At 38.6% G+C, this 288,358-nt stretch overlaps 3 protein-coding genes across 6 annotated transcripts; all 3 read left to right on the top strand.

The window, feature by feature from the left end:
- The first annotated feature begins 71,494 nt into the window (after positions 1-71,494).
- On the top strand, positions 71,495-203,453 carry LOC130457895 (mucin-2-like). Of its 2 annotated transcripts, XM_056820604.1 has the most exons (12): positions 71,495-72,005; positions 92,029-93,588; positions 94,081-94,194; positions 123,821-123,925; positions 147,105-147,232; positions 147,361-147,428; positions 148,543-148,712; positions 149,353-149,391; positions 149,928-150,005; positions 173,695-173,818; positions 173,944-174,011; positions 175,107-175,193. In XM_056820604.1, exons 1-11 carry the CDS (start codon positions 71,867-71,869, stop codon positions 173,999-174,001), a joined length of 2,583 nt encoding a protein of 860 aa, XP_056676582.1. In that variant the 5' UTR covers positions 71,495-71,866; the 3' UTR covers positions 174,002-174,011; positions 175,107-175,193. The 2 variants fall into 2 exon arrangements, with proteins under 2 accessions (XP_056676582.1, XP_056676581.1); XM_056820603.1 differs by lacking the exons at positions 173,695-173,818; positions 173,944-174,011; positions 175,107-175,193 and adding exons at positions 201,809-201,907; positions 202,614-203,453.
- Positions 203,454-216,450: 12,997 nt separating this feature from the next.
- Positions 216,451-222,946, top strand: LOC130458054 (mucin-16-like). The gene is made up of 6 exons (XM_056820959.1): positions 216,451-216,702; positions 216,828-216,895; positions 218,372-218,544; positions 219,226-219,261; positions 222,629-222,753; positions 222,875-222,946. Exons 1-6 carry the CDS (start codon positions 216,646-216,648, stop codon positions 222,944-222,946), a joined length of 531 nt encoding a protein of 176 aa, XP_056676937.1. The 5' UTR covers positions 216,451-216,645.
- A 2,310-nt stretch (positions 222,947-225,256) lies between these two features.
- Positions 225,257-243,970, top strand: LOC103093501 (mucin-16-like). Of its 3 annotated transcripts, none has more exons than XR_008917151.1 (12): positions 225,257-225,561; positions 226,671-226,798; positions 226,894-226,961; positions 228,674-228,840; positions 229,759-229,797; positions 237,410-237,534; positions 237,634-237,701; positions 238,054-238,239; positions 239,257-239,292; positions 241,585-241,647; positions 243,157-243,268; positions 243,636-243,970. XR_008917151.1 is itself a non-coding variant. In XM_056820671.1 (9 exons), exons 2-8 carry the CDS (start codon positions 226,742-226,744, stop codon positions 238,223-238,225), a joined length of 696 nt encoding a protein of 231 aa, XP_056676649.1. In that variant the 5' UTR covers positions 225,257-225,561; positions 226,671-226,741; the 3' UTR covers positions 238,226-238,239; positions 239,257-241,572. The 3 variants fall into 3 exon arrangements, 1 of the variants encoding a protein (XP_056676649.1); XR_008917150.1 differs by having other exon boundaries at positions 241,579-241,647; XM_056820671.1 differs by lacking the exons at positions 241,585-241,647; positions 243,157-243,268; positions 243,636-243,970 and having other exon boundaries at positions 239,257-241,572.
- The last annotated feature ends 44,388 nt before the right edge of the window (positions 243,971-288,358 follow it).

Here is a 288,358-nt window from a genome sequence, read left to right as displayed (position 1 = left end):
AAGGATGAAAAGGGGGATCTCACCTCCAATGAAGAGGAAATTAAGGCAATCATTAAAAACTACTTTGCCCAACTATATGGCAATAAATATACTAAACTAGGTGATATGGATGAATATTTACAAAAATATAGATTGCCTAGACTAACAGAAGAATAAATAGATTTCCTAAATAATTCCATATCAGAAAAAGAAATCCAACGGGCCATCAAAGAACTTCCTAAGAAAAAATCCCCAGGGTCTGACGGATTCACCAGTGAATTTTATCAAACATTCAAAGAACAGTTAACTCCAATACTATACAAACTATTTGACATAATGAACAAAGAGGGAGTTCTACCAAACTCCTTTTATGACACTAACATGGTACTAATTCCAAAGCCAGGCAGGCCAAAAACAGAGAATGAAAATTATAGACCAATCTCCCTAATGTATATAGATGCAAAAATCTTAAAAAGGATACTAGCAAAAAGAGTCCAGCAAGTGATCATAAGGGTCATCCACCATGATCAAGTAGGATTTATACCAGTGATGCAGGGCTGGTTCAATATTAGGAAAACCATCCACATAATTGACCACATCAACAAGCAAACCAACAAGAACCACATGATTGTCTCAATAGATGCAGAAAAAGCCTTTGATACAATACAACACCCATTCCAACTAAAAACATTAGAAAGCATAGGAATAGAAGGGTCTTTCCTAAAAATAATGAACAGTATATATCTAAAACCATCAACTAATATCATCTGCAATGGGGATAAACTAAATCCATTCCCATTAAGAGCAGGAGTGAAACAAGGATACCCATTATCTCCTCTATTATTTGACATTGTATTAGAAACACTAGCAATAGCAATTAGAGAAGAAAAAGAAATTGAAGGCATTAAAATAGCCAAGGAGGAGACCAAATTATCACTCTTTGCAGATGACATGATGGTCTACTTATCCTTACTACTTACTACTACTTACTACTGAATCCTAGATAGAGATTCAACCAAAGAGCTAATCCAAATAATCAATAACTTTAGCAAAGTTGCAGGATACAAAATAAACCCACATAAGTCATCAGCATTTCTACATAATTTCAACACAGCTCAGCAGCAAGAACTAGAATAAGAAATCCCATTCAAAATTACCTTAGACAAAATAAAATACTTAGGAATCTATCGCCGGAGACAAACACAGGAACTATATGAACACAACTTCAAAACACTTTCCACACAACTAAAACTAGACTTGAACAATTGGAAGAACATTAACTGCTCATGGGTAGGATGAGCCAATATAATAAAAATGACCATCCTACCCAAACTCATCTATTTATTTAGTGCCATACCCATGGGAATTCCAAAAAATGTTTTTACTGATTTAGAAAAAACCATAACAAAGTTCATTTGGAAGAACAAAAGATCAAGGATATCCAGGGAAATCATGAAAAAAAAAATACAAAGGAAGGGGGCCTTGCAGTCCCAGATCTGAGACTATATTATAAAGCAGCGGTCACCAAAACAATCTGGTACTGGCTAAGAGATAGAAAGGAGGATTAGTGGAATAGACTGGGGTCAAAAGACCTCAGCAAGAAAGTATATGACAAACCCAAAGATCCCAGCTTTTGGGACAAAAATCCACTATGTCATAAAAACTGCTTGGAAAATTGGAGGACAGTGTGGGAAAGATTAGGTTTAGATCAACACCTCACACCCTACACCAAGATAAATTCAAAATGGCTGTATGACTTGAACATAAAGAAGGAAACTATAAGAAATTTAGGGGAACACAGAATAGCATACATGTCAGACCTTTGGGAACAGAAAGACTTCAAAACCAAGCAAGACTTAGAAAGAGTTACAAAATGCAAAATAAGTAATCTGGAATACATCAAATTAAAAAAGTTTTTGTAAAAAAAAACCCAATGTAACCAAAATCAGAAGGGTAGCAACAAATTGGGAAATAATCTTCATAAAAACCTCTGACAAAGGTTTAATTACTCAAATTTACAAAGAACTAAATCAATTGTAAAAAATTAAACCATTCTCCACTTGATAAATGGGCAAGGGACATGAACAGGCAGTTGTCAGCCAAAGAAATCAAAACTATTAATAAGCACATGAAAAGTGCTCTACATCTCTTATAATCAGAGAGATGCAAATCAAAACAACTCTGAGGTATCACCTCACACCTAGCAGATTGGCTAACATGAAAGCTATGGAAAGTAATGAATACTGGAGGGGATGTGGCAAAGTGGGGACACTAATTCATTGCTGGTGGAGTTGTGAATTGATCCAGCCATTCTGGAGGGCAATTTGGAATTATGCCCAAAGGGTGATAAAAGACTGTCTTCCCTTTGATCCAGCTATAGCACTGCTGGGTTTGTACCCCAAAGAGATAATAAGGAAAAATACTTGTACAAGAATATTCATAGCTGCACTCTTTGTGGTGGCCAAAAATTGGAAAACGAGGGGATGCCCATCAATTGTGGAATGGCTGAACAAATTGTGGTATATATTGGTGATGGAATTCTATTGTGCTCAAGGGAATAATATAGTAGAGGAATTCTGTGGAGACTGGAACAACCTCCAGGAAGTGATGCAGAGCGAAAGGAGCAGAATCAGGAAAACATTGTACACAGAGACTGATACACTTTGGTACAATCGAAGGTGATGGACTTCTCCATTAAGGTCAATGCAATGCCCCTGAACAATCTGCAGGGATCTAAAAAATACTATCCACAAGCAGAGGATATACTGTGGGAGTAAAAACACTGAAGAAAAGCAACTGCTTGACTAGAGGGGTGGAGGGAATATGACTGAGGAGAGACTCTAAATGAACACTCTAATGCAAATACAAACAACAGGGAAATGGGTTCGAGTCAAGAACACATGTGATAACCAGTGGAATCATGCGTCAGCTATGGGAGAGGGAAAGGTGGTGGTAGTGGGGGCGGGGAGGAAAAGAAAATGATCTTTGTTTCCAGTGAATAATGTTTGGAAATGACCAAATAAAATAATGTTTAAAATTAAAAAAAAAAGTTGTGACAAATGTCCATCAGGTCATAAGTTTTTAAAAATGCCATACAGCAACTCATGTGTAAAAAATGATAGTGTGTTTGCTTGCTATTGTAATTAACTGGGCTATTGATAATTTTGGGGATATTGATACCTATTGATTCCTTCTCTGTCTTTCATAGTGTAGCAAACTTTCTATGGTCCTGGCTACTGACTGGGTAAATGCATCATTGCTTAGATGATTTTAATTGGTCCCTAATTCAAGGATCTGTTATAGATTTATTTTTCCTTTACTTGGAATTTTTACACATAAGACTTTGATAGTCTATATTTTCATCCAGAAATTTTATTTTTTATTTGGATTTTCTGATGTCTTTTTAATTTCTCTTGCCAATTGATTCATCTACCTCATAACTCGGCTATGCATCCCTAAATGATCCCTGTGTTTTTCAATCACCCTCTTCAAGGGGGAATGTAAAAATATTATTTTAAATTGCAAAGTTTAAATTCCTTTTGAGAATAATTTTAGGTTAGGAACATGCTACGTTTCTGAATCCAGAAACTGAACTGTTTGGAGAAGACACCACGAAGATGCCTCCAGATCACAAGCTTCATGAGAAGATTAAGAATGAACTTTGGGTGTGGTTGATTGAACATTTATTTGTATGTATACTTTCATGCCAAAGGGAACTGCCCCCTTGCTGGCTTTTTGTCAATGAGCCTAGCAATTATTGGTTTTGTTCTTTTTTCCTCTTAACCTCAAATTATTGTAATCTTTAAGTTGATTATGTTTTCATGAACTTTTTGGGGAAATTCTTCACAATAGAATTAAATGGGGGTATTTAAAAATGGAGATTTGAACCCCAGACTTCAATTCACAGAAGTCCTTGGTAGTTCTCAGAATTCCCTAAAATCTCACCTGAGTGCTCACATGGGCCAAGAATAAAATGGGTATTTAAATTGACTGTACCACCTACTTGGTCACTCTGCCTCCATTTCTAAGCACATGCAGCTCTCGACATAGCAGGCAAGATGTAGAGTAAGTGGTTGTGAAATGGCTCTCTGACTAGGCACGTGCTTTCCTATTTTGTATTTTTTTAATTTCTTAAATCTTAAATAAACCTCATAAAGATATAATACTTTTAGCAGAAAAACTAATTTTAAATTTAACAATAAATAATATAAAGTTGTTTTAAAGGATAATAGCTATACGAGCTAGCATTTATATAGCACTTTAAAATTTCTAAGGCACTATACATGTATTCTCATTTGATCTTCACAATAATCCTAAGAGGTAAGTGCTATTATTATTATCCCTATTTTACAGATCAAGTAGTTGAGGAAGACAGATGAGAAATGGCTTGTCCAGGATCACACCGCTAATAAATTTTTGAGGTTGTAGTTGAACTCAGGCTTTCTTGATGCCAGGTCCTAGCCTGTATCCACTGGAATCACCTAGTTGCTTCAGTCTAAATAGAGTGTTTGACTTTGAGGCAGGAAGAGCCAAGTTAAAATCCCACTTTAGATACTTAATAGATATGTGACTTTGGTCAAGTCATTCAACTTTTCTTAGACAGTACTGACTTCATGGGGTTGTTGTGAGCAAGAATGAGATAATGTTCAGTACTTTTCCACCTTAAAGTATTGACTCTAATTATTTTTCCCTTTTCTTTCCTTTATCAGCTTGAAGCTCTACTCAGAAAAAGCAGTATTTGCTCTCTCTATTCTGGATGCAGAGTGATATCTTTGGGGTGAGATTCCAAGGGCTGATAGTTGTTTGGTTGAGGGTATACAGTCTTGGATTCCAGTCAAACAGGAAAAGTTGACCAGACAACAAAGGCAACTTATCCACAGACTTCTTCCATTTTCCAATTCCCCAAATTGCTTCATCTCCACCACTCTGGTTTGGGTTCTTGTAACAATGATTCTCCTAAAACTTGATTTAGAACAAATTCTCTAGTGCTCTTTGATAAAGTTCTTTGGTTCCTCAGCATTCCTATCCCTACTATAGATATTGAAGTTCATCAGTCCCCCCAGGGTCACTACATGGTCGGTGAGGCATGCCAATTTCATTGCCCTCATATGTGTGAAATCCACTAGATGTCCCTGCAGCTATCTCAGAAGTTTCTATCAACATTTCTTAGTTCCAAGAAAGAAGGATTGGCAAAAGGAGTGGATGCTGTATGCCTCCACTGGAGACAACATAGTATCCCCTTTTGGGGAACAAAAAGGGTTTACTGGGAGCTGAGCAACCTGACAAAAGGAATTTCTAAGCTTGACCCCTGGACCTTGGACAAGAATAGTCTCTACCTCAATGGTGAGTAGCCGTGCTCTGAAGGTGAACCATTCTTGTCTTTCCTCCCCCCCCATCTTTGTACAATGCTAATATTGTCATCTTTAACTTCTTGTCCTCACTCTATGTAGGCCCTGGTTGCCCCTAGAAACTTTTCTCTCATCCTTCTCTTGTTTAGCCAACTGAGTAAGATAGACTCTACTCATACCTATTCCCCTAATTTGCCATTCCTTCTTGGTTAATATTACCTAGTGGCAGCTATGGAGATGATCAGAAATGGGATTTTGGGTGTCAATGTCACCTTACGCTAAAATTGGTCTTGACTTTGTGGGATTTAGCCATTCTTGCCCAAAGTACATATTTGGGTAAAATCCATATACCATATATTATTTAACAATATTCCAAACTCCTGATGCATATTTCATTTCATATTTACAGATTAAAACTTCTTCAGTGCTCATAACATTTTCACTTATGAGCACTAAAGCTCAGATTATACAAAATCTTAGTGTTTCATCATATCTTCTAAAAAGCTGGTACTAAATTCTCCTACACTTCATTAAAAAACAGCCAGCAGTTTCTAGGAGTTTGCTTCTCATCTCTTTCTTAAAAGAAAACTCCATCTGCCCATCTGACTCCTTACTTATTTCATTGACATTAATCAATTCCCAATTTACATCATTGAACCATTGCTCCCTTTAAATCTCAGTGAGAACAGACAATTCTCAACAATGAATCACCTTTATATTCTCTTCACTCAGTTCCATGAGCATATTTGGGAATCACTTGTGATTTTTCCAAGAGTGCATACATCGACCTTGAAATGAACTCTACTTAAAAATCTAATGGAGATCCAATATCATTTTATGTCCTTCCCCATTCCCCCTCTGTGTCCAGCATAGAGGAAAGGAGGAAGCATCTGACAGATCTTTTTTCCAACTGCAGGGCAAAATCCCTTGTCACCGAGTTAAGCTATCTTTGAATTCAAGAAAATCAAAATTCATATCTAAGTTCCTTCTTCTTGAATCTCTTAACTCATTCTCTTGTCTTTCAACTTATGTTCAATAATTGGGAAGAGGATTTTCAGGTTAAGATGGTCCCAGAGTAGAAGCATGGCTCTTCTTCTCCTCACTCGCGACCAAGATACAGAACCTTGAAAGGAGAAAACCAAAGGCATACAAAGTGAAGGAGCTCCAACATAGGGCACAGAACAGACAGAAGGCAAAATGTGGGCATTTCTCCACTAAAAGGGGGGAAATTTACTCCCACCAGGGAATAAATTCATCACTCCTACCTCATTCCACCTACGGCACCAGAGTTGGAGCCGGCACTGGGAAAATTCTGGGTTCACAGAGGGTGACAGGTTGAAGTCAGCACAGACTTACCCCTAAGAGAAATGAGACTTAGGACCCCATAAGGCTGAGGAAAAGTGGAGATAGGGCATGTAGGTTGGACAGAGAAGTGGTGACTCATAGCAGACACTGCAGAGATTCTAAGAAAAGCCACTGGGTAAAAAACCATTTCACAACTCAATATAGAGTATTGTCTACACTCTACACCCAGATGTCTGTGGGGCAGTTTTTAAGTTCTCAGGGGCTAGATGGGCCCCTAAGACCATTGAGACATAGGTCCCCAGGAGGCTGAGTAACACGGAGCTTGGAAAAAGAGATTGCACAGAGCTGCTTATAGCAGACACTGCTGCAGAAACTTGAAAAATAGCCTCAGGGCAACAACCTTTCTGGAGCTCAATACAAAGATTGCCCATCTTGCTCAATTAGCCTTCTGAACAGGAGGGAACTGAGAAATGGCCACCAATTCCCAAGTACTACAATCCACAACCACTAAAAAAAAAGGATGAAAGAAAGAAAACACTTAACTCTTGATAATATTCATGTAGAAAAATCCTGACTAAAGAGGAGATATTGGAAGAAGACAAACAAGAAAATACACTTAAATCCTCCAAAAAAAAAATAGGTCACAAGTTCTTGAAGAGTTCAAACCTGAGATTATGAGAAAGATGAAAAAGTTTTGGTAAGTGGGAAATAATTCAAAAAGAAAATAAGAATTTCAAAGACAGAATATCCCACTTGGAAAATGAAGCCCAGAAATCAAAGGAAATAAATAAATTGAAGTCCAGAAATGACCTGCTGGAATCCATGAAAAGCAGGATAGATCAAACTGATAAGAAAAATCAAAAGATCTTAGCTGAAAGCCAGTCATTAAAAACTTGAATTGGGCAAGTGGAAGCCAATGATCTCACAAGACAGCAAGAATTAATAAAGCAATGTCAAAAGATTGACAGATTAGAAGGAAACAAAATATCTCGAGAGGGTATTTGACTTGGAATAGAGACCTAAGAGAGAAAATTTGAGAATTATAGGCCTCCCTTAAACCATGGAAATAAACAGAAAACTTGACATTTTATTACAAAAAATTTCCAAGAAAACTGCCCTGATGTTCTTCAATAAGAGAGCAAAATAGACCTAGAAGAGTCCATAGATCACCCTATATTTTAAATCCTCGAAAGACAACACCTAGAAGTGCTAATAGGTTAACACTCAAACCTTACTCTCAGTGGAATCAATTCTGAGAGGGAAGAGCATCTAGATCTATTGGAGGATCAAAGTCTATCTTTCCCTATAGGGAAGTTGAGAGGGGGGAAACTAGGTGGGGGAGTGAGGTAGGAAGTAGAGCAGGGAGGGAAAGAGATGGAGGGGGGGAATTTAATAAACTCTAAAAAATAAAAGGGGAATAAAAAGGGAGGGAGAGAAAGGGAAATTTGGGAAGGAATCAATACTAAGGAGGAAGTGTGGGGGGGTGGTACCTTTAAAATACCCTAAAGAATAATGAGGTAATAAGAAGGGAGGTAATGAAAAGGAACTAAAATAAGGTTGAGGGTTATGGGGACTGAATAAAAAATGACACTAGTATAGAAGGAAAGAGTGAATGAAAGAAATGGCAGGACAAGCAGATGAAATAAAAATGTTGGGGAATATATAGGTAGTAATCATAATGCTGACTGGATTGTTTTGAACTCATCCATTAAATGGAAGTAAGTAACAGAGTGGATTAGAAACCAAAATCCTACCATAGTTTTCTACAAGAAATGCACATAAGACAGGTAGACACACACAGAGTAAAGGTAAAAGACTGGAGCAAAATCTATTGGGCATCCACTGAGGAAAAGAAGTAATGAGTAACATTCATGATATCTGACAAAGACAAAGTAAACATAGATCTAGTTATAAGACATAGGGAAGACAATTACATCCTGATAAAAGGCAGGTTAGAAAATGAGGAGATAGCAGTGCTCAACAGGTGTGCATCAAATAGTATAGTATCCACATTTCTAAAGGAGACATTGGTGGAGCTCAAAAAAGGAAATAGATAGTAAAATTATACTAATGGGAGACCTGAACCTTCTTCTATCAGATCTAGATAAATCAAACCAAAAATAAATGAGAAAGTGGTAAGAGATGTGAATGAAATCTTAGAAAAATTCAAGTTAATAGATATGTGGAGAAAAATAAATGAGGACAAAGATGAATAAGCCATCTTTTCAGCAGCACATGGTACATTCAGAAAGATTGGCCAAGTACTAGGGCAAAAGAAATATGGCAAAAAAGTGCAAAAGAGCAGAAATAATAAATGCCAGCTTTTCAGATCATAAAGCAACAAAAAATAATAATTATTAAGAGTACATGGAGATGCAAATGAAAAACTAACTTGAAATTAAATAATATGATTCTCCAAAAGTGGTTAAAGGAATTATCATAGAAACAATTAATACTTTCATTAAAGGGAATGACAATGGTGAGACATACTTTAAAAATCTATGGGATGCAGCCAAAGCAGTGCTCAGGGGGAAATTTATATCCTTGAGTGCATGTTTGTGCAAATTTGGGAGGGCAGAGGTCCATGAATTGGGCAGGCAAATTAAAAAAACTAGAAAGTGAACAAATGAAAAATACCCAGATGCAAACTAAATTAGAGATCCTAAAAATTAAATGAGACATTAATAAAAATGAAAGTAAAAGAACTATTGAATTAATAAATAAGTCTAGAAGCTGGTACTTTGACAAAACAAATAAAATTGATAAAGTACTGGTCAAGTTAGTAAAAAAAAAGGAAAGAAGAAAACCAAATCAACAATAACAAAAATGAAAAGGGAGATGTCACCTCTAATGAAGAGGAAATTAAGGGTATCACTAAAAAGTGTTTTTGCAAAATATGTGGCAATAAATATGGCAATCCCGGTGATATGGATGAATATTTACAAAGTATAAATTGCCTAGTTTAACAGAAGAAGAAATAGAATAGTTAAATAATCCCATATCAGAAAAAGAAATTGAGCAAGCCATCAAAGAACTCCCTAAGAAAAAATAAGCAGGACCAGATGGATTCACAAGTAAATTCTATGATACATTCAAAGAACAATTAATCCCAATACTATAGAAATGATTTGACAGAGTAAGCAAAGAAGTTCTACAAAATTCCTTTTATGACCCAAATAGGGTACTGATTCCAAAGTTAGGTAGATCAAAATGAGAGGAAGAAAACTACAGACAAATCTCCATAATGAACTAGAAGTAAAAATCCTAAATAGTATACTAGAAAAAAACTCCAACAGTGATTATGAGTGTTGTTCATTATGATATGGAAGCATTTATACCAGGAATGCAAGGATAGCTCAATATTAGGAAAACCATTCATATAATTGACCATCTCAACAAGCAAACCAACAAAAATCACATGATTATCTCAAGAGATGCAGAAAAAGCCTTTGACAAAATATAACACTTATTCCTATTAAAAACATAAGAAGGTATAGGAATAGAAGAGCCTTTCCTAAAAATAACAAACAGAATACATTTAAAACCATCAGCCAGCATCATCTGCAAGGGAGATCAATTAGAAGCATTACCAATAGTAAAAGAAAGTGAAGCCCATTATGCCCATTATGTGCCCATTATCAACTCTATCTTTTAACATTGTACTAGAAACACTAGCAGTAGCAATTAGAGAAGAAAAAGAAATTGAAGGTATTAAAATGGGCAGTGAGGAGACCAAGCTATTACTCTTTACTGATGATATGATGTTCTACTTAAAGATTCCTAGAGAATCCACTACAAAGCTAGTGGAAATAATCAACAACTTTAGCAAAGTTGCAGGATACAAAATAAACCCACTTAAATCATCAGCATTCCTAAACATTTCCATCACATCCTGGCAGCAAAAGTTAGAAAGACAAATGCCATTTAAAATTTCCCTAGACAATATAAAATACTTTGGATGCTATCTGCCCAGACAAACACAAGTATTGTATCAATACAAGAACAAATCACTTTCCACACCATAATAACTAAATCTAAAGAATTGGAAAAATATTAATTGCTAATGGGTAGGATGAGCTTACCTAATAAAAATGACAATTCTACCAAATTAATTTACTTATTCAGTAGCATACCTATCAAACTACCAGGAAACTTTTTTACTGAATTAGAAAAAAAAATAACAAAGTTCATTTGGAAGAATAAAAGGTGAAGAATAGGAAAGGAAAAAAGGAAAAAAATGTGAAGGATGGGGGGCTAGTAATACCAGATCTAAAACTGTACATTAAAACAGTGGTCATCAAAACATTTTGGAACTGGTTAAGAGACAGAAGGGAATATCAGTGGAATAGACTAGGGGAAAATAATGTCAGCAAGACAGTGTATGATAAACCCACAGGCTTTTGGGACAAAAACCCACTATTTGAGAAAAACTGTTGGGAAAATAGGGGAAAAAAAGCATGGGAGAAATTAGGTTTAGATCAATACCCTACACCAAGATAAATTCAGAATGGGTGAATGACTTGAATATAAAGAAGGAAACTATAAGTAAATTAGGTGAACACAGAGTAGTATACTTGTTAGATCTTTGGGAAAGGAAAGCTACCAATCAAAAGTTAGAAAAAAATTATAAAATACAAAATAATTAATTTTGATTACACTAAATTAAAAAGTTTTTGTACAAACAAAACCAATGCAAACAAAATTCCAAGGGAAGTAATAAATTGGTTAAAAATCTTTATAAGAAAAAAGTCTGACAAAGATCTAATTACTTAAATATATAAGGAGATAAGATAAAATGTACAAAATTGTACAAATTGTACAAAATTGTGCACAAAATCAAGCCATTCCCCAGTTGATAAATGGACATGGGATATGTTTAGGCAATTTTCAGATAAATAAATAAAACTATCAATAAGCATGTGAAAAAGTGTTCTAAGTATCTTAAAGTTAGAGAAATGCAAATCAAAACAATTCTGAGGTATCACCTCACACCTAGCAGATTGGTTAACCTGACATCAAAGGAAAATAATAAATATTGGAGGGGTTTTTGCAAAATTTGGATATTAGTACATTGCTAATGGAGTTGTGAATTGATCCAACCATTCTGGATGACAGTTTGGAACAATGCTTAAAGTGAATCCAAAGACTGTCTGCCCTTTGATCCAGCCATACCACTGCTGGGTTTATACCCCAAAGAGATCATAAGGAAAAAGATTTTAAAAAAAATATTTGTAGCCATGCTCTTTGTGGTGGCAAAATATTGTAAAATGAGGAGAAGTCCTTTGTTTGGGGAATGGCTGAATAAATTGTTGTATCTATATGTGATGGAATACTATTGTACTCTAAGGAATAATGAAGTGGAGGAATTCCATGTAAACTGAAATGACCTCCAGGAATTGATGGAGAGTGAAATGAGCAGAACCAGGGGAACTATACACACACACACACACACACACACACACACACACACACACACACACACACATACACACACACATATACACACAGAGTGTGATACACTGTGGCATAATCGGATATAATGGACTTCTCTATTAGCAGTAATGCAAAATCCAGGACAATTCTGAGGAATTTATGAGAAAGAATGCTATTCACCTCCAGAGAAAGAACTTTGTAAGTTGAAACACGGAAGAAAAACAACTGCTTGATCATATTCTTCTAGGGGGACACGATTGGGGATGTAGACTCTGAGCAATTACACTAATGCAAATATTATTATAATTGATCCATGACATATGTAAAATGCAGTAGCATTACTCATTGTTTATGGGAGGGCCAGAAGAAGGGGAGTTAAAGAACATGAATTATAACCATGGAAAAATATTCTAAATTAATGAAATAAAAATTTTCAACTCTAAAAAAATAAGAAAAGAGAAGAATGGCGGAGAGATAGCTTTATGTCGCCAATCACATAGTTGCTTCTTCCCAACCTCCCTTGAGGCACATACATCACAACACAGTTACAAAAACAGACAACAGTTCACATAAACGTTGAGATGTATTTCAGCAGTGTTCCCAGGAAAAAAGGTTGGTTCAACAGTCTCATTCAGCAATTTTCACAGTTCTGTCCTACAGGCTTCAACAGCATAGTCTCCTCTGATTATAACAATTCTTTCTTTGGATGCAGCTCACATTGCCTGTCATACATCTTTCAGGGTTGTCCCAGATCATTGAATTGCTGAGAGTAGCCAAGTTTTTCACAATCGATGATCCTAGAATATTGCTTGTACTGTGGGAGTAAATATATATACTTAATCCCAGGTCTGATTATTTTGCCCTTCTTCAGTTCATGCTGATCTTTCCTGCTTTTTCTGAAATCATCTTGTTTATCATTTCTTATAGCACAATAGTATTCCTTCACCAAAGTGTAGCATAATTTGTTCAGCCATTCCCCAACTGTTGCAAATGCTCAGTTTCCAGGTTTTTACCATCACAAGAAGAGCTGCTTTAAGTATTTTTGTACAAATAGGTCCTTTCCCTTTTTAAAATGTTCTCTTTGGGATGAAAACTGAGTAGTACTATTGCAGGATCAAAGGTATGTACAGTTTTCTATCCTTTTGGGTACAGTTGCAAATTGCCCTCCAGAATGGTTGGATCAGTTCACAACTCCATCACCACTGTATTGATGTCTTAGCATTGTATTGATATTCAGCATTGGTGAGTTTCGCTGAAGAATCATTCTGTGCTACATAGATTTTTACTAATTACATGTAATAACACTTTCTCCCAACCTTGTTCCAAAATGATAAGATCCAAATGATCGTTTCTTCACTCCCTTATCCTGGAGATGGAGCAACTTGATGTGTTTTATACATGCATTTATCATGTAAAACCTACTTCCATATCGTTTATTGTTGTAAAAGAATACTCATAAGTCAAAATCCTAAAATAAAAATCCAATTAAAGTGAAAAATATAATCTTCATTCTGACTCAAAAAGTTCTCTAGAAGTTGATAGCATTAGTTGTCATAAGTCCTTTGGAATTTTCCTGGATCACTATATTGCTGAGAGTAGTCAAATTTTTCATTGGTGATCATCCCAAGCTATTGCTGTGTGTTGTAAACCTTAAAATTTCTTAGACTTATGAATGTTGGAAATTTCCCCATTGGGAAATCTCATACTTGAAAATTTTCCTACTGATAGTAAGAACTCTATTAGAATGTGAAAACCTTTGGCATGGGAGGGTCCTTCTCCTCCCTACTTAAGACTACTTTAGGACAGAAACCTTTTGCTAAACAATGGAAATGGCTTTGACCTATGCTTAACCATAGAACAGGAAGTTCTTTGAGTCATGATTGATTTTAGAATTGATACAATAGAGATACTTGGAATGACAGAACCAGGTCTTGGAACTTACAATCTCCACCCAACTCAGTCTAACAGGATTTAGGAAGGGCTGCAGCATAGATCAAGATTTAATTATTTGAGAATATGACCTATAACAGACATGTGCAAAGGAAACAGACCTCTGGGTGGTCCTGGGTTAAGCTAGAGCCACCATTGGCACAGGGGAGACATCGAAAGTGATTGGTAGATGTGAGAACTGAGAGTAGGGAACTTAGATGGTTTCTTTAAAGATAGCGGGGTCTGAGGAGAGAAGGGGGAGGTTTTTCTCTGAGCGAGGTGGCTCTGAAGGAGGACTGAGGAGGTTGCTCTGTGGGAGGACCAGGAGAGAAGGCTGGCTCTGAAGGAGGAGAATTCTCTGGAAACATTTCTTGAAAGGAGGCTCTCTTGAAGGTGGAGCCTGAGGTTGGCATGAGAAGCCTTACCTAGAGAGATCTTGGGTGAGTGATAAAACCAACTGACTGATTTATTCATTCTTATTCCTTTCTTACTTTCTCTCTTTTTCTATTGATTAATCAGTGTATTATAAATTAAATTTCTCTATAAAACCCAGTTGGCTTGGGCATATTCATAAATTGGGAATATATTTCCTGATGACCATCTTATATTTATATAAAACCAAGACACAGTAGAAAACATATTTCAGCAGTTATAATTGATATATATATATATATATATATATATATATATATATATATATATATATATATTTCCCTTGCTCCCAAACATTTTAATTATCACAGTTAAGGGTTGACCATGAATTTGGTGAGAAAATCCTCAAAATATGTCTGTGAAATATCTTTCCTTTTTTTTTGCTTTATTACTTGCATATCAGTCAGTTTTGTTTTCTTTTTTTTAACTTGACTTCAAATTTACAGCTGCAAGAACGGGTGAGTAAAAAACCTTTTTTCTCCTTAAATTAAGCTGTTTTAAATATCAGCAACAGGACCCTAAAGTCCTGGCTGGAAGAGCTGTTTCTAAATATCCTTTCCCTTAAGGAACAACTTCCTAGATTAGAAAAAAAAATCCGGTGGAAAGTTTGTTGCTTTGCCCTGCTCCCCACGTGTTTTGTGAAGACTGTTAGAGAAATAATTAATATATATATATATATATATATATATATATATATATATATATATATATATATAAATGAGTACTACATTCTTTGACATTTATATGGCAGCTGAAGAATTAGGGGCATTGAGGAATGCAGGATACCTCCAAATTTTTATATTAATAGGTACTGTCATTTTTGTACTCCTCAATACTATATTTAGAGATGCTAAAATAAAAAATATTGAGGATAAAATAGAAAAAATTGAGGATAAAATGCAAGCCCAATTAGAAGATCTAAAATGTTTCTTACAGGATCAATTGGCAAAAACCCACTCTACCAGAAACAGACCTGTTTCTGAACCTTTGAATGAGGAAAATTTCCTTCCCTGAAATAGAGATGGAAAACACCTTCCCTATAGCCCAGTTAACAGACTGCTTCTCTCGTGCAGTGCAAATCTTGACTGAATTTAATCCCCAAAACCCTTCCCCTGCAGTCCCAGTTTCTCATGTTCCCTCTCCTACAAAAAACCAAATTCCAACGCAAAGGAGATCTTGTCCTCCTAGAGAAACCTGTCCTTGTCAAACTGACCCACAGGTACAAAATTCAACTAGAGGCCTGTTTCCTCTAAGAGAAGTACCTGAAATAGGACGGAATGGGGATGTGGTGACTTTAAGACATAGGATACCTTTTACTGCACAAGAAATAAATGAATTTACACGAAATATTCCCACATATGAACAAGATCCTTTCCTAGTAGCAAAAAAGATGGGAGACATATTTTTTTCAATATAATCTGTCTTACAAGGACTTTGAGAACTTCCTTTGGCTTTTTTAAGTGAACGTGAAAAAAATAAAATAATTGCTCATGTCAACAAAACCCGGGGGCTTAATGCAGCACATTAGCCATCTCAGGATCCCGAATGGGACTATAACAATCCTGAGGATTATCTACAACTATACAGTTGTAGAGAGGCCATCCTCACGGCAATGAAGGAATGTGCAGACAGTACAGATAAGTGGATGGAACTTGAAAAAATTAAGCAAAAGGAGGACGAAACACCCTCCAGATTCATGGACAGAATAATCGAGTTTGGGGACAGATACTTAGATTGGGACCTAACTAACGAGAGTAGCTTAAGACAAGTTAGAAGGATCTTTGTAAATAACTCTTGCAAAGCAATTAAGAATTATTTTAGAACACAATGTCCAAGATGGTCAGATATGGACCTTGAAGAATTGCGAAAAACAGCTATATATGTTTTAAAGGGAAACAAAGAAAAGGAGGAAGAAAATAATGATGATATGGAGGAAATGAAGAAAAAATGAGATATTTAATAGATAGGATAACTAAATTAGAAAGTGGGCATGATAATGAACCAACGACAATTGCCCCTCTCCAGAAATCCAATTATCAGTCCATTACTTGCCACTTCTGTGAGAAGAAGAGCCACAAAATGATGGAATGTAGAACCTTTCTTAAGATGATTGGAAGAAATACACAGTTTAATAATAGCTTTAGAAATAATAACTATAGAAATGATGATAATGGTCATAGAAACCAGAATTCTAGAAATTATAATAATGACTATGGAAATAACTATAATGAATATAGAAATAAGAACTTCAGAAACCAGAATTATAGAAATAGGAATTAAGAAAATAATGACAATGCTCCAAATGAAGAAAATTATAATGATAATGAACAACACCAATATATGAGAAATGGCGCTCATCCAAAAAATACTCGAGGTACTAATGACCCTCAGAGAGGTGCCCTTCAGGGGGGTGCCCAAGGAATATCTCAAACATAATGATGGTGTTCGGGGGGGGGGGCTGGGGCACAGGAATCAGAGGATACAACCTTTGATTTCCTGGACCCTGAAGTCCTACTACCCGTTGTCCCTATCCACTGCCCCCCCATACTAATGAACCCTATGTTACCTTAAAGGTGGGTAACACCTATTATGATTTTCTATTAGACACCGGAGCTTCCTGGTCTGTATTAAAGAGAACACCTGATTTACAATGTTATTCTGTTGGCTCAGAGAATGTAATGGGAGTATCAGGAATAACCCAAAGAGTTAAAAGACTTCCTCCTTGAATGGTGTCTGTAGGACCCCTAGAGGTACAACACTCCTTCCTTTTGATGCCTGACTCCCCTTTAAATTTGCTGGGGAGGGATCTTCAATGCAAACTCAGAGCCACAATAACCAGCTCCCCAGATGGCTCATTATCATTAGAAGTACCAGAGGAATCTTTAAATTTACTCCCTGTAATTCTCTCAGAGAGTCAGGAGAAAAAAGAGCATTCTGTCTTTGCAATACCTAAAGATATACCAGAGTCTCTTTGGGCCACATCTTTGTCTGATTTAGGTTTACTTAAGTCGGCTGGTCCTGTGCAGATAAAAACTAAATCTAGCCCACCTCCTTCTATCCCTCAGTATCCCCTCTCAAAGGAGGCAATTGAGGGTACTACACCAGTTATTAACTCATTAATAGAACGGGGAATAATAATCCCTTGCAAATCTGAGTACAACACGCCCATCCAGCCAATTAAAAAACCAAAAAGAGGGCCCGATGGCAAGCACCTCTATAGATTCGTACAGGGTCTAAGGGCAGAGAATAATCACGTTATAAAGAGACACTCTGTAGTTTCTAACATACATACTATTATTTCATCTATTCCTAGCACAGCTACATACTTTACAGTCATAGACATGTGTTTAGCTTTCTTTTCCATACCTATACATGAGAAGTCCAGGCATATTTTTGCTTTCACCTGGAAGGGCTCACAATATACCTGTTGTCGGCTGCCACAGGGTTATGTCGGAAGCCCGAGCTTATTTGAGCAAATTTTGAGCCAAGACACAGACAATATCTTGACTGCGGGTGCTCGTTATATTTCTCCAAAACGAATTGAGAATATTCAAAAATTGTGTGCTCCTACCACTAAGAAACAGCTGAGAGCAATTCTAGGAGCAACAGGGTTTTGCAGACAATGGATTCCTTGCTATGCGGAAATTACTAAACCCCTTATAGCATTAACAAAGGATTTGGTTCCTGAACCCCTCAAATTAGAGCCTGAACACTTGTCAGCTCTATCAGATCTAAAAAAGGCTATCATGTCTGCCCCTGCTCTAGGCATCCCAGATTACAACAAGCCATTTACTTTATATGTGCATGAGCGAAGAGGAGTAGCCTCTGGTGTGTTAACTCAGACTTTGGGACCTTCTCATCGCCCAATTGCTTATTATTCTGCCCAACTAGACCCAGTAGCAGCAGGAGCACCACCATGCCTTAGAGGAGTAGCTGCTACAGCCTTACTAGTAACAAAAACCGTTGATTTAGTATTGGGATGTCCATTAACAATAATGTGCCCACATGAGATAGAAGCATTATTGATAAAACATAGAACACAGGCATTCTCGGATCAGAGAATTACAAGGTATGAAATAACCTTATTAAATAGTGAAAATATTACCTTGAAACGCTGTTCAACTCTTAACCCTACCACCTTGCTTCCAGATTTACCTACTTCAGGAGAACCATTACATAACTGTGAAACATTAGTTTCCATGGCATAAAAGCCTCGAAATAATCTCTTGGACACTCCCTTAGACAATGCAGATCTGATTTTATTTACCGATGGTTCCTCTTTTATGAGGGATGGCATACGTTACACTGGAGCTGCCGTAGTCTCAGAATTTGCCACTGAATGGTCAGCTCCACTACCTTATAACATTAGCGATCAAGGAGCAGAACTCATAGCTCTAAAACAAGCTTGTATAATTGCCAAGGATAAAAAGGCAATAATTTATTCGGATTCTAGGTATGCTTTTGGCATTTGTCACTCAGTCGGGATGCTATGGCTCCAGAGAGGATTTTTAACCTCAGCTGAAAAATCCATAGCTAATGCAGAAATTATTAATAAAGTTCTTTCTGCTGTCAAACTGCCTAAAGCCCTAGCTGCAGTTCATTGCTCTGCCCATACAGGTAGCTCTGACCCTGTCTCTAGAGGAAATGACCAAGCAGATGCCGCTGCAAAACTAGCAGCCATAGAAGGACCTGGATTAATTTTAACATTAACAACCACTGATAATTTAAATTTACCACTTTCCTATAATGAAAAGGAAGTGGAAAAATGGAAACAAAAATTTAAAGCAAAACAGATTAATGGAGTATGGGTGTCATCTGAAGGAAAACCCCTGCTCCCTAGAAGTTTCTATAACCAAATTTGCCAATCTATTCACAAAAATGGTCATTTTGGCACCCAGGGCATCGTGGACTCTGTCAAGAGAGTATGGATAGCCCCTGGTATAACTACTATAGCCTCTAAAGTATGTTCAGCCTGCTCCATTTGCCAGGCATATAAACAACATGCATATCGTGGAAAAGCCTTTGGGGGACGTCCTCTGGCTTACACACCTTTTGAACATCTACAGATAGATTTCATAACGATGCCAAAGGCTGGACATAATAAATTTTGTCTAGTAATTGTAGATCAACTAACCAGATGGCCGGAAGCATTTCCTACGACCCAAGCCACAGCAGATTTTGTTGCAAAGATATTTTTAAAGGAAATTATTCCTTGTTTTGGCCTGCCAGCATGTATTGACTCCAATAGAGGGAGTCATTTTACCGATTCTGTCTTAAACCAAACATATTCTTGCTTGGGGATAACTCCAAAATTCCTGTTCCATATCACCCCCAGAGCTCAGGCCAAGTGGAGAGGATGAACAAACAACTTAAGACTATGATTGGCAAATTATGCTCTGAGACCCACTTAAAATGGCCTGAAATTCTCCCTGTGGCCCTATTTTATCTTAGAAGCAGGCCCAGAGGAGACTTACATATTTCACCATTTGAGATGCTTTTTGGACATCTGCCTATACAGGCTAAGCCTTTCTCCCCGGCTTATACATTGCTATTAGGGGGAGATATTACTATTGCTTCCTATATACAGGAGTTACAGCACAAACTATGTGAACTTCATGAATCCGGAGCTACAGTACAAGCTGGACCATTAGACTTTTCTCTGCATGACCTGAACCCAGGAGATAAAGTTTATATCAAGAATTTCAAGCAAACTGGAGCAACTCAACCTTCATGGGAAGGACCATTCCAAATATTATTAACTACTCCAACATCTATAAAGATTGGAGAAAGAGACTCTTGAATTCACTGCTCACATGTGAAGAAAGCATCTTCTGCTGAGACTGATTGACTCTATCCTATCATATGAATTGTGACTCTATCTTATCATATGAATTGGAGATAATAATCCATAGACAAATGGATGCTGTTTTTTCAAGAACACATTGAATTACTGATTTTTTTCTTATTTTTCTTATTTCTTTTCTTTTCTTTTTTGATCAGAATATTTGAATTTTTTCTCATTTTTTGTACTGAAGGTACACATAATTAATATTAATATTATTTTTTCCTGCAGTAATACAAGTTAATATATATACTCTTGCTATAATATCAATATATGCCTAAAAGCTTTAAACTATGGGAACCTGCCATTTATTGATAAAATATTATAGGACTGTGATTAATGCTTGTGTCTGATTCCAGGAAAAGGGATAAAAACAAGGAGCCCAGACTAAACCTGAATAGTGCCAATAGAGCACACAAGAAATATTAAAGTGAGACTTGAGTTTGCAATGCTTAACTTATGTTTAAGTTGTAGGACTTCATTGTATCTACACTCTTTGTGAAGTACTCAAACAAGTACAAAGCTTGACTATCATGCTGGCTCCCTATATCCCTGAAAAAAAATCAGATGAGGGAATGACATTTCCCCATCAAAACAGAATTCTAATTCTTTTCTCCTTATATTATGGCAACTTCCTATAGTCTTGGCTAAAATGGCTAAGTGAAATATTACTGCATCCTGTCCTACATACTTGTGGGATAGAAATTACTTTAACCTGGACCTATACAAGGCCTATTTTGAATTTTTCTTATGTTTTTGATTATTTTTCTATTCTTTTGATAATTGACACATACACCCCCATAACTGAACATTGCATTCTAAGCTAAACTTGATATATTTTTTAATACTTACTTCAGGGGGGGATTGTATTTTAATTTAAAATCTAAGAATTTTTTTTATTTTTGAATTTTTTTTGTTTGAGATTGTATTTTTATAAAAATCCAAGAATTTTGTTTAAGATTTTACTGTTATAAAAAAATCAACGATTTGATTTTGTTCGAGAAGAGATCTTCAGGAAAGAAGCTTGAAACTTTTATATCCAGAGAATGAACTGTTGCAGAAAGATGCCGAAAACCTACACTTCATCAAGAAGATTAAGAATGAACTTTGGATGTGATTGATTGGACTGAACTTTTGATTGAACATTTATTGTAATTGTACACATTTATGCCAAAAGGGACTGCCCCTAATTTGGCTTTCTGTCAATGCGCCTAGCAAAACATTGGTTTTGCTCTCTTTTCTTTTCTATTTCCTCTCTCACTATTCTAATTTCTCTTAGAAAATTGAATATTGTGTATATCTATAGTTAGAAGTGCATTTAGAACTACAAATTGATTATGTTAAAGGATCAATGGGGAGACTAGACTCCCAATGATCATCAGGGGGGATTGTAAACCTTAAAATTTCTTAGACTTATAAATGTTGGAAATTTCACCATTGGGAAATTTCATATTGATAGTGGGAACTCTATTGGAATGCCAATCCCATTGACAAGGGAGGTTCCTCCTCCTCCCTTCTTAAGATTACTTTAGGACAGAAACCTTTTGCTGAACAATGGAAAAGGCTGCAGCATAGATCAAAATTTAATTATTCCAATCTCCACCCTACTCAGTCCTAACAGGATTTAGGAAGAGCTGTAGCAAAGGATCAAGATTTAATTATTTGAGAATATGACCTTCAACAGACATGTGCAAAGCCACAGACCTCTGGGAGGTCCTGGGTTAAGCTAGAGCCACCATTGGCACAGGGAAGACATGGACAGTGATTGGTAGATGTGAGAACTGAGGGGAGGGAACTTGGATGGTTTCCTTAAAGATAGCGGGGTCTGAGGACTAGGGGGTTGGTTGGAGAGGTTGTGCTCTGAGAAGCTTGCTCTGAAGGAAGCTGGGGGTGGAGGCCCCGGAGACTGTTTCTCCATTTTGGTCATGTGAGTGATAGGGACTGATCTCTTTTCTTTGCCTCAGCTATCAAAGGGCTTGGGCCTTTTGGCCCAGCCTAAACAGAAGGGGTCTTTAAGCCCTATTCTCTTCCCTTCTCTCTCTCTCTCTCTCTCTCTCTCTCTCTCTCTCTCTCTCTCTCTCTCTCTCTCATACTTTTCTTCCTCCTGTTTATAATTAAAAACTCCATAAAAGGTTGACTGCTGACTTGAGTTTTCATTAAGGAATTACATAGCTGAATTCCTTGACGACCTTAAATTAATATATATCAGTCTTTTAAAGTGATTTCCTTGTCACAACTAACAAGATACAAAGAAGGAAAATTAGGAGTTGATACTTCCTGGTGAATCCACTGGAGGTGGTCAGAGCAAGACCCCTCTGAAATGTGCTCTTAGACTCTTCTTGGCTCCACAGATCACCTCCTCAAATCCTCTTTCTCTGGATGACCCTTGGCAGACTAGCAAATGTCATCTACTGACAAATGTTCACTATCCTCAAATAACCTCCTAGACAAGCAGCAGATAAACTGTTGCTTTTTATATATGTTCCAAAGGAGAAAAAAAGGCCATCTTTTTTCAATCAAGCTGAAATGGGTATTAAGGAGAAAGCTTCAAAGGGAGATACTGAGGAAGAAAGAACAAAAATGTTCCCAGAAATGGAAATTCAGGTGCAAATCACCAAAACCCAAGAATAGCACTGTAAATATCCATGAGATGGAAAACTCTCGGAAAGAGGAAACAAACTTGGTTCCACATACATTTGTCTAGCCCAGGAAGTAGAGAGATTGACTCTTACAGACCTGAAGCACTAGCACTGGTAATAGGCACCAGGAACACACTGGCTGGAGATATGGTATCTTCATGTCAGGTTACATCTGCCAGTGGCAATGCTGAGACCTAAGCTCTTGCCTATACATATGAAAAGAGAAATCTGACAATCTTTCATTCAGCACACACTTATTGAGAATTACTGTATACCAGGCAGAGCCCATTCAGATAAGGAGCAACATGAAAAGACCTAAAGCCTCCAAGAGGTCCATACAGAAAATCTGAGTATCTTTGCTCAATCTGTCCCTTTTCTTAACTACTCCAAGGCAATTGCCAGAGCCCAATTTTAACTCCTATGTAAAGCCTTTGACCAAAATTAGGAAAGGAAGGGTCATTTCAATCTCAAGGTTGACAAGACTCCACTGAAGAAGAGTGTGAGAAACTAAAATGACCATTAGTATCCAAGATTCTCTAGGGGAGGATCTACCAGAGAATGGAATGTCTTCATTTTTAATATATATGGTTTCTTCCTACCTCAAAGCAGAAAGTAATCAACCTCCCTAACTCAAACATGACCTTGATCATCCAGAGAAGAACAAATGTTCATGAAGGACCATAGCCTGAACCAAAGACTGTATCTGTCACTTTTCCTTTCTTTAGCAAACTATCACATCGTGGACCCATGGTACAGTGGAAGAGATGAAAAGAGGTAAAGCATAAGGTAAAAGTTAAAGGAACCTTAGTGCAAGGTAGCCCAGCTGAGCTGAATGAATTCCTTCAATATGGGCCTTCATTGTGATGGCAGAAGCAATTGTATGTGTTCTCATGGAAATGAGAACTTTGCTAATTTAGACTGAGTCAGATGAAGACAGTAAATGCTGGGTTTATGCCTTCCCTTGAATAAGAGATCCTTGTATGGAAGGAGTCACTTGGATTAGTTTCAGGATGTCTGGTAGTGTTAGGTTCCTACCCTGTTGTTGTGGCATCACTAGGGGTGCCCATGGGGGAAAAGGAAAGAAAAGTTTTTTTTTGGTTGATGTTTGAGGAAGGATTGGAGTCTAGAATACCCTTAGACTCAACTGATGTGGAATGATATGGGAGATAGTGACCATAGACTCTCTTGAAGAAGCTTCAATAGTTCTGGGGATTGGGTGGTTCTTAAAGAAAAGAAAGGATTGTTTGGGGTGTCTCTGGACATGGTTTCTTTCTAGCAGAATTTGTAGTGGGGGTTGGTGGACTGAGCAAAGAGCATTGTGAAATGTGAAATGTAAAATGGATATTTTGAGTACATTAATTTGAAAAGATTTTGTACAAATAAAATAAATTCTGCCAAGATTAGAAGGAAAGCAGAAAATTGGAAACACATTTTTATACACTCAAATCTCAAATATATAGAAAGCTTTGTTGTGTTTATTAGAAAAACAGACGCCCCCCCAATTGATAAATGGCCCAAAGATATAAACAGACAAATTTTGGATGGAGAAATCAAAGCCATATATAGTTATATGGAAAGAAATGCTCCAAGTCACTAGTGATTGGAGAAATGCAAACTTCTGAGACATCCATTCATACCCATATCTGATTGGCTAAACTTACCAAAGGGCAGCTATTAGAGTGGATGTGGAAAAATGAGAACACAAATACACTGTTGCTTGAGCTGTAAAACAACCAATCCAACCATTGTGAAGAGTTATTCAGAACTATACCTACAGAGATGTAAAATTGTATAGACTCAGGAAACCCATAGCTGTGTCAGTTTTCAAAGAAGATCAGAAGAAAGGGAAATGAACTCATATGTTCTAAAATATTTATAGTAGCTCAAACTGTGGTGGCAAAGAATTGGAAATTGAAGAGATGCCCTGGTAACTGGTAATGGGCTGTACCAATTGTGGTACATGATTGTGATTGAACACTACTATGCTGTAAGATATGATGAGCTGGAAAATTTCTAAGGAACTTGGAAAGAACTACACAAGCTAATGAACAGTAAAATGAGTAGAACCAAGTGAACACTATGCACAATGACAGAATTAATACTAGAAGAATAAATTGTGATTGTTACCTCCAGAGTGTAAACTGAAAGGTGAAAACATTAAAGATTTAAATTGTATGAACATACTTGGTCTTCCATATAATACATTCTGTGATGCAGATAGGGTGGGGAGGGGCTGGAATACTTGTGTTCAGAATTTATTCTTTCTATGTGAAGAAAAGTAAATTAAACATAGCAAAGATTTATAACTTCATTTATGTATAATCTTGTTCTTTGTGTATAGACATTTTTGCTTTATTTAGTTTTTTAAACTTTTGAATAAAAAAGGAAAAGCAATTGGCAATATCTTGCTTCTTCTATGTCTTCCAATGGAAAAGAGTCCAGATTTACAGTCCCAAAGTAATAGAAATTGGAAAAGGCTTCAAAATAGAAAAATCAAGGAAGATATGATTAAAATATTGCAAGAAATAAAAAATCACAAAGTCTTTAGGATCCAAGAATTGTTCATGAAATCTAGACCTTCCAAAAAAATTTAATAAAAGGAAAGAGAAACCAAGCATGCAGGAAAGTTTTTCCAGTAAGGGGGGACAGGAGAAACTTTTCCTAACTTAAAACACTGACAGTAGTGCTGGTCACTAAGACTGGTTGGCTGGTAATTTGGTACCTTCATGTGAGGTTAAGCCTGTAAGGGGGAGGGGAGTGCCAGATGCTTGCAAAAAAGGGAATTTGTCAATCTATCCAACAGTATACATTTACCTGAGTATTTTTCCTGTATTCCAGGCAGGGAATCCTCTCAGATACAAAGTAGCATGAAAAGACCTATGGTTCCCCCATATGTTCATGCATAATTTCTGTGTGTTTGGTTATGTCTTCCCTTCTTTAAAGCACACCTCCAGGATTACCCTCATTTCACAGGCCAATTCTACATCACACCAAAATCGTTTGACCAGAATGAGAAAATGCAATTTCTGCCCAAAAGAGAGGGTTTTTAAAGCCAAGGAAACCACAAAGCTACCCTCATGACCACTGCGGGGAACTAGAGTGCTCAACAGAGGTCAGGGATCTTGAGTAGATGGACATAGAGGGCCTGAGGGGGAACTATCAAGGAAGGGAATGGCTTCCTGTTAAGGACAAAGGGATTATTCAAATTTCAAGACACAAATGAATCAAACTCCCTCACTCAAATTTGACCCTCCAGAAAAGAAAGAGGAGTTCACAAATGCTTGTTAATGGGGCTGAAATGGAAGCATCAGGACCTGAAGCAGAGATGAGGAAGGGATGTATGCTTGTGAGTGTGGACCCGGAGGGGGAAGAGGCAGATGTCCTCTGTGTCTCCTTCCAACTGAAGATGAGAACCTAATTTCCTTTGTTCTCCTATCTCCCTTGTTCTGCCTTTCCTCCTTTGTTCTACTCTGAGCTAGTGTGGGTAAAAAATGTTGGGGCCCCAGAGAATGGGGTCATCCCAGGATAAGAGTCCAGGATGTGGAGTAGTTTATCATCTGTCCTGTCTAGGTGTTTGGAAGCAGTTTCATGGATTCTTAAGGTCTTTCTTAAGTCCATCCCATGTTGAGAGCCCTTTGCCCATCTTGGGTCATTTATCACCATGCCCAGCTTCCTATGAGAAGGACTGGGTTGGAGAGAGCATCTAACTGGTGGTTCCTTCCTTCCTCTCTCTGCTTTGAGCAAATTTATGCAACTAAATACAGTTCTTTATCACTATAAATATGGCTCTCTGTCTCATTCAGTAAGATTATAGCAAGGAGTAAAGGGCAAGGTAGGAGGCAAGCTAAACATCTCCACCTCACTCACACTATGCTGTCCCAGATTCAGAACCTAAACTCAAGACAACTTTCAGACCCTTAGATCCTGCCTGGGGCAAATAGTGGTCCTAGAAAACTTATACCCATTGAAATTTCAAGCCTGAGGAGACATCCAGAGTATCAGCCCAGGGAAATATGGGCTAAAGTGGGCTGATCTGTGTGGGTCCAGAGTGACCCAGGAGTTCAAGTCTGGGATTGGGATTAGGACATCGTTCACGTTTTGAGGTGGCTGATAGTATTAAGCAAAACCCAGATCTTTTTTGCCTAAATCTCAAGGTGGAGCTCCAAGACAGAGCAATCAAGGGTATGCCTGATTAGATGAAGTACAAAGTGAGACCAAAAACTTGAGCCTAAGCCTGGGGCTAGAACTTGATCAGCCTGCAAAAGCTTATAACCAAGCCTTAGGCAAGTCTTTAACCTATCAGCATATCAAGGGTCAACTGAATCATCAGGGGGAGGGGGCTTTTAGAGCTCTCAGCACTCAAGCCATCACATCATCCTCCAAGAAATGAAACTGGCAAAAACCCAGAAAATAAGCTGATAATATCTCATCAAGAAAGGACTGAAGCTTAAGAGGGTACCCAAACCTCCCAGAAAACAGCCTACTCCTAGTTAGGTAGGAAAAATAAGCAAACCAACAAAAAAGCACCTAACTCTCAAGAGTTTTTATGGAGATGAAAAGCAAGGCACAGACATAGAAAGGGACAGTGAAAACAAACTAAACATTCCCAAAGTCCAAAAGAAAAATATGGACTGCACGCAGATTCTGAAATAGCTCAAAAAAGACTTCAAAAACAAATTAATAGAGACAAAAGAAAAGTGGGAAAGTGAAATGAAAGCAATGCAAGAAGGAATGAAAAAAGGAGATCCAAAAATTGCTGATGGAAATCAGGCCTTAAAAATTAGAAATCAGCATCTGGAAATGGATGACTTCATGAGAAATCAAGAAACAATAAAGCAGAATCAAAGAATTAAAAAAAAAACAGAAAAACATGAAATATCTTATTGTAAAAAAACAAACTGAATGACATAGAAAATAGGTCTAGGAGGGACAATTTGAGAATTATTAAACCATCTGAACGTCATAATCAAGAAAACACCTTGGATGTCACAGTACAAGAAATTACCAAAGAAAATTCCTGAGATATTCTCAGAAACAAAAATAAAATTGAAATTCAAAAAATTCACAGATCACCTCTAGAAAGAAATTCTCAAATGACAATTTCCAAGAATGCAATAGATTCAAGAGCCATCAAGCCAAAAAGGAAATACTGTAAGCAGCCATAAAGAAACAATTCAAATACTATGAAACTGAAATCAGGATCATACAGGATCTAGCAGATTCTACACTAAAGGATTGAGCGTTATGGAATAGTATATTCAGGAAGGCAAAATATCTGGGTTTATAACTCAGAGTCACCTATCCATCAAAACTGAGTATATTCTTTCAGGGAGAAAATGGAAATTCAATAATATAGAAGATTTCCAAGCATTCCTGAGGAATAAGTCAGACTAAAACAAAAAATTTCATGTCCAAACATGAGACAGAAGAGAAGCACAAAATGGTAAATAAAAAAGAGAAAATTGAAGGGACTCATTAAGGTAAAAATATTTATATGTCTAGCTGGAAAGAGGATATCTGTAATTCTCAAAAATTATTCTTTGAGGTAGAGAATATGGAATAATCTTAGTTAGAAAGAGGGTGAGGAAGCAAACTGATTATGATGATATCATGTATATGTAAATGTGATGATATGAAATGATATGTATGTATGATGTGATATGTACAAAAAGCAGGGGGTGAAAGAGATGATTACACTGAGAGAAAAGGGAAGGGATTGAGAATGTGGAAATTATATGACATAAAGGAAAGGATCATAGGAAAGGAAATAGAGCAGGATTTCAAGGGAATAAGATGGTGGGAAATACAGTAATTAGAAAGCTGAATGTGAATGGGATGAACTCATTAATAAAACTATACTAAGGAAAACAGAATATTGATGAACATATTGATTAAATAAGGTATTTGATAAATTGAATATTGTTTATATCTATAGTTAGAATTGAATTCAGAATTACAAAATTGATTATGTTGTTTGATCAATGAGGAGACTAGTCTCCCAATGATCATCAGGGGGGATTGTAAACCTTAAAATTTCTTACTTATGAATGTTGGAAAGTTCCCCATTGGGAAATTTCATACTTGAAAAATTTCCTACTGATAGTAAGAACTCTATTGGAATGTGAAAACCCTTGGCATGGGAGGGTCCTTCTCCTCCCTACTTAAGACTACTTTAGGACAGAAACCTTTTGCTAAACAATGAAAAGGGCTTTGACCTATGCTTAACCATAGAACAGGAAGTTCTTTGAGTCATGATTGATTTTAGAATTGATACAATAGAGATACTTGGAATGACAGAACCAGGTCTTGGAACTAACAATCTCCACCCTGCTCAGTCTAACAGGATTTAGGAAGGGCTGCAGCATAGATCAAGATTTAATTATTTGAGAATATGACCTACAACAGACATGTGCAAAGGAAACAGACCTCTGGGTGGTCCTGGGTTAAGCTAGAGCCACCATTGGCACAGGGGAGACATCGAAAGTGATTGGTAGATGTGAGAACTGAGGGGAGGGGACTTAGATGGTTTCCTTAAAGATAGTGGGGTCTGAGGAGAGAAGGGGGAGGTTTTTCTCTGAGAGAGGTGGCTCTGAAGGAAGACTGAGGTGGTTGCTCTGTGGGAGGACCAGGAGAGAAGGCTGGCTCTGAAGGAGGAGAATTCTCTGGAAACATTTCTTGAAAGGAGGCTCTCTTGAAGGTGGAGCCTGAGGTTGGCATGAGAAGCCTTACCTAGAGAGATCTTAGGTGAGTGATAAAACCAACTGACTGATTTATTCATTCTTATTCCTTTCTTACTTTCTCTCTTTTTCTATTGATTAATCAGTGTATTATAAATTAAATTTCTCTATAAAACCCAGTTGGCTTGGGCATATATATAAATTGGGAATATATTCCCTGGTGACCATCTTATATTTATATAAAACCAAGACACAGTAGAAAACATATTTCATCGGTCATAATTGATATATATATTTCCCTTGCTCCCAAACATTTTAATTATCACAGTGTGTGTGTACATTGTTCCCCTGGTTCTGCTTTTTTCACTCTATATCAGTTCATGTAGGTCTTTCCAGCTCCCAAATCATCCATATAGCACATTAGTATTAGATCATTCTCAATTATATAACACAATTTGTTCAGCTAATCCTCAATTGATGGACACCTTAATTTCTAATTTTTTGCACAAAAGGTATATTCTTGCAAATAAAGTCTTTTACCTGCCCACCCCCCACACCAATCCTGCTTTTTAAATTTCTAATTGAAGTAGAGAACTATGTGCGATTTTACTGAATCAAAATGTATGTACAGCTTTATAGCTCTTTGGGATTAGTTCCAAATTGCTCTCCAGAGCTGTTGGATCAGTTCAGAATTCCAACAACAATGCACTACTGTCTCAATTTTGCAACATCCAATTTCCTTTACTGTCTATTAGCCCATCGTAGAAATGTGAAATGGTATCTCATAGTTATTTAAATTTGTATAAGTCTAATGAAGATTAATTTAGATTTTTAAATAAAATTATACCTTTAATTCCTTCATCTGAAAACTGCTAGTTTACATCCTTTGACCATTTGTCAATTGGGGAATGGCTTGTACTAATATAAAGTTGACCTATTTCTCTACAAGTTTGAGAAACAAGACTTTTATTAGAGAAATTTTTATACCCTCCTCCCATTTTATTGTTTCCCTTTTAGTCTTGGTTATATGGGATTCAAAAATTAATGAAATTAAAATTATTCATTTTCTATTTTGTAATGTTTTCTATCTCTTGTTTGGTCATAAATTATTTCCTTTTGCATATCCCATCAAGAAAACATTCCACCCTCCCTTCTTTTATTATAGCATCACTATTTCTAAACCATATACCGATTTTGACTTTATCTTGGCATAAGGTATGAGATATTGGTCTCTACCTCATTTCTGCCACACTGTTTAACAGTTTACACAGCAGTTTTTATTCAACAGTGAGTTCTTATCCCCAAAGCTTGAATCTTGTCACTTTTTAGCCAGGACTATATTGTTTTGATAATTCAGCTTTATAGGTCAGTTTGAGATCTGGTACTGCTAGGCCATATTCCTTCATTTTGTCACTAATTCCCTTCATTTAAATTCTTACTCTTTTGTTCTTCCAAGTGAATTTCAATATTTTTTTCTAGTTCTAGAAAATATATCTTTGGAAGTTTGAATTGTGTGTCTCTTAATAAGTAAATTTAGATACAATTGTCATTTTTATAATATTATTTATTAAAACAATTTTCAGTCTACCCAGGAGGAATTTTCAAGGGCTAACATAAGCTAGTTGCACTGTGAACTCTTTTGCACTGGGGCTTGGGGCCTCATTATACTCTGGATCTATATAAGGCATATTCTTTGTGGACTACCTTACACTAGGGTTTGGGGCCTCACTGCAGTCTTTGCCAAGAGTTCTAGCCTCCTTTTAGAGTTGCACTGGCCAGCAACTCCATGGATTGCTTTGCATTAGGGTATGGGGCCTCATTACAGGCTTGAGCTAGGGCTTGGAATTTCATGGTTTAGGCAAGGGATGTACTGTTAATTGGCTTAGGCAGGGACTCAGGGTACCAAAATTGACTATGACTAGACCTAAAGCAGTAGGTGGGCAGTTGGCAAGGGTTGCTATTGCCTTGTGCCTTTACTCTTTGGTACAGCTTTGCTGCCAGCTGCACTCTCCTCTCACCACCGTGAAAGAGATCCCCTGTCTACCTTCCAAGTTATTTTCTGCAGGAAAGTTACTGCACTCTGTGCCCTTGTTGGTTCAATCACTCCAAAATTCATTTTGAAATGTTATTTTAGAGTGGTTGGAGAGGATTTTCAGAGCAATTGGAGCTTTCCCTGCATCTATTCCATCTTAGCTCTACCTCAAATCATCTCTTTTAGACACAGGATTGTCCAGCAAGTACACAAAGATAGCAGTTCCCAGGGGTCTATCCCTGGCTAGCTGAGAGGACATGGCCAACCAGTCTTTTTGAGGTTGGATACACAGATTTGGTACCTCCCAGTTTAAAGACACTAGGAGGGACCTCTTATGACCTAGGCTCTGATCAGTCCTGCCTGTGAATTCTGCTGCAGGGAAACAATGTCCAGAGACAATTCAGACAACTATTTCTTCTCTGGAACGACCCTCCCTCCTCCTCCAACCAACGTTTCTTCAAGAGTATCTATGGGCACTAGCTCTCTCCCACATGGTTCCACAACAGTTGAGTCCAAGGGCATGCTAGACTCTAATCCTTCCTTAGACACTAGCCCCAAAGGGACCTTTTCCCCTTTTCCCACATGGCAGCCATTAGAGAAGGCACAACAACAGGGTGGGAATCTAACACTACTAGACATCCTGAAACAAGTCCAAGTAAGTCTTTTCATACTAGGGTTATTTCCTTCAGAGGAAGTCATCAGCCCACCATTTGCTATCTTCATCTGACTCTATCTCTACTAGGAAAGATTCCATTTCCATGACAACACACACAGTGGATCCTGCCAATACAATCAAAGCCCATATAAAAGGAATGAACCTATCTCAGCTGGGCTATCTTGAAATAAGGTCCCATTTTCCCATAGCCCTCTTCTTCTCCTTTGTTCCCCCAACATGGATGCAATGTATACCCATATACCTAAAAAAGGAAAAAAAAAAACAGGTACTGTTTTTAGTTCAGTACATGGTCCTTCATGAACTCTTTTTCTTCTCTGGAAGATCAGAGTCATGTTTGAGTCAGGGAGGCTGATTCATTTCTGCTTTAAGATGAAAAGGAATCATATGTATTTAACATGAAGACATTCCATTCTCTAGCAATTGCCCATCATGGTCTCTGTTTCTATCTTCTGGAGAGTCTGATTTTCATAGTCACTTTAGTTTCCCACAATCTTCTTGAGAGTAGCCTTCTCATCCTTGGGACTGAAATGACCTTTCGTTTCCTTATCATAGTCAGATGCTTTAGGTATGTAGTAAAATTGGACTGTGGCAAGTGGAAACCTTTGAGGCAGTTGAAAAAGGGAAGGGGATACCAAAGATTAACTTCTGGGAGAACTTACACCTTTACATGTTGCTTCTTATGTGAAAAGACTCTCTGCCTGATGTGCAATAAATGCTCAATAAATGCATGCTAAATAAGAGATTGACTGACATTCCTTTTTGAGAGGCATCAGCAGGAACCTGAGTCTCAGCACCACCACTGTACACCTATCCTGGCATGATGGAACTATATCTCCAGGAGGGAGCCCCTCCTGCCCTCTACCAGTGTTAGTGCTTCTGGTCTGTAAGAATATCCCCTCTGCTTCCTCTCCTGGACAAATCTACATGTGCACCCATTCCCTGTTTACTTTTTCCAAGAGTTCTTCATCTCATGAATGTTTGTGGTAGTATTCTTGGGTTTTGGCAACTTTATTCTTTTCTCTTCTCCTTCCTACTTATCACTTCTTATTGGCTCACAATGACTACCTAGTTACTCCTATCAAGCTCCATGGGCTGTCAAACCTCAACCCAGACCCCTTGCCTGTGGTCACCCATTCCACATCCTGGACCAACACATTTTTCCCTGGGATGGCCCCATTCTCTGCATCTCCACCAATGTTATCTACTACCACTGAGTCAGAGAAGAACATGCAAGAAAGAGGATATTCGTGCCTTCTTCAATTATCATAGAAAAAGACATTTGCCTTTCCCCCTCAGGGTTTGCATTTACAAGAGACATTCCTTCCCCATCAGGTAAAGTCTTTGGTTCAGGTCCTGGTTTTCCACTTGAGCCCTGCTCACAAGTAAGTGAGAACTCTTTCTTCCTCTCTGGAGGGTTATCTTTGAGTGGAGGGCGTCAAGCATAAAGGTTTGTAAAACTCAAATATCTTCAACCAAAAGGCATTCCCTGCCAAGATAGTGACCCTTCAGGGCCTTTATTTCTGTACCCTGGAGAGCCTTGAGGTTGTCCCTCTCATATCCCACATTGTCCTTGCTGCCAGTCTTGTCATCGTTGGAGATGAAATGAGCCTTCCAGCACTCTTTGCATGTCCACATTCTGGTCAAATGCTTTATATGTGTTGTAGACTTGGGTTATGGCAAATGGGAACTCTGGAGGCTGGGTAGATGAGGCATGGAGTGACAAAAGACACACAGATTATTTGTATGAAGTTCAAGGAGAACCTAATCTTTGTTTTAGTCTGTTCATGCTTAGTCTTTTCATACTTGTTCCTCTCTGAGAAGACTCTCTGCCTGGTGTGCAGTAAAGCCTCAATCCATGAGACATTGCCTGGACTTTCCTTTTTCACAGGCATTAGCGAGAGCCCAAGTACCAGCACTCCTATTGCAGACCTCACTTCACATGAAGGCACCCCATCTCCAGCCAGCAAATCCCTAGTGGCTACCACCACTGTCAGCACTTCAGGTAAAAGAGTCTTCCCCCTCCACTTCCTGTTCTGTAGAAGTATTCAGCTGTGCTTTTTTCTTTTTCTTTTTTTTTTCAATTTCCTGGTTTGGGGAACTCTACATATGGTGCAAGCTTGACATGGTATTCTTGGGTTTGGGGGACTTCCCATATATTTTTTCCATTGTTGCAAACTTTTAAATTCTGTCTTCCTTGTTTTCTCTCTTTAAAGTCTTTCCCTCAGGTTCTATTTCTTTGGGATTGAAAATACAGACTCTTCCCCATGGCTTGTCTAGGAGTCAATTTTAGTAGAGTTCACACATTCAAGTAGGTATTATCTGCCAGCTTGCTGAGGATCTTTAAGAGGTTGTGCATTTGAGGTGTTAACTGTGGAGCTGAGAAAAGACTGAGACCATACTGAAGATGGGTCAGGTCAAGCCTATTGATAGATTCTCAATCTCTCCCCTCTCCACAGTGGTATATTTCAGCATGCAAAGTGAGGTCTGACTCATATTCTGGGGCAGGCTGCTTTGAGGGATGAAAGGGTTTGCTCTGGATTTGGTGTCCTTCTTTCGCCCCAAAGCCACCCTTAGTGTAGCCAACAGAGCAGGTTGGGACCTTGACACAGTCAGGCATAAGTGAGTACTTCAGGTGACTTGTTCCACCCCCCTGGAGTCCTCCAGATTCTAGTTGCCAGACCAGGGCTGTGGGTTATCAGCTGTCAACAAAACGAGAGCCATGTGGTCAATAACTGGGGAAAAGCAGAAGTTCAGAAATAGTCACCCTGACCAATAGTATGATGTTATTGCTTCAGCCCAGGCTGGATGACTCTGTATACTACCTCAGGTGTGACTGTCATGGTTCCATCAAGAAGATGGTCATATTTAGTCGAGAAAAGTACTCATTCCCTAGTGCTAAGCCAGGTAATGGGCAAAGGAAGCTTTCCAAAGTTGTGTCCTATATGGGGTTCTCCCAGGAGGCTGAAAGTACCTGAGATTAGTTTTCGACAAGTACCTGAGAGACTCCTCCCTGCTCTTTCAGGTGGAGCTCCTGTACTGGGAAGTCCTGCAGGTAGAGCTACCTCTTGAGGACTACTGGCTACCATGTCCCAGAATGGAGGGTGCCAGCCTTGCTGGGACATGATTATCCACAGCTGTGCCAATGAAGAGGCTGCCCAGGAGACCCTCTTCCATCCTGTGGATGAGGACTTGGGGCTTTTTCCTCACCACTTGACAAGATTCTTAATGAAACATTTGCCTTCAGGGGGGGCCAGGTGATGCTATAGGAGGTGCATCGTGGTGGTACTCTGGACAGCTTGACTCAGACACTCTGGGGAGAAGCTGTATCCCAGGAAAGCAACAAGTAAGACAGCATCACCATGTCCCGCAGTGCTCGGACAGTCTCATCAGAAGCCATTTGTCTACCCACAGCTGAAAGATCCTGAAGGCATCTGCTGTATCCCTGCGAGCTGAGTGAGTGCAAATTTCAAAGTATTAAAGAAAAAAAGGGGAAGTGAAGGGATTGGAGAGAACAGCAGTCAGCTGCAGCCATGCTGGGGAACCACCTGCACATTTGAGGCGCTGAAGAGTCCCAGCCTCCCGGGCTGTTCATGCTCCGGCCAGAGCTGGACAGCAATGGCGATGATAACGCCGACAATGACGAGGCAGAAGGGACGGCAGGGGACCGGATACCCAGCATGCTTTTGAACCGATTCAACGGCTCAGCCCACAGGAAGCCTTCTTACAGGCAGCGAATTGTAGAGCGCGAGCCCGAATCACCAGCAGCCAAGATGGCTGGAGTGAGCGAGGCAGCAGGCGCTCCTGCTACCTTCCCGCCTGGCTCCTGCAGGACACTGATGGTGGAGGCGCCAAGCTGCTGCGGGAGATGACAGAGGCCAGTCCTTGAGATGTAACTGCTTCAGGCCAGTAAGAGTCATCTTTGCTTGTTCTGCAGGACCAACCTTCATGCCTCCTCCGGTTCTGTGTGCTGCTTTTCGGAGCTCTCCTTCTCCTAGGTATTTGCAGTGTGATCCTTGCCTCTGGGACACTTCCCACAGGGCTTCCCATGTGGGCAACATTTTCACTTTGCCTTCATTGATTTCTCTTTGCAAGTCTTTCCCTCAGTTTCTAGATGATCAAAAATAAGCTCATTTCTTTTGGATGGGGTAAGGCCCACCAGGACTTGTATACTGGCTGTGGGGGGGTCTGTTATAAGCCCATCCACACTTCTGAGCAGATGACATCTCCAGGTCCACCAGGGGGTCCTCCAGAGGAAGCGAATGGGAGGAAATGGTCTGTAGGGTTGAAAAGTGACTGAGAGCATATTGAGGAGGGCTCAGTAGGAGTCTCTTGATAGACTCCCAGGCTAACCCCTCTCTCACAGCACTGTCTTTCAGCATCAGAGGTGAACTCTGGCTCATAGTTTGTGACAGGGAACTTTGAGTGACAAAAGTGCTAGCTGCCCAGTTGGAACCTTTGACTACAGTGGGTTCTCCATCATTGCCTTTAGCCATCTGACAAGAATGATCCCAAAGTCCCTCCCTCTCCTTCATTCTGGTACCCACCAAGAATATTCCTGCTCCTGCATCACCTGTAGGAACCCCAACACCCACAGAGAGTTGATGGCCACCATCAGTACCGGAGGTAAGCAGAAACCCCCTGTCTTCCTTCTCAGTTGAATGGGTATTCGGCCTGCCTGAAACTTTTCTTCCTCTTCTCTAGGGCAAAAGCCATTTTTCAAAATTCTGGAAGATTGTCTCTTCAGTTACACATTTCTTACACCATAATTTCTAACACCTAAATTCTCACTTCTTGGACTGTTCTTTTTTACTTCTTGCCCATAGTTTCTATTCACTTGTGTTCTATCCTGCTTAAATGTAGCCTCCTTGATGTTAGGCACTGTCTTTTTGGCTTTATATCTCCAGTGCCTGGTATAGTGCCTACTACATGGTAGTCATCTCTCGGTACCACGGATGACGATTGTCTTTGTGAGTTTTCATCTATGGTATATAGATGAGTGTGCACAAAGACACTTGTGTGTGAAGGAGATTTAAGTGGAAAAGTCGATGCACAGAGACAGTCCCACTCTCTCGGCATTGGAAGCCTGGGTCCAGTGGAACGAAAAATCGTTATACCTGGAGACTTCCTCAGCTGCATTGGATGGCCCTGTTGTCCTTTGTGCTCCAACACGCCCATAATATTCCACAGTGCTTTGCTGCATCGCCATCTCAGCTGTTGAACCTTCTTATTGGTTTCTTCAGCCTGTTCCACCAAAGCAGTCTTCACATGCTGGGTGAACAAAGCCCTGGGTCAACAGGGGTCAATGACCCGATGGCTACCCTCACAAGTTTTAGCCAGCCTGTGGAAGCCATTGTCCGGGGTGTGGCCTCTGCCACATGCTAGCACCTACTAGGAGCCACAAGTGAGAGCTGGGTGTCAGGTGAGGGTCAGAGGCTGGAGAGCTGCACTAGGAGGGCACGACAAGCCCTCCATGCCAGAGATACTACCCCTCCCTGAGCACTCCATACACCCCAATACATAGTACTACTACATAGTACTTAATAAATAATAACTAATATTCAATTTTTTTTCCTTCTGTGAAGATGTGCTTTGTCTATTGATTAGGTATGGGCCCTGGACTTTGGAAGTATCCCAGGACTCCTCCTAAGATAGTTGGCAGCCACTTTTATATCAGTATTGTTGGAAGTAATTCCTTCTGTTTAATCATGAAGGACAAGCGATTTGGACATGTTCTACCCAGCTGACACCCAAAGCCTGAAATGAGGAGCTATGGAAGAGGGATGAGTTAGAAGCAATCCTTCTGGAGAGTGGTCAGGGGTGTTGACCATTTCTAGCTCTGGCAAGGAGGGAGAACAGATGACTCTGTGGAGGGATAGAGGTTCAGGAGGAAAGAGAATATGACAGAAATCCACTGATACTGATTCCCAAGGCAATACCCTCTCACTGTTCTGAATCAAAGGAGTGAGTATGGTGTACCTCTGACTTGTTGCCCTCTTTCTGCTTCTGATATGACTGAGACACAGGTCTATCTTTTAACCTTCTTTTCAGGCATTGATGCTAGTGTGGTGACTGTCACCCACATTCCAGACCAGGTGGCATTTAGAAGCTTCTGGGTATCCACAAGTAAGCACTATGGAGAAGCAGGAGCCTTCTTTATGATCATTCTCCTGGGTGGTTTTGAGATGTCTACCTTATATAGGGCACACCAAAAATCTTATTGCACTAGGAAGTTAAACTAGGTTAAGAGACTCACCCAGCACCAACTTGGGAGGGATTCTTGTCTCCTTTATTATTTTGTTAATTTTTAAACCTTATTTTATGTGGTGATTTTCATACATTATTCATTGGAAACAGAAATAATTGTCTTTTTGTCCCCCACCACCGCCACCCCTCCCCTAGCCGAAACGTGATTCCACTGGGTTTCACATATGTCCTTGCTCCGAACCAATTTCCTTGTTGTTGGTATTTCCATTAGAGTGCTCATTTAGAGTATCTCCTCAATCATATCCCCTCCACCCCTGTAGTCAAGTAATTGCTTTTCCTCTGCGTTTTTACTCCCACAGTTTGTCCTCTGCTTGAGAATAGTGTCTTTTTCTCATAGATCCCTGCAGATTGTTCAGGGACATTGCATTGCCATTAATGGAGAAGTCCATTACGTTCGATTGTATCACAGTGCCTCAGTCTCTGTGTACAATGTTCTCCTGGTCTGCTCCTTTCATTCTGCATCACTTCCTGGAGGTTGTTCCAGTCTCCATGGAATTCCTCCACTTTATTATTCCTTTGTGCACAATAGTATTCCATCAACAATATTTACCATAATTGGTCCAGCCATTCCCCAATTGAAGAGAATCCCCTCATTTTCCAATTTTTGACCACCACAAAGAGCACAGTTATGAATATTCTTGTACAAGTCTTTTCCTTATTATCTCTTTGGGGTAAAAATCCAGCAATGCTATGGTTGAATCAACGGATGGACAGTCTTTTATTGCCATTTGAGTATAGTTCCAGATTGTCCTCCAGAATGCTTGGATCAATTCACAACTCCACCAGCAATGAATTAGTGTCCCCACTTTGCCACATCCCCTCCAGCATTCATCACTTTCTTTTGCTGTCATGTTGGCTAATCTGCTAGGGTGAGGTGATACCTCAGAGTTGTTTTGATTTGCATCTCTCTGATTATAAGAGATTTAGAAGACTTTTTCATGTGCTTATTAATAGTTTTGATTTCTTTATCTGAAAACTGCCTTTTCATGTCCCTTGCCTATTTTTCAATTGGAGAATGGCTTGATTTTTTGTACAAATGGTTTAGCTCTTTATAAATTTGAGTAATTAGACCTTTGTTAGAGGTTTCTGTTATGAAGATTGTTTCCCAATTTGTTGCTTCCCTTCTAATTTTAGTTACATTGGTTTTGTTTGTACAAAAACGTTTTAATTTGATATATGTAAAGATTAAAAATTTGGGGAATCTGTGGCAGGGTAGAAATTAGTTTCTCTCTGCAAGGAGTATTATTTTTATGAGGTTTATTAAAGGTCAAGGGTTAAAGAAAAATACAAGCAAGAGAAGCATGTGCTAGGTTTGCCATGAGGCCCACCCAAATTTCACTCATATCATGAGACCTGTCTCTTTGAAAGCAGAGCCAGGAAAAGAAGAGACCTTGCTGTGGATGGAGACCCTTTAAATAATGATTTTGCTCTCTGCCCAGGTGAGAATTCAGTGAGATTACAAAGTATTCTGGGGAAGTAGAGGAAGGACTTCTGGGGATTGAAGTCCTGGATTCAAGTCTATTTTTACATACCCTCTTTTGATCCTCTTCAGAAGAAGGACTTCCCCAAAGGATCATAAAAACATAATCAATTTAAAGATTAGAACAATTTGAGAATGAGGGAAAAAAAAACCCACCCAAACCAATAATTGACAAAAATCCAGTTAGGGGCAACCCCCCCCAACTTCTCCCTCCCTTGAACTGCTTCTCTCCCCACAAGTCCATTTTTTACCCTTCTACTCCTCTATAGGGTGCAAATCTATTCTCTGCCCCAATGGATTGGATTGTTCTTTGCTCTTTGGGTCAGTTTCAAAGCACGTAAGAGTTGACTATTTCCTATCTCCAACTTCTTTACCCTTCCAGTGTATCGATGTTCTCCCCCTCCTGCCATGAGCTTCTTTGTGACATATAAATTTTCACCCAGTTATTTCTTTTCCCATTTCTTTTAGAATTAACCTCTTTTTTTTCAGCTCTGGTTGTATATATATATATATACATATATATATATATATATTCACAGACACATATGTAAGTATTTATGCATGCATATATCTGTATACCTATTTATGTCTTGTCCTTTCATCCTATACAGTTTGTCACTGTTCCCTCTAAGTGTAATTCTTCTAGCTGCCCAGGTGATAACAACAGTTTTTAAGAGTTACCAATGACATTTTTTCTTTTAGGGATACATATCATTTTTACTTATTGAGTCTCTTAAAATTTTTTGTTGTTGTTTTGTTTTTTCCCTTTTTTGTTACCTTTTTTAATTACCTAACTCTAGATGATTCTCTTGAGTTCTGTGCTTGGACATCAAAATTTCTGTTCAGGTCTGGTCTTTTCTTTACAAATGCTTGGAATTCTTCTATTGTGTTGAACTTTCCCCCATAAGAATATAGTCAGTTTTGATGGGTATTTGATTCTTGGTTGTAGACTTAGTTCCCTTTCTTTCCAGAATATCCTATTTCTTGCCTTTCGGTCCTTCTGTGTGTATGCAGCCATATCCTGTGTTATCCTCACTGTTTCCATGGTATCGGAATGGATTCTTCTTGGCAGCTTGTAATATTTTTTGTTTTGTTTGATAGTTTCTGAATTTGGCTATAATATTCCTGGGTGTTGTCAGTTGGGGATTAAATACAGGAGATGATCTGTGGATTCTTTCAATCTCCACTTTCCCCTCTTGTTCTAGGATATCTGTGCTGTTTTCCTGAATAATTTCCTGTAGTATTATGTCCAGGCTTTTTCTTTTGTCATGGTCTTCTGGTAGAATTCTTAAATTGACTCTTCTCGAATGATTTTCTAAATCATCTGTTTTGTGACTGAGTTGCTTCATGTTCTCCTCAATTTTTTAATTCTTTTTGTTTTGCTTTTTAATGCCCTGCTGCCTTGTGAGGTCACATAATTTCAGATTTTGTATTCTGGTTCTTAAAGACTGGATGTCATCTTTTTTTTTTTGGTCATCCTTTTCCTTCTGGTCTGATTTTCTTTGAAGGTTGTCTTTCATCCTCTTTACCTCATCTTTCATTTTCTTTGCCTCATTTTCCAGTTAGTTGATTTTGGCTTCCAAGACACAATTTTCTTGTTTTAGTTCAAGTGCCTCTATTTCAGAATTTCACATCTTAATTTTTAAGTTCTTTTCCCAATTGTCTTCAGGCTCTCAATTGTGTTTTGAGTTCTTCACAGTCTGTATCCAATTTGCTGGGATTTCTGTTTTATTGTTTGCTGATTTCTCCTCCTCTGTCCCGTTTGCTGAGTAGAAGCTGTCTATCATAGTTTCTTTCTTCCTTTTCTGTTGTTTGCTAAAATTCATCCCTTCTTTACCCCTCATATTTGTTTGTGCACTTGTTCCTCTAATATTTTTTGTTTTGGGGGCTTCTGTCTGTCTCCACTCTTGGAGCTTTAACAGGAGATCTCTCGGTCTAGTCTCTGGTGGACATTTGTTGTGATTTGAGCTTCCCTGTCCTCTGGAGGCTTTTGATTAGATTAATGTCCCACAGTCAATGAGGATGGGTGTGGATCCTGGGCTTCCCTGAGTTCTGGAGACTTTTGATGGGATTAAGTTCATCTTAGTTGGGCTGGGTGTACTCTGAGTCCAAAATTTCCTGGAAGGCTGGAGAAACATGGAGGATCTCCACAGCTTGGGCCAGGCTGCCAGGTCTGTACTCCCTCTCTAGCTCCTTCTCTGTTGTCTGTGTTGGACACTATAAATTTGGTACAGCACTGCTCGCAATGTACGCCATCCAGACAAGCACCATTGCCTGCCCAGAAGTTCCCGCTGAAACTGGAGTCTCAGTGCTCTAGGTGGGAGAGTGGATGGGTCCTGGAACCGTCCTTTTGTCTTCCCCTTAAACCTGAGTATTCTCAGATTCTGTTTTTTTTTTTTTGGGGGGGGGTGTACCTTTTGAATTAAGTCCAGCAGGAGGGTTCCGTGGCTCTGTCTTGTTGTTAGGTTTGTTTTTCAATCCTCTGGGAACATTCGGTTTGTGATCAGTTAGGAAGGATATTCAGAGGTCTGAACTTCTGCCCCTTCTAGGCCTCCATCTCGACCTCTTGTCTTCTTTAAAGACAGAATGCCCATAGGCATAAGCTCTGTATCCCAGAATCCATTCTTGACCACTTGTCAACTCATGAAAAATCTCTAATTTAGTTTGTTCAGTTCCCATAACGATGTTCACTGCAGGGGCTGTTATCTATATTTTACAGATGAGGAAAGTGAGAAAATTTAAGTATTTATCTCAGGGAAATAGGATTTGAACACAGGTTTCCCTGATTACCAGTCTAGCAGTCTTATCCTCTGCATCAGCTGACTGCCAAGGATCTACTTTTAGGAAGTTTAGTGAAAGTTCTCTCTTTTGGAAATTCCTGGCCAAGTGGCAATCTACAGTTCTTTGAATTGGTAGGAACCTTCAGAAGGGACCTATTAAATTTCTCAGAGAACAAACTGAGACTCAAATAGGGGAAGGACTTACTTTCAAGATCACTCAGCTAGCAAATGTCAGAAATAGATTATGGGGTCTCTAACTCCAAGTCCCAGTTCACAAAGAATAATAAAAATGAAAGGTAACTCAGAAGGCATCTAGTCCAACTTTTAAGTAATGGAGAATACTTCCTAGTTGCTGGAGAGGGGAGGAATCTTCATTTGACCTATTTATTTGCTCAACAATCATTTGTTAAATACTTGTATTCACAATACTGAATGTGAGAGACTATTTCTACTCTTCACTTTTTTGTGTTATAGACCCTTCTAGCAGGGTGGTGAAACAGGATAATGTTTTAAGTGCATAAAAGAAAAAAGATATACCATTACCAAAGGATTCTCAAAAACCAAGAGGTTACATAGTAATAAAAAAATGTTTTTTATTTTTTCCCATTCAAGTTGATGATCTCGCCTCCCTGAAATCGATATAAGGGTCGATAGACCCCTTAAACCCAATGGACTGTGTTAAAAACCCTTCTTTTAGATATAATTTCAGTTCTGCTGGACCATAGTCTTACAGATGGAATGAGACAGAGAACCATATTTGTAGAACTAAAGAACTGTATTTAGTTACAAATTTGCACAAAGCAGAAATAGGAGGAAAGTAACCAGGTAGATGTTGTCTCCAACAAGGTCCCTCTCATAGGACACTGGGCATGGTGATAAGTGAACCAAGATGGGCACAGGACTCTTATTATGGGATGGACTCAAGGAAGACCTCAAGCATTCATGAAACTGCTTCTGAACACTGTGACAGGAGAGTTGCAAAACTGGAATTACAAGGGGTGTGTAAGGAATGTTGAATTTAGAATCAGAAGAAATGGACTCATATCTTGACTCTGTTACTACCTAAGTGAATTTAGGAATGTTATTTACTCAAATCCTTAGTTTCTTCTTCTATCAAATGAGAGAGTTTAACTAGATGAACGACAACACCCCTTCCAGGAAGGGAGGAAATAACCAAAGACACAGAGATTATGCATGAACCTGTGGGAGATAATAGGTCTTTTTATGCTGCTTCATATCTGAGAGGACTCCCTGCCTGGCATACAGTAAATACTCAGAAAATATATACTGATGGAAGGAATGAGCGATTCCCATTTTTGCGAGCATCAATAAGCATTTGGGTGCTGGCACCCCCATTACAGGCTTAACCTTACTTGAAGATACCAAGTTAATAGCCAATCAGCCCTAGTACCTACCACTACTGTCAGTGTTTCGAGTTAGGAAAAGTCTCTTCTGTCCCCCTTGTACTGGAGAAATCTTCACAAATACTTGGTTTCTCTTTCCTTCTTTGGAAGGTCTCTATTTCATGGATAATTCTTGGGCCCTAGGAAATTTTATTCCTCGCAATATTTAATTCTATCTTCCTCGATTTCTCTTTTTGAAATGTTTTCCAATTTCTATTCCTTTGAGATTGTGAATTTGGACTCTTCCTTTGGAAGATATAGGAGAAGCAATATTTTGCCCATTGCTTTTCTTTTTAAAATTTTATTTCAATAGATTAAAAAACTCAATGAAACAAACATATCTATACAGAAAGAACAAGATTGTACATATATGAAGTTACAAATCTCTGCTATGTTTAACTTACTTTTCTTCACATCTAAATAATAAATTCTGAACACAAGTATCCCTCCTCTTTCCCACGCTATCTGTATCACAGAAAGTATTATATGGGAAATCAGTATGTTCATACAATGTAATTCTTTAATGTTTTCACATTTCAGTTTACACACTGGAGGTAACATTCACAATTTATTCCTCTAGTATTAATTCTGTCATTGTGTATAGTGTTCTCTTGGTTCTAATCATTTCACTGTTCATTAGCCTGTGTAGTTCTTTCCCAGTTCCTTAGAAATTTACCAGTTCATCACTACTTACAGCATAGAAGTGTTCAATCATACTCATTTACCACAATTGGTATAGCTAATTCCCAATTAATGGGCATCACTTCAATTGCCAATTCTTTGACACCACAAAGTGTACTACTATAAATCTCTTAGAATATATGAATTCTTTTCCATTTCCTCTGATCTTCTTGGAAAACAGACACATATATGGGATTCCTGAGTCTATACAATTTTATAACTCTGTATGTGTCGGTCAGGAATAACTTCACAATGGATGGATTGGCTGGTTTACAGCTCCACCAACAGTGTATTTGTGTTCTTTTTTTCCACATCCCTTCTAATAATTGCCCTTTGGTCAGTTTAGCCAATCTGATGGATATGAAATAATATCTCAGAAGTTGGCATTTCTCTAATCACTAGTGACTTGGAGCACTTTTTTCATGTAACTATATATGGCTTTGATTTCTCCATCCAAAACTTGTCTATTTATAACTTTGGGCCATTTACCAATTTGGGGATGGCTGTGTTTCTTATAAACACACAGCAAAGATATCTATATGTTTGACATTTGAGTGTATAAAATGTCTACCCAATTTTCTGCTTTCCTTCTAATCTTGACAGAATTTATTTTATTTCTACAAAATCTTTTCAAATTAATGTACTCAAAATTACCCATCTCATATTTCACAATGCTCTCTGTTCAGTCCACCGACTCCCACTATGAATTGTGCTACAGCGAAACAATGTCCAGAGGCACCCCAAACAATCATTTCTTTTCTTTAAGGACCACCCTATCCCCAGAACTACTGAAGCTTCTTCAAGAGAATCTGTGGACACTAACTTTCTCCCACATCATTCCACATTAGTTGAGTCTAAAGGTATGCTAGACTCTGATCCTTCCTCAGACATCAGCCCAAAAGGGATCTCTTTTTCCTTTCCCCCCATGGGCACCCCTAGTGAAGCCACAACCACAGGGTGGGAACCTAACACTACCAGATATCCTGAAACTAGTCCATTCAACTCCTTCCACAAAAGGATCTCTTCTTCAGGGGAAGGCATCGGCCCAACATTTATAATTTTCATCTGACTCAGTCTCTATCAGCAAAGTTCCCATTTCTATGGTAACATGAAATCAATATACAGTTGAATCTGACATCACAATGAAGGCCCCTATAAAAGGAATTAACTCAGCTCAGTTGGGTTACCTTGGACTAAGGTCCCCATCAACCCTTACCTCTATTCATTTTCTCCCCTGAACGATGGGTGCAAATTGTACGCACCATTATAGGAAACAGAGAAAAACAGGTAAAGTCTTTGATTCAGTCCATGGTCCTTCATGAACTCTTTTTCTTCTTGGGAAGATCAGGGTCATGTTTGAGTCGGGGAGGTTGATTACTTTCTGCTTTAAGGTAGGAAGAAACCATATATATTTAACATGAAGACATTCCATTTTCTGATAGAGCTTCCCCTGGGGAATTTTGGATTCTAATAGTCAATTTAGTTTCTCACACTCTTCTTCAGTGGAGTCTTGTCTTCCTTGGGCCTCAAATGACCCTTCCTTTCCTCATTTTGGTGAAAGGCTTTACATAGGAGCTAAAATTGGGCTGTGGTAAGTGCCTTGGGGCAGTTGAGAAAAGGGATAGACTGATCAAAGATACTCAGATTTTTTTGTATGGACTTCTTTCATCCTTACTTAAATGGGCTCTGCCTGGTGTGCAGTAATTCTCAATAAGTGTGTGCTGGATGAGGGATTGACTGACTTCCCTTCTTTAAATGTATGAGCAACAGCCTAGGTCTCAACACTACCACTGTCAGAGCTAACCTGACATGAAGATGCCTTATCTCCAGCGAGTGAGTCCAGGGTGCCCATTACCAGTGCTAGTACTTCCAGGTTTGTAAGAGTCAATCCCTGCTTCCTCTGCTGGACAAATGTACATGGGACCCAGTTTTGGTTTCTTCTTTCTGAGAGTTCTCCATCTCATGGATATTTACAGTGCTCTTCTTGGGTCTTGGTGATTTGCACTTGAATTTCCATTTCTGGGAACATTTTTGTTCTTTCTTCCTCAGTTTCTCTCATTGGAGCTTTCTCCTAAGTATCTATTTTTTTTCTTGATTGAAAATAGATGGCCTTTTTTTATCCTTTGGAAGATGTAGGAGAAGCAACAGTTTGCCCGCTGCTTGTCTAGGAGGCTATTTGAGGAGAGTGAACATTTGTCAGTAGTTGACATGTACTAGTCTGCCAAGGGGAGTCATCCAGAGGAAGAGGATTTGAGGAGGTGGACTGTGGAGCCCAGGAGGGAGTAAGAACACATTGCAGACAGGTCTTGTTCCCACCACCTCCAGTGGATTCACAAGGAAGCCTCAACTCCTGCTGGGGATCTTGTTAGTCCATGGGAATCACTCCTGACTGTCTTCTTTCATAATCTGTATTGGTGGGCCTGACTTCAGGGTTTTTAGGATATTCTGTCATGCTCACTCCAGTTCCCTTTCAGACTGTCTGGAAGGGAGTCATTTGGCACTCAAAATAACTTCTTCCCCTCCTTACTTTTTTTGTCTTATCTTTTCTCCTTCTCCACTCCTCCCTTCCTATTGACTCAAATTGACTGTCATTATTTTGGGCAGTGTATTTAAGTCATCCGACTGACTTTGAGAAAAAAGGGACCTGTGGAGCCAATATAAGGAAGTAAAGGAGAGAGAGAAGACACAGGCAGTATATTTTGAATTTTGAATCTTTCTAAACAATTTTTGTACTTTGCCTTCCTCATGAGGGTACTCAAGTCAATAAGTGTTAATAAGTGTAATTTGATTGACTTTCTGACTGACTTCCTTTTCCCACAGAGTTAAACAGAAGACTGGCTTCTGGAAGAAAAAAAATTGACACCTCTTTGCCTGATGGTACCATCGCCCCATCAGATGACTCCTCAGTGTCCACAATGACTGCCAACAATACTTCAGGTCAGTAGAAGCCTCCTTTTTGCTTTCTCTGTTTGACAGAATTCTTCCCTCCCAGGTCATCCTTCCTCTTTTAAGGGCTTTCCATTTCACCATTATTTGTACTGCTTTTCCTTCATCTCGTATTACTTACATGGTTGATACAGTTGAATATCTGAAGATAGTAGGAGGAAAAATTTGTGGTCTGAAGTCTCTTTATTTTTCAAAATGTTAGAATGAAATAGATAGAAGAAGAATGTTGTTAAAAGTTTTAACCACAGGGACCAGAGTTCACTGAAAAAAGATTACAGTTTGTTTTTCTCAGAAGCCTTCTTCAGTATGTGCTCTGTATAGGCTTTGTAGTAAGACTCTTAATATTTGAATTGAACATCGTAGCTCATCCATCACTAAGGGTTTTTGATCATTGGAATAGAGGATTACTTCTCCAACTGGTCTGTTGGATCTACCTGCTATTCCTTGAATGTCCATTTCTTTTCCATTACATCAAAGTTGAATATCTTTTCTATATTTTCCCCCAGGATAATAACTTGAGAATTCAACCAGAATACCACCTGTTTATTGGCATCAGTTTGAGCACAAACAAATTTACTTATAATAGGCAATGGTGAGCTTGGAGTTAGGAAAACTATTCCATTCAGCCTCAAACTCTTATTAGAGCTGCATGACCCTGATCATTTAAATCAGTGACCCTTAATTGCTGCCTGCCTCAGTTTCCTCATCTATGATATGGGGATAGCACATACCTCCCAGGGTTAATTTCTGAACAAATATGATGAAATAATCAAATAATAGTAGTCTTTAGCACAGTGGTTGTCATATTGTTATTGAAAGATCATTATTAGCTCTGTAATGTCCTTCAGGAGATTATACATTGCAGAAGATCAGAGAGTTAGAAAATATATCAGTCTGGAGGGGAACATCAAGATTATTTAGTTCAAAGACCCTCTTTTACAGGTCAGGTTTGCCCAAAGTCACAGCAGGAGTAAGTATCTTGGTTAGGAATTGAAGCGAGGTATATAGTACCTTCTATTTCTTGAGCTCCTTCTATTTTACCCTGTTGTCTCCTGGGTGAAATCTCTCCTCTGGCTTTTTCCTCTCTGGGTGCCTATTTTGGGCTACTTTGGGGCTTGGATTTCCAAGTTATGTCTCTTAAATCAGTCTTGTCTCCCTCAGATCACTCTCCAGGAGGGTAGCCTGCCTAAGTGGTCTGTGTGGTTCCACTGCTTGTTGGTGAAAACTGAATAGTCCTATTGGTCCTGGGATATCCAAATCTGAGATACAGTTTTGTAAATTTCCCTGGAGGCAGAGTAAATATTAATAATGGAATGCATACAATCTTAGGCTGTGAAGTGAGTGCCATGCATTTGCTACCTTGCACACTATGAGTTAATCATGACAGATCCCTGGACCCCTCCCTCATTCCTTCCTGCAGACAGAGTAGCTGATGTGGTGTGCACCACACAAATGCTAAACCAAAGAGCAGCAGGAGGTCCTGTAGCAACCTAGAAACAGCTTTCTAGCACTCAGACACCCTCAGTTCTAATCTGGCCTCAGATGTTTCCTGACTGTGTGACCCTGTACAAGGCATTTAATCCTCATTGCCTAGTCCTTACCCCTCTTTTGTATATATAGTATGTATTGTTTCCAAGGAAGAAGAATGTAAGGGTTAAAAACATGCCCTTAACCATACAGGTTAGTAGATGCCTCCTCTTTGCTTCCTCTCCTGGAGAGTGATTCCTTCCTACTCTTTGGAGAAAACCCATGAAATCACCTCCAGAGACTGCAGTGAAGATACCTTTGTGAAGGGCATTTGGCTTCAAGCCTTTGTGGCAATAATTGCTCTTTTGATCTCTCTTCCCGAGCATTTTATATAGGGCTTCCTCTTTCCCCTGGGAGAAATATTTTGGGTTTGACCAACCAAAGTAGGCCAGGATAGGAGCCCTTAATTAAGCCTGATCATCTATTGCATTCCCTGTTCTAACCTGTGTCATCTTTAGACTTCATTTGGGATGAAACAAGGATATTGGTAAAAATAAACCATATCCCCTCAAAATCTTTTCTATGATTGGTAAATTTCTAATGAGAATTGGAGGCTGATAGCCAACTGCCAAAGATAATGGCCTGTTTTTCTTTTTTTTTTTAATTTATAATATTTTATTTGATAATTTCTGAGTATTATTCATTAAAGACAAAGATCATTTTCTTTTTCTCCCCCCACCCCCCGTAGCCCACGTGATTTCCACTGGGTATTACATGTGTTTTTGATTCGAACCCATTGCTATGTTGTTAATATTTGCATTAGGGTTTCCTTTAGAGTCTCTCCTCAGTCATATCCCCTCAACCCCTGTAGTCAGAGTTGCTTTTCCTCGGTGTTTCTACTCCCACAGTTTATCCTCTGCTTATGAATGGTGTTTTTTTTCTGCTGGATCCCTGCAGAGATTGTTCAGGGACATTACACCGCCACTAATGGAGAAGTCCATTACGTTCGATTATACCACAGTGTATTAGTTTCTGTGTACAATGTTCTCCTCGTTCTGCTCCTCTCGCTCTGCATCACTTCCTGGAGGTCGTTCCAGTCTCCATGGAATTCCTCCACTTTATTATTCCTTTTTGCACAATAGTATTCCATCACCAACATATACCACAATTTGCTCAGCCATTCCCCAATTAATGGGCATCCCCTCATTTTCCAGTTTTAGGCATCACAAAGAGCGCAGCTATGAATATTTTTGTAGAAGTCTTTTTGTCCATTATCTCTTTGGGGTAGAGACCCAGCAGTGCTATGGCTGGATCAAAGGGTAGATATTTTTTTATCACCCTTTGGCCATAGTTCCAAATTTCCCTCCAGAAAGGTTAGATCAGTTCACAACTCCACCAGCAATGAATTAATGTCCCTACTTTGCCACATCCCCTCCAGCATTCATTACTTTCCTTTGCTGTCATGTTGGCCAATCTGCTCGGTTGAGGTCATACCTCAGAATTGTTTTGATTTGCATCTCTCTGATTATAAGAGATTTAGAAGACTTTTTCATGTGCTTATTAATAGTTTTGATTTCTTTATCTGAAAACTGCCTTTTCATGTCCCTTGCCTATTTTTCAATTGGAGAATGGCTTGATTTTTGTACAAATGGTTTAGCTCTTTATAAATTTCAGTAATTAGACCTTTGTTAGAAGTTTCTATTATGAAGATTGTTTCCCAATTTGTTGCTTCCCTTCTAATTTTAGTTACATTGGTTTTGTTTGTACAAAAACGTTTTAATTTGATATATGTAAAGATTAAAAATTTGGGGAATCTGTGGCAGGGTAGAAATTAGTTTCTCTCTGCAAGGAGTATTATTTTTATGAGGTTTATTAAAGGTCAAGGGTTAAAGAAAATACAAGCAAGAGAAGCATGTGCTAGGTTTGCCATGAGGCCCACCCAAAGTTCACTCATATCATGAGACCAGTCTCTTTGACAGCAGAGCCAGGAAGTGAAGAGACCCTGCTGTGGGTGGAGACCCTTTAAATAATGATTTTGCTCTCTGCCCAGGTGAGAATTCAGTGAGTTTACAAAGTATTCTGGGGAAGTGGAGGAAGGACTTCTGAGGATTGAAGTCCTGGATTTAAGTCTATTTTTACATACCCTCTTTTGATCCTCTTCAGAAGAAGGACTGCCCCCAAGGGATCATAAAAACATAATCAATTTAAAGATTAGAACAATTTGAGGATGAGGGAAAAAAAAACCCACCCAAACCAATAATTGACAAAAATCCAGTTAGGGGCATTCCCCCCCACCCAACTTCTCCCTCTCTTGTACTGCTTCTCTCCCCACAAGTCCATTTTTCACCCTTCTACTCCTCTATAGGGTGCAAATCTATTCTCTGCCCCAATGGATTGGATTGTTCTTTGCTCTTTGGGTCAGTTTCAAAGCACATAAGAGTTGAGTATTTCCTATCTCCAACTTCTTTACCCTTCCAGTGTATCGATGTTCTCCCCCTCCCGCCATGAGCTTCTTTGTGACATATAAAATTTCCCCCAGTTATTTCTTTTCCCATTTCTTTTAGAATTAACCTCTTTTTTTTCAGCTCTGGTTGTATATATATGTGTGTATATATATATATATATATATATATATATATATATATATATATATATATATATATATATATATATATATATATATATATATATATACATATTCACAGACACATTTGTATGTATTTATGCATGCATATATCTGTATACCTATTTAGGTCTTGTCCTTTCATCCTATACAGTTTGTCACTGTTCCCTCTAAGTGTCATTCTTCTAGCTGCCCAGGTGATAGCAACAGTTTTTAAGAGTTACCAATGACCTTTTTTCTTATAGGGATACATATCATTTTTACTTATTGAGTCTCTTAAACATTTTTTGTTGTTGTTTTATTTTTCCCCCTTTTTTATTATTTTTTTAATTACCTAACTCAAGATGATTCTCTTGAGTTCTGTGCTTGAACATCAAATTTTTTGTTCACGTCTGGTCTTTTCTTTACAAATGCTTGGAATTCTTCTATTGTGTTGAACTTTCCCCCATAAGAATATAGTCAGTTTTGATGGGTATTTGATTCTTGGTTGTAGACCTAGTTCCCTTTCTTTCCAGAATATCCTATTTCTTGCCTTTCGGTCCTTCTGTGTGTATGCAGCCATATCCTGTGTTATCCTCACTGTGTTTCCATGGTATCTGAATGGGTTCTTCTTGGCAGCTTGTAATATTTTTTGTTTGGTCTGATAGTTTCTGAATTTGGCTATAATATTCCTGGGTGTTGTCAGTTGGGGATTAAATTCAGGAGGTGATCTGTGCATTCTTTTAATCTCCACATTCCCCTCTTGTTCAAGGATATCGTGGCTGTGTTCCTGAATAATTTCTTGTAGTATTATTTCCTGGCTTTCTCTTTTGTCATGGTCTTCTGGTAGACCAATGATTCTTAAATTGTCTCTTCTCGAATGCTTTTCTAAATCATCTGTTTTGTGAATAAGATGCTTCATGTTTTCCTCAATTTTTTAATTCTTTTCGTTTTGTTTTTTAGTGCCCTGCTGCCTTGTGAGGTCACATTATTCCAGTTTTTGTATTCTGGTTCTTAAAGACTGGATGTCATCCCTGTTGTTTTTTTTTTTTTGGTCATCCTTTTCCTTCTGGTCTGATTTTCTTTGAAGGTTGTCTTTCATCCTCTTTACTTCATCTTTCATCTCCTTTGCCTCATTTTCCAGTTGGTTGATTTTGGCTTTCAAGACACAATTTTCTTGTTTTAGTTCAAGTGCCTCTGTTTCAGAATTACACATCTTAATTTTTAAGTTCTTTTCCCAATTGTCTTCAGGCTCTCAATTGTGTTTTGAGTTCTTCACAGTCTGTATCCAATTCGCTGGGATTTCTGGTTTATTGTTTGCTGATTTCTCCTCCTCTGTCCCGTTTGCTGAGTAGAAGCTGTCTATCATAGTTTCTTTCTTCCTTTTCTGTTGTTTGCTAAAATTCATCCCTTCTTTACCCCTCATATTTGTTTGTGCACTTGTTCCTCTAATATTTTTTGTTTTGGGGGCTTCTGTCTGTCTCCACTCTTGGAGCTTTAACAGGAGATCTCTCGGTCTAGTCTCTGGTGGACATTTGTTGTGATTTGAGCTTCCCTGTCCTCTGGAGGCTTTTGATTAGATTAATGTCCCACAGTCAATGAGGATGGGTGTGGATCCTGGGCTTCCCTGAGTTCTGGAGACTTTTGATGGGATTAAGTTCATCTTAGTTGGGCTGGGTGTACTCTGAGTCCAAAATTTCCTGGAAGGCTGGAGAAACATGGAGGATCTCCACAGCTTGGGCCAGGCTGCCAGGTCTGTACTCCCTCTCTAGCTCCTTCTCTGTTGGCTGTGTTGGACACTATAAATTTGGTACAGCACTGCTCGCAATGTACGCCATCCAGACAAGCACCATTGCCTGCCCAGAAGTTCCCGCTGAAACTGGAGTCTCAGTGCTCTAGGTGGGAGAGTGGATGGGTCCTGGAACCGTCCTTTTGTCTTCCCCTTAAACCTGAGTATTCTCAGATTCTGTTTTTTTTTTTTTGGGGGGGGGGTGTACCTTTTGAATTAAGTCCAGCAGGAGGGTTCCGTGGCTCTGTCTTGTTGTTAGGTTTGTTTTTCAATCCTCTGGGAACATTCGGTTTGTGATCAGTTAGGAAGGATATTCAGAGGTCTGAACTTCTGCCCCTTCTAGGCCTCCATCTCGACCTCTTGTCTTCTTTAAAGACAGAATGCCCATAGGCATAAGCTCTGTATCCCAGAATCCATTCTTGACCACTTGTCAACTCATGAAAAATCTCTAATTTAGTTTGTTCAGTTCCCATAACGATGTTCACTGCAGGGGCTGTTATCTATATTTTACAGATGAGGAAAGTGAGAAAATTTAAGTATTTATCCCAGGGAAATAGGATTTGAACACAGGTTTCCCTGATTACCAGTCTAGCAGTCTTATCCTCTGCATCAGCTGACTGCCAAGGATCTACTTTTAGGAAGTTTAGTGAAAGTTCTCTCTTTTGGAAATTCCTGGCCAAGTGGCAATCTACAGTTCTTTGAATTGGTAGGAACCTTCAGAAGGGACCTATTAAATTTCTCAGAGAACAAACTGAGACTCAAATAGGGGAAGGACTTACTTTCAAGATCACTCAGCTAGCAAATGTCAGAAATAGATTATGGGGTCTCTAACTCCAAGTCCCAGTTCACAAAGAATAATAAAAATGAAAGGTAACTCAGAAGGCATCTAGTCCAACTTTTAAGTAATGGAGAATACTTCCTAGTTGCTGGAGTGGGGAGGAATCTTCATTTGACCTATTTATTTGCTCAACAATCATTTGTTAAATACTTGTATTCACAATACTGAATATGAGAGATTATTTCTACTCTCCACTTTTTTGTGTTATAGACCCTTCTAGCAGGGTAGTGAAACAGAATAATGTTTTAAGTGCATAAAAGAAAAAAAATATACCATTACCAAAGGATTCTCAAAAGCCAAGAGATTACATAGTAATAAAAAATGTTTTTTTATTTTTTCCCATTCAAGTTGATGATCTCGCCTCCCTGAAATCGATATAAGGGTCGATAGACCCCTTAAACCCAATGGACTGTGTTAAAAACCCTTCTTTTAGATATAATTTCAGTTCTGCTGGACCATAGTCTTACAGATGGAATGAGACAGAGAACCATATTTGTAGAACTAAAGAACTGTATTTAGTTACAAATTTGCACAAAGCAGAAATAGGAGAAAAGTAACCAGGTAGATGTTGTCTCCAACAAGGTCCCTCTCATAGGAAGCTGGGCATGGTGATAAGTGAACCAAGATGGGCACAGGACTCTTGTTATGGGATGGACTCAAGGAAGACCTTAAGCATTCATGAAACTGCTTCTGAACACTGTGACAGAAGAGTTGAGAAACTGGAATTACAAGGGGTGTGTAAGGAATGTTGGATTTAGAATCAGAGGAAATGGACTCATATCTTGACTCTGTTACTACCTAAGTGAACTTGGGAATGTTATTTACTCAGATCCTTAGTTTCTTATTCAATCAAATGAGAGAGTTTAACTAGATGAACCACAACACCCCTTCCAGCTCTAAACCCAAAGAGTTCATTTCCCACTAGAGCAAAGGAAAGAATGGAACATCTCACCACCTAACTTGATCTAACCTAACTACCTTCTCTGCTTGTGGATATAGATCTGGGCTCTCATTCTGAGATGGGAACTGAATGGGAAGAATTAGAAGGAGGTCCATATGCTGCCTAGCCTGACCTTCCGCCAAGAGCAGGAATCCCTCTGCTGCCTCCCCAAAGCTTTTCTCCCTTTTGAGTTCTGCCCTGGTAGCATAAGAGCTCCCTTAATGGAGCCTTGGGATTGTCTTCTCTCTCTCAAAAGTGACATTACTTTTGGAAAAATGTGATCATCCATCCTCTGAAGGAAGAATAAGATCCCCCTGTCTCCTGTCTTAGAACCAGCAGTAAGCACGATTAGAACAATAGTGGAGAATTTTTTCAATTCTTGGTCTTGACCCTCTTATTGGAGGGAATTTGGGTGAGTGAATGGCTGGTTGTCCTTTCCTGCCTTCTGGAGAGGGTTTTATCCCAGCCAAAGGTCAACAAGTCCTGTCTGAGTCAAACCCTGGAGTAATATTCAGATAGATAGGCTAAATGTTTTCTCTACCTTTCTGTATTTCTTTACTTTCACTCAACCTCTTTTGTAAATAAAAGCTATTAAAAGTCATTTCAACTTTGAGCAATACTACTTTAAATTGGTGACCACCAAATTATTTATAATTTTCATATATTTTAGTCAAAGCATTAAAATTTCATTCCTACACTCAGAATAGGAGATGCCAGGTCAGATTCTACTCTTTCCCCAGGCATGGGGGTCAGCTCTTCTTTCATTTTCCCCATGCTTACATCTGAGAATCAAAGTGGATCTTCTCACAAGACCACATCTCCATGCCCCATGAATCTCAGGACAGATGTCTCAATCTCTAGGCCCGCCACCAGTTCAGAGTGTTGTGTTCACATTGGCTCAGCTACTGGGGAAGAGGCCCCAAGGCTAGGGGACAACCATCTGGGACTGGCCTGCCCTTCAGCTCTCCCCTGACAAGAGACTCAAGTTTTCTTCCGTACACATACTGACTCATGAACAAGTTTATCTAGATTTATGCTCAGGTATCTAATGACATCAGACAACAGCATTCTCATCCTGGTCACCACCTTGACTGAGGCAGCTAGCCTTTTCTTTGTTCATTCCCTAGAGGCAGGTACCTCTGGCAAGCTGCTTTTGCTGTCCAACCTCACCTTAGACTCTTCTCCTATGTTCAACTACACCACATCCTAGAGTAGCACCTCTTCTCCTGGGATGACCCCATTCTCTGGGGCCCCAACAACATTTTTTACCCACACTGGCTCAGAGCAGAACAAAGGAGAGAAAGCAGAACAAGGGAGATAGGAGAACAAAGGAAATTAGTTATGTACATCATCCTCAATGGACAAGGAGACCCAGTGGACATCTGCCTCTTCCCCCTCAGGGTTCACATTCAGAAGCAGGCATCCCTCCCTCATCTCTGCTTCGGGCCTTGATGCTTCCATTTCAGTCCTATTCATGAGTATTTCTGACCCCCCTCCTTTCTGGAGGGTCAGATTTGAGGTGGGGGAGTTTGATTCATTTGTGTCTTGAGGTTTGAAAAATCCCTGTGTCTTTAACAGGAAACCATGTCCTTCCTGGATAGTTCCCCCTCAGGCCCTCTATTTCCATCCTCTCAAGATCCCTGATGGCATTTAAAAAAATCACTAGTTCTGAGGGATAGTTTTGGATCATTATATTGCTGAGAAATAACTGTTATTCACAGTTCTGTTCATTGTACTGCATTCCTGTCACTGTTTGCAATGTCCTCCTGGTTCTGTTTATTACACTGTGCTTTAATTCCTGTAAATCTTTCCAGGTTTTTCTGAGTTCCTCCTTTTCATTTCTTATATCACATAGTATTCCATAACAATCATATATTATAACTTTGTCATTCCCAATTGATGGATATCCTTTCACTTGCCAATTATATACCCCCCACATCCCCCCAAAGAGCTGCTTTAAATATTTTTGCACATATAACCCCTTTTAATCTCTTTGGTAAACAAACCTAATAATGGTATTACTTGCTCAAAGAGTATGTACTGTTAGGCCTTTGCCTTTGGGCATAAGTCCAAATTGCTCTCCAGAATGGATAAATAACTTCACAAATTCCACAAAAGGGCATTAGTGTCTCAACTTTCCATTTGCCCTCCAAGTTTTACATTTTCCTTTTCTTCCATAATAGCCAATATCTTTTTTTTTCATTGTAAATTATTTATTTAGTCAATTTAGAACATTATTCATTGGTTACAAGAATCATATTCTTTCCCTGCTTTCCCTCCCCCCAACCTTCCTGTAGCTGACATGCAATTCCACTGGGTATTTACACATGTCCTTGATAAAAACCTATTTCCATGTTGATAGTGTTTGCAGTAGGATGTTAATTTAGAATCTTCATGCCCAATCATATCCCCTCGACCCATGTAATAAGCAGTTGTTTTTCTTCTGTGTTTCTACACCCACAGTTTTTTTCCTCTGAATGTGGATAGTGTTCTTTTTCGTAGATCCCTCCATGTTGTTCAGGATCACTACTTTGCCACTAATGGAGAAGTCCATTACATTCGATTGTAGCACAGTGTATGGGTCTCTGTGTACAATGTTCTCCTGGTTTTGCTCTTTTCACTCTACATCAATTCCTGGAGGGTCATTCCAGTTCCCATGGAATTCCTCCAGTTCATTATTCCTTTGAGCACAATAGTATTCCATCACCAACAGATACTACAATTTGTTCGGCCCTTCTCCCAAATGAAGTACATTCCCTCATTTTCCAAATTTTTAACACAATAAAGAGCACACTATGAATATTCTTGTACAAGTTTTTCCTTTTTATCTCTTTGTGGTACACAACCCAGCAGTGATCAAAGGGCAGATAGCCTTTTAGCACCCCTTGGGCATAGTTCCAAATTGCCCACCAGAATGGTTGGATCAATGCACAACTCCACCAGCAATGCATTAATGTCCCAACTTTGCCACATCCCCTCCAGCATTCAGGATGGATTCCAATTACAAATTCCATTAAAAGGCATTAGTGTCTCAACTTTTCCATATCCCCTCCAAGTTTTGTCATTTTCCTTTTCTTTCTCTGATCTCTGATGAGTTGTAGAGCGACAACTTATAGTTATTTTAATTTGCAATACTCTATATTATAGTGGTTTAGAGCATATTTAGCATGTCTAAAGAGAACATTAATTACTTTGAGGATTCCCTCTTCATCTCCTTTGACCATTTATCATTTTGGGAAAGATTTGTATTCTTGTATATTCTACTCATTTCTCTATGTATTTGAGAAATGAGTCTCTTATTAGAGAGATGTGTAAACTTATTTTTGCTTCATTATGATTAGTGAATATGACACTCTCCATCTTATTTACTCTTGTTCATGTTCTGGCCTCCACTTTCCCCAATTTGCCCTCTTTTTCTATCAGTTCTCTTAACCCCATTCTCTTACTCCCTTTAAAACTTCCTTCTTTAATGCAGGGTAAATAGATTTTTAATACACAAGTGATTGTGGATATTCTTTTCTCATTGAGCCAATGAAATGACACCTCACTCCCAATCTCTGCTCTGTTCCCCTCCACTGCAAAAATCTCTTTCTTGTCTCTTTTATGTGAAATAATTTAGCCCATTTTATTTTACTCTTCTTCCTCGCAATGCATTACTCTTGTCTCATATTTCTATTTTATTTTATATTATTTTGTAATATCCCATCATATTCAACCCACACTCTTGACATCTGTCTATGTATGTTCCTTCTAAGTTCCCTAATAATGACAAGATACTTTAAAAGAATCATCTTCTCATGCAAGGTTGTATGCAGTTTAATCTTATTGAAAGTCTTTTGATTTGTTTTTCCTGTTTAGCCTTTTATACTTCTCTTGAATGTTGTATTTGAGAGTCAAGTTTCCCCATTTAGTTCTGATCTTTTTATCAAGAATTTTTGAAAGACATCTATTTCATGGAATATTGATTTCCCCCCTTTGAAAGGATTATGCTCATTTTTACTTGTTAAGTTATTCTTGGTTGATGTCCTAGCTCTTTTCCCTTTGGAATTTCATATTCCATCCATTCCATCCATTATGATCCTTTAATATAGAAGCTGGTAAAGTGTTTATTATCCTGATCATGGTTCTATGGTATTTGAATTGTTTCTTCTTGTTTGATGGTATTATTTTCTCTTTGATCTTGGATTTATGGAATGTGGCTATACTATTCTAGGGGATTTATCCTTTTGGACTCACTTTCAGGAGCTAATTGATGAATTGTTTTGATTTCTCTTTTGCACTCTGATTCCACAATATTGAAGTAGTTTTCCTTGATAATTTCTTTAAAGATAATGCCTAATCTCTTTTTTTAAACATGATTTTCACATAGCACCATAATCCTTAAATTATCTCTTCTAGATTTATTTCCCAGATCACTAGTTTTTCAAATGAAGGAAACATTTCAGAATATGCTTTTTTTCATTTTTTTAAATTTTCTTTGATTATTTCTTGATATCTCATGGAGTCATTATCTTCCACTTTCTGAGTTCTCATTTTTAATGTCTGATTTTTTCCATTTTTATTTTTTAATTAATTAAGAATATTTTTCCACTGTTGCATGATTCATGTTCTTCCCCTCCTATCTCCCCCCTCACAGAGCTGAAGAACAATTACAGCATTATACATTTATTGTTGTTCAAAACCCATTTCCCAATTACTAATCCAGTGATTTTTAAAAGTCAAAATCAGGACTTCTGGGTTGAGATGGCTGCTGGGTCTAAACAGGACCTTTACTCTCTAAACCACCAACCAATATAGAATACCTCAAAAGGACAAAAAAAAAAGATTCAGATGAAAGAAGGGACACCACAGTAGAACTCAGCATTGAAATGCTAGAGTCACAGCCAGTGAGCCATAATCAGAGACAACTCTAGCACCTTGGGAGCTAAATAAGGACCACCAGGGACTTCTAACCCCAGAGAGCAGCTAGACATTTAGGACTCTAGAAGACTGAAGTTTGTGAACCATGGGTTCAGAGATAGAGCAGGGAGATATCATCTCTAATGAAGAAGTAATTAAGGAAATCATTAAAAACTATTTTGCTTAGTTATGGGGCAATATAAATATGGAAATCTAGGTGATATGCATGAATATTTACAAAAAATATAAATTGCCTAAATTAACAGAAGAAAGCATAGAATACTAAAATAATCCCATATCAGAAAAATAAATTGAACAATTAATCAAAGAACTTCCTGAGAAAAAATCCACAGGACCAGAAGGATTCACAAATGAATTCTATCAAACATTCAAAGAACAACTAATCCCAACACTATTGAAAATATTTAACATAATAAGCAAAAAAAGGAGTTCTACCAAATTCCTTTTATGACACAAATATGGTACTGATTCCAAAGCCAGGTAGATCAAAAACAGAGAAAGAAATCTACAGACCAGTCACCCTAATGAACATAGATGCAAAAATCTTGAATAGAATATTAGGAAAAAGAATCCAGCAAGTCATCATGAGGGTTATTCATTATGATCAGGTGGGATTTATACCAGGAATGCAAGGATGTTTCAGTATTAGGAAAACCATTCATATAATTGACCATATCAACAAGCAAACCAATAAAAGTAACATGATTATCTCAATAGATACAGAAAAAGCTTTTGACAAAAATACAACAGTTATTCCTATTGAAAACACTAGAACGTATAGGAATAGAATAACTTTTTCTAAAAATAAGAAACTATATAAATCCAAAACCATCAACAAGCATCATCTGCAATGAGGATAAATTAGAATCATTCCCAATAATAAAAATAGTGAAACAAGGATGTGCCCATTATAACCTCTTTAACGTTGTTCTAGAAACATTAGCTATAGAAATTAAAGAAGAAAAAGAAATTTATTAAAATAGGCAGTGGGGAGAACAAGCTATTACTCTTGGAAGATGATATGATGATCTATTTAAGGAATCCTAGAGAATCCACTAAAAATCTGGTGGAAATAATCAACAACTTTAGAAAAGTCGCCGGATAAAAAAGGAACCTACATAAATCATCAGCATTTCTATATATTTCCAACACACCCAGGCAGCAGATGTTAGAAAGAGAAATTCCATTTAAAATCACCTTAGACAATATAAAATACTTAGGAATCTATTTGCAAAGACAAAGAGAGGAATTATACAAGCACAACTACAAAATAATTTCCACCAAACTAAAAGTAGATCTAAACAATTGGAAAAATATTAATTGCTTATGGGTAGGATTAGCTAACTTAGTAAAAATGATCATCTTACCCAAATTAATTTACTTATTTAGTGCCATACCTATCAAACTACCAAGAAACCTTTTTACTGAATTAGAAAAAAAAAAACTGACAAAGTTCATTTGGAAGAACAAGATCAAGAATATCAAGGGAATAATGAAAAAAAAATGTGAAGGAAGGTTGCCTAGCAGTACCAGAACTTAAACTATACTATAAAGCAATGGTCATCAAAACAATATAGTACTGACTAACAGAGAGGAGAAGAGGATCAGTGGAATAGGCTTGGGGAAAGTGACCTCGGGAAAAGAGTCTACGATAAATCCAAAGATCCCAGCTTTTGGAACAAAAATGCACTACTTGACAAAAACTGCTGGGAAAATAGGAAAACAGTTTTGGAGAGATTAGGTTTAAATCAGTATCTCACACCCCACACCAAGATAAACACAGAATAGGTACATGACTTGAATATAAAGAAGGAAACCATGAATAAATTAGATGAACAAAGTAAATAGTATTTTGCTAGTCTTTGGGAAAGGAAATAATTTAAACAAAGCAAAAATCACAAAATGTAAAATAATACCTTTGATTACACTAAATTCAAAAGGGTTTGTTCAATCAACTCAATGCAACCAAAATTAGATGGGAAGCAAAAATTGGGAAAAAATTTTATAAGAAACCACTGACAAAGGTCTAATTACTCAAATATATAAAGAGCTAAATCAATTGTACAGAAAATCAAGCCATTTCCCAATTGATAAATGGGCAAGGGATATGAATAGACAATTTTCAGATAAAGAAATCAATACTATTAATAAGCACATGAACAAATGTTCTAAATCTCTTATATTGGGAGAAATGGAAATCATAACAACTCTTTTATTTACCACTTCACACCTAGCAGATTAGCTAACATGACAGCAAAGGACAATAACAAATGTTGGAGGGGATATGGCAAAATTGGGACATTAATACATTGCTGGTAGAGTTGTGAATTAATCCAACCATTCTAGATGGCAATTTGGAACTATGCCCAAAGGGGTTTTTAAAGACTGTCTTCCCTTTGATCCAGCCATATATCACTGTTGCATTTATAATACCCCAAAGCCATCAAAGGGTAAAAGACTTGTACAAAAATAGTTATAGCTGTGCTCTTTGTGGTGGCAAAAAACTGGAAAATGAAAGATGTGCCCTTCAAATGGTGAATGGTTTAAGAAATTGTGGTATCTGTTGTTGATGGAATACTATTGTGCTATAAAGAATTATGAACTGGAAGGATTCCATGTGAACTGAACAAACTCCAGGAACTGATGCTGAGTGAAAGGTACAGAACCAAGAGAACATTGTACACAGAGACTGATACACTGTGGTATAATTGAATGCAATGGACTTCTCTATTAGAACTAATGCAATGATCCAAGACAATTCTGAGGAACTTTTCGGAAACATAGGTATCCACATTCAGAGGAGGAACTGTGGAAATAGAAACACAGAAAAAAACTCAAAACATCTGCTTGATCACATGGGTTGTTGGGGATATTACTGGGGATGTAGACTCCTAACAATCACCGTAGTGCAATTATAATTCAGAAATAGGTCTTCATCAATATATCTTTCCTTGATACATGTGACTTAGAATCACTTTGCAGTCATTATCTTTCCTTGATAAGTCAATTACACAAGTAAAACTCAGTGGAATTGTGTGTTGGCTATGGCAGAGGAGGAGGGAAGGGAAAGAACACGAACCATGTAACCATGAGAAAATCTTCTAAATTAATTAATTAAATGAATTTTTCTTCATTTCAATGTAAAAAATTTAAAGTCCAAAAGTCAAAATCCCCTATCAATCATTTTGCCAATTAGACCATATGTTCAATCATAAATTTTTCTTAAGCATTTCTGCAATCACCCCTCTTTCTCTGGATGTAGGTAGCATTCTCTTATAAGTCCCTATAGATTGTCCTAGAACCTTGCATTGCTACTAGTAGAGAAGTCCATTACATTTGATTTTGACACAATCACAATGAATCAGTCTCTGTGTATCATGTTCTCCTGCTCCTGCTCATTTCTCTCTGCATCTTTCTGAAGATGTCTTTCTGATTCACATGGAATTCCTTCAGTTCAACAATCCTTTCAACACAATACTATTCCATCACCATCAGATACCACAATTTGTTCAGCAATTTTCCCATTGATGGACAACAGAAGATGATTTTCTTGAGTGAGGTTTTGTGGTTCATATTCCCTTTGGCCAAATGTACTCTCTAAAGCTGTTTTCCTCTGCAAATTTTTATACCTTATTTTTCCCCTAGTGCTAATTTTCCCTTTCGAGAAATTCTTCTTCAGTGTATTTTTTGTGTGTCTTGTTGCATATGGCCAATTCTACTTTTTGAAAGAGTTCATCTCTTCATTGAATTTTTATAAAATGTCTTTTACCATTTTGTATATTCTGATTTGAAAGATGTTCATTTCTTCAATATTGTTTGTGCCTCCTTTATCAAGGTGTTGACTTTTTACATGAATCCCCTGTATCACTGTCACCACTTCTCCTGAATTTTCTACCTCTCCTATTTAATCATTAAAGCTCTTTTTGAGCTTCTTCCATTAATTATTTTTAGGCTTGAGAGCAATCCTTATTTTTATTTGAAAATTTGCATGCAGTGGCATTGATTTTGTAGTCTTCTGCTGAGTTTGTGTTTTGGTTTTCTCTGTCACCAAAATAGCTCTCTGTGTTGAATTTCTTTTTCTTCTTTTTACTCATTTGCAGTCCTTACCTTTTCATTTAAAATTATCAGTTAAAGTTGAATCTGTACCTGTGGTGAATGGAGTACTGCTCCAAGTTTAAGGTTCTTTGTACTGCTGCCCTCAGTGTTAACTCTGGGCATCAATCTGCTTTCAGCCCTTCAGATTTTGTATAATGAAAGCAAAGGTGTGTTTAATATCCTTCTGGTGGATATTCTGTTTTGTGAGTAACCCAAAGCACTCTTTCCTCCCTTGGAACTGTGACCAGGGAGCTGACTTTTGGTCAGCTTTCACAATCAATCACAATTACTTAGGAGATGGATAACCAAACATTTCATAGCTTAGGTACATGATTAGGAGGTTAATTTGAGACAGACCAGATTTGGGGTTTCCTTCAATTTACATGTTCAATTTTTTTGTGTTACTTTAAATCACCTGGCAATATTGCCTGGGTTCTATCTGCAGTGGCGTGTTTCTTGAAGGCTATTGATGTTCTTGGATTGCCTGGCTTGTAATAGAAGTGAATGTAACTCTGTGGAGAGGAAAAGGAAGGGGGGTAATGATCTTTAGGTTTTAATTCTGTGAATGTAAACTTTTAGGGTAATAATTTGGGAGGATTGTGTATGGGGATATATGTGTGTTAATCCTATAAGTATTTGCTCTCTTTATTATTTCTCCTGCATTGGCAAGGAGACAATAATCTTAACAAGACCATTGGAAGTTGGAGAGAGAGAGAAGTCACTGAGAGGGATCAGTGGGGGCCTCATTTTCAGGGAGCTGCCTTGCCAGCCCCCATCTCCCAAACTGTGACTTTGTCAGACAGTGAAGATTTGTCAGCTTCCCTCAGTCTTCTAACTCCAAGTCCACAATTTTGACACTGCTAGAAAAATTGTGTATGGCTGGAGGGATCCTCAGGATTTTCTTAGTGGGTTCATTCTGCTGAGTTTTCCTCTGAGGGAGGACTTGAACAGTGCCACCTGGAATAATTATGATCATCATTGTAATGATCATCACAATAACTAGCGTTTATATAGAACTTGAAGGTTTACAAAGCATTTTCTCTCATTTGAATAACATTTGCAAGGCTCAGCCAATGGGATACCTACCTTTCCTTTTGTACAGTATCATGGAACTCTTACTACAAGACCTTCACACTCAGCTTCACTATTACCAACATGTTTTACACAACAAAGATGAATCAAAAGGACTCCAGAACATTCGAGGCTGCTGAGCATATCCTGCAAATCTTGGTGAGATTCTACTCCCATTCCCTGCTACCTCCTCTGTCCCATGCTACCTTCCTTAGCCCTGTGTATTCAGGCTTGCTCTAGCCAGGTACACAGAAGTTCCCCTCTCTCCTTTTGTTTCCAGCTCAAGGTATTGTTTGGAAGCAGCAGGCTTGCCTCTCAGTATTCTGGATGCAGTGACCTTTCACTGAGGTGATAATCCTTCAAGACATCATCAGCTCAGATATTAGGGACCAGCAATTTCCATTTCACTCAGATGATGCCCAGGCTGTTTCTTCTTCTGCTTCTTAGTAGAAATTCCTTCTTTCCCAACCTGTAATGGATAAAATCTTCCAACCAAGAAGTTGTTAAAATATTTTAGACTCCTTATACTCTTTCTCAGGTAGAAAAATATCCTTTCCCCATTACTCTTTCCATAGATAAATTTGCAACTGTTTTCACTTTATAACTCCACATGAAAAGAATAATAGAGGAGGCACCAAATGAGTGCTTAGAAAATGATTGATTAGAACATATCAACATTACCTTTCACTAGAATCTTATAGGCTCCAAGCTGGAAGGGACAGTTGAGGTAATCTGGACCACTCTCTTCATTTACAGATGAAAAAATGAAGACCCAAGGAGATCCCAATAACTTTCCCCAGGTCAAAAATAGTCAGCATTTGAACACTTGATCTTTGATTTTAAATTCATTTTTTCTTTCCACTACTCTAAAGAAACTACTGAAAATAATCAGACCCCACAGACACCTATAAACATACAAATAAGTGATGTTACAGAGCACTGACAATTTCATTGTCCTTGATAAAGTGCTAAGTTTGGAATCAGAAAGAACAGTTCAAATTTTCTCTCAGACACTTACCAGATGTGTGATGCTATGCAAGTCACATAATCTGCCTTAGCCTCCATTTCTTTCCTCTATAAACTGAGAGGACTATATTTGATATCTTCCCATGTCCTTTTCAACTTTAAATCTACAATCATCTCTAAACCTTTATTCCAAGTCAGCCACTTCTCTCAAGAGTGTTCTCTGAATAACTAAATTTCAGAAACTAAACCAGTGGTGTCCAACTCAAAAGGAAATTTCTGAAGCCACTAAATTATACATCATCACGGTCCCTATTGCCTGCATTTTGGCTCAGAAAAACATATACATATATATGCGTATATATATTACTTTTTAAATTAATAAGCTAGCACATTAAAATCAGTTTGGAACTACCCTTTATATAGCTCATGTGACTCCTAGGAAGTACTGTTTGAGACCACTTGTCTGAAACATTAATTTCCAGGTCTCTGAGGAACAGGATAGCAACCGGAGTGGATATACTCTGCACTTTCAAGAAGGACTCCTCCAACCATGTCCTGGACAAAAAGGTGGTTTACTGGGAGCTGACTGAGCAGCTCTGTAGAAGAAAGCTAAAACACCTGGTTATAGACAATGATAGCCTCATTGTCAATGGTAAATAGCTTGACTTTTGGGATATATGCCTCTCTTTCTCTGGGTGGTTCCCTTTCCAGAAAACAACTCACCTGCCCCAAATTCTTCTTTCCTTTTGGGTCTCCTTTGTTTTCATGGTTTCTCTCTCAATCCTGGGAGCCCTGGGCCTCAAAGTGGTGACAAACTATGAAGACATGGGGAGGTCACTTCTCAAGATCAGAAGAGACTGGATTGTATTTAGATTCCTTCAACAAAGAAGTATGCCATGAGTCCCTTCTTCTTGAATGCTGAAGCACCATTTTCTTCCTATGGGTCCCAAACAAACTCCTCTCCATTACTCCTTTAACCTTTTTGTCCACAAAGAGATACCCTACTCAAACTCTCTTCCTCCCTCTCCCCCCTCTATCTTTCCTTCCCTCTCTCTCCTTTCTCTCCCCCCCTCTCTCTCACCTTTCTATATTTCTTCTATCTTTTCTCCCTCTCTTTTCTCTTTCCTTTTTGGCCTTTCTTTATCTCCCAAAATCTTGTCTTTATGTCTCTTCTGTCCTATTCTCTTTTTCCCCTCTGCTATTCTCTTCTCGTCTTCCCTCCTTTCATCTGCTGTTTCTTCCCTTGTTCCTTCCCTGCCCTCAGCTTCTCTCTAGCACTTGTTCCCTCTGAATTTTTCTTTTTTTCTTTTCTTTCCCTTCTCAAACTACAGGGTATCAACATAAGCTGCCAGGAATCAGATAGACAAAGAGTGAGTTTTAGATTTCTTTATTCTCTACTTTATATCTATATTTATATCTCTTTAATGGGACACTACAATGAAAGATTTTTTCATCTTTTCAGAAGGGAGTAATGTAGGGCAGAGGATTAAAAGTGGTGTTAGGGATTCAGAATTAGATACACTATTAGATATGGCTAAAGTTTAGACTCCATTTACTCATTTGTCTATTTTCTTTTTGCAACTCAAAATATATAAATAGTTCAAAAGAGAAAATTATCCCATGGGCCTGGGAAAGCAGGCTGTCCCTATCTCTTTCTTGTTCAAGATTAAGAGTCAGACCTTGTGGTCTTTGTAATCTGATACATTCAGGGGATCTCCCAACATTCCAGAGAGACTTGTGGCTCTCCCTTATATTCTTCATTCACCAAAGTTGCCCAATAGTTTTCATTAGTAATGTTTTTAATCCTCTGCTCCTTCAATAACTACACTCTCTCTAACCATGTGTCTTGCTCAGTTGTCATGATCCTCTGGCATTATAGGTAGGAATAAACTAACGCTTAACTTATTCTTCCCTGGAAAGGTTCGATTAAATCTAACATCCATAAAGACATGAAACAGGAATTGCAGAGGGCAGGAGAGACACATTCTCAGGTGTCAGATATGACAAAGAATGAAATAATACCTTCTTACAAGATCCATGTATTCTAACAAGGCTTACAACTACAGAGATGAATATATGTTGAATATAAACTAAGAATAAATACAATTAACAAGACAGGTAGGGAGGAAGAATGTAGGAAATCATGTAAGGTTTCATGTGGAAGGTGGTGCTGGAGCTGAATCTTGACCTTTAAATGGGGGGGCCTCTGAGTTGGAGGGGAGGAAAGGGAGAGCATTTCAGGTATAGAAGACAGCTTGTGCAATGTCATAGCTATGGGAGGTGAAGTCTCCCATAGCCAACAAATGGAGAAGGACACATTAAAATTATACATTGTAAGAGGAGGAACAATATATAATTACCTTGAAGAGAGAGGGTGGGTTAAGGCTGTGATATAAAATGTAAATGCCTTATAGTAAAAATATAGAGAAAATCAGATCTTTGTGCATGCAACTAAAACAAGTATAAATAGAACAAAACAGAAATCTCTAAATAAAGTTCAAATTGGAAATCCTAAAAATCAAAGGAGAAACTGATAAAATTGAAAATAAGAGAGTTACTGAACTAATAAACTAGGATTTGGTTTTATGAAACAAACAAACAAAACACCTGTTCCATATAGCATAGAACATTGGTTAATTTGATTCAAAAGGTAAAGAAGAAAATCAAGCTACCAGTATGAAAAGTTTATAAAACATGACTTCACCATACATGAAGAGAAAATTAAAGCAAATGAATAGTAGCTATTTTACCCCCAAATATATGAAAATAAAAGTATTCTAGTGGACTATCTAGTGGAAATGGATGAATATTTACAGAAATACAAATTTCCTAGGTTAGCAAATGATGAAATAGAATATTTAAATGATAGCATTTTGGAAAAAAATAAATTGATAAAGGTGTCAAAGAACTCCCCAAGGAACACCCTCCTCCCCAGCCAAATGATTGCAGCAAGGGAATTCTCTCAAAAATTTCAAGAGCAGTCACTCCCAATACTAAATAAACATTTTAAAGCAAAATAGGCAAAAGATGGAGTATTTCCAAATGCTTTTTGTGACACTAATATGGTGCTGATCTAAACCAGGAAGAGCAAAACAGAAAATTATAGATCAATTTCCTGAATGAACCTTGTTGTAAAAATCTTAAATATAATATTAGCAAAGAGACTCCAGTAAGTACAGCAAAGATGATTCCGCATAGCCAGTTGTGATTAATATCAGGAATACAAAACTGGTTTAATATGAGGAAAACTTTCAGCATAATTGGCCAGATCAATAACAAAATGAACATAAAACACAGGACTTTCTCATTAGATGCTGGAAAAACCTTTGAGAAGATTCAACACCCATTCCTATTAAAAATAGGAGAAAGCATAAGAATAAATATTTCCTTAAAATGACAAGTAGTATCGATCTAAAACCTGATGGTTTAGTTCTGTTTGCAACTATCATGTGCAATGGGGATAAGTTAGAAGCCTTTCCAATGAGATTAGAGATGAAGCAAGGATGCCCATTATCATAATAATTGTTTTATATTGTGCTATAAATGCTACCTTTTGCAATAAGGGAAAAAAAAAAGAAATTGAAGGAACTAAAAAGCAAACCACTTTAAAAAAATGTATTTTCAGTTCCAAAATTTCTACCTCCCTCACAGACTGAGTAGGCAAGAGATAAAATACCTCTTATCCATATAAAGTCATGCAAAACATTTCACCATGAATCATGTTGTGGGAAAAAGAGCGACAAAAATGAAGAAAATTGAAAACATCTGCTTCAGTTTGCACTCAGAATTCATCAGTTCTCTCTCTAAAGTTGGATGACATTTAAGAAGAGCTTTAAAAGCAAAAGAGACTGGGGCAGCTAGCTGGCTCAGTGGAAGAGAGGAAGACCTAGAGAATAGGTAGTCCTGGGTTCAAACCTAACCTCATACCTTAATATAGGAAGATTTAAAAAAATGGCCAAAGGTGAGTTGAGATAGCAAAGTGAGTGCAAGGATGAACAAAAAGATATCACTGGAGAAAGGAGGTGTAAGGGAATAAGAAGAATATGACAAAAAAGTTGGAGCATGTTAAGAAGGGATTTGATTGCTAAATGGGATTTTGTATTTTCTCCTTGAAGCGATTGGGACTTATTTCTTGAATATGACAATGACATGATTAGATATGGGTTTTAGGAAAATTACTTTGTCCATTGAATGGAGGAGAGAGTGGAATGGGATGGGACTTGGGACAGGGACCAGAAAACTCCTGCAGTAGTTGAGGCATTAGTGAGGAAGTATGAGAGACAGGGAATCTAGGAGAGATGTGATGAAAGCAAAATCTATAGATCTTGTCAACAGATTGGATATGGTGGTTTGGAGGGTGAGCAGTCAGGAATGGCCTAGCTGTCTACTCCTTGCCCTTCTGTCTTAGAGTTGCTAATAAAGCAGAAAGTAAGGGTTTTATTTTAAAAGAATGATGACCAGGCTTGTGAGCCTGGGAGATTTGGGAGGAGAGTGATACCCTGGATAGCCATTGGGAAGAGTCAGAAAGTTTTGAGAGGGAGGTAATGAGTTAAGTTTTGGACATGTTGAGTTTAAGATTTCTTCAAGATGCCCCATTCAAAATTTCCAACAGGCAGTTGTCCCATAGGAGTTGTAAATCTGGAGGTCACCACAAAGGTTAAGGATGGATGGCCTGATTTGAGACTCATCAGAAAAGAGATGATAAATAAATTTATGTGAGTTTATGAGCACTGAGTGAAACCCCATAGAAGAAGAGAAGAAAGGCCCAGTTCAAAACCTTATAGGGCACCTACACTAAGGACATAATTAAGTAAGAATCCAGTAAATGAGACTAAAACAGGATAATCAGAGAAGTCCTAGGACAACCAGGAGAGTTTTGTTATCAAAATTAGATAATTAGGTATCAAGGAGTGCAGAAAGCTTAAGAAGAATGAAGATTAAGAAGAAGGCCAATAAGAGATTTTTGCAATTTCATTTGAATGATGAGGTTGAAAACCAGACTGTAGTTAAAAAGAGAGTAGGAAGAAGGGAAGTAGAAGCACCTTTTATAGATAGCGTTCTCAAAAATTTCAGTCACAAATGGGAAGAGAGAAAGGAAATGATATTTATCAGGGACAGGTGGACAAAATGAAGGCTGTTTTTCATTTGGGGTTGAAGGAAAGCTGCCAGTAGATGAGGAGAGTTTGAAAACAAAATGAAACAATGGGAATACTAGAGATATTCCCTGCTGGGTGAAGGATGAAGGAAAGAGCACATATCAAATGGTATTTCCTTCAGAATATATGGGGACAACATATTGTCCTTTCTACGCCCACTCCTGTGGCTGAGATATATGTTCTCATTTATTCTTCTAGGAAGTGAGGTTGGTGTAGGAGCTGTCACCCATATCCCCGACCATGGAGCACCAGGAGACATCAAGACATCACTGACTAGTGGCCTCCTGATTCGTGAATCCATTGTATATTCTATAGGTAAGAAAATATATTTTCTTTCTATTATACTGGTATTTATCCTTGCTTTGGACACTTGTTTTCAATTTTGAGATATGGAGTCATCTTCATAGTCTGAAAACAGGACAATCACTGATGGGGGAAGTTTGTCATTAGGTTGTTGTAAGATTTGACAATTTCCTCTGTCGTATTACTTTCTGCCCTAAAATTTGCTGTGATAGCAGCCTTTGGATGAAGGACTCATGGGGGATTTTGCTATTTCTTTTATTTGTTTGGGTGTATACATATAATAGCCTATTCATTTTCTTTGATCATTTCTCAACTGGGGAATAGCTCTTTTAAAAATAATTTTGTTAATTTATAAAACATATAAATTCATAATATGCATTAAATATTATTTATGATACATAAAATTTATACTTGTCCCCACCAATGTAAAACACGTTCTTTGTACATTATGTGAAAAATTTCCCCCATTCTACCTCTTTCCCCCCCCTCTTCTTCCAGTGCATCCCTCTTTATCATCCCTTCATTCTTTTTTGGAAATCATTCCAATATCATAGATTGATACACATGCTGATATACAGAAATGTAAACAGAGGAAATTATTTCTTTTTTAATGACTACTCTGGCTAGCTTGTGACTAGAGAGAGCTGCTAGAGGGAATCCTGAAACTGCTTGGTGTAGTTAATGGAGGTAGGAATGAGAAATGCTGAGGGATGCTAGTACAGGGATGCTGCCACACAGGGGAACTGCTCTGGGGAATGCTCTGAGGTTAGCCTACTGATCCCTACTGATGGCTAATCGATCAGTATATCTTTCTAACCTCCTCCTCCCTTTCACTCCCTCCTTTCTCCAACCCACTCCTTCCTGCCTCCCTCACCTCCCAGTTCTTCTTGAAGCTTTTGGCTTCTTCCCTTCCCCTTGAGTAAACTATAAAGATACTCTTTTCTTTTCCTTTTCAAGTCAAGGGGTTTATTGGGATAACAGGATAGGAAACTGAGGTAAGAGGGATGAGGATTTCCGTAATCTATAATGAGGGAGAATTTGAGGGTTTGAGAGAGTAGTCCATTCACAATCTGTGATTCTAAGGCAGAGAGATGGAGGACAACAGCTGTTTAAAATCTTCTTTCTGCCTCTTCACAAAATCAGCAAGGTCTCTCAGCTTAAGCCCAGAGACAAAACGAAGTCCAAAGTCTCTCAGTTTCTCCTGGCCAGCTCAACTCTCAAAGAGACAACCAACTCCAAAAGCCAAGTTTCTCCTTCTTCTCCTCTCTCTGTCACAGTTTCTCCTGGCCAGCTTAACTACCTGAGCCAGAGAGCCAAAATCAAAGCCAAGTTTCTCCTCCTTCTCTCTGTGGCCAGAAACTCCCAACTGCCACTCCTGGGAACATTCCATTTGGAACCTTCCTCTTGATTGACAGGCAGGTTAGGTCCCCACCTTGTTTCTTGCATCTTGGCTTACAAGTCCCCTCTATCTCCATGCCTCTACCTCAACCCCCCCCCCCCGCTTCTATTAGCAAAAAATACAACTTGCATTTTTCAGTGATACTTACCTTAATAATTTCATCTATCTATCTTAACTCTTTCCTTTCTGAAATATACTCTTACCACCCCCCTCCCCCAATAACAAAATCCTAAACTCATCTTAGCTGGTCTATCAATCTAAATGCTAAGCTAAGTGTGGGTTATAGGAAAATGGTTTGGGTAGGGGAATTACATGAACATAGTTTGACAATAACAAAGCAAGTAACAATTTCCAAATCATCTCAACAATTCCACTAACATTAAGAATATGCAAATATTCTAATTCCTAATGTCTATAAATTCACTAAGTAAAATTTCCTATCACTAACAAATGCTAACTTAACAATCATAATACAATATAACTTCCCTGCTTCAGAACTTCTATGTTTACTTTCTTAAGCCTTAAACAAATTCAATAGGCTATTACTAATGTTAGTAGTTAGACTATTAATGAACTTACTCTAAAAAGTTAGCTCGTTAGTCAATTAGTAACACAGTACAGATTTACATATGTACATCATTCTAAATTTCTGTGCAAACTCATGCAGAAAAGGATATTACTATCTGTTTGAATTTCCCACAGAAATTTCTCATCAGTGTGTCTTTGTTGTCATGCATGTTGTATACTTACTCATCCCATGGATGTATCTTACTTTGCTTTGTAGGATGTGCATGCAATATGGGTGTTTACATGTATGACATAGTCTTACACTTATTCATGGCCAAAATTCCAAAATTTCAAAGTTCCAAAGTCCTTCCATGTCCATTCATGTTGCCTATAGAAACTTCCATTCTCTCTGGTCAACATATCACTCTTCTGTCTTCCATCACTTGATTGAAGACTTGTGTTCTTCAAATCAGGAACCTGGGAACACATGAACAAACCACAAACGTGTGCAAGTTAGTTTTTTACATATGCGTGCTAGTAAGAGTGAAAAGTTACTTTTGTATGGAAGTAAGAGGAAATTTTCATGAGTGCCCAAATGTATCAATTTTATGTGTATGCAAGTAATATAACATATGATTTTCTTCATGCATGGGGGTAAGCTTTTTGCATTTGTACTTCAGATTTGCAAGTTAGGTCAACTTGTGTTTTTCTTCATGCATGGGGATAAGCATTATGCATAGGTTTTTAAGACTTTGGTAAGAATAATGATATCAATTATTTTTCTTCAAGGAGGTTTATCATATGATTACTGTATGTAGTTCCTGGATGGTTATTGTATGTAGAACTTGGAGATAGTTCTTTTCGTTTTGTTACAATGTCAGGCAGAGACTATTTTATAACTTATATAGAGGCTTTGTTTCTTTGTGGCTGCTACTCTTTCAAATGTAAGGTTTTCCTTTCATATTACTGTGTTACTGGCTGTATAATTTCAGGGTGCTATCCTTTCATTATTTTAACTTGTGCGGGGCTCTCTCTACTGTATTCTGATGGCAGGTATTCATGTGCTTTCCTGTGTTTCTGGTAGGGACTGCATTTGCTTATCAATTATTTTTCCTAGGGCTACTCAATATTATGGGGTGATGCACTTTCACATGTGGATCATGGAACCATGGATCTTTTGATCAACTTTTATAGACGCTGGGGTTGTCATTATGACTGTAGTAGGTCTGATCTATCTTGGTTCTGTAGGAGATTTTCTATTAAAGTTCTTGACATAAACTTTTTCACCTGGTTTTATGTTGTGCAATGAAAAATCTAGGGATGTTTTTTGCACAAGCAAACCCAGTTTCCTTAGTTCTTCAATCCTACATTGTATCTGTTTTAAGTATTCTGGAAGAACACATTCCCTTCTTAACATGGACAAGTAAGGTGGCTTTACTGTTCTACCATGCCAAAGAGGCTGACCATACGGCATTTTGAAAGGTGATATGTGCAGGTCAGTCCTAGGCCTGGATCTAATGTTGAACAAAGCAAGAGGCAAAGCATCTGTCCATTTTAAATGTGTTTCTGAACAGAGTTTACCTATTTGTGTTTTTAACTCTTTGTTCATCCATTCGACCTGCCTGGAACTTTGGGGCCGATAAACTGAATGGTAATTGCATTTAATCCCCAAATCCTTATAGATTTCTTGTAGAACCTGGGAAGTGAAGTGGGACCTCTTGTCTGAGCCAATGGTACTGGGAATGCCATGTCTAGGTATAATCTTCTTCAATAGAAATTTCACTACTCTAGCAGTATCACTTTTCTTGTACGGACATGTTTCAACCTATCTAGTCAGTCTATCCACTATCCAATGCATATTTGTATCCTTTTTCCTTAGGCATGTTGATATAATCAATTTGAATACACTGGAAAGGCATATAACTGAGTGGTCTGCCTCCCAATGCAACACTCTTAAAATGTCTTTGATTTTATCTCCTGCATGTCTCACGTGCCTGACAAGTTCTAATGGCATTTTAGTTATTCCTGGTGCTGTCCAATATCTCTTTAATGGTATTCAGAATCCCTTCTACTCCATATTGTATTGTCCCTTTGCATGAATTACGGTGCATAGATGTTGATAATAGGTTTAGGAGAATAGGTTTACCTGAGCGATCCAGACGCCTTTGATCAGTTTAGCACCTATCTGCTCTTTCCATGATTGTATCTCTTCTCTGTCATAGACTTCAGTGAGATTATGCCTTTCAACCCGAGAGAAATTCAGCGCAAGGTGGGGACCGAACCTAGCAGCATACTTTGATGTTATGTCTGCTCTGTCATTCCCTAGGGATACCCTGTCCTTTTCATGAGTGTGTGCCTTACAATGGATTATGGCCACCTCCTTAGGAAAGTCTATAGCACTTATAATATGATCTATCAGATTGCCATGTGCAATTGGTTTCCCAGCTGAAATTTTATAACCTGTTTTTCCATATGTATGATGACCAATGTACAGTGGAGAAAGCATAATGTGAATCCAGAAATATATTAGCTCTTTTCCCCCTAGCTAATTCCAGGGCCATGAGCAGAGCCTTAAGCTCGGCTCCCTGGGCTCTGACATGACTTGGCAACAATGCATGCCAAAGTGTTTTGTCATAGTCAACAACCGCTGCCCCTGAGAATTTCTCTCCCATCACGAACATAGGAGGACCCATCTGTGTATAACTCCATTTCTGGATCAATAAGAGGTGTATCTTTCAGGCGTTCATTTGGCCTATGCAGGAGTTCTACTATCTGATCACAATCATGCAATACTTCTCCACCCATTGGCAAATCAGGGATTAGAGTTGCTGGGTTCAACAGTGCACATCTATGAATTGTGATGTCATCATTGCCTAACAAAACGACTTCATACTGGGATATTCTTGCATCGGTGAATGAATGCGTACTCTGCGACCGTAACAGTTTTTCAATTTGGTGTGCAGAATACACATGCAATTTACATCCCAGTACTATGTCAGAAGACTTCTTGATTATTGCAGCTGTAGCTACTATGCTCCTGAGGCAATGCACCATGCCCTGTACAACTGTGTCAAGGATAGAACTGTGAAACACAATAGCCCTTAGATTCAATCGAAAATACTGTGCTAACATTCCAGAAGCGATGTCTTTTGCTTCATGGACATAAAAGTGGAATTCTTTCTTATAATTAGCTATTCCCAAAGCTGGAGCTGATAGAATAGCTCCCTTCAACTGTGACAAAGCATGTGAATGTTCCTTATTCATTTGCAATGGTTCTTTGATGTCTTTCTTTGTCAAATCAGTCAAGCACTTGGAAATATGAGAATAACCCACTATTTACTGCCTCGAGAAACCAGCAACCCCCAGAAGATCTCTAAATTCTTTCTTAGTTCTAGGGATACCTAGCTTCTGTATGTCTGCTATCCTTTCATTTGAGATTTTAGGACAAATCCTAAATATTCAACTGTTGGTAGGACCCATTGAATCTTCTTTTTAGAAACTTTATGTGCCCTCGTATAAAGTTCTATCCACAATTTCTTTGAATCTTCTAAATAAGTTTTAGGGTCAGGAGATGCTAGCAACAAATCATCCACACAGTGTATCAATTTGCTGTGTTTGAAAGTTATGATAGCTACATCTCTTTGCAACAGTTGACAAAATATTGAAACAGACTCACAACAACCTTGCACTAATCTAGTATAGCACAGCTGGATTTTGCCCCCATTGGAAATCAAAAATATTTTGAGAATCGTGGTGTAACGGTATAGTGAAGTAAGCATTGTTCAGGTTCACACTGTATACCACCTAGCTTCTGCAGGTATCTGAGTTATAATATCATCTGGAGATGGTGTTACGGTATATCTCTTCCTAATGAAATTATTCTCAGCCCTTAAATCCATCACAAATCTCCATGCAGGAATGCCATCTTCATTTAGCTTATTCTTTTTAATGGTTAATATTGGACTATTGTATTCAGATACCATAGGTCTCAATATACCTTGCTCAAGCAAGCTATTTATAATGGGTATTATCTCTTCTCTTGCTTCTCTACTCAACTTGTATTGCAGAATCTTAGGTGGTATCCCTTCCCTGACCTCAATCCTAACAGGAGTAATCGATTTAATCCGACCCACATCATTTTGGTGTTTTGCAAACAACCCCTGTCATATTATCTGTGGGTATGTCATACATAGAAGTCACGACTTGAATCTTTTCAGGTTCTTCCTCAAGTTGTATAAGTATACAACATTTCTATATAATAAGTATACAACAATTCTAAGTATAACAACGAATAGTGTCAGTGAATTCTTGGCTAGATGCAAATAAATTTCTCCAGATTTGATTTTTCACATTGTAATGTTGCTTGTATTTTGCACAAAACATCTCGTCCTAAAAGATTGTCTGGGCACGATGGAATCAACAAGAAGGTATGATCTATGGTGAGAGAACCTAATTTAACCATTGTGCTTTGAGCTCAGGGACCCGTTGTGTTTGTCCCATTGCTCCAGCTACAGAAACCATACCCCCTATGTCGGTATCCCCTGGACATGTCTTTAGGACAGACTTTGAAGCACCAGTATGTAAGAGAGCCATATGGTTTTTCTTTCCCACTTTAATCTATATATATGGTTCTGGCCTGTGTGTAGTAAAGAGTGTATTGCCACCAAATTAGTACTCCTGTCTTTGCTACCATCTGCCAGCTGCCTATGTAACTCAGTTAATTCTTTTGATTTGATCCATTCCCAATGAAGTCTTCAATGGAACATGAACCTAAACCACCGCAGTAGTTTTGGCTGGATATCCCTTTGCCCCTTAGAATGCTGGCTTCAAGCCTGTCTTTTGAATCCATGGTGGTTATTCCAGTTGATAAGAATTCCATTCCATCCTTCTTTTCAAATTTAACTGAAATGTCACCGCCACTACTTTGAGTATGATAATTATTTTCTTAAGTAATTTCAGCTTCCTTATGCGTTAGTTTTTCTTTAACTAAATCACTCAGTACTGGATGGAAGGTGCTAGCTTCTGGATTCAAATTAGATGTCATTTCTGAGGGTACTTCTGCCATAAAGCTCTTGGTAGAATTAACTAAGTTAGATGGGACTTCATCTGTGAATTTTTCTAGAGCCTTGTCATATTTAGCAACAGTAACCTTTAGGGAATTGAAATTATGATTTTCTGTATTAGTCACTAACTTTTTCTTGAGTTCTTGTGACTCTTTCTTTTTCTTTTGCACAATTCAATACCATTATCTATTCTACACTGGAAAAAGTTGTCAAGGAATGATATGATTTCCTTTACAGACTTTTCCTGTGTGGTTACTATACAGGTCTTATCAAAGTCTCTCATCTCATTTGTAATTTGAGATGTTATTTCATTAATTTCTGCCTCATTGTCTTTAATCTGGCTCTGCCTTCCTTTTGCTTTATTGCAATGGCTATCGTTCACAGAGTCATTTTCTTGCACCAATTTCACACTATATCCCAAATTTTTTCTAATATTTTTATCTGCAGCCTCATTATTATTTTTTTCTACCTCCAAGTGTCACTATGGGCCTGGCTTCATAATTCTTTTCTAACCACATCTGAATACTTTGGCTTTGCTCCAGTTTTTATAGCATTTTGCATTTCACTCAAATCAGGAGCTTGCTGTGAGGACTTTAACTTGCAGTGTGAACGGTAAGTGGATTTCTTGTATCTAGTTTCTGCATTATGTTTGTCTCTGTTATTACTCTCATGTTTCTTCTTCAAAAAGTAGTTTCTTATCAAAGGCCCTTTCTGGTGACAAAAGAAACACTCCCTAGTTTCTTTTTGCACTGATCTTGCCTGGTAACTAGGTTTCTTCTTAGTTCTAGGTTTTGTGTATGTCCTAATTGTGTTCAAAAATATAATTTCTTCAATTTCCTTTTGTTTGAAAACCTTTTCAGTCCTCTCTAACTTATCTTTCAGGTCTTGAACTTCTTTACTCTGTTATGAATTGCTTTCAAATAGGTAACCTGCAGCCTCTCTCAATTCAATTAGGGAAACTGAGTCATATCTAAGGAAATAGTTCTTGAAAAATATTCTCAAATTGGATGTGCATCCTCTAAGAAATTGTCTATGAACATGGCCAGTTCTCTCTTCACTGATGGCTTCTAGCCCTAAGATTGACTCTGCTAATTTTGACAGATGGTCTATGTATGTGTGTGGCAGCATGTTCCCCTTTATCCTGCCTGACCTTGCCAAACTTGACCCATGCATTCCATTGGGAACAACATTGCTTAACGGCTTGCAGCAAATCCTCTCTGTATTTTCTCAGATAGGACATGCTAGTTGGATTTGCAAAGTCCATAATCCCCTCTTTGATCTACTGTTGGCCAGTTGGTCAAATTGCTCTCAGACCTAGTTTTCTCCAAAAACTGCCTTTGTTCATGGGGGCTGAACAGTTCTGATAGCAGAAATTCTACATCATCGAAGTCTGGATCAAAAATCCTGAATGCCCCCTTTAAGCTCCTTGTGGGATTGAAAAGGATTGTCCACAAATTTTGAGAAATGCCATTTAATGGACTCAAGTTCCTGAGGAGTAAATTGTCTATGGACTTTTGAGTGAATCACACCAGCATTAGCAGTTAGCTTGGCAACTTCCTTCAAGGGACAGATTTTCTCAGGGTCACTAGCAGCCTGATTTTCATTTCCATTGCCACCCTTATTTTCCTGAGGTGCATTCTCTGTTTGCCCATTGTCCTTACTCATAACTAGTTCTAGACCTTTTTTCTTGATCAGTTGTTCAAATACTGACTAAATCATCTTGTCTAAGTTGTTATCAATGGCTATAATTTTCTCTGTCTTAAGGGTAACCATGAATCTGAAAACTTTCTTCACTTGGGTTAGAGGATGCAACACAGCCATAAAGATTACATATACTTGTGCCAGGACTTGCCAGAGAACCAATTCATGTTAAAATGGCATTTGTAAAACATTCATTGTAACATTGCCAACATACTTTATAGTATCTACTACCATATGGGTTATCCTGTTATATACAATGTGGTAAACCCCAAAGCAGGTAATGGCTGCCATGACCACTATTGCAAAAACCACTTGTTTAAACATCTTTTGTCTATCTATTCTTTCCTGCCTGTGGGATTGTCGGGTACAATCAGACTAAGAGTGCCAATTGAAATAGAAAAAGTAAACTGAGGAAACTGTTTCTGGTTGAACTAACTGGATGTACGCTGGCTTACTAAAGAACTGCTAGAGGGGAACCTAAAACTGCTTGGTAGTAATGGAGGTAGGAATGAGAAATGCTGAGGGATGCTAGTACAGGGATGCTGCCACACAGGGGAACTGGGGAATGCTTGGGGTTTCCCTACTGAATCTCTACTGAGGCTGATGGATCAGTATATCTTTCTAACCTCCTCCTCCCTTTCACTCCCTCCTTTCTCCAACCCTCTCCTTCCTGCCTCCCTCACCTCCCAGTTCTTCTTGAAGCTTTTGGCTTCTTCCCTTCCCCCCTTGAGTAAACTATAAAGATATCCTTTCTTTTACTTTTTCAAGTCAAGGGGTTTATTGGGATAACAAGATAGAAAACTAAGGTAAGAGAAATAAGGTTTTCCCTAATCTATAATGAGGGAGAATTTGATGGTTTGAGAAAGTAGTCCATTCACAAACTGTGATTCTAAGACAGTTAGAGATATGGAGGACAACAGCTGTTTAAAATCTTCTTTCTACTTCTTCACAAAGTCAGCAAGGTCTCTCAGTTTAAGCCCAGAGACAAAACAAAGTTCAAAGTCTCTCAGTTACTCCTGGCCAGCTCAACTCTCAAAGAGACAACCAGCTCCAAAAGCCAAGTTTCTCCTTTTTCTCCTCTCTCTGTCACAGTTTCTCCTGGCCAGCTTATCTACCTGAGCCAGAGAGCCAAAATCAAAGTTAAGTTTCTCCTCCTTCTCTCTGTGGCCAGAAACCCCCCAACTGCCACTCCTGGGAACATTCCATTTGGAACCTTCCTCTTCATTGACAGGCAGGTTAGGTCCCCAGCTTGTTTCTTGCATCTTGGTTTACAAGTCCTCTCTCTCTCCATGCCTCTACCACAATGCCAACATAAACTGTTAACTGCCTTAATAATCATAAAGTTCTTACGACTTATCTATGTCATCTTCCCATATAGGAATATAAAAAATGTAAGTTTTAATTCCTTATGGTTACTCTTTCATGGTTATTCTTTTATGCTTTTCCTTAGACTTTTGTTTGAAATGTCAGATTTTCTATGAAGCCCTGGTCTCTCCATGAATGCTTGTTTATTTTAGGTTGTAAAACCTAGTTTATTTTAGGTTGTAAAACCTAGCTCCTTTTACCTTCCAGAATATCATATTCCAAACTCTTTACTCCTTTAACTTGGAAGCCACTACACCTTAGATAATCCTAACTGTGTCTCTATTATTGGAGTTGATTCTTTATGAATCCTTGAGTGTTTTCTCTGACTATAATATTTCTGAGAATTTCTATTTTTAAATTCCTTTCAGAAGGTGATCAGTGAATCCTGTCAATTCCTTAGATAACAAGCTATCTTTCCTTGATAATTTCTTGAAAGATTATACTCTTGCACTTTCTTTGATCATGGCTTTCATGTAATCCAATAATTCTTAAATCATCTCTTCTCTATTTTCCATGTCAGTCATTTTTCCAATGAAATACTTCACATTTTTCCTACCTTTTCATTCTTTTGCCTTTGTTGCACTGTTTCTTGATGTCTCAAGAAATCATTAGCTTACAGTTGAACGATTATGATTTTGAAAGAATCATTTTCTTCAGTGAAATTTTGTACCTCTTTAGCGATTCGTCCAATTTTGGTTTAAAGAATTCTTTTCTTTCATGAATTTTTGTTCCTCTTTTTATGTTTAGTCAGTTTTTGTTAAGGAGTTCTTCAGGGAATTTTTAGGTTTCTTTTACATTTCACCAATTTTGTTTTTATTATTTTATTTTCTTTGATATTTCTGTGCTCCTTTTATAAAGGTGTTAATTGTCTTTTCACAGTTTTCTTCTCTATTTGCCCTCTATAAATCTTATCTCTCTTTCACTCTTCCAGAAATTCCAAAAGTGGGCTTGGGACAAATAAGTAGCAACTCTCACTATGTTTTCTTTGAAGTTTTCACATTGTTTTCTTCTGAGATTATTCTTGATTTTCCCTGCTGATATAATAGCATTTCATGTTCAAGTTCGTTTTTTGTTGTTTGCTAATTTTTCCAGCCCATTTCTTGATTTTGAACTTTATATAAAAATTGAGCTTTGCTCACTAGAGGGAGGAAAATCATGGCCTCAAAGTGCTGTTTTTTTCAGAGCTCATTCTAGAGGTCTGTGACTTTTCTGCTTCAAAAATGGTGTAAATCTGCACTAGGTATAGTCACTGCTTTCCTCTTCTGAACTCTGGGCTTTACCCAGGAAGCGGCTCCTGGTGCACTTCATCTGCAAGAGCTAGCCTTCCACTTTGCTTTGGAGCTATGACCAGGGCCCCAGATCCCTTTTGAAGGACTACTAATATTCTTTTCCACCTTGGAACTGTGATTCTGAACTGAATATGGGCAACAAAGTTGCCAACCAGTGCTATCCCTACTCACTGTCATCAAGGGGGAGCACTCCATTAATCTTTTTCTTATCAGTTGTCTGGCCCCTTTACTTACAGTTGCCACTCTCTGTGTGTTAGGGACACATCTGCCCCACACCCACCGAGTCACAGGTTTCTCCTTATAACTTCATAAGTTTTCTTAAGAAAGAAATATGTCTCACTTTGATCTTTTGTTGGCTCTGTATATCTAAAATTTGTTTGAATGTGTTATTTTTAAATTGTTTGGATGGAGGGGAATGTGAGGAGAGTGCAGCTGGGTAGCTGCTGCTAATCTACCATCCTGGCTCCAGCCTATTCACATAATTCTTCTTTGTGATGTATGGATTCACACTATTTTATAATTCTATATTTATGTTGAATGGGTTTTCTTTTCCTACATTTTCCTCCTTGATATTTGTTGGTAATACACACAAAATTGAGGATTGTTCTATTTTTTGTTAAATATCTCATTACTTAGTTGAATATTTTAATTATTGACCTTAATTTTTCATTGATTCTCTGGGTTTTTTAAGGAGGCCGTCATATAATGTGCAAATACTGATCACCACCCCCCAATAATTATTTCGTCAATATCTTTTTATATTTCTTTAGCTTCCATCTCTAGAATTATTTCTAACATTAATGGTAGATCATTTACCCAATTATATAAGAATAAAATTAATAATCAAGTGGAAATGGCTAAACTCTTACAAAAATATAAATTTCCCAGATTTAACAAAGGAGGAAATAGAATTTTTATGTGATACCATTTCAGAAAAAAATAAATTGACCAAGCTGTCAAAGAACTCCCCAAGAAAACCACCCAAGGCCAGATGGATACAAGAGAATTCTCTCAAAATCTTTGAAGGGCAATTAATCCCAATGGTATATAAACTTTTTGGCAAAACTGGTCAAGATGGAGTGTTACCAAATGTTTTTATGACACAAATATAGTGCTGATACCTAATCCAGGAAGAGCAAAACAAAGTAAAAATCCATTACCTTAATGATATAAAATGGCAAAAAAAATAATAATAGCAAAGAGAATCTAGTAATATATCACAAAGATCATTCACCATAGCCAGGTGGGATTAACACTAGGAATGCAAGACTGGTTTAATATGGGGGAAACTATCAGCATAATTGACCAAATCAATAACAAAATTAACATAAAACATATGATTATCTCAATAGATGCTGGAAAAACCTTTGACAAGATTCAACACCCCTTCCTATTGAAAACAGGAAAAATCATAGGAAAGAATGGATATTTCCTTAAAATGCCAAGTAGTATCTAAAACCATCAAAAAGTGTCATCCGCAATGGGGATACCTTAGAAGCCTTCCCAATAAAATTAGGGGTGAAAAGCAAGTATGTCCTCTATCATCACTATTGTTTAATATCATATTAGAAATTAACCCTTTAGAGGAATAAGGTAAGGAGAAGAAATTGAAGGAATTTTAAACTAGGCAAAGGTTTAAAAAAAAAAAACCTTTTACCCCCCACCCCCATTGAGAAGGCAAAAGATATCATATTCATTATCCATGTGAAGTCATGCAAAACATTTCAACATTAACTATGTTGTGGGGGAAAAAACCAACTAAAATAAATTAAAATATCTACTTTAGTCTGCTCTCAGAATTCATCAGTTCTCTGCCTGGAGAGGGGATAGCATTAGTGGGAGAGCTTAAAAGCTAAAGAGACTGGGGCAGCTGGCTGGTTCAGTGGAAGAGATGCAGACCTGGAGAATCGATGATCTTCGATTGAAATCTGACCTCAGACATTTGCAAGCTGTGTGACACTGAGCAAATCATTTAATTCCAATTGCCTGAATAGACTCCAATAGGCTGAAGTTAAGGGATTTGACGTAAAAATCTAAAGAGAGGATTTTATAATGTAAACAGGTGAACTCTGTGTTCTTTTCCTTTCCTAGGACAAATTTCTAAGTCCATGAGGACTCATTGTTTAAATGCTCCTGGTAGACTGTAAGCTTCTGGAGGGCAGGGGATGTTTTATTTTTGACTCCAAGTTTTCAATACTAAGAACCATGCCTGCCTTAGTATAGGTGCTTAATAAGTGTTTATTGATTGATTTTTTACAAATGAGATAAAATTTGTAAAGTACTTTGCAAATCTGAAAGTGTTACATTTTATTATGATCATCATATGAAAAATATGCTTACCTTTCAACTTATGACTTGATGTGGCATCTATCCTGGGCCCCCTTTTCTGGTTACTGAGTTTTGACATATGAGAAGCAATGGTGATACCGGGGGGAGTAAGAGGAGTTAGGAGTAGAGAAGAAGAAAGGGTTAATTAAGTATCTACTATGTACCAGGCTCTGGAGGGAGGTGCTATTATTATCCTCATTTTATAATTGAAAACATGAAGGCAGAATTTAAGTGACTTGAGAAATCAATGGGAGTACAGACTAGCTTAGGTACCTTTGTTTCTAAAATGTTTTCTGAAGTCACTGTTTGAGCACAGCTGGCCAGGATTCTGAAAATCAGAACACAGCTACCCTGGAGGCCAGCATTGCTTCAGTAGTGAAGATCAGTCCTGTGGTGACCAGGATCTTCTGCTGTCAAACATCACTGCCTCTATAGCATGGATATGGAGATTATATCAAGTTCACCTTCCCGGACTGCCAGGCCCTCATCACAGGGGGAAACAAGCCACCCCTATTGGTGAAAGAGTCCTTCATAAAAGGAACTCAACATCATGTGGCCAAGCCTCATTCCTGCCTTTACCTTTTGTGCAGCCTCCACAAGCACAGGCTCACCTGGGGCTACATCCTCATTGGAGAACTCCAGGTTAGCCAGCCTGATTGTAGAGTCTCAGAGGAGTTCAGGAGAAACATCAACTCTTGTTATCATCCTGACCCCAGCTAGCACAAAGGAAAGCTGGACATCAGCTTCTCTGAGCCCAGCTCCCACAGTACAGAAGGCATCAGTGCTAGGGCAGAGACAACTTCTCTTTTTGCTCATGTGCCTGTTAGCTCTATCCTGTTCCTAAGGAAGAATGCTTGAAGCAGGCTTCCTCTAGCCCTGCAGGATGGGGTTCAGATGTGGCCAGGGAGGAGAGCTTAACATCTCAGGGGAAATCACTTTCCCTCCCATTTCCCTCTTAGAGCTTCTTCTTTTTTTTTTTTTGTATACTTAAGACCTTGTTGTGTCAGTTGGGTGAGTAAATGCATTTCAGGATCCCTCATCTCTCTATAGTATCACACTCTGGCCATCCCTGAGCTACAAGGACCGTTTTGTGGTGATTAGTATTGAGTTTAACATGTATGGAACTTGTAGAATAATAGCAAGACAGGGAAAATTTCCTTAGGCAATGTCAGTCAGTCAGTGAGTTGATAACCATTCATTGTTTCTGCTGTTTCCCCACACTCTGCAGAGCACAGGGGATAGGAAGAAAGACCCTTAATCTTAAGAAGCTGACAGTCTAATTGGGGAGACAATATGCCAACAACAATGTACACACAATCTAAAAACAAGATTAATTGAAAATAATCAAGAAAAACAGGGCACTAGAATTTAGAAGGATCATCTAAGAAGCAGAGGAGCTCTTAGCATGGACTTGAAGAAAGTTAGGGAAATGAGGAAAGTATTCCAGATTTTTCTCTCCAAAGATCAAATATTACAACATGACATTTGGATACATTCATAAAAATTTCAGCAGTTGTGTTTACAGAACAGAGTTTTACTTGAGAGTGGCCCCTCTGCATAGTGAGCTAATGTCTTGAAAAGACATTCTCTATCCTCCCCCAAACTCCACTCCCAAGTAACTGAGTGCAACCCAGTAGGCATATTTTCAATTTGGTAGAGCCAAAGTTGAATTGAGAACAAAGTCAGTGCAATGAAAAGTGAATATTACAGGGTGAGGAGGAATAAAATATAAGGAGCATAGGAAAAAGATAGAAGGTAATGAAGCATTTTGATTGCTAAATGGGGTTTTGTATTTTATTTTTAAAGCAATAGGGAGTTATTGAAGTTTACTGATTTGGACAATGACATGGTCAGACCTAGGTTTTAGGAAAAGCACTTTCACAGTTGAATGGAAGATGGACTGGAGTGGGCTGGGACTTAGGATAGAGAGACCAAATAGGTAACTACCGCAATAGTTAAGACATGAGGTGCGGGAGGCCTATACCAGAGTATTTACAGGGTTATATGAGAGACAGAGAATATGGGAGAGATGTGATGAAAGCAAAATCTATAGATCTTATCAACACCCTGGATATGGTGGGTGACAGGGTGAGCAGTCAAGAATAACCTGGTTGCCTAGCGTTTGCCTTTCTGTCTTAGAGTTTCTACTAAAGAAGAAAGTAAGGGGTTTTAAAAATTATGATGACTTGGCTTGTGAGCTTGGATGACTTGGAAGGACAGTGATACCCTTGATAGCTAAAGGGAACTTAGAAAGAGATGAAGGTTCAATATTAGGAAAATCATCCACATAATTTGAACATATCAACAAACAATCCAACAAAACCACATGATTATCTCAATAGACACAGAAAAAGCCTTTGATAAAAGACAACACCCATTCCAATTAAAAACACTAGAAAGCATAGGAATAGAAGAGTCTTTCCTAAAAATAATAAACAGTATATATCTAAAACCATGAGCAAATATCATCTGAAGTGGGGATAAACTACATGCATTCCCAATAAGATCAGGAGTGAAACAAGAATGCCCATTATCACCTCTATTATTCAACATTGTACTAGAAACCCTAGCAGTAGCAATTAGAGAAGAAAAAGAAATTGAAGGTATTGAAATTGGCAGGAGACCAAGATGTCACTCTTTGCAGATGACCTGATGGTCTACTTAAAGAATCCTAGAGAATCAACCAAAAAGCTAGTGGAAATAATCAACAACTTTAGCAAAGTTGCAGGATACAAAATAAACCCACATAAGTCATCAGCATTTCTATATATCTTCAACACACCTCAGAAGCAAGAATTAGAAAGAGAAATTCAATTCAAAATCACCTTAGACAATATAAAATACTTAGGAATCTATCTGTCAAGACAAACACAGGAACTATATGAACACAACTACAAAACACTCTCCACACAACTAAAAATAGACTTGAACAATTGGAAAAACATTAACTGCTAATGGGTAAGATGAGCTAAAATAATAAAAATGACTATCCTGCCCAAACTTAGCTGTCTATTTAGTGACATACCCATTCAACTGCCAAAAAACTTTTTTACTGAATGAGAAAAAACCATAACAAAGTTCATTTGGAAGAACAAAGGATCAAGGATATCCAGGGAAATAATGAAAAAAAAATAAAGGAAGGGGGCCTTGCAGTCCCAGATCTCAAACTATATTATAAAGCAGTGGTCTTCAAAACAATTTGGTACTGGCTAATTGACAGAAAGGAGGATCAGTGGAATAGATTTGATGTAAATGACCTCAGCAAGACAGTCTATGACAAACACAAAGATCCCAGTTTTTGGAACCAAAATCTACTATTTGTTAAAAACTGCTGGGAAAAATGGAAGACAGTGTGGGAGGGATTAGGTCTGGTTCAACATCTCACACCCTACACCAAGATAAACTCAGAATGTGTGAATGACTTGGATATAAATTAGGAAACTGTAAGTAAATTGGTTGAACACAAAATAGTATACATGTCAGACCTTTGGGAAGGGAAAGATTTTAAAACAAAGCCAGACTTAGAAAGAGTCACAAAATATTAAATAAATAATTTTGATTACATGAAATTAAAAAGTTTTTGTACAAACAAAACCAATGTAACTAAAATCAGAAGGGAAGCAACAAATTGGGAAACAATCTTCATAACAAAAACCTCTCTCAAAGGTCTAATTATGCAAATTCACAAAGAGCTAAATCAATTGTAGAAAAAATCAAGCCATTCTCCATTTGTATAAATGGGCAAGGGACATGAATAGGCAATTTTCATATAAAGAAATCAAAACTATTAATAAGCACATGAAAAAGTGTTCTAAATCTTTTATAATCAGAGAGATGCAAATCAAAACAACTCTGAGGTATCACCTCACACCTAGCAGATTGGCTAACATGACAGAAAAGGAAAGTAATGAATGCTGGAGGGGATGTGGCAAATTTGGGACATTAATTCATTGCTGGTGGAGTTGTGAATTGATCTAGCCATTCTGGAGGGCAATTTGGAACTATGCCCAAAGGGCGATAAAAGACTGTAGCACTGCTGGGTTTGTACCCCAGAGAGATAATAAGGAAAAAGACTTGTACAAGAATGTTCATAGATGTGATTTTTGTGGTGGCCAAAATTGGAAAATGAGGGGACGCCCTTCAATTGAGGAATGGCTGAACAAATTGTGGTATATGTTGTTGATGGAATACTATTGTGCTAAAAGGAATAATAAATTGGAGGAATTCCATGGAGACTGTAAGAACCTCCAGGAAGTGATACAGAGCAAAAGGAGCAGAACCAGGAGAACATTGTACACAGAGACTGTGGTTCAATCGAATGTAATGGATTTCTCCATTAGTGTCAATGCAATATCCCTGAATAATTTGCAGGGATCTAGGAGAAAAAATACTACCAACAAGCAGAGGACAAATGGTGGGAGTAAAAATAATGAGGAAAGGCAACTGCTTGACTATAGGGGTTGAGGGGATATGATTGAGGAGAGACTCTAAATGAATACCCTAATGCAAATACCAACAACATGTAAATGGGTTCAGATCATGGACACATGTGATAGCCAGAAGAATCATGTGCTGGCTATGGGAGGGGTGGCAAGAGGGAGGGGGGAGGAAAAAAATGATATTTGTTTCCAATGAATAATGTTTGAAAATCACCTAATAAAATAATATTTACAAGAAGAAAAAAAGAAAGAGTTAAAGGTTTTCAGGGGAAGGCAATGAATTAACTTTTGGACATGTTGAGGCTCAGATGTTTACAACACACTCAGCTGAAAATTTCCAACAGGCAGTTGTTCAATAGGAGTCATAAGACAGGAGGTCACAACAGACATTAAGGAGTGGGATGACCAGATTTGAGAATCATCAATATATAGATGATGGTTAAATCTTGTGAGTTTAGGAGAATATTGAGTGAAAACTCATAGAAGAGAAGGGCCCACCTCAAAGCCTTGTAGGACACCTACATTAAGCATTGATGGCCTAGAAAAGAATCCAGCAAATCAGACTAAAGAGAGTAGTCATACAAGTAAGAGGAGAACCAGGAGAGTTTTGTTATAAAAATGAAAGAGAATAGGATGATAGTATCAAAGACTACAGAAAGCTTCAGAAGAATGAGGATTAAGAAAGGGCCATTAAGAGATTTTTGCAATTAAGAGAATATTAAAACAACATTGAAGAGAGCAATTTCACTTGAGTGATGAGGTTGAAAACCAGACTGTAGTTAAAAAGAGAGTAGAAAGAAGGGAACTTGAAACACCTTTTATAGAGAGCTTCCTCAAGGATTTCAGTCACAAAAGGGAAGAGAGTTCAGAGATGATAGCTCTCAGGGACAAGTGGATAAAATGAAGGTTTTTTACAGATGGGGAAGTAGGAAAGCTGTCATTAGATTAGAAAAGTTTGAAAAAATGAGAGAATGGGAATACTAGAGAGATTCTCTGCTCGATGAATGATGAAGAAAAGAGAGCAGATATTTTGGAGTTTCCTTCAAAATATAAGGGAACAACATCTTGTCCTTTCTACCCCCAGACCTGTGGCTGAAATTTATGTTCTCATTTATTCTTCTAGCGAGTGAGATTGGTGTAGGGCCCTTCACCCATATCCCAGACCATGGAATACCAGGAGACATGAGATCAGTGACCAGTGAATCTACTGTAGGTGCCCTGGATAAGAAAATATTTCTTTTCTTTCTATTATTCTGGCATTCATCCATGCTCTGGGCCCTTGTTTTCCAGCTTTGAGATATGATATGAACTCATTTTCATAGTCTAAGAACAGGACACTCACTGATGGGGGAGTTTGTGATTAGGTTGTAAGACCTGGTAACTTCCTCTGTCCCATTACTGTCTGCCCAGATGTTAGCATTTGGATGAAGAGCTCATGGAGGATTTTGTCCATTTCTTGTGTTAGTTTGTGTGTATACATATAATTTACTATGATAAAAGTCAGCTACTGGAGGACAGGCTTTTCTAAGGCCAGCACCTAAAACCCTGAATGGAGTAGCTGATTCTAAACAAATGATTACTGCTTCATTTTCCATTTAACCTGAGCAGGTATCCGTCAGGCAGTTTGTCTGAGCCTGGATCCCTATCTCATCTGAGGGCAAGATGACAGGACAGATTCATCTATATATCAGTCTCTTCCTATTTAATACTTTCTCATGGTGGCCACCCACCCTAGAGCAGAAGCAGATCCTAATTACTGTCAGAGTCTTTTTGTTTTGAAAGTGCTTGTCAGGGAGAAGGTGCTAATGTGAGGGGTTGGGGATTGGTTGCACTTCTCAGGAAGGACAAAATCCTCACAGGCTCTGGGGATCTCTGTCCAAATGACCCCAAACTTCCCCCATCAACCCTTAGGCACACTTCAACTTTGCTTTGCTTTGGTTACAGGATTCCCTACTGAGACTTCAGGGACACTGAAGAAAGTGAGTGGATCTCACCAGGGAAGAGAACCAACAGACTCCACCAGTATCCCTATGACTGGCTTTAAGGGGAGAAATTCCATTACAGACACTGAAAGAGACATATGTGTCATGGAGACAACTCTAAGAGCCACAGCCACTCAAGCCCCACTTCTCACTGTGCACACTGGAGCAGGTGACCTCATCCCTGGGATGCACAGGAGAACTGTGTCCTCTCCCACTTCACCCTCAGCTCCAAGTGAGATATCCTCTGGAGTCACCATTGCCATTGCAAGGCCCTCACTCTCCATGACTCCAGTAGAACCCACAGCTAGCCCTGGCTCCAGTGGTCCCTTGAACATCAGCCTATCTGGGACAATTTTTTCTACACCCCTTGCAGACACACCTATAGCTGAAATAGCTCCTGGAGAGAGTTCCAGCACCCCCCCTTCTTTATGGTCCACTTCAGTTGATTCTTTCAATACTGTTGGCTCAGCCCCAGGAACTGAAATCACCTCCATTGTGCCTCTATATTCACTTCCAACAGCCTCAAGTGCCACAGAAACCACACCAAATCCTGATTTGTCAGTGAGACCTACCACACTAGAGCCAGGCTTAGCTGCCCTAACTTCCACTGCTCCCAGCATCATTCCAACACCGTCTGGAGAAGACATAAACACCTCACTGGTGTCTATAGAAGGACCAACAGAAGATAAAACAGTGTCCAGCACCTTCCCAGCAAATGCAGACACCCCTGGTATCACTCACAGGGAGCACTTCTTCACAGGTCCTGGAGTAACTTTTCAACCTGTCATGGCCTCTACTTCTCTGCCCAATTTATGTGAAGGGATCAGTTATTCCAGAAATATCCCCTCACCCTCTTTAGGGAGTAGGAAAAGCACTGCCATGATTGGAGTCTGGACAAGCCCAGCTGAACCTCACACTGTGGAGCCTAAGAAGCCCACCCCTGCTGAGGGTTCCCTCTGTATTGGACCAGTGACTGAATTTAGCAGCAGGGAAAGTGGACATTTAAAGAATAGCTTGGCCTCTGCTGTGACCCTTAACTCTCCACTACCAAGCCCCATTGCTTCTAGCAGCATGGATGTAGACTCAGAAATGGCGTTAGGATTATCTCTCTGGACAGACAGCTCCTCATCACAAGTAGAAGTCAGTTTTCCTGATCTGGTTTCCACCACAGGAGATGGACCCTCCCTGGGAACAGAACCTCACACTCCTATCCACGAATCTCTGAGCCCAGGGCCAGGCTCCTTTCCTGCCTTAAGTACTCCCACAGCCTGCACAAGAACAGCTTCCCTTGAGGCTGCTACTTCATTGGAGGACCCAGGGCCAGCCGGCCTGAATCCAGAGACTGAGAGAAACCCACAGGCAACACCAACTCCAGCTATCACCCTGCCTCCAGCCAGCACACAGGAAGTTTGCACAACAGCATCTCCCAGTCCTCCTGACACAACCACAGAGGGCAACAGTGTCAAGGCAGGGACAGCCTCTATTTCTGATCAAGTGCCTTCCACTTCCAGCCTCTTCCCAAGTAAGCATATTTTAAATAAGCTTCCCAGGGAGGGAATTGGCGTGTGGCTTGGAAGAAATGGGGAGTGTGTCCAGAGAGGGTTGGTTTGTGCCTTTCTAAGGAGAAGGGTCTTCCTCCCAGGTCCTTCCTCTCTTTAGCCTTCCAGTGGGCCACTGTAGGAACTTTTCCTTAGTGCCATATCTGTTGAATGAGTGTCATCTCTCCAGGCTTCCTCATCTCCATATGAGGAAAGTTTCACAATCCCTGTGCTAAAGCGATTCTCCTCTTCTTATTGATGGGATTCTGATTCCACTAAATCAAACACATATGAGGATTGTCCATCAGTGAGTCCGCGCTTTAAAGGGAAAAAGTTGGGTATTCATCCTGTGGAGAAAAGTCAGAGAAGCCATGTATTTTTGGTCTCAGCAGTTAGTAGCAACAATGTACTTTCCTTTGGGAGTCCTCTAATAATGACTTGACTGAGCTCTGGTCTCCCCTCCTCTCTTCCTGTAGGTAGTGATGCTGGTGTGGTGCCAGTCACACATGCCCAAGGCCATGAAGCACCAGGAAGCACAGGAGCACTGATGAGGAGCCCCCTGACATCTATGTGTTCTATTATGCCCACAGGTAAGTAGGTATCTCATCTCTGTCTCTGTGTTGGAGGTTTATCCTTTTTAGGGCCTTGTTTCCCAGTCTTACAGAGGAAACATGAAATTATTTTAGAGATCAATCCTCAAGAGCTCTTCTGAACCTCTGATTCCTTTCTATGTACAGCCTGGAGAAGAGGAGTTTTAGAGGTAGGAGTGAGGTTCCCACTGCTAAGGTCTTTTATATAATCAACCATAGGTATAAAGTTGGAAGGAAACTTTGAAGTATCAGGTATTATGGATAGTCTCTCATTTTATAGATATGGATACTGAGGCCTGGAGAAGTAAAGTAATTAGCTCAGGGTGATTGGATAGGACTAGAAGGGACCCTCAATGGCCACCTAGCTGGACCCCATCATTTTACATATGGGAAAACTGCAGAGAAGTCAAGTGACATATGCCCTATGACACAAAATTAGAAAGCATCAGAGGTGAGATCTGAACCCTGGACTCCATTATGCTGTATATCAAGGTCAAGAGAAGAGGTCAGCCCTCACACCTCACATTGAATGGCCAAGGCTCTTTCTACTTTGGGGAAGGTTCCTTTTATGAACTCTCCAAGGGTAGAGAATTTGTTTTTAAATTTTTATTTACATCTTCCATATTTAGGATATGGCTGAACACATAATAAACACTTAATTAATGGCAACTAATTGATTGCTTTGATCTAATGAGTAGATTGGTGAGATCCAGTTTATTAAAAAATTTTGTCTTCACAACCTATCTTATATACCTACCAATTGAACTTGCCTATGGAAAAGTGAAGGGGAATGGAATAAGCACTTATGTAACACCTACTATGTGCCAGGCACTGTGACTAAGCATTTTTTATAGAAACAGTATCTCATTTGATCCACACAACAACCCTAAGTGTTCGGTTTTATAGTTAGCCCCATTTTTCAGATTAGGAAAACAGAGGCAAGCAATTGAATTTCCCAGGGTCATACAGCCAATGAGTTCTTAGGGCAGATTTGAACTCAGGTCTTCCTGACTCCAGGCTCAGCACTGTCTCCACTATGACATCTGACATCTAATTACTTCTATGGTCCAAGCCACAGATTTCCTGGTGTCAAGAGTCAGGAATGGAGACAGATGCAAAGGCTCTGCTCTTTAGCAGTGAACTTGGGGAAGGTGGATGATGCATATAAGGGCAAATCCCTTTATCTCTATCAGCCTTGACTTGCAAAAGAGGAAAAGAATGATTCTAGGACCTTCCCTTTAAGGTATGTTTTCATGACCTTCTCCCTCATCTTAGCTTAATAATTCACTTGGACCTTTGGTGACTAATTGCACTTGGCCCACCCATTTAATACAGAATCCCAGGCATTTACCTCTAAGTCTTATGATTTCTGAGACATTGTTCTTCAACAAGGGATACTTCTTGGTCACTAGTTTATGGATTGATTCCTACACATTAGCTCTGTGATTCCTGTGACCTGGTCCTACTCTACTATGGCCTCTGAGTGTTCCCAAGAACTTCTGTAGCCAGGAGATCTAGAATACGTCAGAGGTCAGAACTGGAAAACTGGACCTCTCTGATGTCATTGTCTCCACATGGCTCCTGGCAGCCCATCAGCCTGGTGGACAAGGTCAAGTTTGGAGTTCTAGGTGTGATGAAGATGAGGAGACAAGTGTCTCTAGATGATCTTAGGTGAGGATTGGAGGCAGACCATCAAACCATTTTCTGGACAAGAAACTTCAAGAAAGGGAAGTGTGTCCCATGTACCATAAAAATCCCTAAAGCATCCTTTTATTCTGTTGTGTCTGATATTCCTCTCAATTTATTTATTGCTCTTGTTAATAATCCTTGTTCAGACATCTATTTCCAATAGAAAATCACCTATGCTATTAGAGAAGCTGTATGTCATTCAGCATTGCTGATGAGAAATCAAACCATATCTGATTAGCATGTTGCTTAATCATCTCTGATGCTTTTTATCTTTTAAAATTTGACTTTAATTAAAATAATTTTATTTAAAGATATTATATTTTCCCAATTAAATCTAGTAAGCATTTTCAATATATGTTTTCTGAAATTATTAGGTCCAAATTGTCTTCCCCCTTCCCTTCTGTCCCCCTCTTAGAGAGATGGTAAGTAATTTGAAATGGATTATACATGTATTATCATGTAAAACATAATTCCATATTGGTCATTTTTATAAGAGAACACTCATATAAAACCAGAGCCACATAAACTGTACATAAAATAATGTGAAAGGGAGTATGCTTTGATCTGCAACTGACTCCCACATTTCTTTCTCTAGAGGTGTAAAACATTCTTGGTCAAAAGTCCTTCAGAGCTGTCCCAGATTGCTGTCTTTTTGAGAGTAGCTACAACTTTCACAGTTGATCAACTGCAGATCAAAGCATGCTCCTTTTAAAATTCAATTCAAAATTATTCATGTTATATCTTAAAATACTCTCTGTTTCTTGTTTTGGTCTTCTAATGGTTATTGTTTGCTTAGTAATTATTGATCTGAAGAGAGATGTTAAAGATAGACAGATGAATGAGGAAAGGTAGTAGTCAAGGTAGAATGGCTCTTGTTGTACTCTCTCACTCTCTTCTCCTGGTCTATGATAGCCGATTAATATCTCTGGGAAATGGTGATCCTGGGTGATGTGCTGGTGTAAGTAAGTTAGGGAAACGTTTCCCCTATTGAGTGATAGGAGGGTTACCCCAGAATTAATAGGCACAGTCCTTTAGAATTGTAAGCCTCTCCTCAGGTCATGACTCAGCAGGGAGTCCTGACAAGTACTTTGCAATGGCTGCTCACTAACCTCAGAGAATTAGCCTCCTCAAAGATCCTTGAATAAATCCCTTTCTTCCAATCTGACTGTGGTTTAAATTGGTTTAATAAACACAAGATATCTGGAAGTGGGCAGTTCAGGTTGAGATTAGTGGTGTCCCTATATCTAAATCCTAAGAGATCCTTCTTTCTGGATGCCTTGGGCAAACCAGAAATTCACCTCCCCTTCCCAGTATCTCTTTAAGATAAACTAGAATAATTTGGGATTAAGGCAAGATAAGGCAGATGCTATTAGACTGTGGGGGACTGTTGAGTCTGAGGCCCCTACAGGTCCAATGGGATCTGAATCTCTCTTCAGCTGTCAGGCAGTTATAAATTTCTTCTTGAGAAGTCCCAAGGCAGATACTCCTGGGTATCTTTCAGCTCGCTCTTGGCTGATCTCCAGTAAGGCAAGAAAACCTCTTCTCACTTTGAGATCAAGTCTCAAAAAACCCCTTCTTTCCCTGGCATCTTTCCCCATCCCTGTTCTACAGCTATGCTCCTCTGCTTCCAAAGGTCTTTACCCATCAATCATGTATTTTTCAACATTCCATTGCTCATCTTTTGCATGCTATTCTTACAGTCTTAAATCCTTCCCTTCTCCATAGATCTGGAAGATAAACTATTCTATGTTCCCCGAATTTAGTTATGGTATCTCTCATTATATATAAATCATATACCCATTTTGATCTTGTCTTGCTATAGGATGTGAGATATTGGTCAATACCTAGTTCCTGCCATAAACTTTAATTTATAAAAATTTTAGTTATATATATGTAATATATAAAATTTTTAGTTATAAGTAGAAACTTCTTTCAGTTTTTCAAATTAATTTTATTTTAAAAATATTTACCTCTTTACATATTTCATTTTATTTCCTTCCCCTCTTCCTTCCCCCATCCCAAATCCAATAAGCACTTCCACTGGGTTATATAGATGTTATCACTGATACCACTTCCATATTATTCATTCTTCCAATATAGTACTCTTTTGAAATACAAACCACCAATCATATATCTATATAAACAAATGATTGTCATTTGTTTTTCTTCCTGGTTTCTACTTCCACAGTTCTTTCTCTTGATGTCGAGGGGAATTGGGATTGTCTTGTAATAGCAAAGTCCATTATATTGGATTGTTTCACAATGTTTCACTTTCTGTCTATAATGTTCTTTTGGTTCTGCTCACTTCACTCTGCATCAATTCCTGGAGTTCTTCCAGTTGATATAGAATTCCTTTGGTTCATCATTCCTTACAGCACAGCATAGTATTCTATCACCATCATAAACCACAATTTGTTCAGCCACAAAGAGCACAACTATGAATACTTTAGCAAAAATATTTTTTTTCATTATTATCTCTTTATGATACAATTCTAGTAGTGGTATTGCTGGATCACAGGGTATGCACTTTTTTAATGCTCTTTGGGCATAGTTCCAAATTGCCTTCCAGAATGGTTGGATCAATTCACAACTCTACCAGCAGTGCATTAATGTCCCAATATTGCCACATCCCCTCCAATATTTATTATTTTCCTTTACTGTCATGTTGGTCAATCTGTTAGGTATGATGTGGTACCTCATTATTGTTTTGATTTGCATTTCTCTAATTATGTGTAATTTTAAACACTTTTCCATGTATTTATTGATAGTTTTGGTTTCTTTATCTAAAATCTATTTGTGTCACTTGACCATTTGTCAATTGAGGAATAGCTTGTTTGTTGTTTTGTTTTTGTTTTTGTTTTTTTTACAATTGACTTAGCTCCTCACAACATTAAGAAATTAGACCTTTGTTAGAGAATTTTGTTGTAAAATTTTCCCAAAATTTATAGCTTCCCTTCTAATTTTGGTTGAATTGGTTTTATTTGTACAAAATCTTTTTAATTTAAACTAATCAAAATTATTCATTTTATATTTTGTAATGTTCTCTATCTCTTGCTTGGTCTTAAATTCACTTTCCCATATATCTAACAGATATACTATTCTGTGTTCAACTAATTTACTAATAAGTTCCTTCCTTTTGGAAATTATCTTGGTATAGGCTATGAGATATTGATTTCACACTAATCTTTCTTATACTATTCTCCAATTTCCCCACACTTTTTATCAAATAGAGTATTCTTGTCTCAAAAGCTGGGATGTTTGGGTTCATCAAAAACTATCTTCCTGAGGTCATTTACTCCAAGTCTATTCCATTGATCCCCCTTCTATCTCTTAGGCAGTACCATATTTGATGATCACCACTTTATAATACAGGTTAACATCTGGTAGTGGTAGGACTCCATCCTTCACATTTTTTTTTCATTCGTTCCCTTCGTATTCCTGATCTTTTGTTCTTCCAAATGAACTTTGTTATAATTTTTTCTAATTCTATAAATTTTTTTGATAGATTGATAGCTATGGCACTGAATAAGTAAATTAGTTTTGATGGAATAGTCATTTTATTATATTATCTTATCCTATCCTTGAACAATTAATTTTTTTTCAATTGTTTAGATCTAGTTTTAATTGTGAATGAGTTTTTTAGTTGTTTTTGTTTAATTCTTGAGTTTGTCTTGGTAGATAGATTCCCAAATATTTTACATTATCTAGAGTTATTTTAATAGAATTTCTCTTTCTAATTCTTGCTGATTAATTTTTTTGGATATGAAAAGAAATGATGATCATTTATGTGCTTTATTTTGTATTCTGCAACATTGCTAAAAGTATCATTTCCACTAGGTTTTGAATTGATTTTCTTGGGTTCTCTAAGTATACCATCATATTATCTGCAAAGAGTGAGAGTTTAGTATCCTCACAGCCTACTTTACTCCTTTTGATTTATTTTATTTTATAGAATTTATAGAATTATAGAATATTTTATATTCTCCTCTAACTGATGTAGCTAGCACTTTCTAGTATGATATTAAATAATCATGGTGATGATGGGTATCCTTTCTTATCTCCTAAATTTATTGGGAAGGCTCCTAACTTATCCCCATTGCAGATGATACGTGGTGGTTATAAATAAATACTGTTTATTATTTTGAGGAAAGACCTTACTATTCCTTTATGGCCTAGTGGTTTTTTAAGTAGTAATGGGTATTGTATTTTGTCAAAGACTTTTTCTGCATCTATTGGGAAAATGATGTGATTTTGTGTCCTGTGTTTTAACCTAAGTGATTTGAGTTCATGTGGGCAAAAAATTGTGAGTAAGCATCCTAGCACCATTTCCAATTTAATTTTTGATTTAGTTCTCCATGTACCCTTACTGATCACTATTTTTATTGCCTTATGATCTGAAAAGGCTGCATTAATATTTCTGCTTTTCTGAATTTGTATGCCTTGTTTCTGTGACCTAGTGTATGGTCTATCTTTGTGAATGTGCCATGTGGTGCTGAGAAGAAGGTGTGTTCCTTCTTGTCCCTATTTATTTACCTCCATATATCTATTAACTCTAATTTTTCTAAGATTTCATTCACTTCTTTTACCTCTTTCTTATTTATTTTTTGATTTGATTCACCTAAATTTGATAGTGGTTGGTTCAAATCTCCCACTAATATGGTTTTACTGTCTATTTCCTCCTTCAATTCTCCTAGTTTCTCCATTAGAAATTTGAGTGCTATACTATTTGGTGCATACATGTTGATTAGTGATATTTCCTCATTATCAAAAGTCCTTTTGATCAAAATATAGTTACCTTCCCTATCCCTTTTAATCATGTCTATTTTTGCTTTGGCTTTGTCAGATATCATGATTGCAACTCATGCCTTCTTTCTATCAGTTGAGGCCCAGATGGTCTTACTCAATCCTTTAATTCTGACCATGTGAGTGTTTACCCGCCTCAGGTGTGTTTCTTGAAGACAACATATGGTAGGGTTTTGGATTCTAATCCATTCTGCTATTCGTGTACATTTTATGGGTGAGTTCATCCCATTCACTTTCAAAGTTATGATTGTCACTTGTGGACTCCCTGGCATTTTGATATTCTCCCCTAATTCTGACCTTTCTTCTTTAACTATAACCTTTTAAGCCAGTGATTTACTTTAAATCAGTCCCCCTAGTCCCCTACCTTGATATGTTTCTCTTTCTAGCCTCTCCTATTTTTGTTCACTCCCCCTCCCCCCTCTCCTTCCCTCCATTTTTATGTTCCCTCCCCTCCTACCCCCCCTTGGTTTTCCCTTCTCCCTTACATCATTGAATAAGATAAAATTCAAGATCCCAATGGATCTGTATGCTCTTCCCTCTCAGAGTTGATTTCACTGAGAGTAAGGTTTAAGTAAAAACTCTCTTCCTCTCCTTCTTATAGGAGAATTCTTCCCCTCTCCTTCCCATGTGTATCTTTGTGTGAGAAAGATTATTCTATAGGGTGTGCATTCTTAACAAACTGCCTCCTGATATGGTTTACATCATTATCCAATCCATTTCTCAGTAGAATATATCACCCTCTCTAGGAAATGGATGGGGTACCCATTCACACTTCCTGTCTCAATCTTTCAAACTATGACCACAATCCTGGACTCTAAATTATCCTTCATAATCTTGATAATGGCCTCTCTAGCAGTAATTAAATTTTTGTAACCCACAAAAGAATTATCTTCCCAATGAGGATCCTGTTAAAACCAGTCAGCTAAACTAGGATTCCTACGTATATCCTCAATGATTTTCTTTTTTTCCCTTTTTGATAACAATTCATCCATTAACATGTCAAACTCCAGGTAGGTTGGATCATATTACTTTACTATCTTCTTAAATTGTTTTATCATGGCCATTGGTTTTTCATCATAGCTTGGTTTAAGGTTATTGATGATATGATGAGTTAAAAGACTCTAAATATGCTTGGGTAAATCTCTTGTGAACTCTTATATTGAGGATCCCAATCTCTGGGGTTATCATTGGCACCTCCCTAAGTGGAAACATATGGGCTGGATTGTTTTATAATGCTTGAGTTTCTTGTCCAATTTTGGTTGCCTCAATTTCTCTCTAATTCCATTGCCCCTTGTGTCTTAGCCAACTCTTTATATTACATTTTAATTCTTTTCGTCTTGGTCTCCAGATAATTAACCCTTAGTTTAAGCCCATTGTTTTCTAATTTTGTCTTAATCATGATAATCATGACTTTTCAATAGTTAAAAGATAAGAGAACTTTCAGCATCATAACCATGGATACTAGCATTAATATTGCAAAGGGTAGATAGGATATAACCTAAAGGACCATAAGAGTCAAAACTGTCATCAAAAATCTATATGCCAACATCCCTTGGATGTATAGAGGGATGGTAGACTTAAGAAGAGTCCAGGAATAAATCCAATGTTAAAACAATTCAGCCACATGTTGCTTAATGAGGCTGCCCTGCAAATTGCTTCATTTAACACAGTTGCTGGCTGGCTGACTTTTGCCTTTTGGTGCCACCTAAGGTTCAGTTTACTGAAACTGCAGGTACCAGACAAACAGCTTCAATCTTTCTCCTTCTCCAAAACTGTTATGCAGCAAAGCAGATCTACAATATTCTTCTTAGAATAGGACTCCTCTTTATGAGGAAAATAGAAACCCTCTTCAAATGGGTTTCAGAAGTCTCTCTTCCCTTTCACCAGCCAAGAGTAAATTCAGAGGCCTGTCTTGAACGGCAGTCAGTAACTGAAACCCAGTGAGTGAGGGACCCAGTCAGAGACCCAATGAGAGGACATCACCAACTGACAGCACTTTTCCTGTGTTCTTTCTTGCAAGTTCTGGTCTCACAATCTGCGTGTACCCTCAGAGATCTCTTTATCAAATACCTTATTTAATCAATATGTTCATCAATATTCTGTTTTCCTTAGTATAGTTTTATTAATGAGTTCATCCCATTCACATTCAGCTTTCTAATTACCGTATTTCCCACCATCTTATTCCCTTGAAATCCTGCTCTATTTCCTTTCCTATGATCCTTTCCTTTATGTCATATAATTTCCACATTCTCAATCCCTTCCCTTTTCTCTCAGTGTAATCATCTCTTTCACCCCCTGCTTTTTGTACATATCACATCATACATACATATCATTTCATATCATCACATTTACATATACATGATATCATCATAATCAGTTTGCTTCCTCACCCTCTTTCTAACTAAGATTATTCCATATTCTCTACCTCAAAGAATAATTTTTGAGAATTACAGATATCCTCTTTCCAGCTAGACATATAAATATTTTTACCTTAATGAGTCCCTTCAATTTTCTCTTTTTTATTTACCATTTTGTGCTTCTCTTCTGTCTCATGTTTGGACATGAAATTTTTTGTTTTAGTCTGACTTATTCCTCAGGAATGCTTGGAAATCTTCTGTATTATTGAATTTCCATTTTCTCCCTGAAAGAATATACTCAGTTTTGATGGATAGGTGACTGAGTTATAAACCCAGATCTTTTGCCTTCCTGAATATCCTATTCCATAATGCTCAATCCTTCAGTGTAGAAGCTGCTAGATCCTGTGTGATCCTGATTTCAGTTTCATGGTATTTGAATTGTTTCTTTATGGCTGCTTACAGTATTTCCTTTTTGGCTTGATGGCTCTTGAATCTATTACATTCTTGGAAATTGTCATTTGAGAATTTCTTTCTAGAGGTGATCTGTGAATTTTTTGAATTTCGATTTTATTTTTGTGTCTGAGGATATCTCAGGAATTTTCTTTGGTAATTTCTTGTACAGTGACATCCAAGGTGTTTTCTTGATTATGACGTTCAGATGGTTTAATAATTCTCCAATTGTCCCTCCTAGACCTATTTTCTATGTCATTCAGTTTGTTTTTTTACAATAAGATACTTCATGTTTTTCTGTTTTTTTTTAATTCTTTGATTCTGCTGTATTGTTTCTTGATTTCTCATGAAGTCATCCATTTCCAGATGCTGATTTCTAATTTTTAAGGCCTGATTTCCATCAGCAATTTTTAGATCTCCTTTTTTCATTCCTTCTTGCATTGCTTTCATTTCACTTTCCCACTTTTCTTTTGTCTCTATTAATTTGTTTTTGTAGTCTTTTTTGAGCTATTTCAGAATCTGCATGCAGTCCATATTTTTCTTTTGGACTTTGGGAATGTTTAGTTTGTTTTAACTGTCCCTTTCTATGTCTGTGCCTTGCTTTTCATCTCCATAAAAACTCTTGAGAGTTAGGTGCTTTTTTGTTGGTTTGCTTATTTTTCCTACCTAACTAGGAGTAGGCTGTTTTCTGGGAGGTTTGGGTACCCTCTTAAGCTTCAGTCCTTTCTTGATGAGATATTATGAGCTTATTTTCTGGGTTTTTGCCAGTTTCATTTCTTGGAGGATGATGTGATGGCTTGAGTGCTGAGAGCTCTAAAAGCCCCCTCCCCCTGATGATTCAGTTGACCCTTGATATGCTGATAGGTTAAAGACTTGCCTAAGGCTTGGTTATAAACTTTTGCAGGCTGATCAAGTTCTAGTCCTAGGCTTAGGCTCAAGTTTTTGGTCTCACTTTGTACTTCATCTAATCAGGCACACCCTTGATTGCTCTGTCTTGGAGCTCCACCTTGAGATTTAGGCAAAAAAGATCTGGGTTTTGCTTAATACTATCAGCCACCTCAAAATGTGAATTATGTCCTAATCCCAATCCCAGACTTGAACTCCTGGGTCACTCTGGACCCACACAGATCAGCCCACTTTAGCCCATATTTCCCTGGGCTGATACTCTGGATGTCTCCTCAGGCTTGAAATTTCAATGGGTATAAGTTTTCTAGGACCACTATTTGCCCCAGGCAGGATCTAAAGGTCTGAAAGTTGTCTTGAGTTTAGGTTCTGAATCTGGGACAGCATAGTGTGAGTGAGGTGGAGATGTTTAGCTTGCCTCCTACCTTGCCCTTCACTCCTTGCTATATAATCTTACTGAATGAGACAGAGAGCCATATTTGTAGTGATAAAGAACTGTATTTAGTTTCACAAATTTGCTCAAAGCAGAGAAAGGAGGGAAGGAACCACCAGTTAGATGCTGTCTCCAACCCAGTCCTTCTCATAGGAAGCTGGGCATGGTGATAAATGACCCAAGATGGGCAAAGGGCTCTCAACATGGGATGGACTTAAGAAAGACCTTAAGAATCCAGGAAACTGCTTCCAAACACCTAGACAGGACAGATGATAAACTACTCCACAACCTGGACTCTTATCCTGGGATGACCCCATTCTCTCGGGCCCCAACAACATTTTTTACCCACACTGGATCAGAGCAGAACAAAGGAGGAAAGGCAGAACAAGGGAGATAGGAGAACAAAGGAAATTAGGTTCTCATCTTCAGTTGGAAAGGAGACACAGAGGACATCTGCCTCTTCCCCCTCCGGGTCCATACTCACAAACATACATCCCTTCCTCCTCTCTGCTTCAGGTCCTGATGCTTCCATTTCAGCCGCATTAACAAGCATTTGGGAACTCCTCTTTCTTTTCTGGAGGGTCAAATTTGAGTGAGGGAGTTTGATTCATTTGTGTCTTGAGATTTGAAGAATCCCTTTGTCTTTAACAGGAAGCCATTCCCTTCCTTGATAGTTCCCCCTCAGGCCCTCTATGTCCATCTACTCAAGATCCCTGACCTCTGTTGAGCACTCTAGTTCCCCGCAGTGGTCATGAGGGTAGCTTTGTGGTTTCCTTGGCTTTAAAAACCCTCTCTTTTGGGCAGAAATTGCATTTTCTCATTCTGGTCAAACGATTTTGGTGTGATGTAGAATTGGCCTGTGAAATGAGGGTAATCCTGGAGGTGTGCTTTAAAGAAGGGAAGACATAACCAAACACACAGAAATTATGCATGAACTTATGGGGGAATTATAGGTCTTTTCATGCTACTTTGTATCTGAGAGGATTCCCTGCCTGGAATACAGGAAAAATACTCAGGTAAATGTATACTGTTGGATAGATTGACAAATTCCCTTTTTTGCAAGCATCTGACACTCCCCTCCCCCTTACAGGCTTAACCTCACATGAAGGTACCAAATTACCAGCCAACCAGTCTTAGTGACCACCACTACTGTCACCACTACTATCAGTGTTTTAAGTTAGGAAAAGTTTCTCCTGTCCCCCCTTACTGGAAAAACCTTCCTGCATGCTTGGTTTCTCTTTCCTTTTTTTAATTTTTTTGGAAGGTCTAGATTTCATGAACAATTCTTGGATCCTAAAGACTTTGTGATTTTTTATTTCTTGCAATATTTTAATCCTATCTTCCTTGATTTATCTATTTTGAAGCCTTTTCCAATTTCTATTACTTTGGGACTGTAAATCTGGACTCTTTTCCATTGGAAGACATAGAAGAAGCAAGATATTGCCAATTGCTTTTCCTTTTTTATTCAAAAGTTTAAAAAACTAAATAAAGCAAAAATGTCTATACAAAAAGAACAAGATTGTACATAAATGAAGTTACAAATCTTTGCTATGTTTAATTTACTTTTCTTCACATAGAAAGAATAAATTCTGAACACAAGTATTCCAGCCCCTCCCCACCCTATCTGCATCACAGAATGTATTATATGGAAGACCAAGTATGTTCATACAATTTAAATCTTTAATGTTTTCACCTTTCAGTTTACACTCTGGAGGTAACAATCACAATTTATTCTTCTAGTATTAATTCTGTCATTGTGTATAGTGTTCACTTGGTTCTACTCATTTTACTGTTCATTAGCTTGTGTAGTTCTTTCCAAGTTCCTTAGAAATTTTCCAGCTCATCATATCTTACAGCATAGTAGTGTCCAATCACAATCATGTACCACAATTGGTACAGCCCATTACCAGTTACCAGGGCATCTCTTCAATTTCCAATTCTTTGCCACCACAGTTTGAGCTACTATAAATATTTTAGAACATATGAGTTCATTTCCCTTTCTTCTGATCTTCTTTGAAAACTGACACAGCTATGTGTTTCCTGAGTCTATACAATTTTACATCTCTGTAGGTATAGTTCTGAATAACTCTTCACAATGGTTGGATTGGTTGTTTTACAGCTCAAGCAACAGTGTATTTGTGTTCTCATTTTTCCACATCCACTCTAATAGCTGCCCTTTGGTAAGTTTAGCCAATCAGATATGGGTATGAATGGATGTCTCAGAAGTTTGCATTTCTCCAATCACTAGTGACTTGGAGCATTTCTTTCCATATAACTATATATGGCTTTGATTTCTCCATCCAAAATTTGTCTGTTTATATCTTTGGGCCATTTATCAATTGGGGGGGGTGTCTGTTTTTCTAATAAACACAACAAAGCTTTCTATATATTTGAGATTTGAGTGTATAAAAATGTCTTTCCAAATTTCTGCTTTCCTTCTAATCTTGGCAGAATTTATTTCATTTGTACAAAATCTTTTCAAATTAATGTACTCAAAATATCCATTTTACATTTCACAATGCTCTTTGCTCAGTCCACCAACCCCCACTACAAATTCTGCTAGAAAGAAACAATGTCCAGAGACACCCCAAACAATCCTTTCTTTTCTTTAAGAACCACCCAATCCCCAGAACTATTGAAGCTTCTTCAAGAGAGTCTATGGTCACTATCTCCCATATCATTCCACATCAGTTGAGTCTAAGGGTATTCTAGACTCCAATCCTTCCTCAAACATCAACCCAAAAGAAACTTTTCTTTCCTTTTCCTCCATGGGCACCCCTAGTGATGCCACAACAACAGGGTAGGAACCTAACACTACCAGACATCCTGAAACTAATCCAAGGGACTCCTTCCATACAAGGATCTCTTATTCAGGGGAAGGCATGAACCCAGCATTTACTGTCTTCATCTGACTCAGTATAAATTAGCAAAGTTCTCATTTCCATGAGAACACATACAATTGCTTCTGCCATCACAATGAAGGCCCATATTGAAGGAATTCTTTCAGCCAGCTGGGCTACCTTGCACTAAGGTCCCTTTTACTTTTACCTTATGCTTTACCTCTTTTCATCTCTTCCACTGTACCATGGGTTCATGATGTGATAGTTTGCTAAAGAAAGGAAAAGTGACAGATACAGTCTTTGGTTCAGGCTATGGTCCTTCATGAACATTTGTTCTTCTCTGGATGATCAGGGTCATGTTTGAGTTAGGGAGGTTGATTACTTTCTGCTTTGAGGTAGGAAGAAACCATATATATTTAAAATGAAGACATTCCATTCTCTGGTAGATCCTCCCCTAGAGAATCTTGGAGACTAATGGTCATTTTAGTTTCTCACACTCTTCTTCAGTGTAGTCTTGTCAACCTTGGGATTGAAATGAGCCTTCCTTTCCTCATTTTGGTCAATGGCTTTACATAGGAGTTAAAATTGGGCTCTGGCAATTGTCTTGGGGTAGTTAAGAAAAGGGACAGATTGAGCAAAGATACTCAGATTTTCTGTATGGACCTCTTGGAGGCTTTAGGTCTTTTCATGTTACTCCTTATCTGAATGGGCTCTGCCTGGTATACAGTAATTCTCAATAAGTGTGTACTGAATGAAGGATTGCCAGATTTCTCTTTTCATATGTATAGGCAAGAGCTTAGGTCTCAGCATTGCCACTGGCAGATGTAACCTGACATGAAGATACCATATGTCCAGCCAGTGAGTTCCTGGTGCCTATTACCAGTGCTAGTGCTTCAGGTCTGTAAGAGTCAATCTCTCTACTTCCTGTGCTAGACAAATGTATGTGGAACCCAGTTTGTTTCCTCTTTCTGAGAGTTTTCCATCTCATGGATATTTACAGTGCTATTCTTGGGTTTGGTGATTTGCACCTGAATTTCCATTTCTGGGAACATTTTTGTTCTTTCTTCCTCAGTATCTCCCTTTGAAACTTTCTCCTTAATACCCATTTCATCTTGATTGAAAAAAGATGGCCTTTTTTTTCCTTTGGAAGATATATGAAAAGCAACAGTTTATCTGCTGCTTGTCTAGGAGGTTATTTGAGGATAGTGAACATTTGTCAGTAGATGACATCTACTAGTCTGCCAAGGTTCATCCAGAGAAGGAGGATTTGAGGAGGTGATATGTGGAGCCAAGAAGAGTCTAAGAGCACATTTCAGAGGGGTCTTGCTCCGACCACCTCCAGTGGATTCACCAGGAAGTATCAACTCCTAATTTTCCTTCTTTGGATCTTGTTAGTTGTGACAAGGAAATCACTTTAAAAGACTGATATATATTAATTTAAGGTCACCAAGGAATTCAGCTATGTAAGTTTTTAATTACAAACAGGATGAAGAAAAGTATGAGAGAGAGAGAGAGAGAGAGAGAGAGAGAGAGAGAGAAGGGAACGGAATAGGGCTTAAATACCCCTTCTGTTTAGGCTGGGCCAAAAGGCCCAAGCCCTTAGATAGCTGAGGCAAAGAAAAGAGATCAGTCCCCATCACTTATGTCACCAAAATGGAGAAACAGTCTCAGGGGCCTCCACCTCCAGCCTCCTTCAGAGCAAGCTTCTCAGAGCACTACCTCTCAGAGCAAAACCTGTCAAACCACCTCTCAGTCCTCAGACCCTGCTATCTTTAAGGAAACCATCTCAGTTCCCCTCCTCTCAGTTCTCACATCTACCAATCACTGTCCATGTCTTCCCTGTGCCAATGGTGGCTCTAGCTTAACCCAGGACCGCCCAGAGGTCTGCCCCTTTGCACATGTCTGTTGAAGGTCATATTCTCAAATAATTAAATTTTGATCTATGCTGCAGCCCTTCCTAAATCCTGTTAGGACTGAGTAGGGTGGAGATTGTAAGTTCCAAGACCTGGTTCTGCCATTCCAAGTATCTCTATTGTATCAATTCTAAAATCAATCATGACTCAAAGAACTTCCTGTTCTATGCTTAAGTATAGGTCAAAGCCCTTTTCATTGTTCAGCAAAAGGTTTCTGTCCTAAAGTAATCTTAAGTAGGGAGGAGAAGGACCCTCCCATGCCAAGGGGGGTTCACATTCCAATAGACTATCAGTAGGAAATTTTTCAGGTATGAAATTTCCCAATGGTGAAATTTCCAACATGTATAAGTCTAAGAAATTTTAATGTTTACAATACCCCCTGATGATCATTGGGAGACTAGTCTCCCCATTGATCATTTAACATAATCATTTTGTAGTTCTAAATGCACTTCTAACTATAGATATACACAATATTCAATTTTCTGAGAGAAATTAGAATAGTGAGAGAGGAAATAGAAAAGAAAAGAAAAGAAAGCAAAACCAATGTTTGTGCTAGGAGCATTGACAAAAAGCCAAATTAGGGGCAGTCCCTTTTGGTATAAATGTGTACAATTACAATAAATGTTCAATCAAAAGTTCAGTCCAATCAAATCATATCCAAAGTTCATTCTTGATCTTCTTGATGAAGTGTAGGTTTTTGGCATCTTTCTGCAACAGTTCATTCTCTGGATATAAAAGTTTCAAGCTTCTTTCTAGAGGATCATGTCTTTAACAGAATCAAAATCTTTGATTTTTTATAACAGTAAACTCTTAAACAAAATTCAAAATTCTTGGATTTTTATAAAATAACAATCTCAAACAAAAAAAAATTCAAAAATAAAAAAAAATTCTCAGATTTTAAATTAAAATACAATCCCCCCTGAAGTAAGTATTAAAAAAATATCAAATTTATCTCAGTGCAATGTTCAGTTATGGGGGTGTTGTGACAAGAAAATCACTTTAAAAGACTGATATATATTAATTTAAGGTCGCCAAGGAATTCAGCTATGTAATTCCTTAATGAAAACTCAAGTCAGCAGTCAACCTTTTATGGAGTTTAATTACAAACAGGAGGAAGAAAGGTATTAGAGATAGAGAGAGAGAGGGAGAGAGAAAGGGGAAAGAAGGGAATAGGGCTTAAATACCCCTTCTGTTTAGGCTGAGCCAAAAAGCCCAAGCCCTTAGATAGCTGAGGCAAAGAAAAGAGATCAGTCCCTATCACTCACGTGACCAAAATGGAGAAACAGTCTCAGGGGCCTCCACCTCCAGCTTCCTTCAGAGCAAGCTTCTCAGAGCACAACCTCTCCAACCAACCCCCTAGTCCTCGGACCCCGCTATCTTTAAGGAAACCATCCAAGTTCCCTCCCCTCAGTTCTCACATCTACCAATCACTGTCCATGTCTTCCCTGTGCCAATGGTGGCTCTAGCTTAACCCATTACCGCCCAGAGGTCTGTGGCTTTGCACATGTCTGTTGAAGGTCATATTCTCAAATAATTAAATCTTGATCCTTTGCTATAGCCCTTCCTAAATCCTATTACCCTGAGTAGGGTGGAGATTGGAATAATTAAATTTTGATCTATGCTGCAGCCCTTCCTAAATCCTGTTACCCTGAGTAGGGTGGAGATTGGAATAATTAAGTTTTGATCTATGCTGCAGCCCTTTCCATTGTTCAGCAAAAGGTTTCTGTCCTAAAGTAATCTTAAGAAGGGAGGAGGAGGAACCTCCCTTGTCAATGGGATTGACATTCCAATAGAGTCCCCACTATGAGTATGAAATTTCCCAATGGTGAAATTTCCAACATTTATAAGTCTAAGAAATTTTAAGGTTTACAATCCCCCCTGATGATCATTGGGAGCCTAGTCTCCCCATTGATCATTTAACATAATCAATTTGTAGTTCTAAATGCACTTCTAACTATAGATATACACAATATTCAATTTTCTAAGAGAAATTGGAATAGTGAGAGAGGAAATAGAAAAGAAAAGAGAGCAATGTTTTGCTAGGCACATTGACAGAAAGCCAAATTAGGGGCAGTCCCTTTTGGCATAAATGTGTACAATTACAATAAATGTTCAATCAAAAGTTCAGTCCAGTCAATCACATCCAAAGTTCATTCTTAATCTTCTTGATGAAGTGTAGGTTTTCGGCATCTTTCTGCAACAGTTCATTCTCTGGATATAAAAGTTTCAAGCTTCTTTCCTGAAGATCTCTTCTCGAACAAAATCAAATCTTTGATTTTTTTATAACAGTAAAATCTTAAACAAAATTCTTGGATTTTTATAAAAATACAATCTCAAACAAAAAAGTTCAAAAATAAAAAAAATTCCTAGATTTTAAATTAAAATACAATCCCCCCCCTGAAGTAAGTATTAAAAAATATATCAAGTTTAGCTCAGAATGCAATGTTCAGTTATGGGGGTGTATATGTCAATTATCAAAAGAATAGAAAAATAATCAAAAACATAAGAAAAATTCAAAATAGGCCTTGTATAGGTCCAGTTTAAAGTAATTTCTATCCCACAAGTATGTAGGACAGGATGCAGTAATATTTCACTTAGCCATTTGTAGCCAAGACTATAGGAAGTTGCCATAATATAAGAAGAAAAGAATTAGAATTCTATTTTGATGGGGAAATGTCATTCCCTCGTCTGATTTTTTTTTCAGGGATATAGGGAGCCAGCATGATAGTCAAGCTTTGTACTTGTTTGAGTACTTCACAAAGAGTGTAGATACAAGGAAGTCCTACGACTTAAACATAAGTTAAGCATTGCAACCTCGAGTCTCACTTTAATATTTCTTGTGTGCTCTATTGGCACTATTCAGGTTTAGTCTGGGCTCCTTGTTTTTATCCCTTTTCCTGGAATCAGACACAAGCATTAATCACAGTCCTATAATATTTTATCAATAAATGGCAGGTACCCATAGTTTAAAGCTTTTAGGCATATATTGATATTATAGCAAGAGTATATATATATATTAACTTGTATTACTGCAGGAAAAAATAATATTAATATTAATTATGTGTACCTTCAGTACAAAAAATGAGAAAAAATTCAAATATTCTGATCAAAAAATAAAAGAAAAGAAATAAGAAAAATAAGAAAAAAATCAGTAATTCAATGTGTTCTTGAAAAAACATCATCCATTTGTCTATGGATTATTATCTCCAATTCATATGATAAGATAGCGTCACAATTCATATGATAGGATAGAGTCAATCAGTCTCAGCAGAAGATGCTTTCTTCACATGTGAGCAGTGAATTCAAGAGTCTCTTTCTCCAATCTTTATAGATGTTGGAGTAGTTAATAATATAATATAATAATATAATATAATATAATAATATAATATAATATAATAAAAATATAATAAAAATATAATAATAAAATAATAAATAATAAATAATAAATAATAAAATAATAAAATAATAAAATAAAATATAATAAAAATATAAAAATATAATAATATAATATAATATAATAATAATATAATAACACTTCCGGGTAATCATGGCTGCAATCTAGACGCGGCACGTTCCCTCTCCCCAGCACCGAACGAAATAGACTACATCAAAGGAGCATAAAATCACCTTTGGAGGAACAGAAGGACTCCCCAGTACCCCACAGAGGCAAAGGTACGTGGGGCTTGAACATTTCCACACTAAAATAAGAAGGAAAAGCTTGCACAGAAAAGTGAACTGAGCCGCCCTTCCCCCACCCCACCTCCCCCACTAAACCAGAGTGAGCTACCTGAGCGCTCACCGGGACAGCGAGTGAGTGGGGAGCGTCTCTGTCTGGGGGGGCACTCCAGGGTCCTTGGGATCTGGGGACTGCCAGGAAAAAACGTCTCAGGGCGCTTTCACTGGAGAAGCCAGCGGACTTCGGGCGGGCTGCGCTGAACAAGGCGCGCTGATTATCTGGGCGGAGCTGAATACCTGGGCTCGGAGGCTGGGAAGAACTAGTCTGAAGCAACCTAAATTCACAGAAAAACCACTCTTATAACCCAGACCCCAGACCAAAAAGGAAAGGGAAATAAAACCACCAAAGGGATGGCTCACATGGCCCAAAATCAAGCCTCCAGGAAGAAAGGGAAAAAAGTGACTATTGAAAACTTTTATGGAGGAAGTACCCAAGGGAAAGAGGAGAATGAGGAGGAAATCCAAAAAAATTCAGAACACACCTCCCAAAATGGAAACTATCAACAAGCTCTGGAAGATCTCAAACTGGAACTTATCCAAAAGATGGAAACCTTCTGGAAAGAAAAATGGGAGAAAGAGATCAGCTGTCTGACAGATAAGACTGCTCAATTGGAAAAAGAACTCGAAGCATCCAATACAAGGGCAGACAAGGCTGAAAAGCAAATCCAGTCCCTAATGACCAGAATCAAGCACCTAGAAGAAAGTGAGATGATAAAACAGCAAGAATCAATAAAGCAAACCCAAACAATTAATGAATTGGAAGAAAACATAAAATATCTCACTGAGAAGGTCACGGACCTGGAGAACAGAGGAAGACGAGAAAATCTCCGTATCATCGGTCTCCCAGAAAAACCAGAGGTAAACAACAAATTGGATTTTATTCTAGAGGAGATTATAAAAGAAAATTGCCCCCACGTTCTGGAGCAAGGGGGCAAAATAGAAATAGAAAGGATTCATAGAACACCTTCTATACTAAATCCCCAAAAGACAACGCCTAGGAATGTAATTGCCAAATTCAAGAGCTTCCAAGTAAAGGAGAAAATCCTACAAGAAGCCAAGAAGAAGAGCTTCAGATATAAGGGGGCTCCCATAAGGATCACACATGACTTAGCGGCTAACACACTAAGAGACCGCAAAGCATGGAACACGATATTTAGAAAGGCAAGAGAGCTGGGTCTCCAACCAAGAATCAACTACCCAGCAAAACTGACTATATACTTCCAGGGGAAAGTATGGGCATTCAACAAAATAGAAGATTTCCAAGCATTTGCTAAGAAAAGACCAGAGCTCTGTGGAAAGTTCGATATCCAAGCACAGAAAGCAAGAGAAAAATGAAAAGGTAAATATGAAAGAAAGGGAAAAGGAGATAAATCTTATCTTTCTCTTTAAGTCAAACTCTCTTCTATAAGGACTACATTTACATCTAATTATATATATTAATATGTGGGGAAAATGTTTTGTGTAACTCTCATAAATTGTATCATCATAAGAGTAGTTAGAAGAAACATGCATAGGGAAAGATTGGGGAATCAAGAAGATTTGGGGAAAGTTGGGGCAAAAAAAGGAAAAGGGAGGGGGGAACCGTGATAATACTAAGATTAACTTCAAGAAATAGGGGGGGGAATCAATAGAATAAACTTTCCCATATAAAGATACACATGGGAAGGGGAGGGGAAGAACTCTCATATGAGAAGGAGAGGAAGAGAGCGTGAAGTGGAAGTACTTAAACCTTACTCTCAGTGAAATCAAATCTGAGAGGGAAGAACATCTAGATCCAGTGGGATCCTGAATTCTATCTTATCCATTAGGGCAAGAAAGAAAGGAAAATTAAGGAGGGGGAGGGGGGAGGGAGTACAAAAAGGGAGGGAAGGAGAGGGGGGAGGGGAAGGGAGCATAAAAAGGGAGGGGCTAGAAAGGGAAGCATCTCAAGGGAGGGGACTTGGGGGACTGACCTAAAGTAAATCACTGGTTCAAAAGGAGAAAGCTAAAGAAGAAAGGTCAGAACTAGGGGAAGACATCAAAATGCCAGCGAATCCACAAATAACAATCATAACTTTGAACGTGAATGGGATGAACTCACCCATAAAACGCAGACAAATAGCAGATTGGATTAGAACACAAAACCCTACCATATGTTGTCTTCAAGAAACACATATGAGACGGGTTGACACTCACAAGGTTAGAATTAAAGGTTGGAGTAAGACCTTTTGGGCCTCAACCTATAGAAAGAAGGCAGGAGTTGCAATCATGATATCTGACAAAGCCAAAGTACAAATAGACCTGATCAAAAGGGACAGGGAAGGTAAATATATTCTGCTAAAAGGAAGTATAGACAATGAGGAAATATCACTAATCAACATGTATGCACCAAATGGTATAGCATCCAAATTTTTAATAGAGAAACTAGGAGAATTGAAGGAGGAATTAGACAGTAAAACCATATTAGTGGGAGACTTGAACCAACCACTATCAAATTTAGATAAATCAAATCAAAAAATAAATAAGAAAGAGGTAAAAGAGGTGAATGAAATCTTAGAAAAATTAGAATTAATAGACATATGGAGAAAAATAAATAGGGACAAAAAAGAATACACCTTCTTTTCAGCACCACATGGCACATTCACAAAAATAGATCATACACTAGGTCATAGAAGCATGGCACTTAAATGCAGAAAAGCAGAAATATTAACTGCAGCCTTTTCAGATCACAAGGCAATTAAAATATTGATCGGCAAGGGTACATGGAGACCCAAATCAAAAATTAATTGGAAATTAAATAACATGATACTCCAAAATCAAATAGAGAAGAAATCATAGAAACAATTAACAATTTCGTTGAAGAAAATGACAACGGCGAAACATCCTTTCAAACCTTGTGGGATGCAGCCAAGGCAGTACTTAGAGGAAAATTCATATCCCTGAGTGCATATATTAACAAATTAGGGAGGACAGAGACCAAGGAATTGGAAATGCAAATCAAAAAACTTGAGAATGAACAAATTAAAAACCCCCAGAAGAAAACCATACTAGAGATCCTAAAAATTAAGGGAGAAATTAATAAAATAGAAAGTGACAGAACTATTGAGCTAATAAACAAGACTAGAAGCTGGTACTTTGAAAAAACAGACAAAATAGACAAAGTACTGGTTAATTTAATTAAAAAAAGGAAAGAAGAAAGGCAAATTAATAGCATCAAGGATGAAAAGGGGGATCTCACCTCAAATGAAGAGGAAATTAAGGCAATCATTAAAAACTACTTTGCCCAACTATATGGCAATAAATTTACCAATCTAGGTGATATGGATGAATATTTACAAAAATATAAATTGCCTAGACTAACAGAAGAAGAAATAGTTTTCTTAAATAATCCCATATCAGAAATTGAAATCCATCAAGCCATCAAAGAACTGCCTAAGAAAAAATCCCCAGGGCCTGATGGATTCACCAGTGAATTCTATCAACCATTCAGAGAACAGTTAACCCCAATATTATACAAACTATTCGACATAATAAGCAAAGAAGGAGTCCTACCAAACTCCTTTTATGACACAAGCATGGTACTAATTCCAAAGCCAGGCAGGCCAAAAACAGAGAAAGAAAACTATAGGCCAATCTCCCTAATGAATATAGATGCAAAAATCTTAAATAGGATACTAGCAAAAAGACTCCAGCAAGTGATTAGAAGGGTCATCCACCATGATCAAGTAGGATTCATACCAGGGATGCAGGGCTGGTTCAACATTAGGAAAACTATCCACATAATTGACCACATCAACAAGCAAACCAACAAGAATCACATGATTATCTCAATAGATGCAGAAAAAGCCTTTGATAAAATACAACACCCATTCCTACTAAAAACACTAGAAAGCATAGCAATAGAAGGGTCATTCCTAAAAATAATAAACAGTATATACCTAAAACCATCAGCTAATATCATCTGCAATGGGGATAAACTAAATCCATTCCCATTAAGATCAGGAGTGAAACAAGGATGCCCATTATCACCTCTATTATTTGACATTGTATTAGAAACACTAGCAGTAGCAATTAGAGAAGAAAAAGAAATTGAAGGCATCAAAATAGGCAAGGAGGAGACCAAATTATCACTCTTTGCAGATGACATGATGGTCTACTTAAAGAATCCTAGAGATTCAACCAAAAAGCTAATTGAAATAATCAACAACTTTAGCAAAGTTGCAGGATACAAAATAAACCCACATAAGTCATCAGCATTTCTATATAATTCCAACACAGCTCAGCAGCAAGAACTAGAAAGAGAAATCCCATTCAAAATTACCCAAGACAAAATAAAATACTTAGGAATCTATCTCCCGAGACAAACACAGGATCTATATGAACACAACTACAAAACACTTTCCACACAACTAAAACTAGACTTGAACAATTGGAAGAACATTAACTGCTCATGGGTAGGACGAGCCAATATAATAAAAATGACCATCCTACCCAAACTCATCTATCTATTTAGTGCCATACCCATGGAACTCCCAAAAATTTTTTTTACTGATTTAGAAAAAAACATAACAAAGTTCATTTGGAAGAACAAAAGATCAAGGATACCCAGGGAATTAATGAAAAAAAAATACAAAGGAAGGGGGTCTTGCAGTCCCAGATCTCAGACTATATTATAAAGCAGCGGTCATCAAAATAATTTGGTACTGGCTAAGAGACAGAAAGGAGGATCAGTGGAATAGACTGGGGGCAAGCAACCTCAGCAAGACAGTATATGACAAACCCAAAGATCCCAGCTTTTGGGACAAAAATCCACTATTTCATAAAAACTGTTGGGAAAATTGGAGGACAGTGTGGGAAAGATTAGGCTTAGATCAACACCTCACACCCTACACCAAGATAAATTCAAAATGGATGAATGACTTGAACATAAAGAAGGAAACTATAAGAAAATTAGGCGAACATAGAATAGTATACATGTCAGACCTTTGGGAAGGGAAATACTTTAAAACCAAGCAAGAATTAGAAAGAATTACAAAATGCAAAATAAATAATCTGGATTACATCAAATTAAAAAGTTTTTGTACAAACAAAACCAATGTAACCAAAATCAGAAGGGTAGCAACAAATTGGGAAACAATCTTCATAAAAACCTCTGACAAGGGTTTAATTACTAAAATTTATAAAGAACTAAATCAATTGTACAAAAAATCAAGCCATTCTCCAATTGACAAATGGGCAAGGGACATGAACAGGCAATTCTCAGCCAAAGAAATCAAAACTATTAATAAGCACATGAAAAAGTGCTCTACATCTCTTATAATCAGAGAGATGCAAATCAAAACAACTCTGAGGTATCATCTCACACCTAGCAGATTGGCTAACATGACAGCTATGCAAAGTAATGAATGCTGGAGGGGATGTGGCAAAGTGGGGACATTAATTCATTGCTGGTGGAGTTGTGAATTGATCCAACCATTCTGGAGGGCAATTTGGAACTATGCCCAAAGGGCGATAAAAGACTGTCTGCCCTTTGATCCAGCCATAGCACTGCTGGGCTTGTACCCCAAAGAGATAATGGACAAAAAGACTTGTACAAAAATATTCATAGCTGCGCTCTTTGTGGTGGCCAAAAATTGGAAAATGAGGGGATGCCCCTCAATTGGGGAATGGCTAAACAAATTGTGGTATATGTTGGTGATGGAATATTATTGTGCTAAAAGGAATAATAAAGTGGAGGAATTCCATGTGAACTGGAACAACCTCCAGGAAGTGATGCAGAGCGAAAGGAGCAGAACCAGGAAAACATTATACACAGAGACTGATACATTGTGGTACAATCGAAGGTGATGGACTTCTCCATAAGTATCAATGCAATTTCCCTGAACAATCTGCAGGGATCTAAAAAAAAATACTACCCACAAGCAGAGGATAAACTGTGGGAGTAAAAACACCGCTGAAAAGCAACTGCTCGACCACAGGGTTGGAGGAGATAAGACTGAGGAGAGACTCTAAATGAACACTATAATGCAAACTCCAACAACAGGGAAATGGGTTCGAGTCAAGAACACATGTGATAACCAGTGGAATCATGCGTCGGCTATGGGAGAGGGAAAGGCGGGGGGGGGGGGGGGAGGGGAGGAAAAGAAAACGATCTTTGTTTCCAGTGAATAATGTATGAAAACGACCAAATAAAATAATATTAAAATTAAAAAAAATAATAATATTTGGAATGGTCCTTCCCATGAAGGTTGAGTTGCTCCAGTTCGCTTGAAATTCTTGATATAAACTTAATCTCCTGGGTTCAGGTCATGCAGAGAAAAGTCTAATGGTCCAGCTTATACTGCAGCTCTGGATTCATGAAGTTCACGTAGTTTGTGCTGTAACTCCTGTATATAGGAAGCAATAATAATATCTCCCCCTAATAGCGATGTATAAGCCGGGGAGAAAGGCTTAGCCTGTATAGGCGGATGTCCAAAAAGCATCTCAAACGGTGAAATATGTAAGTCTCCCCTAGGCCTGCTTCTAAGATAAAATAGGACCAGAGGGAGAATTTCAGGCCATTTTAAATGGGTCTCAGTGCATAATTTGCCAATCATAGTCTTAAGTTCTTTGTTCATTCTTTCCTACTATTTGGAGAGGAGAAAAAAAAAACTGAAAAAGGTTAATTAATATCAACAAAATCAATACAATCTAAGAAGAATCATCTTCATTATATTAGGAAGTTCCTTGGGCACCCTCCTGAAGTGCACCTCTCAGAGGTTCATTAGCAGCTCGAGCATGTTTTGGACCAGCTCCATTTCTTATATTTTGTTGTTGGGTATTATCATTTTCTTCATTTGGAGTATTGTCATTATTTTCCCAATTTCTATTTCTATAATTCTGGTTTCTAAAGTTCTTATTTCTATATTCATTATAGTTATTTCCATAGTCATTATTATAATTTCTAGAATTCTGGTTTCTATAACCATTATCATCATTTCTATAGTTATTATTTCTAAAGCTATTATTAAACTGTGTATTCCTTCCAATCATCTTTAGAAAGGTTCTAAATTCCATCATTTTGTGGCCCTTCTTCTCACAGAAGTGGCAAGTCAATGGATTGATAATTGGATTTCTGGAGAGGGGCAATTGTCGTTGGTTCATTATCATGCCCACTTTCTAATTTAGTTATCTTATCTATTAAATATCTCATTTTTTTCTTCATTTCCTCCATGTCATTATTATTTTCTTCCTCCTTTTCTTTGTTTCCCTTTAAAACATATATAGCTGTTTTTCGCAATTCTTCAAGGTCCATATCTGACCATCTTGGGCATTGTGTTCTAAAATAATTCTTAATTGCTTTGCAAGAGTTATTTACAAAGATCCTTCTAACTTGTCTTTAGCTACTCTCTTTAGTTAGGTCCCAATCTAAGTATCTGTCCCCAAACTCGATTATACTATCCGTAAATCTGGAGGGTGTTTCTTCTTCCTTTTGCTTAATTTTTTCCAGTTCCATCCACTTATCTGTACTGTCTGCACATTCCTTCATTGCCGTGAGGATGGCCTCTCTACAAAGGTATAGTTGTAGATAATCCTGAGGATTGTTATACTCCCATTCAGGATCCTGAGGTGGCCAATGTGCTGCATTACGCCCTCGGGTTTTGTTGACATGAGCAATTATTTTATTTTTTTTCACGTTCAGTTAAAAAAGCCTGTAGCAAGTTCTCAATGTCCTTGTAAGATGGATTATACTGAAAAAATATGTCTCCCATCTTTTTTGCTACTAGAAAAGGATCTTGTTCATATGTGGGGATATTTCGTGTAAATTCATTTATTTCTTGGGGAGTAAACAGTATCCTATGTCTTAAAGTCACCACATCCCCATTCCGTCCTATTTCAGGTACTTCTCTTAGAGGAAACAGGCCTCTAGTTGAATTTTGTACCTGTGGGTCAGTTTGACAAGGACAGGTTTCTCTAGGAGGACAAGATCTCTTTTGCGTTGGAATTTGGTTTTCTGTAGGAAAAGGAACATGAGAAACTGGGATTGCAGGGGAAGGGTTTTGGGGATTAAATTCAGTCAAGATTTGCACTGCACGGGAGAAGCAGTCTGTTAACTGGGCTATAGGGAAGGTGTTTTCCATCTCTATTTCAGGGAAGGAAATTTCCTCATTCAAAGGTTCAGAAACAGGTCTGTTTCTGGTAGAGTGGGTGTTTGCCAATTGATTCTGTAAGAAACATTTTAGATCTTCTAATTGGGCTTGCATTTTATCCTCAATTTTTTCTATTTTATCCTCAATATTTTCTATTTTATCCTCAATATTTTTTTATTTTAGCATCTCTAAATATAGTTTTGAGGAGTACAAAAATGACAGTACCTATTAATATAAAAATTTGGAAGTATCCTGCATTTCTCAGTGCCCCTAATTCTTCAGCTGCCATATAAATGTTAAAGAATGTAGTACTCATTTTTCTATATATAATTTGTAATTATTTCTCTAACAGTCTTCACAAAACATGTGGGGAGCAGGACAAAGCAACAAACTTTCCACAGGGTTTTTTTTCTAATCTAGGAAGTTGTTCCTTAAGGGAAAGGATATTTAGAAACAGCTCTTCCAGCCATGACTTTAGAGTCCTGTTGCTGAGATTTAAAACAGCTGTTTTCTATCTAACTATCAGAGTCACACAGCTGAGAAGTATCTGAGATCCAATTTGAACCCAGTACCTTCTGTCTCTAGGTCTAGCTCTCAATCCACTGAGCTACCCAGCTGTCCCTTAAGATTAAAGGGAAGAAAAAGAAAAACTGCTGATTCTAATTTAACTTAAGGAGAAAAGAGAAGAGAGAAGAAGTTTTTTATTCTCACGTGTTCTAGCAGCTGTGTCTTTAAGCCAAGTTTGCTGTTAGAAGGGACAATTCAAATATTAAGAGTCTTACTACAAAGCCTATAAAGAGCATATACTGAAGAAGGCTTCTTAGAAAAACAAACTGTAATCTTTTTCCAGTGAACTCTGGTCCCTGTGGTTAAAACTTTTAACAACATTCTTCTTCTATTTCATTCTAACATTTTGAAAAATAAAGAGACTTCAGACCACAAATTTTTCCTCCTACTATCTTCAGATATTCAACTGTATCAACTGTGAGAAGGAAATCACTTTAAAAGACTGATATATATTAATTTAAGGTCGCCAAGGAATTCAGCTATGTAATTCCTTAATGAAAACTCAAGTCAGCAGTCAACCTTTTATGGAGTTTAATTACAAACAGGAGGAAGAAAGGTATTAGAGAGAGAGAGAGAGAGAGAGAGAGAGAGAGAGAGAGAGAGAGAGAGAGAGAGAAAAGGGAAGGGAATAGGGCTTAAATACCCCCTCTGTTTAGGCTGGGCCAAAAGGCCCAAGCCCTTAGATAGCTGAGGCAAAGAAAAGAGATCAGTCCCCATCACTCATGTCACCAAAATGGAGAAACAGTCTCAGGGGCCTCCACCTCCAGCCTCCTTCAGAGCAAGCTTCTCAGAGCACTACCTCTCAGAGCAAAACCTCTTGAACCACCTCTCAGTCCTCAGACCCTGCTATCTATAAGGAAACCATCTCAGTTCCCCTCCCCTCAGTTCTCACATCTACCAATCACTGTCCATGTCTTCCCTGTGCCAATGGTGGCTCTAGCTTAACCCAGGACCGCCCAGAGGTCTGCCCCTTTGCACATGTCTGTTGAAGGTCATATTCTCAAATAATTAAATTTTGATCTATGCTGCAACCCTTCCTAAATCCTGTTAGGACTGAGTAGGATGGAGATTGTAAGTTCCAAGACCTGGTTCTGTCATTCCAAATATCTCTATTGTATCAATTCTAAAATCAATCATGACTCAAAGAACTTCCTGTTCTATGCCTAAGCATAGGTCAAAGCCCTTTCCATTGTTCAGCAAAAGGTTTCTGTCCTAAAGTAATCTTAAGTAGGGAGGAGAAGGACCCTCCCATGCCAAGGGGGATTCACATTCCAATAGACTATCAGTAGGAAATTTTTCAAGTATGAAATTTCCCAATGGTGAAATTTCCAACATTTATAAGTCTAAGAAATTTTAAGGTTTACATAGTCCATGGGAATAACTCCTGACTCTCTCCTTTCATAGTCTCATTTGGCAGACTTGACTTCAGGGCTTTTATGATATTCTGTCTTGGTCACTCCAGTTCTCTCTGAAAGTGTCTGGGAGGGTGTCATTTGGCACTCAAAATAGCTTCTTCCCCACCTTACTTTTAGTCTTATATTTTCTCCTCCACTCCTCCTTTCCTATTGGCCCAAATTGACTGTGATTATTCTGGGCAATGTATTTAAGCCATTTTGACTGACTTTGAGAAAGTGAGACCTGTGGAGCCAATATAAGGAAGGAAAGGTGGGAAAGAAGACATGGGCAGGGGATTTTGAGTCTGGAAAGCACAGCTATCTTTCTAAACAATTTTTGTACTTTGCCTTCCTCATGAGGGTACTCATTAAGTCAATAAATATTAATAAATGTTATTTGATTGACTTTTTTGTCTGACTTCCCTTTCCCACAGAATTAAGCACAAGTCTGGCTTCCAGTATGAACATTTTTGACACCTATTTGCCTGATGATACCATTGCCCCATCGGATGACTCTTCAGAGTCCACAGTGACTTCAGGTCAGTAGAAGCCTTCTTTTTGCTTTCACTCTGTGATAAACTCTTTTTTCCCAGGTTATCATTTTCCTCTTTTATGGGCTCTCAGTTTCACCATGATGATTTGTACTGCTTTTCCTTCCTCTCATGTACTTAGGACATAATTCTTGTCAATAAATTTCAATCCTCTCTGGTGCTTTATTTGGACCATTTCTTTGAGTTTTCATGTGTTCTCTGTTAAAACACTCTTTTCCTTTGGAGAACTTACAGAATCAAAAACCTGTCCCTTGCTTATTTCAAGACATAAAGCTTGATTAGTGAACATCTGCAGTCTGGTCACATCAGCCAGTCTATCAGGGCCACAGTTCATAAGGTTTTGAGGCAGTGTCTTGCCCAGATGATAGCTAACTGGGGGGGGGGTGTAGTGTTAGAATCAGAAACAAGGTAATTAAGTACTGATATATAAATAAGTTTGCACAGTAATCTGGCAAATCTTTAGGTCTCATGCAAGAGTGACAGATAATAACCAAGAATCTGGAACATGGGGCATCTAGGGGAAATTCTTTGGCTGGCTGTTGAGGACACTGGGGATACTGGAAGTCAGTTGGATTTGGGGTATGGACCTGGTCCAGACTGCTTTGGGGTTTGTGCTGGGTGTCTCATCTGAGCTGAAAGGATTTGAACTTGGTTTGTCCTCATGATTCAATATTTTGTAGGAGAGAACATTACTGATTGCTAGAAAAGACCCTTCTAGTGACAACAAAGTCCTTGAGCTGGTTTTGAGGACTTTGTGAACCTTTCCTAGGCTGTCTCTGGTCTGAAAGGGATCCTGACTACCTCCAAAGGTTTTCTGGTTCCTTACTATTGATATCATCAACTCTGAGTAGGAATACTTCAAGGAAGAGGCAGTAGGAGGATGCAGACTTTAGGTGTGCAGGCATTTTGAGGTTTGACCTCACTGCCAAGCCAGTTGGTAGGCCCTGACATCTTTGGGTTTACCAGGTGTCATTGTGTAGAGGCAAGGTTTTATATATTTTAGGAAATAAATGTTCTTAGTGACAGACTAGTGTTTTTTGGATTAGTTAGCTGGTAAGGAGAACTTTAGGCCTAGGGCTTACAAGATCAGAAGGCTAGTCCTTGAGGACCTCATAGTTTGGCTAACCCTTAGCTAGATAAACCCTAAATAAGAGATTTACTTATTTGATATCTTTAACATTTTGATACTAATAAATGTTCTTATAAATCCTCGCTAAGACAGTGGTGTGTGCTGGCCCAATGCATCCCTGTACTTCACTATAAGTTTAGTGGCTGAGGTAAACCATCTAAATACAAATCTTCTTCCTGTCTTTATTTCTTCAGTTAGCTGAGCCTAAAGGATGTTTTTGAACCTGTTGTGCCCTGTTTGCTTACCAAATGCCATTTGGCCTGATCTGTGGTCCCTTAGAATTCTCAGGCTGTCAGTAGCAGACAGCTTGGCAGCAGGCCTCACAGGATTCTATCAGCACCCAGAGGGAGGGGATGAGTGGAGTGGAATTCCACTGAACATTCTACTGTCTTCTTGAGCAGTCAGAGAAAAGAGGACACTTTTTTCTTTATCAAGCCTTGAAGCCAGTTTAAGGGGCCAATTTGTGGAATATCTTATGGCAGCTATCCCTGTTACCAACTTTTTTGATTTTTCAGATGCCTCAAGTGATTTATGAGTGGGTGGACTGTCAATTATAGCAGTCTGGTTTAGAAATGTCTGTAAGAAGAAAATCTTCTGGTTTGATGGGGATATGATTGGGGATATAGACTCTAAATGATCACTGCAGTGCAATTATCAATATTATGGAAATAAGTCTTGATCAATGACACAAGTAAGACCCAGTGGAAGTGTGCTCTGATTACAAGGTGGGGAGGGGAGGGATAGAACACAAATCATGTAACCATGGGAAAATATTCTAAATTAATTAAATAAAAATTTTCAATTAAAAAAGAAATATCTGTAAAGTGGGCAATCTCTTATGACCTTGGGCTTTGTCTCACTATATTTGTTGTATGCTTTCTGGCCAAGATTCTGATGTTGTTTTTAAAAGGAGTAATGATTGCTGCAGTCTTCAAAAAGAGGAATGGCAAATTGGAGAGGGAATTACAATAGCTCAGGGTAGAATTTACTAGACTTAGAGTGGGATGTCAGCGAGTAGATAAAGTCACTGTAGCAGTGCAAGTGGATAATACAGAAGTGGTAGTCATCTTAGAGAGTTCAATATGTTCTAGTGCACCTACTGTCTTAAAAAAAATAAAAGAGGAAGTTTTGTGCCCAAGGGAAGCTTGGACTTTCGGTATGGAGGGAGGGAGGAAAGAGAGGAGATATATCCCCTCTTTCCCACAAAGTGGGGTACAGGGGAGACTGCAGATATAATGGGTTGGCTCAGAGAGAGGAGAGGGGGTTTGAAGATTTTCCTCCATCTGCCTTTCCTCCTTAGCTAAAGCTGCTCTCCCCAATTCGCTCTTGTCCCTCTTGTTCCCCCCTCCACTACTCAAGACCAAAATGTCTCCCCTTGATACATTCACTCACACTCAGCTTGGGGAACAGACAACTTTTAATGATAACTCAAACAGGTAAAAGGAATAACGGGCAGGGAAGAATGGGAAAGGAAAGTGGGGAAAGGGGGTCTCTGTCTCTATCTAAACTCTTTCCCTCCCTCCTCAAGTTTGGGGGGAACTCAGGCCTGTTACAAGGGAATCACTTTAAAAGACTGATATATATTAATTTAAGGTCGCCAAGGAATCAGCTATGTAATTCCTAAATGAAAAACTCAAGTCAGCCGTCAGCCTTTTTTGGAGTTTAATTACAATAGGAGCAAGAAAGGAATTAGAGATATATATAGAGAGAGAAAGGGGAGAGAAGGGAATAGGGCTTAAATACCCCTTCTGTTTAGGCTGGGCCAAAAGGCCCAAGCCCTTAGATAGCTGGGGCAAAGAAAAGAGATCAGTCCCTTTCACTCACATGTCCAAAATGGAGAAACAGTCTCAGAGGCCCCCACCTTCAGCTTCCTTCAGAGCAAGCTTCCTCAGAGCCCAGGAACCACACCGACCAAAAACTCCACCCTCTCTCCCGAGTCTCCAGACCCTCCTATCTTTAAAGACACCATCCAAGTTGCCTCCCCTCAGTCCTCACATCTACCAATCACTCTTCATCAATTTCCCTGTCAATGGAGGCTCTCACTTAACCCAGGACCGCCCAGAGGTTTCTGGCTTTTGCACATGTCTGTTGAAGGTCATATTTTTCAAATGATTAAATCTTTACTCTTTTGTTACAGCCCTTTCTAAATCCTGTTAACTTGAGTATGGTAGAGATTGGAATAATTAAATTTTGATCTAGGCTGCAGCCCTTACTCAATCCTATTAGGACTGAATAGGGTGGAGTATCTCCATTGTATCAATTCTAAAATCAATCAAGACTCAAAGAAATTCCTGTTCTATGCTCAAGCATAGGTCAAAGTCCTTTCCATTGTTCAGCAAAGGGTTTCTGTCCTAAAGTAATCTTAAGAAGGGAAGAGAAGGAACCTCCCATGCCAATGGAGTTCCCATTCCAATAGACTATCAGTAAGAAATTTTCCAAGTATGAAATATCCCAATGGTGAAATTTCCAACATTTATAAGTCTAAGGAAATTTGAGGTTTACAATCCCCCCTGATGATCATTGGGAGACTAGTCTCCCCATTGATCATTTAACATAATCATTTTGTAGTTCTAAATTCACTTCTAACTAAAGATATACACAATATTCAATTTTCTAGGAGAAATTAGAATAGTGAGAGAGGAAATAGAAAAGAAAAGAAAGCAAAACCAATGTTTGCTAGGCGCATTGACAGAAAGCCAAATTAGGGGCAGTCCCTTTTGGCATAAATGTTACAATAAATGTTCAATCAAAAGTTCAGTCCAATCAATCACATCCAAAGTTCATTCTTGATCTTCTTGATGAAGTGTAGGTTTTCGGCATCTTTCTGCAACAGTTCATTCTCTGGATATAAAAGTTTCAAGCTTCTTTTTTGAAGATCTTTTCTTGAACAAAATCAAAATCTTTGAATTTTTTATAAAAGTAAAATCTTAAACAAAAGTCTTGGATTTTTATAAAAATAAAATCTCAAACAAAAAAAATTCAAAAATTCTTAGATTTTAAATTAAAATACAATCCCCCCTGAAGTAAGTATTAAAAAAAAATATCAAGTTAAGCTCAGAATGCAATGTTCAGGTATGGGGTTGTATGTGTCAATTATCAAAAAAATAGAAAAATAATCAAAAACATAAGAAAATTTCAAAATAGACCTTGTATAGGTCCAGTTTAAAGTAATTTCTATCCCACAAGTATGTAGGACAGAATGCAGTAATATTTCACTTAGCCATTTGTAGCCAAGACTACAGGAAGTTGCCATAATATAAGAAGAAAAGAATTAGAATTCTATTTTGATGGGGAAATGTCATTCCCTTGTCTGATTTTTTTTTCCTTCAGAGATATAGGGAGCCAGCATGATAGTCAAGCTTTGTACTTGTTTGAGTACTTCGAAAGGAGTGTAGATACAAGGAAGTCCTACGACTTAAACATAAGTTAAGCGTCGCAACCTTGAGTCTCACTTTAATATTTCATGTGTGCTCTATTGGCACTATTCAGGTTTAGTCTGTGCTCCTTGTTTTTATCCCTTTTCCTGGAATCAGACACAAACATTAATCACAGTCCTATAATATTTTATCAATAAATGGCAGGTTCCCATAGTTTAAAGCTTTTAGGCATATATTGATATTATAGCAAGAGTATATATATTAACTTGTATTACTGCAGGGAAAAAAATAATATTAATATTAATTATGTGTACCTTCAGTACAAAAAAATGAGAAAAAAATCAAATATTCTGATCAAAAAATAAAAAGAAATAAGAAAAAATAAGGAAAAAAAATCAGTAATTCAATATATTCTTGAAAAAAAAACATGCATTTGTCTATGGATTATTATCTCCAATTCATATGATAAGATAGAGTCACAATTCATATTATAGGATAGAGTCAATCAGTCTCAGCAGAAGATGCTTTCTTCACATGTGAGCAGTGAATCCAAGAGTCTCTTTCTCCAATCTTTATAGATGTTGGAGTAGTTAATAATATTTGGAATGGTCCTTCCCATGAAGGTTGAGTTGCTCCAGTTCGCTTGAAATTCTTGATATAAACTTTATCTCCTGGGTTCAGGTCATGCAGAGAAAAGTCTAATGGTCCAGCTTGTACTGCAGCTCCGGATTCATGAAGTTCACGTAGTTTGTGCTGTAACTCCTGTATATAGGAAGCAATAGTAATATCTCCCCCTAATAGCGATGTATAAGCCGGGGAGAAAGGCTTAGCCTGTATAGGCGGATGTCCAAAAAGCATCTCAAATGGTGAAATATGTAAGTCTCCTCTAGGCCTGCTTCTAAGATAAAATAGGGCCAGAGGGAGAATTTCAGGCCATTTTAAATGGGTCTCAGTGCATAATTTGCCAATCATAGTCTTAAGTTCTTTATTCATCCTTCCTACTATTTGGAGAGGAGAGAAAAAAAAACTGAAAAAGGTTAATTAATATCAACAAAATCAATACAATCTAAGAAGAATCATCTTTATTATACTGGGAAGTTCCCTGGGCACCCTCCTGAAGGGCACCTCTCTGAGGATCATTAGCACCTCGAGTAATTTTTGGACGAGCGCCATTTCTCATATATTGTTGAGTATTATCATTAAAATTTTCTTCAATTTGAGCATTGTCATTAAATTCCCAATTCCTATTTCTATAATTCTGGTTTCTAAAGTTCTTATTTCTATATTCATTATAGTTATTTCCATAGTCATTATTATAATTTCTAGAATTCTGGTTTCTATAACCATTATCATAATTTCTATAGTTATTATTTCTAAAACCATTATTAAACTGTGTATTCCTTCCAAACATCTTAAGAAAGGTTCTACATTCCATCATTTTGTGGCCCTTCTTCTCACAGAAGTGGCAAGTAATGGATTGATAATTGGATTTCTGGAGAGGGGCAATTGTCGTTGGTTCATTATCATGCCCACTTTCTAATTTAGTTATCCTATCTATTACACATCTCATTTTTTTCTTCATTTCCTCCATGTCATCATTATTCTCTTTCTCCTTTTCTTCGTTTCCCTTAAAAACATATATAGCTGTTTTTCGCAATTCTTCAAGGTCCATATCTGACCATCTTGGGCATTGTGTTTTAAAATAATTTTTAATTACTTTGCAAGAATTGTTTACAAAGATTCTTCTAACTTGTCTTAAACTATTCTCTTTATTTAAGTCCCAATCTAAGTATCTGTCCCCAAACTCGATAATTCTGTCCATAAATCTGGAGGGTGTTTCGTTTTCCTTTTGCTTAATTTTTTCCAGTTCCATCCACTTATCTGTACTGTCCGCACATTCCTTCATGGCCGTGAGGATGGCCTCTCTACAACGGTATAGTTGTAGATAGTCCTCAGGATTATTATAGTCCCATTCGGGATCCTGAGATGGCCAATGTGCTGCATTACGCCCCCGGGTTTTGTTGACATGAGCAATTATTTTATTTTTTTCACGTTCACTTAAAAAAGCCTGTAGTAAGCTCTCAACGTCCTTGTAAGACGGATTATATTGAAAAAATATGTCTCCCATCTTTTTTGTTACTAGAAAAGGATCTTGTTCATATGTGGGGATATTTCGTGTAAATTCATTTATTTCTTGGGGAGTAAACGGTATCCTATGTCTTAAAGTCACCACATCCCCATTTCGTCCTATTTCAGGTACTTCTCTTAGAGGAAACAGGCCTCTAGTTGAATTTTGCACCTGTGGGTCAGTTTGACAAGGACAGGTTTCTCTAGGAGGACAAGATCTCCCTTGCATTGGAATTTGGTTTTCTGTAGGAGAAGGAACATGAGAAGCTGGGATTGCAGGGGAAGGGTTTTGGGGATTAAATTCAGACAAGATTTGCACTGCACGAGAGAAGCAGTCTGTTAACTGGGCTATAGGGAAGGTGTTTTCCATCTCTATTTCAGGGAAGGAAATTTCCTCATTCAAAGGTTCAGAAACAGGTCTGTTTCTGGTAGAGTGGGTGTTTGCCCATTGATCCTGTAAGAAACATTTTAGATCTTCTAATTGGGCTTGCATTTTTTCCTCAATTTTTCCTATTTTATCTTCCATATCTCCCATTTTATCCTCAATATTTCCTATTTTATTCTCAATATTTCCTATTTTATCCTCAAGTTTTTCTATTTTATTCTCAATATTTCCTATTTTATCCTCAAGTTTTTCTATTGTATCCTCAATTTTTTCTATTGTATCCTCAATTTTTTCTATTTTATCCTCAATATTTTCTATTTTATCCTCAATATTTTCTATTTTATCCTCATTTTTTTCTATTTTATCCTCAACATTTTCTATTTTATCCTCAATATTTTCTATTTTATCCTCATTTTGTTTTATTTTATCCTCATTTTGTTTTATTTTATCCTCATTTTGTTTTATTTTATCCTCAATATTTTTTATTTTTTCATCTCTAAATATAGTATTGAGGAGTACAAAAATGACAGTACCTATTAATATAAAAATTTGGAGGTATCCTTCATTCCTCAATGCCCCTACTTCTTCAGCTGCCATATAATTGTCAAAGAATGTAGTACTCATTTTTATATGTATATTTTGTAATTTCACAAAACACGTGGGGAGCAGGGCAAAGCAACAAACTTTCCACAGGGTTTTTTTTTTTTTCCAGGAAGTTGTTCCTTAAGGGAAAAGATATTTAGAAACAGTTCTTCCAGCCAGGACTTTAGAGTCCTGTTGCTGAGATTTAAAAACAGCTGTTTTCTGTCTATCAGAGTCACACAGCTGGGAAGTATCTGAGGTCCGATTTGAACCCAGGACCTTCTGCCTCTAGGGATGGCTCTCAATCCGCTGAGCTACCCAGCTGTCCCTTAAGATTAAAGGGAAGAAAAAGAAAAAACTGCTGATTCCAATTTAACTTAAGGAGAAAAGAGAAAAAGTTTTTTATACTCACGTGTTCTAGCAGCTGTGTCTTTAAGCCAAGTTTTTTTTTTTTTAAAAAAAAGGACTAAGTGGTGAAACAGTATAGTAAAAAGGCAAGGAAAAAGTTTTATTGAGAGGATTCTTTAGACTCCCGTGTGGTCAGCCACAATGTTACAAGGGAATCACTTTAAAAGACTGATATATATTAATTTAAGGTCGCCAAGGAATCAGCTATGTAATTCCTAAATGAAAAACTCAAGTCAGCCGTCAGCCTTTTTTGGAGTTTAATTACAATAGGAGCAAGAAAGGAATTAGAGATATATATATAGAGAGAAAGGGGAGAGAAGGGAATAGGGCTTAAATACCCCTTCTGTTTAGGCTGGGCCAAAAGGCCCAAGCCCTTAGATAGCTGGGGCAAAGAAAAGAGATCAGTCCCTTTCACTCACATGTCCAAAATGGAGAAACAGTCTCAGAGGCCCCCACCTTCAGCTTCCTTCAGAGCAAGCTTCCTCAGAGCCCAGGAACCACACCGACCAAAAACTCCACCCTCTCTCCCGAGTCTCCAGACCCTCCTATCTTTAAGGACACCATCCAAGTTGCCTCCCCTCAGTCCTCACATCTACCAATCACTCTTCATCAATTTCCCTGTCAATGGAGGCTCTCACTTAACCCAGGACCGCCCAGAGGTTTCTGGCTTTTGCACATGTCTGTTGAAGGTCATATTTTTCAAATGATTAAATCTTTACTCTTTTGTTACAGCCCTTTCTAAATCCTGTTAACTTGAGTATGGTAGAGATTGGAATAATTAAATTTTGATCTAGGCTGCAGCCCTTACTCAATCCTATTAGGACTGAATAGGGTGGAGTATCTCCATTGTATCAATTCTAAAATCAATCAAGACTCAAAGAAATTCCTGTTCTATGCTCAAGCATAGGTCAAAGTCCTTTCCATTGTTCAGCAAAGGGTTTCTGTCCTAAAGTAATCTTAAGAAGGGAAGAGAAGGAACCTCCCATGCCAATGGAGTTCCCATTCCAATAGACTATCAGTAAGAAATTTTCCAAGTATGAAATATCCCAATGGTGAAATTTCCAACATTTATAAATCTAAGGAAATTTGAGGTTTACAGGCCTTGGCAGCCTGAGCTTCCTGAGAGAAAGTCAGGTTGACTCACCCCTGGGTAATAGGAACTGAGGTAAAGTCTGCTCAGGTTTCTCTTCAGAAAGTCCCTTCAATTAGGAAGTGTGGGGGGGGGGAGGAGAAGATTTCTAGTCACCAGCAGGAAAAGTGGGTAACCCTCAGGAGAAAGTCTTTATCCACCTTCTCTCTTTGATATCTCAAGATGGAGAGACCCTCACTGTACTCCTGCCAGAGTCTTCTCTCCTCAGGATTCCACTCCTGGGGTCCCTCCCCCATCAAGGTGATCAATTTCATATACTCTTTAGTATGGCACTTTTTCTCTAGTGCCAGCCTCTATCACACTACTAAACTAGAATTGGAAGAGCAATTCCCCTACCCCTGCACATAAGTTCCTTTTGTGTGAAGTTGTGATCCTGTCACCTGACATGGGGATTATACATCTACAGGTCATCAGACGTTTAGCCAGACTGCCATTGAAGGCTTTAAGAAGGCAACACCTACGTTTGAGGAGAATCCCCATGGAGTGGTTAAGCAGTTCAAGAAATATTTTAAACTGTTTGACCCTTTGTTTTTGGATGTGGAGATCCTTCTTGATGAGCTATTGACCAACAGTGAAAAGGCTAAGATTATTGAGGAGTGTAATAAAATAAGTAAACTGAGAGAAACTATGTACTTCTTGAACTGGAGAGGATAAACTGACTGGAAACCCATTACTTCACAATGTCTTTTTCTAGAGAGGCTGCTGTAGGGGCCTGAAACATCTGGAACCTGAGGCTGCTTATTTGTAATGGAGGACAGAAAAATGCTGGGGGGATGCTGCCACTCACACTGGGATACTGGTACACAGGGGACACTGCTCTGGGGGATTTTCCTATCCCTAATGATGGCTGATCTATTTCCTAACCTCCTTCCTTCCTCACTCCCTTCTCCCTGCTCCAATTGCCACCCTTCTCCTCCCAATTTTCCCTCCTCCCTGAGTGAATTATAAAATACTCTAAGTTTATTTCTCAGGTAAGGGATTTATTGGGATAACAGGATGGGAAACTGAGGTAAGGGGGATGAGGAAGTCCCTAGTCTAACTGAAGTAAAATTGAAAAAATAGTCCAGTCACAAACTGTGACTGTGAGACAGGGAGATGGAGGACAATGGCTTTTCAAGATCTTCTTTCTTCTTCTTCAGCTAGGTTTCTCCTTCTTGTCAATTTCAACTGTCCAAAGTCAGAGAAACTTCAGGTAACCAAGTCAGCCCCACCAGAGTTGAAAAGCCAAGTCAGCTTCACAAAAGTCTCTCAGCCAACTTCAAACTCCAGAGAGCAAATATGTCAGAGACCCCCAGTCAGAGACCCAGAGACCAAAAAGCCCTCTGATCAACTCCAACTGTTCAAAGCCAGAGAGCCAGAGACAAAATCCAAAAGCCCCCATGGTCAGCTTCAACTCCTCAGAGTCAGAGAGACAGAGACTAAGTTCCAAAGCCCAGTTTCTCTTCTTAGTATGGCCAGCCAAAAGCCTCCAGGGAAAAGTATGATTTCCAGTCCCAGACACAGAGACACCAGAAAGCCCCCTCCTCAGCTCCAACTGTCACCAACTGGGTACATTCCATTGGAATCCTGGGCTTTTGCATTTTAGAGCTAGATCTCCAGTCCTGCAAAAACTTCTCTCTCTCATATCTCTATCACAGGAGACAAATTAGAACCCCCAACTTACTGATTGGCCAGACCAAGCTCCTGATGGGGATGTGAATTTTTTTTTTCAGGCCTTAGGGAATTGAGCAGCTAGAGAAGCCTTGTTGGAAACAATAAAGGCTAACTCTAAGCGTCCTGGGTCATGGACAAAGTTTGAGAAGATCAAGTGGGAGGTGGGAGAGACCCCATCCACATTCTCAGACAGATTGGTTGAGATAGCTGACACTTGGCTGGGGTTAGATCCTTTACTCCAAGAGAATGTGGATCATGTGTGGAGGCAATTTGTGAAGAATTTCAGCTTGCCAATTTGTAATTACTTCTGGAATCACTGTCCCACATGGTTTGATATGTCTCTTGAACAATTGAAATGGGTTGCAGTCTGTTTATGATGAGGATAAGGAAAAAATGCTCAGCTGTGAAGGACATAATTATTGCAGATTTGACTAAGAGGCTTAAGGAACCAGAATTTAACACAACATCTAGTGTAGACAAAGGTAAGACTGTAGCTACACTGAGTTAATAGACAGCAAAGGGCAACTGAATACAGACAAAATAGTTCTATCCCATGGTGTCATCTCTGTTGAAAAGTCAGGTCATTTGGTAAAAGATTGTAGGTTTAGGGGGCAATTTTGCAAATAGGTTCTTGAGGAATCAAGGGAATAGGTATAATAGGAATAATGGCTATAGGCAGAATAATTATGGTACAAATTCTAATAATAGATTTGCCTATAGCTGTCATTGTGCTGTAGCCTGTTGCATAAGCTCACAATAAGTTCATGACCAACTATGCAGAACTATGTGAAGTCTGGGACCTGTCCTAAGTATTCCCAAGTTGCTGATGAGAATGGAGGTAAACTGGATACCACTAAGGGAGCAGGTTCCTCATGAAGGTGTGCCCAGAAAAACAAAGTGGAAGTATTGGCTACTGAAAATGGAAAATAAATGGCGATTGAGGAAATTGGAACACAGGAGACTAGAGGTGGGGAACAAGAAATTGAATGTATTAATACTGGAACTTGTGATGAGAATCTTAAACCCTTAGATGTATCTAGTAGTGAAAAGCAGTCTGATCAGTAATTGGAGGATGAGGAACAGGGACAAGAGCTGAGTTTCCCTGATCCTACTGTGTTAGCTCCAATTATACTGGTGCATTCTCCAGCAAACAGCATGGAACCCCATGTGACCCTAATGGTGGGGAGTCAATTGTATGACTGTATTCTGGACACTGGGGTCACTAAGTCAATCTTGTAAGAGGCACCAATGAGTACCAGGGAGTTTGTGGGAGTCACAGGAAAGCCACAATGGATTTAAAAGTTAGAACCACATATGGCATCCCTTGGACCTCTATCTAAAGAACACTCATTTCTCTGGTAGGAAACTCTGTAAACTGACAGCAACAATCCAGTGTATCCTTACTGGAGACATCTTCTTGCAATTTTCAGAGGAATCCTTAATTTTGTTTCTAGTTCTGTTTTTAGATACCACTGAGGTGAAAGGAGAAGGGAATATTTATCTGATCCCTGAGGACATCCTGAAAATGTAGACATTATATGTACTAGACATTATACAAATGTTGGGTTTCTGAAACCTGCGACACCAGTAAGAATAAGGGAGAAATGTGGTCCACCACCTTGTATTCCACAATACCCATTGAGCAAAGAAGCTATAGAGTGGATCACACTGATAATTGACTCATTATTACAACAGAGCAATATTATTCCTTGTATGTCATAATACAACACCCCAATACCTGCTGTCAAGAAGCTAAAATTAGATGAGCAAGGAAGAGTTCTATATCAGTTTGTGCAAGATTTAAGAGCAGTAAATGATCATGTAATTAAGCCCCATCCTGTAGTACTGAGTCATGCAACAAATAATCACATCAATTTCCAAGCATAACTAGATATTTTATGGTGGTAGACTTATGTTCTGCTTTTTTCTCAATCCCAACACATAAGGACTCACAGAAAATTTTTGCAATCATTTGAGAAGGGTCCCAAAATTCCTGGGGTCATCTTCCCCATGGATATTGAAAAAGTCCATCCCTGTTCTAAAGTTTAGGAAGAGTAATTGATACATTTTGTGGATGATTTACTTCTTGCATCACCCTCAGCCATAATGTGCCAACAGGATAGTAAACATTTGCTATGTGAATTGTATAAACAAGGACACAAAATATCTAAGGCAAAAGTCAAGTGGTGTCTTTGAAGAGTCCAGTATTTAGGGTTTGTGCTTTCTGAGGGATCAAGAAGCATTACCCCAAAGCAGATTGCATATATTCAGAATCAGTGCTCCTCAGACTAAGAGACAATTTGGGGCTATTTTAGGAGTAAAGGCTTGCTGCAGACAGTGGATCTGGGGGTATAGTGAACTTGCCACAAGCCCCTTACAGCATTAACAAGGGATGCAGAATCTAAGCCTTTGAAGTTGAAAGAACATTTGTAGGCCATGGTGAAGTTAGATTCTTTCTCCAATTGCACTTGGAATTCTGGATTACACAAAGCCATTCCAATTGTCTGTGCATGAAAGGAAAGGAGTTGCATCAGGGATGCTTACATAAACATTAGGGTCAAATCATCACCCTATTGCATATTATAGTGCACAGTTAGATCCAATAGCTGCAGGGATTGCACTTTGTTTGAGGGGAGTGGAGGCAGCAACATTGCTTGTGTCAAAATCTGCTGATTTATTTTTTGGTTATTTACTCATGGTTTTACATTCTCATGAAGTGGAGGCACTTCTAAAATCTATAACTCAAGCTTTCTCTGACCAGAGTTTAGATAAATATGAGATTGTGCTTCTAAATAATGAGAACAGATGGTTGTGGAGGTGTAATATGTAAAATCCAGCAACTCTTTTACCTGATTTGCTGTTTGATGGTCAGCCATTACACAATTATGAAATGGTGGTACAACTAGCAGATCAACCAAAACAGAATCTGAAAGATGAACCACTTCAAAATCCAGATAGTGCTTTTAACATATTTAGAATATTTTCCATGGTTCCATTGTTCTTGTTCTTTCCCTCCCCTCCTTCTAACCCTCTCCCATAGACAACGAGCAATTCCACTGGGGTTTATATATGTCATTGATCAAGACATATTTTCATATTTTTAATATTTGCATTAGCGTGATTGTTTAGAGTATACATCCCCAATCATATGCCCATTGAACTGCGTGATCAAGTAGTTGTTTTTCTTCTGTGTTTCTACTTCCACAATTATTTCTCTGGATGTGGATAGCATTCTTTCTTGCATTGATGCTAGTATAGAAGTCCATTACATTTGATTGTCCCTCAGTGTATCAGTCTCTCTGTATAATGTTCTCCTATTTCTGCTCCTTTCACTCTGCATCAATTCCTGGAGGTCATTCCAGATCACATAGGATTCCTCCAGTTCACTACTCCTTTGAGCACAATTTGTTCAGCCATTCCCCAATTGAAGGAGATCTCCAAATTTTCCAATTTTTTTTTTTTTTGCCACCACTAAGAGTGTGGCTATAAATGTTTTTGCACAAGTCTTTTTTGCTTATGATCTCTTTGGGGTATAAGCCCAGCAGTATTACAGCTGGGTCAAAGGGCAGGCAGTCATTTAGTGCCCTTTGGGGATAGTTCCAAATTGCCCTCCAAAATGGTTGGATCAATTCACAACTCCACAAGCAATAAATTAATGTCCCAACTTTGCCACATCTCCTCCAACACTCATTACTTTCCTTTGCTGTCATGTTAGCCAATCTGCTAGGTGTGAGGTGATACTTCAGAGTTGTTTTGATTTGCATCTCTCTGTTTCTAAGAGATTTAGAGCACTTTTTCATGTGCTTATTAATAGTATTGATTTCTTTGGCTGAAAACTGCCTGTTAATGTCCCTTGCCCATTTATCAATTGGGGAATGGCTTGATTTTTTTTACAATTGGTTTAGCTCTTTATAAATTTGAGTAATCAGACCTTTGCCAGAGGATTTTGTTAGGAAAATTGTTTCCCAATTAATTGCTTCCCTTATCAATTTGGTTGCATTGGTTTTGTTTGTATAAAACCTTTTTAATTTGATGTAATCAAAATTGTTTATTTTACATTTTGTGACTCTTTCTATGTCTTGCTTGGTTTTAAAGTCTTTCCCTTCCCACAGGTCTGACATGTATATTATTCTGTGTTCATCTAATTTACTTAAAGTTTCCTTCTTTATGGTCATGTCATTCATCCATTCTGAGTTATCTTGGTGTAGGGTTGTGAGGTCTTGATCCAAACCTAATCACTCCCACACTGTCTTACAGTTTTCTCAGCAGTTTTTGTCAAATACTGGGTTTTTGTCCCAGAAACTGGGTTCCTTGGGTTTGTCATATACTGTCTTACTGCTGTCACTTACCCCAAGTCTATTCCACTGATCCTCCTTTCTGTTTCTTAGCCAGTACCAAATTGTTTTGATGACCACTACTTTATGATAGAATTTGAGATCTGGGACTGCAAGGCCACCTCCTTTGAATTTTTTTTCATTGTTTCCCTGGATATCCTTGATCCTTTGTTCTTCCAAATGAAATTTGTTATGGATATTTCTAAGTCAGTAAAAAAGTTTTTTGGAAGTTCAATTGGTATAGCACTAAATAGATAAATAATCTTGGGTAGGATGGTCATTTTTATTATATTGGATCGTTCTACCCATGAGCAGTTAATATTTTTCTAATTGCTCAAGTCTAGATTTAGTTACATGGAGAGTGTTTTGTAGTTGTGTTCATTTAGTTCCTGTGCTTGTCTCAGCAGATAGATTCCAAAGTATTTTATATTGTCGAAGGTGATTTTGAATTGAATTTCTCTTTCTAATTCTTGCCGCTGAGCTGTGTTGGAAATATATAGAAATGCTGATGACATATGCAGATTTATTTTGTAACATGCAACTTTGCTAAAGTTGTTGAATATTACGGCTAGCTTTTTGGATGATTCTCTAGGATTCTTTAAGTAGACCATCATATCATCCGCAAAGAGCAATAGCTTGGTCTTCTCCTTGCCTATTTTTATGCCTTCAATTTCTTTTTCTTCTCTAATTGCTACTGCTAGTGTTTCTAGTACAATGTTAAATAATACAGGTGATAATGGGCATCCTTGTTTCACTCCTGATCTTATTGGGAATGCATCTAGTTTATCCCCATTGCAGATGATGTTAGTTTGATGGGTTTAGATATATGGTGTTTATTATTTTTAGGAATGACCCTTCTATTCCTATGCTTTCTAGTGTTTTTAATAGGAATGGGTGTTGTATTTTATCAAAGGCTTTTTCTGCATCTATTGAAATAATCATGTGATTTTTGTCTGTTTGTTTGTTGATATAGTCAATTATGTGGATGGTTTTCCTAATATTGAACCTGCCCTGCATTCCTGATATAAATCCTAACTGGTCATCATGAATAACCCTTGTGATCACTTGCTGGAGTCTTTTTGCTACTATTCTATTTAAGATTTTTGCATCTATATTCATTAGGGAGATTGGTCTATAGTTTTCTTTCTCTTTTGACCTGCCTGGCTTTGGAATCAGTACCATGTTTGTGTCATAAAAGGAATTTGGTGGAACTCCCTCTTTGCTTATTATGTCAAATAGTTTGTATAGTATTGAAATTAGCTGTTCTGTGAATGTTTGATAGATTTCACTTGTGAATCCATCAGGCCCTGGGGATTTTTTCTTAGGGAGTCCTTTGATGGCCTGTTGGATTTCTTTTTCTGATATGGGATTATTTAAGAATTCTATTTCTTCTTCTGTTAGTCTAGGCAATTTATATTTTTGTAAATATTCATCCATATCACCTAGGTTGGTATATTTATTGCCATATAGTTGGGCAAAGTAGTTTTTAATGATTACCTTAATTTCCTCTTCTTTGGAGGTGAGGTCCCCCTTTTCATCTTTGATACAGTTAATTTTCCTTTCTTTTTTCCTTTTTTTTAGTTAGATTGACAAGTACTTGTCTATTTTGTCTGTATTTTTTCAAAGTACCAGCTTCTAGTCTTCTTTATTAGTTTAATAGTTCTACCACTTTTGATTTTATTAATTCCTCCCTTAATTTTTAGGATCTCTAGTTTGGTTTTCTTCTGGAGGTTTTGAAATAGTTTGCTTTCAAGTTTTTTTATTTGCATTTCCAATTCATTGATCTCTGCCCTCCCTAATTTCTTAATATGGGCACTCAAGGATATGAATTTTCTTCTGAGTACTGCTTTGGCTGCATCCCATAAGGTTTGAAATGATGTCTGACCATTGTCATTTTCCTCAATAAAATTATTGATTGTTTCTATGATTTGTTCTCTAACTAACCAATTTTGGAGTATTATATTATTTAATTTCCAATTAATTTTTGATTTGGCTCTCCATGTACCCTTACTGATCACTATTTTTATTGCCTTATGATGTGAAAAGGCTGCATTTATTATTTCTGCTTTTCTGCATTTCAATGCCATGTTTCTGTGACCTAGTGTATGGTCTATGTTTGTGAATGTGCCATATGGTGCTGAGATGGTGTGTTCCTTTTTGTCCCTATTTATTTTTCTCCATATGTCTATTAACTCTGATTTTTCTAAGATTTCATTCGCATCTTTTACCTCTTTCTTATTTATTTTTTGGTTTGATCCATGTAAATTTGAGAGTGGTTGGTTCAAGTCTCTCACTTATATGGTTTTACTGTCTATTTCCTCCGTCAATTCTCCTAGTTTTTCCTATAGAAATTTGGGTGCTATACCATTTGGGGCATACATGTTGATTAGTAACAATTCCTCATTGTCTATACTCCCTTTTAACAGAATATATTTACATTCCCTATCACTCTTGATCAGGTCTATTTTTGCTTTGGCTTTATCAGATATCATGATTGCAACTCATGCCTTCTTTCTATCAGTTGAGGGCCCAGAAGGTCTTACTTTATCCTTTAATTCTAACCTTGTAGTAGCAACCCGCCTCATATGTGTTTCTTGAAGACAACATATGGTAGGGTTTTGGATTCTAATCCATTCTGCTATTTATCTAAGTTTTATGGGTGAGTTCATCCCATTCACATTCAAAGATACGATTGTCACTTGTGGATTCCCTGGCATTTTGATATCCTTCCCTAATTCTGACCTTTCTTCTTTAGCTATAACCTTTTAAACTAGTGATTTACTTTAGTTTAATCCCCTAGTCCCCTCCCTTAATATGCTTCCCTTTCTAGCCCCTCCATTTTTATTCCCTTCCCCTCCCCCTCTCCTTCCCTCCCTTTTTATACTCCCTCCCCCCACCCTTACTTAATTTCCCCTTTTCTCTTACCCTATTGGATATGATAAAATTCAAGATGCCAATGGATCTAGATGTTCTAAGCTCTCAGAGTTGATTTCACTGAGAGTAAGGTTTAAGTAATACCCATTAAAACTTTCTTCCTCTCCTCCCTAAAGGAAATTCCTTCCCCTTCCCTTCCCATGTGTATCTTTGTGTGAGAAATATTATTCTATTTAGTTTTTTTCTATTTCTTGAAGTATATCTTAGTACTGTCAATGATTCACCCCTCCTTTTTTCTTTCTTTCACCCCCCTTCTCCATATTGTCTTAATGCCCCAATCATTTCCTATGTGTGATTCTTCTAACTAATAATGCATACCATTTTTGAGAGTTACACATTACATTTCCCCCACATATTAATATATATATAATTTGATATAAATGTAGTCCTTATAGAAGAGAGTTTGAATAAAAGCGAGTTTTCCTTGCTCTTTGTGTTTGGATATCAAACTTTCCACAGAGCTCTGGTCTTTTCTTTACAAAAACTTGGAAATCTTCTATTGTGTTGAATGCCCATCCTTTCCTCTGGAAGTATATAGTAAGTTTTGATGGATAGCTGATCCTTGGTTGAAGATCCAGCTCTCTTGCCTTTCTGAAAATCATGTTCCATGCCTTACGGTCATTCAGAGTGGAAATGGCAAGGTCTTGTGTGACCCTGATTGGCATTCCTTTATATCTAAATTGACTTTTTCTGGCTTCTTTTAAGATTTTTTTCTTTTGCTTGGAAGATTTGGAATTTGGCAATTACATTCCTGGGAGTTGTCTTTTGGAGATTTATTGTAGAGGGTGTTCTGTGACCTCATTCAATGTCTATATTGTCCCCTTGTTCTAGAATCTCTGGGCAGTTTTCTTTGATGGTATCTTGTATTATGATGATATTACTATTTATTTCTGGCTTTTCTGGTAGGCCAGTTATTCTCAGATTGTCTCTCCTTCCTCTATTTTCTAGGTCTGCAACCTTTTCAGTGAGATATTTTATGTTCTCTTCTAATTTCTTAGTCTTTTGGCTTTCCTTTATTAATTCTTGCTTTTTCACAAGATCATTGTCTTCCAGTTGCCTGATTCTGACCTTTAAAGCCCTTTTTTTCCTTTTCAGTTTGGTCTATTCTGCTATTTGCGGCTTCAAGCTGTTTCTGTAGTTGCGTTTTTCCGTACCTTAGATTGCTGAGTTCCTTTTGCATTATTTCCCATTTTTCCTGCCAGAAAGCTTCCATCTTTTTGATAACTTCCAATTTGAATACTTCAAGAGGTTGTGGACAATTTCCATTTCTTTTGGAAGGTTTTGGTGCATTTGTTTGAGCTTCCTCTTCTGCTATTTCCTGTTTTTTGTGTTTTCCCTCCATAAAATGTATCCAAAGTAACCTCTTCTTGCTTCTCTTGGTGTTGGGGTATTGGGTTTCTTGGGTACAGTTTGCCATCTCTGTGTTTTGTTTGTTTGTTTCTTCCTCCCTTTTCCCGTCAGAAATCTGAATGAGTAGTACTTGTCTCAGTATAAGGGTGCTAATGGTCAAGGCTTTTGTCTCAGGCTACTTCTAGGTTCTCTGCAGCTGCACTGTCTTCTCGGGAAAGCCTAGGGACTGCCCTCCCCTATCTGCCGGTGTTTCAGGAGTTAGTGCTCTCAGGTGAATGTCTTTGATGGTCTTAGCTAACTCCCAAGACCTGTAGGTGCCCCTTGCTCATGTCAGGGGATCCCTTCGCACACTTGGTGATTATAGCACACTAGTTCTGGGTGCCCGAGATCTGTGCTCCCCTAGCCCACCTGCCGGGGCTTCAGGTATTAGTACTCTCAGGAGAAGGACCTTATCTCATTCAGGTCCCTACACCTGGGGCTGCCCATTGTACAGTCCTGTGGTGCCCCTCCCTCACTTGTTGATTCTTGCCAGTGCTGACTTTAACTCTGGCTCTGGCTGTTTGGTGGGGGAGGGCAGGGTGGGTCAGCTTTTCCTTCCCTTATATTGTGGAGATGCCGGAATCCCACCTACCTTCAGAGCTTTGCCTTGTTGTGGGGTCTTTCTGTTCTTATAAGGATGGTTGGTTTTTATTTTGGGAGGGTCTTTTGAGGTCATCTGTGTTGTTGCGTCTGAGGAGACGAAGCAAGCCGCATCTACTCTGCAGCCATGCTTACCCAGAAGTCTCGGGATAATTTTCTTGAGAGAGATTTTGTACTTCATATTCCATTTGGCCAATTCTACTTTCTAAATTTGTTTTACTTGGCAAAATTTTATACCTCTTTTTTCCCATAGTACTAATTTTGCCTTTTAACAAATTCTCCTTCAGTGCATTTTTATGTATCTTGTCCCATATGGCCAATTCTGCTTTTTGTAAAAGTTCATCTCTTGATTGAATTTTTATGTGACTTTTACCACTTTATACATTCTGATTTGAAAGGTATTGATTTCTACAATATTTTTGTGCCTCTCTTACAAAAGTGTTGACTCTTTTTTCATGAATTTCCTTTATCATTCTCATTACTACTCCCAAATTTTCTTCTACCACTTTTATTTGATGATTAGAGCTCTTTTTGAGCTTCTTCAATTAATTGTTTTTAAGTTTGAAAGCATTCTCAATTTTTATTGGAAATTTTGGATGCAGCAACATTGGTTTTGTGGTCTTATTCTGAGTTTGTGTTTTGGTTTTCTCTGTCACCAATATAGTTTTCTATTTTGAATTTCTTTATCTACTATTTGCTTATTTCCAGCCCTTTCCTTTTCAATTCAAAAAAGAGAGTTAAAATTTGAATCTGTACCTGTGATGATTGGAGCATTGGCCCAAGTTTAAGGTTCTTTGTACAGCTGCCTTCAGAGCTAACTCTGGGGATCAATAGGATTTCAGTCTTTCAAATGTGGTATTATAGTGGGGTAATGTCCTGGAGGGGGGGGATGTAAGATGTTATAAACCACCTAGGAACTCTTCAGAGCCAATTAAGCATGAGACCCTTTGGTTATGGAAACAAAGTTTATTTTAACAAAAGGAATAAGGGGAACTGGTAGGTATTGTGACAAGGCAATCACTTTAAAAGACTGATATATATATATATATATATTAATTTAAGGTCGCCTAGGAATTCAGCTATGTAATTCCTAAATGAAAACTCAAGTCAGCAGTCAAACTTTTATGGAGTTTTTAATTACAAACAGGAGGAAGAAAGGTATGAGAGAGAGAGAGAGAGAGAGAGAGAGAGAGAGAGAGAGAGAGAGAGAGAGAGACAGAGAGAGAGAGACAGAGAATGGGGAGAGAAGGGAATAGGGCTTAAATACCCCCTCTGTTTAGGCTGGGCCAAAAGGCCCAAGCCCTTAGATAGCTGAGGCAAAGAAAAGAGATCAGGCCCTATCACTCACGTGACCAAAATGGAGAAACAGTCTCAGGGGCCTCCACCTCCAGCCTCCTTCAGAGCAAGCCTTCTCAGAGTACAACCTCTCAGAGCAAAACCTCTCCAAACCCTCCAGTCCTCAGGCCCTGCTATCTTTAAGGACACCATCTCAGTTCCCTCCCCTCAGTTCTCACATCTACCAATCAATGTCCATGTCTTCCCTGTGCCAATGGTGGCTCTAGCTTAACCCAGGACTGCCCAGAGGTCTTCCCCCCTTTGTACACGTCTGTTGAAGGTCATATTCTCAAATAATTAAATTTTGATCTATGCTGCAGCCCTTCCTAAATCCTGTTAGGCTGAGTAGGGTGGAGATTGTAAGGTCCAAGACCTGGTTCTGCAATTCCAAATATCTCTATTGTATCAATTCTAAAATCAATCATGACTCAAAGAACTTCCTGTTCTATGCTTAAGCATAGGTCAAAGCCCTTTCCATTGTTCAGCAAAATGCTTCTGTCCTAAAGCAGTCCCAAGTAGGGAGGAGAAGGAACCTCCCATGCCAAGGGGGTTCACATTCCAATAGAGTTCCCACTATCATTAGGAAATTCCCTCCAAGCATGAAACCTTCCAATGGTGAAATTTCCAACATTCACAAGTCTAAGAAATTTTAAGGTTTACAGTATGAATCCCTCATGCTTTTCAAACTACCTCCACCTGACTCCTAAGCCTCCTTCTTAAGGAAAGCCTTCAGTTCTTCTTTAGTCCTTATCTACATCACTTTATGCTAATTAAAACCCTTTCACAGGCTATCTGACTGACCCTAATCTTTCCACCAGTAAATTAATAAAGAAAAGAAAGGGAAAAACCTCTGGGTTTGGATGCTATACTCAAAGTTATAGATGGAAAGCTTTGAATTACCTTAAACAATAGGAATTCTGGTAGATGTAGATCACTGCCAGATGAAGACTGGACTCAGGTAAATTGTTTTTTTCCAAGCAAATAATCTACCTGGATGTCATAGATTTTCTCCATTAAAATGCTGACTTTCCAGGGAGAATCTCTTAGGGCAAAACTCCTCCTTCAGCTTGAAATTGTCACTCTACCCTTGGTTTTGTTATTATAAATTTAAATTATTAGAAATTGGAAATGAGATCCTTTTCAGAATAATTTGAAGAGAAAACAATTCCCCTCCAATTATCTAATTCCCTTCTAATTTTACTACATTGGTTTTGTTTTGGGAGAAAAACAATTTAATTTCACACAGGCAACATTGTCTATTTTATCTTGATCTTCTATTTATTCCTCATTGGATCATGAAATGTCCCCCTGTCCATTCATATAAAAATTAAAATTTTCCTCATAACTCATTTGTTTTATATCACCTTTTGTATCTAACTCATGTACCCATTCAGAGTTTACTTTGTTATGGTATGCAAGACATTGGTCCATCCCTAGTTTTTGCCAGACAAATTTTCATTATTCCCAGCAATTGTTGTCAGGAAATGAGTTCTTACCTTTGAAATCACAAATTTTACACTGCCAGTAAAAAAAAAGTGTATATGGCTAGAGTTATCCTCAGAGTTTTATTGCTGGGTTCTTTCTGCTGCATTTTCCTCTGAGGAAGAAGTAGAACAGGGCCACTTAAAATAATGGGGATGATCATGATCATGATCATCAAAATAACTAGCATTTAGATAGAACTTTAAGGTTTACAAAGCATTTTCTCTCATTTGAATAACATTTCCAAGGCTCAGACAATGGGTTATCTTTCCCACTGTACAGTATCACGACCCTCATACTACAAGATTTTCACTCTCGACTTCACCATCACCAACATGTTGTACAAACCAGAGATGGGCGAAAGTGGTTCCAGCACATTCGAGGCCACTGAGCATGTCCTGAAAAACCTGGTAAGACTCCATCCCCACTCTCCCCCACGGTATACCTCCTCTCTCCCATGCTGCCTTCCTTAGCCTCGAGTATCCAGACTTGGTCTAGCCAGGTACTCAGAAGTTCTCTTCTCTACTTTTGTTTCCAGCTTAAGGTATTGTTTGAAAGGAGCAGCCTTGGCTCTCAGTATTCTGGATGCAGTGTGATCTCATTGAGGTGAGAATCTGTCAAGACATCAGCTCAAATATGAGGGACCAGCACATTTCCATTTGACTCAGTTGCCCAGAATGGTTCTTCTTCTGCTTCCCAATAGCAAGTCCTTCTTACCCAAGCAGTAATGGATAAAATCCCCCAGCCAACAAGCCATTAGAAATATTCTAGGCTCCTACCCTTTCCCAGGTGGAGAAATATTCTATCCCCATAGCTCTTCCAAAGACAAGGTTGCAGCTGTTTTCACTATATAACTCCAAATGAAAGGAATAACCATAGGCACCAAATGAGTGCTTAGAAAATGATTGATTAGAATATATCATTAACTTTCTCTAGAATCTTGGGATTCTATATTGACAGCTGGAAGGGACAGTAGAAATCATCTGGACCACTCTCTTCATTTACAGATGAAGTGAAGGCCCAAGGAGATTCCAGTGACTTTTCCAAGGTCAAAGATAGTCAGATCCAGAAATTGAACACTTGCCTTTTGATTTTAAATTCAATGTTCTTTTCATTACTCTAAAGAAACTACTGAAAATAATCAGACCCTATAGACACTTGTAAACAGAAATGAGTATATTTACAGATCACTACCAATCCCATTGTAGTGGATAAAGTGCTAAGCCATGGAATCAAGAAGAACAGTTCAAATTTTCTCTCAAATACTTACCAGATGTGTGATGCTGTGCAAGTCACATAACCTGCGTTAGCCTCACTTTCTTTCCTCTATAAACTGAGAGGGCTGGATTTGATGGCTTCCAATGTCCTTTTCAAGTCTAAATCTAGAATCCTCTCTAAACCTTTGTTCAACCTTTGTTCAAAGTGGACCACTTCTCTCAAGACTGTCCACTGAATAATTCAATTTCAGAAACAAAACCAGTGGTGTCAAACTCAAAAAGAAACTGAGGCCACTAAATTATATACATATCAGGGTCCCTATGGACTGTATATTGACTCAGAAAACCATACACATTTATATATTACCTTTATAATTAATAAATGAACACATTAAAATCAGATTGGAACTACACTTTAATCAAGAACAACACTTTAATCTGGTTCATGTGACCCTCAGGAAGGGTTATGTTTGATATCTCTTATCTGAAACATCAATTTCCAGGTCTCGGAATAATGGGACAGCAACAGGAGTGGATGTGTATTGCATTCTTAAGGAAGTCTCTGCCAGTGCTGTCCTGGAAAAAGAGAAAGTTTACTGGGAGTTGACTGAACAGCTCTTTAGAAGAAAGCTAAGCCACTTGATTATAGACAAAGACAGCCTCAGTGTGGATGGTAAATAGCTTGACAAGTACCTTTCTTCCTTTGGGGCTTCCCATTCCAGAAAAAGACCCACCTGCCCCAAATTCTTCTTTCCTTTTGTGCCTTTTTTGTTTTCATGGTATCTTTCTCACTCCTGGGAGCACTGTCCCTCAAAGTGGTGAAAAACTGTCAAGACATGGAGGGCTCACTTCTAAAGATCAGAAGAAGCTGGATTGTTCTTAAGCTCCTTCAACCAAGAAGTATGCCATGAATCCCTTCTGAAATGGTGAATCACCATTTTTCCAACCCTATGGGCCCCAAGCCATCTCTCCTCTCCATTCCTCCTTTAATCTTTTGCCCACATAGAGATACCCTACTCAAAGATTGATGTGTACTCTCTCTCTCTGCCCACCTATCACCTTTCTTTCTCTCTCTTCTTTCTTCTCTCCTCTTTTCTCCTTCTTTTTTGTCTTCTTTTTTCTCTAACTTTCCCAAACTCTTGTCTTCATTTCTCTTGTGTGTCTTATTCTATTTTTTTCTATCCTGTTTTCCTCTTCTCTTCCCTCCTTTCATTTACTGTTCCTTGACTTTTTCTTCCCGTCTCTCCAACACTTGTTCCCTCTGAATTTCCTTCTTTCTTCTCTTTCTTTTCTTTTTCCCTCACCAACTTCAGGGTATAATCGTAAGATGACACTCTTCAGATCCAGGAAGGGTGAGTTTCAAATTTTCTTTATTCTCTATGTACTGGGACACTACAATGAAAGATATTTTTACCCTTTTTTGGAAGGGAGCAGTGTAGGTCAGATAAATAGAAGTAGTGTTAGGGGTTAAAATATGAGATATGCTATTAGATATGGCTAATACTTAGACTGTATTTATTCACTTGCCTATTTATTTTCTTTTTGTTACTCAAACTGTATCTAAATATTTCAAAAGAGAAAATTACCCCATGGGACTTGGAAATCAAGCTGCCCCTATATAGATCTTGTTAAAGATTGAGTCAGACCTCATTGTCTTTGTAATCTGGTACTTAGAGGGGATGTCCCAGCATTCCAGAGGGACTTGTGCCTCTCACCTATATTCTTCATTAGCCAACATTGGCCAATAGGTTTAATTAATAATGTTTTTATCCTCTGCTCCTTCAAGAATTACACTCTCTCCAATTCTGTCTCTTGCTCAGTCATCACGATCTTCTGGCATTACAGGAATAATGTTTAATTTCTCTTCTGGTTTTTCTACCCTGGAAAGGTTTGTTTAAACCTAATATCCACAAGGACATGAAGCAGGAAATGGAGAGGGCAGGAGAGACAAAGTCCCAAGTATCAGGTATGACAAAGAATTAAATGATCCCTTCTCACAAGGTCCCTGTATTCTAACAATGATGACAATTACAGAGATGAATATATATTGAATATAAACTAAGACTAAGTACAGTTAACAAGGTATTTGAGGAGGAAGTGTGTAGGAAATCATGAAAGGTTTCATGTAGAAGGTGGTGCTGGAGGTTAATAACAAAGGGAAGGAAGGGAGGGTTATTCCAGTTATAGTGCAATGTCATAGTTATGGGAGATGATGTTTCCCATAGCCAGGAAATGGAGAAGGTCAGATTGGAAGAATTATTCAATGCAAGAGGAAGAATAACATCCATTGACATTGGAGAGGTAGATTGAGGCTGTGATAAAAAATGCAAATGCATTACACATTAATAAGATAGAATAAATCAGATAAAAATTGTGCATGAAACTATAAAACTAGAAAAAGATAAAATCAGAAATCTAATTAATGTTAGAATTAGAAATTCTAAAAGTCGAAGGAGAAATTGATAAAATTAAAAAATAAGAGATCTATTGAGCTAATAAACTGAGAGTTGGTTTTATGAAAAAAACAAATAAAACACATGTCCCATATAGCATAGAGCACTGGTTAATTTGATTCAGAAAGGAAAGAAGAAAATTAAATTACAAGTATCAAAAGTATAAAAAGTGACTTCACCATCAATGAAGAAGAAATTAAAGCAATCAATAGTAGCTATTTTATACCCAATTATATGAAAATAAAACTATTCTTGTGGAAATGGATGAATATTTTACAGAAATATAAATTTCCTAGGTTTACAAAAGATGAAGGAAAATATTTGAATGATCCCATTTTGAAAAAAAATAAATTGAATAAGCTCTCAAGAACTCCCCAAGGAAAACATCTCAGGGCCAGATGGATTCACAAGGGAATTCTCTAAAAATTTTAAAGAGCAATCAATCCCAATACTAGATAATTTTTTTAGCAATTTGTGATTCAAATATGGTGCTGATTCCTAAGCCAGGAAGAGTATAACAGAAAATTACAGATCAATTTCCTTAACAAATATTGATGTAAAAATCTTAAATAGAATACTAGCAGAGAGACTCCAGTAAAATATCACAAAGATCACTTACCATGACTAGGTGGGATTAATACCCAGAATGCAAAACTGGTTTAATATGAGGAAAACTATCAGCATAATTGATCAGATCAATAACAAATTTAATATAAAACTCATGATTATCTCAATAGATGCTCAAAAAATTTGACAAGATTCAATGCCCATTCCTATTAAAAAGAGGAGAAAGCATAGGAACAAATGGATATTTCCTTAAAATGATAAATAGTATCTATCTAAAACTACATCAGCAACTCTCATCTGCAATGAGGATAAGTTAGAAGTCCTCCCAATAAGATTAGGGATGAAGAAAGGATACCCATTATAATGGCTATTGCTTAATATCATACTAGAAATACTAGCTTTAGCAATATGGAAATGAAAAGAAATGGAAGGAATTAAAGTAGGCAAAGGGCTTTGCAAACACCTATTTTGGGGGCAGCTGGGTGGCTCAATGGATAGAGAGCAGGGCCTAGAGATGGTAAATCCTGAGTCCAAATTTGAACTAAAACACTTCCTAGCTGTGTGACTCTGGGCACATCATTTGACCCCCATTGCCTAGCTCTTTCCACTCTTGTTCCTTGGAACAAATATACAGTATTGATTCTAAGATGAAAGGTAAGGGTTTAAAAAACCCCCACCTATTTTCAGTTTCAAATTTGCTACCTCCTCACCCACTGAGAGGGCAAGAGATATATAATACTCATTATCCTTATAAAGTCATGTAAAACATGTCAATGTGAACCATATTATGGGGAAAAGAGCAACAAAAATAAAGAAAATGAAAACATCTGCTTCAGTTTGCACTCAGAATTCATCAGTCCTTTCTCTCTGGAGTTGGATAGCATTTGTAGAGTGCTTTAAAAGCAAAAGAGACTTCATTCTTTTGCCTGTGTTTTAATATTGTTTCTTGATGTCTCAAGAAATCATAAGCTTACAGTTGACCAATTCTGATTTTGAAAGAATTATGTTCTTCAGTAAAATTTTGTGATTCTTTATCCATTTGTCCACTTCTGTTTTTTAAAGAATTATTTCCTTTCCTTTCATGAATTTTTGTCCCTCTTTTTATGTTTAGTCATATTTTAGTCATAATTAAAGTCTTCTTCAGGGAATTTTTAAGTTTCTCCTACATTTCACCAATTTTGTTTTTAAGTTATTATTTTCTCCAATAGTTTTGGGCTCCTTTTGCCAAGCTGTTAATTCTCTTTTCACAGTTTTCTCCTCCAGTTTTCCCTCTATAAATCTTATCTCTATCATTCACTTTTCTGCAAATTCCAAAATTGAGTTTGGGTCCACTAAGTAGCAATTTTCTTTAGGCTTTCTCTCACATTGTTATCTTCTTCTGAGATTATTCTTGGTTTTCCCTGCCAATATAATAGCTTATCATGATCAAGTTAATTTTTTATTTTTGCTAATTTTTCCAGTTCATTTCTTAATTTTGAACTTCATATAAAAATGGAACTTTGCTCACAGGAGAGAGGAAAGTCATGGCCTCAAGCTGTGGTATTCTTCATGCTGTTCTTTTTAGAGCTAGTTTTAGAGGTCTGTGACTTTTTAGTGCTTCCAAGATAGTGTGATCCTGTGATATATATGGTTAATGCTTTCCTACTCTGCACTCTGGGCTTTACCCAGGAAAGACTCCTGGTTCACTTCAGCTCTCCTCTTTGCTTTGGAACTATGACCAGGGCACCATATAATTTGTGAAGGCCTACTAGTACTCTTTTCCACCAAGGAATTGTGACTGAGAATTGTGCATTGGCAACAGAGTTTCCAATCACTGCTATCCATACCCACTGCCATCAAGGGGTCTCCAGTAATCTCCTTTTAACCAGTTTTCTGACCCTTTTACCAATACCTGCCACTGTCTGTGTATTAGGGATAGATCTGCCCTACTCCCACTGAGTCATATGTTTCTCCTGTTAACTTATTAAGTTTTCTTAGGACAGAAACATGTCTCACTTTAACATTTTAAGTTGCCCCTGTCACTCTAAAATTTAGTAGTAGGTGTAATTTTGAATTTTTTGGATGGGAGTATGAGGAGTGTTCAGCTGGGTAGCCACTTGTAATCCACCATCTTGCCTCTAACTTATTCACATAATTCTTTTTTCTGATATATGGATTCACAAATATTTTATAATTCTATAGTTATTTTGAATAGATTTTCTTTTCCTCTATCTCCTGCTTGACAACAATTTGAGGATTTTTCTGTTTTTTTTTTTAAATATCCCATTACTTAGTTGAATATAGTGATTATTTAACTTAATTTTTAGTTGATTCTACATGGTTCTTTAAGCAGGCCATCATATCATTAGCAAATACTGATCATCCCCGCCCCCTTCTAGACTTATTCCTTTGATTTTTTTTTTATTACTGTAGCTTCCATTTCTTAAATTATTTCTTTTTTTAAAAATTATTTTATTTGGTCATTTCCGAACATTATTCATTGGAGACAAAGATCATTTTCTTTTCTTCCCCTCCCCGCTCCCACCACCTATCCAATAGCTGACATGCCATTCCACTGGGTATCACATGTGTTCTTGATTTGAACCCATTTCCATGTTGTGGGTATTTGCATTAGAGTGTTCATTTAGAGTCTCTCCTCAGACATGTCCTCTCAACCCCTGTACTCAAGCAATTGCTTTTCCTCGGTGTTTTTACTCCCACAGTTTTTCGTCTTCTTGTGGATAATGTTTTTTCTCCTAGATCCCTGCAGATTGTTTAGGGACATTGCATTGACACTAACGGAGAATTCCATTATGTTCGATTGTACCACAGTGTATCAGTCTCTATGTACAATGTTTTCCTGGTTCTTCTCATTTCTCTCTGCATCACTTCCTGGAGGTTGTTCCAGTCTCCATGGAATTCCTCCACTTTATTATTCCTTTTAGCACAATAGTATTCCATCACCAACATATGCTACAATTTTTTCAGCCATTCCCCAATTCAAGGGCATCCCCTCATATTCCAATTTTTGGCCACCACAAAGAGTGCAGCTAAGAATATTCTTATACAAGTCTTTTTCCTTATTATCTCTTTGGCGTACAAACCCAGCAGTGCTATGGCTGGATCAAAGGGCAGACAGTCTTTTATCACCCTTTGGGCATAGTTCCAAATTGCCCTCCAGAATGGTTGGATCAGTTCACATCCCCACCAGCAGTGAATTAATTCCCCTACTTTGCCACATCCCCTCCAGCATTCATTACTTTTCTTTGCTGTCATGTTGGCCGATCTGTTAGGTGTGAGGTGATACCCCAGAGTTATTTTGATTTGCATCTCTCTGATTATAAGAGATTTAGAACACTTTTTCATGTGCTTATTAATAGTATTGATTTCTTTGGCTGAAAACTGCCTATTCATGTCCCTTGCCCATTTATCAATTGGAGAATGGCTTGATGTTTTGTACATTTGATTTAGCTCTTTGTAAATTTGAGTAATTAAACCTTTGTCAGAGGTTTTTATGAAGATAGTTTCCAAATTTGTTGCTTCCCTTCTGATTTTAGTTACATTGGTTTTGTTTGTACAATTTTTTTTTAATTTGATGCAGTCAAAATTATTGATTCTACATTTTGTGACTCTTTCTAAGTCTTGCTTGGTTTTAAAATCTTTCCCTTCCCAAAGGTCTGACATGTATACTATTCTGTGGTCGCCTGATTTACTTGTAGTTTCCCTCTTTATGTTCAAGTCATTCACTCATTTTTGAATTTATCTTGGTGTAGGGTGTGAGATGTTTATGCAAACCTAATCTCTCCCACACTGTCTTCCAGTTTTCCCATTAGTTTTTATCAAATAGTGGATTTTTGTCCCAAAAGCTGGGATCTTTGTGTTTGTCATAGACTGTCTTGCTGAGGTCATTTACATCAAATCTATTCCTCTGATCCTCCTTTCTGTCTCTCAGCCAGTAACAAATTATTTTGATGACCACTGCTTTATAGTATAATTTGACATCTGGGATGGCAAGTCCTCCTTCCTTTGCATTTTTTTTTTCATAATTTGCCTGGATATCCTTGCTCTTTTGTTCTTCCAAATGAACTTAGTTATGTTTTTTTCCAATTCAATAAAGAAGTTTTTTGGTAGTTTGATGGGTATGGCACTAAATAAGTAAATTAATTTGAGTAGGATTGTCATTTTTATTATGTTAGCTCATCCCACCCATGGGCAATCAATGTTTTTCCAATTGATTTTTTGGAAGTTCAATGGGTATGGCACTCTCTTAAATTATTTCTAACATTAATGCTGATACTCATTCTCCTTATTTTACTCCCAGTTTCATTGCACACACCTTCAAAATTTCTCTAGTACATATATTGGTGACTCTTGGTCTTAGCTAAATATTATTTACCACATCACAAAAACATCTATCCATTCTTATGTTTCTAAATTCTCTTATGTTTTTTAAAAAGAGACATACTATTTTCTGTCAAAGTGTTTATTGCATTTATTGATAAAATAATAAGATTATTTATTTTTGTTATTAACCTTGTTCCATTATATTTATAGTTTTCTTGATACTGAACCATGCTCCCATTCCTGGAATACAGTCCAAACAAAAGTTTATAATCTTTTAAACATGTGACTGTAATTTTTTTCTAATGTTTTATTTAATATTTTTGTATCACTTTTCATTAAGAATAGAATGGATTTTCTTTTCTTTTCTTTCCTTTGTCTTGCCTTGTTGTAGGTATCAAGACTATGTAATATCAATGATTTCAATAGAATTACTTATTTTTGATTTTCTTGTAATATTGGCATTGATTTTTCTTTGAATGTTTGATAGAATTCATGTGTAATTTTATCACTAGAACCAATAGAAAACTGTTGAGAAAATAGCATGATTAGCTTCACAGAAGAGAAGGCATTAAAACTGACATTTTAAATAAATTGGATGATTGTAATAATTTCATAGTGGAGGGCACAATGGAGTTGGTCCATATATAGAAAAAAGTGTGAGCAAAAACAAAGAAAGAGTAAAATTCTGGATAGGTATGAAGTGTGAAGAGGAATCCAGTTGTGAGAGGGTATATGGAAGAGAGTCATATCAGTTAATGTAGGTTAGACCCAGACTTTCTGTAGTTTAACAACAATTTTTGAACTGAATTGTATAGAACCTTGAATGCTATACCTAGTTTCTTTGTATTTATTTTACATAAAATTTGTACTTAACTCCATTGAAACTTGAAAAAATTAGGATTTTGAAGGATTCTTTTCTGCCCTATAAGAATTTAACAACTTTATAACAGTTTAACCTCTCCAATTTCCTGTTGCTAGAACAAAGGGAGGGGATAAAGGAATATGTTTGTGATTAAATAAGGAATAAGTAGGTGTAACATATTATTTCTCATCTGCACACAATTAAATGTGGAAATGTATTAAACTCAGAATAGAAATAGTGAGAGATAGACTAAAGAGATGGACTTAAAATGATATAAAGGAGGGTCTAAATGAGGAGGGGAAGTCAAAAGCAAAATAAAACTTCTTCCTTAGAAGGATATATCAATTAACATAAATTGAACTGATTCCTCCCTCATTCATGTAGTGTAGGAGGCAAGGATGAACCCTTTCATTGCTAAAGTAATGGAAAATGGACCACAGTCCAAAACATGCTGTCAATTATACACCCTTCTTGTCACAAGGCACCGTGCAAAAAGGAAGAGGGGATGATAATGACCATAGCTGGAAAGTCATGGACCATAATGATTATAACTTTTAGCCCTGTAGTAAGAACACACTGTTCTGGCAACAACAACAACCCCAATCACTGCCTCTGGCACTGCTGACTTGGGATACTCTGCCTGCTTCCTCTGCCTTGCCAGAGACCATGGTAGCACCAACTGCCTGGTCTGGAGTGGAGATGAGCCCATATGAAACTATGCTCATTGCTGAAGTCTCTACCCCACCTGGGCCTGGGACAGGAGGAAGGAGCCCCATAGGTGTCCCTTCATACCCTGCTACCCATAATACCACAGCAACAACCACAGCCTTCCCCTGGACCAATGTGCCCCTAGCAGGATCTATAAGCTCCTCAACCACAATTCTTTCCAGTGTCAGTAGAGAAGATCCAAAGTCAATTACATTTTTGGACACATCGATTTCAGAGACCACAGCCATGGCTACTGCAAGGGAAGGGCTGGCCCTGATGTAGTCCACAGCCACGATGGACATCAGCAGAGGAGCTGAGACTGTGGTTCTGTCCACAAGTAAGTTGCCCACCAACTCAGCTTTCCCTCTCATTCCCATGGACAAACTATCCACCCAGACTACCACGGTCACTATTCCAGACACTGGTAAGAACAATTCCTTCATTATATTCCCTGCTGGAACACAGAGTTTCATTTTAGTGAAATATAAGGAGGAAACAGTCATTACAATTATGGTCTCTGAGTCTGATGTGTCCATGGAGGAGGTCAATCTTGTCCTTTATCCCTTAATGACTCATACAGGTTGCATGATACAGTAGTAAGAATATACATTGCATGGAGTCAAAGGGTGTGGATTCAATTCCTAGATCTGCTATATTCTACCTCTGTGGGGAAGACTGATCAGGAAAGACAGATAATAAGGATGGAGCTTTTTTAGTGAAATATAAGGAGGAATCAGTCATGGAGAAGATAAACCTTTGAATTCTGATTACACATCCATTTGGCAGTTGTGGACAAAACACTTCCTGGTACTTTGTGGATAGGATTGAGAACATGTCCAGGACTAGAGTTATTATCAACCCATTCACACCTCCACTGGACAGATCAATAATAGCTAACACAGAGCATGCCTAGTATATAGCTAACGCATATAAGGCCTACAAGATTAGTAGGGTAGTACTAAGGGAGACCCATTTGGAAGTTCTACCAAGAAGACTCAGAAGGTGTTCAAGCCAGGATTCAAGTTGTAGGTGTTCTGACTCTTGTCTAAAGTTATTTCTACTGGACTACAGTGAACACTCTTTAAGCAGACATGGTGGGGGAAGTGAAAGCTCTATGCCAGTGGAATGGTTGACTCAATAATGGGCCCAGAGTTGCAAAGCAGTAGATGGCTAGATGACCCAAGCTTTTATGATAAGTCTGCCCTGTGCAAGGCCAAGGGGGTGAGGATAAATGAACAGCTCCCCCTCCAGAGGTCAGAATGGAGTTCATTCCTCCTCCAAGCGGCTGATCCATGTAGAGGATGTGACACCCACACAACCTCTAATTCACATAGACTGTACTCATTCCTGTAATATCCATGTGTGTGTGTGGTCTTTGATTTTCATTCATAGTTTGTTGTACTTTTTCCTTCGGTTCCCCCATTTTCTCTAGTGCCATCACTGACCCCATTACCTTCCTCTAGCACTACAGATAAGAACTCCTCCATGCTTCTCATTCCTTTCTATGTGCAGCTTTGAGAATAGGAGTTGCAGAATGAGTAGTGAGGTTCCCAATGCTATGAACTTTTATATTATCAATCATCGGCATAAAGTTGGAAGGAATCTTAGAAGTATCGAGAAGTATATATATGGCCTCTTGTTTTGTGTATGTGGAAACTGAGACCCAGAGATGTAAAATGATTGGCTAAAGTTGATTGGATAGGACTAGAATTTACCCTCAAAGGTCACCTAGCTTAATCGCTTCATTTCCATATGTGAAAACTGAGACCCAGAGAAGTTAAGATATGCCAGGTCACAGATATAGAAAGCATCAGAGGTGATATTTGAACCCAGGACCTCTGATTACAGAGTCATTGTTCTTTCTACTCTATTATGCTATTCTTCAAGGTCAAGAAGAGAGTTTAGCCCTAGAACTGCATATTGAATGGCTAAGGCTCTTTCCACTTTGGGGAAGGTCCCTTCTATGAACTCTCCAAGGGCAGAGAATGTTTTTATATTTTTATTTATATCCTCAGTATTTAGGACATTGCTGGACACATAATAAACACTTCATCAATGGCAACTAATTGAATGCTTTGATCTAATGAGTAGATTGGTGAGATCTAGTTTATTAGAAAAATTCATCTTCAAACCTATCTTTTACACCTACCAACTGCTTGCCTATGGAAAAGGGAAGGGGAAGGAAATAAGCATTTATATAGTGTACTAGAGGGGGAGCAGGAACCGAAGCTTGAAAGGTCTAAAAGAAGGAGGGAACAGATAAATAGGAGCACCACTTCCTCTCCCAGTCAGAGCTGCACAAGGGAAGGTGAGATTGGATCAATGTCCAGAGCTGAAAGGTAAAGAGGAAAATCCCCTTCAGTCTCTGGTTTCTGTCCCTGGATGGATATTATCTTAGTACATTAGAAGAATCAGATGTTCACTTCTTCTGAATTAATAAGATCTATTTATTGTTTTGAGATTTAGGAATAGTAGGTTTAGGGAAGAGGAAAAATGGAGAAGTTCCTAATTCTATTTCAACCTAAATTCCTTTAAGGAGTTGAGAGCTCAGGTCTGGGGACCTGAGTCCCTGAGGACATTGTAGAGTCAGGCTGGTATAATTTCTTAATATAGAGAGATACAGCTATTGAAGATATCAATGGAAAATCTTCTTGGGTGGATAGTCTCTTATCTTCCCCAAAGGGAAAAAGTCTCTATCCAAAACTATTGAGGAATCATGACTAATCTAATTTCTTTAGATAAATGAGAGATCACAGCAGGTTAAGCTCAGCAAGTTGCTCTTCTTCCTTTCAGTTCAGAAGAGAAAAAGAACCCCTTTCCAACTGTCCATCTGCTTTTCTTGGCTAGAGGTTATATAGCCCTATCCCCCATTGCCAGCAAAGTTCCATTTCCTTCCTGAATGAGGTTTCCTTGCCAATCAAGTCCTTGCAATGCAGACTATAGCTCTCTCATCCACAATAGCACCTACTATGTGCCAGTCACTGTGACTAAGCATTTCTCAGAAATATTATCTCATTTGGTCCTCATAATAACCCAAGCAGTTTGGTGCTATTGCTATATTTAGCCCCACTTTGCAGGTGGGGAAACAGAGGCAAGCAAAGAATAAGTGACTTTCCCAGAATCAAAGTTAGATTTGAACTTAGGTCTTTCTGACTGCAGGCATAGCACTCTGTCCATTATGCCACCTAGTTAGTTCTATGGTGAGAGCCACCAAGGTCAGAAGACCAGGTGTCAGCATAGACAGTGGTCAGGAATGCAGACAGACCAAACGATGCTGATCTTAAACAAGGAACTTTGGGGCAAATGATGCAGATCTGGGCAAGTCACTTTATCTCTGTGAGACTCAACTTGTTCATCTGTAAAAGGGGTTAATAATAATTGTAGGACTTTCCATTTAAGATCAGTTTCCATGACCTGCTTCCTCACCTTGGCACAATAATTCACTTGGACCTTTGGTAATTACTTGCATTTCGGCCACCCTTTTAGTTCCAAAATCAGAGATTTACCTCAGAGTCTGGTCCTTTCTGAGGCATTGTTCTTCATTCGGGGGGGGGGGGGGGCTATTGCCCTAGTTCATGCATTGGTTCCTACATAGTAGATCTGTGATTGTGTGACCTGGTCCTATAATGCTCTGGCCACTGATTGTTTCCAAGAATTCCCATAACCAAGAGAACCTGGAACTGGTCAGAGGTCAGAATTGAAAAACTGGCCCTTTCTGATATCATTGTCTGTACGTGGCTCCTGGCATCCAATCAGCCTGGTGGAGAATGTCATCTTTGGAGCACTGGGTGTGGGGGAGATGAGAATAAGAGGACAAATTCCTCTAGATGATCTTAGGTGAGGAATGGAAGCAGCAAATCAAACCATTTTCTGGACAAAAAACTTCAGGGAAGGGAAGTGACTCATGTAACATAAAATCTCTAAAGGATCCCTTTTTTTCAGCTCTGACTGAATTTCTTCACTTCATTTACTTCTTGCCCTTGATAGTAAGTCAATCTGAACAAGGAGAGGTAAGGTATCTATTTCCAATAGAAAATTAACTTTATTAGGGAAGCAATATGTCATCCAACACTGTTGAGAAATCAGGCCACATATGGTTAGATATCGTATTTTCCCAGTTACTTATAATAACAATTTTCAATACATGTTTTCTGAGATTATGAGGCCAAAATTGTCTTCCTCCTTCCCTTCTGTCCTTCCTCTTGGAGATGGTAAGCAATAGGAACTGGATTGTACAAGTATTATCATGGAAAACATACTTCCATATCATTCACTGTTGGAAGATGTGAGATTTAAAATGGTTGAGGTTTTAAACTGTAGTGAGTTAAAATGGTGGAAGATATAAATTGTGTTAGATATAAGAGAGGGTGAGTAAATTTTGACTGCAGAAATATGTTTCACTACAGTGTCTTGGGTTTTAAATCAAATATAAGGTGGTCGCCAGGGAAATATTCCCAATTATTCAAATACCCAAGTCAATTGGGTTTTACAGAGATTTTAATTAACAATACGAGTAATCAAAGAAAGAGAGAGAGAGTAAGAAAGGAATAAGTATGAAGGGCCTCAAGCCAATATGGCCTAGACCTGAGTCTTAAAAGAGAAATCAGTCAGTTTTTTAACACTCACCACAAGGTCTGACTAAACAAGGATTCTAGTAACACCAGGCCAGTTCCATCTCAGCTGACTTCACCAGAGGGCCTTCCAGCCAGAGACTGTTCCAATAGGCCTCTCTCCAGAGCCTCCAGAGGCACAGAGTCCCCTTAGAGGAGCTCCAGGGAGACCTCCTTAGAGATTGTCCTTCAAGAGCTTCCCTTCTCCAGAGCCTCTCTCAAAGAGATTGTTCCCAAGTGGTCCTCATCAGAGATTCTCCAAAAGGATTTCTCCAAAAGGATATATCTCCAAAGCATATCCCTCCTCAAGAGATCCTGCTTTTTCTTATATAGGGGTTTTTCTCCCATGTCACCTCCCCAAGGTCCCTACATCTACCAATCACTGTAGATGCTTTCCAAAGGACTGTCAATCTAAATTCCTGCTAAGTCAACCCAGATCCTCAGTAAGTCTGAAGTAGAGAAAACACAGTTGAGTCAACTAATCTCATCTAGAGAAAACTTGCCCAACCCTTTTAGGTACCTAGCATCCCATTGTATCAATTCTAAAAACAGGCCTGGCTCAAAGAACTCCTTGCCTTATTATAAGCATGGATCCAAGTACTTTCTTTGTTTAGCAATGAGTTTTCTCCCCTAAAGCAGTCTTAAGTACAGTTGGAGTAGAGGTCCTGCCATTTCTGATCCTGGCGAGTTCTCACATCAAAATGGGAAATGTTTCTCAGTAGGGAATTTGTTCCAATTAAGAATTCCCCAATGGGGAAATTTTTAACATTCACAAGTCTGAGAGATTTCAAGATTTACAAAGACAATACTCATAATAAACCCAAACTATAAAATAAAACTGTAGATGAACTAATATAAAAGTCAGTATGCTTTGATCTGCTTCTGACTCCCACAATTTTTTTCCCTCTGGACGTGGATAGCATTCTTTGTCAGAAGTCCCAGATTTTGCATTGCTGGCCCAGAATTGTCCCAGATTATTGCATTGCTGAGAGTAAAGACTTTCATAGTCGATCATCTTAGAATACTGTTGTTACTGTGTACAATATTCTTCAATTCCTGCTTATTTCACTCAGCATCAGTTCATGTAGTTCTTTCCAGCTTTTCTGAAATTGTCCTGCTTATCATTACTTATAGAACAATAATATTCCATCACCAACATATACAGTCATTCCCCAATTGATGAACATTCCCTCAGTTTCCAAATTTTGCCACCACATACAGAGCAACTATAAAAAATTTTGTTTTTTTTTTAATATATTTTATTTGATCATTTCCAAGCATTATTCGTTAAAGACATAGATCATTTTCTTTTCCTCCCCCCCCACCCCCCATAGCCGACGCGTATGTCCACTGGGCATTAGATGTTTTCTTGATTTGAACCCATTGCTTTGTTGATAGTATTTGCATTAGAGTGTTCATTTAGAGTCTATCCTCTGTCATGTCCCCTCAACCTCTGTATTCAGGCAGTTGCTTTTTCTCGGTGTTTCCACTCCCATAGTTTATCCTTTGCTTATGAATGGTGTTTTTTTCTCCTGGATCCCTGTAAGTTGTTCAGGGACATTACACCGCCACTAATGGAGAAGTCCATTACATTCGATTATACCACAGTGTATTAGTCTCTGTGTAAAATGTTCTCCTGGTTCTGCTCCTCTCGCTCTGCATCACTTCCTGGAGGGTGTTCCAGTCTCCATGGAACTTCTCCACTTTATTATTCCTTTTAGCACAAGAGTACTCCATCACCAACATATACCACAGTTTGTTCAGCCATTCCCCAATTGATGGGCATCCCCTCATTTTCCAGTTTTGGGCCACCACAAAGAGCGCAGCTATGAATATTTTTGTACAAGTCTTTGTGTCCATTATCTCTTTGGGGTACAGACCCAGCAGTGCTATGGCTGGGTCAAAGGGTAGATATTCTTTTAGCACCCTTTGGGCATAGTTCCAAATTGCCCTCCAGAATGGTTGGATCAGTTCACAGCTCCACCAGCAATGAATTAATGTCCCTATTTTGGCACACCCCCTCCAGCATTCATTACTTTCCTTTGCTGTTATGTTAGCCAATCTGCTAGGTGTGAGGTGATACCTCAGAGTTGTTTTGATTTGCATCTCTCTGATTATAAGAGATGTAGAACACTTCTTCATGTGCTTGTTAATAGTTTTGATTTCTTTATCTGAGAACTGCCTATCCATTTCCCTTGCCCATTTATCAATTGGAGAATGGCTTGACTTTTTGTACAATTGATTTAGCTCATTATAAATATGAGTAATTAAACCTTTGTCAGAGGTTTCTATGAAGATTTTTTCCCAATTTGTTGTTTCCCTTCTGATTTTAGTTATATTGGTTTTGTTTGTACAAAAGCTTTTTAGTTTGATGTAGTCAAAATTATTTATTTTACATTTTGTGATTCTTTCTATATCTTGCTTGGTTTTAAAGCCTTTCCCCTCCCAAAGGTCTGACATGTATACTATTCTGTGTTTACCCAATTTACTTATGGTTTCCTTCTTTATGTTTAAGTCACTCACCCATTTTGAATTTATCTTGGTGTAGGGTGTGAGGTGTTGATCTATTCCTAGTCTCTCCCACACTGTCTTCCAATTTTCCCAGCAGTTTTTATCAAATAGTGGATTTTTGTCCCAAAAGCTGGGATCTTTGGGTTTATCGTATACTGTCTTGCTGAGGTCGCTTTCCCCCAGTCTATTCCACTGATCTTCCTTTCTGTTTCTTAGCCAGTACCAAATTGTTTTGATGACTGCTGCTTTGTAATATAGATTTAGGTCAGGGACTGCAAGGCCCCCATCATATGTGTTTTTTTTTTCATTATTTCCCTGGATATCCTTGATCTTTTGTTCTTCCAAATGAACTTTGTTATGGTTTTTTCTAAATCAGTGAAGAAGTATTTTGGTAGTTCAATGGGTATGGCACTAAATAGATAAATAAGTTTGGGTAGGATGGTCATTTTTATTATATTGGCTCGTCCTATCCATGAGCAGTTAATGTTTTTCCATTTGTTCAAGTCTAGTTTTAGTTGTGTGGCGAGTGTTTTGTAGTTGTGTTCATATAGTTCCTGTGTTTGTCTTGGGAGATAGATTCCTAGGTATTTTATTTTGTCTAAGGTGATTTTGAATGGGATTTCTCTTTCTAGTTCTTGCTACTGAGCAGTGTTGGAGATATATAGAAAAGCTGATGATTTATGTGGGTTTATTTTGTATCCTGCAACTTTGCTAAAGTTGTTGATTATTTCAATTAGCTTTTTGGTTGAATCTCTAGGATTCTTTAAGTAGACCATCATGTCATCCGCAAAGAGTGATAACTTGGTCTCCTCTTTGCCTATTTTGATGCCTTCAATTCCTTTATCTTCTCTAATTGCTACTGCTAGTGTTTCTAGTACAATGTCAAATAGTAGAGGTGATAATGGGCATCCTTGTTTCACTCCTGATCTTATTGGGAATGCATTAGTTTATCCCCATTGCAGATGATATTAGCTGTTGGTTTTAGATATATACTATTTATCATTTTTAGGAATGACCCTTCTATTCCTATGCTTTCTAGTGTTTTTAATAGGAATGGGTGTTGTATTTTATCAAAGGCTTTTTCTGCATCTATTGAAATAATCATGTGATTCTTGCTAGTTTGCTTGTTGATGTGGTCAATTATATGGATGGTTTTCCTAATGTTGAACCAGCCCTGCATCCCTGGTATGAATCCTACTTGATCATGGTGAATGATCCTTCTGATCACTTGCTGGAGTCTTTTTGCTAGTATCCTATTTAAGATTTTTGCATCTATATTCATTAGGGAGATTGGCCTATAGTTTTCTTTCTCTGTTTTTGACCTGCCTGGTTTTGGAATCAGTACCATGTTTGTGTCGTAAAAGGAGTTTGGTAGAACTCCCTCTTTGCTTATTATGTCAAATAGTTTGTATAGTATTGGGATGAACTGTTCTCTGAATGTTTGATAGAATTCACAGGTGAATCCATCAGGCCCTGGGGACTTTTTCTTAGGAAGTTCTTTGATGGCTTGTTGGATTTCAATTTCTGATATGGGATTATTTAGGAATTCTATTTCCTCTTCTGTTAGTCTAGGCAGTTTGTATTTTTGTATATATTCATCCATTTCTCCTAAATTGGTGTATTTATTGCCATATAATTGGGCAAAGTAATTTCTAATGATTGCCTTAATTTCCTCCTCATTGGAGGTGCTGTCCCCCTTTTCATCTTTAATGCTGTGAATTTGCTTTTCTTCCTTCCTTTTTTTAACTAGATTGACCAGTACCTTGTCTATTTTGTTTGTTTTTTCAAAGTACCAGCTTCTTGTCTCATTTATTAAATCAATAGTTCTATCACTTTCGATTTTATTAATTTCTCCCTTAATTTTTAGGATTTCTAATTTGGTTTTCTGCTGGGGGTTTTTAATTTGATAGCTTTCCAGTTTTTTCATTTGCATTTCCAATTGATTGATCTCTGCTCTCCCTTGTTTGTTAATATAAGCATTCAGGGATATGAATTTACCTCTGATTACCGCTTTGGCTGCATCCCAAAAGGTTTGAAAGGATGTTTCGCCATTGTCATTTTCCTCGATGAAATTATTAATTGTTTCTATGATTTCTTCTTTAACTAAACGGTTTTGGAGTATCATATTGTTTAATTTCCAATTGGTTTTAGATTTGGTTTTCCATGTACCATTACTAATCATTATTTTTATTGCCTTGTGATCTGAGAAGGCTGCATTCATTATTTCTGCTTTTCTGCATTTGTGTGCTATGTTTCTGTGACCTAATGTATGGTCAATTTTTGTGAATGTGCCATGTGGTGCTGAGAAGAAGGTGTATTCCTTTTTATCCCTATTTATTTTTCTCCATATGTCTATTAATTCTAATTTTTCTAAGATTTCATTCACTTCTTTTACCTCTTTCTTATTTATTTTTTGATTTGATTTATCTAAATTTGATAATGGTTGGTTTAAGTCTCCCACTAGTATGGTTTTATTGTCTATTTCTTCCTTCAATTCTCCTAGTTTCTACATTAGAAATTTGGGTGCTATATTATTTGGTGCATACATATTGATTAATGATATTTCCTCATTGTCTAGAGTCCCTTTTAACAAAATATAATTACCTTCCCTATCCCTTTTGATCAGGTCTATTTTTGCATTGGCTTTATCAGATATCATGATTACCACTCCTGCCTTCTTTCTATCAGTTGAAGCCCAGAAGGTCTTACTCCATCCTTTAATTCTGACCTTGTGGGTGTCAACCCGCCTCATGTGTGTTTCTTGAAGACAACATATGGTAGGGTTTTGGATTCTAATCCATTCTGCTATTCGTCTACGTTTTATGGGTGAGTTCATCCCATTCACGTTCAAAGTTATGATTGTCATTTGTGGACTCCCTGGCATTTTGATTGCCTTCCCTAATTCTAACCTTTTCTTCTTCGGCTCTACCTTTTAGTCCAGTGATTTACTTTGAAACAGTCCCCCTTGTCCCCTCCCTTGATGTTTCCCTTTTTAGTCCCTCCTTTTTTGTTCCCTCCCCCTGCCCCCTCTCTTTCCCTCCCTTTTTGTTCTCCCTCTCCCCCTCCCCCCCTTGGTTTTCCCTTCTCCTTACCCTTGTTGGGTAAGATAGAATTCAAGATCCCAATGGATCTGGATGTTTTTCCCTCTCAAAGCTGATTTCCCTGAGATTGAGGTTTAAGTAACCCCCCCTCTTCCTCTCCTTCTTATAGGAGTTTTCTTCCCCTCCCCTTCCCATGTGAATCTTTGTGTGAGAATGATTATTCTATTTGGTCTTTCTTTACCCCCTATTTATACATTACATTTTCCCCACATGTTAGTATACATAGGTTGATATAAATGTAGTCCTTATAGAAGAGAGTTTGAGTAAAAGAAGAAGATAACATTTTCCCCTTTCCTTAATATTTACCTTTTCAGGTATTCCTTGCTCTTTGATTTTCGGTATCAAACTTTCCACAGAGCTCTGGTCTTTTCTTTGCAAAAAGTTGGAAGTCTTCTATTTTGTTGAATGCCCATACTTTCCCTTGGAAGTATATAGTCAGTTTTGCTGGGTAGCTGATTCTTGGTTGGAGACCCAGCTCTCTTGCCTTTCTGAAGATCATGTTCCATGCCTTACGATCATTCAGAGTAGAACTTGCAAGGTCTTGGGTGACCCTGATTGGCATTCCTTTATATTTAATTGTCTTTTTCTGGCTTCCTGTAGGATTTTTTCTTTTGTTTGATAGCTTTGGAATTTGGCAATTACATTCCTGGGAGTTGTCTTTTGGGGATTTAGTGTAGAAGGTGTTCTGTGAGCTCTGTCAGTGGCTGTATTGCCCCCTTGTTCTAGAATCTCTGGGCAATTTTCTTTGATTATATCTTGTATCACCATGTCCAGTTTGGTGTTTATTTCTGGCTTTTCTGGGAGTCCAATTATTCTTAAATTATCCCTTCTCCCCCTATTTTCCAGATCTATCACCTTGTCGGTGAGATATTTTATGTTCTCTTCTAATTTCTTGGTATTTTGGCTTTGCTTTATTGATTCTTGCTCTTTTACACGATCGTTGTCTTCCAGCTGCCTGATTCTGGCCTTTAAAGCCTGGTTTTCTTTTACAGTTTGGTCAAACTGGTTTTGTAGATGCGTGAATTTCTTTTGCATTATTTCCAACTTTTCCTCCCAGAAGGCTTCCATCTTTTTGGTCATTTCTGATTCAAATTCTTCATAGGTTTGTGGAGAGTTTCCATTTCCTTTGGAAGGTTTTGGAGCATTTTCTTTTATATTATCTTCTGTCTGCTCTGTATTTTGTATTTTGGCTCCATAGAATGTGTCCAAAGTCGCCCCTTTCTTCTTATTTTTCTTGGTATTTGGGGGCTTCTGTGGTTCTGTGGAGTTTGCCATTTCTGAATGTGGAGGATTAGTTTTTCTTGTCTCTGTCTGGTGTTCAGAGGCTTTAGTCCTGGGCAGATGGTTCTATGAGCTTTCCCTGGGTTAAACTGAATATGCCTCACTGGAACTGGAATGGAAGGGTCGGACCACGAGGCCACACTCTCCCCCCGGCTCGCATTCCGGAAGTTGCCTTCAGAATCGCTGGCCATGAGGCTGTTTCATCGGCCTGTGGGGGGATGGGCTGCAGCTAGCCCAAGCTCCGAGGGCGAGGACTTTCACTGAGACTTGGATAGCAGGATCCAGCCCGTGAGGCTGTCTTGCCCGCCCTGAGGGTTGCTGTTGTTTCGACCAGCTCTCTGCAGCGGAAGCCCCAGGCAGTAACTTTCACCGGGACTGTAGAAGGCCCTGAGGGTTCTGCTCTCTGAGCCCGGCCAGGCTGCGGCTTCCGGGAGCCTTGGACTCTGCGCTCCTACCCCTGAGGTCCGAGTGATCTCGGGTTCTGGCTTTTAAGGGGAGCCGTACCTTTTGATCCGGGTCCAGGTCCAGGAGGAGGGTTCCCAGGGTCTGTGCTGTTGATCGTTTTGAATTTCGGCGCCTTAGGAGCTTATCGTTTGAGATAGGTCGGGAAGGGTTTTCAGGAGATCTGAGCTTTAGCTTTCTCTAAGCCACCATCTTAACCGGAAGTCCCTATAAAAACTTTTGTACAAGTAGGTCCTTTCCCTTCTTTATAATCTTGTTTGAATACAGAACCAGCAGTGGTATTATGGGATTAATGGCTATGCACAACTTTATAGTTCTTAGGGCCTAGTTCCAAATTGCTCTCCAGAATGGTTGGATCAGTTCACAACTCCATCAACAATGCACTAGTTTCCCAAATTTGCCTATGCTCTCCAAAATGTATCACTTTCATTTACTGTTTCATTGGCCAGTCATATAGGTGGGAGGTCATACTGTGGAAGTGTTTGCATTTCTCTAATCTCAAATGATTTAAAACATGTTTTTATATTATTATTGATGGCTTTATTTTCTTCATCTGAAAATTCCCCATTCATATCTTTTCACCATTTGCCAAATTGGAGAATAACTTGTTTTCTTATACATTTGAGAAATGAGACTTTTAACAGAGAAACTTGTTTTAAGCTCCCTCCCCCTTTGTTGTTCCCTTCTAATCTTGTTTCCATTGTTTTTGTTTCTACAGTTACTTTTTAATTCAAATGAAAATTATTCATTTTACATGTTATAATTCTCTCTTGTTTGGTCATAAATTCTTCCCTTCTCCATGCATTTGGGAGGTAAACTACTCTGTATTCTTCTAATTTATATTATCACTCTATATCAAAATCATATAGCCATTTTGACCTTATCTCAGTATAGTATATAAGATAAGTGATGATTTTTGAGTGACTTTTTAAATTTGTTTTCCATTTGACCAATTGTAGTTTCTAAAGTATTCTTTTCATCAGTGAGATTTTATGCCACTTTTTTATATAGCTCCAATTTTGCCTTTCTAGAAGTTCTTCTTCAGTGCATTTTTGTATATCTTGTCCCATATAGCCAATACTGCTTTTCAAAAGAGTTCCTCTCTTTGAATTTTTATACATCTTTTACCACTTTTTCTATTGTGATTTTAAAGGTATTAATTTCTTCAATATTTTTGTACCTCTTTTACCAATGTATTGACTATTTTTCATGATTTTCCTCTATCACTCTCGTTATTTCTCCCAAATTTTCTTGTAGCTTCTCTTATTTGATTTCTAAACCTCTTATTGAGCTTCCTCCATTAATTCATTTTTGGGGAAATTGAGAGTAATCCCTGTTTTTATTGGGAATTTGGGGTTCAGCAGCATTGTTTTTTTTTTCTGTTACCAAAATAGCTTTCAGTATTGTGTTTCTTTTTCTGTTATTTGCTCACTTCCAGCCCTTTCCTTTTCATTTCAAAAGAGGTAGTTAGCCCTTTGATCCAGCCATAGCACTGCTGGGTTGATACTGTAAATCTTGAAATCTCTCAGACTTGTGAATGTTAAAAATTTCCCCATTGGGGAATTCTTAATTGGAACAAATTCCCTACTGAGAAACATTCCCCATTTTGATGTGAGAACTCGCCAGAATCAGAAATGGGAGGACCTCTACTCCAACTGTACTTAAGACTGCTTTAGTGGAGAAAACTCCTTACTATGGGAGGACCCCTACTCTACCTGTACTTAAGACTACTTTAGGAGAGAAAACTCCTTGCTAAACAATGAAAGTACTTGGACCCATGCTTATAATAAGGCAAGGAGTTCTTTGAGCCAGGCCTGTTTTTAGAATTGATACAATGGGATGCTAGGTACCTAAAAGGGTCAGGCAAGTTTTCTCTTGATGAGATTAGTTGACTCAGCTGTGTTTTCTCTACTTCAGACTTACTGAGGAGATTGGTTGACTTAGCAGGAATTTAGATGGGCAGTCCTTTGGAAAGCATCTACAGTGATTGGAAGATGTAGGGACTTAGGGGAGGTGACATGGGAGAAAAAACCCTATATAAGAAAAGGCAGGATCTCTTGAGGATATATCCTTTTGGGAGAATTCCTTTTGGAGGATCTCTGATGAGGACCACTTGGGAAGAATCTCTTGAGAGAAGCTCTGGAGAAGGGAAGCTCTTGGAGGACAATCTCTAAGGAGGTCTTGCTGGAGCTCCTCTAAGGGGACTCTGTCCCTCTGGAGGCTCTGGAGAGAGGCCCTTTGGAACAGTCTCTGGCGGGAAGGCTCTCTGGTGAAGTCAGCTGAGATGGAGCTGGCCTGGTGTCACTAGAATCCTTGTTTAGACAGACCTTGTGGTGAGTGTTAAAAGACTGACTGACTGATTCTCTTAAGACTCAGGTCTAGGCCATATTTGCTTGAGGACCTTCATAATTATTTCTTTCCTACTCTTTCTCTAATTCCTCATTATATTATTAATTAAACATCTCGATAAAACCCAACTGACTTGGGTATTTGAATAATTGGGAATATTTCCCTGGTGACCACCTTATATTTGATTTAAAACCAAGACACTGTAGTGAAACATATTTTCTGTGGCCAAATTTACTCACCCTTTCTTATATCTATCACAATTTATATCTTCCACCATTTTGGCTCACTACAGTTTAAGACCTCATCCATTTTAAATCTAACAATACCCCCAAAGAGATAATAAGGAAAGTCTTGTACAAAAATATTCATAGCTGATTTCTTTGTGGTGGCAAAAAAAATTGGAAAATGAGGGGACTCCCTTCAATTGGGGAATGGATGAACAAATTGTGGTATATGTTGGTGATGGAATGTTATTTTACTCAAAGGAATAGTGAACTGGAGGAATTCCATGTGAACTGGCATGACCTTCAGGATTGATTTAGAGTGAGGGGAACAGAACCAGGAGAACATTGTACACAGAGACTGAGACACTGTGGTACAATCAAATATTATGGACTTCTCTATTAGTAGAAATGAAATGATCGAGAACAATTCAGAGGGATTTATGAGAAAGAATGCTATCCACATTCTGAGGAAAAATTGTGGGAATAGAAACACAGAAGAAAAACAATTGCTTGACCATATGGGTCAATGGGGATATGATTGGGGATGTAGACTCTAAATTATCACCCTAGTGTAAACATCAGTAATATGGAAATTTTTGATCAAGGACACCTGTAAATCCCAGTGGAATTTTGCACTGACTACAGGAGGGGGGTGAGGGAGGTGAGGGAAAGAACGTGATTCATGTAACCGGGGAAAATATTCTAAATTAACTAATTAAATAAAATTTAAAAAATAAAAAGACAGTTAAACTTGGAATATGTATCTGTGATGAATGGAGCGCTGTTCTCAGTTTCAGATTCTTTGTGCAGCTGCCTTCAGAGTATACTCTCTGGGGATCTATCTTCTTTCAGTTCTTTAAATGTGGGATCATGCAAACAAAGGTGTTTTTAATAGTCTTCTGATGTAAATTCTGGTTTCTGAGTAAACCCAGCCATTTCCCCCCACTTTGAACTGTGACCAGGGAGAGTGCTGCTCCCCAACCCCACTCCTGGGGCTACAAGCACTCCTGTCTGCTAGCACTCCTCCACCTTGAGATCTCCCCCACAGACAGGGATCAGTTTCTGAATATGAGCAATGCAACAGGAGAATTGCCTTCATTGTCAGCAAAGGGATTCCTGTAATCTCCTTCTGAGCAACTGTCTGATCTCTCACCCCCTTATTGACTGGGGATGAATGCTCCAGAAGCCTTTCCTGATGTTTCAGTTGTGGACAAGTCCTTTTGGCTTGATGCGGTCTGCCCTAGTGCACTGTGCTCTACTTCCACCTCCACCTCTGTACACATCATCTGTCCTGCAGGTCTTCAAAGTCATTTTGTGCTGGAAAATCATTTGTTTGTCTTTTTTTGTGTGATATACTCTTCCAGAATTCATTTTAGGACATTGTATCAGGTTTTTGGGTACAATTTGATAGAGATCAGATGAGGGATGTGTATCTTCTCCACCATCTTGACTCTGCCCTTGGCTTCTATTCTTATAAATTTGAATTATTGGAAATTGGAAATGAGACCCTTATCAGAAGAATATGAAGCAAAGATTTTTTCACTCCAGTAACCCGATTCCCTTCTCATTTTACCTACATTGGTTTTGTTTTGGAGGAAAAAAAAACCTAATTTTAAATTTGCAACACGTGGTCCATTTAAACTTGCTGTCCTATCTATCCCTCATGTGAACATGAACTGTCCCTCTGTCCATTAAAATGAAAGAATCAATTTTCCTGATAACTCTCATTTCTTTATATCACCTTTTAGGTAGCTAACTCATATACCCATTTGGAGTTTACTTTGTTATGCCAAGCAAGATATCAGTCTATCCCTAGTTTCTCTTGGACTAATTTTCAGTATTACAAGCAATTTTTGTCAAGTAATGAGTTTGTACTCTTGAAACTGGATTAACCTCATTTTACATGTGAGGAAACTAAGGCAAAAATATAGGATATGGCAGGGCCATGATTTGAACACAAGTCTTCTGACTCCCAAGTCCACAATTTTTAATACTGCCAGAAAAAAGTATAGTAGAGGTATCCTCAGTTTTCCTCTGAGGAAGGACAAGAACAGGGCCACCTGGAATAATGGTCATAATCATGATAATTGTCACCACAATAACTAGCATTTAAGAGATCTTCAAGATTTACAAAGCATTTTCTCTCATTTGAATAACATTTGTAAGGCTCAGACAATTGGGTATCTTTCCCTTCTGTACAACAGCAGGGAGCTCCAACTTGAAGACCTTCACCCTCAACTTCACCATCACCAACATGTTTTACACAACAACGATGAGTCAAAGGCGTTCCAACACATCCGTGCTACTGAATTTATCCTGCAGCACCTGGTGAGACTCCCCCCTCCCCAGTCCCCCTCTTCCTCCTTGCTTCCATGCTGCTTTCCTCATCCCTGGGTATACAGACTTCCTCTAGCCAGGTACTCAGAAGTTCCCTTCTCTCTTTTTGTTTCCAGTTCAAGGTATTGTTTGAAAGAAGCAGCCTTGGCTCTCAGTATTCTGGATGCAGTGTGACCTTGCTGAGGTGAGAATCTTGAAAGCCATCAGCTCAAATAGCAGGGACAATAACATTCCCATTTGACAAAGATCATACACAGGCTGCTTCTTCTTCCCAATAACAATTCCTTCTTTTCCAAGCTGTAAAGGATTAACCCCCCCCCCAACCAACAAGCCATTAGAAATATTGTGGGCACCTTCTACCCTTTCCCTGGTGGAGAAAAACTTCTTTTCCCATAAGTCTTCCAAAGACAAGGTTGTTACTCTAATCACTTTAACTTTATAACTCCACATGAAAGAAATAACATAGGAGGCACCAACAGAGTTCTTAGAAAATAATTGATTAGACCATATCAACATTCACTGTCTCTAGAATCATAGGATTATAGAATGGAAGCTTAAAGAGATAATAGAGGACATGAACCACTCTCTTCATTTACAGATTAAATAACGAAGACCCAAGGAGATTCCAGTGACTTTTCCAAGATCATAGATACTGTCAGATCCAGAATTTGAACACACAGTCCCTTTGATTTTAAATCCAGTGGTCTTTCTACTACTCTAAAGAAACTACTGAAAATAATATGATCCCATACACACTTGTAAACATAGATGTGAGTGAATTTACACAGCACAGCCAATTTCATTGCAGCAGATCAGAGTGCTGAGCTTGCAATCAGGAAGACCTTAGTTCAAGTTCTCTCTGAGACTCTTAGCAGCTGTGTGATCCTCAGCAAGTCACATAACTTGTCTTTGCCTCAATTTCTTCATCTTTAAAACGAGAAGGTTGGTTTTGATATTTTCCAGTGTCATTTTCAGCTCTCAAACTACAATTCTCTCCAAACCATTGTTCAAAGTGGGTCACTTCTTTCAAGAGTGTTTTCTGAATAACTAAATTTCGTTAATTAAACTACTGGTGTCAAATTCAAAAGGAAACAGGCCACTAAATTGTACATCAACATCCCTGTCCCCTGCATATTGACTCAGAAAACTATGCATAGTTATATATTTCATCATGAACACTTTAAAATTAGAGAGGAACTACTACACTTTAGTCTTGTTCAGGTGATTTTTCAGGAAGGGCCATGTTTTGATATCTCTTGCCTAAATCCTCAATTTCTAGGTCTATGAATAATGGGAAAGCAACAGGAGTTGAGGTAATATGTTCTTATCAGGAAGTTTTATCCATCCCTGTCTTGGACAAAAAGAAGATTTACCAAAAGCTGAGTCAACAGACTAATGGAATAACAAAGTTGGGATCTTATATTCTAGATAATGAAAGCCTCTATGTGGACGGTGAGTAGCCCAAATTGGGACATTCATCTTTATTTTTCTAGGTGGTTCCATTTCCAGAAAACAACCCACCTACCCCAAATTCTTCTTTACTTTTAGACCACCTTCATCTTCATGGTTTTTTCTATCCCTCCTGGGAGGCTGGCCCACAAAGTGGTGACAAATACAGAGATGTGGGGGTTTACTTCTAAAAATCATAAGCGGCTCGATTTTTCTTAGGCTCCTTAAACAAAGATGTATGCCATCAATCTCCCTTCCTCTTGATTGAGGAAGTGCCTTGAATAATAAAGTGCCATTTTACCAACTATGTGGGCCCCAGAACACCTCTCCATTGCTTCAACGTTTTCCCAGATACCCTACTAAAAGATTTATATGTTCTCTCTCTCTCTCTCTCTCTCTCTCTCTCTCTCTCTCTCTCTCTCTCTCTCTCTCTCTCTCTCTCTCTCTCTCTCTCTCTCTCTCTCTCTCTCTCTCTCTCTTTCTCTCTCTCTCTCTCTTTCTCTCTCTCTCTCTCTCTTTCTTTCGCTCTGCTCCTCTCTCTCTTCTTGCCTCAACCATTACTTTTCCTTCTCATATCATTTCTCCTTCATCTTTTTTCTTTTTTTATTCTTCTCTTTTCTCTATTTCCCTCTCCTCTTGTCTTCACTTCTATTCTGTCCTATTTTCTTTCATTCTGTTCTGTTCTCCTCTGCTCTCCCCTCCTTTCATCTCTGTTTCCCTGCCTGCTTCCCTCCCTTCTTCTTCTCTTCCCTCCCCTTAATCTCCCCTTCTCTCCTAATTTCTTTCTTCCGTCTCTTTTTCTTCTCCCCTCCCCAACTACAGGGTATAACCCCCAGATGCCAACCCTCTCCACAAACAGTGAGTTTTCAATTTCTTAATTTCTCTATTTTCTGGGATATTACAATGAAAAATATATTTTGCCTTTTTTTTGGAAGGAGGGGAATAGGGCAGAGGGGAAAATGAGTTTGGGGGTTCAGGATAAGGTATGCTGTTAGAAATGGCCACTTTATTCATATATCTATAGGGGTTATTTTGCTACTCAAAACATATCTAACTTGTTCAAAAAGGTAAAAATTAACCCAATAGGACTTGGAAAGCAGGTTACCCCTATCCCCTTCTTATTCAATATTTAGAGCCAAAGTTTGTGTTCTATTTAACCCTGGTACACAGAAGGCATCTCCAAGCATTTCAGGGAGTCTTGTTGCCCCTCCTGTATAATCTTCATTCAGTAATATTATCTAATGGTTTTCTTTTTTTTTATTTAATTTAATTTAATTTTTTTTTTGGTTACAATACTCACTTCATTTCCCTCCCTCCCCTCCACCCACCCTTCCTGCAACAGACTTGCAATTTCATTGGGTATTACTTATGTCCTTAATCAGAACCTATTTCCATGTTATTGTTTGCACTAGGATGTTCATTTAGAGTCTACACGCCCAACCATATCCCTTTGACCCATGTATTCAAACAGTTGTTTTTCTTCAGTGGTTTTACTCCCACAGTGTTTCCTCTGAATGTGGATAGTGTTTTTTTTTTTTTTAGGATAACTGTGAAGTCCATTACATTCGATTTTACCACAGTGTATTAGTCTCTGGGTACAATGTTTTCCTGGTTCTGCTCCTCTCACTCTGCATCAATTCCTGGAGGTTGTTTCAGTCCCCATGGAATTCCTCCACTTTATTATTCCTTTTAGCACAATAGTATTCCATCACCAACATATACCATAATTTGTTCAGCCATTCCCCAATTGGAGGGCATCTCCTCATTTTCCAATTTTTGGCCACCACAAAGAGTGCAGCTATGAATATTCTTGTACAAGTCTTTTTCCTTATCTCTTTGGGTACAAACCCAGCAGTGCTATGGCTGGATCAAAGGGCAAACAGTCTTTTAGCACCCTTTGGGCTTAGTTCTAAATTGCCCTAAGAAATGTTGGATCAATTCACAATTCCACCAGCAATGCATTAATGTCCCTGGTTTGCCACTCCCCCTCCAGCATTCATTACTTTCCCTTACTATCATGTTAGCCAATCGGCTAGGTGTGAGGCAATAACTCAGAGTTGTTTTGATTTGCATTTCTCTGATTATTAGAGATTTAGAGCAATTTTTCATGTGCTTATTAATACTTTTGAATTCTTTAACTGAAAATTGCCTATTCATGTTCCTTGCCCATTTATCAATTGGAGAGGATGGCTTGATTTCTTGTAAAATTGGTTTAGCTCTTTATAAATTTGAGTAATTAGACCTTTGTCAGAGGTTTTTGTAATGAAGATTGTTTCCCCCAGTTGGTTGCTTCCCTTCAAATTTTGGATGCATTCATTTTGTTGGTACAAAAACTTTTTAATTTGATGTAACCAAAATTATTGATTTTATATTTCGTGATTTTTTAATGCTCTTGCTTGGTTTTAAAGTCTTTCCTTTCCCAAAGATCTGGCAAGTATACTATTCTGTGTTCACCTGACTTGCTGTTAGTTGTTCTTTGAATGTTTGATAGAATTTATTTGTGAATCCATCTTGACCTAGGGATTTTTTCTTAGGGAGTTCTTTGAAGGCTTATTCAATTTCTTTTTCTGATAATGGGTTGTTTAGGTAATCTATGTCTTCCTCTGTTAGGCTAGGCAATTTTTATTTTTGTAAGTATTCATCCTTTTCACCTAGACTGCCATATTTGTTGCCATATAATTGGGCATAACTTTTTTAATGATTGCCTTAATTTCTTCTTCATTAGAGGTGAGGTCTCTTTTTTCATCTTGGATATTGTCAATTGGGTTTTCTTCTTTCCTTTTTTTAATTAGACTGGCCAGTATTTTGTCTATTTTGTTTGTTTTTTCAAAGTACCAGCTACTAGTCTTATTTATTAAATCAATAGTTCTTTGAATTTCAATTTTATTAATTTTTCCTTTGATTTTTAGGATCTCTAATTTAGTCTTCATCTGAGGATTTTTAATTTGTTCACTTTCTAGTTTTTTAATTTGCATGCCCAATCCATTGAGCTCTGCCCTCCCTAATTAGTTAATGTATGAACTCAAGGATATAAATTCCCCCCTGAGTACTTCCTTGGCTATATCCCATAGGTTTTGAAAGGATGGCTCATCATTGTCATTTTCTTCAATGAAATTATTGTTTCTATGATTTGTTCTTTGATTTTGGAGTATTGTATTGTTTAATTTCTAATCAATTTTTTATTTACTTCTCCATGTACCCTTACTAATTGTTATTTTCATTGCATTGTGATCTGAAAAGGTTGTATTTATTATTTCTACTCTTTTGCACTTGTTTGCAATGTTTTTATGCCATAATACATGGTCAATTTTTGTGAATGTACCATGTGCTGCGGAAAAGGTTTATTCTTTTTTGTCCCTATTTATTTTTCTCCACATTTCTACCAACTCTAATTTTTCTAAGATTTCATTCAATTCTCTTACTTCTTTCTTATTTATTTTTTGGTTTGATTTATTTGGTTCTCATAGGGGAAGGTTCAGGTCTCCCAGTAATATAGTTTTTCTATCTATTTCATCCTTGAGCTCCACTAGTTTCTCCTTTAGAAATTTGGATGCTATACCATTTGGTGCAGACATGTTGAGTACTGATATTTCCTCATTATCTCTACTGCCTTTTATCAGGATGTAATTACCTTTCCTATCTCTTTTAACTAGATTTATTTTTACTTTGGCTTTGTCAGATATCATGATTGTGACTCCTACCTTCTTTTTTTCAGTTGATGCCCAATATATTTGGCTCCATCCTCTTACTTTCACCCTATGCGTATCTATCTTCCTCATGTGTGTTTCTTGTAGACAGCATATGGTAGGATTTTGGATTCTAATCCACTCTGCTCTAAGCTTGCATTTTATGGTTGATTTCATTCCATTCACATTCAGAGTTATAATTACCAGATGTGTATTTCCCAGCATTTTGATTTCTACTCCTAGTCCTGCCTTTTCTTCTTTCACTATTTCCTTCTACACCAATGTTTCTTTTTAATCAGTCCCCCTAGTTCCCACCCTTATTTTACCTCCCTTTCTTCCCCCCTTCTCTTCTTATTCCCCTCCTTGTTTTCTTTGCATTCTTTTTAAAAATACCCCCCACCCTCTCCCGCACTTATACTGCTTCCCTCCCTACCAGTCGGTTTGTTGCCCTTCTATTCCCCTATAGGGCACAAATCTATTCTCTGCCTCAATGGATTGGATTGTTCTTCCCTCTTTAGGTTAATTTCAATGACTTGAGTATTTCCTATCTTCAACCTTTTTACCCTTCAGTGTATTGATGTTCTCCCCTCCCCCGCCATGAGTTTTTTTTTGTTATATATCAGTTCATTCCCTTTTGTTTCTTTTTGCATTTCTTTTATTTAACCTCTTTTTTAGCTTTATTTGTGTACATATATACACATGTAATGTATTTATATCTATATACCTATTTATGTCTTGTGATTTCATCCTTTACAGTTTGTCACTGTTCCCTCTAAGTATAGTTCTTCTAGCTTCCCAGGTGATAACAACAGTTTTTAAGAGTTACCAATGACCTCTTTTCTTATAGTGATATATATCATTTTAACTTATTGAGTCTCTTTAAAAAGGGTTTTTAATTGTTTTGTTTTTCTTTTTTCCCTCTTTTTAAATTACCTTTTGATGATTCTCTTGAGTTCTGTGCTTGGACATCAAATTTTCTGTTCAGGTTTGGTCTTTTCTTTATAAATTCTTGGGATTCTTCAATTTTGTTGAATGACCATATTTTCCCCTGTAAGAATATAGTCAGTTTTGCTGAGTAGTTGATTCTTGGTTATAGACCTAGTTCCCTTCCTTTCCAGAATATCATATTCTATGCCTTTCGGTCCTTCAGTGTAGATGCAGCCAGATTCTGTGGTTTCCTTACTGTTGTTCCATGGTATCTGAATGACTTCTTCTTGGCAGCTTGTAATATTTTTCCTTTGGTCTGATACTTCTTGAATTTGGCTATAACATTCCTGGGTGTTGTCAGTTGGGGATTGAGTACAGGAGGTGATCTGTGGATTCTTTCAATCTCCACTTTTCCCTCTTTTTCTAGAACATTGGGGTAATTTTCTTGAATAATTTCCTGTAGTAGTGTGTCCAGGCTTTTTCTTTTGTCATGGTCTTCTGGTGGACCAATAATTCTTAAATTGTCTCCTCGAACGATTTTCTAAATTATCTGTTTTGTGAATGAGATGCTTCATATTTTCCTCAATTTTCTAATTTTTTGGTTTTGTTTTAAGTTTCCTGCTACCTTGTGAGGTCACTTAATTCTAATTGTTGTATTCTGGTTCTTAAAGACTGGATTTCATTCCTGGATTTTTGATCATCCTTCTCCTTCTGGTCTGATTTTCTTTGGAGGTCATCTTTCATCCTCTGTGCCTCATATGACTCTCATCTCCTTTGCCTCATCTTTCACCACCTTTGCCTCATCTTTCATCTCCTTTGCCTCATTTTCAATCTGGTTGATTTTGGCTTTCAAGACACTATTTTTTGTTTCCAGATGACTTATCTTAGTTTTTAATTTTTTTTACCAATTGTCTTTAGCCCTCTCTTAATTGTGTTTTGAATTGTATTTTTTTTGAGTTTTTTCAAAGCCTGTATTCAATTCGCTGGGATTTCTGATTCATCATTTGCTAATCCCTCCTCCTCTGTTCAATTTGCTCTTTGTTCATTGCCTGTATAGAAGCTGTCTATTGTGATTTCTTTCTTCTTTTTCTGTTGTTTGCTCATATTTACCCCTTCTTTATTCCCGGTATTTGTCTGTGCTTGTGCTCCTCTCATTTTTTTTTTGTTTTGGGGTTTTCTGTCAGTCTCCCCACTTGGAACTTTGACAGAAGATCTCTCTGTACAGTCTGTGGGGGAGGGGTGTTGGATTTTGAGCTTCCCTGTCCTCTGGAGGTTTTTGATTGGATTAAAGTCCAGCAGTCTGTGGAGGAGGGGTGTTTGAGCTTGGGCTTCCCTGACATCTGAAGACTTTTGATGGGATTAAGTTCAGCTGCATTGGGCTGGATGTGGTCTGAGGCCAAAACCTCCTGGAAGGCTGGAGCAATATGGAGAATCTCCAGCTCTGTGATCAGGCTGCCAGCTCTGTTGTGCTCCCTCTCTAGCTCCTTCCCCACTGCCTGCGTTCCACGCTATAAGCCTGGCAGAGCCCTGTCTGCAATGTACACCCTCCAGACAAGCCCCTTTGCCTGCCTAGAGGTTCCTGTTGCTGCTGGAGGCTTAGCGCTCTAAGTAGGGGGGAGGGGTCCTGGGATGGATTGTCCTTCTGCCTTCACCCTTGAACCTGAGTGATCTTGAATTCTGGCTTTTGGGGAGCATACCTTTTGGATTGAGTCCAGCTGGAGGGTTCCTTGTCTCTGTGTTTTTGTTAGATTTGATTTTCAGTCCCCTAGGAGCATTCAGTTTGTGATCGGTAAGGAAGGGATTTCAGAGATCTGAACATTCTCTGCATCTAAGCTGCCATCTTCACTCCACCCCCAGGAATGGCCAATGGTTTTCAATAAAAATGTTTTCATTCTTCCCTGCTTCAATAATTACACTTTTGAACCCTGTCTGTTGTTCAATCTTCATTATCCTCTGGCACTGAAGATGGAAAATGAGTGATGGTTTACTTCCTCCCCTGAAAAGGTTTAATTAAGACTTGAAGGGGTCCCTGAGGACATAAAGCAGAAAATGGGAGAGGATAAGAGAAATGCACTTGTAGGTGTCCAGTATGACAATTAATGTAATAATCCTTTCTCACAGGGACCCTGTATTCTAACAAGGGTGACAACAACTCCAGAGATAAATCTAGGTAGAATATAAACAAAGAATGTCTGACCGCTTTAGCAACAGGCTGCCACTGTCTGTGTGTTACAGACAGATCTGTCCCACTCCCACTCAGTCACATCTTTCTTCTTCTAACTTCTTAAGTTTTCTTAGGAAAGAAACATATCTCACTTTGACCTTTTGCTGGCTCTGCCACTATCAAATTTGATTGGAGGTGTTATTTTATATTGTTAGGATTTGAATATTAGGAGACTTCAGCTGGGTAGCTGTTGGTAATCTACCATCTTGGCTCCAGCTTATTCACATACTTCTACTTTGTGATGTATGGATTCACACTATTTTATAGTTCTATAGTTATTTTGAATGGGTTTTCTTTTTCTATATCTTCCTGCTTGATATTTGTTGGAAAAACACAAAAACTGAGGATTATTCTGTTTTTTTAAATATATCATGACTTAGTTGAGTATTTTAATTGCTTAAATTAATTTTAGTTGATTCTGTAGGGTTCTTTAAGCAGGCCATCATATCATCTGCAAATACTGATCACAGCCCCCCAAGTACTTATCTCTTCACAGTATTACTGTAGCTTCTATTTCTAGAATTATTTCTAACATTAATGGTGATAATAGATGTCCTAATTTTACTCCCAATTTCATTGGACAGACCCTTAAAATTTCTCTGATATATAAATATATATATATATATATATATATATATACACATAGATAGATAGATAGATTGATAGATAGATAGATAGATAGATAGATCTGACTCTTCATCTTGCAAAATGCTATTTACCTCCCATCTCTAGGACTGGTTCTCAATTCACTGAGCTACCCAGCTGCCCCTGAGTGGAAAATCTTTTAAACATGTAACTGTAATCATTTGGCTAATTTTTTATTTAGTATTTTTGTATCAGCAGAGATAGTATGCATAGTCTTTAATTTTCTTTTCTTTCCTTTGTCTTTCCCTTGTGCAGGTAGCAAGACTTTGTAATAACAATAGTTTCAATAGAATTACATATTTCTGGTAATAGTTTATATAATATTGGGATTGATTTTTCTTTGAAGGTTTGATAGAATTTACTTGCAATTTTATCACTAGAAATAAAAGAAAATTATTGAGAGAGTAGCAGGAATGGCTTCACAGAAAAGATGACATTAAAACTGACATTTTAACAAAATTGGATAAATTTAATCATTTCATAGTGGAGGGCTCAAATGAGTCATTCCACACCTATAAAAAAAGTGTGAGGATTCTTTTTGGCCCTATAAAAAATTAACAACTTTATAACCATTTAACCCCTTCCAATTTCCTGTTGGGTGGAAAAAGGGAAAGAAAAAAAGGAATATGTTGGCGATTCAATAAGTAATATGTAGGTAGAACTCATTTCTCATCACTGAAGTATTCTAGAAGAAGAATATACAAATATGGAAGGAGTTGGGGGAGCAGGCATCACTTGAACTTCACTCTCCTCTGAATAGACAAAGGAGGGTTGAATACTTATTCTCATATATACTTTCTCCTGAAACCCCTACACAGAATTGTGCCCTTGCATTCAACTCAGTAGGGAAAGAGGGAGAGATAGTCAAAAGAGATAGAAAGACTTAAAAGTGATAAAAGGTAACATCTAATTGATGAGGGCAACTGACAAGCAAAACAAAACTTCTTCCTTACAAGAATATATCAACTAACGGTAAATTGGATTGATTCCTTCCACATTCATGAAGTGTAGGTGGCAAGGATGAACTCTTCCATTGCTAGGCTAATGGAAAATGGACCATAGTTCTAAATATGCTGTAACTCCATTATCCACCCTTCTGGTCACAGGGCCCAGTGCAGAAAGCAAGGGCAGGATAAGGACCACAGATAGAGAGCCAGAGACCATAATGACTACAACTTGTAGCCCTGCAGTAAGAACACACTCTGTTCTGGCAACAACAACAACCCCAACCACTATGTCTGGTATTTCTGGTTTGGAAAAAATCACTGTGCCTGCTTCCTCTGCCTTGCCAGAGACTATGGTAGCACCAACTGCCTGGTCTGGAGTGGAGATGAGCCCCTCTGAAACTATGCTCATTGCAGAGATCTCAACCACCCTACCTGGGGATGGGACAGGAGAAGGTGTTCCTTCCTACCCAGCTACCGTTGACCCCACAGCATCAACCACATTCTTCTCCTGGACCAATGTGCCTCCAGCAGGGTCTATAAGCTCCTCAGCCACAAGTCTTTCCAGTGTCAGTAGAGAAGATCCAAAGCCAATTCTCTCTCTGGACACATCTGCTTCAGAGATCACATCCATGGCTACTGCAAGGGAAGGGCTGGCCCTAACTGAGTCCACAGCCACAATGGAAATCGGTCGAGGAGCTGAGGCTGAGATTCTGTCCACAAGTGGTTTGCCCACCATCTCAGCTTCCCCTCTCATTCCCAAAGATAAAATATCCACCTGGGCTACCATGACCACTATTGCAGACACAGGTAAGAACACTTCCTTCATTATCTTTCCTGCTGGAACATATAAAGATTAAAATTTAGGCGAGATGGGGAGACTGAGGCAGGTAGAAATTAGTTTCTCTCTGCAAGGAGTATTATATTTTTTAGAGGTTTATTAAAGCCTAAAGATTAAAGAATATACAAGTAAGAAACATGTGCCTAGGCCAGAGGCCTAGACAAAATAACCTCACATCACGCAAGAGACGAGCCTCCTCCAAAAAGGAAGTCCAAAAAGCCCCTCAAAAGCCTTTTCATCAGTTTAAATCCCTTCTCGATCTCGGCCCAGGTGAGATTACGAGGCATTCTGGGGAAGTGGAGCAAAGGCTCATGGGGATTGTAGTCCTGTATTCGAGTCTATTTTTTACATTCCCCCGTGTGATCATTTTGGAAAAATTAATTTTCCCCAAAAGGATCATAAAAACATAATAAACTTAAAAGATTGCAATAGTGTGAGGATAAGAGAAAAAAGAATAAAACCAATAATTGCTGAACACATTGACAAAAAGCCATTAGGGGGCAGTCCCCTTTGGCATAAAAGTATACATACAAATAAATGTTCAATCAACCACACCCAAAGTTCAGTTTTGTGCAACTTGTGGTCTGGAGGCTTCTTCATGGTGGCTTCTCCAACAGTTCAGTTCTGGATTCAGAGAGGTAGCATCTTCTTTACCTAAAATTCTTCTCAAAAGGAATTTAAACTTTGCAATTTAAATAATGATTTTTTTTTTACATTCCCCCATGTTGTGGGTGATTGAAAGATTCGGAATCAGTTAGGGATGCATGGCTGAGGTATGAGGTATATGAATCAATTGGCAAGAGATATTAAAAAGACATCAGAAAATCCAAAAGAAAAGAAAAATTTCTGGATGAAAATATAGACTATCAAAGTCTTATATGTAAAAATTCCAAGTAGAAGAAAAATAAATCTATAACAGGTCCTTCAATCAGGGCCCAATCAAAATGATCTAAGTAATGATGCATTTACCCAGTCAGTGCCAGGACTACAGAAAGGTACCACACTATGAGAGGCAGAAAAGGGGACCAGATTATAGAAGCCAAGTAGGAGCCAAGGTTTTGGGGATACTCATCTTTGAGTATCTTCGGAGTGAGTGTAGATACAAGGAAAGCCTATGTCTTAACACATGTTAAACATAGTAACCTTGAGTCTTCACACTAGGTTCAAGAACTTTGTATTGGCTTAGAAGTGCATCAATCCATCCTAGATTGGCCTTTCTTTGGCCCTATGAAATGGCTCTTGTGTGTAGCTCTTGTCCTGGAATCAGACAGAATCATTAAGCAAAGTCCCATAATTTATTTAAATAATTAGTGGAATCATTTTCATAGTCACAAGCTTTTTAGGGCATGCATTAGAAAATGTATCTTAAACTTGTAGCACTGAAAATCAAAAGGTTAAAGAAAATCTTAATACTGGTGACATGTGCTTCAAATATAAAAAGGAGAGAAAAAATAATTAAAAAACTGAAAAAGTATATTGCAATGCAAGAAAAATATAATAATAAAAGAGCTTTAAAAAATTCAAAAATATAGCCTATAATCATTGACACTCTGTGTCAGTTAAGAAAATATAAAATACAAGGCTTTCTCACCAAAAAATGAGATCCATTTCCTCTTTGTATCTGGCCATGATCACTGTGAGTAGAAGGCAAATGAATTGAACAAGGTTAACAATTTTTTCATCTTTAAAAATACAGTAGTACAAATATGTAGATATCAAAATCCCCAAAATTCTCAATAGCCCAATTAATTACAATAGCAAACAAACACACTTTCATATTTCACATAAGTTGCTGTATGACATTTAAAAAAAAAACCTATGAATTGATGGACATTTGTCACAATTTTTACAAACATAGCAATCTTTAAACCTCGGTAATAAACATATATATATATATATATATATATATATATATTTTTTTTTTTTAAACAAAGTAAAACTCATCTAGGGTTAAGAACATAATCAAGAAATCTATATATCATTCTGGTGCAAGTAAAGTAGTGAGCTGAAGAGTATAAATAAAGGGTGCTCCTTTTGGAGGCTTTTTAAGGGTACAAATGCCCTGAAATTAACTGCCCAACTTCCATTCACATGTGGGAAGGTTGGGGGTTATAAAATACATTTCACTTCAGCTACTAGAATGGGCCTTACCTCGTGGTAGGGGCAGGCAAAAATAACTAGATTGTTAAAAAAAATTCCAAAAATCATATTTAAAAAACCCTTAAAATCAAATCATTTGAGGTATTTAGCACATTAAATTTTCCAAAGGTTGTTAATACAATTATAACCAGTTCTGAAGTCCATCTATCCTCAGCAAAATAGAAAAAAGCTGTTTTTTCATATATGGGCTTATTCACAATAATATTTGTTCAACACAGTTATAGGGGAAAAACAACAGAATTTCAAAACTCAGTACATTCAAATTAAATTCAATCAACCTTCAGTTCTCAATCCAGAAATATATGAACTTAAAATCACAAAGTTATATCTTAAACAAAACAATGCAATAGAATACAGAGATTTTTTTATAAACCATTGGAGTCTGAAATGCCTTAGAATATAGCCTTTAGTCTCTTCAAAGTTCCTTGGGTTTTTGTTTGTTTGTTTGTTTGTTTTTAATTATCCATTTAAATGTCTATTGTCCGAAGGTAGAGTAGTAAAGGCTAGGCTATGGGGTTCAAGGGATCTGTCCAGGGCACCATAGCTGGGAAGCATCGGAGGCCAGATTTTAACTAGAGACCTCCCGTCTCTGGGCCTGGCTTCCAGTTCGCTGGGCCACCCATTTTCCTCCCCAAAGTTAAATCTTTGGGCTGAGTCTGCTCCCAGACAGGCAGGTAAAATCAATGAAACTGCCAGAAGATTCAAAAATCCTTTTAAACAGCCCATTGCTTTTTAGGTTTCTGTTTGAAAAGATGTTTCTGATCTCTAGTCTTTTCTCTCTTTCCCCTCTCTGATCCCGCAGTGGCCAATACCCCCAGCCACGTGGAGGCTTAGCCTAAGGGAAAATTGCCCATCTCCTTTCCCTCTTGTCTCTCCCCTCCGCCCACGTGGCCAATACTGTTACCAGCTGGTCGCAATGAGTCCTGAGCGATCTGCTCCAAGGATCTGGGTGATGAGCCGGCTGGGGTCCCGCTCTTGGGTCTGGGGCACAGAAATAGGCAGGCAGCGGGCCGGTGAGAGGCCAGGAGCTGGAGCGGCTGCGGGGGTGGGCAAGGCCGGGACCAGGTACCAGGTGAGGACAATCAGGACTGCAGGCTGAGGCAAGAAGCGGCGGGACCGAGCCAGGTGGGGTGGGCAGCAGGTCCGGAGCCTGTAGCAGCTTTGCGAGGGTAGAAAACCTTGGCCAGAGAGATATGGCTCAAAAAAAAATTTCTAGGTACTAGCTATTAAAACTGAATTTAAGATCAGAAAAGAAATCAGAAGATTGAGTTTTTTTTTTCCCATTAGGTCGCCATCTATAAAGATTAAAATTTAGGCGAGATGGGGAGACTGAGGAAGGTAGAAATTAGTTTCTCTCTGCAAGGAGTATTATATTTTTTAGAGGTTTATTAAAGCCTAAAGATTAAAGAATATGCAAGTAAGAAACATGTGCCTAGGCCAGAGGCCTAGACAAAATAACCTCACATCACGCAAGAGACGAGCCTCCTCCAAAACGGAAGTCCAAAAAGCCCCTCAAAAGCCTTTTCATCAGTTTAAATCCCTTCTCGATCTCGGCCCAGGTGAGATTACGAAGTGGAGCAAAGGCTCATGGGGATTGTAGTCCTGTATTCGAGTCTATTTTTTACAAATATGGGGTTATATGTTAGTGAAATATAGAGAGGAAAACAGTCATCGCAGTTATAGACTCTGAGTCTGACATGTCCATGGAGGCAGTTAGGCTTATCTTTTATCCCTTAATGACTCATGAAGGGTGTGTGATACAGTAGTAAGAACATGCATTCATGCCAGAGGACCTGGGTTCAAATCCTAGATCTGATATTTTCTTCCCATATAGGGAAGATTGATCAGGAAAGACAGATAATAAGGATGGAGCTTTTAAGGGATGGAGAAGATAAGCCTTTGTTTATAATTCTGATGACAAATTCATTTGGCAGTTGTCAACAAGACACCTCCTGGTACTTTGTGGATAGGATTGAGAACATGTCAAGGGCTAGAGTTATTATCAATCCATTCATACCTGCACTGGACAGATCAATAATAGCTAACACATATAAGGCCTATAATATTAAGGGACTAAAAGAGAGACCCATGTGGAGGTTCCAACAAGAATATTCAGAAAGTGTTGAAGCTTAAGGAATCAAGAGTAGGTCATCTGACATTTATCTAAAATTCTTTCTATGGGATGCAAAAATTAACACCCTTTCCCAGAGTTCATGATGGATTTCCCCCCCTCCAACCAAATTATTAAGTGGCTGATCCAAGTAGAGGATATGGGACCCACCCCAACTCTATATCCCTTAGACTGTACCCTTTCCTATAATATTCATGTATGGCCATGGTCAATAGTTTTCATTCACAGTCCTTCTTTTATCAGACATAGCTCAAGCCAGGGCTCTCACCATCACAGGGACAGGTACCACCCCTACATGGCACAGGACACACTCTTCTTCAACTCCTGTAACCTCATCTGAGGTTATCCCCATGACCTAGAACATGACATCAGTTCTCCCCAGGACTGATGCCACAAATCTAAATTTTAGCAAAAAATCACTTATGCTCTCCCCCTTTCCCCTATAGTCATTTCTTAGCCCTAAGTTCCCAAGTTCAGTGGTAAAGAGAAACACACATGTCACACTGACCACTTCTAAATCTCCAGTGTTCTCAGACACTCATCCTGGAGGCTAATTGGTCACCTCTGCAGGTTCAGCTGTCCTGGGAATGACTGCTCATGGTGAGCCACATGAAGTCTTAGAAAAAGACTCACAACTTTCCTTGACCACTTTAACCACAGAGATCACAAAAAGTAGTGTTATAGCAAAGGGAGCACTTTAGCTACTCCAAGAATCAACACAGGAGCTGAAGGGGTTCCTGTTCCATAAAACAATCCTCCTGCCCCAAATTCTTCTTTCCTTTTGAGCCTCTTTGTTTTTTATCATTTCTCTCTCTGAGGAGAACTGGCCCTCAAAATGTTGACAAACTATGAAGATATGGAGGGCTCATTTCTAAAGATTAAAAGAGGCTGGATTGTTCTTAGGCTCCTTCAACCAAGAAGTATGCCATTAATCCTTTCTTCTTGAGTGGTGAAGCACCATTTTCCCAACTCTATGGGCCCTAAACTATCTTCTCTCCTCTCCATTCCTTCCTTAAACTCTTGCCCACAGAGAAAAACCCTACTCAAAGATTTATGTGTTGTCTCTTCCTCTCTCTCTTTTTCTCTCTCTCTCCTCACTTATCACATTCTATGTTTCTTCTTTCTTCTCTCCCTCTTTTTTCTCTGTTTTCTCAATTCTCTCTTTCCAAAACTCTTATCTTCACATCTTTTCTGACCTATTCTCTTTTTTCTATCTTGTTCTTCTTTCCTCTTCCCTCCTTTCATCTACTGTTCCTTGCCTTTTCCTTCCCACCTCTTACGTTCTTCTCTCCAACACTTGTTCCCTCTGAATTTCTTTCTTTCTTCTCCTTCCTTTCTTTTCCCCTTGCCCACTACAGGGTATCACCATAAGCAGTCAGCCATCATATCCACAAACAGTGAGTTTTTTTTTTAATTTTTAAACATTATTTTATTTGGTCGTTTTCATACATTATTCACTGGAAACAAAGATCATTTTCTTTTCCTCCCCTCCCCCCCCCCGCCTTTCCCTCTCCCATAGCCGACGCATGATTCCACTGGTTATCACATGTGTTCTTGACTCAAACCCATTTCCCTGTTGTTGGAATTTGCATTATACTGTTCATTTAGAGTCTCTCCTCAGTCTTATCTCCTCCAACCCTGTAGTCAAGCAGTTGCTTTTCATCTGTGTTTTTACTCCCAAAGTTTATCCTCTGCTTGTGGGCAGTATTTTTTAGATCCCTGCAGATTGTTCAGGGATATTGCATTGATACTAATGGAGAAGTCCATCACCTTCGATTGTACCACAATGTATCAGTCTCTGTGTACAATGTTTTCCTGGTTCTGCTCCTTTCGCTCTGCATCACTTCCTGGAGGTTGTTCCAGTCTCCATGGAATTTCTTCACTTTATTATTCCTTTTAGCACAATAGTATTCCATCACCAACATATACCACAATTTGTTCAGCCATTCTCCAATTGAAGGGCATCCCCTCATTTTCCAATTTTTGGCCACCACAAAGAGAACAGCTATGAATATTTTTGTACAAGTCTTTTTGTCCATTATCTCTTTGGGGTACAGACCCAGCAGTGCTATGGCTGGATCAAAGGGCAGATATTCTTTTATCGCCCTTTGGGCATAGTTCCAAATTGCCCTCCAGAATGGTTGGCTCAATTCACAACTCCACCAGCAATGAATTAATGTCCCCACTTTGCCACATCCCCTCCAGCATTCATTACTTTCCATAGCTGTCATGTTAGCCAATCTGCTAGGTGTGAGGTGATACCTCAGAGTTGTTTTGATTTGCATCTCTCTGATTATGAGGGATGTAGAGCACTTTTTCATGTGCTTATTAATAGTTTTGATTTCTTTGGCTGAAAACTGCCTGTTCATGTCCCTTGCCCATTTGTCAATTGGAGAATGGCTTGATTTTTTCTACAATTGGTTTAGTTCTTTATAAATTTGAGTAATTAAACCTTTGTCAGAGGTTTTTATGAAGATTGTTTCCCAATTTGTTGCAACCCTTCTGATTTTGGTTACATTGGTTTGGTTTGTACAAAAACTTTTTAATTTGATGTATTCCAGATTATTTATTTTGCATTTTGTGACTCTTTCTAAGTCTTGCTTGGTTTTGAAGTCTTTCCCTTCCCAAAGGTCTGACATGTATACTATTATTGTTCAAGTCTAGTTTTAGTTGTGTGGAAAGTGTTTTGCAGTTGTGTTCATATAGATCCTGTGTTTGTCTCCGGAGATAGATTCCTAAGTATTTTATTTTGTCTTAGGTAATTTTGAATGGGATTTCTCTTTTTAGTTCTTGCTGCTGAGTTGTGTTGGAATTATATAGAAATGCTGATGACTTATGTGGGTTTATTTTGTATCCTGCAACTTTGCTAAAGTTGTTGATTATTTCAATTAGCTTTTTGGTTGAATCTCTAGGACTCTTTAAGTAGACCATCATGTCATCCGCAAAGAGTGATAACTTGGTCTCCTCCTTGCCTATTTTAATGCCTTCAATTTCTTTTTCTTCTCTAATTGCTACTGCTAGTGTTTCTAATACAATGTCAAATAATAGAGGTGATAATGGGCATCCTTGTTTCACTCCTGATCTTAATGGGAATGGATTTAGTTTATCCCCATTGCAGATGATATTAGCTGATGGTTTTAGATATATACTGTTTATTATTTTTAGGTACGACCCTTCTATTGCTATGCTTTCTAGTGTTTTTAGTAGGAATGGGTGTTGTATTTTATCAAAGGCTTTTTCTGCATCTATTGAGATAAACATGTGGTTCTTGTTAGTTTGCTTGTTGATGTGGTCAATTATGTGGATAGTTTTCCTAATGTTGAACCAGCCCTGCATCCCTGGTATAAATCCTACTTGATCATGGTGGATGACCCTTCTGATCACTTCCTGGACTCTTTTTGCTAGTATCCTTTTTAAGATTTTTGCATCTATATACATTAGGGAGATTGGTCTATAATTTTCTTTCTCTGTTTTTGGCCTGCCCGGCTTTGGAATTAGTACCAGGTTAGTGTCATAAAAGGAGTTTGGTAGAACTCCCTCTTTGTTTATTATGTCAAATAGTTTGTATAGTATTGGGATTAACTGTTCTCTGAATGTTTGATAGAATTTACTGGTGAATCCATCAGGCTCTGGGGATTTTTTCTTAGGAAGTTCTTTGATGGCCTATTGGATTTCTTTTTCTGATATGGGATTATTTAAGAAAACCATTTCTTCTTCTGTTAGTCTAGGCAATTTATATTTTTGTAAATATTCATCCATATCACCTAGGTTGGTATATTTATTGCCATATAGTTGGGCAAAGTAGTTTTTAATGATTGCCTTAATTTCCTCTTCATTGGAGGTGAGGTCCCCCTTTTCATCCTTGTTGCTGTTAATTTGCCTTTCTTCTTTCCTTTTTTAAATTAGATTAACCAGTACTTTGTCTATTTTGTCTGTTTTTTCAAAGTACCAGCTTCTAGTCTTGTTTATTAGCTTAATAGTACTGTCACTTTTGATTTTATTAATTTCTCCCTTAATTTTTATGATCTCTAGTATGGTTTTCTTCTGGGGGTTTTTAATTTGTTCTTTCTCAAGTTTTTTGATTTGCATTTCCAATTCCTTGATCTCTGTCCTCCCTAATTTGTTAATATATGCACTCAGGGATATGAATTTTCCTCTAAGTACTGCCTTGGCTGCATCCCAAAAGGTTTGAAAGGATGCTTCGCCATTGTCATTTTCTTCAATGAAATTGTTAATTGTTTCTATGATTTCTTCTCTAACTAACCGATTTTGGAGTATCATATTATTTAATTTCCAAATAATTTTTGATTTGGCTCTCCATGTACCTTTGCCGATCAATATTTTTATTGCCTTGTGATCTGAAAAGGCTGCAGTTATTATTTCTGCTTTTCTGCATTTGAGTGCCATGTTTCTATGACCTAGTGTATGATCTATTTTTGTGAATGTGCCTTGTGGTGCTGAAAAGAAGGTGTATTCTTTTTTGTCCCTATTTATTTTTCTCCATATGTCTATTAACTCTAATTTTTCTAAGATTTCATTCACCTCTTTTACCCCTTTCTTGTTTATTTTTTGGTTTGATTTATCTAAATTCGATAGTGTTTGGTTCAAGTCTCCCACTAATATGGTTTTACTGTCTATTTCCTCTTTCAATTCTCCTAGTTTCTCTATTAAAAATTTGGATGCTATACCATTTGGTGCATACATGTTGATTAGTGATATTTCCTCATTGTCTATACTCGCTTTTAGCAGAATATATTTACCTTCCCTATCCCTTTTGATCAGGTCTATTTGTGTTTTGGCTTTGTCAGATGTCATGATTGCAACCCCTGCCTTCTTTCTATCAGCTGAGGCCCAAAAGGTCTTACTCCAACCTTTAATTCTCACCTTGTGAGTGTCAACCCGTCTCATATGTGTTTCTTGAAGACAACATATGGTAGGGTTTTGGGTTCTAATCCAATCTGCTATTTGTCTACACTTTATGGGTGAGTTCATCCCATTCACGGTCAAAGTTATGATTGTCAATTGTGGATTCGCTGGCATTTTGATATCTTCCCCTAGTTCTGACCTTTCTTCTTTGGCTTTTTCCTTTTGAACCAGTGATTTACTTTAGGTCAATCCCCCTAGTCCCCTCCCTTGAGATGCTTCCCTTTCTAGCCCCTCCCTTTTTATGCTCCCTTCCCCTCCCCCCTCTCCTTCCCTCCCTTTTTATACTCTCTCCCCCCTCCCCCTCCTTAATTTTCCTTTCTTTCTTGCCCTAATGGATAAGATAGAATTCAGGATCCCACTGGATCTAGATGTTCTTCCTTGTCAGATTTGCTTTCACTGAGAGTAAGGTTTAAGTAATTCCACTTCACACTCTCTTCCTCTCCTTCTCATATGAGAGTTCTTCCCCTCCCCTTCCCATGTGTATCTTTATATGGGAAAGATTATTCTATTGAGTCCCCCCCTATTTCTTGAAGTTAATCTTAGTATTATCGATGGTTCCCCCCTCCCTTTTTCTTTCTTTGCCCCCACTTTCCCCAAATCTTCTTAATGCCCCAATCTTTCCCTATGCATGTTTCTTCTAACTACTCTTATGATGCTACAATTTATGAGAGTTACACAAAACATTTTCCCCACATATTAATATATATTATTTGATGTAAATGTAGTCCTTATAGAAGAGAGTTTGACTTAAAGAAAAAGATAAGATTTATCTCCTTTTCCCTTTCTTTCATATTTACCTTTTCATGTTTCTCTTGCTTTCTGTACTTGGATATTGAACTTTCCACAGAGCTCTCGTCTTTTCTTAGCAAATGCTTGGAAATCTTATATTTTTTTGAATGCCCATACTTTCCCCTGGAAGTATATAGTCAGTTTTGCTGGATAGTTGATTCTTGGTTAGAGACCCAGCTCTCTTACCTTTCTAAATATCATGTTCCATGCTTTGCGGTCTCTTAGTGTGTTAGCCGCTAAGTTCAGTGTGATCCTTATGGGAGCCCCCTTATATCTGAAGCTCCTCTTCTTGGCTTCTTGTAGGATTTTCTACTTTTCTTGGAAGCTCTTGAATTTGGCAATTACATTCCTAGGGGTTGTATTTTGGGGATTTAGTATAGAAGGTGTTCTATGAATCCTTTCTATTTCTATTTTGCCCCCTTGCTCCAGAACGTGAGAAACAGTGAGTTTTAAATTTCTTCCTTTTCTAGTTTTTTTGGGGGACATTACAATAAAATATATATTTTTACCCTTTTCGACAGGAGCAGTGCAGGGCACAGGAATAAAAATAGTTGTAGGATTTCAGAATGAGATATGCTATTAAATATGGTTAATGTTTAGACATTATTTACTCATTTGCCTTTGTTTTTATTTGCTACTCAAAACATATCTAAATTGTTCAATAAGAAAAATCACCCCATGGAATTTGGAAAGCAGGCTGTCTCTATCTCCTTCTTTACAAGATTTAGAGTCAGACATTGTTGTCTTTGTAGTCTGGAACATAGAGGGTATCTCCCAAAATTCCAGTGTCTGAGCCTCTCTCCCATATCCTTCATTCATGAATGTTGTCCATTGTTTTTCATTAACAATGTTTTTATCCTCTGCTCCTTCAATATCTACACTCTCTCCAATCATGTCTCTTGCTCAGTCATCATTTACCTCTGGCAGTACGGTTAGGAAGTGCCTAATGCTTAACTTCTCTTCTCGATTTTCACCTAATATCTCACCCAAGGACATGAAGCAGGAAATGGAGAGGGCAGGAGAGACCCAGTCCCAGGGGTCATATATGACAAAGAATGAAATGATTTCTCCTCACAACATCCTGATATTCTATCAATGGTGACTACAGAGATGAATATATTTGAATAATAACTTAAGAATAAATTACAATTAACACAGTAGTTAGGGAGGAGGAGAGAGTATAAGGAATCATGAAAGGATTCATGTAGAAAGTGGTGTTGGAGCTGAATCTTGATGAAAGGGGTGGGGGGACCTCTGCATTGGAGGGAAGGAAGGAGGGCATTCCTGGTATAGAAGACAACTAGTGCGAAGGCATAGCTATGGGAGAGGAAGTTTCCCATACCAAGGAAAGGGAGAGTGCCATATTGGCAGAATTATATACTGCAAGAGGAAGAATAACATCCAATGACCCTGGAGAAAGGGGGTTGAGGCTGAAATATTAAATTTAAATGCCTTAAATTAATAAGATAAAGAAAAGGCATATAACAAATGTATATTCAAATAAAAGAACTAGAAAAAAAAACCAGAAGTGTGTAATTTAAGTTAAAATTGGAAATCCTAAAAGTCACAGGAGATAAAATTGAAAGTGAGAGTGATGCTGAACTAATGAACTAATAGTTGATTTCATGAAAAAAAATCCATCTTCCCCATATAGCATAGTGCATGGTTAATTTGATTGAAACAGGAAAGAAGAAAATGAAATAACAGTATCAAAAGTATAAAGAGTGACTTTACCATCAATGAAGATGAAATTAAAGCAGTCTTTAGTAGATCATTTACTCAATTATATGAGAAAAAGCTAATAATCTAATGGAAATGGCTAAATATTTACAGAAATATACATTTCCCAGATTAACAAAGAAGAAAATATAATATTTATATGATCCAATTTCAGAAAAAATAAATTGATCAAGCTGTCAAAGAACTCCCCAAGAAAACTGCCCAAGGCCAGATAGGTTAAATCCCAATGGTATATAAACTTTTTGGCAAAATTGGACAAGAAGGAGTGTTACCAAAATGCTTTTTATAACACAAATATAGTGCCTGATACCTAATCCAGGAAGAGAAAAACAAAGAAAATTATAGATCCATTTCCTTAATGAATATTGACATAAAAATCTTAAATAAAATACTAGAAAAGAGACTCCAGTAATATATCACAAAGATCATTCACCATGGCCAGGTGGGATTAATACTAGGAATGCAAAACTGGTTTAAGATGAGGAAAACTATCAGCATAATTGACCAGATCAATAACAAAATTAATATAAAATACATGATTTTCTCAATAGATGCTGAAAAAGCCCTTGACAAGATTCAACACATATTCCTGTTAAATAAAAGAGAGAAAGCATTGGAACAAATAGATATTTCCTTAAAATGCCAAGTACTATCTAAAACCATCAAAAAGTGTCATCCGCAATGGGGATAACTTAGAAGCCTTCACAATAAAATTAGGGGTGAAGCAAGGATGTCCTCTATCATCACTACTCTTTAGTATCATATTAGAAATTATAGGGGGCAGCTGGGTAGCTCAGTGGATTGAGAACCAGGCCTAGAGATGGGAGGTCCTAGGTTCAAATCTGGCCTCAGCCACTTCCTAGCTGTGTGACCCTGGGCAAGTCACTTGACCCCCATTGCCTAGCCCTTACCACTCTTCTGCCTTGGAGCCAATACATAGTATTGACTCTAAGACAGAAGGTAAGGGTTTAAAAAAAAATTAAAAAAAATTAAAAAAAAAAGATCATTCACCATGGCCAGGTGGGATTAATACTAGGAATGCAAAACTGGTTTAAGATGAGGAAAACTATCAGCATAATTGACCAGATCAATAACAAAATTAATATAAAATACATGATTTTCTCAATAGATGCTGAAAAAGCCCTTGACAAGATTCAACACATATTCCTGTTAAATAAAAGAGAGAAAGCATTGGAACAAATAGATATTTCCTTAAAATGCCAAGTACTATCTAAAACCATCAAAAAGTGTCATCCGCAATGGGGATAACTTAGAAGCCTTCACAATAAAATTAGGGGTGAAGCAAGGATGTCCTCTATCATCACTACTCTTTAGTATCATATTAGAAATTATAGGGGGCAGCTGGGTAGCTCAGTGGATTGAGAACCAGTCCTAGAGACGGGAGGTCCTAGGTTCAAATCTGGCCTCAGCCACTTCCTAGCTGTGTGACCCTGGGCAAGTCACTTGACCCCCATTGCCTAGCCCTTACCACTCTTCTGCCTTGGAGCCAATACACAGTATTGACTCCAAGACGGAAGGTAAGGGTTAAAAAAAAAAAAAGAAATTATAGCTTTAGGATTAAGGTAAGAAAAAGAAATTGAAGGAATTAAACTAGGCAAAGGTTAATAAATTAAAAAAAAACCAACCAACTTTTACCTCCCTCGTCCATTGAGAAGGCAGAAGATATGATACTCATTATCCATATGAAGTCATGTAAAACATCTCAACTTTAACCATGTTGTGGGGAGAAAAGACAATCAAAATAAAGAAAATTAAAATATCTGCTTTAGTGTGCACTCAGAATTCATCAGTTCTCTGTCTGGAGGGGTTTAGCATTAGTGGAGATCTTAAAAGCTAAAGAGACTGGGTCAGCTGACTGGTTCAGTGGAAGAGATCCAGACCTGGAGAATCAGTGATCTTAGATTGAAATCTGACCTCAGACATTTCCAAGCCATGAGACACTAGGCAAATCATTTAATCCCAATTGCCTAGCACTTTTCAGTCTTCTGTGTAAGAACTAATATTTAGTATCCATGTTTAGGCTGAAGGTAAGGGATTTGACATAAAAATCTAAAGGAAGGATTTTATAATTGAAACAGGTGAAGTCTGTGTTCTTTTCCTTTCCTAGGACAAATTTCTAAGTCCATGAGGACTCATTGTATAAACTCTCCTGGTAGACTGTAAGCTTCTCAAGGGCAGGGGATGTTTTATTTTTGTCTCCAAGTTTTCAATACCAAGAATCATACCTGGCTTAGCATAGGAGGTAAATAAGTGTTTATTGATTGATTTTTTACAAGAGATAAAATTTGTAAAGTACTTTGCAAAACTGAAAGTGTTATACATTGTATTATCATCATTATATTCATGCTTATCTTTCATCTTATGCCTTGATGATGGATACCAATCCATCCTGGGCCCCCTTTTCTGGTTACTGAGTTTTGAGATTTGAGAAACAATGGTGGTACCAAGGGATTAAAAGGAGTTAGGATTTAGGAGTAGAATAGAAGACAGGGTTAATTAAGCATCTACTATGTACCAGGCTCTGGAGGGAGGTGCTATTATTATCCTCATTTTATAATTGAGAAAATGGACGCAAAATTTAAGTGTCTTGAGAAACCAATTGGAGTACAGACTAGCTTAGATATCATTGTTTCCAAAATGTTTTCTGAAGTCACTGTTTGAGCACCAGGGACAGCTGGCCAGGAGTCTGAAAATCAGAACACAGCTACCCTGGAGGCCAGCATTGCTTCAGTAGTGAAGATCAGTGCTGTGGTGACCAGGATCCTTCTGCTGTCAAACATCACTGCCTCTATAGCATGAATATAGAGATTGTATCAAGTTCACCTTCCTGGACAGCCAGGCACTCATCACAGGTGGAAACAAACCACCCCTATTGGTGAAAGACTCCTTGGTAAAAGCAACTCGATGTGGCCAAGCCTCATTCTGCCTTTACCTTTTGGGCAGCCTCCACAAGCACAGGCTCACCTGGGGCTACCTCCTCGTTGGAGAACTCCAGGTTAGCCAGCCTGACTGTAGAGTCTGAGAGGAGTTCAGGAGAAACATCAACTCTCGCTATCATCCTGACCCCAGCTAGCACAAAGGAAAGCTGGACATCAGCTTCTCTGAGCCAGCTCCCACAGTACAGAAGGCAGCAGTGCTAGGGCAGAGACAACTTCTCTTTTTGCTCATGTGCCTGTTAGCTCTATCCTGTTCCTAAGGAAGAATGTTTGAAGCAGGCTTCCTCTTTAGCCCTGGAGGATGGGGGTCAGATGTGGCCAGGGAGGAGAGCTTAACATCTCAGGGGAAATCACTTTCCCTCCCATTTCCCTCTTAGAGCTTCTTTTTTTTTTTTTGTACTCTTGAGATCTTGTGTGACATCTGTTGGGTGAGTGAATGCATTTCAGGATCCCTCATCTCTCTATAGTTGCACACTCTGCTGGTCCCTGAGCTACAAGGACCCTTCTGTGGTGATTAGTATTGAGTCTAACATATATGGAGCCTGTAGAATAATAGCAACACAGGGAAAATTTCCTTAGGCAATGTCAGTGTCAGTGAGTTGATAACCATTCATTGTTTCTGCTCTGTTTCCCCACACTCTGCAAAGCACAGGGGATATTAAGAAAGGCACCCTTAGTCTTAAGAAGCTTACAGTCTAATTGGAGAGATAATATGCCAAGAACAATACACACACAATCTAAAAACAAGATCAGTTGGAGATAATGAAGAGAAGCAGGACACTAGAATTTAGAGGGATCACTTAAAAAGCAGAGGAGCTCTTAGCAGGGACTTGAAGAAAGTCAGGGAAATGAGGAAAGTATTCCCGATTTTTCTTCCAAAGATCAAATATTACAACATGATATTTCTACATATTCATAAAAATTTCAGCAGTTGTGTTTGTAGAGCAGAGCTTTACTTGAGAGTGACCCCTCCCCATAGTGAGCTAACATCTTGAAAAGACATTCTCTATCCTCCCCTAAACCCCACTCCTACTTGAAGTTGCAGTATCAATATAAAGTAACTGGGTACAACACAGTAGAAATATATTCTATTTGGTATAGCCAAAGTTGAATTGAGATAGCAAAGTGAGTGCAAGAAAGAGCAAGAAGGCGAATGTCTCGGGGGAGAAGGAATAAGGTATAAGAAGAATAGGAAAAAAGAAGGTCATAAAAGCTTTAATTGCTAAATGGGATTTTGTATTTTATCCTTAAAGCAATAGGGAGTTATTGAAGTTTATTGACTAGGAGAATGACTTAGTCAGACCTAGGTTTTAGGAAAAGCACTTTTGTAGTTGAATGGAAGAAGGACTGGAGTGGAATGGGACTTAGGACAGGGAGACCAAATAGAAAACTACTACTTAGTTAAGGCATGAGGTGAGGAAGGCCAATACCAGAGTAATTACAGGGTTATATGAGAGACAGGGTATATGGGAGAGATATGATAAAAGCAAAATCTATGGATCTTGTCAACTCATTGGAATATGGTGGGTAAGCAGTCAACAATGACCTGGTTGCCTATCTCTTGCCCTTCTGTCTTAGAGTTTCTATTAAAGAAGAAAATGAGGCTTTTTTTAAAGAATGATGACTTGGCTTGTGAGCTTGGATGATTTGGGTGGACAGTGATACCCTGGATAGCCAAAGGGAACTTAGAAAATATTTAAGGTTTTGAGGGGAAGGCAATGAGTTAAGTTTTGGACATATTGAGGCTCAGATGTCTATAAGACACCCAGTTCAAAATTTCTGAGAGACAGTTGTTCAATAGCAGTTGTAAGACTGGACGTCACCGCAAAGGTTAAGGGATGGATGACCAGATTTGAGAATCATCAGTATAGAGACGATGGCTAAATCTTGTGAGTTTATGAAAATACTGAGGGAAATCTTATAGAAGAAGAATAAAAGGGCCCAGCTCAAAGCCTTGTAGGGCACCTACATTAAGCGTTCATGACTAGATAAGAATCCAGCAAATGAGACTAAAGAGAGTGGTCATATAAGTTAGAGGAGATTCAGGAAAGTTTTGTTATAAAAATGAAAGAGAATAGGATGATGCTCTCAAAGGCTTCAGAAAGCTTAAGAAGGAATGAGGATGAAGAAAGGGTGATTAAGAAATTTTTTGCAATTAAGGATTTATTAATAACATTGGAGAGAGCAATTTCACTTGAGTGGTTTTGAAAACCAGACTGTAGTTAAAAAGAAAGTAGGAAGAAGGGAAGTGGATTCACCTTTTATAGAGAATTTCCTCAAGGATTTCAGTCACAAAAGGGAAGAGAGATCAGAGATGATAACTCTCAGGGACAGGTGTATAAAATGAAGGGTTTTTTTTCCAGATGGGAAAGTAGTAAAGCTTTCATTAGAATTGAAGAGTTTGAAAAAATGAGAGAATGGGAGTACTAGAGAGATTCTCTGCTCGATGAACAATGAAGTAAAGAGGGTACATATTTTGGAGTTTCCTTCAAATATAAGGGAACAACATCTTGTCCTCTCTGCCCCCAGTCCTGAGATTTATGTTCTCATTTATTCCTGTAGAGAGTGAGAATGATGTAGGGCCCTTCACCCATATCCCAGACCATGGAGCACCAGGAGACATGACATCAGTGAACAGTGAATCTACTGTTGGTGCCATGGGTAAGAAATGTCTTTTCTTTCTTTTATACTGGTATTCATCCTTGCTCTGGGCCCTTGTTTTCCAGCTTTCAAATATGATATGGACTCATCTTCATAGTCCGAGAACAGGAAAGTTTGTGATTAGGTTGTAAGACCTGGTAACTTCCTCTGTCCCATTACTGTCTGCCCAGATGTTAGCATTTGGATGAAGAGCTCATGGAGGATTTTGTCCATTTCTTGTGTTAGTTTGTGTGTATACATATAATTTACTATGATAAAAGTCAGCTACTGGAGGACAGGCTTTTCTAAGGCCAGCACCTAAAACCCTCAATGGAGTAGCTGATTCTAAACAAATGATTACTGCTTCATTTTCCATTTAACCTGAGCAGGTATCCGTCAGGCAGTTTGTCTGAGTCTGGATCCCTATCTCATCTGAGGGCAAGATGACAGGACAGATCCATCTACATATCAGTCTCTTCTTATTTAATACTTTCTCATGGTGGCCACCCACCCTAGAGCAGAAGTAGATCCTAATTACTGTCAGAGTCTTTTTGTTTTGAAAGTGCTTGTCAGGGAGAAGGTGCTAATGTGAGGGGTTGGGGATTGGTTGCACTTCTCAGGAAGGACAAAATCTTCACAGGCTCTGGGGATCTCTGCCCAAATGACCCCAAACTTCCCCCCCATCAACCCTTAGGCACACTTCAACTTTGCTTTGCTTTGGTTACAGTATTCTCTACTGAGACTTCAGGGTCACTGAAGAAAGTGAGTGGATCTGACCAGGGAAGAGAACCAACAGTCTCCACCAGTATCCCAATGACTGGCTTCACTGGAAGAGATGCTATTACAGACACTGAAACAGACATACGTGTCATGGAGACAACTCCAAGAGCCACAGCTACTCAAGCCCCACTTCTCACTGTGCACACTGGAGCAGGTGACCCCATCCCTGGGATGCACAGGAGAACTGTGTCCTCTCCCACTTCACCCTTAGCTCCAAGTGAGATATCCTCTGGAGTCACCATGGCCATTGCGAGGCCCTCACTCTACATGACTCCAGTAGAACCCACAGCTAGCCCTGGCTCCAGTAGTCCCTTAAACATCAGCCTATCTGGGACAATGTTTTCTACACCCCTTGCAGACACACCTATAGCTGAAATAACTCTTGGAGGGAGTTCCAGCACCCCCCCTTCTCTATGGTCCACTCCAGTTGATTCTTTCAATATTGCTGTCTCAGCCCCAGGAACTGAAATCACCTCCATTGTGCCTCTATATTCACTTCCAACAGCCTGAAGTGCCACAGAAACCACACCAAATCCTGAATTGTCAGTGAGACCTACCACACTAGAGCCAGGCTTAGCTGCCCTAACTTCCACTGCTCCCAGCATCTTTCCAACACCGTCTGGAGAAGACACAAACACCTCATTGGTGTCTATAGAAGGACCAACAGAAGATAAAACAGCGTCCAGCACCTTCCCAGTGAATGCAGACACCCCTGGTATCACTCACAGGGAGCACTTCTTCACAGGTCCTGGAATAACTTTTCAACCTGTCATGGCCTCTACTTCTCTGCCAATTTAAGTGAAGGGACCAGTTACTCCAAAACTGTCCCCTCACCCCCTTTAGAGAGTAGGAAAAGCACTGCCATGATTGGAGTCTGGACAAGCCCAGCTGAACCTCTCACTCCAGAGCCCAAGAAGCCCACCCCTGCTGAGGGTTCATTCTCTGTTGGACCAGTGACTGAATTTAGCAGCAGGGAAAGTGGACATTTACAGAATAGCTTGGCCCCCAGCATCACCCCAGAATGGGAGACCAGTAGACCAGGCAGGACTACAGAGTCAGATATCAGTACACTCATCCCTGGCAATTTTCATCCTTCTGAGGGCACTGCTGACCTCATATCAAACCCAGTGGAAGGCTCCAGCCCAAAGCCAGCTGTCTATACCACTCCACCCCACACCTCAGGTACTACAGGGACCAGGACTGGAGACGAGACAGACTCATCCTTGGTGTTGACTACACCAGCACCTGCTGTCGCTATCAGCAGCATCTCTGGGGCTCTCCTTGGTACAAGAACAGTGGTTCCATGGTCTTCGAATTCAGCTGAAGCTACAGATCTTACCATGAATCGCCTTGATCCTATATCCATGTTGCCATCCAAATTCTCCACTTCTTCTCCTGTAACATTTTCAGGGGTTACTTACAAGACTGAAGACAAGAGCTCCAATGTTCCTGGGACTGACAGCATAAGTATCATCTTCAGCAGCAAGGTCACAGACAGGGTCTCTCTCCATCCTGAGATCATTCCTAACCAAAATCTACTGGGCACAATGGAAGAGAGCACAGGTGCTTTGCTGACCCCTTCTTTGCCTGGACCTCCTGGGTCTTCAGCTGCTACTATGGGAGGTGTATCAAACATGTCAGGTACCACTCCTGGCTCAACTCCACAGGTGACTTTAGCTTATGAAATCTTAACTAGAGACTTAGAGAAGACCTCAGACTTCCCACTGGCCACAGAAAATACAGCTAAGACTGTCCCAGCCAAGATGATGGGTGACATCTCCTTTGCTTTCACAAACCATATCCCAGAAGGTCAAGTGAGCTCAGCATTTCTTCTTACCACCATCAGCAGCCCCATGGCTCTCCCTGGAGAAAACATAGTTCCTCTTTCGTCAACCATAGCTGAAGCTGGGGCTCTCACTATCACTGGGACAGATAGCACTCCTATATGGCAAAGCACATACTCTTCTTCAACTACTATAACATCATCTAAGGATACCCCCATGACCAAGAACACGAGATCAGCTTCCCCCAGGACTGACTCCATGCATCTAATTTCCAGCACAAAGATCACAGACATTGTTCCCTTTTCCCCTATGGTCACTCTTAGCCATAAGTTTCCACGATCAGTGGTAAAGAGTAACACAGATGCCCCATTGACCACTCCTAAATCTCCAGTGGTCTCAGACACTCATCCTGGAGGCTCATTGGTCACCTCTGCTGACTCAGCTGTCCTGGGGACGACAGCTCATGGTGAGCCACATGATATCTTAGAAAAAGGCTCAACACTTTCCCTGACCACTTTAACCACAGAGATCACAAAAAGTACTATTCCATTTCCTACAAATCTAGAAGAAATTCTAAAATGTTCTAAGACTATGACTCCCAGAAACACAGGCCCTTCCTCCCTGTGGCTAACAGTGACCACAGTGAGTCCTTTTCATATTGAATTGGGTTTAGGTCTAGATACTATTTCCCAGACTGAGCTGTCTGAAATTCAAGGTCCACTAATCATCACTGAATTATCCCAGAAGAGTGATGCAGCATTCCCATTGTCTTCTTCTGCAACTGAGGCAACTAGAGCAAGGGCCATAACATCTTCCACTCTCATCTCAGGATTGGGGGAGAGCCAGTCTTCCATAGGCAGCATTTCAGGAACAGAGGCCATCAGAGACTCTCCCACCTTGTTCTCTCCTTTAGAAAGCACCAGGACACATGCCACCAGACCTGAGTATGCATTGCGCACTGAACAAGCACTGTCCACTCTGCCAACAAAGAAATTACTTAAAATGGTCACCAGCTCACTTACTTTTGTTTCCAAAATGCCTTCTAAAGTCACTGCTTTGGCACCAAGGACAAATGCCCAAGGGTTTGAAAGTCACAGCATGTCTACCCTGGAGGCCAATGATGCCCTAGCAGTAGGCACTGGCCCTGCTATGACCTTTAACTCTCCACTACCAAGCATCACTGCTTCTAGCAGCATGGATGTAGATGTGGAAACTGTGTCAACATTAGCTCCCTGGACAGCCAGATCCTCATCACAAGTAGAAGCCAGTTCTCCCAATCTGATTGTCACCACAGGAGATGGACCCTCCCTGGGAACAGAACCTCACAATCCCATCCACGAATCTCTGAGCCCAGGACCAGGCTCCTTTCCTGCCTTAAGTACTCCCACAGCCTGCACAAGAACAGCTTCCCTTGAGGCTGCTACTTCATTGGAGGACCCAGAGCCAGCCGGCCTGAATCCAGAGACTGAGAGAAACCCACAGGCAACACCAACTCCAGCTATCACCCTGCCTCCAGCCAGCACACTGGAAGTTGGCACAACAGCATCTCCCAGTCCTCCTGACACAACCACAGAGGGCAGCAGTGTCCAGGCAGGGACAGCCTCTGTTTCTGATCAAGTGCCTTCCACTTCCGTCCTCTTCCCAAGTAAGGATATTTTAAATAAGCTTCCCAGGGAGGGAATTGGGGTGTGGCTTGGAGGAAATGGGGAGTGTCTGTCCAGGGAGGGTCAGTTTGTGTCTTTCTAAGGAGAAGGGTCTTCCTCCCAGGTCCTTCCTGTCTATAGCCTTCCAATGGGCCACTGTAGGGACTTTTTCTTGGCTCCATATCTGTTGAATTAGTGTCATCTCTCCAGGCTTCCTCATCTCCATGCAAAGGATAGTTTCACAGTCCCTGTGCTTAAGTGATTCTCCTCTTCTTATTGATGGATTCTGATTCCACTAAATCAAACATATATGGAGGTTGTCCATCAGTGAGTCCGTGCTTTGAAGGGGGAAACTTGGTTATTCATCCTGTGGAGAAAAGTCAGAGAAGCCATGTATTTTTGGTCTCAGCAGATAGTAGCAACAATGTACTTTCCTTTGGGAGTCCTCTAATAATGACTTGACTGAGCTCTGGGTTCTCCCCTCCTGTCTTCCTGTGGGTGGTGATGCTGGTGTGGTGCCAGTCACACATGCCCAAGGCCATGGAGCCAGGAAGCACAGTAGCACCAATAAGGAGCCCCCTGACCCCTGTGTCTACTATTATGCCCACAGGTAAGTAGGTACCTCCTCTCTGTCTCTGTGTTGGAGGTTTACCCTTTTTAGGGCCTTGTTTCCCCGTCTTACAGAGGAAACATGAAATTATTTTAGAGATCAATCCTCAAGAACTCTTCTGTACCTCTGATTCCTTTCTATGTACAGCCTGGAGAAGAGGAGTTTTAGAGGTAGGAGTGAGGTTCCCACTGCTAAGGTCTTTTATACAATCAATAATAGGCACAAAGTTGGAAGGAAACTTTGAAGTGTCAGGTATTATGGATAGCCTCTCTTATTACAGATGTGGATACTGAGGTTTAGAGAAGTAAAGTAGTAATTAGCTATGACAGGAAGGGACCCTCAATGGTCACCTAACTGAACCCCATCATTTTACATATGGGAAAACTGAGGCCCAGAGAAGTTAAGTGGCATATGCCCAATGCACAAAATTAGAAAGCATCAGATGTGGGATTTGAACCCAGGACCTCTGATTCTAGAGTCATTGTTCTTTCCACTCTATTATGCTGTATGTTCAATGGCCAATAGAGAGTTCAGACTTAGCACCTCACATTAAATGGCTACGGCTCTTTCCACTTCGAGGAACTTTCCTTTTGGGAAACTTCTCCAAGGGCAGTAAATATGTTTTTAAATTTTTATTTACATTTTCATTATTTAGGTTAAGGCTGGGCACATAATAAAAACATTTATTTAATGGTGATTGATTGATTGATTGCTTTGATCTAATGGGTACATTGATAGAGTTCAGTTTATTAGGAAAATTTGTCCTCAAATACCTCTTACACCTACCAACTGCTTGCCTATGGAAAAGGGAAGGGGACGGGAATAAGCATGTATATAGCACCCACTATATGCCAGGCACTATAACAAAGCATTTCTTAGAAATATTATCTCATTTGTTCCTCATAATAACCCTAGGAGTTTGGTGCTATATTTAGCCCCATTTTGCAGAAGGGGAAACAGAGGCAAGCAAAGCTAAGTGACTTACCCAGGATCACACAGCTAATAAGGTTTGATTTGAACTCAAGTCTTCCTGACTCCAGGCACATCACTCTGACCACTCTCCCACTTAGTTACTTCTATGGTTAGAGCCACCAAGGTTAGAGGACCACATGTCAGGGGACACAAGGGTAAGGAATGGAGATAGACCCAAAGCCTCCACTCTTGAACAAAGAACTTTAGGTAAGGTGAATGACATAGATGTGGGCAAGTCACTTTGTCTCTGTGAGACTCAACTTTCTCATCTGTAAAAGGGGATAATAATAGTTGTAGGACTTTCCATTCAAGGTAGGTTTCCATGACCTATGTATTCTCCTTGGCACAATAATTCACTTGGACCTTTGATGATTTCTTGCATTTGGCCTACCCTCTGAGTACCAAATCCAGGGGTTTACCTCCAAATCTGGGCCTTTCTGAGGTACTGTTCTCCTTCCAGGGAGGCCTGTTCATCCCTAGTTTATGCACTGGTTCCTACATTGTAGTTCTGTGACTCCTGTGACCTGGTTCTACAATGCTCTGGCCTCGAGGTTCCAAAAAACTCCCATAGCCAAGAGAACCTGGAACTGGTCAGAGGCCAGAATTAGAAAACTGGCCCTCTCTGATATCATTGTCCATACTTGTCTCCTGGCAGCCAATTGGCCTGGCAGATAACATCAGATTTGGAGCTCTGGTGTGCTGGTGATGAGGATGAGGGGACAAATGCCTCTCCATGGTCTTAGGGAAGGAATGGAATCAAACCTTCAAGCCATTTTCTGGACAAAAAACTTCAGGGAAGGGAAGTGACTCATGTAACATAAAATCTCCCAAAGGTCTGTTTATTCAGCTCTGACTGAATTTCCTCTCTTCATTTACTTATTGAGCCTGGTAGTAAGCCAGTCTGAACAAGGAGAATTCAGGTATCTATTCACAATAGAAAACTTCCTGTGTTATTAGAGAAAATCAGTATGTCATTCAGCACTGCTAAGAGGCCAGGCCACATCAGATGAGCATGCTGCTTAATAGCCTTTTATCTTTAAAAAAAATATAACTCTTAATTAAAAAATAATTTTATTCAAAGATATTTTATTTTCCTGGTTACATATAATTAAAAATTTCAATGTATATTTTCTGAAATTATAAGGTCCAAAATTACAGGAAGCCAGTGGGCTCCCAAGAAATGTAGTTCTTTTTTAGGGAAACAGATTTTTCAAATATACAGTTGGGAGACCCATGAAATTAGCAGATCGATCCAGGGCTGCTCTGACCTCTGTTTCATCAATCAACTAACATTAATTAAGCACTTACTATATGCCAGACATTGTGCAAAATGCTGAATATTACAATGCCCTCTATTATAAAAATCAAAAAATACTAAAACAAACAAACAAAAAAAAAAACCCTATCCCTGTACTCCATGACCTTACCAACCAGTGGAGGAGAAAACATGTAAACAAAAACATAGAAAACTAGTTTTGTAAAGGATAAATTAGAAGTTGTTTCCTTTATTTTTGTTGTCCCCTTCTGTGTGTACCTTGTTATTTTTTCTCTATAAAATGTCTCTAGATTTAGGGGCTTTTTTGATTGTTTGCTCATTTTCCCTATCTAATTATAGGTAGGTTCTGTTTTCTGGGAAGTTGAAGTGCCCTCTTAAACTTCAGTCCTTTCTTGGTGCTAGTTTTGACTTATGTTCTGGATTATTACTAGTTTATCAGATGGTCTGAGGGCTGAGAACTCTGAGGGTCCCCTCCCTCTCCTGATTCCATTGACCCTTGAGATGCTGATAACTTAAAGACTTTCCTCAGGCTTGGGTGTGAGTTTTTGATCTCAGTCTGAACTTGATCAGGTCAGGTGCAGATCAGATTCTAATGCCAGACTTAGGCTCAGGGTTTTGGTCTCAAGGTGTTCTTGATTTAATCAGGCACACCCTTGATTGTTCTGTCCAGGAGCTCCAATTCCAATGTTAAATAATGGAGGTGACAATGGGCAAACTTGCTACCTTCCTGATCTTATTGGGAAGACTTCTGATTTATCCCCATTGCAGATGATGCTTGCAGATATTTTTAAATACATACTTTTTATTATATTGAGGAAAGTCGCCTGTATTCCTATACTTTCTGTTGTTTCTAATAGGAATGGATGTTGCATTTTGTCAAAGGCTTTTTCTGCATCTATTGAGATAATTTTGTGATTTCTGTTGGTTTGATTGTTGATATTATCAATTTTATGAATGTTTTTTTCTCTTAAACCATCCTTGTATTCCTGCTATAAATCCCAACTGATCACAGTGAATAATCCTTGTGATAACTTCTTTGACTTTTTTTTTGCTAGTATTTTATTGAAGATTTTTGAATCTATATTCATTAAGGAGATTGGTCTGTAGTTTTCTATTTCCAGTTTTGGTCTTCCTGGTTTGGGAAATCAGTACAATATTTGTGTCATTAAAGGACTTTGGTAAAACTCCTTCTTTGTTTATTTTGTCAACTACTTTGTATAGCATTGGGATTACTTCTTCTTGCAATGTTTGATAGAATTCATTTGTAAATCCATCTGGCCCTGGAGATTTTTACTAAGGGAGTTCCCTGCTGACTTGTTCAATTTTGTTTTCTGAGATGGGATTGTTTAAGTATTCTATATCCTCTTGTTCATCTAGGCAATTTATATTTTTGTAGATATTCACCCTTTTCACCTAGATTGTCATATTTACTGTCATATATTGGGAAAAATTGTTCTTAGTAATTGCTTAAATTTCCTCTTCATTAGAGGTGAGGTCTCCCTTTTCACCTTTGATATTATTAATTTGATTTTCTTCTTTCTTTTTTATTAGATTAATCATTACTTTCATTACTTTATCTATTTAATGTGTTTTTTCAAAGTAAAAGCTCCTAGTCTTTTTATTAGTTTGATAGTTCTTTTACTTTCAATATTATTAATTTCCTTTTTGATTTTTAGAATTTCCAATTTAGTTTTATCTGGGGATTTTAATTCATTGTATTTCTAGTTTTTTTTTTTTTTTAGGTTGAATGCCCAATTCATTGAGCTCTTCCCTCTCTGATATATTGTTATATGCACTCAGGGATATAAATGTTCCTCTGAGCACTCCTTTGGTTGCATTCCCCTTATTTTGATATGTTGTTACTCCATTGTCATTCTCTTCACTGAAGTCTGGACTTGTTTCTTTGATTTGTTCTTTGACCCACCACTTTTGAAGAATTAGATTATTTAGTTTCCAATTAATTTTAAATCTGCCTTTCAATAAGCCCTTATGGTTTTTATTGAAATAGGATCTGAAAATTGCATTCCTTCTGCTTTTCTACATTTGTTTGCAATGTTTTTATGCCTTAGTGTACATGGTCAGTGATTGTATATGTGCTATGTGCTATTGAAAAGTTGCTATATTCCTTTTTCCCTATTTAATTTTCTCCAGATATCTATTAGCTCTAATTTTTCAAACACTTAATTGATTTTCCTTACTTCCTTCTTATTTATTTTTTGGTTTGATTTATCTAGTTCTGAAAAGAGAAGGTCAAATTCCCCCACTTGTATGGTTTTTGCTTCTATTTCCTCCTTTATCTCCTTTAGAAATCTGAATGCTATACCATTTGGTGCATATATGTTGAGAACTGATATTTCTTTATTTCTTCTGCATTTCATCAGAATGTAATTACCTTCCTTTCCTCTTTTAATGAAATCTATTTTTGGTTTAGCTTTGTCTGAAATTATAATGTTTACTCTTGCCTTATTTGTCTCAGTTGTAGCCAAGTAAATTCTGCTGTACCCTCTTAACTTTAACCTGTATATGTCTATCTGCTTCAAGTGTGTTTCTTATAGAGAACATAAGGTAGGATTATGGTTTTTAATCCATTGTGTTATCCACTCCCATTTTATTGGTGAGTTCATCCCATTCACATTCACAGTTATGGTTACTGTCTGTCTGTGTATTCCCCTCCATTTTGATTTCCTCCATTTATTGTGACTTTTCTCTTATCCTTCTTTCCCTCCCCTCCAACTTATCTCTTTTCGTCAGTTTCCCCCCATTAGAACCTCCCTATTATTACTTCCCTTCCCACCCACTTCCCTCTTGTTATTCTCCTCTTTCTATAGTGCCTTTTAAATGACCACAGAACCTCTCTCTCTCTCGTATTGCTCCCCTCCCTACCAACGCATTTATTACCCTTCTACTTCTCTATAGAGAAGGAAACCATTCTCTTCCCCAGGGGATCTGATTGTTCTTCCCTCTCTGAGTCAATTCCAATGAGGGTAAATTTAACTATTAGCTGTCACCAAACTCTTCAGCCCTTCCATTATATTGATCTTCTCCCCTCCTCCCCCGTGTGCTTCTTTATGAACTTTGTATTTACCAATTTTTTTCTCCATTCCCATTACTCTTAGTATTAACCTCTTTTTTACTAGTTTTTTAATATGTTTTGATGTATAATCCTATACACTGTACCTTCTAAGTATACTTCTTTTTTCCCCCATTTATGTATGTATTTATTTATTTAGTCAATTTAGAACATTATTCCTTGGTTACAAAAATCATATTCTTTTTTTCCCTTCCCTCTCCTCACCCTTACCATAACTGACACACAGTTCCAATGGGTAGTACATTTGTCCTTGATCAAAACTTATTTCCATGTTGTTGATGTTTGCATTAGGATTTTCATTTAGGATCTATATCCCAAATCATATCCCCTCAACCCATGTAATCAAGCAGTTTTTTTTTTTCTGTATTTCTAACCCCACAGTTATTCCTTTGAATGTGGGTAGTGTTCTTTCTTCTAAATCCCTCCAAGATATTTAGGATCACTGCATTGCCACTAATGGAGAAGTCCATTACATTCGATTGTATTATACCACAGTGTACCAGTCTCTGTGTACAATGTTCTCCTGGTTCTGCTACTTTCACTTTGCATCAATTCCTGCAGGTCATTCCAGTTCCCTTCAAATTCCTCCAGGTTATTATACCTTTGAGCACTATGCTATTCCATCACCAACATATATCGGAATTTGTTCAGCCATTCCCCAATTGAAGGGAAACACCTCATTTTCCAATTATTTGCCACCACAAAGAATGTAGCTAGGAATATTCCTGTAGAGGTCTTTTTCCTTACCATCTCTTTGGAGTACCAACCTAGCAGTGCAATGGCTGGCTCAAAGGGCAGACAGTCTTTTAGCACCCTTTGAGCATAGTTCCAAATTGCTTTCCAGAATGGTTGGGTCAATTCACAACTCTACCAGCAGTGCATTTATGTCTTGACTTTGTCAAATCCCCTCCAGCACTCATTACTTTCCATTGCTGTCATGTTAGCCAATATGCTAGTTGTGAGGTGATACCTCAGAGTTGTTTTGATTTGCATCAATATGATTATAAGAGATTTAGAGCACTTTTAATGTGTTTATTAATAGTTTTGATTCCTTTAACTGGAAATTACCTATTCATGTCCCTTGCCCATTTATCAATTGGAGAATGGATTGATTTTTTGTAAAATTGATTTAGCTAACTCTTTATAAATTCAAGTAATTAGACCTTTGCCAGATGTTTTTGTTATGAATATTGTTTCCCAATTTGTTGCTTCCCTTTAATTTTGGTTGCATTGGTTTTGTTTGTTCAAAACCTTTTTAATTTGATGTAATCATAATTATTTATTTTACATTTTGTGATTGTTTTCAAACTCTTGCTTGGTTTTAAAATCTTTCATTTCCCATAGATCTGAAATGTATGCTATTCTGTATTCACCTAAATTACTTATAGTTGCCTTCTTTAAATTCAAGCCATTCACTGATTCTGAGTTTATCTTGGTGTAGGGTGTGAGATTTTGATCCAAACATAATCTCTCCCATAGTATCTTCCAATTTTCCTGTAGTTTTTTTTTAATCAAATAGTGGTTTTTAGTTCCAAAAGCTGGGATCTTTGGGTTTATCATAGACTCTTTTTCTGAGGTTACTTACCCCTTGATGATTTTTCTGGATATCCTTAATCTTTTGTTCTTCCAAATGAACTTTGTTATGGTTTTTTATAATTCAGTAAAAAGGTTTTTTTGTTAGTTCAATGGGTATGGCACTAAATAAGTAAATTAATTTGGTTAGGATGGTCATTTTCATTATGTTAGCTCATCCTACCCATGAGCAATCCATGTTTTTCCAATCCTTTAGATCTAGTTTTAATTATTTAATTATTTAATTACCCTCTTGCTTAAGAATATCAGGGAAGTTTTCTTGGATAATTTTCCTTTTCTCTTGATTTTCCAGTAATCCAATAATTCTTAAATTTTCACTCCTGGATCTGTTTCCTGGTCTGTTGTTTTATCAATGAGGTATGGTAACATATTTTCCTCAATTTTTTCCATTCTTTTGATTTAGTTTTATAGACTCTTGCTGCCTTGTGAAGAATTTTGATTCTAGTTTTTCAATGCTTATTTTTAAAGACTAAATTTAATCCCTAGTTTTTTTTTATCACCTTTTCTTTTTCATCTATTTTTCTTTATAGGTCATCATTCACTTTCTTTGCCTTGTTTTCAAGCTGATTAATTCTGGCTTTTAAGTTTGTTATTTTCTTGTTTCAGTTCATGTACCTGTTTCCAGATGATCTATTTTGCTTTTTAAATTTTTTCCCCAAATTTTCTTCAGCCTCTCTTAATTACTTTTTGAGTTCTTTGAAAGCGTGAGTCCAATTTGCTGGAGTTCCTGAGGTTTTGCTTGATGTTCTTTTGTCCTCCTCTGTTCCATTTGTTCTTTCTTCATTACCTGAATAGAAGCTGTTGTTTGTAATTTCTTTTTTCTTTTTCACTTCTATTTTTTCCTTCTTTCTGACTCCTCATTGGCTATATTCTTGCTGTTCTGTTCATTTCCTGGGTCTGTGAGTTTGGGCTTCTCTGATCTTCTGATTAACTTGATGAGGCTGATGGAATTAACCTGTTGTATTAATGTTCCCTGAGAGCAGATCTTCCTCAGCCGCTAGCATAATATGAAGGTGAAAGTTAAGCTGTGGAGGCTGAAGGTAGTTATCCTTGTCCTTCTCACTTCCTTTCTGCCAGCTGCCTGGTCAGAATCCTGAGCTTCCTGTAGTGGTACCAAAGTACTCTGTCATGGTTGCAGCCTTCTCCTTGGGATCCCCAGCAGCAGGATTCTTACTGCTGGTCTCAACATAATAGTTGTTGAGTGGTGGAGGAGTGGTGTTGGAGGTTGAACTTTTCTGTCCCCCTGGAGTTTTTCTTCACTATCTGTAGATTGGACTGATCCAGTTTAGATGATCTACAGAGCTCAATGAGCTCTGAGGTCAAGCAGGAGCCCCAGATAGAGGAGTGGAAACTGAAGGCTATGACCAGGCTTCCCTCCTCTCTGCCCTTCTCCTCCAGTGCTGCCTCTCTGCCAGCTGTGGTAATAACCCTGAACCTTGGGTAGCAGTGGTAGCTGGAGCCCTTGCTCTGAGATCCCAGCAACCACCTACTTCTCAGCAGAGTAGGTGGGGTAAGGGACCTGGAAATTTCCTTTTTCTATCCCTTAAACTGAGAATTCAACCTTCTCTGTGTACCTTTTACATTGAATCAAGTAGGAGGGTACCCCAACTCTGTCCTGTTGTTGTATTTGATTTTCTGACTTCCTCAAAGAGCTTTGTTTTTCATTGCTATGGATGGGTTTTCATAGAGGATTTGACTTTTGCAGCTTCTAAGCCACCACCTTTACTCTTCCCCATCCTCTCACTTCCTAATTCTTTTCCTTCCCCCACAAAAGAGCTGTTTTCAATATTTTTGTATATGCAAATCCTTTCCCTTTTTATTTTTTATCTCCTTGAGATAATAACCAAATAATTGCATTACTGCCTCAAAGCGTATGTACTGTTATAGGCCTTTGGACATAGACCAAGCTACTTTCTGGAATGGTCAAATCAGTTCACAATTCCCACAATGAGGCATTAATGTCTCAACTTTTCCATATCCCCTCCATGTTTTGTAATTTTACTTTTCTATCATAAGAGCTAATCTCATAGGTTGTAAGGTGGTACTTCAGATTTGTTGTACTTTGCATTTTTCTAAATAATAATAATTTAGAGTATTTTTGCATGTCTAGAGTTGCATGTCTAAAGAGAGCTTCTATTACTTTGCCTGATAATTCCCTTTTCTTATCCTTTGACCATTCATCAATTGGGAAATAACTTGTATTATATCAGTTTTGTGAAGGGTAATTTGATAGAGATCACATGATAATTTGTATCTTCTCCACCACCTTGTCTCCACCCTCAGCTTTTACTCTTACAAATTTGAATTAGTGGAAACTGGAAAGTAGACTCCTTTCAGAAGAATTGGAAGCAAAGGTTCACCCTATTACCTCATTCCTTCTAATTCTTTTACCTAAGCTATTTTGTTTGGGAAAGGGGGGACTTTTAAATTTCATCTTTAAAACATAGTTCATTTTATCTTGCTATCTATACTCTATCCCTCAAGTGATCATAAACTGTCCACCTGTTGATAAATTTGAAAGTTAAAATTTTCGTCATAACTCTCATTTTTTTTAGCATTTCACCCTTTATATCTTACTAATTTGAAGTTCATTTCTCTAAGTCAGGCAAGATGTTCGTTCATCCCTAGTTTTTGTCAGATTAATTTTCAGGTTTCTTTGAAAATTTTTTTCAAATAATGAGTTCTTACCCTTGAAGGTGGACAAACCTCTTCATTTTACCTGTGAGGAAACTAAGGCCCAAAGGTAGGACATGGGACGGTAAGGATTTGAAGCCAGGTTTTCTGACTCCAAATTCACAAGTTCTTTATAGTGCCAGAGTAATGATAATGATTATAACAATCAACATTTGAATCAAATTTAAAGGTTAACAAAGCATTTTATCTCATTCATGTAACATTTCTGAGGCTCAGACATGGGACTCTCTTTCTCTCCTGTACAGCATCAGAGAGCTCCTACTTGAAGGTTTTCAACCTCAAATTCACCATCCTCAACCTGTTCTACACAACAGACATGGGTCAAAGGGGCTCCAGCAAATTCAACTCCATTGAGGATGTCCTGCAACCTCTGGTGAGACTCTACCTCCACTCCTCTACCTCCTCTCTCCCAAGCTTTCTTCCTCAGCCCTGGGTATCCAGGCTTGCTATTTATTTAGCCAGGCACTCAGCAGTTTCTTCCTTTCCTTTTGTTTCTAGATCAACAACTTGTTTAGAAAAAGCAGCTTTGGCCCTCACTATTTTGGATGCAGGCTGACTTTGTTAAGGTGAGAGTCATGGGAGCTGATGGTTCAAATAGTAGGAACTAGCACATTCCCATCTGACTTAGATGGTGTCCAGATTGGTTCTTCCTCCACTTCCCTGTTGTAATTCCTTCTTTCCCAAGCTGAGGTGGGTAAAATATCCCAACCAACAAGCCATTAGAAAAATTCTGGGCTCCTTCTAGCCTTTTTCATGTGGAGAAAAGCTCCTTTCCCCACAACTTTTCTAAAGACAATGTTGCAACTGTTTTTACTTTTTCTTTATAGTTCCACATACAAGGAATAACTTAGGAAGTACCAAGTGGTGCTTAGTAAAGGACTGCTTAGAAATTATAAACATTACCTTTCTCTAGAATTAGAGAATTGTAGATTATAAGCTAGAAGGGACTTTCAAGTTCATCTGGATTACTTTCTTCATTTACAGATGAAAAGTGAAGACCTAAGGAGACTTTTCTAGAGTCAAAGATACTGTCAAATCCAGAATTTTAACACAGGCCCTTTAACTTTAAATCCAATGATCTTTCCACTACTCTAAAGAAATTACTGAAAATAATCAGACCCCATACACACTTGTAAACATAAATATGAGTGAATTCACACATCCCTGCCAATTCCACTGTGTCCGAAGAGAGTGCTAGGCTTGCAAATAGGAAGACCTGAGTGCAAATTCTCTCTCAAACTCAATGAACTGATGCAGAGTGAAATGAGCAGAGCCAAGAGAACATTGTATACAGAAAGTAAACCATTGTGGAACAATTCAGTGTAATAGATTTTGCTACTAGTAGCAATTCAAGAATCCAGGAAACTCTTGAAGGACTTACGGGAAAGAATGCTAACCACATTGAGAAAAAGAACTATGGAAGTAGAAATGCCAAAGAAAAACATGGAAATTGGTATCAAGTGATAACAATTTGTACATCAAGTGACAACAATTTGTACAAACCAGTGGAATGGCTTGTTGGCTCTGGGAGGGGAGATTGAAGACGGGAGGGAAAGAAAATGAAGCATGGAAACAGTGAAAAATATTTTAAAATAAAAATTAATTTAAGAATTCTCTCTCAGACAATTACCAGTGGTATGATTCTCAGCAAGTCACATAACTTCCTTTAGCCTCAATTTCTTCATCTTTAAAATGGGAAGGTTAGTTGTGATCTCTTCCATGTCCTTTTCAACTCTAAATCTATAATTCTTTCCAAACCTTTTTTTCAAAGTAGGCCACTTTTCTCATGAAATATTCTCTGAATAACTAAATTTCACTAACTAAACTATTGGTGTCAAACTCAAAAGGAAACAGAGGTCACTAAATTGTACATCAAAGTCCTTGTGCCCCACATATTGACTCAGAAAACCATGCAAATTTATATATTTCATCATCAACAGTTTAAGATTAGAGAGGAACTATGAACCACATTTTAGTCTGGTTCAAGTGACTATCAGGGAGGGCCATGTTTAATACTTCTTGTCTAAATCATCAATTTCCAGGTCTATGAAGAATAGGATAGCAACAGGAGTGGATGTCGAATGTGCTTATCAAGAAGATTCCTCCACCCCTGTCCTGGATCGAGAGAAGATTTACTGGGAGCTGAGTGAACAGACCCATGGAAAAACAAGGCTGGGACCCTACATTCTACATAAGGAAAGCCTTTATGTGGATGGTGAGTGAATTGGAACATGCACCTTTGTTTCTCTGAGTGGTTCTATTTCTAGAAATTGACCAGCCTGCTCCAAATTCTCCTTTCCTTTTAGACCACCTTTGTCTCCATGGGTTTTTTTTTTTCCTACCCCTCCCGGGAGCACTGGCTCTCAAAGTTATGGCAAACTATAAAGGCGTGGCGGGGGGTGGTTACTTCTAAAGATTAGAAGTGGCTTGGTTTTTCTTAGGCTCCTTAAACTAAATTTACTCCATGTATCCCTTCCTATTGAATAAGGAAGTGCCTTGAATGATGAAACATATTTCATTTTACCAACCCTATGGGTCCCAGAACCTCACTCCATTCCTTCTTTCAGCTTTTTCCCAGATAGAGCTACCATATCAAATATTTATGTCTCTCCCTCACCCCACTTTCTCTCTCTCCCCACACCAATCACTATTATTTCTCCTTCCTCTTTTGTCTCATTCTGCTCACTCTTCTCTTTTCTCTATCTACCCTCTTCTCTTATAATCACTTTTCTTCTGTCCTATTCGCTTCCATTATGCTCTATTCTCCTTTCACCTCATTTCATCTGTTTCCCTGAGTTCTTCTTTGCTTCCCTCCCCATTCATCTCTCCTTCTCTCCTTCCCTCTAAATTTCTTTTTTTCCTTCTCTTATTTTTCTTCTCCCTTTCCCAACTACAGGGTATACCCATCAGATACCAACCACCACCACAAACAGTAAGTTTTTAATTTCTTAATTACTTTATTTTATGGGAGATTGCAATGAAAATTTTCTTTACTTTTTGGAGAAGGAGGTTCAGAATGAGGTATTCTGTAAGATATGGCCAATGTATAGATTTTCTTTACTTATTTGCCTATGTTTTTTTTCTTTTTAATTAAAAGCGTATCTAAATTGATCAAAAAGGGGAAAATACCCAATGGGACTTGGAAAACCCCTATCCCCTTCTTGATCTGTATTTAGAGTCAAACCTTGTGGTCTTTGTAACCCTGGTACACAGAAGTGATCTCTCAACATTACAGGGAGACTTGTGCCCACTCCTCTATAGCCTTCATTCAGCAATGTTGGTGAATGGTTTTCATTAAAAATATTTTTCTTTTTCCCTCCTTCAATAATTGCACTCTATCCAAACCTATCTCTTGCTTAGGCATCATTATCCTCTGGCATTATAGGTAGGAAATGAGTGATGGTTTACTTCCTCTCCTGGCAAGGTTTAATTAAGACTAAAGGACCCAAGAAGATAAAGCAGGAAATGGGAGAGGTCAGGAAAGATGTACTCCTAGGTGTTAGGTCTAACAATGAATGTAATGATCTCTTCTCACATGGACCCTGTATTCCAACAAGAGTGACAGCTATTCCAGAGATAAATCTAGGTAGAATAAAAACAAAGAATAAATATAACTACCATGTAGTTAGTGACAAAGAGTTTATATACTGAGAGGGCAGTCAGGAATGGTTTAATGTAGGGGGTAGTAGGTGGAGCTGCATCTTGAGAGAAGAATGGGGGTCCTCTGAAGTGAAAGGGAGAAATGAGGGCTTTCCAAGTATAGATATACTGGTTTTATGAGAAACTGAATAAAATAGAGCATTGGCTAATTTTATTTAAAAAGCGAAAGTACTAAATTAAATGATCAGCATCAAATCTAAAATGAGTGAATCTACCACCAATACAGAGGAAATTAAGGCAATTATAGGAGTTGTTTTACCCAATTATATGAGAAAAGTTACAATCTAGTTGTATTAATGAATATTTACAAAAATGTAAATTGCTGAGATTAACAAATGAATGAAATAGAATATTTAAATGACACCATCTTGGAAAAAATAAATTGAACAAACCATCAAAGAACTCTTTTAGGGAAAAAAAACCCAGGGTTAGATGAATTGACAAGGGGATTCTCTTAAAACATTTAAAGAGTAATAAATCCCAATATTGTGTAAAGTATTTGGCAAATTAGGCAAAGAAGGAATCTTAATGAATACTTTTTATGACAAAAATATGGTGCTCATTCCTAAGTCCGGAAGATGAAATATAGAGAATGTAAAGTAGAAATTAATTTCCTTAATATGAATATTGAGGTAAAATTTTAAATCAAATATATACTAGCAAAGAGACTACACCAATATAACACAAGGATCATTCACTATGGCCAGATAGAATTCATGCCAGGAATGCAAGGTTGCTTAAAAATTAGGAAAACTATCAGTATAATTGACTATATCAATAACAAAAGTAACAAAAATCACAGGATTATCTCAATAGATAATGAGACAAAATGCAAAACTCAATCCTATTAAAAAACACTGGAAAGCATAGGAATTAATGGGCATTTCCCCAAAATTAAAAGTAATATCTACCTAAAGCCATCAGCAAGGATCATCTATGATGGAGATAAGTTAGAAGGCTTTCCAAGAAGATTAAGACTGAAGCAAGGATGCCCATTATCATCATTACTATTCAACATAGTACTAGAAATGTTAGCTTTTTATTAAGAGAAGAACAGAAATTGAAGAACGGAAAGTAGGCAGAGGTTTCTTTTAAAAAATTATATTCTATTCTAAATTCTCTATTTGCCCATTGAAAAGATAAAAAATGTGATACCCATTATCCATATGAAGTCATGCAAAATATATTTCAACATTATATTATTATATTCAGCATTCAAGCATAAAAAAGAAACATAAAATATCTGCTTCAGTCTGCACTCAGAATTCAACAGGCCTCTCTCTGGAGTGGGATAGTACTTGTGGAGGGCTTTAAAAGCTAGAGAAGGGGGACAGCTATGTGACTCCATGGATAGAGGGCCAGATTGGAGATAGGTGATCCTGTGTTCAAATTTGACTGCAGATACTTTCTAGTTGTGTGACTCTGGGCTTCACTGGGCAAATTACTTAACCCCAGTTGGCTAGCCTTTGCCACTCTTCTGCGACCAATATTTTCTACTGATTCTAAGTCAGAAGGTAGGGGGTTCAGAAAAATCAAACAAACTAAAGAGAAGGTTTTAAAATTTAAACATGTGAAGTATGTTCTTTCCTTTTCTAAGGCAAATTTCTAAGTCCATGAGGACTCAATGGATAAAGTCTTCTGATAGAATGTAAGCTCTTTGAGGTCAAGGAATGTTTTATTTTTGTCTCCCTGTCTTCAATACCTAGAACAATGCCTGGCTTAGTGTAGGCGTTTAATAAATGTTTGTTGATTGATTTAAAAATGAGATAAAATTTGTAAAGTACTTTGTAAATATGAAAGTGCTAGATACCGTCATTGATATGAAAAAAGTGCTTATCATTCAACTTCTGATTTGATCTGGTATCTATCTTGGGACTACTTTTCTAGTTTCCAAGTCTAGAGTAATCTTTTCTTCTTGACCTTGAGAAGCAATGTTGGTACAGGGGGAATAAGGGGTTGGAAGTGGAGAATAAGAGCTTTCCCCCCTGGTAGGAAGGTGCTATTATTATGCTCATTTTACAATTGAGAAAATGGAGGCAGAGGTGAAGTGCCTTGCCCCAAGGTCAAACAGCTAGTAATTGTTTGAGATATAGGAGAGACTCAGAGTCAGATCAGCATTAGATAACCAATGTTCCTTTGTTAGTTCTGATATTTCCCTCCTGTGTGGCCTAGATCATAGGTGTCACACAAACACACAGAGCCTCAGTTTGCCCCTACTTCCACAGATCATTTCCAGGAAAGTATTTCCCAAACCTCTGAAGTTCTTTGTATGCATTAAATCAATCAGCCAGAATCTGTCTCCAGGTTTGTGCCAGGAGCTGTCCACGGTGCTGGAACTCTAGAGGCAAAAATCACCTAGATTCTGCCCTTGAATTTTTCTATTCTCTTGAGGGAAAGGAACAAAGTATCCATTTGCTAATATATAGAAAATACGTACAAAGCAATTGGGTAAGGACACTAAAAAGTAAGGGAAGTGGCCTGGCATTTGAAATGAAGGAAGCCAAAAGTTCTAGGAAGCAGAAATGAGGAAGGCATACATTCTCTCTAGCCTCTGTTGAACTATGGATACATGACCCAGGCTTTTGAGTTTTTGTGCTTTGTGTTCCACCCCCACCCTCAACCCTCCTGCCTCCCTCCAGCCTGGAGACCCAGTCTAGAGGCTTTCACCCTGAACTTCACCATCACCAACCTGCTGTACACAGAAGACATGGGGCAGAAGGATTCCATCAAATTCAAGTCTACTGAAAAGATTCTTCAGAACATGGTAAGGGTTGCCACTGCTTTGATTTGCAAAGTGTTTATTCTATTCAAGAAGCTTCCATTGCTCCTCATGCCTTTACCTCTAGACAATACTTAGCTCACTTCCCTTTTCTTCTCTTATCTAGCTTGGCCCTTTGTTTGAGAACAGCAGCCTTGGCTCCAGTTATTCCAGGTGCAAACTGACTTTCCTAAGGTGAGGCCCAGCATCCTAATGGACTCCAATTATGTAGACTTACTTAAATAAAGACACCCCTTTCTGCCTCTTCTTCTTCTTCTTCCAAGTCAGGATATCCACTGTTCCACTCATAGCTGACCCATTCAGTCACACTGATCTCATTTCCTATTCTCAGACCATTGGATTTAAGAGTCAGAGTGAGCTTGAGTAAAAAATCTTGTCTCACAACATGAGAAAATTGGGTCCAGAAAGGCTGGGACTATATCAAGGTCACAAAGGGATTCCGTGGCAGATTTTTAATCTCATGTAAGATTTTAGGCCATACATCTGATTCTTGTTCTTTCATCTTCTTGTTCAATTCATTCAGCCAACAGACATTTATTTATTTGTAGTTTTAAATTTTTATATCAAATTTAATTTTAACAGACCAAAAGGAGACACTTTCATGTGTTCATTTCAGTCATAGATCAGTAGGTGGAAGTGATAATAAAAATTATATTACCTAACATTTACATCGAGTTTGCTATTTGCTAAGGGCTATGCTGTTTCTTTATAATTAATATCTCATTTGGTTTCTCAGAACAGTCCTTGGATGTTGGTGCTACAAGAGGCATTCTTTTAGTGCTTTAGTAGGTTCTGACTATGTAAAATGAAAAAGAGTCCCTTTCCCTCCCAAGAAGCTTATATTCTATGGTAGGAATACTACATGTATACTAGGTAAATTGCTGCATTTAGGATCAGTGGATCTGGGTTCAAATTCCAACTCTTGTCATTTGATGCCTGCGTGACTATGGGCAAGTCACTTCATCTCTGCTGGGCTTGGGATTCCTCCTCTGTAAAGTCAATGTATTGGATTAGCTTAGCTTGAAAGTTCCTTCCAGCTCTAGCTCTATGATAAATAAATAAAAACAATCTGATGTGAGAACATCGATAACAACTGAGTGAGGAAATGAGGAAAGGCAAGGAAGTGTCAATGAGAGACCAAAGCTCTAGAAAGGCACTAGGTTTGGATTTATCTTTATAGGAATTAACTTTATAAATCTAGGTTCCAAAAAGTGAATAATGGATGCTATGAAGCAGTTGTATCATTCAAGAATATGCTAGTGTACCAATTACCCTATTTCATATATAGCTAGCTATTTATAAAATAGGGTAATTGGTGTCAGCCCAGCAGAAACATGAAATGAAAATTTGCTTGTCCCAAGCAAAACTACAGTCCAGAGACCCAGCTCCTCCAACTAACTCCAAACTCCAACTGCTGTGAACTCCAACTAAAAAGACTCCACCTTGAGCTCCTTCCTTTTAAAGAACTTTTTCTCTTGTGTCACCTCCCCTAAATTTTCACATCTACCAATCACAGTAGACATTTTCCCCAGGATTGACCATACTTAATTCATATCTTCTTTTATTATCACCTTCTCTGGGTAGACTAAAACTTCATACCTCTTTTGTTAAGCTTGCCTTTCTTGAGTTGCTTGACCTTTTAGTGATTAATTTAACCTTTATAGGTACTTAGCACCCTTTTGTATTAGATCTAAAAATAGACCTAGCTTAAGGTTTTAGCTTCACTCTAAGTATGAGTTGAGGACTTTTCATTGTTCAGTAAGGAATTTTACAACTTTATTTTCCCCTAAAGTATGCCTAAGTATGGGTGGAGTAATGTTAAAATTCCCAATACATTCCTGATCAAGTACCTCCATTTGTTTCAATAAGGGAATAGCCTTAACCAAATGTTCTAAGGTAGACTCTGAGCAGTTTTAAGATTCAGAGAGAAAGACAGACAGACAGAGACAGAGACAGAGACAGAGAGAAGAGGACTAAGAAAATGCCATTGATTTTAGTCTTGGAAACAGCAGTTTTCAGTGTTTCCATGTCAGATCATTTCAGAAGTATGACTACAAGGGACTGATGAATGAATGGGTTAAGGGGAACCAGAAGTTCTGAGTGTAGATAGGCAGATCCAGCTAGATGACCTCATTCCAAAGAAATAGGGCAGGGTTAACAAAAAGGGTTAGTGAGCCAAAACCAAAATTAGAACATGTCAGCTAGTACAAAATGAGCAGAAACACATATTTGCAAGCTTGAGTTTACAGAGCACCAGTCACCCACTCAATGAGTAACTAAAAATATGAATTGCCTAAAGGAGGGAGGGAATAAGCATCTACATTCACATACAATGCTATACACTTTCATCAAGAGTTTTTCATTTGATCAAATTTGAACAAATTTCAACCACCCTGTAAGAAAGGTAGTAATAGTATCCCCATTTTCCAGATGGGAAAACTGAGTTAATCAAATGTTAAGTGACTCACTAGATCTGCCTGGTTAGTAAGTGCTGTGTGCTGAATTTGAACTCAGGTTTTTGTGATTCTAATCCCAAAGCTTTATGCACTGGGCCATCAGTGGTCTCCTATGGAATCATTCTCCATCATTTTAAGGATCCTATCAATGCATCTTTTTCCAGACCTCTGAAGAATCTGACAGTGACTGAAGTAGGTGTCACCTGCCTCTATCAGAGTGATTCCACTGGTCCCTTCCTGGATAGAGAGAGGGTTTACTGAGAATTCAGCAATCAGACTGGGGGCATCACTAGACTGGGGCCCTATACCCTCGACAGCAACAGTCTCTACCTCAATGGTGAGTAAGCCCACTCAGGACATGACTCTTGAATCTTCTCCTTGATTTTATCCCTGTTTGGAAAATAGACATTCTGCCCAAATTCTTGCTCCGTTTTCCTCTGCCCACTGTAAGGTAAGCACAGCAGAGAAGCAGGGGACCCAAAGAAACCAGGTGAATCAATTAAATCAGAACCCTCTCTGTCTCTGACTGTCTGTCTGTTTGTCTTCTCATTTCTTGCTTTCTCTAGGTTATAACCATTACTTACAATCTTCCACCTCTAGTAAGTATTCATCAACTTCATGTCTCTATCTATCTTCCTGTGACCTGGAAGAAGAAACAATTGATACTCCTACCAATCCTATTTACTCTGTTTTTTTTTGAAAGGGAAGGGATAGAAGGACCCAAGGGATGGCCTGTGGTCCCTCAGAATTTTAATCCTCACATTCCATGGACTACTTATTTACCAAGCCCAGCAAGAATCCTTTCCCCCATATTCCATATTCAAACATAAATTTTCTGTGACATTCAAATAGCTTTTCCAAGGCTTTCATTCTTGATTCTCTACCCTTCAGCTCCTATCCAGACCACAATCCCTTCAAGAATTTCCTCAGCTCCTTCACTACTGACCAATTCCTCAGACCATCACATATTTCTGACCTGTTTCTTGGGTAGTCTTAATTGAATTGGTACCTTGGGAAGCTGACTCTAAGATGAGGAGGTGGGAGTTGTAGAGCAAAATTGTGGTGGAGGTGGGAGTGGGGAAGTGAAAGAGCTCTTCTTATAGATGCATCATTGGGAGTCAGTTTCGTGTTTTCCTTCCAGTAAAGAATAGGCCAACCTTTATTGGGTATCCCTGGGTAAGCTGATGGATGTCAGAATGTTTCAGTGAATAGGGCATCCATCTAAAAGTCAAAAAGAAAAAATAACCATCTGTAAGATCTAGGTTGAAATTTCTCCTTTGACACTAGCTATGGGACCTTGGGCACATCCCTGAATCCTCCCTGGACTTCAGTTTCCTCACCTGTAAGATCAAGGGGTTAGATGTGCCATTCTAGATCTAAACTGACAATCCCATGATCCTCTATACCCAACTCTCAACCATGAAGGTTTCTCTGCTCCCCCTACAGCATCTGGCAGCTTTAGCTTGGAGTCTTTTACCCTGAACTTCACAATCACCAACTTGCTCTGCACAGCAGACATGGGACGGCCAGGCTCCCAAAAGTTCAAAGCCACTGAAAGAGTCCTAGAGCACCTGGTGAGATTTCCCATTTCCTCTCCTACCTTGCTCCTCCCTGGGACTGAAACCCCTGTCTGTCCAGGTGCTCACTCATTCTCTCTTTTCCTTTATAGCTCAGCCACTTGCTTGAAAACAGTAGCCTTGGCTCTGACTATTCTGGATGCAGGCTGACCATGCTGAGGTGAGATGGGGCCAGGTGGTCAGGGACTCAGGAGATGTGTGGAGCAGTCCTTTCCCCTGCACTGGCCCCAGGGCCACTTCTTCCCCACAAAGCCAAGAAGGCTACAGTGCTTACATAGCTGATCATAAGGGGGCGATCTGACCTCTCTTTAGTTCAAGAAGCATTTAGCAGCTACACATCAGGTGCTAAGTGGACTGCTAGGTACTGGAAATAGAAAAAGAAAACACTCTCTGACATCGAGGAGTTTATGTTCTGTTGGGATAAAGGAGGTACAATGTGTACACATGGGAGTCTGAGGAGGGAGAGAACACTGATGACTGGGAGATCTGGTAAAGGTTTTCCCTTGGTGGCATTTGAACACACTTACTTGAAGGAAACAAAGTATTTCAAGAGGCAGCTAGTTGGTACAGTGGTGGATGGAATGCCAGACCAGGCATCAGGAAGATGACAAGTTCAAATCTGGCCTCAGACCTTTCAAGGTATGTGACCTTGGACAAGTCACTTAACTCCTGTGTCTCAATCTCCCCATATATAAATATAAATATATAAAATGAGCTGGAAAAGGAAATGGCAAACCATTCCAGCATCTTTTACAAGAAGGCCTCAGATGGCATCATGAAGAGTCAGACATGACTGAAACAACTGAACAACAACAGCAAAAATATCCCATGAGGAATGGTCATTGTAAGCAAAATCCTGAAGAAAGGGGAATGAATTCTGAGATGCAAGAACAGTTAATTGCCTAATTTGATTAGAATGTCAAGTGTATAATATGAACACCAGTTTGGCAAGGGAAGCCAGCTCGTCATGGATTTTAAAGGTCAGGCTAAGGAATTTTCATTTATTACCAGAGGGGACAGAAAGCTACTAACAACCAAAAATCCCCTTTCCTTTCTGTCTTGGAATGACTACTAAATATTGGTTGCAAATCAGAAGATTTTGGTAAGGACTCTGCAACTGGAGTTAAGTGACTTGCCCAGGGTCACATAGCTGACACAGAATCCTGGTGTAGGACTCTTTAGAAGAAGTGATTGAAAAGTTGTATTATGTGTTGAAAAGATAATTTAAAGGTAAATAGTTGCAGTGTAGATCTCATTCACTGTTAAGCTTTCAGAGGCAGCATGGGGTAGTGGGTTAGAGAACAGGCCTCAAGGGTCAAGAGACCATGGGTGGCTTTGGAAAGCCAGGTCCAGAGATGGGAGGTTCAAATCTGGCCCTCAACTTCCCAGCTGTATGACCCTGGGCAAGTCACTTCACCCCAGTTTCTTAGCCCTTATCTCTATTCTACCTTGGAAGTGGTACTTTTTAAGTACTACTTCTAATTCTAAGTAGCAATTCTAAGAGAGAAGAAAAGGGCTTTTGAAAAAAGAGACATGAGGAATAGGGTTTGATTCCCACCTGGGTGACCTACTGGTTATATGATCCTGGGCAAATCATTTCATAGTCCCCAGTAATGGTAGTGTGAGGCTATACGTTTCAGAGAAGATGCTGCTCTGTATTAGTCAAGACAAATCTGCCCCCTCCTCTGCTCCAGCTCCTGAAATCATGAAAATGGCAGGTCTGGCCTCCCACTTTTTTGACAATAAGCTAGAACTCTACAAAGAAATGGATGACTTTCCAGAGCATTCATGGTGCCTTCTCACTGCAGCTGTCTTTGGCATGCCTACGTTTGCTAGATCCTTCACAGTTACCTCCAATGTGTCCTTTCCCAGGCCCGTACAGAATGGAACAGCAACCGAATTCCTGTGTGGCCACTGGAAAACTCCCACCACCCCTAGCCTGGACAGGAAGAAGATTTACCGGGAGCTGAGCAATCAGACCCAAGGTATCACCAGGCTGGGTGCCTATACCCTGGACAATAAGAGCCTCTATCTAGATGGTGAGTAGCCAGCTCTGACCAGGACATAGGCAGCTCCTTGACCTCCCTCGCTTGCTTCCTTCCATTCCTGTTAAGCCCTCACCTATTGAAAAAACTTTCTATGCCTTTGAGGGTGCAGCTTTGCCTCTATGGTTTTACCTGGTCTGATAGAAGGTGTTTTCCTATGAGGTGTTTAGAGTGTGAGGGGGAGCCGGTATCAGACCCCAGAAATAGGACCCTCGGTGGGTGGATAGCCTCCTGACCTAGAAACTCCAGGAATCCCTTTCACATTGCAGTGGTTAGAGGCACAACACACTGCGATCTGAAAAATCTGTGCAAAATTTTTTGGTCCTCCGTTTGTACCAGAGAAGATGTCTGATTTCCCCTTTTTCTTTTATATGGTGTTTACGTGGCCTTATCTGTATTCATGGAAAATTAATTAATGAAAATGAAAAGTAGTGAAAATATATCCCTACATTTTCAGCCTTTGTGTTTCATCTACTGCCTTCCTCATACTTTTCACAAATTGTAACTTTTGATGTATTTTAACATTAAAATATAAATTGTGTATATTGAAAGCATTAAAAGATAAAATATTGATATTATACCATATATAATATATTTTATGTGTTTATGAGTTTCTTGACTTTTTCTGTGTCATCTGCTTACCTTCTTGTGCTATCTGCAGCTTCCACAATACTCCCCCAAATCCCCTCTTAATTTCTTATGCCAATCCTATAATATATTGGAACCACAATTGGAAAAATAAGGAATATCGGTACTTTGTGAATCATCTCTCTTAGCCAGTGTCCCATATTTTTCCAAATTATTGGGCTTCAGATGCTCTCTCTCTTTTTCTCTTTAATCCTTTCTTGAAATCTCAGTTCCTTGCATTCAAGGCTGTTCTCTCCCTCCCTCCCTCTCTCTCTCTCTCTGCAGGATACAGCTATCAGATGAATCTTTCCTCCTCCACAAGTGGTGAGTATTTTCATTCTGGGAACAAACAAAGAACACCACTTGTCTGTCCTGACCCTGTTCTGATAGCATTCTAGGAAGAAGAGGATGAACCAGCAGTGTAAAAGAGAGAGGAAGACATCATGTCTTCTGACTCCTATACTTCAGTCTTTCCCAGTTGACTCAGTGGCCAAGCCCCAATGGGGTGTCAGTTTTACCTGTGTCTTATACACTCAAACCTTCCATGTCACATGGGTATTTGGTCCACAATTGTTAAATATCCGATTTCTCTTGAGCTGTGGCACTAACAACTCTGACTCCAACTCCACTGTCAATTTCTTTTTCCTTTTTTTTCTTAACTTTTAGCTTCTGTCTTAGAACCAATACTATGTATTACCACTAAGTAGTAAAGGCTAGGCAATGGAGGTTAAGTGATTAGCCCAAGGTCACAATGCTAGGAAGTGTCCGAGACCAGATTTGAACCTAGGACCTCTTGTCTTTATACGGGGCTCTCAATTTACTGAGCCACCCAGCTGCCCCCCTCCACTGCCAATTTCCACAGGTATGGTCTGCCTCTGTTTTCATTCATTCTTTGGAAACTCTTGCTGCCCTTAACTGTGAGACAGAGATAAGAGATGTTCAGATCACAGATTTAGAGCTGGTAGGAGACTTTCAGATCATCTAGTCCAATTCCTGGTCTCATTTGACAGTTGAGGACACTAATGTCCAGAAAGGAACAGAGGCTCAAGGTCATATAGGTAGGAAGCAGGACGGCTGGGTTTGGAACCCAGATCTCCTTTCTCCAAATCCAATATTCTTTCTTCTGCATTGCATTGAAAGAGATATTCCTCTGATTTATGGCTAGAGATTTCATGAAGGATTCATTAGTGAACAGATTCTGCTCAGCTTTCCTTTGAAGAAGAAATTGGAGTTTCAGTTAGGTGTCCTTAATGATGGTGATGCTCGCCGGTTAAGATGGCGGCTTAGAGAAAGCTAAAGCTCAGATCTCCGGAAAAACCCTTCCCGACTGATCTCAAACCAAAAGCTCCTAAGGCGCCGAAATTCAAAACGATCAACAGCACAGACCCTGGGAAGCCTCCTCCTGGACCTGGACCCGGTTCAAAAGGTACGGCTCCCCTCAAAAGCCAGAACCCGAGATCACTCGGACCTCAGGGGTAGGAGCACAGAGTCCAAGGCTCCCGGAAGCCGCAGCCCTGCCGGGCTCAGAGAGCAGAACCCTCAGGGCCTTCTACCCGAGTCCGGGTGAAAGTTACTGCCTGGGGCTTCCGCTGCAGAGAGCTTGGCGAAACAACAGCAACCCTCAGGGCGGGCAAAACAGCCTCACGGGCTGGATCCTGCTATCCAAGTCTCAGTGAAAGTCCTTGCCCTCAGAGCTTGGGTTAGCTGCAGCCCATCCCCCCCACAGGCCGACGAAACAGCCTCACGGCCAGCGATTCTGAAGGCAACTTCCGGAAAGCGAGCCAGGGGGAGAGTGTGGCCTCGTGGTCCGACCCTTCCATTCCAGTTCCAGTGAGGCATATTCAGTTTAACCCAGGGAAAGCTCATAGAAGGGACAATCTGCCCCGGACTAAAGCCTCTGATCACCAGACAGAGATAAGAAAAGCTAATCCTCCACATTCAGAGATGGCAGCAAACTCCACAGAAGCACAGAAGCCCCAAAATACCAAGAAAAATAAGAAGAAAGGGGCGACTTTGGACACATTCTATGGAGCCAAAATACAAAATACAGAGCAGATAGAAGAAGATATACAAGAAAATTCTCCAAAACCTTCCAAAGGAAATAGAAACTCTCCACAAACCCATGAAGAATTTAAATCAGAAATGACCAAAAAGATGGAAGCCCTCTGGGAGGAAAAGTGGGAAATAATGCAAAAGAAATTCACGCATCTACAAAACCAGTTTGACCAAACTGTAAAAGAAAACCAGGCTTTAAAGCAAGAACTAATAAAGCAAAGCCAAAACACCAAGAAATTAGAAGAGAACATAAAATATCTCACCGACAAGGTGATAGATCTGGAAAATAGAGGGAGAAGAGAAAATTTAAGAATAATTGGACTCCCAGAAAAGCCAGAAATAAACACCAAACTGGACATGGTGATACAAGATATAATCAAAGAAAATTGCCCAGAGATTCTAGAACAAGGGGGCAATACAGCCACTGACAGAGCTCACAGAACACCTTCTACACTAAACCCCCAAAAGACAACTCCCAGGAATGTAATTGCCAAATTCCAAAGCTATCAAACAAAAGAAAAAATCCTACAGGAAGCCAGAAAAAGACAATTTAGATATAAAGGAATGCCAATCAGGGTCACCCAAGACCTTGCAAGTTCTACTCTGAATGACCGTAAGGCATGGAACATGATCTTCAGAAAGGCAAGAGAGCTGGGTCTCCAACCAAGAATCAGCTACCCAGCGAAACTGACTATATACTTCCAAGGGAAAGTATGGGCATTCAACAAAATAGAAGACTTCCAACTTTTTGCAAAGAAAAGACCAGAGCTCTGTGGAAAGTTTGATACCGAAAAACAAAGAGCAAGGAATACCTGAAAAGGTAAATATTAAGGAAAGGGGAAAAATGTTATTTTCTTTTACTCAAACTCTCTTCTATAAGGACTACATTTATATCAATCTATGTATACTAATATGTGGGGAAAATGTAATGTATAAATAGGGGGTAAAGAAAGACCAAATAGAATAATCGTTCTCACACAAAGATTCACATGGGAAGGGGAGGGGAAGAAAACTCCTATAAGAAGGAGAGGAAGAGAGGGTTTTTTTTTTTTTACTTAAACCTCAATCTCAGGGAAATCAACTCTGAGAGGGAAAAACATCCAGATCCATTGGGATCTTGAATTCTATCTTACCCAACAAGGGTAAGGAGAAGGGAAAACCGAGGGGGGGAGGGGGAGAGGGAGAACAAAAAGGGAGGGAAAGAGAGGGGGGAGGGGGAGAGGGAGAACAAAAAGGGAGGGAAAGAGAGGGGGGAGGGGGAGGGAAGAAAAACGGAGGGACTAAAAAGGGAAATATCAAGGGAGGGGACAAGGGGACTGATTCAAAGTAAATCACTGGACTAAAATGTAGAGCCGAAGAAGAAAAGGTTAGAATTAGGGAAGGCAATCAAAATGCCAGGGAGTCCACAAATGACAATCATAACTTTGAACGTGAATGGGATGAACTCACCCATAAAACGTAGACGAATAGCAGAATGGATTAGAATCCAAAACCCTACCATATGTTGTCTTCAAGAAACACACATGAGGCGGGTTGACACCCACAAGGTCAGAATTAAAGGATGGAGTAAGACCTTCTGGGCCTCAACTGATAGAAAGAAGGCAGGAGTGGTAATCATGATATCTGATAAAGCCAATGCAAAAATAGACCTGATCAAAAGGGATAGGGAAGGTAATTATATTTTGTTAAAAGGGACTCTAGACAATGAGGAAATATCATTAATCAACATGTATGCACCAAATAATATAGCACCCAAATTTCTAATGGAGAAACTAGGAGAATTGAAGGAAGAAATAGACAATAAAACCATACTAGTGGGAGACTTAAACCAACCATTATCAAATTTAGATAAATCAAATCAAAAAATAAATAAGAAAGAGGTAAAAGAAGTGAATGATATCTTAGAAAAATTAGAATTAATAGACATATGGAGAAAAATAAATAGGGATAAAAAGGAATACACCTTCTTCTCAGCACCACATGGCACATTCACAAAAATTGACCATACATTAGGTCACAGAAACATAGCACACAAATGCAAAAAAGCAGAAATAATGAATGCAGCCTTCTCAGATCACAAGGCAATAAAAATAATGATTAGTAATGGTACATGGAAAACCAAATCTAAAACCAATTGGAAATTAAACAATATGATACTCCAAAACCGTTTAGTTAAAGAAGAAATCATAGAAACAATTAATAATTTCATCAAGGAAAATGACAATGGCGAAACATCCTTTCAAACCTTTTGGGATGCAGCCAAAGCGGTAATCAGAGGCAAATTCATATCCCTGAAAGCTTATATTAACAAACAAGGGAGAGCAGAGATCAATCAATTGGAAATGCAATTGAAAAAACTCGAAAGCGATCAAATTAAAAACCCCCAGCAGAAAACCAAATTAGAAATCCTAAAAATTAAGGGAGAAATTAATAAAATCGAAAGTGATAGAACTATTGATTTAATAAATAAGACAAGAAGCTGGTACTTTGAAAAAACAAACAAAATAGACAAAGTACTGGTCAATCTAATTAAAAAAAGGAAGGAAGAAAAGCAAATTCACAGCATTAAAGATGAAAAGGGGGACAGCACCTCCAATGAGGAGGAAATTAAGGCAATCATTAGAAATTACTTTGCCCAATTATATGGCAATAAATACACCAATTTAGGAGAAATGGATGAATATATACAAAAATACAAACTGCCTAGACTAACAGAAGAGGAAATAGAATTCTTAAATAATCCCATATCAGAAATTGAAATCCATCAAGCCATCAAAGAACTTCCTAAGAAAAAATCCCCAGGGCCTGATGGATTCACCTGTGAATTCTATCAAACATTCAGAGAACAGTTAATCCCAATACTACACAAACTATTTGACATAATAAGCAAAGAGGGAGTTCTACCAAACTCCTTTTATGACACAAACATGGTACTGATTCCAAAACCAGGCAGGTCAAAAACAGAGAAAGAAAACTATAGGCCAATCTCCCTAATGAATATAGATGCAAAAATCTTAAATAGGATACTAGCAAAAAGACTCCAGCAAGTGATCAGAAGGATCATTCACCATGATCAAGTAGGATTCATACCAGGGATGCAGGGCTGGTTCAACATTAGGAAAACCATCCACATAATGACCACATCAACAAGCAAACTAGCAAGAACCACATGATTATCTCAATAGATGCAGAAAAAGCCTTTGATAAAATACAACACCCATTCCTATTAAAAACACTAGAAAGCATAGGAATAGAAGGGTCATTCCTAAAAATAATAAACAGTATATATCTAAAACCAACAGCTAATATCATCTGCAATGGGGATAAACTAGATGCATTCCCAATAAGATCAGGAGTGAAACAAGGATGCCCATTATCACCTCTACTATTTGACATTGTACTAGAAACACTAGCAGTAGCAATTAGAGAAGATAAAGGAATTGAAGGCATCAAAATAGGCAAGGAGGAGACTAAGTTATCACTCTTTGCGGATGACATGATGGTCTACTTAAAGAATCCTAGATATTCAACCAAAAAGCTAATTGAAATAATCAACAACTTTAGCAAAGTTGCAGGATACAAAATAAACCCACATAAATCATCAGCTTTTCTATATATCTCCAACACAGCTCAGCAGCAAGAACTAGAAAGAGAAATCCCATTCAAAATCACCTTAGACAAAATAAAATACCTAGGAATCTATCTCCCAAGACAAACACAGGAACTATATGAACACAACTACAAAACACTCGCCACACAACTAAAACTAGACTTGAACAAATGGAAAAACACTAACTGCTCATGGATAGGACGAGCCAATATAATAAAAATGACCATCCTACCCAAACTTATTTATCTATTTAGTGCCATACCCATTGAACTACCAAAATACTTCTTCACTGATTTAGAAAAAACCATAACAAAGTTCATTTGGAAGAACAAAAGATCAAGGATATCCAGGGAAATAATGAAAAAAAAACACATATGATGGGGGCCTTGCAGTCCCTGACCTAAAACTATATTACAAAGCAGCAGTCATCAAAACAATTTGGTACTGGCTAAGAAACAGAAAGGAAGATCAGTGGAATAGACTGGGGGAAAGCGACCTCAGCAAGACAGTATACGATAAACCCAAAGATCCCAGCTTTTGGGACAAAAATCTACTATTCGATAAAAACTGCTGGGAAAATTGGAAGACAGTGTGGGAGAGACTAGGAATAGATCAACACCTCACACCCTACACCAAGATAAATTCAAAATGGGTGAGTGACTTAAACATAAAGAAGGAAACCATAAGTAAATTGGGTAAACACAGAATAGTATACATGTCAGACCTTTGGGAGGGGAAAGGCTTTAAAACCAAGCAAGATATAGAAAGAATCACAAAATGTAAAATAAATAATTTTGACTACATCAAACTAAAAAGCTTTTGTACAAACAAAACCAATATAACTAAAATCAGAAGGGAAACAACAAATTGGGAAAAAATCTTCATAGAAACCTCTGACAAAGGTTTAATTACTCATATTTATAATGAGCTAAATCAATTGTACAAAAAATCAAGCCATTCTCCAATTGATAAATGGGCAAGGGAAATGGATAGGCAGTTCTCAGATAACGAAATCAAAACTATCAACAAGCACATGAAGAAGTGTTCTACATCTCTTATAATCAGAGAGATGCAAATGAAAACAACTCTGAGGTATCACCTCACACCTAGCAGATTGGCTAACATAACAGCAAAGGAAAGTAATGAATGCTGGAGGGGATGTGGCAATGTAGGGACATTAATTCATTGCTGGTGGAGTTGTGAATTGATCCAACCATTCTGGAGGGCAATTTGGAACTATGCCCAAAGGGCGACAAAAGAATATCTACCCTTTGACCCAGCCATAGCACTGCTGGGTCTGTACCCCAAAGAGATAATGGACACAAAGACTTGTACAAAAATATTCATAGCTGAGCTCTTTGTGGTGGTCCAAAACTGGAAAACGAGGGGATGCCCATCAATTGGGGAATGGCTGAACAAACTGTGGTATATGTTGGTGATGGAGTACTATTGTGCTAAAAGGAATAATAAAGTGGAGAAGTTCCATGGAGACTGGAACAACCTCCAGGAAGTGATGCAGAGCGAGAGGAGCAGAACCAGGAGAACATTGTACACAGAGACTAATACACTGTGGTATAATCGAACGTAATGGACTTCTCCATTAGTGGCGGTGTAATGTCCCTGAACAACTTGCAGGGATCCAGGAGAAAAAAACACCATTCATAAGCAAAGGATAAACTATGGGAGTGGAAACACCAAGAAAAAGGAACTGCCTGAATACAGAGGTTGAGGGGACATGACAGAGGATAGACTCTAAATGAACACTCTAATGCAAATACTATCAACAAAGCAATGGGTTCAAATCAAGAAAACATCTTATGCCCAGTGGACTTATGCGTCGGCTATGGGGGGTGGGGGGGAGGAAAAGAAAATGATCTATGTCTTTAACGAATAATGCTTGGAAATGATCAAATAAAATATATTTAAAAAAAATGATGGTGATGCTCATCATCATCATCATTGTCTATCTTTTATCTAGGATTTTAAGGTTCTCAAAGTACTTTACAGATATTATCCTTTTGGATTACACATCTGAAGCTCAGGCATGGGAGATATCTGTCCTTCCTATACAGTAGTCTGTGTTTGGTCATGATGCTGGGAGACTAGAAAGGGTGTGCAAAGTCTTGGAGATTTGTGGTTCCCTCATGGATGTGTTAAGAGGGCCCGAAAACTTCATTTTCTCCCGAAGGACAACACCTAATGGTGGTTGCTGAATGTGTTGAATGATGCACAGGCAACGTCTCAGACAGAGCTCTCTCCTCTTTTTTGCAGCTGGAGGTCCCAACTTTGAGCCTTTCACACTGAAGTTCACCATCACCAACATGAGGTACACAGCAGACATGGGGGAAAGGGGCTCCAGCATATTCATCTCCACTGAGAGAGTGCTGCAGCGCCTGGTAAGACATGATCCTCTCCCATCCTTTTACTCAGCTGCCTTCTTTAGCCTGGGTATTGGGAGTTGATCTACAAGTCCCATTTCCTTCTCTCCTTTCTAGCTCAGTTCCTTGTTTGAAAAGAGCAGCCTTGGCTCTCAGGATTTTGCAAGCAAATTGACCTTACTGAGGTGAGAGCTCTGGGAGTCACTGGCCTTGCCCTCAAGCACGTATACATTGGTGGCCTCTAGAAAGATGACCTCAGCCTTTAGTGGACAGGCAGACTTTCCAGGCCTTAAATGAATTTATCCACATCCCCTTATCGATATAGTGAATTCAGACTTGAAATTTTGGCAGTTCCCCCCAAATTCTCTAAAGTAGATCCAGTGAGACCTATGGCTGTTGCCCCATTTCACCATCATCACCATTTCAGTGTTTGCTACTGGCTTCATGGGGGTGGCTGTCCATATCTCAGAAGTTGTTACCAAGCTTCTCAGACCCTCTTTCAAAAGGCTTCCAGTGACCCTTTTTCTCCTTTCCCAGGCCTATGAAGGAGGGAAGAGCAACCCTAGTTCATTTCACTTGCATCCATCGGAGAGATCCTTCCAGCCCTGTCCTAGATAGAGAAAAAATTTACTGCGAGTTGAGCTATCTGACCTGGAGCATCACCAGGCTGGGCCCGTACACATTAGACAAGCACATTAGACAAGCATAGCCTCTACCTCAATGGTGAGTATCCCATTCAGGATATGCTCCTTGAGACATCTCCTTCATTTTCAGGAAATAGCCATCCTGCCCAAAATTTTCTCTGTCTCTTCCTCTCCCCACTATAATATAAACCCACTACAGAAGCAGGGTACCTAATGAAAAAAGATGAACAACCCTGACTCAACAAGTGTATTCCCTCCCTCCCTCCCTCTCTCTCTCCCTCTCTCTCTCTCTCTCTCTCTCTCTCTCTCTCTCTCTCTCTCTCTCTCTCTCTCTCTCTCTCGCAACTTGACTTCTCTATCTTCCTCGAGGAAATAGTTTATCTTTCTCCCAATATTATTCATATCATTCTCTGAAAAAGGGAAGGGACAGATCTCTCTCTCTCTCTCTCGCAACTTGACTTCTCTATCTTCCTCGAGGAAATAGTTTATCTTTCTCCCAATATTATTCATATCATTCTCTGAAAAAGGGAAGGGACAGACTGACCTCAGGGATGGCCTGTTGTCCACCCTGTAGTTCAGTATTTTAAGCATCAATTTCCATTGGAGTACTTAGTGACCTAGCCCAACACCTTTGCATATAGTAATAGTTCCATAAATGTTCCTTCACTGGTAAGTAGACCACGCCTACAAATTAACTTCTTTGTTTTATTTCCTAATTTCATTTGACTCGGCCATCTTTCCCCTATCCCCTCTCTGTTCTTAGACCCATATTTCTTTGTTTTTGCTTACCTACTTTTCAATGATGTTATGACCCAGACTTTTCCATGCTTCTTCCTGGGAAGAAGTTATCTTTTCCCTGAGATATAATGAGCCATCCCATATCTGGAAATGAAGCAATCAAGGAGACCTTTGTTGGAGTGGAAATTTATGTTCTGCTTGAAGTGCAACAGACTCCTGATCTGGACCCTTTCTTCTTCCTTCTAGCAGCAGCCCTGATAGTTTTACTACCTGATTGCCTAATCCTAATGGCCCCAGATTTCTCTCCTCAGATTTTTGTCTTTCCTCACATGGTGCATCTCTTTCTCTTTCTCTGTAGGTTACAATCATTTGGCCGTGGCCCCCACCAAAATGCGTGAGTGTCTCTATTGGAAAGGGAATAGTTCCTTCATTTTACCCTTCATCTTCAAGACTGATTGGATTTCCTGGTGATAATGACAATAATACCATTCACATATTATCGAATATGTTATTTCCTTTGATCCTCAATAAAACCCTGGGAGGTGGGTGCTATTGATTTCTGAATTTTCCATATGAGGAAACTGAGACCGAGAGACATTAATTTCAGCTAGCAAGTACAGGAGGCAAAGTTCATACTCGGGTCTTCCAAACTCCCAAATCCAGCACCCAATTTACTCTGCTGTCCTTAATTTCAAGCCTCTCATTCTCTTTGAGCCCCAGTTTTCCTCATCTGGAGAAGGAAGGAATTGTATTAAATAGCCACTGAGTTCTATTTCAGCTCTATATTTATGACCCTAACCTTCCTATTAAGCCAGGAGAATAAGGAGAGCATGCAGTTTCCTAAAGATCAGAGCAGAAAAAGAGTGGATTGTTTCATACACTTTGTGTCTCTTTGTCTCATTCTCTTTTTCCCATGCTGAAAGCTTCCTATTCTCTCATAGCATTTCAGAGAGGTCTCTCCTCCATGGAACAGATCTGTCTCCCAAGTGACCAGGTCCAACAAATGGGATTCTGTTTCATTGGGTCATTCACCCCGAACTTTATTTTTCTCTTTTGCCATGTTGGGCTCACTCTCCCATGTTGTCCACTTTTTGGATTCCTGGTTATAATGAAGGAAGTCCAGTCCTACGCAGTGTTAATAAGTATATTCATACTCATTTGAATCCTGGGTTCATTCCCCTATTTGACAACTGGAGTTAGGCCCCAATGTGACTGTGTGAGCTAGTCAAAGACCTTATTATCCAAGCCCCTGATCCTGAATGACATCCTTCAGAAGTGATGAGGAAGGAATCCAAGAAGTGGCCTTCGCAGCTTTGGGGAAGTAGTGAGAAAGACTTCGGACACAGCAGGAAGCCTTTTAATGGATGTTAAATGACCACTTTTCTAGGATGTTCTTCAGCCACATGTGTTTTGAGCAGCCTAACAGCTTTGAAATTGTACATTTTGGTGATTCTGTGAAGAAAAGACTCCAGTTAAGGAAAGGGAACTCCAGATCTTTCTAGACCCTCTTGCCTCAGAGCCATGGCCTTTTGCTCTAATATTTCCTCTTCTTTTACTATAAATTTGATGGAGATGACAAGATAAACTGTCTTCAAAGTCAGTAAATTACTCAACAAACATGTGTTAAGCTCCAACTATGTATCAGCTACTCTGTCAGGTGATGGGGGTGTAGAGTCAAAATGAAAGGAAGCAATCCTTTCTCTAAAAGCATTCATATTTTATTGTGAGGGATGACATCTATATGAGCATTGATGGGTGTGCATGATACACACACTTATGTAGCCCAAATTCAAAAGTCAATTCAAGGTTGATGGAAGAGTGTTAGCAGTTGGTAATAATCAGAAAGGAATCCCTTGCAAGGTGGTCTTGAAGGAAGAAAGAGTGATTCTTTTGAAGAGGTGAGGAGCAGTGCATTCTAGGCATGAGTTGGGGTCAATGAAAAAGAATGGAGATGAGAAATATAGTACCCTATGTGAGGAACAGAGAGAGTCTTGTTTGACCAGACCATAGGGTGTGGGAAGGAGAATAGGGCATCACAAGGAAAAAGGTGGTAGTTTAGGGCCAAGTTGCTAAGGGTGCAAAAATGATTCTGGAGTCAGCAAATCTGGGATCAAATCCTGCCTCTGACATTTACGACCACTGTGGCCTTAGGCAAGTCATGGGAACTCTCTAGGTCTCCATTTCCTCTTCTATAACATGAGGGTGTTGGACTTGATAGACTTTGAGAGCCCATCTTGCTCCAGAATGTCTTCTATTTGATTCTAGAGGTGATAGAGAACCACTGGAGCTAACTGAATAAGTGCATGACATGGCTAGATCTTTACTTAAGGGAGCATGATAGAGAGCAAGGATACTGGCAAGTCACAAGCTCACCTCAGCACTATGGAACAGAGGAGGAGGAGGAGGATAAGGAGGAGGATTCACAGGTTGGAAGTATTTCTGTCAGTCATAGACCAGGCACCTCAGCTCCTTTTCTTATGCCAACCTTCCTCACAGGAGCTTGGGCATCCAGCAAAGGCACTGGATCCCATGGATTAAATCGTTTGGTGAACTAGTGCATATTGAATTACTCTCCTATAGGGCCCTGAGGTTGTACAGAGCATCCACAGCTGCTCTGAGTTCTCTGCTTTTAGGTACAAGAAATTTCTGCCCATCTTGAAACATTTTCCTTTTTTTCCAGTTTTAGCACCAGACCCAGCAGTAGCACCTGGTTGTCCCCTGTGGGCCACAGAGCCTGGAGGCTCCCAAGGTAAGGAAGAGAGGTTGATTCTGTGTTCTGGCAGTATTGTCAAACTAGATACAGATTCCTGTGCATTTCATATTGGCTAAAAAACTACAGATTAGCATTACCTATGTTAGCTACTGTAATCCCTTTATCTTGTTAAATATTTCCCAATTGTATTTTATTCTTATTCTGCCACACAGAGAACTTTGTGGGCCTCAATGTGGGCTATGAATGTGGCACCTCTGGGGGCCTAGTCCCAAATGGAAAGTGGGCAAAATATATGCTGTTTAAAAGAAGAATGGGCCCCAGGCCTTTCAGAGGTGATGTCTTTCTAAGAAATAGGCACTTTCCAAACAAGGAAAGGGCAGAGCTGAGGTTGCATATCATCTAGAAGCCCTAAGTCATAAAGACCAGAGATTTAAGTTTTGAAAAATTAGTTTCTACCATTGAAGGATGTTCTCTGTGGGAATTTGGAATAAATCCCTCTGTTCCTATTTGAACAATAAGGAAACTATAGCTGATTTAGGTAGGAATTCCCTGCCCTGATGGGTTTTTGCCACAAGGATCTTTCACCCCCAGGTCCCTGTAGTGTCAGGGGCGGGGGAGCACAGGACTGATCCTGCCCCCTTTGACTTAGGATTTCCAAATCATGTTCACCACCAAGGCAAAGGAGTCTGGTGAGGAACCTCATGGTCATATGATGTGAAGGAGTTAGTGTTGTCTAACTTATAGAAAAGACGAAAGGAAGATATGATAACTGCTTCCAAGCTTTTGTAGGGCTGTCACATGGACCAGAGATTAGGCTTCTCATTATGTCCCAGACAAGAAATCTAAGTTGTAAATATGCAAATTATGGCTTGAGATTAGGAAAAACATCCTAACAGTAAGTGCTGTCCCAAAGTGGAATAGGCTGCCTCGAGGAGTAGTGGCTGCTCCTTCACTGAGGACCATAAAGCATTGGTGAATGTTCATTTGTTGAGATCATTGTGGAGGGGTTTGTTTTCCTCAGATAGCAAACAGACAAGATGGCCTCTGACATTCCTTACAATTTTAATACCGTCCAAGCCAAGAGATATCTTGTCTCCCTGTCTCATAGCTAGTTTTCCATCTTATAACATTCAGAGCTGATTCTATTAACTATCTTTCATTACAACTGTTTTTCCAATAGCTTCTGTGCTAACCACGTCCCCTTTAGTCACATCCCCTCCAGCTCCATCCCCAGCACCAACAGCTTTCTCAAGCACAACAGGTTCAAAGACTGGATCTCTGGGTTATATCCTGGAAATTGTGCCATGCTTTACTCTGGGATTAGAGCTCAAGAGACATAGAGCAAGGGGGAAATTGGAAGACTGGGCAAGGCTGCTTTATGGGATGCATCAGCAGGTCTAGGATGTGAGGTTTTCATTCTAGGGCTGGGGTAGGTGGAGAGGGAATGGAATGCTGAAAGAACAATCAAACACAGGGTGTTAGTGGGTGTGCTGACTGGATATCCAGGATCGAAGTATTGGTATTCCTCTCCCTTTTTGGCCACAGCTGCTAGTTTAAGCTTCCAGTCTTTCACCACCATTCCCGAGGTGCTGTACACAGAAGATATGCATCTTTCTGGATCTGACAAGTTCAACTTCACCAAAAGAACCCTGCAGCAGTGAGTCTGCCCAATCCCTTCCTCATACCCCAAAAAGTCTGCTTTGTTGTGAATCTCCCCTTACCCTTGTATTCTCAGGAAATTCATTCCTGTTTTGGGTGTATGATTTAGAACAAATTTTCTAAGATAAATATTCAATCCAGTGGGGATCTTGGTTTAAACTAAGCTCTCATTTATAGACATAATGGAAGCAATTCAGCCATACTTCAGGCAAACCAAAGGCCTTTCCCACAGCCTGAAGGCTATTCAGTTTCTATGTCTTTGTATGAGGTTTGTCTTGTCTGGGGTTTGTATGTCTTGTCTGGGGTTCCTGTCATTATTCTTGCTATGTTTCTGTGTCACCATCAACATGTTTTTTTTTTTCCAGACCTTTGAAGAATGGCTCAGCAACTGGAGTGAGTTGTCTGTGCACACACAAAAGAAACCACAGAAGCTCATTCAGAGACCAAGAGAAGGTTTACTGGGAAGCGAAAAGATCATTTCACTAAGCTGGGCTTTTCCTCCTCCCTTGAAAGAGCCAGTCTACTCAATGATGAGGAGCACAACAGAGTCCCTAGCCTTTTCCTCTATCCCCATGCTACTTTCCCCTCCTCCTGCTAAATTTCCATTCTGATTCTGACCTTAATGTTCTCTCAAAGAATCATTACTTCTCAATACCATTTTATTACACCAACCACAGAAAATAAACCCTGCCCCTATCTACTTTCCTGTATTTTCTTTCATTTGGGATTTTCTGGGTTATTGTATTTGAGGTGCAAAAACAGAGACATCTCAGTTTCCTATTCTATTCAATGCTTTTGCTTTTATTTTTTAAAGTCCCTTATCTTTTGTCTTAAACTTGAATCTAAGTATCACCTCCAAGGAAAAAGAGCTGTAAGGGGGGAGGAAGAGGCTAATCATTTGGGATTATATGATTTATGGGGAGTCACAGCAAGGATGTTTCTGAGGACAGACCTGAGCCCAAGACTTTTCCATCTCAAGACCTGGCTCTCTATCCATTGATTCATTTAGCTGCCTCTATACAATTTGTTAAAAATAATTTGCAATTTTTGGGTCCAGAGCCAAGATGGCAGAGTAGAAGCAGGAAAGCTCAAAGCTACCATGAGAATCCTCTCCAACCAATGTACATTAGAAGGGAGGATAAGGGTGATGATTGGCAATGCTTAAACTTTCCTCTCATCATAACTGGCTCAGAGAGGGAATAACTACCATACTCATCAGGGTACAGAATCATATGTTACTGTATAGAAAAGTAGGAGGGGGGGACTCTGATAAGGGAAGAGGGATGATAATAGGAGAGAGGGGAAAGTAAGGAGGAGATAAAAAGCAAGACTCCGGTGAAGTGAGAGGGAAAGGAAAAAGAACAGAAAGGGGTGTTATATTTAGACTGAATATTAAATTGGTGGTCACCAGGGATTTAATTCCAAAATCCCAAAATGAATTAGTAAAGTAAAATGTAATTTGTTGTAGTTTATTTTTACAATAGAGGGAAGATATTAAGGAGGAGAGAAAAGGGGAGAGACAAAGAAAGAAAGAGAGTGAGAGAGAGAGTGAGAGACAGAGACAGAGACAGAGGGAGAGAGAGAGAGACAGAGACAGAGACAGAGACAGAGACAGAAGGGGAGAGAGAGAGAGAGCTAGACGTCCAGTTTCCTCTGAACCAGTTAGAAATTCTAAGGCACCAGTCAGGGGCAAGGAGTCTCAAGACAATGGGCCTTTCATGGAGGTTCATACCTCCAGGAAGGACAAGGAAGATGCCAGCCTATACACTCACCACAGTGACTGTCTAAAAGGAAAGTAGTCTGAAGTCTCCTGCACAAGCTCCTCCATGGGTCCAGTTCCACAGCCAAGTGCCTTCACTCCAAGTCTGACTGTCTATCTTCCAGTCTCTCCTCAAGTGTCTGTCTTCACTCCAACTCCAAGGGACTGTCTCTGTGTGTCTCTTTTTCCACTATTTTTTTTTAATTTTAAACATTATTTTACTTGGTCATTTCCAAACATTATTCACTAGAAACAAAGGTCATTTTCTTTTCCTCCCCTCCCCCCTCCCACGACCTTTCCCTCTCCCATAGCCAATGCACGATTCCACTGGTTATCACATGTGTTCTTGACTCAAACCCATTTCCCTGTTGGTATTTGCATTAGAGTGTTCATTTAGAGTCTCTCCTCAGTCATATCCCCTCAACCCCTGTAGTCAAGCAATTGCTTTTCCTCGGTGTTTTTACACCCACATTTTATCCTCTGCTTGTGGATAGTATTTTTTCAGATCTCTGCAGATTGTTCAGGGACATTGCATTGACACTAATGGAGAAGTCCATGACCTTCGATTGTACCACAGTGTATCAGTCTCTGTATACAATGTTTTCCTGGTTCTGCTCCTTTCGCTCTACATCACTTCCTGGAGGTTGTTCCAGTCTGCATGGAATTCCTCTACTTTATTATTCCTTTTAGCACAATAGTATTCTATCACCAAGATATACCACAATTTGTTCAGCCATTCCCCAATTGATGGGCATCCCCTCGTTTTCCAATTTTTGACCACCACAAAGAGCACAGCTATGAATATTCTAGTAAAAGTCTTTTTCCTTATTATCTCTTTGGGGTACAAACCCAACAGTGCTATGGCTGGATCAAAGGGCAGACAGTATTTTATCACCCTTTGGGAATAGTTCCAAATTGCCCTCCAGAATGGCTGGATCAATTCACAACTCCACCAGCAATGAATTAATGTCCCCACTTTGTCACATCCCCTCCAGCATTCATTACTTTCCATAGCTGTCATGTTAGTCAAACTGCTAGGTGTGAGGTGATACCTCAGAGTTGTTTTGATTTGCATCTCTCTGATAATAAGAGATGTAGAGCACTTTTTCATGTGCTTATTAATAGTTTTGATTTCTTTGGCTGAGAACTGCCTGTTCATGTCTCTTGCCCATTTATCAATTGGAGAATGGCTTGATTTTTTGTACAATTGGTTTAGTTCTTTGTAAATTTGAGTAATTAAAACTTTGTCAGAGGTTTTTATGAAGATTGTTTCCCAATTTGTTGTTACCCTTCTGATTTTGGTTACATTGGTTTAGTTTGTACAAAAACTTTAATTTGATATATTCCAGATTATTTATTTTCATTTTGTAACTCTTTCTAAGTCTTGCTGTGTTTGCCTAATTTTCTTATAATTTCCTTCTTTCTGTTCAAGTCATTCACCCATTTTGAATTTATCTTGGTGTAGAGTGTGAGGTGTTGATCTAAACCTAATCTTTCCCACGCTGTCTTCCAATTTTCCCAGCAGTTTTTATGAAATAGTGGATTTTTGTCCCAAAAGCTGGGATCTTTGGGTTTGTCATATACTGTCTTGCTGAGGTCCTTTGCCCCCAGTCTATTCCACTGATCCTCCTTTCTGTCTCTTAGCCAGTACCAGATTGTTTTGGTAACCTCTGCTTTATAATATAGTCTGAGATCTGGGACTGCAAGGCCCCCTTCCTTTGTATTTTTTTCCATTATTTCCCTGGATATCCTTGATCTTTTGTTCTTCCTAATTAACTTTGTTATGGTTTTTTCTAAACCAGTAAAAAAAATTTTTGGAAGTTCCATGGATATGGCCCTAAATAGATAGATGAGTTTCGGTAGGATGGTCATTTTTATTATATTGGCTCGTCCTACTCATGAGCAGTTAATGTTCTTCCAATTGTTCAAGTCTAGTTTTAGTTGTGTGGAAAGTGTTTTGTAGTTGTGTTCATATAGTTCCTGGGTTTGTCTCGGGAGATAGATTCCTAAGTATTTTATTTTGTCTAAGGTAACTTTGAATGGGATTTCTCTTTCTAGTTCTTGCTGCTGAGCTGTGTTGGAATTATAAAAAAATGCTGATGACTTATGTGGGTTTATTTTGTATCCTGCAACTTTGCTAAAGTTGTTGATTATTTCAATTAGCTTTTTGGTTGAATCTCTATCTAGGATTCTTTAAGTAGACCATCATGTCATCTGCAAAGAGTGATAATTTGGTCTCCTCCTTGGCTATTTTAATGCCTTCAATTTCTTTTTCTTCTCTAATAGCTATTGCTAGTGTTTCTAATGCTGTGTCAAATAATAGAGGTGATAATGGGCATCCTTGTTTCACTCCTGATCTTAATGGGAATGGATTTAGTTTATCCCCATTGCAGATGATATTAGTTGATGGTTTTAGATATATACAGTTTATTATTTTTAGGAACAACCCTTCTATTCCTATGCTTTCTAGTGTTTTCAGTAGGAATGGGTGTTGTATTTTATCAAAGGCTTTTTCTGCATCTATTGAGATAATCATGTGGTTCTTGTTAGTTTGCTTGTTGATGTGGTCAATTATGTGGATACTTTTCCTAATATTGAACCAGCCCTGCATCCCTGGTATAAATCCTACTTGATCATGGTGGATGACCCTTCTGATCACTTGCTGGAGTCTTTTTGCTAGTATGCTATTTAAGATTTTTGCATCTATATTCATTAGGGAGATTGGTCTATAATTTTCTTTCTCTGTTTTTGGCCTGCCTGGCTTTGGAATTAGTACCATGTTAGTGTCATAAAAGGAGTTTGGTAGAACTCCCTCTTTGCTTATTATGTCAAATACTTTGCATATAGTATTGGAAATAGCTGTCCTTTGAATGTTTGATAGAATTCACTGGTGAATCCATCAGGCCCTGGGGATTTTTTCTTAGGAAGTTCTTTGATGGCCTGTTGGATTTCTTTTTCTGATATGGGATTATTTAAGAAAACCATTTCTTGTTCTGTTAGTCTAGGCAATTTATATTTTTGTAAATATTCATCCATATCACCTAGATTGGAATATTTATTGCCATATAGTTGGGCAAAGTCATTTTTAATGATTGCCTTAATTTCCTCTTCATTGGAGGTGAGATCCCCTTTTCATCCTTGATGCTGTTAATTTGCCTTTCTTCTTTCTTTTTTTTAATTATATTGACCAGTACTTTGTCTATTTTGTCTGTTTCTTCAAGGTACCAGCTTCTAGTCTTGTTTATTAGCTCAATAGTTCTGTCACTTTTGATTTTATTAATTTCTCCCTTAATTTTTGGATTCTTTAGTTTGGTTTTCTTCTGGGGGTTTTTAATTTGTTCTTTCTCAAGTTTTTTGATTTGCATTTCCAATTCCTTGATCTCTGTCCTCCCTAATTTGTTAATATATGCACTCAGGGATATGAATTTTCCTCTAAGTACTGCCTTGGCTGCATCCCATAAGGTTTAAAAGGATGTCTCACCGTTGTCATTTTCCCCAATGAAATTATTAATTGTTTCTATGATTTCTTCTCTAACTACCCGATTTTGGAGTATCATATTATTTAATTTCCAAATAATTTTTGATTTGGCTCTCCATGTACCCTTACCGATCAATATTTTTATTGCCTTGTGATCTGAAAAGGCTGCATTTATTATTTCTGCTTTTCTGCATTTGAGTGCCATGTTTCTGTGACCTAGTGTATGATCTATTTTTGTGAATGTGCCATGTGGTGCTGAAAAGAAGTTATAATCCTTTTTGTCCCTATTTATTTTTCTCCATATGTCTATTAACTCTAATTTTTCTAAGATTTCATTCACCTCTTTTACCTCTTTCTTGTTTATTTTTTGGTTTGATTTATCTAAATTTGATAGTGGTTGGTTCAAGTCTCCCACTAATATAGTTTTACTATCTATTTCCTCCTTCAATTCTCCTAGTTTATCTATTAAAAATTTGGATGCTATACCATTTGGTGCCTACATGTTGATTAGTGATATTTCCTCATTGTCTATACTCCCTTTTAACAGAATATATTTACCTTCCCTATCCCTTTTGATCAGGTCTATTTTTGCTTTGGCTTTGTCAGATATCATGATTGCCTGCCTTCTTTCTATCAGTTGAGTCCCAAAAGGTCTTACTCCAACCTTTAATTTGAACCTTGTGACAACCCACCTCATATGTGTTTCTTGAAGACAACAAATGGTAGGGTTTTGGGTTCTAATCCAATCTGCTATTTGTCTACTTTTTGTGAGTGAGTTCATCCCATTCACGTTCAAAGTTAAGATTGTCATTTGTGGATTCGCTGGCATTTTGATATCTTCCCCTATTTCTGACCTTTCTTCTTTAGCTATATCCTTTTGAACCAGTGATTTACTTTAGGCCAGTCCCCCTAGTCCCCTCCCTTGAGAGATGCTTCCCTTTCTAGCCCCTCCCTTTTTATGCTCCCTTCCCCTCCCCCCTCTCCTTACCTCCCTTTTTATACTCCTTCCCCCTCCCCCTCCTTAATTTTCCTTTCTTTCTTGCCCTGTTAGATAAGATAGAATTCAGGATCCCACTGGATCTAGATGTTCTTCCCTCTCAGATTTGATTTCACTGAGAGTAAGGTTTAAGTAATTCCACTTCAGGCTGTCTTCCTCTCCTTCGCATATGAGAATTCTTGCCCTCCCCTTCCCATGTGTATCGTTATATGGGAAAGATTATTCTATTAACTCCCCCCCCTATTTCTTGAAGTAAATATTAGTATTATTGACGGTTCCCCCCTCCCTTTTCCTTTCTTTACCCCCACTTACCCCAAATCTGTATAAGTCTAATGAAGATTAATTTATATTTTTAAATAAAATTATTTATACCTTTAATTCCTTCATCTGAAAACTGCTAGTTTACATCCTTTGACCATTTGTCAATTGGGGAATGGCTTGTACTCTTATAAAGTTGACTTAGTTCTCTACAAGTTTGAGAAACAAAACCTTTATTAGAGAAATTTTATACCCCACCCATTTTATTTTTTCATTTCTAGTCTTGGTTATATGGGATTCATGTACACAAAAATTAATGAAATCAAAATTATTCATTTTCTATTTTGTAATGTATTCTATCTTATGTTTGGTCATAAATTATTTCCTTTTGCAGAGACTCGACAAGAAACCATTCCACCCTCCCTTGTTTTATTATAGCATCACTCTTTATTTCTAAACCATATACCCATTTTGACTTTATCTTTGCATAAGGTATGAGATATTGGTCTCTACCTCATTTCTGTCACACTGTTTTAACAGTTTACACAGTTTACACAGCAGTTTTTATTCAACATTGAGTTCTTATCCCCAAAGCTTGAATCTTGTCACTTTTTAGCCAGGACTATATTGTTTGATCATTCAGCTTTATAGGTCAGTTTGAGATTTTGTACTGCTAGGCCATATTCCTTCATTTTGCCATTTATTCCCTTCATTAAATTCTTACTCTTTTGTTCTTCCAGGAGAATTTCGATATTTTTTCTAGTTCTAGAAAATATATCTTTGGTAGTTTGAATTGTGTGTCACTGAATAAGTACATTAATTTAGATACAATGGTCATTTTTATAATATTATTTATTAAAACATAATTTTCAATCTACCCCGGAGGAAGTTTCAAGCGCTAACATGAGGTAGTTGCACTGTGAACTCTTTTGCACTGGGGCTTGGGGCTTCATTGCACTCTGGATCTATATAAGGCATATTCTTTGTGGACTCCCTTACACTGGAGTTTGGGGCCTCACTGCAATCTTTTCCAAGAGTTCTAGCCTCCTCTTAGACTTGCACTGGCCAGCAACTCCATGGATTGCTTTGCATTAGTGTATGGGGCCTCATTACAGGCTTGAGCTAGGGCCTGGAATTTCATGGTTTAGGCAAGGGGTGTACTGTTAATTGGCTTAGGCAGGGACTCAGGGTACCAAAATTGACTATGAGTAGACCTAAAGCAGTAGGTGAGTAGTTGGCAAGGGTTGCTATTGCCTTGTGCCTTTACTCTTTGGTAAAGCTTTGCTGCCAGCTGCATTCTCCTCTCACCACCATGAAAGAGATCCCCTGTCTACCTTCCAAGTTATTTTCTGCAGGAAAGTTACTGCACTCTGTGCCCTTGTTGGGTCAATCACTCCAAAATTCATTTTGAAATGTTTAGAGTGGTTGGAGAGGATTTTCAGAGCAATTGGAGCTTTCCCTGCTTCTATTCCATCTTAGCTCTACCTCAAATCATCTCTTTTAGACACAGGATTGTCCAGCAAGTACACAAAGATAGCAGTTCCCAGGGGTCTATCCCTGGCTAGCTGAGAGGACATGGCCAACCAGTCTTTTTGAGGTTGGATACTGTAAACCTCAAAATTTCTTAGACTTATAAATGTTGGAAATTTCACCATTGGGAAATTTCATACTTGAAAAATTTCCTATTGATAGTGGGTCTTGACTATTGGAATGTGAACCCCATTGGCATGGGAGGTTCCTTCTCTTTCCTTCTTAAGATTACTTTAGGACAGAAACCATTTGCTGAACAATGGAAAGGACTTTGACCTATGCTTAAGCATAGAACAGGAATTTCTTTGAGTCATGATTGATTTTAGAATTGATACAATGGAGATACTTGGAATCAATCTCCACCCTATTCAGTCCTAACAGGATTGAGTAAGGGCTGCAGCCTACATCAAAATTTAATTATTCCAATCTCTACCCTACTCAGGTTAACAGGATTTAGAAAGGGCTGTAGCAAAGGATCAAAGATTTAATTATTTGAAAATATGACCTTCAACAGACATGTGCAAAGCCAGAGACCTCTGGGCGGTCCTGGGTTAAGCTAGAGCCTCCATTGGCACAGGGAAATTGATGGACAGGTGATTGGTAGATGTGAGGACTGAGGAGAGGGAACTTGGATGGTTTCCTTAAGGATAGGGGGGTCTGAAGACTGGAGGTGGTTGAGGAGTTTGTCAGGAGTGGTTGCGGTGTGCTCTGAGAAGCTTGCGCTGAAGGAAGCTGAAGGTGGGGGCCCCGAGACTGTTTCTCCATTTTTGGTCACGTGAGTAATAGGGACTGATCTCCTTTCATTGCCCCAGCTATCTAAGGGCTTGGGCCTTTTGGCCCAGCCTAAACAGAAGGGGTATTTAAGCCCTATTCCCTTCTGTCCCCTTTCTCTCTCCCTCTATCTCTCTATCTCTAATTCCTTTCTTCCTCCTGTTTGTAATTAAAACTCCATAAAAGGTTGACGGCTGACTTGAGTTTTCATTATGGAATTACATAGCTGAATTCCTTGGCGAACTTAAATTAATATATATCAGTCTTTTAAAAGTGATTTCCTTGTCACAATACACAGTTTTGGTACCTCCCAGTTTAAAGACACTAGGAGGGACCTCTTATGGCCTAGGCTCTGATCAGTCCTGCCTGTGAATTCTGCTGCAGGGAAACAATGTCCAGAGACAACTCAGGCAACTATTTCTTCTCTGGAACAACCCTCCCTCCTACTCCAACCAAGGTTTCTTCAAAAGTATCTATGGGCACTAGCTCTCTCCCACATGGTTCCACAACAGTTGAGTCCAAGGGCATGCTAGACTCTAATCCTTCCTTAGACACTAGCCCCAAAGGGACCTTTTCCCCTTTTCCCACATGGCAGCCATTAAAGAAGGCACAACAACAGGGTGGGAATCTAACACTACTAGACATCCTGAAACAAGTCCAAGTAAGTCTTTTCATACTAGGGTTATTTCCTTTAGAGGAAGTCATCAGCCCACCATTTGCTGTCTTCATCTGACTCCATCTCTACTAGCAAACTTCCCATTTCCATGACAACACACACAGTGGATCCTTCCAATACAATGAAAGCCCATATAAAAGGAATGAACCTATCTCAGCTGGGCTATCTTGAAATAAGGTCCCATTTTCCCATAGCCCTCTTCTTCTCCTTTGTTCCCCCAACATGGTTGCAAAGTATACCCATCTTCCTAAAAAAGGAAAAAAAAAACAGGTACTGTTTTTAGTTCTGTCCATGGTCCTTCATGAACTCTTTTTCTTCTCTGGAAGATCAGAGTCATGTTTGAGTCAGGGAGGTTTATTCATTTCTGCTTTAAGATGGGAAGGAATCATATGTATTTAACATGAAGACATTCCATTCTCTAGCAATTGCCCATCATGGTCTCTGTTTCTATCTTCTGGAGAGTCTGATTTTCATAGTCACTTTAGTTTCCCACAATCTTCTTGAGAGTAGCCTTGTCATCCTTGGGACTGAAATGACCCTTCCTTTCCTTATCATGGTCAGATGCTTTAGGCATGTAGTAAAATTGGACTGTGGCAAGTGGAAACCTTTGAGGCAGTTGAAAAAGGGAAAGGGATACCAAAGATTATCTTCTGGGAGACCTTACATCTTTACATGTTGCTTCTTATGTGAAAAGACTCTCTGCCTGATGTGCAATCAATGCTCAATAAATGCATGCTAAATAAGAGATTGACTGACTTTCCTTTTTGAGAGGCATCAGCAGGAACCTGAGTCTCAACACCACCACTATACACCTATCCTGGCATGATGGAACTATATCTCCAGGAGGGAGCCCCTCCTGCCCTCTACCAGTGTTAGTGCTTCTGGTCTGTAAGAATCTCCCCTCTGCTTCCTCTCCTGGACAAACCTACATGTGCACTCATTCCCTGTTTTCTTTTTCCAAGAGTTCTTCATCTCATGAATATTTGTGGTAGTATTCTTGGGTTTTGGCAACTTTATTCTTTTCTCTTCTCCTTCCTACCTATCACTTCTTATTGGCTCACATTGACTACCTAGCTACTCCTATCAAGCTCCATGGGCTGTCAAACCTCAACCCAGACCCCTTGCCTTTGGTCACCCATTCCACATCCTAGGCCAACACATTTTTCCCTGGGATGGCCCCATTCTCTGCATCTCCACCAATGTTATCTACTACCACTGAGTCAGAGAAGAACATGCAAGAAAGAGGATATTTGTGCCTTCTTCAATTATCATAGAAAAAGACATCTGCCTTTCCCCCTCAGGGTTTGCATTTACAAGAGACATTCCTTCCCCATCAGGTAAAGTCTTTGGTTCAGGTCCTGGTTTTCCACTTGAGCCCTGCTCACAAGTAAGTGAGAACTCTTTCTTCCTCTCTGGAGGGTTATCTTTGAGTGGAGGGCGTCAAGCATAAAGGTTTGTAAAACTCAAATATCTTCAACCGAAAGGCATTCCCTGCGAAGATAGTGACCCTTCAGGGCCTTTATTTCTGTACACTGGAGAGCCTTGAGGTTGTCCCTCTCATATCCCACATTGTCCTTGCTGCCAGTCTTGTCATCTTTGGAGATGAAATGACCCTTCCAGCATTCTTTGCATGTCCACATTCTGGTCAAATGCTTTAGATGTGTTGTAGACTTGGGTTATGGTAAATGGGAACTCTGGAGGCTGGGTAGGGAAGGCATGGAATGACAAAAGACACGCAGATCATTTGTATGAAGTTCAAGGAGAACCTAATCTTTGTTTTAGTCTGTTCATCCTTAGTCTTTTCATACTTGTTCGTCTCTGAGAAGACTCTCTGCCTGGTGTGCAGTAAAGCCTCAATCCATGAGACATTGTCTGGACTTTGGGAGCATCCCAGGACCCCTCCTAAGATAGTTGGCAGCCGCTTTTATATCAGTATGGTTGGAAGTAATTCCTTCTGTGTAATCATGAAGGACAAGCAATTTAGACATGTTCTACCCAACTGACACCCAAAGCCCACCCATGAGGAGCTATGGGAGAGGGATGAGGTAGAAGCAATCCTTCTGGAGAATGGTCAGGGGTGTTGACCATTTCTAGCTCTGGCAAGGAGGGAGAACAGATGACTGTGGAGGGACAGAGGTTCAGGAGGAAAGAGAATATGATAGAAATCCACTGATACTGATTCCCAAGTCAATATCCTGTCACTGTTCTGAATCAAAGGAGTGAGTATGGTGTACCTCTGACTTGTTGCCCTCTTTCTGCTTCTGATATGACTGAGACACAGGTCTATCTTTTAACCTTCTTTTCAGGCATAGATGCTAGTGTGGTGACTGTCACCCACATTCCAGACCAGGTGGCATCTAGAAGCTTCTGGGTATCCACAAGTAACCACTATGGAGAAGCAGGAGCCTTCTTTATGATCATTCTCCTAGGTGGTTTAGAGATGTCTACCTTATATAGGGCACACCAAAAATCTTATTGCACTAGGAAATTAAATTAGTGTAAGAGACTCACCCAGCACCAACTTGAGAGAGATTCTTGTCTCCTTTATTATTTTTTTAAATTTTAAAAATTATTTTATTTGGTGACTTATTTGGAAACAGAAATAATTGTCTTTTTGTCCCCCACCCCTGCCACCCCTCCCCTAGCAGAAATGTGATTCCACTGGGCATCACATATGTCCTTGCTCCGAACCCATTTCCCTCTGTTGGTATTTGCATTAGGGTGCTCATTTAGAATCTCTCCTCAATCATATCCCCTCAACCCCTGTAGTCAAGTTGTTGCTTTTCCTCCGCCTTTTTACTCCCTAAGTTTTATCCTCTGCTTGAGAATAGTGTTTTTTTCTCATAGATCCCTGCAAATTATTCAGGGACATTGCATTGCCATTGTCAACTAGAAAAAACACAGAACTATTAAATAGTCAAAATCACTCTTTAATCAAGGGAAAAGGGGTTAGCGCTACTAATAAGACAACAGAGCTGCTTTCCAAGACTGCACAGAGTCAAGATGGCCTGGTCACCAGCCCCTGGGAGTGCCACTGACTCAGGATGGGCTCCAAGGAAGAAAAGAACTTGGGGAACCTATATACCACTCTAGGTTACCTGGGGGCTTGGAGAGGGACAGTTGATTTTACAATGGTAAGAAAGGAAAATGAAGAGTTCCAGACAGGAATAATAGTGAGGGGCTGGGGCCCTACAATGGACACAAAAGGGAAAGACTCAGCCTAGGGCTGGGTCACCTTGGTCATGGACCTTAGCCTAGGGGGAAGAAACCATTGGGACAAAAGGGATGTTCAATATTGGATGGGATTAGCTGTTCCCACCCAGACTACCAGGAAGTTCACTGTCTGGTGAAGAGGAACCTTCCCTCAGGGGGAAACCTCTCCTGTGACAAGGTCAAAACCTGGGGTTTCTACACTCAAACTAAATAAACTGGGGATCTCTAGATTTCCATGTTGACACACCCCCCTTTTGGTCAAGACCAAACATCGCTGACCAAACATGGACAAATGAGTAATGCTATATGGGATTGGACTCCATCCCCTACTGGTGGGAAAGTCTAGGGACACAGGTATTGGTGATTGGCATTTCGGGGCATTCCCCAATGCCACCAGCTCATTGACAATTGAGCCAGAAAGGCAGGCAGTCTGCCTTTGGCCAAAAACTTAACTAACAATCAAAACACTACCCCAATTCCCAAAGTCTTAAGTCTTTCACTTCTGATGGGTCCTGATGATGCCTTCAGCCTCCTCTCTCACAGACTTCTGTCCTCTGGCAGGTTCCTCCTTTGGTATCAGCCAGCTTCCTTGCTGCTGCAAGAGAAAACTTAGAGAAATTCATAAACACATTCTTTAACAGGACTTGATCAACTCCCTATATGCTTACTCACTACAGGGATTATCCACACTGCTAACCTTAAATCTGCAATTCCATCTTATTAATTTTAGTAATATCTTTTCCACAAATTATAAAATCATGTAATTTACATGTTTAATCAGAAAGATTGCTTTACTTTACCAAAATATAAAAACCCTACAAACTGTAGAAATATAAAAGCAGAAAAATTCTCAATATTAAAAATGCTTCTAATTTTTCCTAAATTTAAAGCCTTCTACACTCAACTCACCCCTCCCCCCTTTGGGGAAGTTGTGATGCTAGGGATTTTGAAATTGATTTCATTCTTTTTTTTTTTAGCTACTTAACCATAACCATGGTCCAGATTTAAAATATTTATCTTCTATTACTAACAATTATTTCTAGGCTCTATCATTTCTTCCTAACCTCTTCTGATACTACTTTGAGACAAACTAGCACTCTGGGATCTTTGCTGCAAATTCTCCAATGAACAGATGTTACTTTCAAACCTCTTAACCAGGTAAAAATGCTCCTATTTTAAACTTTTCCTATTTCAACTAAGTTTGGGGAAATAGCTCTGTCCTTTCTAGGTTCTCTACTTAAAGGGACTTTGCTCAGGGTAAATAAAATTCTCAAGGGAAATAAAATGGCCAGTTTTATGTATGCTACAGAAACATTTCTAATCAATGAAAATGATGAGACACAATACTTATCCGGATCCAATATCTTGGGGCTCCTTCGGATTTCTCAGATGTCTTCTATAGGAATCCTTCAGAGTCTAGGCTGCAGGAAAATCTTGTCCAGGCTTTTGGCTCCTCAGAAATGTCTTGAAATAAAACTTTAATAGGTTTTAATCACTTCACCCACACTCCAGAACTGGGGTGGCAAAATACAAGACATTCCTAGAAATTTTGGAGTTTCCCAGGTGAGAAATTACCTCCTCTATTAGCTATCATGTGCCAATGATCATCAGAAATAATGATCGCAAAACCATTAGTTCTCTCCACTTTAAAAATAAAATTAGTTATCAGTAATCACTGGTCTTTTAAAACAAAAATCTATTGTAATGGTTGCACTCTGGAAATTTACCTTAAACTCAAAAATCAGTTTATAGTTTATGATCCTTTTACTTTCTCAGAATCTAAAACCTGTAACATGTTTTTCCAAACACAAAATTTAGGATTACTAAGAAAGCTTAAAAATTACCTTTAACTCTGAATACCTCTACAATTCCTTTCTTTTCTTTTCTTTTTTTTTTTTTTTGCTCTAATTTACTTTTGGCTCCAAGTTTGCCTTTCTCTTAGCCTTGCCTCAAACCACTTTGGCCGAAGGCTAAAGCCACTTCTAAAGAGGAAATTTGTTGGATCAGTTTAAAATGTTCGGGGTTTCCTTACCCTTTAAAGCAACACCTTTTTCCCTAATATTTCTTGTCATTTACACCAATTCAATGACCAGTCAGGTCTGTAGTTGACCATCCTAAAATTAACTTTCTTTACTCCAGAACTCACACACACCTTACTATTGGAAAACAATTAGCAGCTTGGGAAAGTGAAATTATAGAACTCAAATAACCAAGTTAGTACCTAGAATAAAATACACCTTGTTACTAATATTAATTGCGCTTGATACACAATATTTTATACATTAACAAGACCAAAACTTTGTAAAGAAAAATTAGACCTTAAAGTTAAGAATTTCTGAACCTCCTTTTGCCTCCTGCTGGATATTCCCATATCCAGATCACCAGTTCTGGTCTCACCTCTTCAGCTTTTGGGAGGAATCCATTTACACAATTTACAGACATTATTTGCTAACATTTAAATCACAAGCATTTGATTATTAGCGAAATCTCTGCCTAAGGAATCCATTAGACATACAATACAAGCAAAAGCCCACAGAAAAAATTTAAGAAGAAATCCAGAACTTAAGTTCTTAAGCTTCTATGAGAAACTTTTTGCAAAACTTTGTAACCATTTAAACCGCAAGCCATTGTATCTCAATTCATGAAGAAACTTTCTCTCTTTTCATCAACTTAAAGCAGTTACTCAGACTCTCAATTGAGCACTCAGGCTCTCACACTCAAACTCGAGTTTCCCATTCAAAGCTTTCAGCCAACCTTTCACGCCTCTGACCAGCTCTCCTGGCCTTCACCTCTCTCTTGTTCTTACCCTTCTCCTGGTCTATGGACCGTTTTTGACCTGATTTTTCCTCAGGTGCATTCATCGAGCCTTTGGTTGAAGACTTCTCTTTCCTCTTCTTCAATCTCTCGACCTGCTTTGCTTAAAACAGATTATAGAAACAATTATCTTTTCCTCTTTTAATGAACCTCACCTTGGCCAGCTTACCTTCAGATTGGCCTTTGTAACTGTTTGCCATTTATCCAATTACTTGCTTGCATCAGGTCCATATTTCGAATCCCTGTAACTCGTGACCATACTTCTAGGTGGTTCTTTGGGCTACTGACCGCCCTCACCAAATTTTGGGACAACAGACAAGCTGTTACCCATGTCCAATAGCGCCCGGGTGGCTATGGACAAATTTGACTAAGGATCCCTTAATTAAAGAGTGAGTTACTCCCAAACACAAGATGCGAGTCCTGCCTCCGAGAGAGCCGCTTACCTGGCCCTTGCTAACCTGACTCCTGACCCAACCCCAAATGGGTTGTGTGAGGTACCTCAAGTCTGGGGTCCTTGTCAGCTGGAGGGCTCAGGGAGCGGGGACTTCGGATCTCGGTGGGACCTTCATTATTGTCAACTAGAAAAAACACAGAACTATTAAATAGTCAAAATCACTCTTTAATCAAGGGAAAAGGGGTTAGCGCTACTAATAAGACAACAGAGCTGCTTTCCATGACTGCACAGAGTCAAGATGGCCTTGTCACCAGCCCCTGGGAGTGCCACTGACTCAGGATGGGCTCCAAGGAACAAAAGAACTTGGGGAACCTATATACCACTCTAGGTGACCTGGGGGCTTGGAGAGGGATTGTTGATTGGCTTTACAATGGTAAGAAAGGAAAATGAAGAGTTCCAGACAGGAATAATAGTGAGGGGCTGGGGCCCTACAATGGACACAAAAGGGAAAGACTCAGCCTAGGGCTGGGTCACCTTGGTCATGGACCTTAGCCTAGGGGGAAGAAACCATTGGGACAAAAGGGATGTTCAATATTGGATGGGATTAGCTGTTCCCACTGTAAAGATTAAAATTTAGGGGATATGGGGAGACTGAGGCAGGTAGAAATTAGTTTCTCTCTGCAAGGAGTATTATATTTTTTAGAGGTTTATTAAAGGTTAAAGATTAAAGAATATACAAGTAAGGAACATGTGCCTAGGCCAGAGGCATAGATAAAATAACCTCACATCAGGCAAGAGACCGCCTGCTCCAAAACGGAAGTCCAAAAAGAGCCAAGAGAGAGCCCGCCTCAAAAGCCTTTGAATCAGCTTAAATACCTTCTCGATCTCAGCCCAGGTGAGATTACAAAGCATTCTGGGCAAGTGGAGCAAAAGCTCATGGGGATTGTATTCCTGTATTCGAGTCTATTTTTTACACCACCCAGACTACCAGGAAGGTCACTGTCTGGTGAAGAGGGACCTTCCCTCAGGGGGAAACCTCTCCTGTGACAAGGTCAAAACCTGGGGTTTCTACACTCAAACTAAATAAACTGGGGATCTCTAGATTTCCATGTTGACACCATTAATGGAGAAGTCCATTACGCTCGATTGTATCACAGTGCCTCAGTCTCTTTGTACAATGTTCTCCTGCTCTGCTCCTTTCATTCTGCATCACTTCCTGGAGGTTGTTCCAGTCTCCATGGAATTCCTCCACTTAATTATTCCTTTCAGCACAATAGTATTCCATCACCAATATTTACCATAATTTGTTTAGCCATTCCCCAATTGAAGAGAATCCCCTCATTTCCCAATTTTTGACCACCACAAAGAGCGCAGCTATGAATATTCTTGTATATCTTTTTCCTTATTATCTTTTTGGGGTACAAATCCAACAGTGCTATGGCTGGATCAAAGGGCAGACAGTCTTTTACTGCCATTTGAGTATAGTTCCAGATTGCCCTCCAGAATGGTTGGATCAATTCACAACACCACCAGCAATGAATTAGTGTCCCTACTTTGCCACATCCCCTCCAGCATTCATTACTTTCCTTTGCTGTCATGTTGGCCAATCTGCTAGGGTGAGGTCATACCTCAGAGTTGTTTTGATTTGCACCTCTCTAATTATAAGAGATTTAGTAGACTTTTTCATGTGCTTAATAATTTTTATTTCTTTACCTGAAAATTGCCTTTTCATGTCCCTTGCCTATTTTTCAATTGGAGAATGGCTTGATTTTTTTGTACAAATGGTTTAGCTCTTTATAAATTTGAGTAATTAGACCTTTGTTAGAGGTTTCTGTTATGAAGATTGTTTCCCAATTTGTTGCTTCCCTTTTAATTTTAGTTACATTGTTTTTGTTTGTACAAAAACTTTTTAATTTGATAGATGTAAAGATTAAAATTTTGGGAAATCTGAGGCAGGGTAGAAATTAGTTTCTCTCTGCAAGGAGTATTATTTTTATGAGGTTTATTAAAGGACAAGGGTTAAAGAAAATACAAGCAAGAGAAGCACGTGCTAGGTGGACCATGAGGCCCACCCAAATTTCACTCACATCATCAGATGTGTCTCTTTGACAGTGGGAGCCAGGAAGAAAAGAGACCCTGCTGTGGGTGGAGACCCTTTAAATAATGATTTTGCTCTCTGCCCAGGTGAGAATTCAGTGAGATTACAAAGCATTCTGGGGAAGTGGAGCAAGGACTTCTGGGGATTGAAGTCCTGGATTCAAGTCTATTTTTACATACCATCTTTTGATCCAATTCAGAAGAAGGACTTCCCCAAAGGATCATAAAAGCATAATCAATTTAAAGATTAGAACAATTTGAGAATGAGGGGGAAAAAACACCCAAACCAATAATTGACAAAAATAAAGTTACGGGGCAATATCCCACCCCCAACTTCTCCCTCCCTTGTACTGCTTTTCTCCCCACAAGTCCATTTTTTACCCTTCTACTCCACTATAGGGTGCAAATCTATTCTCTGCACCAATGGATTGGATTGTTCTTCTCTCTTTGGGTCAGTTACAAAGCACGTAAGAGTTGAGTATTTCCTATCTGCAACTTCTTTACCCTTCCAGTGTTAAAGGATGGAGTAAGACCTTTTGGGCCTCAACTGATAGAAAGAAGGCAGGAGTTGCAATCATGATATCTGACAAAGCCAAAGCAAAAATAGACCTGATCAAAAGGGATAGGGAAGGTAAATATATTCTGCTAAAAGGGAGTATAGACAATGAGGAAATATCACTAATCAACATGTAGGCACCAAATGGTATAACATCCAATTTTTAATAGAGAAACTAGGAGAATTGAAGGAGGAAATAGACAGTAAAACCATATTAGTGGGAGACCTGAACCAACCACTATCAAATTTAGATAAATCAAACCAAAAAATAAACAAGAAAGAGGTAAAAGAGGTGAATGAAATCTTAGAAAAATTAGAGTTAATAGACATATGGAGAAAAATAAATAGGGACAAAAAGGATTATAACTTCTTTTCAGCACCACATGGCACATTCACAAAAATAGATCATACACTAGGTCATAGAAACATGGCACTCAAATGCAGAAAAGCAGAAATAATAACTGCAGCCTTTTCAGATCACAAGGCAATAAAAATATTGATCGGCAAAGGTACATGGAGAGCCAAATCAAAAATTATTTGGAAATTAAATAATATGATACTCCAAAATCAGTTAGTTAGAGAAGAAATCATAGAAACAATTAACAATTTCATTGAAGAAAATGACAATGGCGAAGCATCCTTTCAAACCTTATGGGATGCAGCCAAGGCAGTACTTAGAGGAAAATTCATATCCCTGAGTGCATATATTAACAAATTATGGAGGACAGAGATCAAGGAATGATGCAATCTTTTAAAATCAGACTTCTTTTTACTGATTAGCAATTGAAGTGATACCAGGGGGGCTGGTTGTTAGAATTATGATGGTAAAAACATGTTAGAAAAAGTGGGGAGGTTTTGGGGTTTGAATTTGGAAGCAAGGGACTTTGATTTAAAGCCCATAAAGCTTTAGTATGTGGGTTTGTAAAGGAAGAATGGAAGGTGTGTTCTGCTTTTGATGCAGAAGGTTTTGAAGCAACAGAAAAGGAGAGAGAAGGTGAAAGGGAACAGATGAATGTTCTGTTCTCACAATTGGCTCCTTAACTTAAGGATAATATATAAAGTAATGTAGGTGGGAAAATCACACAAGATTCTTTAATTTCTCTGGACAGTTACCCTGAAGAGATTCCTGCATGACCTTGTCTTAGTCTTTCAGATGGCCTAGGTCCAGGAGATGATACAGCCCTGATTTATAGGGAACTACTTAATTCAGCAGTCATGTTCTTTTATTTCAGGGTTTGTGACTAGACCCTGATGTGTAAATACATGAAAATAATTGAGTGATGAGCCTTGTAGGGATATCAAAGTCTTGTTTGGGGATATGGAGATTTGTTTGTGGATTGCTGATACGCAAAATTCTCTCAGCTGAAATGGGGGAAACTTGTCTTTTAAGATTCAGAGCTAGTAGGCCTCGACAACAGAGCTGTGAGCCACACATGACTGCACAGAGTCCAAGGATTGAACTCTGGCCACTCTGGTCACTAACCCCAGGGAATGCCAACATGCTAGATGACGACGCCAGGGTACAAAAAAATTTGGGGAATCTATATAGCATTTGGGGAATTCAAGGGGAGGGAAAGATGATTGACATTGCTATAGCTTCAAGGAAAATGGGAGTGTTCCAACTACACTGACAGGATATAATCAAACTTGGGAAAGGAATCATAGCTAGAGGCTAGTATGTAAGAGAAGGGGCTACTTACAATGGATACTAAAGGATGGTTCCTGCCCAGGAGTGGGTCTTCTTGGGAAAGGGTCTGATACAATAGGGGAGACTACCTAAAACAAAGAGGGTCCTTAGCATATGCTTAGTCCCACTCAACTAGGATTGTCATTCCCCTGAGAGTCCTCCACTCAATCTGAAAGTCCGAGCCTGGGTTTCTCTTCAGAGTAGATTCCCATGGGAACAGGGAACAAGGACTAATTTTCAGGTCTCCAACCTATAAGCTAGTCCTGAAACTTGGGGGTCATCAGATCCCATTAGGCCACAAGTTTGGGATTCGTAGATTCCATTTTCACAGGAGGGAGCGTGGAGTGCTTGCAGGGGTTCTGGAAAGAATAGGGTGAGATATGACAAAATCATGCCTCTGATGTTCAGGGGTCTCAGATCTTGCTCCTGGTCTCCTTCTCTCGCTCAAATGGCCAAACTGATCCTGACCTGCTTGTAACACTGGCCTCAGAACAGATCGCTCTTTGTCCCAGGCCCAGGACTCACTTCCACCAGCTGGTAAAAATGGGGGTGATTTTTTTCTTTAGGCTACAATTAGCCTCCATGTGGACTTGGGGCAGGAGATCACAGGGAGGGAGAAAGAAAAGAAGGAAGAGGCTTTTCCAAACAGGAACTCACAAGCATGACTGCTTTAAAAGGATATCTTTTGACTGTATTGATTCTTTCACTTAGCTCACCTGGGAGTCAGGAGAGAATTTCAACTCCCTGCAATTCTTTGGCAAAATTTGAGATTCCAGAAACCCATCCTCACTATGGGGATGCAGCTCAGTGGCTCAGTGAATTGAGAGCCAGGCCTAGAGACAGGAGGTCCTTGGTTGAAATCTGGCCTCAGACAGTTCCTGGAGGTGTGGCCCTGGGCAGGTCATTTAAACCCCATTGCCTACCCCTTACCAATGTTCTGCCTTCTGACAACAGGCATCTAAATGGTTAATTAATTTAAAAAACAAAAACCCAAGGAACTTTAAAGAGACTGGAGGTTATAATTTTAAGGCATTTCAGACTCCAATGTTTTGTAAAAATCTCTGTATTCTATTGCATTTACTGATTGTTTTCTTTAAGATTTAATCTTGTTATGTTTAAGTTCATATATTACTGCATTCAATACTATTCTGTTACACTGAATCATTTTAATGTACTGGGTTTTAGCTCCTGTCATATTCTGTTGCTTTCCCCCTTTAACTATACTGAACAAATATTATTGAGCAGGTCCATATAAAAATAGCTTTTCTATTTTTGACTTTGTAAATTGTCACATAGAGGATAGATGGACTCCATCAGAAAATTGCTATAATAACCTTTGGAAAATTTAATGAGCTAAGTAGCTCAAATTGAATTTAAGGGTTCTTTAGACATTATTTTTAGAATTTTTTTTAACAATCTCTTGTCATTTTGCCTGCCCGTAACAGGAGGTAAGGCCCATTTTAGTAGCTGAAGTGAAATGCAATTATACCCCCAAGTCCCACATTATAAGAATGTGAACAGAAGTTGGGAAGTTAATCCCAGGGCATATAGAACCCCTGGAAAACTCCCCAAACCAGAGCATCTCTCATTTATAACTCTTCATCTCATTTTACTTCCACCAAAATATCTAGATTCCTTGGTGATGTTCTAGACCCAAATAAGTTTTACTTTGTTAAAAAACATGTTTACCAAGGTTGAAAGATTTGCTATGTCTATAAAAAGTTGTGACAAGTACTTCCGGGTAATCATGGCTGCAATCTAGACACTACACGCTTCCTCTCCCTGGCTCTGAACAAAATAGACTACATCAAAGGAGCATAAAAATCACCTTTGGAGGAACAGAAGGACTCCCCAGTATCCCAAACAGGCGAAGGTACGTGGGGATTGAACATTTACACACTATAATAAGAAGGAGGAAAAGCTTGCACAGAAACGTGAACTGAGCCTCCCTCCCCCACCAAACTAGAGTGAGCTACTGGAGTGCTCACTGGGACAGCGAGAGAGTGGGGAACATCTCTGTCTGGGGGGGGGCACTCCAGGGTCCTTGGGATCTGGAGACTGCCAGGAAAAAATACGGGAGAATCCTGCACTGAGCACAGGGTGCCCAGGGAGTTGTACTTGGGGGTGGTTGCGCTGAGCATCTGGGCGGAGCTAAACACCTAGGCAGTTTGGATGTGATCAGGGGCCCAGAGCTCTAAGAAACCTCGGAGGCTGGGAAGAACTAGTCTGAGGCAATCTAAATTCACAGAAAACCCTCCCATATCACGCAGACCCCAGACCAAAAAGGAAAGGGGAATAAAACCACCAAAGGGATGGCTCACATAGCCCAAAATCAAGCCTCCAGGAAGAAAGGGAAAGAGGTGACTATTGAAAACTTTTATGATGGAAGTACCCAAGGAAAAGAGGAGAATGAGGATGAAATCCAAAAAAAAAAATCAGAACATGCCTCCCAAAATAGAAACTATCAACAAGCTCTGGAAGATCTCAAACTGGAACTTACCCAAAAGATGGAAACCTGGAAAGAAAAAATGGGAGAAAGAGATCAGCAGTCTCATAGATAAGACTGCTCAATTGGAAAAAGAGCTGGAAGCATCCAATAGAAGGGCAGACAAAGCTGAAAAGCAAAACCAGTCCCTAATGACCAGAATTAAGCAACTCAAAGAAAGTGAGATCATAAAACAGCAAGAATCAATAAAGCAAAGCCAAAAAATTAATGAATTAGAAGAAGACATAAAATATCTCACTGAAAAGGTCACAGACTTAGAAAACAGAGGAAGAAGAGACAACCTCAGATTTATCGATCTGCCAGAAAAACCAGAGATAAACAATAAACTCGATATTAATGTACAGGAGATTATAAAAGAAAATTGCCCACATGTTCTGGAGCAAGGGGGCAATATAGAAATAGAAAGGGTCTATAGAACACCCGCTATAATAAATCCCCAAAAGACAACTCCTAGGAATGCTATTGCTAAATTATTGCTAAATTCAAGAGCTTCCAAGAAAGGTAGAAAATCATACAAGAAGCCAAGAAGAGGAGCTTCAGATATAGGGGGGCTCCCATAAGGATCACACATGACTTAGCGGCTAACACACTAAGAGACCACAAAGCATGGAACATGATATTTAGAAAGGCAAGAGAGCTGGGTCTCCAACTAAGAATCAACTAACCAGCAAAACTGAATATATACTTCCAGGGGAAAGTATGGGCATTCAACAAAATAGAAGATTTCCAAGCATTTGCTAAGAAAAGACCAGAACTTAGTGGAAACTTTGATATCCAAGCACAGAAAGCAAGAGAAAATGAAAAGATAAATATGAAAGAAAGGGAAAAGGAGATAAATCTTTTTCTTTAAGTCAAACTCTCTTCTATAAGGACTACATTTACATCAAATTATATATATTAATATGTGGGGAAAATGTTTTGTGTAACTCTCATAAATTGTGTGCATCATAAGAGTAGTTAGAAAAACATGCATAGGGAAAGATTGGGACATTAAAAAGATTTGGGGAAAGTGGGAGCAAAGAAAAGAAAAGGGAGGGGGGAACCTTTGATAACACTAAGATTTACTTCAGGAAATAGGGGGGGACTTAATAGAATAATCTTTCCATATAAAGATACACATGGGAAGGGGAGGGGAAGAACTCTCATATGAGAAGGAGAGGAAGAGAGCGTGAAGTGGAATTACTTAAACCTTACTCTCAGTGAAATCAAATCTGAGAGGGAAGAACATCTAGATGCAGTGGGATCCTTAATTTTATCTTATCCAACAGGGCAAGAAAGAAAGGAAAATTAAAGAGGGGAAGGGGGAAGGGAGTATAAAAAGGGAGGGAAGGAGAGGGGGGAAGGGAAGGGAGCATGAAAAGGGAGGGGCTAGAAAGGGAAGCATCTCTCAAGGGAGGGGACTAGGTGGACTGACCTAAAGTAAATCACTGGTTCAAAAGGATATAGCTAAAGAAGAAAGGTCAGAACTAGGGAAAATATCAAGATGCCAGCAAATCAACAAATGACAATCATAACTTTGAACATTAATGGGATGAACTCACCCATAAAACATAGACAAATAGCAGATTGGATTCTGCAGATAGCAGAACCCAAAACCCTACCATTTGTTGTCTTCAAGAAACACATATGAGGCGGGTTGACACTCACAAGGTTAGAATTAAAGGTTGTAGTAAGACCTTTTGGGCCTCAACTGATAGAAGGCAGGAGTTGCAATCATGATATCTGACAAAGCCAAAGCAAAAATAGACCTGATCAAAAGGGATAGGGAAGGTAAATATATTCTGCTAAAAGGGAGTATAGACAATGAGGAAATATCACTAATCAACATGTAGGCACCAAATGGTATAACATCCAAATTTTTAATAGAGAAACTAGGAGAATTGAAGGAGGAAATAGACAGTAAAACCATATTAGTGGGAGACTTGAACCAACCACTATCAAATTTAGATAAATCAAACCAAAAAATAAACAAGAAAGAGGTAAAAGAGGTGAATGAAATCTTAGAAAAAAAATAGAGTTAATAGACATATGGAGAAAAATAAATAGGGACAAAAAGGAATATAACTTCTTTTCAGCACCACATGGCACATTCACAAAAATAGATCATACACTAGGTCACAGAAACATGGCACTCAAATGCAGAAAAGCAGAAATAATAAATGCAGCCTTTTCAGATCACAAGGCAATTAAAAATATTGATCGGTAAGGGTACATGGAGAGCCAAATCAAAAATTATTTGGAAATTAAATAATATGATACTCCAAAATCGGGTAGTTAGAGAAGAAATCATAGAAACAATTAATAATTTCATTGGGGAAAATGACAACGGTGAGACATCCTTTTAAACCTTATGGGATGCAGCCAAGGCAGTACTTAGAGGAAAATTCATATCCCTGAGTGCATATATTAACAAATTAGGGAGGACAGAGATCAAGGAATTGGAAATGCAAATCAAAAAACTTGAGAAAGAACAAATTAAAAACCCCCAGAAGAAAACCAAACTAAAGATCCTAAAAATTAAGGGAGAAATTAATAAAATCAAAAGTGACAGAACTATTGAGCTAATAAACAAGACTAGAAGCTGGTACTTTGAAGAAACAGACAAAATAGACAAAGTACTGGTCAATATAATTTAAAAAAGAAAGAAGAAAGGCAAATTAACAGCATCAAGGATGAAAAGGGGGATCTCACCTCCAATGAAGAGGAAATTAAGGCAATCATTAAAAACTACTTTGCCCAACTATATGGCAATAAATATACCAACCTAGGTGGTATGGATGAATATTTACAAAAATATAAATTGCCTAGACTAACAGAAGAAGAAATAGATTTCTTAAATAATCCCATATCAGAAAAAGAAATCCAACAGGCCATCAAAGAACTTCCTAAGAAAAAATCCCCAGGGCCTGATGGATTCACCAGTGAATTTTATCAAACATTCAAAGAACAGTTAACTCCAATACTATACAAACTATTTGACATAATAAACAAAGAGGGAGTTCTACCAAACTCCTTTTATGACACTAATATGGTACTAATTCCAAAGCCAGGCAGTCCAAAAACAGAGAAAGAAAATTATAGACCAATCTCCCTAATGTATATAGATGCAAAAATCTTAAAAAGGATACTAGCAAAAAGAGTCGAGCAAGTGATCAGAAGGGTCATCCACCATGATCAAGTAGGATTTATACCAGTGATGCAGGGCTGGTGACAAATGTCCATCAGTTCATAGGTTTTTACAAATTTTATACAGAAACTTATGAGTAAAAAAAGTATAGTGTGTTTGCTTGCTATTGTAATTAACTGGGCTAATGAGAATTTTAAGGATATTGATACCTATATACTACTGTTCTTTAAAAAAAAACTGTTAACTTGTAAAATTCATTTACTTGTAATCACAGTGGATCATGGCCAGATATGAAGAGGAAATGGATCTCATTTTTAGTGAAAAAGCCTTGTATTCTATGTTTTCTTAACTGACACAGTGTGTCAATGATTATAAGCTACATTTTTATTTTTAAAACTCTTTTATTATATTTTTCTTGCATGTGCAATATGCTATTTCAGTTTTTTTTAATTTTTTCTCTCCTTTTTATATTTGGAGCACATATCCCCAGAATTAAGAATGTTCTTTAACTTTTTCATTTTGCAGTCATATAAGTCTAAAATGCATTTGCTATAATGTCAATGCATGCCTCACAAGCTTCAGACTGTAAAAATGATGCCACTAATTGTTTGAAAAAATTATGGGACTTTGCTTAATGATTCTGTCTGATTCCAGGACAAGATATACAAAAGAGCCATTGCACAGGGACAAAGAAGCACAAGGCTAAATCTGATTAGTGGACAAAGAGCAAACCGGATATATTAGTTTGAAGACTCAAGGTTGTGACGCTTAACATACCTCAAGATGTAGGCCTTCCTTGTATCCACAGTCACTCTGAAAATACTTATAGATGAGTATCCCTAACTTGGCTCCTACTTGGCTTCTATAATCTATTCCCTTTTCTGTCTTTCATAGTGTAGCAAACTTTCTATGGTCCTGGCTACTGACTGGATAAATGCATCATTGCTTAGATGATTTTAATTGGTCCCTAATTCAAGGACCTGTTATAGATTTATTTTTCCTTTACTTGGAATTTTTACACATAAGACTTTGATAGTCTATATTTTCATCCAGAAATTTTATTTTTTATTTGGATTTTCTGATGTCTTTTTAATTTCTCTTGCCAATTGATTCATCTACCTCATAACTGGGCTATGCATCCCTAAATGATCCCTGTGTTTTTCAATCACCCTCTTCAAGGGGGAATGTAAAAATATTATTTTAAATTGCAAAGTTTAAATTCCTTTTGAGAAGAATTTTAGGTTAGGAACATGCTACGTTTCTGAATCCAGAAACTGAACTGTTTGGAGAAGACACCATGAAGATGCCTCCAGATCACAAGCTTCATGAGAAGATTAAGAATGAACTTTGGGTGTGGTTGATTGAACATTTATTTGTATGTATACTTTCATGCCAAAGGGAACTGCCCCCTTGCTGGCTTTTTGTCAATGAGCCTAGCAATTATTGGTTTTGTTCTTTTTTCCTCTTAACCTCAAATTATTGTAATCTTTAAGTTGATTATGTTTTCATGAACTTTTTGGGGAAATTCTTCACAATAGAATTAAATGGGGGTATTTAAAAATGGAGATTTGAACCCCAGACTTCAATTCACAGAAGTCCTTGGTAGTTCTCAGAATTCCCTAAAATCTCACCTGAGTGCTCACATGGGCCAAGAACAAAATGGGTATTTAAATTGACTGTACCACCTACTTGGTCACTCTGCCTCCACTTCTAAGCACTTGCAGCTCTCCACATAGCAGGCAAGATGTAGAGTAAGTGGTTGTGAAATGGCTCTCTGACTAGGCACGTGCTTTCCTATTTTGTATTTTTTTAATTTCTTAAATCTTTAATAAACTTCATAAAGATATAATACTTTTAGCAGAAAAACTAATTTTAAATTTAACACTAAACAATATAAAGTTGTTTTAAAGGATAATAGCTATACGAACTAGCATTTATATAGCACTTTAAAATTTCTAAGGTACTATACATGTATTCTCATTTGATCTTCACAATAACTCTAAGAGGTAAGTGCTATTATTATTATCCCTATTTTACAGATCAAGTAGTTGAGGAAGACAGATGAGAAATGACTTGTCCAGGATCACACCGCTAATAAATTTTTAAGGTTGTAGTTAAACTCAGGCCTTCTTGATGCCAGGTCCTAGCCTGTATCCACTGGAATCACCTAGTTGCTTCAGTCTAAATAGAGTATTGGACTTTGAGGCAGGAAGAGCCAAGTTAAAATCCCACTTTAGATACTTAATAGATATGTGACTTTGGTCAAGTCATTCAACTTTTCTTAGACAGTACTGACTTCATGGGGTTGTTGTGAGCAAGAATGAGATAATGTTCAGTACTTTTCCACCTTAAAGTATTGACTCTAATTATTTTTCCCTTTTCTTTCCTTTATCAGCTTGAAGCTCAACTTAGAAAAAGCAAAATTTTCTCTCTCTATTCTGGATACAGAGTGATATCTTTGGGGTGAGATTCCAAGGGCTGATAGCTGTTTGGTTGAGGGTATATAGTCTTGGATTCCAGTCAAACAGCAAAAATTGACCAGACAACAAAGGCAACTTATCCACATACTTCTTCCATTTTACAATTCCCCAAATTGCTTCATCTCCACCACTCTGGTTTGGGTTCTTGTAACAATGATTCTCCGAAAACTTGATTTAGAACAAATTCTCTAGTGCTCTTTGATAAAGTTCTTTGGTTCCTCAGCATTCCTATCCCTACTATAGATATTGAAGTTCATCAGTCCCCCCAGGGTCACTGTCACCTTTTCCCATGGTGCATGAGGCATGCCAATTTCATTGCCCTCATATGTGTGAAATCTACTAGATGTCCCTGCAGCTATCTCAGAAGTTTCTATCAACATTTCTTAGTTCTAAGAAAGAAGGATTGGCAAAAGGAGTGGATGCTGTATGCCTCCACTGGAGACAACATAGTATCCCCTTTTGGGGAACAAAAAGGGTTTACTGGGAGCTGAGCAACCTGACAAAAGGAATTTCTAAGCTTGACCCCTGGACCTTGGACAAGAATAGTCTCTACCTCAATGGTGAGTAGCCCTGCTCTGAAAGTGAACCATTCTTGTCTTTCCTCCAACCCATCTTTGTACAATGCTAATATTGTCATCTTTAACTTCTTGTCCTCACTCTATGCAGGCCCTGGTTGCCCCTAGAAACTTTTCTCTCATCCTTCTCTTGTTTAACCAACTGAGTAAGATAGACTCTACTCATACCTATTCCCCTAATTTGCCATTCCTTCTTGGTTAATATTACCTAGTGGAAGCTATGGAGATGATCAGAAATGGGATTTTGGGTGTCAATGTCACCTTACGCTAAAATTGGTCTTGACTTTGTGGGATTTAGCCATTCTTGCCCAAAGTACATATTTGGGTAATATCCATATACCATATATTATTTAACAATATTCCAAACTCCTGATACATATTTCATTTCATATTTACAGATTAAAACTTCTTCAGTGCTCATAACATTTTCACTTATGAGCACTAAAGCTCAGATTATACAAAATCTTAGTGTTTAATCACATCTTCTAAAAAGCTGGTACTAAATTCTCCTACACTTCATTAAAAAACAGCCAGCAGTTTCTAGGAGTTTGCTTCTCATCTCTTTCTTAAAAGAAAACTCCATCTGCCCATCAGACTCGTTACTTATTTCATTGACATTAATCAATTCCCAATTTACATCATTGAACCATTGCTCTCTTTAAATCTCAGTGAGAACAGACAATTCTCAACAATGAATCACCTTTATATTCTTTTCACTCAGTTCCATGAGCATATTTGGGAATCACTTGTGATTTTTCCAAGAGTGCATGCATCGACCTTGAAATGAACTCTACTTAAAAATCTAATGGAGATCCAATATCATTTTATGTCCTTCCATGTTCCCCCTCTGTGTCCAGCATAGAGGAAAGGAGGAAGCATCTGACAGATCTTTTCTCCAGCTGTAAGGCAAAATCCCTTGTCACTGAGTTAAGCTATCTTTGAATTCAAGAAAATCAAAATTCATATCTAAGTGCCTTCTTCTTGAATCTCTTAACTCATTCTCTTGTCTTTCAACTTCCTCATGTTCAAGAATAATTGGGGAGAGGATTTTCAGGTTAAGATGGTCCCAGAGTAGAAGCATGGCTCTTCTTCTCCTCACTCGCGACCAAGATACTGAACCTTGAAAGGAGAAAACCAAAGGCACACAAGTGAAGGAGCTCCACCATAGGGCACAGAACAGACAGAAGGCAAAATGTGGGAATTTCCTCACTAAAAGGAGGGAAATTCACTCCCACCAGGGAATGAATTCATCACTCCTACCTCATTTCACCTATGGCACCAGAGTTGGAGCCGGCACTGGGAAAATTCTGGTTTCACAGAGGGTGACTGGTTGAGGTCAACACAGACTTACCCCTAAGAGAAATGAGACTTAGGATCCCATAAGGCTGAGGAAAAGTGGAGATAGGGCATGGAGGTTGGACAGAGAAGGGGTGACTCATAGCAGACACTGCAGAGATTCTAAGAAAAGCCTCTGGGTAAAAAACCATTCCACAACTCAATATAGAGTATTGTCTACACTCCACACCCAGATGTCTGTGGGGCAGTTTTTAAGTTCTCAGGGGCTAAATGTGCCCCTAAGAACATTGAGACATAGGTCCCCAGGAGGCTGAGGAACACGGAGCTTGGAAAAAGAGATTGCACAGAGCTGCTTGTAGCAGACACTGCTGCAGAAACTTGTAAAATAGCCTCAGGGCAACAACCTATCTGGAGCTTAATACAAAGATTGCCCATCTTGTTCAATTAGCCTTCTGAACAAGAGGGAACAGAGAAATGGCCACCAATTCCCAAGAACTACAATCCACAACCACTAAAAAAAAAAGAAAGAACACTTCCGGTTAAGATGGCGGCTTAGAGAAAGCTGAAGTTCAGATCTCCGGAAAACCCTTCCCGACCGATCTCAAACTAGAAGCTCCTAAGGCGCCGAAATTCAAAACGATCAACAGCACAGACCCTGGGAACCCTCCTCCTGGACCTGGACCCGGTTCAAAAGGTACGGCTCCCCTTAAAAGCCAGAACCCGAGATCCCTCGGACCTCAGGGGTAGGAGCACAGAGTCCAAGGCTCCCGGAAGCGGCAGCCGCGCCGGGCTCAGAGAGCAGGGTCTGAGGAACAACAACCCTCAGGGTCTTCTACCCAAGTCCCAGTCCGGGTGAAAGTTACTGCCTGGGGCTTCCGCTGCAGAGAGCCGGTAGGTCCAGGTGAAAGATACTGCCTGGGGCCTCCGCTGCAAAGAGCTGGTCGGTCTGGGTGAAAGTTACTGCCTGGGGCCTCTGCTGCAGAGAGCTGGTCAAAACAACAGTAACCCTCAGGGCGGGCAAGACAGCCTCACGGGCTGGATCCTGCTATCCAAGTCTCAGTGAAAGTCTGTGCTCTTGGAGCTTGGGGAAGCGGCAGCCCATCCCCCCCGCAGGCCGACGAAACAGCCTCACGGCCAGGGATTCTGAAGGCAACTTCCGGAAATCGAGCCAGGGGGAGAGTGTGGCCTCGTGGTCCGACCCTTCCATTCCAGTTCCAGTGAGGCATATTCAGTTTAACCCAGGGAACGCTCATAGAACCAACATCTGCCCAGGACTAAAGCCTCTGATCACCAGACAAAGACAAGAAAAGCCAATCCTCCACGTTCAGAGATGACAAACTCTACAGAAGCACAGAAGCCCCAAAATACCAAGAAAAATAAGAAGAAAGGGGCGACTTTGGACACATTCTATGGAGCCAAAATACAAAATACAGAGCAGATAGAAGAAGATATACAAGAAAATTCTCCAAAATCTTCCAAAGGAAATAGAAACTCTCCACAAACACATGAAGAATTTGAATCAGAAAGGACCAAAAAGATGGAAGCCCTCTGGGAGGAAAAGTGGGAAATGATGCAAAAGAAATTCACGCATCTACAAAACCAGTTTGACCAAACTGTAAAAGAAAACCAGGCTTTAAAGCAAGAACTAATAAAGCAAAGCCAAAACACCAAGAAATTAGAAGAGAACATAAAATATCTCACCGACAAGGTGATAGATCTGGAAAACAGGGGGAGAAGAGAAAATTTAAAAATAATTGGACTCCCAGAAAAGCCAGAAATAAACACCAAACTGGACATGGTGATACAAGATATAATCAAAGAAAATTGCCCAGAGATTCTAGAACAAGGGGGCAATACATCCACTCACAGAGCTCACAGAACACCTTCTACACTAAACCCCCAAAAGACAACTCCCAGGAATGTAATTGCCAAATTCCAAAGCTATCAAACAAAAGAAAAAATCCTACAGGAAGCCAGAAAAAGACAATTTAGATATAAAGGAATGCCAATCAGGGTCACACAAGACCTTGCAAGTTCTACGCTGAATGATCGTAAGGCATGGAACATGATCTTCAGAAAGGCAAGAGAGCTGGGTCTCCAACCAAGAATCAGCTACCCAGCAAAACTGACTATATACTTCCAAGGGAAAGTATGGGCATTCAACAAAATAGAAGACTTCCAACTTTTTGCAAAGAAAAGACCAGAGCTCTGTGGAAAGTTTGATACCGAAAATCAAAGAGCAAGGAATACCTGAAAAGGTAAATATTAAGGAAACTGGAAAAATGTTATCTTCTTTTACTCAAACTCTCTTCTATAAGGACTACATTTATATCAACCTACGTATACTAATATGTGGGGAAAATGTAATGTATAAATAGGGGGTAAAGAAAGACCAAATAGAATAATGGTTCTCACACAAAGATTCACAGGGGAAGGGGAGGGGAAGAAAACTCCTATAAGAAGGAGAGGAATAGAGGGGGGGGGTTACTTAAACCTCAATCTCAGGGAAATCAACTCTGAGAGGGAAAAACATCCAGATCCATTGGGATCTTGAATTCTATCTTACCCAACAAGGGTAAGGAGAAGGGAAAACCAAGGGGGGGAGGGGGAGAGGGAGAACAAAAAGGGAGGGAAAGAGAGGGGGGAGGGGGAGGGAACAAAAAGGGAGGGACTAAAAAGGGAAACATCAAGGGAGGGGACAAGGGGGACTGATTCAAAGTAAATCACTGGACTAAAAGGTAGAGCCGAAGAAGAAAAGGTTAGAATTAGGGAAGGCAATCAAAATGCCAGGGAGTCCACAAATGACAATCATAACTTTGAACGTGAATGGGATGAACTCACCCATAAAACGTAGACGAATAGCTGAATGGATTAGAATCCAAAACCCTACCATATGTTGTCTTCAAGAAACACACATGAGGCAGGTTGACACCCACAAGGTCAGAATTAAAGGATGGAGTAAGACCTTCTGGGCCTCAACTGATAGAAAGAAGGCAGGAGTGGTAATCATGATATCTGATAAAGCCAATGCAAAAATAGACCTGATCAAAAGGGATAGGGAAGGTAATTATATTTTGTTAAAAGGGACTCTAGACAATGAGGAAATATCATTAATCAACATGTATGCACCAAATAATATAGCACCCAAATTTCTAATGGAGAAACTAGGAGAATTGAAGGAAGAAATAGACAATAAAACCATACTAGTGGGAGACTTAAACCAACCATTATCAAATTTAGATAAATCAAATCAAAAAATAAATAAGAAAGAGGTAAAAGAAGTGAATGAAATCTTAGAAAAATTAGAATTAATAGACATATGGAGAAAAATAAATAGGGATAAAAAGGAATACACCTTCTTCTCAGCACCACATGGCACATTCACAAAAATTGACCATACATTAGGTCACAGAAACATAGCACACAAATGCAAAAAAGCAGAAATAATGAATGCAGCCTTCTCAGATCACAAGGCAATAAAAATAATGATTAGTAATGGTACATGGAAAACCAAATCTAAAACCAATTGGAAATTAAACAATATGATACTCCAAAACCGTTTAGCTAAAGAAGAAATCATAGAAACAATTAATAATTTCATCAAGGAAAATGACAATGGCGCAACATCCTTTCAAACCTTTTGGGATGCAGCCAAAACGGTAATCAGAGGCAAATTCATATCCCTGAAAGCTCATATTAACAAACAAGGGAGAGCAGAGATCAATCAATTGGAAATGCAATTGAAAAAACTCGAAAGCGATCAAACTAAAAACCCCCAGCAGAAAACCAAATTTGAAATCCTAAAAATTAAGGGAGAAATTAATAAAATCGAAAGTGATAGAACTATTGATTTAATAAATAAGACAAGAAGCTGGTACTTTGAAAAAACAAACAAAATAGACAAAGTACTGGTCAATCTGATTAAAAAAAGGAAGGAAGAAAAGCAAATTCACAGCATTAAAGATGAAAAGGGGGACAGCACCTCCAATGAGGAGGAAATTAAGGCAATCATTAGAAATTACTTTGCCCAATTATATGGCAATAAATACACCAATTTAGGAGAAATGGATGAATATATACAAAAATACAAACTGCCTAGACTAACAGAAGAGGAAATAGAATTCTTAAATAATCCCATATCAGAAATTGAAATCCATCAAGCCATCAAAGAACTTCCTAAGAAAAAATCCCCAGGGCCTGATGGATTCACCTGTGAATTCTATCAAACATTCAGAGAACAGTTAACCCCAATACTATACAAACTATTTGACATAATAAGCAAAGAGGGAGTTCTACCAAACTCCTTTTACGACACAAACATGGTACTGATTCCAAAACCAGGCAGGTGAAAAACAGAGAAAGAAAACTATAGACCAATCTCCCTAATGAATATAGATGCAAAAATCTTAAATAGGATACTAGCAAAAAGACTCCAGCAAGTGATCAGAAGGATCATTCACCATGATCAAGTAGGATTCATACCAGGGATGCAGGGCTGGTTCAACATTAGGAAAACCATCCACATAATTAACCACATCAACAAGCAAACTAGCAAGAACCACATGATTATCTCAATAGATGCAGAAAAAGCCTTTGATAAAATACAACATCCATTCCTATTAAAAACACTAGAAAGCATAGGAATAGAAGGGTCATTCCTAAAAATAATAAACAGTATATATCTAAAACCAACAGCTAATATCATCTGCAATGGGGATAAACTAGATGCATTCCCAATAAGATCAGGAGTGAAACAAGGATGCCCATTATCACCTCTACTATTTGACATTGTACTAGAAACACTAGCAGTAGCAATTAGAGAAGATAAAGAAATTGAAGGCATCAGAATAGGCAAGGAGGAGACCAAGTTATCACTCTTTGCGGATGACATGATGGTCTACTTAAAGAATCCTAGAGATTCAACCAAAAAGCTAATTGAAATAATCAACAACTTTAGCAAAGTTGCAGGATACAAAATAAACCCACATAAATCATTAGCTTTTCTATATATCTCCAACACAGCTCAGCAGCAAGAACTAGAAAGAGAAATCCCATTCAAAATCACCTTAGACAAAATAAAATACCTAGGAATCTATCTCCCAAGACAAACACAGGAACTATATGAACACAACTACAAAACACTCGCCACACAACTAAAACTAGACTTGAACAATTGGAAAAACATTAACTGCTCATGGATAGGACGAGCCAATATAATAAAAATGACCATCCTACCCAAACTTATTTATCTATTTAGTGCCATACCCATTGAACTACCAAAATACTTCTTCACTGATTTAGAAAAAACCATAACAAAGTTCATTTGGAAGAACAAAAGATCAAGCATATCCAGGGAAATAATGAAAAAAAACACATATGATGGGGGCCTTGCAGTCCCAGACCTCAAACTATATTACAAAGCAGCAGTCATCAAAACAATTTGGTACTGGCTAAGAAACAGAAAGGAAGATCAGTGGAATAGACTGGGGGAAAACGACCTCAGCAAGACAGTATACGATAAACCCAAAGATCCCAGCTTTTGGGACAAAAATCCACTATTCGATAAAAACTGCTGGGAAAATTGGAAGACAGTGTGGGAGAGACTAGGAATAGATCAACACCTCACACCCTACACCAAGATAAATTCAAAATGGGTGAGTGACTTAAACATAAAGAAGGAAACCATAAGTAAATTGGGTAAACACAGAATAGTATACATGTCAGACCTTTGGGAGGGGAAAGGCTTTAAAACCAAGCAAGATATAGAAAGAATCACAAAATGTAAAATAAATAATTTTGACTACATCAAACTAAAAAGCTTTTGTACAAACAAAACCAATATAACTAAAATCAGAAGGGAAACAACAAATTGGGAAAAAATCTTCATAGAAACCTCTGACAAAGGTTTAATTACTCATATTTATAATGAGCTAAATCAATTGTACAAAAAATCAAGCCATTCTCCAATTGATAAATGGGCAAGGGAAATGGATAGGCAGTTCTCAGATAAAGAAATCAAAACTATTAACAAGCACATGAAGAAGTGTTCTACATCTCTTATAATCAGAGAGATGCAAATCAAAACAACTCTGAGGTATCACCTCACACCTAGCAGATTGGCTAACATAACAGCAAAGGAAAGTAATGAATGCTGGAGGGGATGTGGCAAAGTAGGGACATTAATTCATTGCTGGTGGAGTTGTGAACTGATCCAACCATTCTGGAGGGCAATTTGGAACTATGCCCAAAGGGCGACAAAAGAATATCTACCCTTTGACCCAGCCATAGCACTGCTGGGTCTGTACCCCAAAGAGATAATGGACACAAAGACTTGTACAAAAATATTCATAGCTGCGCTCTTTGTGGTGGCCCAAAACTGGAAAACGAGGGGATGCCCATCAATTGGGGAATGGCTGAACAAACTGTGGTATATGTTGGTGATGGAATACTATTGTGCTCAAAGGAATAATAAAGTGGAGAAGTTCCATGGAGACTGGAACAACCTCCAGGAAGTGATGCAGAGCGAGAGGAGCAGAACCAGGAGAACATTGTACACAGAGACTAATACACTGTGGTATAATCGAACGTAATGGACTTCTCCATTAGGGGCGGTGTAATGTCCCTGAACAACTTTCAGGGATCCAGGAGAAAAAAAACACCATTCATAAGCAAAGGATAAACTATGGGAGTGGAAACACCGAGAAAAAGCAGCTGCCTGAATACAGAGGTTGAGGGGACATGACAGAGGACAGACTTTAAATGAACACTCTAATGCAAATACTATCAACAAAGCAATGGGTTCAAATCAAGAAAACATCTAATGCCCAGTGGACTTACGCGTCGGCTATGGGGGGTGGGGGGGAGGAAAAGAAAATGATCTATGTCTTTAACGAATAATGCTTGGAAATGATCAAATAAAATATATTTAAAAAAATAAAAAAAAATAAAAGCACCTAACACAAAAAAAAATTAAAAAAAAGTGAGCTGTCAACATAATAAAAAAAAAAGAAAGAATGAAAGAAAGAAAACACTTAACTCTTGATAATATTCATGTAGAAAAATCCTGACTAAAGAGGAGATATTGGAAGAAGAGAAACAAGAAAATACACTTAAATCCTCCAAAAAAAATAGGTCACAAGTTCTTGAAGAGTTTAAACCTGAGATTATGAGAAAGATGAAAAAGTTTTGGTAAGAAAAGTGGGAAAATAATTCAAAAAGAAAATAAGAATTTCAAAGACAGAATATCCCACTTGGAAAATGAAGCCCAGAAATCAAAGGAAATAAATAAATTGAAGTCCAGAAATGACCTGCTGGAATCCATGAAAAGCAGGATAGATCAAACTGATAAGAAAAATCAAAAGATCTTAGCTGAAAGCCAGTCATTAAAAACTAGAATTGGGCAAGTAGAAACCAATGATCTCACAAGACAGCAAGAATTAATAAATAAATGTCAAAAGATTGACAGATTAGAAGGAAACAAAATATCTCGAGAGGGTGTTTGACTTGGAATAGAGACCTAGGAGAGAAAATTTGAGAATTATAGGCCTCCCTTATACCATGGAAATAAACAGAAAACTTGACATTTTACTACAAAAAATTTCCAAGAAAACTGCCCTGATGTTCTTCAATAAGAGAGCAAAATAGACCAAAAAGAGTCCATAGATCACCCTCTATTTTAAATCCTCGAAAGACAACACCCAGAAGTGCTAATAGGTTAACATTCAAACCTTACTCTCAGTGGAATCAATTCTGAGAGGGAAGAGCATCTAGATCTATTGGAGGATCAAAGTCTATCTTTCCCTATAGGGAAGTTGAGAGGGGGGAAACTAGGCAGGGGAGTGAGGTAGGAAGTAGAGCAGGGAGGGAAAGAGAGGGAGGGGGGAATTTAATAAACTCTAAAAAATAAAAGGGGAATAAAAAGGGAGGGAGAGAAAGGGAAATTTGGGAAGGAATCAATACTAAGGAGGAAGAGTGGGGGGGTACCTTTAAAATACCCTAAAGAATAATGAGGTAATAAGAAGGGAGGTAATGAAAAGGAACTAAAATATGGTTGAGGTTTATGTGGACTGAATAAAAAATAACACTAGTATAGAAGGAAAGATTGAATGGAAGAAATGGCAGGACAAGCAGATGAAATCAAAATGTTGGGGAATATACAGGTAGTAATAATGCTGACTGGATTGTTTTGAACTCATCCATTAAATGGAAGTAAGTAACAGAGTGGATTAGAAACTAAAATCCTACCATATATTTTCTACAAGAAATGCACATAAGACAGGTAGACACACACAGAGTAAAGGTAAAAGACTGGAACAAAATCTATTGGGCATCCACTGAGGAAAAGAAGCAATGAGCAACATTCATGATATCTGACAAAGCCAAAGTAGACATAGATCTAATTAAAAGACATAGGGAAGACAATTACATCCTGATAAAAGGCAGGTTAGAAAATGAGGTGATAGCAGTTCTAAACAGGTGTGCATCAAATAGTATAGCATCCACATTTCTAAAGGAGATATTGGTGGAGCTCAAAGAGGAAATAGATAGTAAAATTATACTAATGGGAGACCTGAACCTTCTTCTATCAGATCTAGATAAATCAAACCAAAAATAAATGAGAAAGTGGTAAGAAATGTGAATGAAATCTTAGAAAAATTCGAGTTAATAGATATGTGGAGAAAAATAAGGACAAAGATGAATAAGCCATCTTTTCAGCAGCACATGGTATGTTCAGAAAGATTGGCCATGTAGTAGGGCAAAAAAATATGGCAAACTAGTGCAAAAGAGCAGAAATAATAAATGCCAGCTTTTCAGATCATAAACAACAAAAAATTATTATTAAAAGTACATGGAGATGCAAATGAAAAACTAACTGGAAATTAATATGATTTTCCAAGTGGTTAAAGGAATTATCATAGAAACAATACTTTCGGACTTCCGGGTAATCATGGCTGCAATCTAGACGCGGCACGCTTCCTCTCCCCAGCACCGAACGAAATAGACTACATCAAAGGAGCATAAAATCACCTTTGGAGGAACAGAAGGACTCCCCAGTACCCCACAGAGGCAAAGGTACGTGGGGCTTGAACATTTCCACACTAAAATAAGAAGGAAAAGCTTGCACAGAAAAGTGAGCTGAGCCGCCCTTCCCCCACCCCACCTCCCCCACTAAACCAGAGTGAGCTACCTGAGCGCTCACCGGGACAGCGAGTGAGTGGGGAGCGTCTCTGTCTGGGGGGGCACTCCAGGGTCCTTGGGATCTGGGGACTGCCAGGAAAAAAGGTCTCAGGGCGCTTTCACTGGAGAATCCAGCGGACCTGGACTTGGGGCGGGCTGCGCTGAACAACGCGCGCTGATTATCTGGGCGGAGCTGAATACCTGGGCTCGGAGGCTGGGAAGAACTAGTCTGAAGCAACCTAAATTCACAGAAAAACCGCTCTTATAACCCAGAACCCAGACCAAAAAGGAAAGGGAAATAAAACTACCAAAGGGATGGCTCACATGGCCCAAAATCAAGCCTCCAGGAAGAAAGGGAAAAAAGTGACTATTGAAAACTTTTATGGAGGAAGTACCCAAGGAAAAGAGGAGAATGAGGAGGAAATCCAAAAAAAATTCAGAACACGCCTCCCAAAATGGAAACTATCAACAAGCTCTGGAAGATCTCAAACTGGAACTTATCCAAAAGATGGAAACCTTCTGGAAAGAAAAATGGGAGAAAGAGATCAGCTGTCTGACAGATAAGACTGCTCAATTGGAAAAAGAACTCGAAGCATCCAATAGAAGGGCAGACAAGGCTGAAAAGCAAATCCAGTCCCTAATGACCAGAATTAAGCACCTTGAAGAAAGTGAGATGATAAAACAGCAAGAATCAATAAAGCAAACCCAAATAATTAATGAATTGGAAGAAAACAGAAAATATCTCACTGAGAAGGTCACGGACCTGGAGAACAGAGGAAGACGAGAAAATCTCCGTATCATCGGTCTCCCAGAAAAACCAGAGGTAAACAACAAATTGGATATTATTCTAGAGGAGATTATAAAAGAAAATTGCCCCCACGTTCTGGAGCAAGGGGGCAAAATAGAAATAGAAAGGATTCATAGAACACCTTCTATACTAAATCCCCAAAAGACAACGCCTAGGAATGTAATTGCCAAATTCAAGAGCTTCCAAGTAAAGGAGAAAATCCTACAAGAAGCCAAGAAGAAGAGCTTCAGATATAAGGGGGCTCCCATAAGGATCACACACGACTTAGCGGCAAATACACTAAGAGACCGCAAAGCATGGAACACGATATTTACAAAGGCAAGAGAGCTGGGTCTCCAACCAAGAATCAACTACCCAGCAAAACTGACTATATACTTCCAGGGGAAAGTATGGGCATTCAACAAAACAGAAGATTTCCAAGCATTTGCTAAGAAAAGACCAGAGCTCTGTGGAAAGTTCGATATCCAAGCACAGAAAGCAAGAGAAACATGAAAAGGTAAATATGAAAGAAAGGGAAAAGGAGATAAATCTTATCTTTCTCTTTAAGTCAAACTCTCTTCTATAAGGACTACATTTACATCTAATTATATGTATTAATATGTGGGGAAAATGTTTTGTGTAACTCTTATAAATTGTATCATCATAAGAGTAGTTAGAAGAAACATGCATAGGGAAAGATTGGGGAATTAAGAAGATTTGGGGAAAGTTGGGGCAAAAAAAGGAAAAGGGAGGGGGGAACCGTGATAATACTAAGATTAACTTCAAGAAATAGGGGGGGAATCAATAGAATAAACTTTCCCATATAAAGATACACATGGGAAGGGGAGGGGAAGAACTCTCATATGACAAGGAGAGGAAGAGAGCGTGAAGTGGAATTACTTAAACCTTACTCTCAGTGAAATCAAATCTGAGAGGGAAGAACATCTAGATCCAGTGGGATCCTGAATTCTATCTTATCCATTAGGGCAAGAAAGAAAGGAAAATTAAGGAGGGGGAGAGGGGAGGGAGTACAAAAAGGGAGGGAAGGAGAGGGGGGAGGGGAAGGGAGCATAAAAAGGGAGGGGCTAGAAAGGGAAGCATCTCAAGGGAGGGGACTAGGGGGACTGACCTAAAGTAAATCACTGGTTCAAAAGGAGAAAGCTAAAGAAGAAAGGTCAGAACTAGGGGAAGACATCAAAATGCCAGCAAATCCACAAATAACAATCATAACTTTGAACGTGAATGGGATGAACTCACCCATAAAACGCAGACAAATAGCAGATTGGATTAGAACCCAAAACCCTACCATATGTTGTCTTCAAGAAACACATATGAGACCGGTTGACACTCACAAGGTTAGAATTAAAGGTTGGAGTAAGACCTTTTGGGCCTCAACCGATAGAAAGAAGGCAGGAGTTGCAATCATGATATCTGACAAAGCCAAAGTACAAATAGACCTGATCAAAAGGGACAGGGAAGGTAAATATATTCTGCTAAAAGGAAATATAGACAATGAGGAAATATCACTAATCAACATGTATGCACCAAATGGTATAGCATCCAAATTTTTAATAGAGAAACTAGGAGAATTGAAGGAGGAATTAGACAGTAAAACCATATTAGTGGGAGATTTGAACCAACCACTATCAAATTTAGATAAATCAAATCAAAAAATAAATAAGAAAGAGGTAAAAGAGGTGAATGAAATCTTAGAAAAATTAGAATTAATAGACATATGGAGAAAAATAAATAGGGACAAAAAAGAATACACCTTCTTTTCAGCACCACATGGCACATTCACAAAAATAGATCATACACTAGGTCATAGAAACATGGCACTTAAATGCAGAAAAGCAGAAATAATAACTGCAGCCTTTTCAGATCACAAGGCAATTAAAATATTGATCGGCAAGGGTACATGGAGACCCAAATCAAAAATTAATTGGAAATTAAATAACATGATACTCCAAAATCGGATAGTTAGAGAAGAAATCATAGAAACAATTAACAATTTCGTTGAAGAAAATGACAAAGGCGAAACATCCTTTCAAACCTTATGGGATGCAGCCAAGGCAGTACTTAGAGGAAAATTCATATCCCTGAGTGCATATATTAACAAATTAGGGAGGACAGAGACCAAGGAATTGGAAATGCAAATCAAAAAACTTGAGAATGAACAAATTAAAAACCCCCAGAAGAAAACCATACTAGAGAACCTAAAAATTAAGGGAGAAATTAATAAAATAGAAAGTGACAGAACTATTGAGCTAATAAACAAGACTAGAAGCTGGTACTTTGAAAAAACAGACAAAATAGACAAAGTACTGGTTAATTTAATTAAAAAAAGGAAAGAAGAAAGGCAAATTAATAGCATCAAGGATGAAAAGGGGGATCTCACCTCAAATGAAGAGGAAATTAAGGCAATCATTAAAAACTACTTTGCCCAACTATATGGCAATAAATATACCAACCTAGGTGATATGGATGAATATTTACAAAAATATAAATTGCCTAGACTAACAGAAGAAGAAATAGTTTTCTTAAATAATCCCATATCAGAAATTGAAATCCATCAAGCCATCAAAGAACTGCCTAAGAAAAAATCCCCAGGGCCTGATGGATTCACCAGTGAATTCTATCAACCATTCAGAGAACAGTTAACCCCAATATTATACAAACTATTTGACATAATAAGCAAAGAGGGAGTCCTACCAAACTCCTTTTATGACACAAGCATGGTACTAATTCCAAAGCCAGGCAGGCCAAAAACAGAGAAAGAAAACTATAGGCCAATCTCCCTAATGAATATAGATGCAAAAATCTTAAATAGGATACTAGCAAAAAGACTCCAGCAAGTGATTAGAAGGGTCATCCACCATGATCAAGTAGGATTCATACCAGGGATGCAGGGCTGGTTCAACATTAGGAAAACTATCCACATAATTGACCACATCAACAAGCAAACCAACAAGAATCACATTATTATCTCAATAGATGCAGAAAAAGCCTTTGATAAAATACAACACCCATTCCTATTAAAAACACTAGAAAGCATAGGAATAGAAGGGTCATTCCTAAAAATAATAAACAGTATATATCTAAAACCATCAGCTAATATCATCTGCAGTGGGGATAAACTAAATCCATTCCCATTAAGATCAGGAGTGAAACAAGGATGCCCATTATCACCTCTATTATTTGACATTGTATTAGAAACACTAGCAGTAGCAATTAGAGAAGAAAAAGAAATTGAAGGCATCAAAATAGGCAAGGAGGAGACCAAATTATCACTCTTTGCAGATGACATGATGGTCTACTTAAAGAATCCTAGAGACTCAACCAAAAAGCTAATTGAAATAATCAACAACTTTAGCAAAGTTACAGGATACAAAATAAACCCACATAAGTCATCAGCATTTCTATATAATTCCAACACAGCTCAGCAGCAAGAACTGGAAAGAGAAATCCCATTCAAAATTACCCAAGACAAAATAAAATACTTAGGAATCTATCTCCCGAGACAAACACAGGATCTATATGAACACAACTACAAAACACTTTCCACACAACTAAAACTAGACTTGAACAATTGGAAAAACATTAACTGCTCATGGTTAGGACGAGCCAATATAATAAAAATGATGATCCTACCCAAACTCATCTATCTATTTAGTGCCATACCCATGGAACTTCCAAAAATTTTTTTTACTGATTTAGAAAAAAACATAACAAAGTTCATTTGGAAGAACAAAAGATCAAGGATATCCAGGGAATTAATGAAAAAAAAACACAAAGGAAGGGGGTCTTGCAGTCCCAGATCTCAGACTATATTATAAAGCAGCGGTCATCAAAACAATTTGGTACTGGCTAAGAGACAGAAAGGAGGATCAGTGGAATAGACTGGGGGCAAGCAACCTCAGCAAGACAGTATATGACAAACCCAAAGATCCCAGCTTTTGGGACAAAAATCCACTATTTCATAAAAACTGTTGGGAAAATTGGAGGACAGTGTGGGAAAGATTAGGCTTAGATCAACACCTCACACCCTACACCAAGATAAATTCAAAATGGATGAATGACTTGAACATAAAGAAGGAAACTATAAGAAAATTAGGCGAACACAGAATAGTATACATGTCAGACCTTTGGGAAGGGAAATATTTCAAAACCAAGCAAGAATTAGAAAGAATTACAAAATGCAAAATAAATAATCTGGATTACATCAAATTAAAAAGTTTTTGTACAAACAAAACCAATGTAACCAAAATCAGAAGGGTAGCAACAAATTGGGAAACAATCTTCATAAAAACCTCTGACAAGGGTTTAATTACTAAAATTTATAAAGAACTAAATCAATTGTACAAAAAATCAAGCCATTCTCCAATTGACAAATGGGCAAGGGATATGAACAGGCAATTCTCAGCCAAAGAAATCAAAACTATTAATAAGCACATGAAAAAGTGCTCCACATCTCTTATAATCAGAGAGATGCAAATCAAAACAACTCTGAGGTATCATCTCACACCTAGCAGATTGGCTAACATGACAGCTATGCAAAGTAATGAATGCTGGAGGGGATGTGGCAAAGTGGGGACATTAATTCATTGCTGGTGGAGTTGTGAATTGATCCAACCATTGTGGAGGGCAATTTGGAACTATGTCCAAAGGGCGATAAAAGACTGTCTGCCCTTTGATCCAGCCATAGCACTGCTGGGCTTGTACCCCAAAGAGATAATGGACAAAAAGACTTGTACAAAAATATTCATAGCAGCGCTCTTTGTGGTGGCCAAAAATTGGAAAATGAGGGGATGCCCTTCAATTGGGGAATGGCTGAACAAATTGCGGTATATGTTGGTGATGGAATACTATTGTGCTAAAAGGAATAATAAAGTGGAGAAGTTCCATGAAGA

Source organism: Monodelphis domestica, chromosome 3 (genome assembly GCF_027887165.1).
Source record: "Monodelphis domestica isolate mMonDom1 chromosome 3, mMonDom1.pri, whole genome shotgun sequence".
Classification (NCBI taxonomy): Eukaryota; Metazoa; Chordata; class Mammalia; order Didelphimorphia; family Didelphidae; genus Monodelphis; species Monodelphis domestica.
The sequence above is the reverse complement of the archived record's forward strand: the minus strand, read 5'-3'. Positions and strand labels throughout refer to the sequence as shown.

What these genes read in the sequence shown, in the direction of transcription:
- LOC130457895 (XM_056820603.1), top strand. Translation starts at nt 71,867, where the DNA reads ATGTTCTCATTTATTCTTCTAGGAAGTGAGGTTGGTGTAGGAGCTGTC. An exon ending in AGACAGCCTCAGTGTGGATG is followed by an intron (nt 148,713 to 149,352) that starts GTAAATAGCTTG and finishes CACCAACTTCAG; the next exon opens with GGTATAATCGTAAGATGACA. An exon ending in GACAAAGTCCCAAGTATCAG is followed by an intron (nt 150,006 to 201,808) that starts GTATGACAAAGA and finishes TTATTCCTGTAG; the next exon opens with AGAGTGAGAATGATGTAGGG.
- LOC103093501 (XM_056820671.1), top strand. Translation starts at nt 226,742, where the DNA reads ATGGGACGGCCAGGCTCCCAAAAGTTCAAAGCCACTGAAAGAGTCCTA. An exon ending in AGAGAGTGCTGCAGCGCCTG is followed by an intron (nt 237,535 to 237,633) that starts GTAAGACATGAT and finishes TCTCCTTTCTAG; the next exon opens with CTCAGTTCCTTGTTTGAAAA. An exon ending in AGCAAATTGACCTTACTGAG is followed by an intron (nt 237,702 to 238,053) that starts GTGAGAGCTCTG and finishes CTCCTTTCCCAG; the next exon opens with GCCTATGAAGGAGGGAAGAG.
- LOC130458054 (XM_056820959.1), top strand. Translation starts at nt 216,646, where the DNA reads ATGGGTCAAAGGGGCTCCAGCAAATTCAACTCCATTGAGGATGTCCTG. An exon ending in TGCAGGCTGACTTTGTTAAG is followed by an intron (nt 216,896 to 218,371) that starts GTGAGAGTCATG and finishes ATCAATTTCCAG; the next exon opens with GTCTATGAAGAATAGGATAG. An exon ending in AAAAGATTCTTCAGAACATG is followed by an intron (nt 222,754 to 222,874) that starts GTAAGGGTTGCC and finishes TCTCTTATCTAG; the next exon opens with CTTGGCCCTTTGTTTGAGAA.